Here is a 288,259-nt window from a genome sequence, read left to right as displayed (position 1 = left end):
CCTATTATGGTCTCATGATGAAGGCTTCTCTTTACAAGTTTTCCCTTTCAAACTACTCTTTAAATTTCACTTTGCTTTCTCTCCTGGAATCACAAACTTACTGTCTTACTAAAGACTTCTTTGCTTGAGTCTATCTTGCATCAGATTCCTTTATATTGTCCTCTAAAAGTATTCTAAAACCTTTTCCCCTAACTGCTTTGACATAATCTTCCTTATCTTCCACCATATCATCTCCTCACCTCTTTGCTCCATTTAAAATGATGCAAATAAAATCACTGCACAAGCATTGTATGATGAATAATGTCCCATCTTTTTTTCTCTTTTTTTTCATGTCTATTTCTAAATTCTTTGATTTTTTTTCCATGAAGTTTAAGTGTATCTTGTCAATGAGGCTAGCTCAGTCTGGTAGTTTGCCCTTTTTTTACCTCTCTCTGATTCTTGCTTCCCTTTACTCCTTCCTTTACTTGTGTTGCCCTTCTGTGACTACTCCCACTACTATTTTTATGCCTTTCCCAATCATATTCTTGACACAAACCCTATTTTACTGTGTATCAAACAGATCCCTTCCCTAATCTTAGATGCTTCTCTATACTTAGATCCTTCCTTAAAATGCAAATACACCTGTTGTTTTTCAGCAGTGAAACATTTTAAAGATACCTGAAGTACTTTAATAAATAGACCTCTGCTCTCTGGGCTGCATCTGACCCCATGTGTGTGTTATGTATGTGGAGACATCCTTGAGGAGGGAACAGGACCTTTCTCTGCCTATGGATAGACACAGATAGTGGTGAAAGTCAGGTGACAAAGCTCCAAAAAGGGTTGGGATCTGAACTACACTGTCTTAACATAAAACCAAAGGTGTAGTACGGGGTTCAAAAATTATGAGGACAGGTAGATTTTTGAATTGCATGCAGTAGAGCTGGTCAGAGCTAGAAGGTGCTGCCTCTCACAGATGTTTATGTTGATTCTTTCAGTTAAATCCCCAAATTGGTGTGAGCCAATAGGCTTACTTTGAAAGTGCTAAGAGACTTCTAGTCGGCTAGTAAGCTACACAGGGCAGCAAATCCTAGCTCCCAATAACTAGAAATGCCCAAATTCAGGGAAAATAGGAGTGAGATGCTGCCAAACACTTCTACAAGAAGCAGTATTTTCCAGCTCTAATTATCTACCTCTATCATTCACGTTTATCTTGTAAAAGTACAGTTAAATTAGACTTGCAACCCTGAAAAACTTGCCAAATTCTGTCACCGTTTGCCTTAGACAAATTTTAAAGTACTGGAAAACCACGGGAGGTATTTCTTCCAAAATTAGTAGATATATGCATATGTTCTTCTGCAAACGAAAAAAAAAATAGTTATCTCATTGCCAGTGTTGACATTACTACTGGTATATAGTTGCAGCACAAAGCAAAGAAATAGGTGATGTTTCATATGATTTAGTGAAGACAAATACCAGTTATAAGTTACAACAATAATAGGGTACTGATCTGAAATTTTCAGTTTCAGAACATTTTCTCTTCTCTACTTGGGACAGCAGGTTTTTGTGTGTGCATGCATGTGTATGCAGGTTGGGAAAGAAGATTTAAAGTTTTTGCTATTACTTGTTGCTTCCAACTACTTCAACCTTTGAAATTAAAGCAGGATAGTGCACAAATGATTCTTTCGCTGCCTGAGCTCCCTGACTCTAATAATGCTGAATCAAGCTCTGACAGTTTGTTAAGGATCATTTTTAGCAGTTGATTCTATTGGCTATGACAGTTCTGCCATTGAGCATTGACCTCTAACTCTAACATTGCTTCTATAGATATAAAGCAGAAAAAAATCCACATAGACACAAAAGTGAATAACTAATGCAAGGAGAAACAGACCCTGTGTATAGATTGAAATAAGTGTTTGTGTGACTAAGTGCAACTGGTATTGGGCCGAAATCTGAGAAAATAGAATTTTAAGTGTATATGTTATTAGATGTGAGTCAAGTGGAACTCCATTGCAGATAGTGCAGAAGCCGGCTTTTCCCTCGACTTACTGTGGCTTTTGGACTGAAATATGAACAAAATACGTTGGATTTGGGTGCTTTAACCGGATACCAAAATAATGAATTAATTAAGTAATTGAGCTCATGCTTTTGTAGTGGCTATAGTGGAGTGACCAATGTTTCTTTGTCTTGAGGGTAGTTAAGCTATGGGACATGTGAGGCCCTCACTGATCTTGCCTTGTGAAGAATGTATCTGCTTTGTCTAATATTCTAATGTATGTTTTGTATGTGATTTAACAGACAATAAAAATTGAATAAGGCAGACATCCGTGCCCAATAAAAAGAGAGAGAAAATGATTATTTTTCAAAATGATTTATGGCTAATTTCCCTAAAGAAAAAAATAAAGAAACCCCAGAATCCCAGTGAAAGCTGCTAGATTTTTTTCCTTGTTTCATCTCCATTAAAATACTTTTAAACAACATCTTCTGTTGAAATCTCTGCATGGCATTTCCTTTAGGTTTTAACTTCCCAAACACAGCCAGCAACATTAACAGATGCAGTGGACTAAGATTAGTATTAATCCACAGGTGTAAGTGCTGTTCCTAAAATAACTTTAGGAAGCTATTTCTGTTTTAATTTCTTTAATACCCGTTTTGGTTTACATGTTACTGCAATGATGCTTCTTTACTTGTAGCTTTCCAATCACCTTTTTAAAGTTACTTTTAGAAATCCATAGTTAAATAAACTTATGGGCTTGCTGCAATACTTAATGCTATGTTTAGTCACCTCCATTTTTACTATACTCTTCTTATTCCACTGTTTTTCAAAGCTACATGCTTTAACGCAAATACAACAGGTTTTTGTACTTGAATGACTCATTCACTTATTGCTAGGTAAGGTGAAAGTGTCAGGAAATATATTAAGTATGATTTTTGTATTCTTAAAGACAGATGTTATTGCTAAGTACTTGCAATTTAAAATGATAAACAGAGCTATGTTTGCTGTACTTACCTCATTGTTTATAAGCCTTAACAAAATTATGTTTATTGGTCTGTATCTCTTGGGTTGACGTATGTCCAAGAGGTGAAAAAAAACTTTAAAGTAAATGGAAAAGTTTTAGTACTTCAAATGTACTAGGGTGTATTCAGTTTATATTCTAGTTACTCAAATTTCATGAATATAGGAAATGTAGAACAAAAATTAACATAGAAAAATCAGTGATTTTCAGCATAATCTTGTGTAATAATACTCTGATTTTTATTTTTAGGTTTTTATTATATCGAGATAAATGTATCTTTACATTAATAAATACATAAACTTCTCATAAAATTTATCTAGACTCAAAGGACAATTTAGCAAAACACTGTCTTTTTTCTCATGAAACAGCATTTTCCATAGTGAAAATTGTGTTCAGATATTACTTATGACTGTGTGATGGAATACAAAGAGAGGTTATATTCTATGTGAAATGTATTAGTGGAATGGAAAAGAATGAAAGCATTGATACAGGAGCAGACAAACTGATTCAGTCCTCCCTTTCACACACAAATGATATCTTACTGTAGCAAACAGTGAAAGGAGCACAAAATATTTTAATTGTGTTCCTCTTCCTCATACGTGTTCAGGGAAATGGAGGCCAAGAATGGGCAGTGTTGGGGAAGCTTTAGTGGATGAGGACTCTAGAAGGAAAGTAAAACTGCTTATTTAGTGTGTTTTTACAGTTAATGGTTGCTATCAAAACATGACTTAGTGTTTTTGTAAAGCAACCAGCTTGATTAATAGAAATTATTGCTTACTTCTGCCGGTTTAGGCCAATCGTACTTTCTCTTCTCCAAAACCCCGTATTGCCCTTTAGTCTCTGTTGCTCTTTCTGCCAGGTACATGTACTTTAATTGCACTGGACACTGTGTCAGGATTTGAGTAGCCTGCTCTCGCCCTGAAAGGGAATATGATAATGTCTTTCACCTGGGAAGAGTTACAGCTGCTCGCATTAATTGAAAATAACACTCAGATGAGAAAATGAATGCAAGAAAAAAAGCTTTTTTTCCCCCACCCCTCTCTTGTTTCTCCACTGCACAATTAGATTGGGGTCGTATTCAGGTGGTGTTGTTAATGTCTCCTGGTATTCTGTTTGTGTGGAGAAGAGGGTAGAGAACTTCTAATCTATGTGGTATGGTGGAGTTAGCTTTCTGCTTTCCCTTGCTCTGCTGATTTGGTCATTTTGTGGTGGGATCCCAGCTAATGCTCCAATGATTTCACGTTGAGACAGAATGATGAGAGGTATGTGATGTTTTTTTTCAGTGCTGTTAATTCTTGTGGTATCTATGTGGTTTGTGTGCTTTTGTTCAAGCTGCGGTCCTAGAGTTATATAAAAATTTTACTTCTACTTTTTTTTTTCTTTAAATAAAAGCTTTTTCAATTCTTATGCCTTTAAAGTGATACTTGGAAGAGTTACTGAAATGTACTGTGTAGCGAAAGGGTGGAGCTATGCTTCCTCCTTGTTGATGCTTTTATAAAATATGCCATGATGTTTTTCAAACTGGGTAAATAACCCTTGAAACTGAGATTTACAAGTGACATAAGGGCTTGGAACTTAAGGTTACAGCAGGGGTGTCAAACTCACTTTCACCGAGGGCCGCATCAGCCTCGTGGTTGCCTTCAAAGGGCCGAAGGTAATTTTAGGACTATATCAATGTAGGAGTAGTTACATTGATACAGTCCTAAAATTACCTTTGGCCCTTTGAAGGCAACTGTAAGGATGATGCGGCCCCTAGTGAAAATGAATTTGACACCCCTGGCTTAGAGTAAGCATATTTCTTTGTTTCTTCTTTCCCCCTGTTCCCAAGAAGCTGCCCTAACAAACATCAAAAAAGACTTTATCAAAACTTGTTTGTTGTTTTTTCTCCTCAGAAGTTTTGTTTGTTTACTGTCAATGTTTCTGAAACTCTGCTCTCAATGCAACTCATTCTCTGCAACCTTGTACCCTCAGTAACAGTACAAAACACTGCCATCGGGCTTTCATAGAGTTTTCTATCTGCTTTATAACTTCACAGATGTGTGGTTTTGGCACTGTCCTTTCTGATATGGAAAACCAAAGCTGGTTGTAATATGTTAGAGATCTACTTTAGGCATGTGTTACAAATCCTCTGTTCTTCTGTGCTGTCCAGGTCAAGAATTTGGTTCTGCTTGCAGTAATGCTGGTTATAAACAGGCTGTAAACTGTCTTGTCAGAAAGACGAGAGCAAGGCTAATCTTTAGATCTAGCTAAAAAAACCAAAAACCAACAAAACAAACACAAAACCCCCCAAAACATGCCAAGCATGGTACAAATGCCTATTATGGCTTGATTGGTGCAAAATCAGACAATACTGCTGTCCTCAGTGGTATCCTGGATGAGGAATTCAGCTGTACAGAATGATGGCTGTTTATGATTTTCAGTGCTGTCCTTGAACATGGGGGGATGCATGACAACTCATTATTTAGTGCCTGTGTTTAGAAGGTTTGAGTACTGGTTATTCAGCTTAAGAAAAAGGACTGTAATTCTGGAATGGAATATAAATAAATAAACTGTTGAAAACATTCACATTAGGAAAACAGTGAACCTGTTATGAATGATTGTATATAAAACAGAAGGTGCTCAGACTTTTTTTAGCTAGTAATGATGAGGAAACAGTAAACACATAAATAAAAGGTGATTGCGGAGCATTCCGTAGATGAGGTAGCAGAAATTCAGCTGGAATGTTTCTTAATGATTTTAATTTTGTCCTTCTAATGCCAGACATTTCTAACCAAGAATAAGTGTTTTGGCTAATGTCACTAACTGCCTTAGGTTTTAAATCCACATGTACTGAATATTTTTCTCTCTTTCAGGCTAAAAGAAAAAAGAGTATTACTATTGTCTTCTCTAGATAAGAAATGTACAGAAGAGTTATTTTTTGTTCTTTTGTGCCTCCTGTCCCAAAAGCAGGAAGGGGGAGGGGAGGAAAGAATGAAACTGGTTCCCAAACACTCTGTCTGAAGTTTTGTACCTGTTCTTTTAAAAGCTTCCTAAAATGAACAATTGTAGCTATATATTTTGTATCCTGAATTTTTTCTCTGCTCAGAAGAAAAAGATTAGAAATCCTTTCTTGTAATTTTGTTCTGTTGAATTCTGTTCTCAATTTTTTGCATATTGCTAGTTTTTATTTAATGCTTCAGAGGAAAAATCATGCCATACTGCTGCAATAAAACTTGTGATTTGACAGTTCTTCCTTTGTGTCCCATGAGGCAGAAGAGAATAGGATGAAATGGTTTATTCCCCTTTCATTGCACATAGGTGCACAGGGAAGACAGGTAGGTGTTGCTTCATGCAAATAAATCTGCTTTAAGGGCAGAGCTGCTACACCTTGCCTATCCAGGAATAATCCCTGTATCCTCTCTACAGGTTCTGCAGATGTTAGCTATGCACAACAGCTCCTACACCCCTGGACTATGTACCCAATTCAATGCCTAGGGGCTAAGGCTTATGTTTCAAAAAAATTTCCTGCATGAATTACGTGGTGAAGAGATCACTGTGACTATTTTATTTTTCCCTAACACTTACATGTACTTTTGCCTCTTTGAAAATCAGATCTGATGAAGCTAATCAAAGGTTACTAAATAAAAAGCTGGCAAAAGGCATTGCTCCTCTAAAATGGAGGAGGTTGTGCAGATGGGAAGCAGTGTTGTTGACTAATGCACTACTTAAACAGGATGGTGGGATGTGCTTTTTTTTTTTAATTAGATATATCTTCAATATTTTAATGGTCACTGGTAAAATACTAACTGAGCCTCTGACATTCCTTGAGGTATTTATCCTGTCCATGTAGCTTGAAGTCAAAGGTGCTGATATCTCCCTCCTAAATCTTCCTAAAGTGTCATTCCCTCAGTGACTTGTGCGAAGTCACATGGATTAGTGGGTGATAATCTGGGGAGTTCACGCTGGAATCTTCTGAAGTACAGCCTGGAGTCCGAGTTGCTGAGCCATGCTCTTTTATTGCAGAAATGAGAAATACTGACAAGATAAGTATTGAAACAGTCCTAAAAATAAATGTCAGTCTTCTTACATTCATACTCATGAAATAAAATCTGCCTAATGTTTCAAAGTTGTTTCAGTAATTAAGATGCTGCTGAAAAAATACCGAGAAACATTCATGTTCTCTATTGGATTGTGTTGCTATCTGAAAATGATACACCTCGAATAAAATTATCAACTCTGTGCAGGGTTTCCAGAGTAGCCAGGTGGTTGATCAAGAATACTTCAAGCAATCAAAATTGTTCCTCTTCTCCATTTTCCTCCTTTTATCTAAACATCAGTGCAGTAAAAGAATGAACTGATCTGGTGTAAATTACGAGTTGGTCTTGTGTTTTGAAGCTGCTAACAAAGAGTACCTACAATGCAACGATCTACTGCTATTAATGAAGTGAGGAGAAACTGACTAATCTTAGCTTGTCTCCCCTGACATGTTCAGAAATCAGTAGAATATTACTTAGATTGACACTTAAGCCACTAAATTATCATTACGATTCATGTACCGTGTATATGATTTAAAGTCCTAGAATATATTGGCCAAAACCTGTCTAAATCTTTGTTCTTGGAGAAAGGAGGGAAGGAGAGGAAAACATAATTTGCTGCAATGTTAAAGAGATGTGGAGTAGTATTTTGCATTTCTTCTAATATCTTCTTTTCCTTAGACATGTACAATGATCTCTCAAGACAAATTTAAATGCTCTAAATGAACATTGGAAATGTTGTCTGCTCCAGAAGTATTTTTTGTTTACTTGTATGACCCTCAAAGTGCTCTAGGAACTTTACAGAGAGGTATTGGAAGAGGGAACTTCCTTGCAGAACTTGCAGTGTCTTGAAGGAAGCAAGTGGTGGCCATGCTCTGGTGGCTGTACATTCTTTTCAGTGATGTGGACTGGTACCTGCATTCTCTTTGAGGATTGTGGGTGTGTTGTAAGGATGGGGGTCAGTAGGTATGTCATGCAGAAGTTATTTTCAAGAAGTCTTGTGGTTTGCTCAACAACCTCAAGAGAGAAGTAGGCATAGAATCATTTAGACTGGAGAAGACCTTTAAGATCATTGAGTCCAACTGTAAACTTAACACTGCCAAGTCCACTGCTCATCCAAGAGAATACAGGTGCTAGAAATCGCAAACTAGTGGAGTGAGACTGCGATGGTCTATCTCTAGCTTATATTAATTTTTCCCTTTCTTTCATGTAGTATTATCTGTCACTGAAAAATAACTTTTACAAGTGGAAAAAAATGTAATCTTTGACAGGACTTTCAGCAGCTTGCCATAAATTTTGAACAAGAAATAGTAGTTAAACCTGAAGTGTGTGCAGGCAGTAGCATTTGCTTAGTGATGCTCTTTTCTGAGCCAGAAGCAGAAAAACAGTGTTTTCTTTGTGTGGGTTTTTTTTTTTTAATTTGTTTTTTAATACATAGTTCATCTCTGCAGAGCAGGTTTGAATATGGAGTTCTTAATGCAAAAGGACATTTCTGGTAGAACTACACAATCTTTTACTTGCATTAAATTATTTGAGTAAGAATAGGAAACAAAGCTGCTGTTCTTCTAAGTACCTCTTCTCTTTGAATATATCACCTTTGAGTAAGATGCTGAATTTCAGTTGCTTTTGTTTGCTTTAGTATGCTGCCAGTGTTGTTTTTATTCCTTCATGTGATAGGCTTTGGTTACTTGAACAGCCTCTTTCTAAATTAAATGGATGCACTTTTGTTTGTATTTCCATTTTTTTAATAAGGAGGCAGATATGAAAAGAACTCAGTATGCTCTTGTCCATCCTAACTTAGGTTTGTACAAATAGCTTAAGTGTTACAAAGTTATCTAGATTGTTACAAGAGTTCCGCATGCCTTTCTCGTGTTAATTTCTTAAGCAAATATATGACCCAAAAAAATCCCATAATTTATAGTATTTTGATGTATACATTGTTAAAGTAAAAACACACACTTATTTTTCATAATAGGAAAAAAAAAAAGTTTCACTGTCAATATTTCCTGTGAAGCTAACCTAAAAGAAGAAAACAACCAGCTCTGAATGGATGACAACTTATAGGACAACTCCCAGGAAGCAAAGAGGCAAAAACCTCTTTGACCATCTTTAGCAGCTGGTAGTTTCAAAGCACCATTTTTCTACTTAGACTGCTTACAAATGCCTGGCAAAGTAAGAAGCTGTAATAGTTCATGTTTTCCTTCAGCAATGCCCACACGGTCCCCAGTGCAAGAGGAGGAACTTGTGTACTTGTGACTTGGCTGCTGCACTTCAGTATAAATTAGTGTTGACTGTGGGTCTCTGGCTAAGACAATATGCTGCAAACTGGGACAGCTGAGTTCTTATTCTGATTTTTTCACTCCTGCTACGAGGATAGTAACTGTGAGGAGCAAGGTATGGGATGAACAGCTGCAGATAGTAACACAGTAAACTACCGCAACCATGTTTACTGGTTGAATATGTTGAATCTGTAATATTCATATTTCTGCTATTCAGTGGGAAGGGTAGATGCATGTTAATGTATATCAAACAGAGATCTTCACAGCACTGTGGAAACTTTCCAGCTGCTACTATTAAAATTTTGTGAATGTCCACAGAGAAATTCTACTAAGAACTACTACAAACGTTATTATTGGTTGTGATTTTTCTTTCAAATAAAAATCTTGTGAGTCTGGGGATGTTCTGGGAAATGGAAAGAAAAAGTATGGTCTCTTCAGCGTTTAAATAGAATAGACAAAATAACCTAGGTAACTGGGCTGGTTGCCTGGACACTGACGCCAGGCAAGATGATTGAGACTGATAAGGGATGCAATCAGACAGTAATGTTAGCAAAGCTAATGCTGATCAGCATGGTGCTATCGAAAGCAGGTTGCCTGTTGTATTTTCTTTTGAATTAGATTGGAATTGCTAAATGAGTTGGTCTTCACTTAGATTTACATATGACATGGACCTTGGATACAGTGTCAATTTCTTTAAAGCAATGTACACGCAGACAGCAGATAAACAGAATTATGTCAATGCATATAAAAGTAACTATAAGTGTGGAAGTATCTGGTTATGCGGATATTTTCTAATAGAATTCTCTGAATTTGAACTTAGTCTTCTTTTTTTTTTTTTTCTAAATGGGTTTTGTGTTGTGTAAGAATAAAATTGCTGGCTTAAACCGGGGGGAGGAAATAACAAAAGCTACTGCTGTGTGCTTCTGAAATGGGAAGTGCAGAGTTGTTGAAAGCAATGAGGTTTTAGGATACAGTGTATTAGCAATAATTATTGCTCAAGAAAGTATTTTTTGGAGACTAAATACATGTGCTACACTGACATAGAGGTCCACAGGTAAATACCTCTGTAAATGTGTTTATAAAAGCATCAGTGGAAATATCTGCTCAAATTTTCTCTTTATAAAGATATAAATATTGTATTACTGTATGCATTGTGGATTGCCTGCTCCCTAGTGTGTGTGTAAGACACAGATCACCAGCGTTATTAAGAATGCCTTCGTTCATTAGACGGTAATTAGTAGGTAGCTGTTCAAACAAAGCATGCACATATTTGCTGGTGTAGCTCACTCACATGTTCGCTGAAGTGCTTTTGGTGGAGCCACAGCTGATGGGCCAACCCAAGCTGGATGCTCAAATGCAGAGGGAGGTGTTTGTGCCCCAGGGGCTGCCAGGCAGCTTCTTGGAGTGTCCTCAGTTCCAGCAGGTGTGTAGGTGTCCCTGTGGCTTTGTCTCTGCATGGTCTGATTTGCACAATCCCTGGCTCATGCCGGTATGTGCTAGTGGCCTCCTACGGGTCGAGCAGAACCTTGTGGCCCAAGTCTATCAGTCCTTGCAGATTCAACAGGAACGCTGGTTTCTGGAGCTTATCAGCACTTGGGAAATCTTCACCACGCAATCTGCCTTCCTGCAGAAGCGATGGGAAAGGAAGCACACGATATTTGCTTTCCAAAACCTTCAGCTGTGCACCACGTTTCATCTGCCTCTAAAAATTCAACACCACCCCTCTGAACAACTTTTATTGTTTTTAGAAAGACTTAGAAAAAAGCAAACATCCCCTCTCCCCCAAAAAGCCTCCAAACTTCAGAGCCCTTAACTGATGGTTTTGAGCAAAACCCAATATTTTCTTGTGACTTTTGTCAAATAACAAAAATTCATATGTGCTACTGGCAGTTTCAAGATCTAATTTATGTAGTTATATTTATGCTGAGAGGTAGAAAAGCTTTCAGAGATATTGAAGCCATAATAGATACAATGTTTTTCCATTTCAAAGAATGAGCAAAAAATAACTTTGTGGAGAAAGAAAAGCTGCACGCTTACTGAGACTGTTGACTCATTGTTTGAGGGAAAATGTCTCAGTTATAAGTTACTTGTCAGTCCTTCTACTCTGTGGCATGTGGGTTTTTAAAAAATTTTGTTCAATATTCTCAGTCTCGTATCAAAATTGTTTTATGAGGGGTTATTACTTGCAGACTGCCAAATAATGATAATCCATCAAAAGCCATGTGAAAAAGGTTAGTAGTATTCTAAATGGGACTGCCTGAAAGAAATATCTTCAAAATCTATAGCAGCTGATGCATTTAGGATCAGCTTTGTCAGTTCTTTGTGAACTGGCTAAAACCTCAGGTAGGTGTCGTGACTTTTCAGAAGCTGTTAAATGTTTTTTTTTAGTGGTTTCAGTTACTTTTTTCTAAAAATATTGTCAAACCCAGGGGACTGAAATTCCGGCCAGAAACAGAACCATGCGGCCTTTGTTTTGATGACAAGTGACAGAAAGAAGCTGCAGAAAATGAACTGTACAGTCAAATGAGAGCTGTAGAAATGGTCCTCGGAAAAGATTTCGATAATGCCTTTGGGCTAAATGCTGTCTGGAAAGAGCCTTGGAACTAAGGAAAAATAAGTTGCAGCATGCCTCTTTTTCCCTGAATATGGAGGAATTTGGGTGTTGGTACACACTTTTTCTTTTCAATGAATGAATTGCTTGAAGGAAATGACTGTACATAAACATCTTCCTCCAGAGGGAGTTTTGAGAGAGGTAGGAAATGTTTTCTGAGAACAATACAAATAAAACTTTTGCGCAGCTCTTAAATAGATTGGATACAGCTGAACTTCTCCAAAAATTGCAGGAGAAGGGGTGAACAACATTGTTTTACCTTGTACTTCAGAGAAGTTACTTTTGGATAATAAATATGTTACATATCCAGATTTATTCGGTATATAATATCCATAGATGTCTTCAACTGAGCATTGATGTTTTTAAGCTTTCACAGAGATCAGTGAAGTTTAATTGTATATTTCTGAGATATGGAGCCAGGTTATACAACTGAAAGAGTCAGCTTAAAATATAGATGGCTTGCAAAAAATGTGAACATCAGAAGGCATGATTTAACCGACCTCGAAAATACTTGCTTTATTATAATTTAAAGTGCAGGTGACAAATTGCAAAGATTAAAAATTTGTTTTTACAGAAGACAAATACAAGCTTCTTCTGTAATCTTTTCCCAATATAGCTGATGTGGAAAAAGCTATTATTGCTTGTAGTTGATTTGATGCGTATTTGCTTAACTATTTATGATTGTGGTCATAATTAATATCTCTAGAAGTATTAATATAAACCATATTACATGGAAATAAATTGCTGATACCAGTGGTCTAAGCAACACAAAGCCGCTTGAACACTTGCAAAATGTTCTACTGCCTCGAAGACCTGGCTGAAGAAGAGGACTGCAAGGCCCTTCGCTGCCATGAGGAAGGCTGTGCTTTGTTAGCTGAGTCTGTCACCTATAAACCTTCTGTGGTCATCAGGTGGTAGCAAGAGCGGCTGCAGCATCAATTGCTGCCTCCCATCCCACGCCTTTCTGACCTGTGCCCGCAGTGAAAGGGATGACAGCACGTACCGGTGCCAGGCAGTATTGCCAGCTGCTGCTGTGACAAAGTGACAGGTGATGGTTTGTGGTGGGTGACAGTCGCAATCAATGGACCAAATGGGAGCTCCTACTCATGAGCAGCTGTTCCATGAGGCGCAAGAGAGAGAGCTGGCAGGCAGGATGCTGCAGATGACAGAGCTACTCTAATATGCAGCTTCCAAAAAATGGACTTATGCCACTTTTCCAAAAAAAACCCCTGACAAACCAAATTCCAAACCAACCAGCCAACCAAACCCACCGGACTTAAAGGCAAATCTCTGCCTTTTTCCACTGCTATAATAAGTTTGATAATATTTTTCCCCTTCCATTTCTTGTAAAAAGTGTCCAATTTCGTCAGACCTCTGTTCTTCTTTTCCCTGAACTACACTTAACTGTAAGCCTAAATGCTGTTTTACTACATGAATGTCTGAAATGTGGTACAAATCTGAATTTGAAACTTTGATAGAAACTGGTTAACAGTACCATAAGCCCTTCTGTATGCAACTAAGTATTAGATGTTTGATTAAGAGAAATCCTCAGAACATCAGCTGCCTCTCCAAAATCACTCCTTAAAAAAATCCAAACAATATTCAGTGAGAGGTTGGGAGGGGAGGGGACAGGGGGACGATGTAGGGAAGAGCGGGAGATACTGAGGAGGTGATTCATACCTAAATGATGTTGAAGTAGATTAAATACATACAGGAATTCCTGCGGCTCAGGTCTTAAATACCAGAAGCGTAACCTGCTGCAAGGACAAATGTGGGAGCTGCATGGCAACCAGTTAAGTTTTTAAAACCACCGGGGTGGGTTTAACTGTTGAGGATGTGGAGGTAACGCACTGTTACCCTCCAGTGGGGCGTATTAGTCATTCTGTGAAAGCTGTACCGCTGCTTTTGACTTTAGATCTAAAGAGGCGGGTGAGGACGGCTGTGGTTTGGCTGGGGCACAGGAGCATCCGTGCACAGCACTGAGTAGGGGTGAGTGAAGGGGCCAGATTCATCTTCCTCAGTAAATCCATGCCTGCGTAAAAGAAGCTCTCTGTAATCCCGCAGATTGGAACTGCTGCCAACAGGAAAGAACTGGTGATTAATGAAAATAATCCTTCTCTTTTGATGGCTTATTCAAAATTTGTGCAGAAGACGGAGCAGAGCATCAAGTGCAGCTAAAAGGCAAAATAGATATTTTCAGTTGGTTGACATTTATTTTTATTTTCTTTTATTAAAATGGCTTTAAACATCCATTTGCTTGGGATTTGGGGTGACATTATGGGTGTATTTCATGTGTCTGTAAATAGAGAGGAAAAAAATGAGAGTTGCTGCTTGACTTTTTTTTTTTTTTTTTTTCTGTGTGTGGCAGGTAACATTTAAATCTATCACTTTTGCCCGATATTAACTCAGTAATGTCCTCATGAGGGGTAAAGACTCGGGAACTTCTAAGGGAAAGAAGGATTGTTGAAATTCCACATGCTCGAACTAAATACAGAGCCATGAAAATCTTTTACCTTGCAATTATACGTTCCTAGCTTAAATCATGCGTTTCCAGTGGATGAGAATGGTCTGGGTAATTTTAATAACTCATCGAAATGAGATATGGAGGAGTAGCTACAAAATTAGCAGTACAACAGGCTGATTTTCCAAATATTTTTCTTCCAGTTGGGAATGTGGCTACTCTCTGCCACTTCAGATGTGGCTTCCTATCTTACCTGAGGTGATACTTGCTGTGTTTAAATCTGAAAAATAAACTGGAGTCAGGCATTGAAAGGATTGCAATTGATTCATAAGTACTCTTATGATGTTTATAACTAGAGTGATCTTTATCTGCCTTTTGCTCTCTTTCCTTCAAAGGTGGTGGTGAGGTGGGAGGTTAAGATTGTCAGGGTGTTGCTCCCTGTTTTCGTGAAGTATTACAGACGTTAAGAAATTGCTGCTAGAGCTAATAAATTCTCCTGCTAAAGAATGCCGCTTCGCTCACTTTTGGCTGTGGTCATCAAAACTCTACTGAGATGCAGGCCTGCCAGAAAATGGGTAGACTCCATAGTAATATGCTGAAAGGCTTGGTGGGACCTGAAGGTGGTCTTCACAATCTTCCATGCTGGCTTAGTAGGGGATCTGAGACCTGTGCGAGGATGTTCAGCTTTGGAGGCCTGCCAGGATGTTATTTTTCTATGTTCCTCCTACAAAAGTCTTCTTGAAAGGTGTCTTGGGGAAGTGAGTCATAGAAGGAATGGTGCAAAATTTTTACTCTGAGCCCTCAGGCTTACTCCTCAAAAGTAGTCTCTGCCCTCAGTGGTTCAGCCTCATAGCTTAAAAAAGAACAGGTTGGCTGTTGTTTGTTTCCTGGTCCTCCAACTGAGGTTGTTGCACCCAGGAAGTGTGGGGACGCTGGGTGGCGTTGATTGACTGTTTTGTTTTGTGTGTGGATTTGTGGTTCTTTCTGTTTATTTGTTGTTGTACGTGTGTGTGGTTGTGTTGGGGTTTTTTATTTTTTTCTGTCTTCTCTTTAGTTGGGTGGGGGTTTTTTTGTTTTGTTTGTTTTGAGAAGGCTAGTGTCCCTTTAAGGGATTATGATACTGGAAGTCTGTTTTGTCAAGGAAGATTATTTTCCTTTCAAGCTAAGGGTGTGAGTTTTCCCTAAAGAGTGGTAGAATCTAATTGATAAACCAAGGAAGGGCCCTCTTGATGCAGCACCTCTGGTCTCCAGAAGAGTTAGATGCCTGGTCAAACATTCTTTTTCTAAAACATACAGATCAACTATTATGTTAAGTGAATGACTGGAGACATCTCACGGCTCTCTTAAGTTCACTTGCCTGTGTGAATAGACGAAGCCCAATGAGATGTTCCAATAGATGTGCCCACTGGAGAGAAAAGACCTGAACTATAAATAAAGAGTGGTCCAGAAGCATTCATGTCCAACAGAATTTCCATTTAAAATTTCTTCTCTCCTACTTTTTAATTGTACTCTCCTATCAGCTGGTAAATACTGGTATAATTCTGTTGTTGTAGAATTTGACAGTCATTATACCTTCCTAAATGAAGAAAAAGGATTTTTAGAAGCTTGCTTTCCAGTGCTTTATCTAAGTACTGCAAGGTTTCTTCATGACTGGAATTTATGCCAAAATACAGTGACTAATTATAAGTGTGATGTAATGAACGAACAGTTAAATTACAACTTTGTTTTTCTGTGATGTAACTAATCACAGTTTAGTCTCCTTGAGCTGAGTAAAGACCAGTGTAACTTCCTGTGCTCTGTAGAGACTGTGATTAGAATCTCTCAGCTTTCTGTAAACCTTGCACTTAGGGTGTACCATGAAAGATATTTAATACTAGTCTTAAACCTAAGTTACATCAACTCATCCTTCCTAAAAAAAAAAAAATCCAAGAATAACAGTTGAACTTGCCTCCAAAAAAATCACTTGCATTGAGAAGGGGGAAAAATAATTTAAAAAAATTAAGGTAGCCTGTCCTTGTTGTTAGAGTCCTACTCAGCCACTGGCAAGGGTAGAGTAGCACAACAGGCCTGGTGGGATGGGGAAGCAGGCTGGTGAGGTCTGGGCTAAAATTGCTGAGACGTGTTTGCTGGGCAGGACAGAGCAGTGGATGACAACAGGAAAGAAAAGAGACAGATGTGATGGACTGCATGTGTCTCCAAGTGTAATTTGTTAATTGCTTGGGCATTTGTCCTTGCAGGCTGAACTTGTAAGGTCTGGGAATCGTTAAAGGAAAATATTTCCTGCTGGTTCTCACAGCCTGAGAGAAGTGAGGCTGTTGCAGCTCCTTGTCCCCAGGTCCAGTACTGAAACTGAAGGCGTATTCTCAGCAGGCACAAACATGTATGTGGTGGTCACACAGGTTGTGGCCAGGCATTTGGAGCACTTATGTGGGCACAGGCAGCACTGATGGCCTCGTTCTGCTCCCCTCTCTGGCTGAGTAAGATGCAGGTCTGCTAGTTAGGATCCCGCCATCAGGATGCAGAGGTCTCTCCCTGGCTGCCCTTCTCCTGTTAACATTTCCAGATGCATGGCATTTAAGATTCTCAGTTGGGAGGAAGCATGACTAGGATTTCAAGATCGCTTCCCGGAACAGGTGGACTATGGACCTGGACCTAGACCATGCCTAGGTTTAAAAAACAAAAAACCAACCCAAACACCACAAAACAAAACAAACCCAGACAAACAAACGAAAAACTCAAAAGACCCACAAAAGCAACCAACCAACAAACCCCCAAACCACAAAAAAATCCTATCAGTGTTGATAGGGCAACAATTCTTCTCATCTCTGGTAATGATCAGAGGATGCTAACCATGAAGCTGTGGTTGATATATCTTACAGGTTCATAAAATAAGTGGGGAGGATGCCTGTGGGAGGCAGGGGCTACATCTGTCAGGCTCACTTGCACTCAAGGACCAGAGCTGGGTCTTTCCTAGGTGGATACTTTGCCCTCTAGACTCTCACGCAAAAAGTGAGCAGCAGGTATGGGAATAATAGTTAATAGCCTAACACCTGGCTGGAGGCAGACATAATTGCCTTGTCTCCTTGTGATCTTATTATTTCTGTCCTAAGAGGACTAGGTCACTACCTGCATATTCCCATATTTGGTCAGTGAACAAAAGGAACTGCCTGAATTATGCAGATTGAAGTTGTTCAGAGGAAGATGGAAAGAAACCTGTCTCTTTGTGCTGATATCCTACATCCCTCAGGCAGTGAGCATCAGGCAGGCTGGGTTAACCTGGCTGCCATCTGTTAGACAGGGTGAGTTAACTTGCACATTTTGTTTTCCTGTACGTTTTTGGTGTATGTGGTGATTTTATTTATTTTTTATTTATTTATTTTTTTAGCATATCCATAGAACTGTTTTAAATAGGATTTGGCAGTCCTAGCCCATGTGAGGACAGTGAGTGCCCTAGTCACCATTTGAAATATTTTTTTTTTTTCTGTTCAGAAATTTGCCCAAGATAGCCAGTGAAACTGGTGTTTCCTCACAGCCACAATGAGTCAAAATGAAGATAGTGGGAGGCACAAACTGTACAAGACTGTTCCTGTCCCCCATTAGTGGCTCTCTGAATCCTGCTCCACATCTCAGTATGCTTTGCATTTCAATCTATTTTCTGGCACTGCATCATAAGCCTCAGCTGTCTCAGTAAAGAGTCGAGCCCTGAAAAGTCTGTGTGTCCTAAGCTCAGGATCCTGGGGAGCCTATTTGTAGTCAAAGGCTTTTCTGCAACAAAGGCAGCTGATCCTTGCAAATGTGTGAATGTGCGGTAGGTTTCTTTCCCCCGCTTTGTGAATGACAGTTCCCTAGGGTTAAAGGTGTTGCTCTCCTGTGTACTATACAGAGAGCCAATTAACATTGATTTGATTTTTTTTTTTTTTCCCCCTCTCCATAGCTGTTTTCTCAGATTGGAAAATAAAAAGGTGAATGAGTCATCCTTCCAGCTTTCCCATCCTTATTTTACCTGCTACTCTTACAGCGCCTCATAAATTGTAGGGATTTGTTGATATTTCTAATAGGGAGACAGGACACTGCTAGGACAAAGCTAATATATGGTGCTGTCTCTCATGGGGTAAGTTTCACCAACCCTATAACTCCCAGAATAAGTGTCAATAATTTAACTGATACTAGGCATAAATAACTTAATTGGATTTAACTGCTTACCTGGTCCACCTCTATGTGCTTGTTATTTTCCATAGCATGTTGTCTTTGAAATATCGTTAGTTGTACAAATTTGTTAGTGTGTTTTTAGGTTAAATGGCAGTTCAGCAGTGTGGATAGTTGCCTATAGAAAATATCCAAGCAATTTCTTTCTTCTTTCTGTGACACTAGAGCAGCAGTGTGGGTGGTAATGAATATTTAGAGTGCTTTTATTATAAAAGAACAAAAGAAACAACACCCCCAACCAAACACATGCTTTCTAACAGCATTCATTATAATTTAATTGGAAGTTTGCCAAGATGAATGCAGTTAAGCAGCATGTTGCACTAAAGGCAGGGGTTAGATTCGTCCCTGGTACACTTCCAATGGACTGTGGAGCTATGCCAAGAGTGGATTTGGCACTCTTTCAGCATATTTTCCTGAGGCTGTTTGGGAGCAGGGGGAAGGATGGATATTTAAAGGTTAAAGACATGAGTTTAAGCAGCAGATTGGAGAGAAAAGTACATCTGTGGTTCTTGTGACACTTTAAAGGATTCTGTAGGTTCCGTTTTGGGTCTCTTTTTCTAAATATCTATGTAAATAAATGTGTTCTTTTCTGGAAGCCTTTGATAGGTAGGAGGAAGACTCACAACAGCAGTGAAGGGACTGCACATAACCCTGTAATAGTCATTCTGTACTGAGAAGTGCACTGTGGAGAAAGTGGTCTCCTAAGGCTGTGAATCCATAGCAAAGCCCCTTCATGCTTAACCTTTGAAACAAATTATGGTTCATCTATAGCAATAATACGCTCAACAAAATTTTGATTTACATTCAGAATATCTACTCTAATCTGGAAAGCCGCAGGAGCCTTGTGATGGGTATAAGTGACTTAATGAAAGGCTGGGACTGTATAAACAACAAAGGAGATCCTATTCTTGTCAGGCAGTATGGTTTCAAAGCAGGGTACTTGGCTGCAATGCAGAAAAATTTGGTTTCTTGCCATACGGCAACTCTATGGTGGTAGGAAAATCTCTTCCTTTGTGTGTGCTTCATTTATCTTTTTGAAAACTGATAATGATCTCTCTCATATTGTCATGAGCTTTACAGGCTAAAGTCTGCTAAGACCAGACAAAATCTGCAGAATACTCACTTGCAGGACTTCATGGAATAAGGGACTTTATGCATTGCAGCCTGTTGCTCTGCACACGGACAGATATGTTCTGTATCCTTGGCTTAGAAAAATCAATTCCTTGGCTTAGAAAAATCAAATATTCGTATCGTTAAGAATCAATATTGTGCATGTTTAAGCAAAACACTGCAGTTGTTCTGAAGCTTACAGGCTATGTGATTTGTCTAGCAATTTCTTTTTAATGTTTTTGGACAGCCTCTTCTCTTTCCTTTCCCCCACACCGCCCCGCCCCCCCCGCTCCCTCTGTAATAGATCTGGGACCCTGCTTCCCACATATGCACTTTCTGGCATCTCCCAAACCCTGGTTCCTAATAAGGAGTTAATCTTCCACTCCAGAGCATCATGCATCCTAAAGAGCTGCAAGGACCCCTTCCTTCCTATCTACCTGAACCTTGAAAGCCCTTGTTGTGCAAGTCCTTTTAACATTGCCTGCTGCTCCCCTTATTTGAGGAGGCCCTGGGGGCACCTTTTGTTCCCCTCTGCCAGCCAAGCTTACTGCTGCTCTGTCTCATGGCCGTCTTGCCCTACCTCATTATCTAGAACCTTCCTGAGCAGAAGTTTAGCTAATGAGACTCTTGCACTGCACAGTACAAAAGGGCTCCTGTAGTCTTTATAAACAAATGTGAAAACTTCTAGTAACTCCACAGAAAACTTTGGTTTCTCTAGAGGAGAACTTACACCTTTTAGAGAGAGAGGGAATTGAAATTTGATGCTCAGGCAAGCAAAGTCCTTTATGACATTGCTGATGAACTGCAGCATCAGAATCAAAAATATCTATTGTATGATTATTGCTAACTTTTTTTTTGTGCTAGGTGCTGCATGGGCCAGGGAAGAATTTGTAGTTTTGTCAATCACAGAAAAATTAAATTAATTAATCCACATTTTCAATACTGAAGTTTCTAATAGAGAAGACTTCTGAATGTTTTTCCTGACTTGCTGAAGAACACTTCATAATCTTTGAAATGAAGCATGTACTTAAGGACTTTTTCTTATTCATAACTTTCTAATTTTGTCTTTTGTCTATTGGTTTGAATTAAAAGTCAAAGTCGAAATGCCTCAAGCCATAACTTCTTTCTATATCTATTATGATTGCACGTAGGCTTAGATTGTGTTTTACTTCTTAAGCTAAGGTATGGACTTTTTTGTTGTTGTTGTTGTTCTGTAGGAATTTTAAATCTTAGGAGGATAAAACTGGTTTTGTATTGTTTAAAAACAGTAAGACTGAGAGAGATCTCCAAGACAGCAGAATATCCTTTTGTCCTCAAATTACAGTCTTTTAATTGGAACGAAGAAACATCTTCCTCCTTTTATTTTCCTAATCAAGCAAGTTGCAAGTAATTAACAAACAAGATTTTGGAGACAAAGTATTTTTCTATTTAATTCTCATCTTCTACAGTACTGCAAAAGAATACTGCAGAGAGTTTTTTCGCTTCTAGGAATTCTCTGAAGGAGACCTTTTTCCTGGCAATTCCAGTGTTCTGTAGACACTACAGACACAATGTAGACAACATTTAACTTCAGGTTAACCCCTGTCTTTTTGCCAGGGGTTTCCAGCATGCATTCTACAGCCGAAGGAGTTTTTCATTTGATCATGGTGTCCTACTTTGCCTGTGGAATGCTACTCATGATAACTTTCCTTCTCAACCCCAGGCCAGGGAAAAGTACCGACTTTTCATGCATCCTAATTTTTCTCCATTAGCTTATCTTCTGTAGACAGTGACTCCTCTAATTTCTCCTTTTCCACTTATTAATATCTGGATTCTACCTCCTCTTATGCTTAGGCAAAGCCAGAATCCACTTTTTTTTCTATATCTATCGCTGCTTGCGTTTTTCCCTTGTCTGTGGTCATGGTCAAAGTTCAGAACTTGTCTTCTCTGCTTGCCACTTGAATTTCCTCCCTCCTCCTGCTGTCTTGTCTCCTTTGGTACTGCTCATCCTTCCTTACCTGTTATATCACACGATTCTGCCACCTCCAGTTCATTAGCAACTGTGCAACAAGCTGCTCGTTTGGGACCATTTGAGCCATAGGACACAACACTATCTAAGAAGAAGTAATGACCTCGCTGAGCCCCGTCCCGCTTCTTGCCTTTGTGTCTGACTCTACACCTAAATCAGTCTGCCTAGACATATACAGACTCTCTGTCAGGAATGATCAAAGCTATCACGATCCTCCTCTAATGATGAGAGAGAGTATTTACATGTTCACCTCTGATCTTTATATAAGTGGCCACAGTTTTGACAGTTTTCTCTCATTAAATGGCTTCTACAAGCTAGAGGTTGTCAGAATAAGTAGGACAGCAGTTTCTGGCACCATTTGTTAGAGTGTTCTGACTTGAATGCCATCCTCAAAAGCACTGGCACAGCTATTAGTGATATCTTTGGCTGCTGCTCACTCTGAACTGTGCACAGCAAATTTTCAGGGCAAAAGGAGGGTAGTAGGGAAGAAAGTCCCCTATTGCAGGTGTTATGTGTGGTGGTGGTTTTTTTGGTTGTTGGGGTTTTTTTGGTTTGTTTTTTTGTTTGCTTGTTTTTTACAGTTTATGCAGCTTTTTTGGCAGTGTTTGTACTTCATATTCTAGGTCCTTTGTGATCACTGGATCAAATAAGCCTCAGTGTGGGCTGCTGAAGGAAGAGAATGCTTGGTGGAGGTCATGGGGTTTTATGTGTGCCTGGGCTGAAGAAAGATAGGAGATTCATTCTTAGAACTTATTTCCTTAAGAGCTAACAACTCACAAGAAGAAATTCTTGCAAAATTCAGTTTGTTTTCAGCTAAATTACTTACCTACAGTTTACTACAATAAAGTCTCTGAGTCATGGTTGTCCTCAGGATTGCACCATGCTCAGCAGCTGTGTATACGCATAATAGGTTCAGGAAATCCTCCTGCTTACCTAAACTTGAAAGCGAAATGGTGCAATTTTCTCATGAAACAAAATTAGTTCTATGAGTTTTAAATAAAATGCAACGAGTAGATTCCCATTGTGATGGTGGTAGTGGTGTTGTACTCTTCCTGATAGGCAGCGTTGAAGGACACTTTTGGTCTGAAGCAGATCAGCTTGGTTCTCATCTTTTTGTTGTTTGAGCCAGAACAGAGACCAAAATGCCAGTTTACTCATTTAAATGGGGATTCAAACCTTTTTCCTGTGTTTTCTAAATATTTGATGCAAAATGAACTAGAGAAAGTTAAACACAAGAATACTATGTGTTTCATGGCAAGAATATGTACCTGGAAAGAGAGATCTAAGTCAGTTTCCCAGTCTAATTCAGTGAATTTTGTAAATGCTGAATGAAAGGATATGAGAAAGGCAACTCCACAGCGTTCCACTTCCATTCAACCGAAATTATTCCTGAACTAGACTTGGTAATTACTCTTGTAAGTAACTCTGAATCAGCCATCTTTATTTTTGATGGATAAACTGTTTTCTAAAATGGTCGTCTATCCTTAAGCATCTTAATTTACAATCTAAACAGTTCTGTGGTAAGTACTAGGAATTCCTCAACTGTGACAAAAAAATTATGCATGATTTTTCATTCTGATGTCAGTATGATATTTCAATTTATCAAGTCGGCAATATGTTAGATTTTTAAGGTTTTATGGCTTTCATTCTGTTGTCTTTTTAAACTAGTTGACTTCTCTCATTTTTTAAAAACTGTCATAAAAACATTTTGCAACCAGAATCAGATCCCTTTTACGCCACTAATTTTGTATTGCAGAAAACTATTATATTTTAATAAAGTCTAGGATTCACTGAAACACAATCTTACTGTAGAATCACAAAGATTCAGGTCTTAACACTTCGTTGTTACATATTACTTCTAAATATATGCCTTTGGAGAAAAGAGAATACCCTACTACGTGAAAATGAACCGTAGCTTGTAATACTGTTTCAGAAATACATAGTGGTACAAAATCCCTTAAGCATAAGCCAATGTCTCTTTAAGTGGTTAGAGGCTTTCACCTTTCAAAGCACCTACGCAAGTTTAGTGTTATCTACTGTTCGCATATTCTGTTGTTTCTCCTGTTTTAATCACGGTTGAAAATTGTATGCTGCAAAGTTCTTTGTTCCTCTTGTTATGTGTAGATAGACTCTTGTAAGCAAAGCTACTTGACACATAAGATTAAAAAAAAAAAAAGTAAATAGCAAGTCAAGACTCTGGGAAATGCAGGTTTAGAGATGATAAGATAACTATGAAGAGAGACTATCGGAGTGGAGTCTCTTTATAGAAAGTATACGGCAGGAGCATAAGGCACTGAATGGAAGAAGAAATTCTTGTGCTGATAATGTGCACAGTGGCTGCTATATATTAATATAGATATATTTTCTTCTGTATTCTGTAGAGTTTTTGTGCCTTTTTTTTTTAGTGAATTTATTTCTTGTGGAAGTTGATATAATAAGAGCATTGGAAATAAAAGAACCCCTGCAAACAGGGGAAAGTATGAAGCAATATCATGGTCAAGCGTCCTCCATCAGTACTCTTGAATCCTTTTTTAAAGGTACCATGTGACAGATGAAACCTTGTGAGTTTAACACACTCATTTTACAATTCCAGTATTTGAGGGTGTCCATGAAGAATAGGTCTGTCCCAAAGCCCTCCCATTTCCTCTGTTAGCCCCCATGGCTTTGGAGGAGGAACATCTTACAGCCTTCATAGTAGAGGTTGAAGAGAAGTTGGAAGCTTGCAATGATGAGAGTGGTCTGAAGCAAGCATATAAAGTAACAACAAAGTTTGAGAAGCATTGTGTTGTCTCTTGTTTGCTAGATGTCTTCTTGCTTTTGGAAGTCTTTGAAGGTTTAAGGAAAGCTAAATCTAACACTGAACTGCTGTCCTCTTCCTTCAAAGACCCTAATAAAGAGGCGAAGAGGGTGAAGTTACTATGTACTGTCTAAAATAACTTGAAGATATCCCACCATGAAATGCTGCTGCAGAAGAACCAGGTCTCAAAATACTTCAGTCCCTTGAAAAAATAAATAGAAGGGATAAAATTGTGGTCTTGGGGGAGTGCACGATCTGAACATTTGAGCAAGTCTGCTATACTGGTTCAACCCCTAACCTGATGGCTCAGTCATCTGCTAGAAACTGGATTATTTTTGAAAAATTATACTATGAAAATGGTTCAATTAGGCTTTTAGGTGAAAAAACAAACAAACAAAAAATCAATCAAACAAAAAAAACCCCCTTTTTGATTTAAAGGAAATCAGCATTTTTCTTCCACAATTCTCTCCTCTTACATGGCCTACATCTGCACAAATTTGTTTGATTACAAAAATATAATCCGTGTTTTTCCTCTCTTTCTGTTCAGCGATGTTAATGCTCACGTTTGTCTTTTTGCTGTGTTTGCTTTAATTACTGTAGTGACATGAATTACTCTTAACAACATGATATCTTTTATTATGCCTATTGTGTTAAATTAGTATAAAAGATAGTAGGTCAGCATTGTGCACTGCAATCAGATTTGCAGTGATTGGGTTGCTGCATCAGTAATACATCAGTGATCTAGAGCAGGGGTGTCAAACTCATTTTTACCAGGGCCCGCATCAGCCTCATGATTGCCTTCAAAGGGCTGAATGTAATTTTAGGACTGTATAAATGTAACTACTCCTACATTTAAGTGAAAATGAGGACACCCCTGATTCTAGAGGATGGCGGAGGAACAGTTTTACAACTATAATTGCCAATGAATATGAAAATTGCCTGTGGAGGCATCTGATAACACATGGATCCAGATGTCATGTTTCCACTTTACACATCCTTACCTTCAAAGATGAAGTTTCAGTATTTGTAGTGCATGAGCTGACACACTAGTAAAAAGTTCTTGATCCAAATAGCTGCCTATGCTCAAATTATTGAAAGTCTGGTTTTGATTTCTTCTTCGTCATCTTAGATTCAGGAAAAAAAAATCTGTTAGCTTTGCTAGATGCATTAATAGTTGATAGTTTAGAGGAATCTTTTAACTGATCTGCCATTACATAGGATGTTTGATGGAAGATACAAAGCACAAAAGAAAAGAAAAAATTTTGGAGGCTGGTAATTTGGCAATTATGTTTCCTGATGGAGGTTTAGACTTGACAGAGAAGAAAATCTTCACAGCACAGCCATTAGGAATACAGGGGCTTTGAAACTCATAAGTAAATTGTCTGTCATTATCAAGTGCCTAAGTTTTTTTGTGGTTGGTATTCCTGTTTCATGTTGTCATCAGATATCTGTTAGGTATCCTCATTGGGGTTACGGAAGTGCTGTGGTTCAGGTGCACCTTAAAATGAGCAAGGGGATGGTGTCTTAGAGCTGTGTTGAGACAAGCTGTCATACTGAGAAGAGAACAAGACTCAAAATTAATCTTTTTCTATTGTTTTAAAGAGCAACACTCTGAGTGGTAAAGCAGTGTGGTAGGACAGTGTAAGGGGGCTGGTCTTGACCCTGTGAATGAATCTCTTCTCTGTCTCTTAGTTAGTCTAAATGTAGTACTCACCCAATATATTCTTAAACTTTAAGTTACTGATATTCATCAAGAGTAGGAGAAATCGAAAGGCTGCTTCTTAGTGGCAAGTTCTTCTGTAATGTTTACATTTCCATGGCGAAGAATTGTTCCTGTAGCATTCTCAGACAACCATGAAGGTTTAGTAAAGATAGTGCTAAGATAGCAGTTCAACAAAGAACAGCCTCTTAAGCCAGAGGAAAAGTTAAGAGCAGCTGAGCAAAGCACAATTTCAAGCTTATTGGTAGCCAAGTCCTTTGAGATACTGTTTGAAGGGGAGATAAAATAACTGTGGTGTCTGTGCTTTTTCAGGGCTCTTAATCATTTACTCCAGGTCAATATTAATGGTTAATTGACAAATTATATGACATGTATAGAAATACATTGTATTTACTATGTATGTAGCAACAGCATTATTCTTATTAGGAGACAAAAAAGAGCACGTAGTAATGTTTCAGAATTCAGGAAATACTGAGGTTCACAACAATGAAACCTCGAGTTAATTTTCCGATAAGACTCCTTCTTGATTTATTGGGATGAATACAACTATTTAGAGGGTGACCTAATGAAGAAGGATTTTTATAGGGCCTTTTTCTTGCTTATTATGAGTCTGGGAAACTGTTTAGCAGAGCCAGCAAAAATAGAAGCTACTTTTAAAGTTGGTGAATGGTTTTAATCACAAGAAAATAAGATGATGATTACAGGAAACAATATTCCAGGAAAACCTGTATTGCATGATACTTGGTCCCATCTATCTGTGAGGGCAGAGGATGCTGGAAGTCATAAGTGCATCAGGTCAGTTACTCTGTAGCGTGGTCATATATCGCTGTGCTTGTTTTAAGTCAAGGACTCAGGAGCATAAAAGGCAATGTTTCTCAGGATGCTGGCAGTGGAGCCTAGTACAAACCATTTAATCTGATTTTCTGTAAATGGGAGGAAAAGTTGGTCTCCTTGGTTCCTTTTCTATAAACCAGGAATATCTAGAATTTGAGAGGACTGTGGGGATAGGTATCTGAATGTTGAATAATATATTGATAGATGCTCTAGAAATGTGTAACACTGTAGATATAGAACATATAACATAAACTAAAAATCTGGTAGAAATGGAACCTTAAGTCTGTCCTGGGACTGAAGTTGAATACTATGAAGTAAACAAAATCTGGAGCTGCATACTAATAAAATAATGAGAAAACAAAATATTGGACCACTACTTGCAATGAGTATGTGTCTGTCTGTTGCAGAGAATAATGTATGGAGCCTGTAGGGAGAAAAAAGTACAATGTGTGTTCACTAGAACCTTGAATTCAGGATTCCTTTAATTCTATTGTGTGTGTGTGTGCGCGTGTGTCCCCTTCACCCTTAGACTGCTTACAAATTCACCTAAGTATCACAATTACTTTTTTCTTGATTTAACATTATTCAAATCTCCTGTTTTCAAATGGAAGTAACTACATGAGGATAAAAGCTGCAGTTGTGTTGTCATGCGGGATCCACAGATGCCCAGGATCCTTTGGTGTCATCCGGTTAGATAGGAGCACTGGGAAGGGGTGGTTGAGTGAATTGTGTAGGTGTTGTGCAAACACATGCTATGAAGGGAACTGGCAGCTCTTCATCACTCTAGTTAACCATGTAGTCAAGCCTAATAAATGGAGCCTGAGCAGGAAAAGAGGTAATTTCCTAAGGAAACATGTGAAAAGTGTTAAACTGTTCTTGGAAAAGTTTATTGAATGCCTGATTTTGACTTACGGCTTGACAGACATGAATATGTTTTCAGTAACTAGAAAACAACATACTGAACATAGGACTGGTGAAAATCCTCCCATAAAAAGAATGCATTCACAGGAATCTTACCAACACTGCATGCATGTGTGTGCGCATTTATATTTCTTTTTTCTTTTCCTAAAATAAAATCCTGCTGGAAGAATTTTATATTCAGAAAAATAATCTTATTGTTTCTAAAGAACATAAACCTTTAGCCTCTTATTTTGTGAATCGTTATGCTGAATGTATCAGATGCTTTCTGGGGTAAATCATATTTCAATGTTTGTCAGACTTCAAGGCATCATAAATAATCTGTTCCAATCTACACTATATGAGGATTTGTCCGTTAAAAAACCAGTTCTATATATTTTTTGGAAGTAGCTAGTGTGTTTGTCTTTTGTGAAAGAATGTGATGTCCTTTAATGCTTTGCAGATTTATTGGTAAAGAGTTTGCATAAAACTGATGAAACAGCTCAACAGGATTTATATTTTGAAGCTTCTTCTAGGGTGGAAGTTGTATCCTTATTATTCATATTTCAGCCTTGATTTAAAAGATTTTCTCATACTCTCAAAGCAAAATATAAACAAAAACAAACACCTTCAATCTTTAGGTTTTATTTATTTGTTTAAATGCTTTGGAGGGTAGGAAACTAAGAATAGAACTTTTCATTACAGGAGTTGTGAAGCTATTAGGCATTTTAGCATTTTAACAAAGCTGTTGCTAGCAGTTTGGAAAGGGGCTGCTTTTTTTTTTTTTTTTTTTTTTTTTAATCAGATATTTAATGCTTCAGCAACCAGAGAAGGATAATGGGGGGGGGTGTGTGTGGTGTGGTTTTTTGTTAGCAGCTTGAAAATAGATACAATATCTACTGTAGTGTGTAGCAGTGGTCCATAACTGTCAGTCTAACATAGCTACACACCTATTAAGAGCCAAAGAAGATGTATTTTTCTCCATTTTTGAACAGCTTCTGTGATCCTCTATTACTTTTTGATGTGATGTGCCACAAGAATTTACCTGTTGTTGTACTGATGAATATCTTGGCTTGCTGTGATGTCCAAAATCTTCCCTAATTCATAGGGCAAAACCTAGAAGGGTCTTGAAAATAATAAAATCTTTTTATGACTGGGAACTATATTCTCTTTTTCTCTTGAAATTGGTTAGCTGGTCCAGGAATTATGTTAAGGAAAATCTGGTTAAAGGAATTTTAGCCTTCTCTGATTAATTAACAACATCCTCTCTAATTAACAATGTCCTCATTTCTAGTTTAGAAATAACAATGTGTATCACAAATCTTTTTTTTTTTTCCTCAGCAAGAATACTACAGAATATCTCAACTAAAGTCACACACCAGTGTCTCTGTTTTAAGTAAAGGGCGGGTTGGCTGGTGACCAAGTCTTTCAGTTTTACATAAAAGATTTTTCAAACACCTTTCCACCAAAGGAGTCACATGAGAGATACTTTGTGGATTCAATAGAGGGTTCAAGCAGTTAGGGAAATATTAATCAAATCAATACTAATATTATATATCAAGTCAACAACAGGCAATGATTTGCAAGTCAAACACAAAAGAAAGCATTAAGGTATTAATAGTGGGAATCTGTCCATTAATGCTGTCTGTATGAGCTTTTCAGTAATACAAGTAATAACTGCATCCTAAATCTTTGTCTGCAGGAACAAGAAAGCTGGTGTTTTTGTTTGTCCCTCTGTTCAAGGTTCTCAGAGTCAACAGCACCCTTGCTATAGCATCTGCCCTGGATTGGGTCCCACTGTTAAAAAGAAGTGGGGAAAAAAAATCCTTTACCTCTGGAGTGGATTAGTAACTGTTATACATGAGAATAAATACTTATTCTGGAGGTAACATGTATGGGTACATATTATTAGGTACATAAGTACTGTATACCACATGCACAGACTGCAATCAGACAGAATGACTGTCTATTCTGAGTTTATAACCTGTTCCTTCCTCAGTAAAGTAGTGGGAAGCCTTCATACACAGAATATGCTGTCAAATCTCTAACTCTCTTATACAATGCTACTCAAAGCATTGCTACCCTAAAAATCCACAGGAGGCAAGGCATTTAGACTGTAATTTTTTTAAAGGAATGTCAAGTAAAGAAAGAGTTGCTTCAGGCTGGATAGGCTAAAGAAGAGATTGCTGCTCTTTGCTCCTCTGTGTCCCTGTTGGGTCACTTTATATAATGTAAGATCTCTTTGAAAGTCAGACTGGTAAACACAGTGTAAGAATATACAGCACAGCTGGCTGGGGCACTAATAAAAAAGACATAACCCCTAGCTTTGTGCTTAGCTGGATCTATTTCCACAAGAAAGTCTTAGGGAAAAAAAAAGTCTTGCATTACTGTGCACATCAGTTCTGTCCTCCTTTTGTGCAGCTTTTGATGGGCTGTAATTGTGTTCCTGGCATTCACAGTGAAGCACATTAGTTTTGCTTTTAAGGCTTTTGAAATTCAATAGGAAAATATGCAAATGGTTCAGGAGGAAGTATGTAATTCAAAAAGAGGTGTTATGTGTGGTTGTTTGGTTTTTTTTTTCCCTCCCTCCCAAGCTGAATGAAATAGAAGCTTCATTGTCTTTTCAGGACTACTTTATTCATCATGATAAATCAGGAATCTATTTCCTTCACAAACCTTGAAATGTAATTTTTCAAGTTCTTGATGAGATTCTAGTGTTTCTAGTGTGTGTGGAAGGGAGAAGGGGGTGCCCGTTGCTATTTTTCTTATTTAATTGTTTACATATCTCTGTGATAAAGTGGGCTGTTCCCTTACGGATTTTCTTAAAAACGAAACTGTCACACTGATATTGGCTGATTTTTAAAGTCAGCAATGTAGGGAGCAGATTAGCTCTACTCTTACAGTCTCCTTGTCGATAACTCTGCTAATATACCCTTGGGGTGTCAGGGGTCTAGTGTATGATCAAGTGCATCTTACAGAAATTAGGCTCGTGAAGTGATGCTGCCTTCATTGCAGTCTAGAGAGGCTAGAAAACAGGCTGAGAAAATCCCGTTTCCCAAAACATAAAATTGTCCTCAATTTACATGCGTGCAGAATATGCTGTGGATGACCATGTAAAAAGGTGAAATATACCATTTACAAGATAATCTTCTGGGTGCCATATACATAAATCTGCAAAGTACCCTTTAATTCCTCACACCACTTGCATGAGTAAGACAAAGCCATGTAGGGTGCCCCACTAATGATATGATAGGCAAGATTCATATGCATGGCACTTGAAAAACCTATTACCCATCTTGATTTGGATCATTTTTGTCTGTCTGTGCCTTATTAAGAAGTAATTAGAAATTCTGGTAACTGCCCTGTTGCCTAGTCTTTAGGTATTCTGCAGAAATTCTAGGTAGATTAGGCAATGGGATTAAGAAGGTTCTGTTCACTGGAGATCATGGTTATTGAATGGAAATTGCTTTGAATTCTAAAGGGAATTTCTGGCCATTTTTTGAGATCATGTCAATAAGCTGGAGAAAACTTCTATTTGGGGAATGGTACAATCCAATACAGCTTTGCTGTAGAAAGAGTCCTATAAGATACAGAGAAGGAACTTGCAGAAATGAGTGAGTGTCTTGGTTTGGGACTTGTCATTTGCCCAGCTTTCCAGAATTTGGGACCTCAGAAGTGTCATTCCTTTGAGTAACGCATACTAACTGAGAAATAGGATGGCTTAAATAATTCTCCAATAATTAATGCTTATCAGAACATTTCTGACAAATTCTCTCAAATTTTATTCCCCAGCACTCCAGTCTCTCCAGTTCGAATTGTGATCCCAACCTGAATGAGGACTTTTTTTCTTCCCGTCCTTTTGGGTGGGATGGTATATGGATAACATGGGAAATCGAAAAACACTGTGCCAAACAAACCAACCCACAAAACCTTGCCCTTTGCGTGAGCGTTACCATTGCAGGGGATATAGGCATCTATTCCAACTCCCTTCATCTTATGTTTAGCTTTGTGACAGTGCAAAATATATTGAAATCTATTGCTTTCTGTTGACCTCCTGTGAACAGATCATCAGTCGATACGTAAAGGCACTGGCCTCTCTTCCTATGTGAGCTCCTAGAAGTTACTCAGTATTGTGTGATTACAACCACTGTCCTGACTGCCTTTGCTTTGATTTTCTAGTTTGGTTCCAACAGCTGCCTTTGCCAGAGTAACTTGTCAGCTGGAAAGAGAGAGCAGTTTTACTGCCCCCCACTTACTTGCCAGAGACCACCCCCTTTGGAACTCTTCTGTGCTTTTCTCTTATGAAATTAGGGGAGAAAGGAAGATAAAGACAAGCTAGCAGCATAAATGACTATTGATAGTCATTTTAATATCTTACAGGTTTGACCTAGGAGAAAGCTATTACCCATCAGCGGTACTGCACTAAGTACAAAATAGAAACAACCAAGGACAGTTACTATAGAGAAAACACCTTGTGCCAACTCATTATCCTGTGGGAACTTCTGTTCCTAAAGCTTTGAGAAGAATCAAGCAATTCATCATCTGTGAGGCTCAAGTGGATATTACTCATTAAGTTGTACTTCATGTATATTTCTCACATTGTATTTGTGACTTACATTGGCCCTCAGAGGCTAGCTGAGGGATAAAATGTTGCTCCTTTAAGCATGCAGCAGAGAAATAGCTACTGTGGCTGCCACAGGGAGCGGGTAGTGCAAGGGGAAGGTGGACACTGAGTAGGGGAAGGGACTGAGGCTCAGGACGTGTCTTCAATGTGCCTGCTGAATAGGGAGAGAAGCAGTGGACCTTTCTGCTTGGCAGGTATGTTTGGTGTGTCAAATCTTCCAGGCTGCATGGCCTTGAACTGCTTGTTTTAGCCCGCTGCTCCTGCTTTGATTTGTTTTTACTTAGGAGAAAGGTATTTCTGGTGCATCTGTGCACTTGGGGATAGGTATATGTTTCCGATAAAGTCTGCATGTGAGGTGTGTACGGGAAATACTGGAAAAACTACTAATGCTTCTAAAAGGTTTTTAGTCTTAATGCTCTTTCAGTCTGCTTCTACTTGCAGGTGTGGTTCTGTGAATGTTGTTTTTGGCAACAGGAAAGGCCTAAGAGGTTTCTGACCTCAGTTATTCTTTCCCATCCTTGCACTGAAATGATAAAATAACTGTTGATGAGGCCATATGGTAAACTGAACTGACTCAAACTTAAGAAATATTTTAAAGTATTATTTTCACGCTGTGAGTGGAAAGTAAGTAGATATATTATTCCAATGACTAGATTATTTCTGTGCTATTTAGGGAGTGCACCTTGAGCAGTAATACAAAGTTGACACCTCACCACACTAGATTTCAAAAGAAAACATTAATGGAACCTCAGCTTAATTTTGCTCTTTATTTTGCAAGCAATCTCTGCTGTTTATCCTGCAATTGCTAATTAACAGTGTATTGCAAGCCTTTTATGCTAGCTGCAAATGTGTCCCTTTAAACTTACTGTTGTATTTTCACCTGTTTGAAAAAAACACTTTGAAAAATATATTCAGTGGCTTGCATTTTCTCATTGCTTCTTGCTTCCTGTACATTGTGGCTGTCCACCTGTATTCTTAAATGTATCAGTCTGAAAACTTAGATCTTGCAGCACTTCCATAGCAAAGGTTGAAATATAATGGTTGATACTTCAAGGTTTGATTTTTTGCAAGAGCACTGTGTTATTTTGATATGGGGCCTGTGATGGTATTTTGTCCTGAAGAGTTGGCAAGACTTCAAAACAAAACTGGTGTGTTGACTGATAAAACCCCAAGTGCACATGATAGTTGCAGTGCAGAAGGCTCTTTGCAATGTACGTTTCAGTTCAGAGCCTCGCTGGTGATGTTTTACTTGTCTCCAAACACAAAAGAGAAGGACAACGGCTTCAGCTTTGTCTTTTGTACTTTATCACATGTAACTCTGCCAAGACAAGCTAATCTGGCATCTTCATGGTCATTTTCACAGACATTTTTCTATTAAATCTACTAAAATAGTACACTAATACTCAGCATAAGTAGAAGTTCCAAAGTTATATTTGATATACGGATGCGTCAATTGACTTTTGTGCTTGCTGTTTGGTTTGTTGCTGTTTCTGGAAGAGAATGAAGGTTTTTGCATACCTGAAGACTTTAAAAAGCTTTATTGTAGTTACCTTTCTACGTAAGAAGTGTAAAACCTGTAGGTTAAAATCAGTGATTGTTTTGGTGAAGGCAAAGAAACCTTGAACAAGAGAATGACAGCTCTTATAGGGAAGTGTGAAGGTGGGAAAAGATAGGAAACATCATTAACTGGGATTTGTTTTTATAGAAAAGCAAACACAACTTATCAAAACCAAGGCTGTTACTTGTGAATGGAAGTACAAGCAGGGAGTTCACACCTGATTTCAGTGAAAGAGTACAGTCTAAAATGTTTGGTTTGGTCCTTTGTCACTGTCTCTTTTTCTCACTTGTTCTTGCTCTGCTTGATCTCTCTCATTCCTGTTTTCACTAGCCTGTCTCAGAAAGGGATTTCACTTGGCATTCTCCTTTAATAAAGAGAAATTTTGGTTTCTGTGTCAACATAAATTTATTGCTAGCCTCCAGACTTGTCTTACTATGCCTGTAGTTCAAAATGAATTGCAGCACTCTATTAGCAGATTGAGAATACTTTTTTTTTTTCACTCTCTACTGCAATATTATCTGGTAAAAAAAAATGTCATCTGTTCAATGCATAGTCATGGAAGAAAGGGAGGGTTTATCCCTTCCCCTGACATAAAGGGAAGACAGAAAGAGGAAGATGAAAGTGGAAAATCTACTTTGGCCCCCTGTATAAACTGAAATTTTATTTCGCTAGTAATTGCTTTCGAAACCCTAGAAAAGGCACTGTTGCTGTAACTATGGCATTCTGCAGTATAGCGGCACCCAATGTAGATTTCCCTTCACTTATGCTCCTTCCAGGTGTATCCCTCATATTTGGTCTACACTTTGTGGGTAGCGTGACCTACTGGTCAGGACCCCTGTCTGTGTGCTGGCATTCTTGGATTTTATGGGAAGACTCTGTAGGTGATGGTGCCTTCCCTAGGAGAGAATTCAGGCTAGAAACAGCAATGATTTTTGCAGGGTGGTGGAGGAGAGTATCTCATGCTCATAGAGAGAATCTTGAAAAGATGGGCTGGAAATACCTTATATATTACAGTTTGAAAGCAGATTACTCCCCCTCAACCTCAAAACATCCTCTGAGTGTGTTTGCTAAACAAGGTTAGTGAATTTAGGTGACTTACTCTTTATTCTTGAGCAGATGGATTTATAATGTGATATTGCAGAGGAATATGTAGTCTAGTTAATAATACAGTGCTATCTAAATAGATTACATGGCTTTTGCACAATTCAGCTTTTCAGTGCTGGTCAGGCACAGCCGAACGTATTCAGGAGCACAGCACAGGTGAAGCAGACTCTGAGTCTTCTCCTAAAATGGTTGTAAACCTACTTATTGTTCATACAGCTCTGTTTTGCCTCTGAGGAGGAAAGAGTATTTATATTGTGAGATTTGATGCATCTAAGTGAGGCTTGGCTCTTAATTTACACACCTATGTAATCCCTGCAGAGAGGGAGGTGATCCCAATTGTTCTCTGGGGATGCTTCTCTTCCTCTATTGACAGAGGAGAGCTGGAGGGGAGGAAAATCTTCCCTTATATTCAGTTGCAAATACATGAACATTACCCCTTCCCGCCCCACCACCACCTGTGTTGATGAATTATTTATTCAAACAAAATAATTTCCAGAGTTAGAAAAAAAATATTTGAGAAAGTATGTGGTGATTTAAAAACAAAGGGAAAAGCCATTGTGGAGAGCAGGCAAAATGCCGTGTGTGTGTGTGTGTGTGTCAGTTGGAAGCTGTAAAGCTTGAGGAGGGAACAGTAGGGAGCTGAATTAAACAGCCTTGAAAGCCATTCCAATACTGGTGTATGAGCTGAAAGATGGAGTAAGAGCCTATTTTCTTATCTCAACAGCATGAGCCTTGCTATCAAGGCCATTCTCGTTTTTAATTGTCACCTGTACTGTCACCCAGAGTAGTGTTCCCACACAGAAAAGTGCTTGCATTTACCTTCACATTCACATCTGGAGGAGCAAAAGGTGCTTACACACCAGCCTCTGTGCTCTGTCTCCAATAGCAAGCTCCTCTGCAGTGCCTGGAATGTGCTTCTAGAGGGGGCTGTCCGGGGTGTTTTCCACTTGAGAAAGTGCTTAATTTTTATTTAGATTCCTCACCTCCCCCTCTTTTAGCCTCTTTACCAATGGAAAACGCAATCCATCTGCTGATCTTTGAATCAAGAGGTCATCTTAGCTGGATTTTTTTCTGGTATGATGGAAAAAAAGTCTGATTCTAGAAATGTAAATCTGGGCCCTGTAGGTTTTCTTGAAAATTTAAATATTTGAGTTACATTAAAAAAAAAATCTTGAATCCCTTTATTGATTGATATATGTGTGCTTAAGGAAAGCACACACTCTATTTATTTCGAAATCCCCCGGTCTTTCTCCTGATCTTTGTGAAAAGCAAGCAAAGAACTGTCTGTCTTAGAAAAAGTACAATTGTCTTCTATTCCACTTTCATATTAGTATGAATCAGCAATGGCTTCAGTGAAACTTTATGAAACAGTTGATATAAAAATCAATGCTAACTAATCCAGAGGACAACTGAACCCATTATAAAACCAAGTAACAAATCCAAAATAATCCCTGTGTATAGTAATCCCATCAGACCATGGATATCATTGGAATTTTAGTTTAAAATTTTAGAATCAGAGAGTCATTTCAGTTGGAAGACACCCTCAGGATCATTGAGTCCAACCATAACCTAACCTAACTCTAGCACTAAACCATGTCCCTAAGAACTTTGTCTAAACGCCTTTTAAACACCTCCAGGGATGGTGACTCCACCACTTCCCTGGGCAGCCTATTCCAATGCCTGACAACTGTTTCGATGAAGAATTTTTTTCCTAATATCCAATCTAAACCTCCCCTGGCACAACTTGAGGCCGTTTCCTCTTGTCCTGTCACTTGCTACTTGGGAGAAGGCACCAAGACCCTCCATGCTACAGCCTCCTTTCAGGTAGTTGTAGACAGCGATCAGGTCTCCCCTCAGCCTCCTTTTCTCCAGGTTGAACAGCCCCAGCTCTCTTGATAAGACTTGTGCTCCAGGCCCCTCACCAGCTTCATCACTCTCCCTGCATCCTCTCTAATATTTCAATGTCTTTCTTATGATGAGGGGCCCAAAACTGAATGCAGGATTTGAGGTGCAGCGTCATCAGCATTGAGTACAGGGGCACAATCACTTCTCCAGTCCTGCTGGCCACATTTTGCTGATACAAGACAGGATGCTGCTGGCCTTTTTGGCCACCTGGGCACACTGCTGGCTCATGTTCAGCTGGCTGTCAATCAGCACCCCCAGATCTCTCTCTGCCAGGCAGCTTTCCAGCCACTCTTCCCTGACCCTGTAGCACTGCCTGGAGTTGTTATGACCCAAGTGCAGGACCTGGCACTTGGCCTTGTTAAACCTCATACAATTGTCCTCAGCCCAATGATCCAGCTTGTCCAGATCCCTCTGTATGGCCATCCTACCCTCCAGCAGATCAACACTCCCACCTAATTTGGTGTTATTTGCAAAATTACTAAGTGTGCACTTGGTCCCCTCATCCAGATCATTGATAAAGAGATTAACAGAACTGGCCGCAATACTGAGCTCTGGGGAACACCGCTCATGACCAGCCACCAACTGGATTTGGCTCCATTCACCACAATTCTTTGGGCCTGGCCCTCCAGCCAGTTCTTTATCCATTGCAGAGTACACCCATCCAGGCCATGACCTGCCAGCTTCTCCAGGAGAATGCTATGGGGTATGGTGTCAAAGGCTTTACTGAAGTCTAAGTACACAACATCCACAGCCCTTCATTCATCTGCTAGTTGGGTCACCTTGTCATAGAATGAGATCAGGTTGGTCAAACAGGACCTGCCTTTCATAAAACCATGTTGACTGGGCCTGATCATATGGTTCTCTTGTAAGTGTTGTGTGATGTTACTCAAGATCTTTTGCTCCATGACCTTGCCCGGCACCGAGGTTAGACCGAGAGGTCCATAGTTCCCCAGATCGTCCTTCCGGCCCTTCTTGTAAATGGGCGTCATGCTAGCCAACTTCCAGTCAACTAGCACCTCTCCAGTTAGCCAAAATTGCTGGTAGATAATGGAAAGTGGCTTAGTGATCACCTCTGCCAGCTCCCTCAGCACCCTTGGGTGTATCCCATCTGGACCCATAGACTTGTGGGTGTCCAAATTGTAGCAGGTCACTAACCATTTCCTCTTGGATTATTGGGGCTTCATTTTGCTCCCCATCTCTGTCTTCTGGCTCAGGGGGCTGAGTACCTGGAGCACAACTGTTCTGAGTATTAAAGACTAATGCAAAGAAGGCATTTAGTACCTCAAACTTTCCCTTATTCTCTGTCACTGTTTCCCTCTGCATCCATCAGGGGATGGAGATTCTCCTTAGCCCTCCTCTTGTTGCTAATATATTTACAGAAACATTTCTTGTTGCCTTTCACAGCGGTGGCCAGGCTCAGCTCTAGTTGGGCTTTGGCCCTTCTGATTTTCTCCCTGTGTAATCTCACAGAGTTCTTGTATTCCTCTTGAGTGGCCTGCCCCTCCTTCCAAAGGTTATAAATTCTCTTTTTATTCCTAAATTCCAGCTGCAGGTCTCTATTCAGCCAGGCTGGCTTTCTTCCCTGCCGGCTTGCCTTCCAACACACAGGGACAGCCTGCTCCTGCACCTCTAAGATTACCTTCTTGAAGAGAGACCAGCCTTCCTGGACTCCTTTGTCTTTCAGGACTGTCTCCCAAAGGACTCTGCCAACCAGCCTTCTGAACAGATCAAAGTCTACTCTTCAGAAGTCCAAAGTAGCAGTTCTGCTGACCACCCTTCTAACTTTTCCAAAGATAGTAAACTCAATCATTTCATGATCGTTAAACCCAAGGCAACCTCCAAACGACACATTGCCCATGAGCCCTTCTCTGTTTACAAACAACAGATCCAGTGGGGCTCCTTCCCTGGTAGGCTCACTAACCAGTTGTGTCAGGAAGTTGTCTTACATGCACTGCAGGAGCCTCCTAGACTGCTTCCTCTCTGCTGTGTTGTACTTCAAGCAGACATCTGGTAAGTTGAAGTCCGCCATAAGGACAAGGGCTAGTGATCGGGAGACTTCTCTCAGCTGCCTGCGAAATATTTCGTATGCCTCTTCATCCTGGTTGGGTGGTCTGTAACAGACCCCAACCAGGATGTCCACCTTGTTGCCCTTCCCCATGATTCTCACCCGTAGACACTCAACCCTACCATCACCCTCCTCAAGTTCCAGACAATCAAAACCTGCCCTAATATACGTGGCTACCCCACCTCCTCTCCTTCCTCACCTATCCCTTCTGAAGATTCTATAGCCATCCATTACACTACTCCAGTTATGAGAGTCATTGCACCATGTTTCCGAGATGGCAATTAAATAATATTTTTTCTGCCTCACGAGGGCTTCCAGCTCCTCCTGTTTTTTGCCTGTGCTGCGTGCATTTGTATAGATGCTCTTCAGCCGAGCCATTGATTCCACTGGGTTGGCAGACTGAAGGGCCTCATTAGCACTACCCTCAGATGGCAGCATGTATCCCTTGGGTGTGCCTCTGCCACACCTGGTTTCCTCCCCCTCCCCTTTCAAATCTAGTTTAAAGCCCTCTCAAGAAGTCCTGCTAACTCCTGCCCCAGGATTTTTTTCCCTTTTGAGACAGAAGCATCCCATTTGTTGTTAGCAGGCCAGGTGCCATGTAAGCTAACCCATGATCAAAAAACCCCAAATTCTACCGGTGACACCAATCCCGCAGCAAGGTATTGATCTGCTGGGTCTTCCTGTATCTTTATTCATCATAACCTGCAAGTGTAGGGATAGAGAAGAACACTACTTGTGGTCCTGATCCCTTGACCAGTCATCCCTGAAGCTTCTCTTGATCATCTTCAGTTTTCCCTTTTCGGTTTTATCACCTGAAGGATTATTAGTGGGTAGTAGTCTGAGGGCCTAACCAGGGCAGGAAGTTTCCTTCTAACATCTTTAACCCTGGCCCCAGGGAGGCAGCAGGCTTCCCTAAGAAGTGGGTCTGGCCTGCATATAAGGCCTTCTGTTCCCTTTAGAAGGGAGTCTCCTACAACCACAACCCACCTCTTTTTCTTGGTGGGAGCTGTTTTGATGGAGGGTGTAGGGTGAGTTATCCTCTGTGGCACCTCCAACACAGTGGAACTGCCTCCCTCGATGTTGTTGTTTGGTTCCACTTGCAAGGCCCTGTACCTGTTTTGCAAGGGAACCTGGTGGGGTGGGATGGTCACAGTAGGAATCCTCCTCCTTCTGTGCTGGGCAGGAACTTGCTGCCATTTCCCCTCGTTCCTGGAGCTGTTGCATTCCACATCCTGACCCTCTTGCTTGGTGGACAGAGGCACCTGGGAAGGTGGGTGGGTAGAGGGATGTCTTTCCTGCCACCCCTACTGTGGACTTGCTTCCATTCATCCCTTTCCCTAGCCTTCTTCAGTGAGGCAAGGGGAGGAGACAGGAATCCCTTGATTTTTATTTCTTGCCGGTGGTCTTGCCTGCCCCCGGATGGCCAGAGCTTGATCCCACCAGCTGATTTCCTTTTCCAGCTCCTTGATACTTCTCAACCTTTCAACCTTCTCTCGTAGCTCTCCTACCAGGCTGAGCAGGTCATCCACATGCTCACACCTCACACAACTTCTCCGTATTACCACTGCATTCCAGTCAAAGGCTCTGACATGCTCTGCAGCCTGAAATTTGCGTGGCTGCATGTTCCCGTGGCAGCTCTGTCTGAGTTTCCACCTCCTTCCTGCTGAGAGCAGAGTACTTACCTTTGCCCCAAGTGGATACCACAGTCAGCTCCTTCTGCAAAGGTAACAACAACCAAGCGAGATAAATCACTTGAGCTTCCCTGCCTACGCAAACTGCTGCGCTAACTGCTTCAACCCTGTTTCCTGTCCCTGTTGACTGGACCTGGTCGCCTGCGCTCCCTAGGAGGGCATTTAAACCTCCCCTGGTAGCTCTTGGCAGTGCCCCTTCCAGGTGGGTCAGCCCCTCTCGAGATCAGCCGCTTTCATGGTGATTCTCTCAGCAGGACCACGGCCCTGGGATCTCCCCCTCACCTCCCCAATCTGTGCCCAGCCTCAGCCTCAGCTCTTACTGTAGCCGCTGCTGTGCACGTCGGTTCACTGTGTTTAAATCTCCCGCAGTTGCTCTTGTAGTCGCTGCTGTGCTCGTTGCTAGCCGCTGACTTAAATGATGCTATGATGTCAGGATTTTACTGCCAAAGCATAAGAGGTGGCAAATGAATAACGTGTTAATTTCCATTCTTATGTAATTCCCAAGTGCTTAGAAGCTCTGACTGCAGAAGCCAGCAGGGAATGGGGCAGGGCGACCGAGCAATGCCACGAAAAGTGAAAGCTATCTTGATACAGAACATTAGAGTATAATTGAAAGAAGCCGCACTTTTTAATGTAATGCCCATCCTAGATACAAAATGAAAATAGTAGCTACGTTTGCAATAAAACAAAGCCTTAAACCAGTGCTATCTAAGAGTGAAATGTCAGCTCTCATTACAGACTTGGTCTTCTGCTGGCTTCTGAAGAAAGGTATCAGGGCCATTGAGCAAGTGCCAAGCTAAGTCATATCCTAACATTTCTAAGAAAGTCCAGTACTATAAAGCTTAACACTACAATAGCCACAAAAAGCTGTCTGAAAATGTTCTGAATGACTCACTGTTGAAAGTTGGAGACCTCAGGACAGTCTCAGTGAGACAGATGTGTAGCCAAAACAAGCACCTTAGAAAATGAAGTTAAATAAAATTCAAAATCAAAGAGTAAAGCACACACTCTCCTCCACTGTCCCAGCCAGCTCTGCTGACAAAAATGTCAGAAACCCATTCACTGAAAACCCCCCCTCTGTCCTCTAAAGCAAGATAACAAGCTAGATATGGAAGACTGTGCCAACGAAGACACTGTATCCATATTTCAAGTGTTTTCATGACGGAAGATGAAAGGTCCCTTCCTGGCTCTGAGCGGTATGTGGGTGGGCCCCAGAGTCTGGGTCAAATCCAGAGGCTGGGTTATGGGGGTTGTTTGTTTGTAGAGCTAGAGTGGTGTTGATGCAGTAATTTTTAGAGCAGGTATGAATTCTGGAGCTGTTTGGTTTGGTGGGAGTGGACGTGTGTCTAGATAAGGTTCTAGCTCACTTGAGAGTTCTAGATTTCTTGCCTGTTCTAGATTCGGTTCCAGAGTTGACATATGGTTCTGGAGAGGGATCGTGTTCTGAGAGTTAGTCTTAAATAGCATGAATATTTTCACATCTTTTATCACTACTCTGAATGCAAACACAAGCCCTTAGACCTTGTTGGTAGTAAAGTCAAACAATGTTTTGGGAATGTCAAATCTCTAACTGAAAGACAACATATAGTTATTTTGTCATTGTTATTCTGTGGTTGATGTTGGGTGTTTTTTGTTTGTTTTGTTTTGTTTTTGTTAATTTCTGTGTGTCTCTGAAATGTTCTGAGGTTCAGTTGTCCAAAAAAGTGACCCATGCTATTCTGTATGGAGGCTTTTGGGAAACATGGGAGTCCAGCAGACATTGCCCGCATAGTTCTTCTCCAAATAGGTTGTGAGGTTGGGCAAGCAGTCAGAAAAGCAAGGGAAACCTTCTTTGGCTTCTTCTGAAAGATACATCAAAAATGTTTTCATGGAAAATCTTCCTTTTGAACAAATACAAGTTTCTTTATGTGGGAAGGACCTTCTGTTAACTAGGCTTATTATATTGTTGAAATTACCATATTAGCAAGTGTTATGCTGTCTTGATATGAAGAGAAAACCAGACATAAAGCAATTTCCTCATATGTCTGTAGGTCAGGTCTGCAGATGCAGCGGGACGCTGAGGTCCAGAGGTAATAAACTGAAAACTCCCTTCAGTTGCTGGAATTACTGCTGTACAGGGTGCCACGGAAAAGTGGTGCACAGCCTGACAGTAGGGCTTCAGTTTTAGACTTATGAACCTTTTGTTATCCACCTGTGCCAGTATTTGTGCCACCAAAACAGCAGCTAACCACGTAATTTAGATAACTGTCTGAATACCAGGACCTATCAAGAGTTTTCTTTAGGTTGTTTTTTGGAGAATGTACAGCATTTATTTATTTACTTGTTCAAAGCTGCTCTGGATCACTTGGTTGTTTTGAGCTAATCTTCACCCTAACTGAGCTAAAAAAGGTTTATAAAAGCTGAAATTCCCAAATAATGCAGGAAAAGTCATGATAGTTATGTTGTGTATTTATTTCACTGGATCTGTGTTGCCCCTCTGTAACTTAAAACCTTTGCTTAGTTCTGTTTTCACTTTCAGTTTTATTGCAAATAGTATTATGCCTGAACATGCCTCCCACACCTCTGCAGCAATCTGTTTGATCGATTTTTGAATGGATGTATTTTTCAAATATTATTTGAACTCATCAACATGCTTAAAGTGCATGTCTTTTCATAGATGTCACTGTGCCATCTGGGTTTCTCTTCAGATAATAAATGCCCCTTTCTTTGTTTAATCTCACTTCCAAATTTGCTTTTTAATGGCTGACCACTATTCTTTAATCTTTGCCTAATTTCCTATTTCTCTCTGTGTTGACTCATTCATGTAAAAATATATATATATGTATAAAAAATATGCGGCCAATTCCTTACATTGACTATTTCCTCGACTAAGAATTTAAGCTGCATCAGTTTGACTTTCTAAATTGATTTATTGATCCAAAAATAAAAGAATAACTAATTTTACCACCTCACTGGTTTACTTTTTCACTTTTGCTTGTTTGTTTTTAAAAGCAGTGATATGAAATATCAGCATAGCACATGTATGGACTGTCTGTTGTTAGTATTCATTTGGAATTGTGTGAAGAAACAGTAGAAACAAATAGTAGAGGCTTATGAGGTCACCTGTAAACTCTCCAAAGCCATGAGGATGTTTAAGATGGTTCATTGTAATGAAAGGTGGACGAGTGTTTCAGCATAAATAAAGCAGGACTTAAAGCATTTTCATTTACAGCTGCAATATATTGAAGTAGTTTTAACAAGCACACAAACTATGTTAGAAAACAACAGTGTGCCTATTACTATGACTATAGAAAGCTTTTTTTATAAATAGTGACTCACCTTGACTATAGAAAGCTTTTTTTATAAATAGTGACTCACCTTGACCTCTGCATGTTTACCTGCCAGGCAAGGACCATGATACCCTAGTCCTTCTGATTGGAGGATCCAGTTTAGTATAGTTTCAAGAGCAGCTTTTCTTCACATACCCTAGCAGAGGGAGAGATTCAGAAGCCAGGCATTTCTCTTGGCCTCCCTGGGTTAGGCCTTTCAGGGGTTAATTTAAGTATCTGTTGTCTCACATGACAGTATATTTTAATACTCCAAATAACTTACAGGATGCTTAAATAATTACACAAACTGTAGATCTTTTGGAAAAAATCTTCATTTACAATCTCTCCTAGCCGTGAGTTAACATTTTTCTTTACTAAGAGGAAAATTGTTTGGAAGCCTCACTTTTTTTACATTGTTCGAAGGTAACAGTAGTAGGTCAAACACCAATATAATTTATTAATATTACAACTGAATGAACCCATAAAAGATCAACTCATTCTGTAGGAGGAAGAGCTGTTGTTTTCAAGGCTGAATTCAGAATAAAATAAAACCTTTGCAAAAGCATTGGAAATGTATCCTTTGGCATCCTCTTGGAATATATTTGTTTTCTCTATTGTTAAAAGCACAACTTCATTTCCAGTTAACTGTGCAGTTAACCTGCAACTTTGTTCCTTCGGGAATTTGTCACACATTAAAAATGTTGAGTATCTCCATTAGGGTAGAATAAAAGTCACTTTCTCACAGAAGAGTGCTCTTTCCTACACAGAAAAGTACTGTCTTAAGTAATTTACATTTCACAAATGCTCCACAGACTTTCTTTTTTTAATCAAGGATTAGAGAGTGGAGTTTGGTTTTTGTTTTTTTAACTGTTTGCTGTTAGAAAGAGTGAAATGAAAATGCAGAAGAGAAAACAGACTTGTGTGTGTAAATGTGTTACAGCATTTTATGGTATTTCTCCAGTCATATAAAGTTGATTGAAGAATTCTGTTTAAATTTTCTGCCTTGGGCACTCCGACAGAAAACCAGCGTCTATAGAACAAATCAAAGGATGCATCACATCACCTGTAGCTCCTAGAATGTGAGCTTAGAAGTGAAGCACTTTAACTGGCTGCTTGTGTAAATAACTGCTCAGAAGGAAAGAATTGAACGTTTTGATATTTTTAGTTGTCTTTGATAATGAAAGCTGAAATACTTTTCTAAATGGACTTCTATGCAGTGTTTTCTTCTAATTCTCCTTGTGACTTTTTTTTTTTTAATGTTACAGTCTATGAATTCATATTAGACAAAATAAGATCTAAAATACTGAGCAAACCCACAGCCTCCTGTGCATCAGAAAACAGTTCAATGCCACAGATGAATACAACTTTCCAGTCGTTCCACTTACAAGGGCATATTTAGAACTTAATGAACACGGTGTGCTAGTTTCTATTATGGGATAAGTTTCCAAATAATAACAGAAAATTAGGTTGCTGTTCCCATATGATGCTAACAAGCTGCGTTGTAGAGAAGGGTCTAGAATGAAATAGTCATCTAAAATTGAATTTAGGGCTGAAAACCTGTACTCTGTTACTCATCATCAGTTTATCCTGCACTCTCTATTTTAATTCTGTGGTGGTCTTTGAAAGTACAGCTGTCATGAGAATGTCGAATGAACAGAAGTACATGATGCACCATTCCACTGAGGACACTGAAGATAATGACCTTCTTTATGTAAACTCATGTTCTATTTCAATCAAATATGTCATCACACCACCTATATGTTTAAAACAGCTTCATAAAAAAAAAAAAAATCAGTGCTGGCATATATGGCATATTAGACAATCCTACTGAGTCACCTTACAATGAAACAGGACTCAGGAGTGGGTGAAAATCATCAAGTGATAATAAGCATAGAGTTTCATTTGTTTGCAATATATTGATTGGGGAAAATTGCAGCTATGGAAAGTCAGTATGCCTGCATAGTGTTGTTCCAGCTGGATAAATGCACTTAGGGTCTTCTCATTACTGTAATTACAAAAGTAATCAGTTTTAAAAGAAGACCACAGCTACCCTGTAAGTGGACATTGAATTTAGCAGAGCAGCACCAGTTTTTAACTTCTCGACATCATCAGTTTTCCTACACAAAGCAAACCCCAAAAATACTATTAGGAAGGCTGTCCTAGAAGGTTTGTTCTGTAGAAGTGTTTAATAATATAATATTGAAAAAAAAAATTAGGGAGTCAGTTCCAGAAGGGGAAAGATATAATACAGAGACACAATTACATCTGCCAAAACAGGTATATTCAAGTAGCATGTAATCCCAGTATTATGGCAAATTCAAATAACTCTATTAGAAACATTTCAGGTTTGAATTAGAAGACTTCTCGTCCACCCAAAGTAAACAGAATTCTTGACAGTGCAAGTAACCTTCTTAGAAAAGCAACAGGAGAGGGTGAAGTGGTGGTGGGAACAGGATATGTTATGAGGCAGGAAGCTGTTCAGGTTTACAGCATCCGTCTCAACTTCTGTTGGGCATACTACAGATACTTCTGGTATGAAATAAGTTGATGGCTTCAAAATGAGTGCAGCTGAGAAAATTAGTTTTGCTCTAGGCTTGCTCTTACATGTTTGTGGCAGCATCAAGAAGAATCACTTCTAACACAAAGTTTTTTTTCAGAATAAAGTGCATTCCACCATCCTTTTAAAAGATTCCCACCTCTGTTCATGCTCTGATCCCTGCAATAGGGAGAGTAAAAAGCCTGCCTGACTCTGTAGCGACATGGTGTACGCTGTTTCAGAAAAAGGGGTAATAAAATCCTTCATAATGAAAAAAATTTTACTCTAGAAGACAGCTTCCTGGCATAGGAAAAAATAAATGTGCATGTTTTTCTTTTTTTCAGGTGAAATTTTTTTGGGGTGATATTAATTCATGAGCATAAAAAGACATTTCAGCCTTTTTTCACAGCCAAGAAAGCATTTTGTATTTTTACACTTGTTTAAAATAGTGAAGTGGATTTTCTCATCAGGCAATGTTCAATTTTAGGTAGAAAAATATAGGGATGTCTTAAACTCAGAGGAATTTTTATGAGAAAGGTAGCTTCATACTTTAAACATAGATGACATTACATTGAAAATAAAAGCCGCTGTTTAGAACAACTGCCCTTATGTAGATAGCGGACATTTTTATTAGTGAATAAGGAGAGCAAAGGGGAAACTCAAAAAATGCCTTAGATGACAGCTTTCCTCTTAAGGAAACAACATAATTAAAATTTTCATTATTTTCCTTCTTATTGCATAAAAGTATTTATGTGCATGTATGCCAAGGGGAGGCTGTCTACACTCTGAAATACAGACCTGGCTGCTCTCATCAGCTCTTCTCCAGCTCTAGTCCTCTTTGCAGTGTCTTCCATTTCATATGCACCTCTGTGCTCCTTATATTTCTCAGGACTGGCCAACACACAAACCCTCCTTTTCAGTTTGCATAAGTGACACAGAATCAGCTGAGACAGAGAAAGAAATGCTGGTAAAACAGAATAAACAAAAGAGATAAGACTAGCTATGAGAGTGAGTAAGGGACTGGAAGAAATTAAACACAGGAATAAAAAAGCTACCCTCAGTGTTTTCTACCCGAGATTCAACACCCAAGCTTGGGCTTGCACATTAACTCCAGGCAGTGCTGTATGAGTTCCTGCGCTTGTCGTAGATTAAAGCTGCTTGATGATATTGGTCGTGCGAGATCTCCTAGCAGCTTTTGATGCTTCTGAGAGTGGAGATGATGGAAAGCCAGGGACAGTCTGCCTTTGGGTTCCCATCACATCCCCTGAAGAGGAGAGCTTGAGTGTTCCTATCTGCACCCTTGGTCATGCTGATCTTATGTAGTGTAACTACATGAATGCCCATCAAGGTGCTCTGAGCTGCCAGTCATACAGAGAAGTGTAACCTGTCTCCTCACCTCCCAAAGGTCTGATAAACTGCACCCAGCTGTCCAGGTGCCAGCTCCAGGTAATCTTACAATACCAGTGCCGTGTGGGTTAAAATCTTGCTTTCTTTTGAGCCAGCAACAACCACTGGAGATGTAGAGACACCTCTTCATGTTTACATAGTACCTGAAAATACATTGGAAGGATTACTGTGCTAGATCTTCCAGATCTCATTCATGTTAACGTGAGCTGTGCTATTATTGCATACACATTCTGTCAGAGCTTCAAGTCTGATTCGGAAGCTGCATTTTTCAAGGTGTCAGGTCTATCTGCATCACAAATTAGTCCCTTTGCCCTAGTGTATTAGTGTAATACTGAAAGTAAATAGGTAATAGGTATAATAATAGGTAAAATACATTGGTCTGTAATAGGTAAAATATTTTGGTTGTAGAAACTTTATGGTATGAATCTGAGTCATTATGGGATTTGCATGCAACTGCATGTGCTTTCTTTTTTTTCTGGCATGAGATAATGCTACCTCCTCCTCCCCCATTACAGCTACGTGAAGTGTGTGTCTGTATGTGTAAACAAGATAACAGCACTTGGGACCCCCTTTTGTTAAACTATATTCAGTTACCTTTAAAGGTGTCAGTGTTACATGGACCAAATATATGCTTAGTGTGTATTTTTGCAATGGTATCTGCCTCTCAGGATTAATGACATTTGTAATAATACTTGCTAATTTTTTCCTTGGCTCTTGATGACAAGGGAAGTTTTATAAAGAAAATTAGTGTTCTATCTGTTGCTATGTCATCCAACTTTGCTTTCTCTGGCCCGTCTTATTCCACCTACTATAGTCATCCTCCCTGCTCCTGCTGGTACAAGCTGTTGTCCCAGTCTGCTCCAGATTTTTAATTTGTGAATCTTGCCGTTACATTCTAAGTCCTCCTTTGCTATAGTCTCCCTGTGAGTGAGGGGCTACAACTGCCATTGGCTTTTCTGCCCAGCCAGTCTCCCAATTTCTTTCCTTTTATTCCCAAATTTCTATCCTCCTGCTGCAGCAAAGTAGATTGCATTCCTGATGTTACTAATTCTACTATTTTTTGTCAGGGGCTTTATGCTTTTTATGCTTTTTATTTTATCAGTAAACTGCAACATGGTTGCTGCTGCCTGATGGGATGCCTATGCTGACCTAGTACACAGCAGCAGTTTCTTTTTCTCCCTCCTGCATTGCTATTTTTGTCTCCTGCTATTCTAATCATTAGTAATTTGTTTTGTTTTGAATCAGCTAATGCTCAGTCATGTAGTTTTCTTCACTTCATCTTTGTCCTAAGCACCTGCCACGTTTGATTTGCTCTGCCATTTATTTGACTCCTTAGGCTTCACATATACATATATACCTGTTTTATGTGGACTTTTTTCTTTTCTCCCCTAACAGCTTTTGCAAATGCAGGCAGTTTCAGCCACACCTTAGAGAAGTAAAGTTATCCGTACAAGTTAAGTTTCTACCTTTTCTGTGGAAATATACAGCATTGAAAAAGAGCACCACTGTAGGTGTTTTCATGTATGTGGTGTTGGACAATACAGATGCCGAGCTGCAGAGAACGTTTTTGAAGGGCTCTAAGGAGAGACACACTTATGATGCACGTGCATGTGAAACAAACCTGTTTATATTTGTTTTATTTGCAATTTGCATTACTCTAACAGAAGGCAGATTTTAAAGAAGTTTCACTAATGTATGTCTTTTTCAGTTGCCTTACATATGGAACTTGTGTACAATTGCAGAGGAAGATTCGCCAAGTTTGATTATACACACTTGTTTTTAAAAAAATATATTTACTATGGTGAAGAATGTAAGACGTAATATTTTTTTCCTTGAAGACCTGTTTACTTGACAGACTTGTATTTCTGCCTTTTATTGCACATACTGGAGAGCTGCTTCTGAGACCTTTTTTGCTTTCTCCTTTTTGGGCTTCACAAGCTGCTGTTGGACAGTTTCCTGCAGTCATAAATAAATCATGCCCATATTTAAGTATTCTGTATGACTTCTTTCCCCCCCACCCCGCATTTACCATATGAGTTTATTTTTAGTCTTTATTCTTTCAAAAGTTGCTGTTTGAACAGAATGTCTCTTCTTTGACTCTATCTTTTTTTGCCAGAGGTTATTCTACTAAGACTGTCAATGGAAATGCGTGAAACTGAAAAATCTGCAGCAGCAAGGATTGCCATAATCCTTCAGTATCATTCCACAGTCAATGAGGTCTTTCAGGGGTAAAATAAATTCACAGTTCAGTCTCTAACTGTAGCTATATCATGTATCATCCTTGGGATATGTTAAAGAATTATTTCTGTTTAAGTATAGATTTCCTGGCATGGAGAGTAAGTGTTGGTATGGGTGAGAGCATCTGCCTGATGGCTGTATTTCTGATTTCCGGAGCTCTTCAAAACAGTTACTTTGAGAGATTCTGATACGGAAATTCGTATTTTTGCTTTGCCTTAGCCAGATGGAATTCCCTCTATCATCCCTTACTTTCAATGATGATTATCTACACAGAAACTCTAATATATGAGGAAGAGCCTCTTTAATTGAGTACAGTTGATCAAAATAAAATGAGGCATCAGTGTAAGGCTGTACAATGAAAAGGCTGTACAATCCAGGGGTCTTGCAAAGGGAGGAGATGATGGCTGGCAGGGGGTATGATGCTTATGAGGAACAAACCTTATCTCTACTACTAGACCTAGGTGTTTTTAAGTGGTCTGTTTTGTTCATTTTCCTTCTCCTTATCTGTGTTAACAGCAAATGAAAATACGTTTCTTACAAGGTTTCCCACTTGACATTTCAGGCAATAGTGAATAGTTTGACATGGCACCTGTGGTAGCACGTTTAATTGTCACTCCCCGCCTCTACCAGTCCATACCTCAATCCATGGCCCAACCACTGTGCTTACCCTGTTAGTTGCTTTCCTAGCTTTGCCACTTTGGTGAAAGATAATCCATCATTACTGAAGGTGGGGCCTTTTCAGGTGAAGTGAAATAGTGGACACTAACAATTAGGTATTTTCTGAATTGTCAATAAAAACGTAAGTATTCTTTCCATCTCATGTTAGGATGCTTTCTGAAACCAGAGAATTGATTGAATATGTTCTTCAAAATTATTGTGCTGGAGAGAAAGATAAGGATGTCATTGAGTGACAGTTGCCTTACCTAGCTTTGCTAGGTGCAAATGAAGGAGCTGCTTCCCCCCCTCCCCACCCCCAGTCTTGAAACTTTAACATACTTATAGTTAGGCTGTCTTTCTTTAGGAAAGGAATTAAAGAACAAAAATAAAAGAATAGAAATAGGTAGCACCTTGCAGTGTGACTTCAAACTCTCTGAGAGGGATGTTCAAAGACTCTTCAATGCATAATATTAATTTTTATCAATAATATGTCAGTATTCTACATTCCTCCACTAAGTAGTATGGTAGAGACCTAACAGATATGTTGAGCACTGTAAGTCCTGTTTTCCCAATCAACAGTTAGTTGCAGCTAAGTTCTCGATGTTATGACAGACAGCTTCCAGCACTGATGCATTTTGATCCCCAGCAGTTGATTTGGACATGAAGTTGCTCTACTGACAGAACTCCTGTGAATGGCAGTTACACTGGGCCAAGTCAGCAGGCTTGAAGGCCACCTCCATTTGACTGGCCACAGGTATGTGGTCTACTAAGACCTAAGAATGCCTGTTTAGCTGTGCCACAAGGATGAGCTGGTTCATGTTGGGGGTCACAGGTGGAAGAATGCTTTGAAGTGCTAAGCAGCAATAAAGATATGAGGACCAAATCAAGGAGGTAAACTGAATGTCACAGGTACTCTGAAGAAATTCCTGGTTTTGAGAGAATAATTTTTGTCCTGTGCTGTAATAAGCAAGCTCCCTCTTTAGGCCTGGATACAAGTTATACTCAGAGTGTTGCAACAGCATTGGCCCAGCTGCAGATACAACTTAGTTGGCTCAATGGAAGAACGCCAGAGCAATGAGAAGGACTCTAAGGTGTGGAAGATTCTTCCAGGCACTCCCATTGAGTGAGCTACGTGTGCTGTGAAGGACTTGCACATTATTGCTAAGGATTACTCAAGCAGACTAACTTTGTCTATAGGTAACCAAGTGAACATGTGGAAAAACAAGTTGTCAAATTATAGCTGAAAACTTTCAGATTAAAAAAAAAAAACCCAAAACATTTGTAGTGTGTTATGTGTAATATGAAAATAACTCTTTGTCAGGATTTTCACTGTGTTGTGGTTCAAGAGACAGCCAGACTGACAATTAAGGGGTAGATGGTATTGAGCTGCAAGGCTGAAGAAAGGAAGCAGAAAGCCGTTTGATCAGGATGAAACAGCTCATGGAGCATGGAAGTAACCCCGCAGCATGCAACTTGCGACCCTTTTAACATATGATAGCCAGTTTTTGTGGTTGATACAGGGAAATGAAATTATCTGACAGAATATCTAAGTGTAAGTAAAACTCAATTGAAATCTAATGGCTGGGATACGTGAACGAAATATGTATTGGTGGTTCTGCAGAAAAAAAGTAAATATGGGACGACTATCTTTTGGTAAATGCAAGGTCATCTGAAGCCACTTACCCTTCTTTTTTCTTTGCATTAAAATATAAGCTGTAAGTAGGGAAGAGCAGGCACATGGCTAACTGGTTTTGAGTAGCTGGTATGCAGCAGCTAATTTACATTGTATTGTTTAAGCCCTATCTGTTTAGTTCCAATATTTGAATTACATGTGTAACCTAAACCAATTTTAATCAAGTGTTTTAAATTACTTTAAGGGGTTGATATTAGTATTTTGTAATTTTTTTAATGCATTTATGATCAATGTTTTTTAGTATAGGGAAAGCCTTGGTTTGAACTCTGAGGTTCTAAAGTTCCTTTTATTATCCTTGTTGATCTGAACCTTCCATCAAATATTCAAATATTTTTTGAATAGTATTTGATTGTGAGAAAAAAATGAAGTAATTTGACAGAACTGAAGGAGAATATATCACTAGTGGAGTCGTCATAGTACACCAAGAGATATAAATGGTATTTCTGAGTATGAAATTGTTTTGAGAACAAAGCAGCTTCTCATTTTGTCTTGAACTTTGTGTTGACTGTCAAAAATATTTCCCAGTGCATTAGAATTGATACTTACTGGCAATGGTTTTAGTGAGTTAATATTTTTTTAAGATTTCTCCCCCATCTGCCCCCAAACCAAAAAAAAATGCAGCCCAAATATATTTTGTCAAAAAAATCATGAGCACATCAATCTGACATAGTTTGTGTTCAGAACTGATACATATAAACAAGCCTTGATATCATTGTCACTGAACTGTTTGAAAACTGGCTCAACATCTGTTACTGTTTGGCAGAGGGGCACAGAATGTACAGATTAAATTTTTAAAGCCTTGTAAAATGTTTCCATATTTATATAATGATTGATATTTCATTGCAATTACTAACCTGATAAAATTCTTCACTAGAGGTAGGAGGATGAGAGAAGTTAAGAGACAGGCACATCTGCTAGTCTTTTGGAGATCCCAAAACCTTCTAAATGAGATTCAGACTTTGAACTCCTTTCAAGTTTATTTTTGGCCTGAAACCCAGAGAGGATAGTAATGGGCTGAAAGGAAGCACACTGTATTGCAACAAAACGTGTCTCAGAAGAGTATTTGTGATAGGTCTCTAACTGGTTTCACTAGTCAAATGTTTTCCTTGGGAATATGAGTGAGAGAGAAAGGGAAGTTGGCTGTTTTCCTAGCAAGTGAATACCACTATGTCTCTGACACTGCTAAGCTTCTAATAATTATGAAAGCATACTTTAAAATATCCCTCCTCACAAATGATAGTAATTGTGTAGTAATAATTAGAATGGAATAAGACTTCTGAAAACATTGCTTAGAAGTACCGTGAGCAAGAAGAATACTCAAAAAAATATAGTTCATTAAAGGGCATAAAAGCAAAATTTTGGAATGACTGAAGATGACAGTTGTGATCTTAAATGTTGAAGTGACTTAAAGAAATTCTTAATTTGTTTACATTTGTGATAGGTCAGTCTTTAAAATGAACATTAAAGCTATAATCTGACTAGATGTTACCCTCAATAGGTTTTGCAATATCAAAATCTCTATGGGCATGTCTGTGCTGTACTATATGATGCAAAATAGGTATCCCCAAGCTGATGTTAAAAGGGTTAGAAACAGAAAAGTATAGTCACCTCACTTGCCGCAGCTAATTTGTTGCTTAGCCTGGAAGCAGGTGTTTTAACATCAGTGTATTATTATGATATGCATATCAGTTTATAAAATCAAGCAACCAAAACTGGAAAAGACGGGAGTTTAGGTTGTCTTTGAGCTCTCATGTACATGTATCATCATTCAATCTTTGCTCTCCATAAGACCTCTCAGTCTCTATTACTCCCAGTAAATTCTTTTGTGGTTTGAGTATGAATCATTGAGCAAGCACCAGAGAGAATCATTCTGGTTTCAGTTTGTTGGAACAATTGCAGGGGAATTACTGTAAAAGTCTGTGCTAGAACAAACCCGGTATAAGGCAAATTTATTGAGAACAGAAGTGCCAGGCAAGCCTCTGTTGATCATGTGTTAATTATAGTGTGGTGTGGGCATTTTTTTTTTTCTTCCCTGGGATGCCCTTAATTGTACCTGTTTGAATCTGTTTTGCTGTTACATGTGTTTCTTCTGTTTTAAAGAATAAATGTTTTAGTGAATTGTGATACAAAGCCTTCCAATTTGAGAAGGCTATAGAAACACGGCTTTTCAGCCTTGTTCTGGAAAACCACAAAGCCTCTCTCATAAGATTATCCTAAGTGAATAAATGAATTTTGACTTGAAACAATAACAAAGGTTTGAAAATTTTGGCATTGCTGACCCAAATTTTGAATAGTTCAATGGCTGAAAACGGAAGTGTTGGAGCCTTTTACCAAGCGCATTGAACTGAATCTGTTTGCAATGATATTCCCACTTTCTCAACTCTTGACTATATTTGTTAGTAGAAATGCTATTTAATCTGTCATTCCTTTCCACAATCAAATTCTTTAGTAGAATAAAAGTGAACGTTCACTAGATATTGCCACTCTATAATGAAAGAAAAAATAAAATTAAATTGGAAAATTCTGACTTCAAAAGCAGACACAGTTGGTGCAAAAAGTAAAAATTATCTTTCCCAAACACATCAATTTAAGTTTAATTAACAGTTTCAGCATCAATGCCATCTTGGTGTTTGTTGGAGTATTGAACAGTTGTTGGCAGATGTCTGGCAATACAGTAGTAGTTATAAATCTTGCTCTGTTGTATCATTTCTATTTAATTCACTTTTTTAATGATATCTCACAGTTTATAGGCTCTTCAGGTATGTTCAAGTCCACAGTCTATGGTGCAGTCACTGCACAGCATATGCTAACCTCTTAGATTAAATCAATGCAAGTCTAAAAATAACTATGAACATATGTACTTTGAGGTAACCTTTGTTTTCTCCCAACATAATGTAATAAATCAAAACTGTAGAGCCAAGCACATGCTGTTGCAGCTCCTCTTGCACAGTCATACATCACTTCTCGGTGCAAGAAGGAAATTGCGGATATATATAATCTGTAGAAAGTACTTATGATAGGATTTTAAAAAGGAATGTAGTATTTGTAAGGAACTTACCCTCCACTACTGCTGCTACTTCTTCAAAAAAACCTCTAAAAATGGGATGGCTGATAGGAGAGTAACTTTCTATAGAATTTTTTTACCATTTTAAGGTCTTTACACTTAGAGATCACCTGCTGGGTGGTTGCTAACTGTTCATTATCTTGTGGTTTGTGTTAAATGAGATCAAGGGCTGTTCACCAGAAGTCTGTCTCAGATCACCTTGAATAATATGTGGACCTCATTCACATTCTTGTGGGTTTTCTTCAAGACCCAGTAACTGGTGGTGGGAGCTGCTCTTATCATCTGAGGAGTAAAGCACATTGGTGTGAAGCTGAAGAAACATTGCTCTGTTTTGGCATGCTATGTGTGCTCTGTTCAGTGGGAAAATGTTTTTCAGATTATGACCCAAAGTTTTTACAGTGGCTCAAGCATTTACAATGTGAAAGCAAATTGCTCGTGGAAAAGAAACTAAGCTTGTGACTCTTAAGAAACAAACAGCTCAGAAGGGCTATGAAACTGGTGAAGGGTTTGGAGAGGAAGCCATATGAGGAGCGGCTAAAGTCACTTGGTTTGTTCAGCCTGGAGAAGAGGAGACTGAGGGGAGACCTCATGGCGGCTACAGCTTCCTCACAAGGGGAGGAGGAGGCGCAGGCACCAAACTCTTCTCTTTAGTGACCAATGACTGGACTCGAGGGAATGGCAGGAAGATGTGCCAGGGGAGGCTAGACACTAGGGAAAGGTTCTTCCCCCAGAGGGTGGTGGAGCACTGGAACAGGCTCCCCAGGGAGGTGTCACGGCCCCAAGCCTGACAGTGTTCAAGAAGAGACTGGACAATGCCCTCAGACACATGGTGTGAACTGTGGGGTTGTCCTGTGCAGGGACAGGAGTTGGACTCGATGATCCTTGTGGGTCCCTTCCAACTCAGGACATTTTATGATTCTATGCTTCTATGACTGGAGGGAAGGAGGAAGGGACAAGGAAGCTGATATCAGCAGTATAGAGAAATGTCAACAAGGCAAAAGGAGGGGCTGTGCATGGAGGTTTATACGTAAGCAAAGCTGACAAAAGCAGCACCTAAGCCTTCAATGGTCTGCATCTCTCTAATTAATGAGTATTAATAGATCTTAGAACAACAGCAGCACATAGTTTGGGAAGGGTGTTATCTGTTTTTTGGTTTGTGTGTTTTGTTTCTTGGCATGGTAGAACTGAGTGGCAAGGTGACATTCAAGCCCTCAGTTGGGGTTTTGTCTGTTTGTTTAGAACTGCTTTAGGCTCATGCAATGCCCTTTCTGATAACACCATGTCTTTGTCAATTTGAAAAGAAAATCTAAATCTACAATATGACATTTTTCTGTGGGTGAGTGAAGGAGCAGTCATGTAATTTAGATTTATACCTTTTAGTTGGTTTGCCTCAAGCCAGCTGAATGAGATACTGCATTTCCTCTTAAATTTCTTAAAGACAGTGTTTGTTCTGAGTGTATTCTTTTTTTTAAATAAGGTATTTTTATATTACTGTTTTCAGTTATGAAATGCTTTTGCCACACTAGTGTTGGGAAGTATGGCTTATGCTGATAAAATACAGGTAACTGAAAATTCATCAAATTAAGTTTTGGATAAAATAATTTCTAACAATATATAATAAAATAAAGACATGATTTATATTCTTTGTATAATGATCAGCCTGCAAATTAAAAGTTTTGGATCATAATGATCAGGTAGTGAGGTGGACTGCAAACTGGCTGAAGGAAAGAAGCCAGAGAGTCGTGGTCAATGGGGCGGAGTCTGGTTGGAGGCCTGTATCTAGTGGAGTGCCTCAAGGGTCAGTTCTGGGACCAGTATTATTCAATATATTCATCAATGACTTGGATGAGGGAATTGAGTGCACTATCAGCAAGTTTGCTGATGACACCAAGCTGGGAGGAGTGGCTGGCACGCCAGAAGGCTGTGCTGCCATCCAGCGAGATCTGGACAGGCTAGAGAGTTGGGCGGGGAAAAATTTAATGAAATATAACAAGGGAAAATGTAGAGTCTTGCATCTGGGCAGGAACAACCCCAGGTTCCAGTACAGGTTGGGAAATGACCTATTAGAGAGCAGTGTAGGGGAAAGGGACCTGGGGGTCCTGGTGGACAGCAGGATGACCATGAGCCAGCACTGTGCCCTTGTGGCCAAGAAGATCAATGGCATCCTGGGGTGTATTAGAAGAGGGGTGGTTAGTAGGTCGAGAGAGGTTCTCCTTCCCCTCTACTCTGCCCTGGTGAGACCTCATCTGGAATATTGTATCCAGTTCTGGGCCCCTCAGTTCAAGAAGGACAGGGAACTGCTTGAGAGAGCCCAGTGCAGGGCCACAAAGATGATGAAGGGAGTGGAGCATCTCCCTTATGAGGAAAGGCTGAGGGAGCTGGGGCTCTTTAGCCTGGAGAAGAGGAGTCTGAGGGGTGACCTCATCAATGTTTATAAATATATAAAGGGTGGGTGTCACGAGGATGGAGCCAGGCTCTTCTTGGTGACAACCAATGGTAAGACAAGGGGTAATGGGTTCAAGCTGGAACACAGGAGGTTCCACTTAAATTTGAGAAGAAACTTCTTCTCAGTGAGGGTGACGGAACACTGGAACAGGCTGCCCAGGGAGGTTGTGGATTCTCCTTCTCTGGAGACATTCAAAACCCGCCTGGACGCCTTCCTGTGTAACCTCACCTAGGTGTTCCTGCTCTGGCAGGGGGATTGGACTAGATGATCTTTCGAGGTCCCTTCCAATCCCTAACATTCTGTGATTCTGTGATAATGCATATATTTGAACAATGATAAGTCTTTGGTATTAGACTGATTCAACATCTCATTGTGTGGGATTGACATTGTGCAGGCTTTTTTGGCTTGCCTTCTGGTTAATTTACTAATTCTTTTCAATTCTTCTCCATATTTGATTTTCAAATATCCCTAATATGTGTGTTGGGAGGAGTTTGTTTGGGTTATTCTTTAAGAATGGAAATAGCCTTAAACATTTGGCCACTGAGACTGCTTTTTTATAAACTTTTTCAAAACTTCTAAAATACAAGGTTTCTTGTTATCATTGTTATTATAATGTCAGGTGAAAGTAGTCAGAGTTGAGCAAGCTGCTCATATCACTTAATTTCTCAAACTGACTTTGCTTCTGAGAGTTTAGAGAAACTCCTGTGAGGGAACTAAAGGTAATGATTGTTAATTAACTGCCCATTGGTTGGTAGCAGCCCCAAACAGCCTTTTCAGGTTGGTTTTCTATTTCTTATGCTGGATTCTGAGCTTAGTGCATACTCTCCAGTGGGGTTCACTGCTAGTCTGAATGATGAGGCCAGTGCCGTGAGGCCAGGCCAGATCAAACCCTGCTCATTTGCTTCTGGCTTAGCAGGGTGCACAGAAAACAGAAGTATCACGGGGTGAGACAGACTTTTTACCTGTGTGTAATAGCAAATGAAAAGCATCAGAAGATCAGTCTTTTGTCTCACCAAGAGCTTTGACTGAAGGCTTCAGCTTCCTTAACCAAAGCAAAACACCCATTCTTGGGATTGATTTTTAGTAAGCCCCGGTCAGCAAGCAAATCACTAGGTGCATGGTATAATAAGGAAAAGGAGGGATTTTTAGCTTTATTGTTCACCTGTTGGAAGAGTTACCTGAAGGGAGATGAGAGTGAAGAACCCTGGTGTAGTCTCTTTGACAGAACTGCTGCTGATCACAGATGAAGAAGACAAGCCATCTCGATGGGGAGTGCCAAAACTGGCAGGTCTTTTTGTCTCTGATCAGAAGGTCACAACGTAGTGGGTGAAGTATTACATACAACTGCCATATGGCACCACTTGAAATACTGCTGTAATTAAAAATAACGCCTGAACACTGTAAGACTTACTGTGGATTTCAAGAGTATGTGCTTTTCGATCTCTCCTATTTGCAAGTTTCCCAACATGTTTCGTCTGACTACTTTCATTGAAAAGAGATGAGCTATGCTTTTTACAATATGTATTCTACAGTAAATCACAAGAAATACTCAGACACCAAAATCAGAAGGTAAATAAACAAATACATCTCTTTTTATACAGCAAATAATCCCTTTACTGTAAATGCTGTCAAGCATAGCAAGAGACGAGATATTCCACTCAGAGTATTTAATCCCTTTCAAGATGCCTTTCCTAGGTTAGACTTAAATGCAGCATGTAAAATGTTAATGCAAGTAATTCTGCTTTTGTTGCCTGTGAATTATTCAGATCTGAATATCTGCCATGTGTAGTCTGCAATTTCACAGAAGAATCTTATCTAACTACTCTTACAGTCAATCATTAGAAGGTTTGAGCAAGTATAATGTGCTCAAATACTGTAACTCAGCTGATTATGTTAACACAGCTCAAAGAGAATTGTTTGTACTACAAAGGCCATTAAGAAAAAGGTAGTTGTGTGTTGTGAAGAAAGGGATGTTTGCAAACCACAATTACATGCAGTAAAGTAGATTATCATGCAAAATCCATAGTATTTGAGTCTTTTTTCAGAGATAGTTGTCTTTGTGTCAGATGAAACAAATGCTTCTTTCAAATGGCGTGCAAATTTAAAAACCACTCATCAACAAACAGTTCTTTAAGAATTAGATAATAATGCCTAGATGCTGTACAAAATTATTAAAAGAGTTTAACAATCCAGGACTTGACTTGGCCCAAGAAGAAATAGTTGAGTGGAAATAGAAGTGAGGTGGTGTTGGCTGGGACTGTACCACTCGGTTAGGCAGTGTGTTTCACCTTTCCTGTCTTGAACTCCTTTTGTCTGCTTGTAGTTTTCTTTGGTACAGGCATCATCTACAACTGCATGTGTCTTATAGTAGATGACATTGCATGCTGAGGTCTTGGGGTGGGAAATGCATGTTAAGTCATGCCCTTGCAGTAAGAGTATGGAGTATAATAGAGATAGTAAGGGTGCTAAGCAGATATGGATGTCATAATGTTGTGGAGGTTTTCTTGTTTGTGGGGTTTTTGTTTGTTTGTTTGTTTGTTTTTTAATCTCTTGTAACAGTCATTTGTATAACACAATGACAGGAATAATTTGGCATGTGGATGGATAGATTTCTAGGAGAAAGATGTGAAGGGGAAAGAAAAGGCAGAGTGGAGAGAAATGTAGTTTATAAAAAAAGAGCAGACCTGATACAAGGACTGTGTTTCACATAGAAGGAAGAATGACCCTGAAATTTTAAGGAAGTTATCTTCAAAACTTTTTCATATCATTACTTCATAATAAGGATGGGCCAACTGAGAGGGAGAGCAGTACCAGGTTGGGGAAAGATTTCAAAAAGCAACAAATGATTTGATCGACTTCCATGCCTAGTATCTTAAGTTTTATTTTGAATGGATCATTGCATGTGACACACTTAGAAAAGAGTGTGCTCATAATGACTTGTCTCAGAGTAGGAAACAAGCCTTTTGGGCAGCTCTTGAGACTTCCAGAGGTCTTGCGAGTCTAGCTATTTGAGGTGGCTCAGCAGTCTGGTTTGCTGCTCTCTTAATACCACTCTCCATGCAAGCCCGCTACAGTCAGCCCCACTATAGCAGGGTTCAGCATCTTACGAAGGCAGAATTTATTCGCTTTTCAGTACACTGCTTTGACAGTGTACCTTTCAAAGGGTAGGAAACTATACATACTGCTTAGTGGCCTGCATCCAAGTCTGACCCTGCTTCTCTGGAAGCATGATGATGTTTTGGTTAGTCAGCAGGAGACAAACTTCAGCCTCAGAGAGCTGGAGAGGCTCCAAATGTGAAATATAGATCACATTGTTTGAAACTGCATTCAGTAGTCTATTAAAGATATAATCTGTACACAAACCTTGTTTCCACTGCATCCTTAGTCTACTGCAAGAAATTTTCCTGTTAATTGTACACTGTATATAGGTACTGGATTCAACTACCAGATTTCTATTTCTCATGTGTCACCATACACAAATCTCTTTATGCACGCAGGCCCAAGTTTCTTGGTTGTAATTTCTCCATTTCTGAGTTTCTATGAATAATTACCCAAGGCAGCAATAGGGGAAGAGAACATCATAACCCTGTATGAGGGCTTTTTAAATTCAGATACTAAGTAGCTTGAATGTGTTTTCTGGAAGCTCCTCGTTATGCTATGATGCTCCATCTACTGTGCATTTATGGTTTGTGTAGTGATTTTATGTGTTGGTTCTCTTGATAAGTGGAAGTAGATCTTCAGGAGCAGATTAAAGGTGAGTAAAATTATCAGAGACATATGCAGTAATTGCTTTGTTCTTCAGAGAGCTTAAGACAAGTGGCAGACAGTTAAAGCAGAATCTTCTTATCCAGAATTTCCTATGAAAATGGGAGATGAAAAAGGGGAGTAAAATAGATAAGTTCCCTTTGAAAACCACTCAAAAATGCTTCAGCGCACAGTGTTAATGGAAACCACCATTACAAGTCATTTGCTAGGTATGCATGAGTGAGCTAGAAGTGTTTTAGGACCTGAAATATTCCTCTCGGTAGCATCTGCTATTCAAAAAATATTGGACAGTATTTGGATGTGATACATTTATAATGAAATACAGAAATATAACAATATAATAAAACTGTAGTAACAGTGTAGCAAAAGGGAGAGGACTAAAGGGAGGAAAGGTCATGGAGAAGGCATAGTTATTATTTTCACTATTTTGTTGAAGTTTAAAGCCTCTCAAGGGACTGACAGAAACCTCAGCATCATCCCTCTGGTACAAATGAAGCAAGAGTTTATTGTGAAAATGAGTGTTCGGTTGCGTAAATAAAGATTGCATGGATGTGGTTTAGACTGTGGATGACTCTTGTAATGCGGTGCATTATGGTGTGTAAGGTTTGGAGGACTTGAGGCTGTGAAGAGGGCAGAATGCTAACAGCAGCCAGGAGAGGAGCAGAGGCTGGAAACTTGTGTCAGGGTGTGTAAATCTGGAGTATGAAATATGTGTAAGTTTTCTTCTGCAGTGTCAAAGAGAGGCTGTGAAGTACTCCCTGAATGTATCGCTGAGCAAGGTGTTTATGTTAGGCTGAAAAAGAATCTTCAATGATGGCTTTATAACTTTAATGAACTTGGTCTTCATTTACAAAAGAAAAAAGTTTGAGGTTACTCAATAAATGTGATGTCACCAGTCTTTGCACTTCAGCTAGTACTCACATAAGCTTCTGCTTATGCTTTTCCTATCTCAATCATCAAACCCATATATGCCATGAAAGAAGATGCTATCATCTTACAAATGACGTGGTATTAAAAAATAACAATCCCTGTGTCTAGATATGTTGGACCTTGTTAAATACCCTTGTTTTATTTCAACAGTTCTTATCACTGTGTAGCCTTCCAACTTTTTTTTCCTATTATCTGTATATTGATAGAGACACAGCCTCCACCTTGAGTGTTACCTGGCACTCAGTGCTGTGGTCTGGTGCACTTTTCAGCCAGATCGCATAATTCTTGAGCAACTTAATGGCTTGTACAAACTAACAGGGGAGTGGACTGTGGGTGTTGGTGGCCAGCCAGTCACTCAAGAAAATGCATAATGTAACCTGGTACCAAGGTGGGGTGAGACCAAGCTGGTGTGTTAAGTACTTGGCAAAGTTTGAGAATCAGTTTGGGCTGTTGGAGGGGAGCTAGCCCATGACTCTAGAGATCTCATGCCTATTTCTGCTTTCACTTTGGGGTAACTATCACCAGCAAGTCATTTTTCCTGCCTGTGCTGCTGCTGCTTTGACAGTGTATGTAGCTGCTGTAATAAAAGGTAAGATTTTGGAGGTTGGGATTGTCACAGACTATGCATGTACACAGTTCATTTGTGCCTTACTGTCAGGTCCTGCGATGCTGTTAGCTGTCAAAAATCCCGGCGATTTTTTAACTGTCAAAACCTTTTGTAATTCCCCAGCAGAATAGGCAGAATACTTTGCTGTGACCATTCCTGTTTCAGGGCTTCTGCCTGTTTCTTGCCATTCCCTGCAACTACTGGCTCTGCTGCCCCATTCCCTCATGAATGTTTGCTTTATTGAGTCTCACCTGGTTTTCCTTTCTCCTCTCTTCTTGGAGTAGAAGTGTCTCTGTAGAGGTTTATTGCTGGTGCTTGCTACCTTGCTCCTGTGGCTCTTCTTTTGAAAGACGACCACAATTGAACAGAAACCTTTTGGCTAGAAAGCAAATCAAAATGATAGCCAAAGACAACCCAGGGCATAAAGTCCTTCACATCCAGGCACATCCACATCCCAATGACAAAATCTGCTGTGTGGGGAAAGGAGCTGTTGAGTCTGAGTCAGGATAATTTGATGAAAGTTTGATTCAGTTGTTAACGGGCTTCCTGAGGAAACTTAATTTGGGGGATGGTTGTCTCCTTCACTTGTGAAATGGAGTGTGGTGTGAAATGGAGTAGACAGAAGATAGGTAGGAGAATAAGAAGAAAGTAGGAAAGAATTTCAGCTCCAGCTGGGCAGCTTGTTTTGATTTCACTTTGAATTATCTTCCCCCTTCCCCTGCACTCTCCCCGATCCTTTCCTTAGATTGGCTCAACTTTCAAGAGGCAGATTTTACTCTAATCTTGCATTATTTGTCATTTAAATGTATTTTAGTTATCATCAGCTGCAGAAGTACATAGAAGACAAAAATAAATAAACGTGTTTTAAGTTCACTGATAATGTCAATGCTGGGGTGGGGACTATTTCATTTTGAGCAAGAATGAATTAGTTTTGCAATTTTTGCTGAAATGGAAGTTTGAAAACAATTATCATTTGGGTAGATGTGCAGTGTTTTGCTTTCAGGCTTTTAACACTTGATTTTAAAGTGAATGGAAAGGAACTGTTGAAACAGCAAGAAACTTGCCTTAACAGCACAGCTATATGTTTGGTACAACACTGGAGCCTTGGAAGCCACTTCTCTCTTGTTGGAAACTGTAAATTTTACCTGAAGTGGAGAGTAGTACCTCAGGAAATTTTAGATTCCAGTTATAATGCCATTTATTAGCTATTCAAGTGACTGCTCTCTCCATTCGATGCTTAGTGCTTCCTTAGAGAGTTCAGGGACAAAGGTGAGAGGGCTGAAGTTTTTTTATTGTTGTTGTTATGGGTCTGCCAAGCATGGAATCTGGTTCTTTCCTTAGTGATCAAATACTCTGCTGTGACAGTTCAGGCTTCTCAGGGAAGTGCACCTGATGGCAAAATTATTGTATAAACAGACAAGCAGAAAACTGCCTGCAGATTGGAAATCTGTGTTCCTATCCCTACAGCACATTGCTTCAGAAGTAAAAGGCAAGGGATAATTGATGGAAAGAAAATATGAAATTGATAATAACACCCAAAGTATTAGAAATATCTGAAAACATTTTTTGAGAATCATGTGAAAAAGTCTGTTCTGGCAGCATGTTGACCATATGTGTAGAGGAAAGAGAGATTCCTTACATATTATAAGGGCTTAATTGGCAGCCATCTGAGTGAAGTATTCCATTTAGAGCTAACAGGTATAAAAATATCCCTCCATAGACAATGGGTTAATGAAACATTTCAAGTATCCTAGAAAAGTTGCTGCTTGTAGAGTGGGCTGGTTATGACTCCTGTAAAAGACAAAAACGCATTCTCCTGCTTGGACCAGAAGTTAATAGGAAAGTGGTATCTGTGGGGCGCAGGCTGGCTTCACTCGCAGAGTGAATGCATCCTTCCTTGACCTTCAAACACCCACCTAATTGAAAGTACTTGCAGGAAGCAAATGGTCTTTTCACAACAGATCAGGCAAGGATGGTAAGTATTTTGCAGTCATTCTGTAGTGGTTACTAATGGAAAAATAACAGCTAAAAAAAAAGCATAACAAAGAGGGACCCATGCATTTATTCATTTGTTGAGGTGGTATCATAAAGTAGACATTATTAAGATACCTGAGCTAGAGTGGTCCAAAGCTGGAATTTCTGTTTTATGGGAAACCTGGGGAGTTTGAGTGTTTGAGCTGTATCTGAAGCAAACAGCAGATTTTTTGAAAGCTTTTTGAAACTTTTTTTTGTTTAGTTACTAGAAAGCATTTAATAATGTACATGTGACATAGTTTTTGAAACTTCAAAACTGAGTTAGCAAAGTCCTTGAGATTAGGAATTAAGTTTTAGGGTTCAAATTTCCAGAACCCCCACAGTTTGGTATCACAAGGGTGAAAACCTGTGGTATTCTGTACAGCCAGGGCTGCCATGGAAAAGCAGACTTGGAAAGTCCAAAGACTAATTGTCTGGGAGCTGTTTATATTTTGTTAAACATTGATGGCAACTTAGATATTTTTAGAAGGTATTTCTGGTTCAATAATTCCAAATTTTCCAGTTAAATCTATTTCACCTGATAATTCCCAGTGAGCTGTACTCAGCATACTTCTGTAGAATGTGGGTTTGTGAGAACTTCACATTTTATGAGTACATAAAATAAATTGCTGTATCTGTCTTTAAGTTATTAGTGTACAACTTTCAGCCCACCAGTTCGAGTGGAAATCTGATTCTGGTGTTCTGGAAAGTCGTTTTTAACTATTTTTGAGGCACATCAATTACAACACTATTTCAGTCTAAATAATTACAAGTCAAAATTTTCCCATTATAGGAAGCAGAGGCTTTAACATGGAAACCATAAAGCCTGCTGATGTATAGTAATGTTCTGTCTTTGGTGAGATGGAGAATGTGCAGTTAAACAACTTTTATTCTTATGGGCAACAACTAACACAAAGGAGAAAAATGCACTGAAGGTATGGAACAGAATAACGGAGGATTTAGGAGAAAAAGTAGAAAACTCACAAAGCTGCTTTTAGGAAAATGTAGGCTAACAAACTGGAATGTGAATTAAGCTTGACAATAGTCTAATAGGCATGGATTCCCCCTGAGGAGCTCCAAGTGGCCTACAGGACTCTTTAATTCTTGCACTGTTTTGTGGCAGGCATGCTTATTAAGGCAAGTTGGGCTTTTCACAGGAGAAAAACGTTCCTATGAAGATTTCTAAAAAGTGCTTTAATATAGATTTAGCACATAGACTTGGTGCCTTTTCAAGGGGAATATATGCCTTACAGGTATTTGAAAATACTAAACACAAATAATAAAGAAAAAAATACTAGAAATAGATTATAAATAGGATTTTTCTGAAATGAAATGATAGCTGAACACCAGCAATAATTTTTCTTTATGGTGACCACTACTAGGCAGTGGCATAATTCAAATGAAAATAGAAGAGTAATTACTATGGAAGCCCATAAAAGCATTCTGTCTCACATTTAGATCATTACACTGTGGTGGTGATATTTACACAGCAGAACTTGTGCAGAAAAATAAAATGAGGACCCAAGATCAATAAAATGGCCACCTGAGGGGGAGAATCCTTTTCAAGTAGTTGCATTCTAATGTACCCTAAACCATTAGGCAACTTAAGGCGGGTACTGGTTTTCTATCATTGCTTTCCTGAGAGTCATTAGCTGAAAACAAGGATGTCAGAGTTTTTGTCTGTTCAATTTTTGTTACCAATGCTAACTGGAAAAGAATTCAGCCCTAAAAACTTAAGTCCTGAGGTTCATCGTGTATCACAGAGAGCTCTTGTATCCATCCCAGCTTCAGGTTAACACGCACAGATTGCTGTTGAGCTTTATAGCTACTGGGATTTTACAATCCTCTTCCCTGAGTAGTGGTGATTTTTTCCCCTCCCTTGCAGTTAGTCTCTGGCTTTGGTGGTTGTTTTATTGGTTTTTCCTGTTAAATGTTTCCTAGCCAGCAATGAATCATCATGTGCTACTTGTTCTGCTTTCCACTATTCTGAGGGCTTCTTTATTTATTAATAAGAACAATAGCAAACAGAAATGCAGGGCTTTTTCATAGTCATTATTTGCAGAGCACTTTGTTCCAGGCTACCTTGCACCTGTGTCATAAATTAAGTCTGTAACAGACACTTAACATACATACAATGAATAATAAAACTAGTGTTCCCTTGGGACCGATTTAAAAATAATATATTTACACTCTGTGTGGATCAGTAGCTTTAATATTTTGCTGAAGTTCTGAATAAGACAATGAAATACTTTTATTTTGCAATTAAGCCATTTATTTTATGCTGATGTTACTTACATGACAGAATTTACACAAGAGAAAACAAAACAAGCTCAGGTTCAGAAAAGCTGTCCCTGCAGAGAGGAAAAAGGTTATTTCTAAGTTACCACATTCTGATTTAAACCAAACAATAGCAGGAGAGTAGAAAGTAAAAACAGATTCACATCAATATTAGGAATTCACTCAGGAAAGTTCAAGCTGGATGAAAGTCATAGCCTGGCTAGAGGACTACAATAAAACTGTAGTTAAGGAAAAAAAGATTGGTTTCTGCCACTGACATTTATGACTGCAAAAAAAAATTAAATGTTCTTCTGCTCTGCAGAACTCAGAGCTGGCAAGGGACCCAAGAAATATTGAGAACATGTAAACTCTCTAGGCTAAACTTGGACATGGCTGGAAAGTTCAGTGCTGTTATTAGTGATACAGAGAGAGAACTGGGAACTGTTTCATTGTGGGAAACTTTCACTTCCCAAGTATAGTTTGGACAACAAATGCCACTAACAGTGGCAGGCAAAAAACATGCTGGAGAGATGACAGATGGCAGATTTAATCACCAAAAGGTCTCTGAAAGAACAAGCGGAAGGTCCTGTATCAGGTCTATTTTAGACTTTTAGTAGGGGCATTGCAGAAGGTAACCTTGAACCAACTGACCACATGCAGAGAGTTTAAATTAGACAGAAAATAGAGTTCTGAAAAGACTTGCATATGACAATCTGAAGTTAGTTGGACCTAACCTGACCAGGAATATGAATACAAAGGAGGCTTTGTTTTTATTCAAATCAAAAAGAAAATATCTAGACTCCATATTCCTAGAAAGAGGACGATGTTTTAAAAGAAAAGCTCTGCAGTATTAACATCATTCATTTGCACAAGAGATTCTGAGTCTATTAGCCTATTCAGCACCATCAAGCAAAATAGATAAATAGTGAATTAGCAAACAATATTGAATTTATTCAAATTGTAAACATGAAAGTTGGCTGTAAATAACTGTAAAGAACCTGGAGGGAACCTGCTCCCATTCCCAAGGCTGCCAGCTTTTCCTTACCCTTGTGAGTGCCTTGGTGTACATGAACTCCTATGAAGGTTACGCTCAGAGGCAACATTGGAGATACTATTTTCTTTTTTCCCAGCTTTTAAAATTTTGATTACAGTATTTCCCAAGCTATAGATTGGTTTTGGTTTCAGATAGGTCCTGGGGTGTGTTCCTGCTTGTACAATGACTGGAGGAAAAGCTGTGGAAGAAATGGAAGTGCAGGATGTAAAATGTTTCTCAAGGACTTGACTGCCTTTGCTTGGAAGGTTGACTGTAGCAGCAGTGAGGCTTGGGCAGCTCTATGTGCAGAGTCAGCAGATGTACTGCGTATCGCTATAACACGTTGTCGTCTTGCCTCTGACAATACCTGACTGAGGCAAAGTTTATCCTCGCAGGCACTAAAATGCACATGTATTGTCCAGATGTGATTTTTATGTCTGATAGCAGGTTAAGGAAAAGGGCTGCTCTGCTGCTTCTGCTAAACTAGTCTTGCAGGTGTGATACAAAGCTTACTCAAGTCCTTCAGAGGCTACATTTTTTTCCACCTTGCGCGCATGAAAAGGCTAATTAATTATCAAACCAGCTGGCATGTTTCAAGCACCTGCTCTCGGAAACTTAAGCACTCTTAGGGAAACTGCTGTGCTATGTAGCTCAGACCACAGACAAACCTCCCATATGTCTTGTTTGTAGGTAACTTATTTTTGTACAAAGCATAATGCTGGGAATCCTTCAGTGTTAGTGCCTGGAAACAGCTTTTGCTTCCTGGGGCTCTGTTCCCTGCTCTCCTGCCCGCTGCTCACACGCTGCAGGGTCACAAGGCAGGCGGGGACGCTGCTCCTGCCCCGTGCTGCCAGGTCCCTGCCCAGGCAGCCAGGGGCTCTGCTCCTGCCTCCCCACAAGCCATTGCCAGACCTTGGATAAATTTTTCATGCTCCTTTTTCTCGCTTTTTGTGCTACTCCTTGTTTTGTTAGGTTGAAAGCTCTTTGAACTTTGTATTGTCCCCATATACTGTGATGAATACAACAGACCCCTGAACTCTTTTGGGCACTCCAGGTTCTACCATGATGTGAATAATTGCTTAACTAAGCTCCCTAGGAAGCCACTTCTTTTCCGATACGATTTCCTTATTGAAGTGAAGGGCCACCAATGCTTCAAAAGACCGTGTCCTATGGCTCCAGTGAGCATATTGTCAAATGTCCCTGAGAGTTTTTACAATTCTCCTGTTTTATTTTTTTGCTATTAGGTAGCTATATAGACACAAGTTTTTGATAACAGCTGGTTGCTGAAAGGCTCTGTTCTTACCAACAGTTCAAAGAATACTCATGTTTTCTTACTGATTTGCATCAGAAATGGGCAGCTTCATCCCTTGGGTGCTCTATACTTCTCATATTGCTGCTGTTTATTAAGATAATTTAGTCTTAAAAAGGCATGAAATGAAAGTATAATGTTTTATGAAAGACTAACCAGCAATTTTCTTTTTTAAAAAAGCTTTGCCTGTTATTAGAGAGGTGGTGAATAAGGAAGATTTGAGTTATCTCTGATACGGTAGAAGTGTCAGTAGCTATTAGTGCACTGTATATATAAATTCATCAGAGGTTCTGTGGCATAATCTGTAGTGCAAACTGGCAATTTTCTATAGGGAAAAATAAGTGGGTGATCACATTTGTTTAAACCCACAATAGCTGTTTGACAAGCATGACCCAGTAACATTTTCAAATGCTACCGCGTAGCATTCAGAGAATGTGCATGTTAATTTATTCCCCCCCACCCCAATCTATTAGATTTCATTGCAAACAAAGGAGCAGAAAAGAACTTTGCCATTTGCTTTTGGAAAACAATTTCAGACTGATGTAAAAGTGAAGAAAAATATTTTCATTTGTCTCATTATAATTTTCCTTTCCTATAAGCAAGTTTAATACAAGAAACCCATACATTTGTCACATACTACAGGCTTTAAAAATCTGTTTAACAGCCATTTGCATGGTTACTGAAATAATGCTGAAATTTTCCTGTTAAGAATGTGAGCTGTAATTCTGTGAATCACTGCTGTGTAGGGATGGAAAAAATCCAGCAGCGCTAAGATATATGTGTTAAGTTACAATATCGTGGAAGGAAACTTGGGAAGTAAATGGTTGACAATGCTGGCCTTTAAGAAAGCATAGTTAATCTGTAAAAGTTACTGCCTATTGAGACTTGTGGTTCCAGTTTGTCTCATGATGCTGTTGTTTTTGTCCTGTTTCTGCAAAGTTAAAAAGAAACTGGTGTGTGGGATTTGATTGTTTGTACATAGAGTGGTTAACACTTTTTTTCCCTCTCTTTTTTTTTTTTTTCCTTTTTCTTGAAGGAAGCTTAAGGTGTCTCATGAAGAAAAAAATCTCCAAATATGTGGATTTGAAGTAACTACACAGTTATTTTCTACTAGGGCAAGCAAAGGAATAACTAGTCCATTTATTTGTACAAAGAGATCAGAGATAGAATATACCTAAAGTAATCAGAATAGTTACTATGTAGGTCAGGATGAATATATACATGTATTGTCACCTACTATATATGAAATGTTGAATCTAAGTGCAGATGAGATAGACTTCTATCCATTTAGAAATTGCACTGACTGTCCTAAATCCTGAGGGTGTGTGAACTGTTAAATGTGAAGGATTGTGAGTTTTTAATTTAAAAAAAGTCTTTATCTTTGCATGTCTCCCTGAGAAATCTTTTGCCACTTTTTGATTTACTTAATACTTCCACTATTGTTTTGTAGGGCCCTAGGATTCATCTGCACAAACTCTGGTCTTGCCTGTTTCTGAGCATCTTCTTTGTGACGCCCGAATGTCCTTAGTGCAGTAGTTCTTACAGTTGTGATTTACGATGGTGTTAAGTAACACTTTTGCACTGCTCTGGCCCTTATATTTCTTGGGGAAATCATCTGCAATGAGTTAAAGGCAAGATAAATAAAGGATGAACTTAAATAGTTCTCTGAAGCTGTAACTTTTAGGGACCCTATCAGAGTATTTTGAATATGTGAGGTTGATAACATCTAGGATAAGAAAATTAGAAAACTGAGGAAACATGTTTCTTTTCAATGCTCCTCATAAGCCAGTTAGTGGAAGAATTTATTCCATGTGAGAATAGTTTTGTTCACATTTTATCCTATGGTTAGATAAATACTAGCCATTTACTATTGTAATATATCATTTGTATAATTCGCTGTCATTGAATATGTTTACTATTATTTTTTTCTACCACATGTCTGTTGTACTGGGCTGTTTCTTTGTTGTGGTCAAGACCTTCATATTTACCATGGCAAAAATTAACAGGTTCCTGAAGAGCTGTGGAAAGAGAATAAATTCAAGTGTTAATCTCTTGTACATAAATGCAAAGACTTAGAACATACCATCAATTCGTAAGTGTAAGTTTATATACTAAATCTTGAACATTAAAACAACTTGGGAGAGGAAGGGACCACTTCTCCTCTTGCACAACATCAGAAGTTTTGAGTTCTGACTGAAATGAGTCTTTCAGTTTTTAACCTTCATTAACTTGGTGGTTCTTTGAGAGATTTCTGAAGTCTGGGAGGCTTGCGGTATCAACGTATATACAAAATAAAAATCTATTTTCATCAGCCAGTTTCTCTGAACAAAAGGATCAGATCTGTGGCATTTATTTGTGTTTTTGAAGCAGGAAATTGCTGTTTCTTGTCATTGTTGCCGCTGACTGTGCATGGTAGGAGAAAAGCGTGGAGCCTGGGAAGAAAAATCTATGAAGTACCAAGGTCAGTGATTGGTCTGGGAATGATGAAATAACTTTTATGCTCATTTTGGAAGTGATAAAATTCATTTTGTCTGTGTAATCATCTGAAAAACTTGCAATTATGCATTTTTCTTGATAGGATTTGACTGTTTTGACTATTTACAGATACTGAGGGAGATGGCCTTAGGTCTCTTGTGGTATTTTATCTGATTTTCTGAGTGAAGACTCAAGACCATGTAGGCTGCTGGAACAGGTGGCTGCTGTGCAACTTCCCCTTGCTAAATCAAGAGATAGAACCAAGAAACAAAGCACTAGCCTTTTCACCGTTCTTGTTGTTTGCTCCATTGCTGCTTAAATTCCCAGCTACAGCCTCATTCTTTTAATGCTGCGGTAGGCTGTTAGAAGCATTTTTCTAGAAAATGGGAAAGTGACTGTGCACTTCCTGTGGTAGGCCCAAGAGCACAAAATATCTGCAATGTGTCCCACCTAGAGGGGTGTTGGAACCCAGTACTTTTTCTGCATCTTCTTTTCTTAACCTAAATGTTGAGAACACTTAATTTGCAAAACACAGGATTTTTTACAAGCTACCAGGTGAGGTTATTGACACAGTGTGTTACAAAATCACTTCATAAAATAAAATGTTTTGAAATCTCATGTGCAGTTAGCAGATGGACTAATTAGAGAGTGAATTATTTGTGGTAGATAACCAACCGACGGGTCAAAGCGAGGTTATCACAAGAGCTGGGTATGACTTGTAAAAAAATGATGAGTATTTGCAGAATTTGTGATAAGCTGTGTTTCTTAAATTGAATCTAGTAGTTACCATAAGCACAACACAAATGGATGTCTTTAAAATATAAAAGCAGAAGACAGGAGAAAATTAATTGGAGATCCTAGGTTTTTTTTCTCATTTCTCCTCCAACACCTTTATTCTCATTGTCAATGGAGGCAGCTGCAGCATCGTGAGTAGGTAACAGTACATGAGATTTTGATTAGAGACTGGTGGTTTACTGCCTGAATCTTGACACAGACCAAATCTGCTGTGCTGCTTCATGACTGAGGTCAGTAACCATGTAGTTCATTAGTGGCATGCCTGTGATATTTCTTTATAGGGAAATGACCAGGAAATAAGGAAATAAGTGGTTGAGTTTGATAGTATAAAGGGGATATAAAAGAGAAAGGATGAGGAAAAAAAAAAAGACAGGGAAAATAAATAAATAGAGATTACAGTTACAGAAGAAACTATCAGTGTTGGAAAATACAAGAAAGTAATAAAATGTAGCAAATTTAAGAAGTAAACTGATGCAGAATTAGACGCGAAGAACAATCCTGAGACAAAAATTAATTTTATTTTTTATTTTTGTAAAGCTTAATGCAAAAAGAATACAGAAAACTGTCTGAGCTGGGCTGCTGGATGTCAGGGTGTGGGATGCTTCACTGATGTTCATAATGAGCACATTTTCAGGGTAATGCCTGAGTTTTACAGTGGTTGTTGCTTTAAACCCAGAAATCCTCCATGGCCACTCTGTATGTAGAACTATTCTGCTCATGGAAATCCTGTTTGGAAATTATTGTTCTGTTCCAAATATATGTGCCTTCCCATTTGTCCCTATAAATTGTCATTTTGCCTTCAAAACTGAAATTAGTCGTATCTGTTGCTAGATATTTTCCAGCAAAGGTGCTTGAGAGATTTTTTTCCTGAGGTTTCCGTAACATAATTGTGTCAGAAATTTTAAAATAGAACCACTCTTCAAATCCAGATTTCTGTTTTGCTGACCTTCTCCTTTTCTTACTTGAGTTTGGCCTGGAATTAACTCCTTTCCTATCCTAAGTTCCTTGAGCTTTTCCCTGGGAGGCAGCATGCTCACCTGTGTGATGTCCATCTTACAGACACTCTGCAATCCTGGTAATGGCTATGGATGTTCTTTGATACTATAGCCAATACAAATGCACAGTGTTTGCCAGCTTTGTTTAGGACATATTTGACACTTGCAGAAACAAGGAACTACTTAGGAGAAATATCTTGGTGCTATTTCTTCTCAATTACCACACATGCATTTTTTTATTCAATAATTAAATGTACGACAGTAAAGCTATGGCTGTTTCTGAAAAGTGGCTTTTTTTGTTTCCACTGAACTTTTTAAACTCTTATATAAAACTAATACAAAAACTCCAGAACAAAACATTAATTTTTAATCTCATGGCACCACTGTTTATACCGCAAAAGAAAAATCAATGCCAAAACTTTAAAGCATATACATAATGATTTATGTATTGCTTATAAAATGAGAAAGAAAACATGCTCCCAATTTATATACATAAGGGAAATTATTAAATGACATTGGGAACTAGGCACAGTAGACAGATAGTGTATTTGTGCAGTCCCAGTCGAAAGCTGGGATACAATGATCTTAGGTGAGCCTGTGTATTTCGTTAATGCAATAGTTTGAGGGCAGGTTACTTTGTGTGGCATGAAGAAGGTAGCAGTGAAGAGTCAGGCCACTGAACTTTTGGCTGGTCTGCCAGGAACTCATCCCCACCAGCCCACATTATGCAGCCCCTGACTTCTGGCAAGTGGGGCTGCCCTGGGTGTGGGGGCGGGCAGCTGCGGTGGGGTGGGCAATGGAAGATTGCTAGAGCAGCCAGGGTTGTTTGCAGAAATAGCATAGGCCTGTATTTGCTAGTGTTTGTTATTGTTACTTTTTTTTTTTTTTAAATTTCTGGGTCATTCCTTATTTAATCAGCACTTCTCTACTCAACCATAAACTAAATAAAAACTGGAAGAGAGCGGAAGTAAGGAACCTTGTATATAAATACTCATGTTGAAGTTTAGACACTGACAAAATTCAGGCAGCTTAAAATGAGGGATGAGACTCTGTCCTTAATTTGTACCAGTAGGAGAAAGGATGTGAAAGGATGTAAGTTAGGATGTGAAAGGATGTAAGTTGGGCACAGAGTATCAGCTGGGATTTGTGTTCCCATGCACATCCTAATCTTAGCAATGAACTTAGTCTTTGAAGTTTTCAGAAAAAAGAACTCTTAAGGAAGTTAAACATAAATCTGTTCTCTGTAAAAATTTTAATTTGATAAATATCACCAGTTTGCATGAATTATTAAATAACTTAATTTACTTCTCCATTTTAGAGCATTTATTTTGGGTTGTAAACATGGTGTTTCTTTTTTTTTTTTAGAAATCTCGCTAAAGAACATGCAAATGCGATGCATACTGTGCATCTTTAAACATATAAATCAAAATCAAAATGTAAATCCATAGCTCTGATTGCACTGTAGCAGTATAAGTTTCTAATACATTAAATTCTGAAAAAAACCCTTAAAATTTGCTTTGGTCATTAAATCACATTCTGAATTAAATAATTTGCCAAACCTATAGTCTTTTTTTTTTTTTTTTTTTACCAAAGGTCAAAACTAGTTTTTACATATATAAGCAAAAAACTATCGGACAAATAACAACTCTAAATTTATTTCTTTGATTCTGACTAAACCATTGTAATTTTCTCTTTTAATATTCCTCAATTTGCTCAGTGGTTTTCATCCTTCTTAATTTTCTTGTCCAGATACAAAATCCCAAAACAGGGATTGTGTAGTAAAATGTTGACTTGCTCTTATCAATAATACTGCAATACTTAGACATAAACCAAGGGTACTTAACGTTATCAGTATAAACATTCGCTTTTTAAGTAGTAATAGCTGACTTAGTATAGGATACAACATTCCAGCTGTTTGATTTTTTTAAATAAAATAATACCTTAATTTATTTGTATTCCACCAGCATGAATACATTCATTGCAAATTACATGCACATAAAAGGGAATCAATTTGTAAACTACATAATATCTTAACAATAGATAGTATTTGATCTAATACATGATGGTAGTGCACTTCTTGTTAAAACTGCAAGCTTTTGCCGAAATGAAAACAAACTCTTATTCTCCTTATAAATATTTTAAATAATTTTTAAGTACATGTTTCATACCAAGTTTATAAAAATAGCATTTTTAGGTAAATTAAGAGGTTTCATTTACATGACAAATAACGTGCAACAACTAACCACTCTCTACCAGCTCTATTTGGTTGATTGTCTAGATGACATGCAGCGATAATTGTCCCTTTGCCTTCACAGAACTGACAAACAGACCAGCAGGACCCACAATCACCTGAAGCAAACAGTGCCATAGATACTGTTTGGGAACAACGGTCAGACACTCAGGGAAAACCTTTGCTTCGATGAACAAAAGCCACCCATGACAGTTCTTTTGTCCTAGGCTTCCAGCTGCTCTGACCCTCAGGGTCTTTGCACTATCACGAGAGTCTGCCAAACAGAACAATAAGATGTATCTGTATACAAAAGGCTTTTCATCATGCTTTTAGAATCTAGAATTTTTTTTTCCTATAGTATGAACTGGCAATACCTTTTCTATATACCTTCTTCTAGAAATCTGAATTTTCATGTTTGTAAGTCTCCATGATTGCCAGAGAAAAGGTCAAATAAAGCAGTTGTGCAGAACTCTCTGAATTTAAAACTGACAGCTGTGGAAAGTGCTTTGAGTACCACTTCACTGTTTCTCATTAGACATCTATGGCTTGGTAATCTTTATCTTTGACGTCCCTTGTGCTCGTCACAATGTCTATTGGGAAATCTGGGGTCTGTGCAGAAACTACTCCCGCTGTTCCTTCTGGGTCCCATGATCCCGGCAGGTTCTCCAGGCTTAATGAGCTGATTGCTCCTTGGCTGAAGCTACCTTCCTCAGATCTGCTGGGGAGCATGAGGTGTAATGATGTCTCTGATGAAGAGCATACTGAAGAAGAAAGAGTTGCTGAAATAGACTGAAGAGGAGTCAAAGTAGTGTCTGAACGGGGAGAGGTGCATCTTAAAAACTGCAAATTGTCTTTCTGGATTACCTGATACTGGGAGGGGGAATTGTGAAGGACTGGTGTATAATAAAATTCACTGTCTATAGAATTTTGTGGGTTGGGTTCGGTTCTTTGGGGACTGCTGCCCACAGAGGACAGATCCATATTCCAAATGTCACATAATGTGTTGCCGCGACAAAGTTGTGCTTTGGTGCAAGTAAAGTTGCCAGCTTGCATGTGCGTGCAAGGTTGATGTGTAGTCCAAGCCATTCGAGACTGCAGACTTTCCAGGGTAGGGCTTCGAGATATACCGTGCACAGCACAGAACCCGGGAGGCTTCTGGGATGTGAGCAGGTTCTCCAGAAGGTGCATCACATTCTTCATATCCTTACTTAATTGTGAGACTTCTTGAGTTAAAGTTGTCACCTGTTATGGAAGGGCAAAATATCATAGGATTTTTGTAGTTATGCTTGAAATACACACATATGTACCTTTTCTCCTTCTAAAAATATCAGCTTTCATCTCTGACACAGTGTCTTTACTTTAAAGAAATATACTCTACTAATATATGCCTGGGAAATAGTCCATCCACTTATCTTACCACAGCTACATGTTACACTTCCTGTGACGTATTGAAATAATCAAAGCAACTCAATAAAAATGTATGGGGGAAACACCATAGGCATAGTTCTCCTGATTTTAAATGATAGTCTGTATATAAAGAATGGCCTTAGGGTCAGAACTGAGGTGATTTCTAGTGGCAATATGACAGCAATAGCTTCTTGATCAATCCTTAAATAGCTTAATGCATAAACCATTTTTATTAACCAATTTTATACTGATGAATGATATCAAAATGAGTTCTTGTGGAATCTTGTAGAGAAATACACATGTGAAATATATTGCTGTCTTCACAGTAAAATAAAATAAACCCATACCCAAACTCTAAAAAACCACTTGTTATCTCTAAACATTTAAACAATATAAAAAGCCTGTGAAACAGTTTGCTTCCATGTGGTTAAGTTTATGCTTGAATGGTATTGCATTATAACACTAAGATAATAATCCATAGCATAGATTACTCTGGTGTGTGTGCAAAAGGAAGAATCATGTTTTCTTTTTTTTAATGCTGAAATCACTGACAGCATCTAATTAATTAAAATAATTACACGAAGTCTTAATCTCCTCAAAACTGCTGGTTTGTCTGGTTGCAAATTTGTGGTTTAAAGTAAATTAATATATATTAACATTAATGGGGACATTTGTTAGGAGATTATAAGGACATTTTGGGAAAAAAAAAGCCTAATTCAAAAATAAAAGTGATCCACTCACCATTTCAAATGTGTTTGTCTTTCCTGTTTCCTTCTTAAGGAAAAGTTTGTTGGAAGTTAAGGTCGGTCAACTATTTTTAATGAACAGAAATGAACCTATCAAGAGGTAGAAATGAACTTTGTCTCCATGGTAGCTAATCAATCTATTTTAGGTCAAACCACTGTCATTACTGTTAGTCATTACTGTTAAAACAGAGTTTATTATACTGATGATAGTGAAAATACTCAGAAAAAAAGACATGACTGCACATTTATCTTCAGAAGAATAAACCACCTGCCAAAAAGAAAAAAGGCTAATTCAAGGGGCCTTTCTTTGCTGTGAAGACACCATCAGTTAGATGCCCTACACAGATTAATTTTAATGTAATCAGAAATAGAAATACAATTTTCATTTTTTCTGACAGAATAGTTCCTAAGAAATATCCTGAAAAGACATTTCAGACTGAGTTTGACTGTGTTACTACAGGCACAATAATTCTAAAGAAATTCCGAGTTAGAAGGAAAGTAGGAAGCTCCAGTACAGCTCCTATACATTTATTTGTTTCTCTCTGAGCTAAGAGTTCAAACTTATCATATTAATAGTTCTGTAATGATCACACTACCCCTGGAGGGAAAATGCTTAAAAGGAGGAGACTCTTGAATGACATGTTACAGGATCTCTGCCTCTCTTTCTCCACCTTCTCTTTCTTTCTGCCTTGTTTATCTAATTAAGTCACACTACATAGAAAATAACCATGGGATCTCCTTCTGTCAGCTGAGATTAAGCTTTGAATGCCTGGTAACTCATTTGAACTTCAGCTAACACGAGGCATATGTTAGCAAAGTGATTTGTGAACAGGCTTTCTGTGGTGTCAGAGCAGCCAGAGAAGGTTCTTAGTGCTGTCAGACTGTAAGGAAACACACCGTGAGATTTCTGGAGAAACCAACCATGCAAGAACTTCTGTGCTCTATCGGGAACTGGGACATGGCATTGCAAAACCTCCAAAAGCTTCTTTGGGAGGAAAGGGGGAAGAAGGACAACCAAACCCATGACTACATAGATCTACTGGTCATCAGCTCTTTTTAGGATCACCAGTGGCCCCTCCTCCTAGCAGATAAAATAACTTTGTTTTCTGTGCCAAATTTCCCAACTTGCATCCATTTTACAGGGCTTTCTGCAGTTGTGCAGATAGGAAGATTGATGCTACCTTATGACTATGCAACTGACCTGAACTATCAATGCTCTGTGAAAATATCTGCAACTTTAAAATATCTTATTTGGCTTGGTCCATTTCTGATTACCTCAGGCTTTTTTAAAGTTTAATTTATTCTTTAACGCGTTTCTTTTGCCAATTTGTTAAGACAATACAGCAAAAAATCTCAGCATCAGTACTTGTGGCAGTCCTGAATTTCTGTTAAATACAATGTGCTCTAGTGCCCAGATACTATTTTTGATATGTCAGCTAACTCTTGGAGTGCTGTCTTCTCATGAGCTTGCTCTTGCACAAGCATAGGAACTGACCTAAGAAACCCACCTTTGATGTACGCTTTAATAGCTTCTAGCAGTGTGATAGTTTAAGATCCAAAGTAGTTATGCCTGGCTTCATTAGAAATTAACCACCATTTAGTGTCATCTATTTGGACCAATACTGCTTGACACGCAGGCAAAGCAAATATATAGTTTTTCTGGATAATTTAAAAACTTTTCTGGATTTTAAAAACTGTTAATGTTACCCAATTAGCTCTCCAATATCTGTACTAATATTAATTACCATCTATCTCTATATTATTACACTTACATACTTACATAGTATACTGTTACTGTTACTATCAATACTATACTGTTTATGCTATCCTTTTTACACCCTGCAGAGATTCTTGAGCAGATGCAAATAAGCAGGTGTAGCAGGGTACAATTTAATCAATAATGTTAACAATTTCACAGTGCTCCAGAAAGTGCAAAAGAACAGACATTAAAAGCAAAAGAATTTTTATGGCTATGAAACAGAAATTGAAGGCAGTACAGTTTCCTCCTGAGCAAAAGGACAAATTCCTTGCATGCTGGTAAGGCTATTCTCTTTTCAGGAGTTCAGTGATTATTGCTAGGCTATACAGCTAGTTGTACAAATGGTTCCTGCTGTGCTAGGCAGATAGCTTTAAAACTATCTGTGAGATCCCAAATATATTCTAAAAGCTGCCTTAACAGTTTCTAGGACTCGACAAAGATACCGCAGTGTTTCCTCATATAGAAACTGGGATTTATACAGATTTAGTTTGAATTAGCAAGAGTTGCTTCTCAGACTGGTCAAGAGCAATGCACTGGTACCTTTTTAGAATACTCTGTTATAAAGAAAGAATACCTTTCAAAACAGGTTAAAAAGTAGTGTGGGCTTTTTTTTTTTTTTTTTACACCCTGTGGACTTAAATAATAATATTTTCCGATGCCCTAAACAATATAAGTTTCAGTAATTGTATTTTGCATTTTCAAATTACTTCTACAGTTTCAGTAGAAAGAGTCTTTTTCTTTACTACCACCATTAAACTGCTGTGTAGTTCGAATACTCTGAAAGTGAGGAAAGGTTCTACGTAATGCAAGATGATGATGGTGATTATTATCTTGTTTAGATTGTATTGGCTGTACAGGTTTCTCTGTTTTTTCATTACATATTCTGGCATTTAATTTTTTTTTTTAATGTTAAATTTTCTACTAGAATGCTTATGGCTCATCGCTGTTCCTGGATAAATCTGGAATAAACCTATAAACCTTTTTTTAAAAAAAAAACAAAAACAAAACCTTGTTTTTTGTTTTCCTGATAAGAAGCCTAATACATTGGTATTTTTTCCTCTCTGTACTTTACTCCCTTTTGCATTTCAAACTTCACCTAGATATCTTCCTACCATGACTCTTTCTCAACACCCAAAGCAGCGAAGAAGAAAATTTACTTCTTGAGAAATAGAAGTTGCATTTTGGCAACGCAAGGAAGCTGCCTGGCTTGCACTGCATATGGCAGCTTCCCTGTTCCCTTGCTTAGTGTTTCATTGCTGCTTCTGTTCTGGTGCTTCAAAAAGCCAAGGAGACTTTTAGCCATAATGGGATGTCTTTTAAGGCTCAGATTAACTAGCTGCCAGTCCTCTGTTTCCCACTGAGTGTATTGTTGAATGAATGAAACTAGAACTGAGCAATAAGCAAACAAGTTATATATGCACATAAAGGAATACATAAAAGAGAACGGGAAATACACATTTCTCAAGAATAAATAATGGCAAAGCGATGTAATTCTCTTCTTTAACTGAAAAGCTGGTTTAATAGATAAGAGGAAACTGCAGGTGTAATATATATATCTTGTCAGAAGAGTTCTCAGATATTACTGTCCCCATGATTTTCTTCTAAACCAACTAAGAAAATAAGACCAAGATGTGATCACCATGAGCTGGATTCATATGTTTTTGGAATGGTTTATGATAAACAGTTTGCTGTCATCCATGGACATTTCAAGCCATTCTTTTTAGCAGCCTATCTTGATCTGTTTTTATTTAATGTTTATTTTTTATCACTAAATGGAATCTGTATTCACTTTTAAATATCAGTAATATGAAATTCAACAAAGATAAATGTTAAACATTAGAGCTGAAAAGCAAATGTCAGAGGCATGAATGTAAGTATAATATTCTTCCTATGCAGAGTATTATAGAAAAAAGTCTGTGGAGTTTTGCTGAATGACACTTTGGAGACATTAATCATGCTCCCAGAGTATATCAACAGCATTTTTTTTCTTGGACACAGGAAGGAGGTTCTCTTAACTGGGAATTACTTAGGCTGATGCAGCTTGAAATCATGTACTTTGTCAGTGACTTTAAAGATCTAACCAAAGGCAATTCAAAAGAAAACTTGAGGGGCAAAGAAAGCCAGAAGGAAATTGGTTTGTTGAGATCTGCTGGAACAGTATGTTTCCAGTATAAGTTTGTTTTAGAAGGAGAAGGAAATCAGCTTTTCCTTACATCTTCTAGGCATAAAAGAAAAAGCAGCGAACTTGCATACCAACAGATTTACATTTAGATATTGGGAAAATAGGTCTTTTCAGTGCAAGAAGGTTTTGAAATGCTTGTTAAAGAGTGAACCGGATAGTCGTCATCATCTGTCATGACAGTAATATATTTTATTCAAATCTGAAGTCACCTTTTGGTGTCCTGTTGATTTTTACACTGCATGCTCTCCTCTCGTCATTCATTTCTTTGCCTGAGGTGCCTTTCCACCAAGGAAAAGTTCAAGAGAGACACTCGACATAGGACTTACGCCATGTATGTGCCATATGTCCTGCTTAAAAAATACATTAACCTAAGTTTTAATGTATCAGCTGTTTTTGTTACCTTCATCTGACAATAGCTATTAAGCTAACATTAAAAAAAAAAGAAAAAAAAAAACTGGGAAGGCTACTCTACAATCATCAAAGTACAAGAGCAGAGAGAGACGCAAAACAACAAGGTAGGAGTTCTTTGGAAATATGAATGTCAGTAATAAAAGGAAAAAATATTTTTACAAAAAAGGTGTTTACTTGGTGTTTATAGTTTACAAAGCTTTTATTTCTTAACACACATTATACTAGGTTGTATGTCTTGACATTTACATAGTTTAACTCCAAAATGGATAGATTAGTCCTAATTAGTGTTAATCATCAATAAATGTCATTAGTTCACTTTTGGACACATTTTCTTGATTGAAGGATGTTTTCCAAAGTAAATTATTGAGATACCCTGTCTGCAAAATAATCTATCTCTTGTGATAATATAGTTATGAGCTTGTTACAAAGAACATGTTTTTAATTACTGTAAGTCAGGGGAGTTCTTCATATGAGTTCTCAAAATACAAATTGAACTCCAACAGTTCATCCTCTATGTAAAACTGGATGCTAGATTAACCAAATTTACTCCATTGGCACTGATTATAAAACGACTGTTTCCATCACATCCATACATTTTTATTATTAAGGAATATTTTTTGCTTAAAAAAAAAACCTTTTTTTTTTTCCTGTCCTGAGAGGAGAATGAGATTGATTTTTGGCAGCTGAATGTGAAATACGTCTTAAAATAATCTATTTATAAAATTTCTTTAGGTGATTTGGAAAATCAACATATTCATTTAGGATTGTTCCTTTTGTTAGATGAAAGTGAAATATCACTGCGAATGCATTTTCTCTGTTCTGAATAAGTGCCAAATGCTTAGAGTATTTTAAGCACTTGCATCTAAAAAACCTAAAATTAAAAATAGCTCAGTTTGCACTTAGCGCTCCAACACGCAGCTAAATAGAAGGCAATTTTCTAGTACAAAACCTGATGCTATTCATATTTTCTCATGTTTGTTTGTTTTTCAGTTGAATGGGAGAAATGTGAGTACTCTGTTCATTATACTGTTTTAGTACTATAATTCTGAGGTCTACTGATGTGGTAAAGAATGAAATCAGCCCTCAAATTCTGAAGCTGAATTAGGCTACACTGGACATGGGTCTTATTTGGGAAAAACAGGGGACATGCAAAAGAAATCTGAGTTCGTCTACATGCATTGTGCAAGATGTCATGTATATCCGAGCATGAAATTCTGTACCTATATATTTGAATGGAGAATGTGTACATGTGCACTCTGCAAATTACAGGAGAAAAATTATGACTAAAATTTGTGTATCTTCTTATTTTTAACTGATCTATGTTTTAAGTAATTCAGATTTGGGTCTTTCGCTTTGAATCAAAATAGAAGTATTTCCATGCTCTTTTTGTACAGTTGCACTCAAATGATAGAGAGCTAAAAGCCTATTCTGATACAGACAATGGCACAGTAATAGACAGGTGCTTTAATTTAGACTTATGGCCACCTGCATATCTCAGAAAATCTGCTTAGTGTTTTCCTGGTTTTACTTCTGGGCTCCTTAATAGTTATGTATGATTGTACCAAATAAATGGTGCCTCTGAAAATATTCTGAATGTTTAGATACACCCATTTGATCAGTATCTGCAGAGGAATGCATTGGAAAGACCAGCTTGGGCGTACAGATGTCTGTAAAGAAAGGATGCATACTTGTAAAGCAGAAGACCTATTCCTAAATTCCCTCTCTGCCTAATTTGGGACAGGTCTTTGAATCAAGCCCTCCCCAGCTCAGAAAATGTGCCATACTGTTAGGTATTCAGTCACCTAATCTTGAAACTGTTGCTTAAATAGCTGTGTTTTTACAGGAGCAAGAACCTGAACATTAACTCTCTTGTCTGTCACATACTGAACTATAATGAAAGTCATGCCTTTTTTATTCAGTGATTATTTAGACTAAGCAAAATGGGCAAATTGGGTAGGAGATTAAGTAGTCCTATTCCACCCCAGTTTACAATGCTGAACCAGAGGGAAATGCCCTTTTATCAGCTTTGATCTCATTCAGGCTCAAAGTGAGTAGTGAGATTAGGTAAGGGAATGAAGAAGCTGGGTAATCGGCTGAGCAGCCAAACCATGCAGCTAGACAAGAGCAATCTGGGGTGCGTTCATGTTTCTCTCACGTTACCTAATAAAGTGTCTGTGCTCACTTTGAAGCCTGTCCTCCTTAGATGAAGTCTGCGCATCCATTAGTCCTAAAGTTTATACATAACAAACTCTGAGAAGTGAAATCAAGGCTCTGTCTTCTGTTTGTCTCATTCTTAGGTAAAAGAACTTTCCTTTGGATTACGTAGTGGATGTTATGCTTAAAATACTGCCAAGAGCTCCACTAGATATCTAAGCTGCGTATAGCTTGTTTTGTAGATTTACCTCTGGGGTAACTTATCTCTGGGGTAACTTCGTTTTGCTTTGCTAGCAACAGACTGTATTGAATGTCTGAATGGGAAGATGCATGTCTTTGTTCCCCCAACGAAGAGCTGAAATGTTTTTAAGCTAACTAGTGAACTGTTGTAACACAATTGCCTTTCATGAAAGCAGTTATTTTTGCATTTGTTGATAGACTCCACAAAAAATGTATTAATGATAGTGTTTGCTGCTGTTGGCTACTTATGACCTGTTTTCTCATATTTTCTTTTTCAGGAGGAGGCTGCATGTCTTAATAAAGAAATTCGTTTCTAACTCTGCCAGTATTTTAACCACTGCTGTCTCCTGCAGCATCAGTCATAATCTTCCTTTAATGGTCATCACTGAGTGATGGAATGATGAAAGCACCGGGTTTACTAGTGTTGTTCAATACTTAATGTAACAACAAAAAACAGCTAGTGTATTCCAGCAAGGCTACTCACAGGCTCATCTGGGTAAGTACCAAGTCAGTACTGTCAATTCAGAAACTCCAGATGGGGCATGTTCAAATACATGTAGAATACCAATTAAGCAGCTTTATAGTCATGAAGTTTTTCTAGTGTAAATTTTGATCCATGGAAGGACTTGGAGGATACCCATCTGTCTCTGCGATTGGAGCTCAGTGTTACCTATGAAATCTAAATCCATACCAGTTTAGAATTGTTCCTCATGCCTTTTTTTTTTCTCAGCCAATATTTGTCCATATTGTATGCCCATGCATTGTCACATTGAATTGAGAATTCTCAAGTATTTAAATGTTTCTATGTTTAAGACCCTTGCTTAGTCAGAATGCATAATGCTGTTTTCTTTCCTAGGGGACTTTTTAGACCGAAAACAAAATATGATCTTGGAAAGCAGAGAATACTCCTTCCACGTACTGCAAGACACCAACAACAGTCTTCGTTTAGGCATGTCTATATTAGCGTAGATGTATTCTATGTAATGTACTCTATACAGCATGGAGTAAATTGATCTTGGAGATACTGTGAAGATTAATATAAATGTTCCTTTAGGTTCCTAGACTAACTCTGTTGTCATTTCCAGAGTGTAGGGTTTTCCATAATCATTCGCATAGTCTTATGTAGCTCTATAATCTTCTATAAGTTCTTGGAGGTTCTGTAATCAGAGAAAGGTATCTTTCTCTGCTATGACTAAACAGTAAGTACAACTACTCTCAGGATTTTTCAACATTATTGTGTTATTTGTATCTCCTGGTTGCATTATTATTAATGTTATTTTATCACTAGCAAGACTACATGTAAATCAAATCAAATCAATGTTGTCCAAAGATGTCTAAACCTATCAAACCTTGTTTGGCTTCCAGTTTTAGTACTCAGCATTCTGTGTTGGTGCATGCCCGTCAGCTACACAGTGTGAAAACAAATTCTGTCTCGCCCACCTAGCAAGCTAGCAAGACTCCACAAGTTTCTTGAACAGTTTTTAAACCTCCAGAAATTTTCTTCCTCTTACTTACAGGACTCCTAATACCTGCTCAACAGACAGAGGCTATAGATTAACCAACTTCTGTCACACTCCTGTGGAAAGAAGAGAAAGACCTTCTGATGTGGCTTCTTTTTGTCTGACAATCTAATGGTTGACTTATTTAATCAAGAATTAGTGGTTCAAATCCATCTCTCTCCTAGGAGACATTGCAGAAGTCTTAAGAGGTAAGCACCTCTTATTTCAAGTGAAGTCTCACAGGTAGCATACTATGTAAAAAAATGGACTGATGCCCCTCCTCAATTTTTAAATAAAAGAGTGAACCATATTCAGAACAGTGAAATATTTGTCTCTGGATTTTGGGTTCTGTTTCTCTGTGTGAAAACTGTAGTGTTTTACCACATGCGGTCACATTTCCTTTTTTATGATAGTGTGAACAAGCAAGTTGCACAACATTTTGTTTAGATAGTGTTAGCAGGGAAAAATGAAGATTGTGCGTGAGGGAAATGACCTTCATCATGGTGGCTTTTTTTTTTTTTTAATTTCTTTAACCATTCTCTAACATACTGCTCTACTCCAAGATTTATTTATTGCTTTTCACTAGGAAAGGAATGACAAGCCCAGAACTACTGCAGTTGAAATATTTGGTTAATCCATGAGATGCCTGCCTTAGCACACCTGCCATCATGATGTATTTTTCAATTGCCTCTAGCAGATAGCCACATAATACATCTTTGTATTTTAAAAATACCTGTCCTCTTCAAAGTCAAATGGGATGAATCAATATGACTTGTCTGTTTCAAAAGTATTACACTGGAAATATTATTTTCTATCAGAATAGTGTTGTCAACGAACACCTTGGAGATATTTTTGAGTTCTTTGACCAAGCTTTATAAAAAACTGTCATCAATGGGGCACAAAACTTTTGTCTAAACTCTACAGTTTGACATAAAAATGAGGCTATGCATACATAGTGACTAAATAACCATGCATGGACTCTTAGCTTAGGACATTTATCTGACAAAGTTAACCTGACTCAGAATGAAAGAGGTTTACAAGCCAAATACTTCACATATGGAAATAAAGAATAACTAGATTAATAGTACACAATATAGAAAGAAAAAGAAAATAAAACTTGACATTTCTGGTAACCAAAGAGATCAGCAAAAAAGAAGTGAAACTGTGTGGTTGGACTTATTTAAACATTTCCTCATGTGGAATCATAAGAAATTGTCTCTGATCTCTTTATGTTGAAAGACAGAGTATGCTGGGAACAGATTTTTGTCTTGCGGTATAACTGTGAAGCTAAAGTCTGATGTTTTCACCTTGTTAGCTGAAGTACTGCAGTGGCTGGAAATATGAAACAGTTTAGCCAGAGAACATCTCTTCTTTAGTGTCAGATTGATAGCAGATTACATGTTTGAAGTTATTAGAAGGGAAGAATACAAAGCACCACTGAACAATATTGGCCCTGTATTCCTCAGGTCATATTGCTTAAGCAGGACTGGATGAGCTTCTGTTTAATTTTAAATAGGCACAGGTAAGGTGATCTGCAATGTTTGACATGAATCTGAACGTGACTGGATTCACATTTGCTTCAAGGAAATTCACCAAAATCATAGCATTCACCAAAACAAGAAAAGTTAGAAGAAGAGGCTTGAGGAAAGAATCAGAGGAAAGTGAGAAATAGAAGCACATACAGAAGAGGATAAATGCTAAGAAAATTAGATACACTAACTATGCTAAACTTACTTTCTTTTTAGCTCTAGCACGACACTAATTTCTATATAGCTTTCATGCAGAAAATTAATGTGGGAAAGAGTTAAAAACTCCAAACTGCCCTAAACGTAGGAACCCCATCCAGTTCTGCAAACTTGTTAATCACACATTTATCATATTCCCAAGTTATATGAGTTTTCTACAGCATTCCTTGAACCATTGTTAATAGCCTCCAACCCCCACAAAAGCTCATTACCTCATTATTAAGCCTGTTGATCTGCTGTTTGGTCTCTTCTGCTTTGATAACAAGCACGGCAGCACCAATTTCAGCCTCTGAAAGTCATTCAAATACATGTAAATGAGAGAAAAGTTGAGGACAGCATACTCATAAAAGAGAAGACATTAGAAACAGTCTGAGCTGCACTAGTTGTGCCACTTCAGCATGAGTCTACCCTTCAGCATGAGGCATGAGTCCACTGGTCTCTCCCTCTGTCTCTGTCTTTCTCTCTCTCTCATTTTTTTTTCTCCTCCCACATGGGCATGCTCTGTTCCTCTGTGGTGCCATTTTATCGATGTTTTCAGAAAGTAAATAATTTAGGATTTCCTAAAACCTCTTGCTATTAAAGGTTTTCACTCTTTCTTGTAAAAATCTAGGTACTTCCATACTCCTCAGCTTCTATAAATAACAAAAATTGAAAGTGAAGTTTGCATGTGGAACTTCTTGTGTGTGTGTGTGTGTGTGTGAGAGAGAATGTTTTTATGTTGAATTTTGTCCTTGTGTTCAGTACCTTACATGCTCAAAGGTTTGGGAGCATGAGGCTCCAGGCTGATCCTACAATACTGCTGGTAAAATCTAATACATGAAAATATAGTACATTTATCATGACTGTCTGTTAGCAGGAAAACAATAAATGGCCTTCAGGACTCTGTGGTACTTTTTTACAGTTCTAATTGTGGTACCGAAATGGTACTGAAAGTATGGGTATATGTTAAACCCATTTATGCCACTTCTGAGAATCAAAGGAACAAAGGGGATTATGTTATGAAAACTGTTTTCTCTAAAGAGTGATTTTCCCAGGCAAAACTCACCTCCAGCTGTAGGAGATAACCTGGAGTCCTGCCTAAGCTGATCAGAGCTGAAGTCAAAGGTTTGGCTTTCCTCATTATGAATTCCATCTTCAATCCCATCAACAATTCTGTTGAGAAAAATTGGAGTGATGGAGAGTTTCATAAACAGTTTCATGAACATCAGATTCATAATTATGTTGTCAAAATTACTCCTAAAGGGCACATTTTTAAGTAATGATAAACTTTGCACAACATTAAGTTTAGAGAAAAATAAAGACTATTATATTGGTATAACTTCTTGTGAGTCACTAAAGATTAAACTTATTGTTAGAGGAAAGAATGTGAGGCCAAACATAATTAACTGGAGTTTCAAAATTTTAATGACTTCTGCAGTATACCTGTATTGAATATAGTTTGCTCTTCATATATCTAGTAATCTGTTACCATTCTATCTTTTACACAAGCTAAAAATGCTTCATTATGCTTTTGTGAAGTTTAAATCTCTTTGCACATAACACTCAGACTCTTATATTAGGCTTACTTAGGCACAGCCTAAGCCTGAACATAATATATGTATTATACGAAAGCATCTCTGTAAATCACAGTTAAAAGTGCTGTTGCCACACAAATAGCTGTTCTCAAATTCAGTTAAAACTAGCTTGGGCAGAACAGTCTTGTTCGCAAACTTGATATAGGAAGATGCGTAGACCAGCCTGCAGTGTCCCAGTTACATTAGTACTGGTATTTGATCTAAATATTAGAAAAGGCATTTTTGTCATTTATTTCCACTCATGCATTGCAGTGGACCTGCAATTTGCAGTGTCAAGAAGTCTAAAGAAAAGAAAAATGAAGCATTTGATACAGTATTCAGGTTCTGCATAGAAAAAATAGAAAACTGGTATCAGATGGACAAATTCATACACATTATTAAAATATATAATTATGAATATTTTGTTTTCTCATTTACAATTGTGCTGTAAAGAGAACTGTTTTAAAACAGAGAAAAGTGATTCAGAAAACTGCCAATTGGCAGACATGGAGCATCAATTTGTTGTTTTGTCCATGCACAAGATTCAGAATTTGTCTTACAGTAGGCAGATGGGTTAAATACTAATCTGGAAAGGCTAAAGCAGACAGTTCTTGGCCTCTCTGTCAATGATGATAACTTTGTGAGATGGAAATTAAACTTTCCATCTAAAAAGGATATTCTTAAGCAAACCTCTGACTGGAAATGTTTGGAGAAGGGAAGAACAGACAACACAGAGATATCCGTGATCTATTTGGCTTCAAAGACCCACGTAACTTAGAGCCCTGTGTGCATACCATATATGTACTTGTACTTCTTGGCTCTTCACGTTGGTTTAGGGCTCTGTGTCATGTCTGAGTGTTCGTGATGCCAACTGGATGTTACTAGACTTCACTCTAATTTTAACAAGCCTCTGGGAGGACATGAGACTCGAATGTGGTGCTTGAGCCACTCTGGCCTATACTGTTATCTGCAGCTGAAAACCTGAATCTTTACTTTGTTTGAAATTTGCTATAAAACGTATTTAATGTCATCTGGCCTCACTGCTTCAAAAAGCAAATTTTAAACACTGATATCCTTTTTGTAGAGATTTTTAATTATATAAAATGTTAACATTTTAACTGTCTTTAAAGCACACAGGGGAAAACCTACTTAGACGTGACTTGGAATTTATAGACACTATATTCTTTAAAGTGTTTAAAGGTTCAGACTAAAACCAAACCATATCAGTAAAAATAGCTTGTTCTGGAGAGACACAAGCCAGGATTCTATGTGGGAAATATTTAATGGGCAAGATGCTTATTCATATACAAGGAACTGGCTGTGCAGTGACATAATCTAATGAGCTGAAAACATGAGGGGACAATAGGAGTTGGTAAGTCTCACCCCTTTCTGAATTAACCATTGTACAGCTCTGATTTTAATCTTGAAGACAGGCCTGTCCACTTCTAGAAGCCAAAAAGTCAGAGAAGATTAACATTTGACCTCTTCTGTCCACTCAATCAAAGCTAGAGTGCACTTGTCCATGTCGGTCTGAGGAGATTCAAATGCATAACTGCCTCTTTCCAGAACTGCCTTCGTTATCACTAATGTAAGCAATAGTGATTCTCCCTTTTGATGCTATTCTACTTCACAGGCAGTACCCAAAAAGTGATTGGGAAGTATCCTAGAAGTTAGGATGCTGGCTTCTATTCCTTGTGCCGGGAACTATTTAAATATTTTACCCAGTCTCTGTGCTTTATTATCTTCACTGTGGTGTACAAGGAAAGAACCTGAAGCACCATTGAAGAGTTCTGGTTGGCTTACTGTAGGGAACATCCACAACAGAACAAGTTTCTTAAGGAGACAAAATATATTCTCTTGAGAAAGTGTGGTTATACACCTCACAACCGCACTGGCTGGACATTTCAACCTGAGTCTTGCCTTCCCCTTACAAAAGTGAGGAAGCTAATTAAGGTCTTATTTTCTCTTTAATACTTAAGAAACATTTAAAGCTGATTTTAAAGTGATTTTAACTTGTCAGTTTAAATGTTCTAATAATATAAACTCGTTCTTGGAAATATGAAAGTGTTTTGGCTGGAAAACAAAGTCTGAAAACCACATATGTCTTGAGCCAATTTTCAAGCCTATTAACAGGATTATTCTGCAGTTATAAAATTATGAATGAAAATAGGAAATAATAATATATGTAACAATACTTGTTTCACATTTTTCTCTTGCAGCCTTGGGTGCCAATGTCTGGCTGCATATGTTCAGAAAAATAATGAGCAAGGTTACATTTCAACAGAAAATATGAAAGGTAGCTTTTCCCTGAATTACCACTTGTTAGGCAAATGATGATGACCTTTACTCATAGCTGCCCTGAACTAAATTCATATGAGATCTATTAAAGAAATGAGAAAATATCCACTATGCATTTCAATTTTGCTAGCCTAGAAGCTGGTTTTCCACATATCTTCCCTTGTATTGACAAAACTAAAATTGGTTTCTATCCTGCCCCTATTTGGAATGTAACTGTACCAATCAAATATATGATAAGGGCGAAGGATTTCTACATAGTCTTTCGTGTCCTTTTTATGATTGCATCCTAAGGGACATGTACCTTGACAAAGCTAAACAAATATTGTTCAAACTGTGGCTATTTCATGTTTGCAATGGCAAGTTGCTGAAACTACCACTCTGCCTCTAGTGAATAAAGGAAGCTCTTGAACGTGTAAAATACTTCATACTATAGAAACCGAAACTTGAACTGGAAGATCAACTGCTACAGCTCCTCATATGTGAGAAAAAGATTGTGATTTCTATGAAGAACTGATCCCAAACCTCTTGGTTAATAGCTAATTTTTACATTGCAGCAATTTAGAAATAACATACATAAATCACCTTACATGTAGCATGCAACTAAAAATTAAAACATTAAAAATTAGACACTAATAATACTAAAATGAACTATTATATGACTCTTGTTTATGTCAAAAGTCACAGCAAAACAGATTTCGTCAACTCCATACGTAACTTGCATTATCAGGTTTCCTTTCTGTAATCTAAAAACCCCTGTTTTCTAAAATTGCTAGGCAATATTTTTCCACTATAGTCCTCTACTCCAGTAATTTTTGTATTTGCGCAGTTATGCTGTATTATCATCTACTTGTTTTCTAAACTACTGTCTCTTTGATGGACTCAGCATATTTCACATTGCTACTGTAGGAATCCACATTATTGTGTACAGACAAATGGTACCATAAAGCGAGGCTATCAAAATAGTCATTGTCATGATTGCTCAATACTTTTCCTTTTTACTGGTAGAAATACTTTATTTCACCATAAAGTCCTAAAGTCATAATATTCTGCATAGTGTGGAATAGTTCCTACAATAAGAGGACTTTTCCTTCTCTGTAGGATAAGCAAAAGTATCAGCTATTGAAGAAACATAATTTTTTTATAGTGTTACAGTAATGATATCTTTAATAGGAGTGACATGATAGAGAAGAAAGTAACTATTGACAACTATTACCTTGGGCTCAGGTCAGGTGGACCACTGGTGGTCAGTGCTGAAAGGTGTAACTTAAGGTTTTTCTCCTTCCTTCTGGAGTAGTAATGGAGCTCCGTTTCATGTTTGGTTCTTGAGGGGTTTGAACTGCAAGCACGGATAGGTGAATGAAAGGGCACTGTTCCTGAGGCCAACTGCTTCAAGTTTCTCCCTAGGTGGCTTTTGCTTCCAGCCTTCTTCTGCTGAGAGCAATTTGTGCTTCTTGTATGGATTGGTGAAAGGGTGCTGCTCTCTTCTTCTCCCTCCTCATCCTCATCTTCATCTTCCACAATTAAAGGGAGTCTCTTCTTTATGTTTCCGTTTCCCTTGAGCTCTGTCTAAAATAGCAGATAATGTGTACTAGCGTAAGATTCAGAGCCTGACATTGCAGAAACACAATTTCTTCTGATGTTTATCCTGGAACAAACCTGGATCTAGCACAGCTTTCATTTCTTATTAGAGACAGCTCTTTTGGAACTCTTTCATAGCTTCCCTCCTCAAGTACGGCTATATGTGCATATGTGAGAAAAATACAAACTAAAAAAGGTCACTAGCGACGTAGCCAGTGAGCTCACTGCAATATGTTTTGTTACCAGGAGTATATGACTGGTTCTTACAAGCCGTATGCCATATGTAGAATTGAATAGATTAATCTTGCTTTACTGAGGCATTATTTCTTTTGAATTTTATAATCTCAGACTCCTGGTGGACCAAGGGAAAGAACTGAGGCTGGTAATTCATATAATTCCACATTTTCATATGGAACTATCTATAATGTATAAATAGCATTTACACCGGTTCAGCTCAAGTGGGATTGTCCTCTGTATCCTTCTTGGTTGTTGTAACTGAGGACACTGCTGGGGTAGTAGGTAGATTTTTCAGTTTATACAAACTCCTGTTAATGCACCAGTGGTGTGGCAGTGTCAAATTCAGAATGGAGTCATTGAAAGCTACATCTATGTTTGTTTTGAAAAAATGCAACTTGAATGCTTGATGTTGGAACCAAGGCAATTTAGAAGCAACATAGACTGGGGTTCTGTGCTTTATGTACTAATTAAAGCACAGTCTAAGAGAGCAATGTATGTTTGTTATAGTTTCATGGGAGCAAAATACACTGGTCATGAGTGCTGAGATATGCCAACATAGAGGTCTTGTCAGGAACAGGCCATAACTCAAAAATAGTTCCATTTAATCCCATGGTACAACTTACTGTATGCATTGGTAGAAGGTGAATAGACTAAGGCAGAATGAGGTTTTAGGTCAAATTAACAAACTCCACACATCTCAGTGAGGAGTACAGACAAATGCAACTTCATGGTTTCAGAAAAGGTTGCTATTTTTGTTTTCTAGGGTACTCCTCTTAATCAAGCTTGATTAGGGCACTGTTAACTTGAGACAGGAAACCTCAGATAGGCTTGTATAGCCAAATTTCCCACATTCAGGCCAAGTAAGATTGGCTGGGTGGAAATGCAGATTTGGGGAACTGATCCAAATGTTCTAAGCCCCCAGTACTATCTGTCTAAATGTATTGCAGCATGAGTTCAATTTTGCTGTGTGTTACAGCATACTTCCATTGAGTGAATGCTTTTCTCTTAGTACACATTGACAGATTTAGTGAACTGGATCCTTTCCCTCTGAGATGTACGAAAAGCTGAGAATTTAAAACAGTGGCAAAAGACTTGTCTATATAAAATACAACATCCGTGTTGTCAACCCTAATAGTCACATGAAGGCTGTCACAATGACCAAATTGTACAGGACTTGGCACTGATGCAGCCTGTACTCCACAGATAATCAACATTACCCATATTCAGAATTTTGGCTTGAGTAACCACGTATTTAAAATGCAGGTGCTATAGTAGGATGTCCAAATCTGGCACCTGGAAGGAAAGATCATAAACTGTTACTCATAAAATGGACAGTGGCAGAACAATCTGCAGGATATTATTTGAAGTCCTGTTCTGAAACCATGGAAGTCAGTTGGACTTTTTTCCAGCTTTACTCTGGCCATAACTGTGTACATGTTTTGAAGCTGAGCTTGGCATATTTAAAAATGTGACTAACATACCTGAGATAGCGTAGACTTGTTTGATAATTTTGATATTACCTGAAAAACAAAACAAAACCAAAAAAGTAGCAAATATGTGCATTTGCACAGTATTGGCTTCCAAGAGCACACAAACATCTAAAGCAAAATATTTATGGTGATATGAGAAAAGAATCTCATGATAGAACAGCTGTATTAAATTAAATGGTGACATAGCACTGAACTAAGGACACTCCTTAGAAACAGGTGCTCTGAGAAAAACAGCAACAACAACAACAAAAACCACAACCAAAAAACCTCCCCAAAATCCCCACCAAAAACTGAAACATTTTATTTCTATTAAAAAAGATAGTTCCTGCAAAAATAACATTTTACTTTAATAAAAAGTTGGGTCAAAGCTTCAGCCCAGTGAGCAAATGTAGGTGAGTGAATGTATGCCTAGTAGGTTTCAGTGTTGGTTTGATGGAATCCCATGAAGGAGCAGTGCTCTGCCTTTCTCTTTGTAGCTTTAGCTCCTGTGCCAGCCTAGTCCTTACATGCAGGTGATTTAACTGTAGCATCTTTGAGGCATTTTCAAAGGCAGTGATGGGACTGAAGCAAGTAGGACTAATATAATCCTGAGAGAGGTACATTCCTGTTCAAGGCCATGATATTTTCCTTTCTTGGATTAAATAGAAAGTAAAACAAAAGAAAAGGAAGAAGAAAAAAATCATACAAGCTTAATGTGTAACTACCTCTAATAAAATCCACTGGAACTGCTGAATAATATCTGTCATGAACATTCTGTTGTATACTTGAATGTCCACATCTTGACCACAGGCAAGTCTCTGACAGCCTACATGCTGTATTTATAGGAAAATTTTAGTCCGACAGGTAGAATTTTCAGAAATTATTTTCAGCTTTCTCATACATCAAGATAAAAAGTGCTTAACACGTGTCAATTGTAAATTTGTAGCATCAGGGATTTTTTTTCTCCAACTCCAGGTAGAGTTAAGCCTTTCTGGAAGTCATTGGGACTTCCTTGTTTGTTTGATAAAAGTCTTTAGAACTCCTAAATACACAAATTCTAGGCACGGATTTGGATCTTTTTTTGTTTGTTTTTTTTTTTTTCTTTTTTTTTTTTCTTCTTCACAAGCCTTTCAGGTTAACCAGAAAACTTTTGTAGTTGCTCATAAAACTGAGGGTACTAGTAGTGGTATAATAAACGAATACACAATATTTAAGTCTGTGTAAGCAGAAATCCTACTCCACAACAGCCAAGCAAGTAGCAGGTGTATGAATAGATTTAGCAATAACACATAACTGCCAAACAGAACAACTGCAATAATTAGGCTACGTAAATAAAATAACTGCTGTGTTCTTCCTGAATTAGGTAAAGTACTCAATGATATTAACAGGGGATGAGATCCCAGATATTGAAATCTCCCAGCTTGCACTGTAACTATGCTGAATGAAGAAACACTGTCTCCTTCAAGATTCAGGACAACAGGAAACTGGTAATGTACTAAAATATGACAGTCAGAATTAGGAAGTACTAGTGACCCACTTTGCACGTACGTTTAGTAAGATTAAGTTACAATAATGCTCAGAATTGTGGGGCATCAGTTTGCTTGGCTTCTAGGCACAGGTGCAGTATGGATTTTAAATGGCACCCTTAATTAAAACTCCAAGCCAATCCCAATCATACACAGCTTCACAAAAAAAGATCTTAGAAAGCATGAATTTGCCCGCTCAAGGCCTTAGAAGTGACTTGTCATTGTAGTTTGTAATGTGGGTCAAGATTTCTCCTCATTTTTTTTTTTCTCCTTCTCCTGAGCACATGTGTTAAACATGATTGTACATTTTGAAAACAGAGACAAACAAATCATTATGTGGGTGTCTACTAGATGTCCTGGTGGCATTTCCTACAGCCCTGCTGGGGTCTTTCAGCTGGGCTGGGCTTTCAGCTCTGTGACCAGTTGGTAGCACTGTCCCCTGGCTGCAGGATCTCTCTGCTGCCCATCAACCCAGCAGCCACAGCCACTCATCCATCCTCCTCCGCTCTCTGTGTTACCTTTGCTGGTTGCTGCAGCAGGGACAAACTGGCTGCAGAGGAAATGGAGTCATTGGCAGCACTTTGTTGCCTTATGACCTTACCAAGAGAATAGTAAAGGGGTTTTTGAAGGCGGGTTGTTTTTTGCAGGGAGGGGAAGCAGTGTACTAGGGAGGAAGGGTGGCAGTAAAGGACAGATAGGAACAGGGAGCATATGATGTGAGAAAATACTCATCAGACCTTCTTCTTCTGTTTCCCCAAACTGGCCCCTTTAAACCCACTGGGGATAATTTCAGTCTGGGTAAATTGATATCTTAAGATAAAATCTGGATTTCAGTCTGGGTAAATTGATATCTTAAGATAAAATCTGGACCTATAAACTACCTTGTCCATCACACAGGACCCATAGTACAGAATGTTGTAATTGCTTCTGTATTAATACACTGTAGCCATATTTATTTGTTGTAACTTTGAACATTGTATCTTGCACACATAAAATGGGGTCTAGACTTTATGGCTTGGTAGTTGAAAGCTGGTAAAATAAACTATAATTTGTGACCACAGAGAATTCTCAAGAGTTTTGCTTTGAAATTTCCTGCAGCAACTCCTCTCTCTCTCCCTGCAAAAATACCAGTCTCAAAGAGAAAAGGAAAGGTGAACAAGAACATGGACAAAGCTTCATTTCTGTTAAAATGCAGTATCAGAGTAAATAATTATGAGGTGCTCTTCTGGTTTCTGATCTGCTAAAACCTTTTATTTAGGGCAACATACTGGTGTAGCCTTCTATAAAACACCTTTTTTTTTCCCTATGTAAAAAGAGCGTGCATGCAAAATAGCTCACATGCTAGTCTTTTAAAAATAAGTAGAACTCCTGAAAGATACGGGCTACTGAAGGAAAAACATAGGTATTTCCCCTCCTATGCATTAGGAAAACACCAAAAAGACTGATGTTAGCATGACTTATGTGAAATACTGTCAAAGCTCAAATCAATTTTTAATTTCAATCCTGGTATCTCTTTCTCTCGTGAAACTAGCTATTAAATTTAATTTCACAAGACAAAACAATAATAGATCATGTACCAAAACCAGAATCATATCAAATTCTTCCATGTATGTAACCTCAAACCTATAATCTTCCAATCATTTAATATATTAATATATAGAGCTTAAAAATTCAGTAAACTTTATTATTACTTATTACAAGTACAAAAAGAACATTTCACCATCTGAAAATGCTAGTGATTTGCTAGCTAAAGCCAGTGATCTGAAGATTTTTCCAGGATCAAGAGACAGTAGTCTTTAATAGGAGAATCTCTACCAGGAATTGTGGCCAAAGGCGGCAATTAGCTGTACAATAATTCAAGATGAATAAAACCCTCAAAAGAGAAATACAGAGATGCAGCTAAATTTGAGCTTAATACATTGAATATCCAGGTAAGCAACTTTCTATTTTTGGGCTCAAAAGAATGTTACCAGCTTTTGCTGGCTTGATTCCTGTTGCCTTCATGGGAAGTAGGAACAAAAATAGAAACATAATTCTGATGATTTTTGTGTAAGTCTTGGGTCCTCAAATATATGAATAATTTTTTGTGTCTGGAGAGTCAAATGGATAAAATACACTTTCAGGAAAGGATTTGAAATCAAACTAGAATATTAATGTTCTTATTCAGAATTTGGAATAGTGTATGGAAAAATACAATTCATGCCATATGTTCTATTCTTTGTAAATTTACCATATGGTAATGGAAAAAATACAAGCACATAACAAGGGATTACTGTACTGCTGAAAAGCTTAATGCCTTACATGTGTTCAGGCCTCAGTTTTCCATAATCAGGAAATTTTTCAATGAAATATCGCAAATCCTTTAAATCACAAAGGATTCAATCACTCACAAAGAATTTCTCAGGTTAGATATAATTGTTTTATATCTACATTTAAGGAGCAATTTACCCCAGCCCCCCTGCCCTTTTAAATTATTTAATTATTTTTAAAAGACTTTCTGTAGTTCATCGGCTTATTCCTGTATTTTTCCATGTTTATTCTTATCTCTTCTCCTGGTTTTGTGAATTAGCAGCTGAAGTTTAACAGCTGGTCTGTCACCGGTATTTTTTCCTAGATGACCAATAACTGTGAATTGCTGTGAACTTTGCAATGTTAAGTCATTTTCCTACATCATTCCTATCTTTTGAGAAAATGATTACAGCCTGCGAAGTTAAAGAAAAGTGTTCAGTAACTGGCTGTTTGTGGTCAGCTTTGGATAAGTTTTTTTGCAAATGAATACTATCTTGGATTCAAATTTTTCACACGAGCTTTTTTATTTGGTATTAAAACTTTTCATATATTTCTTTAAAACCTGGATGTTAATTTCACAGAATTAATCAGCACAAGCTTGTAATTATACTTTGATTGTTGCATTAACAATACAAGATCTATTGCATTTCATGTTAAAAAGTTGTCACGGAAACAAAAACTAACCTCTCTGTCAGTTGCTCCAAATCAGAATCAAATAAACGGTAAATGTGGGTGGTAGAATTTGTAATTTTTACTTCTATATTCTTACCCCCCTCTCCCCCACTCCAAAACAGGAGAAGAAAATAGGGTCCCAGGCTGCTTTGAACATACATCTTTCATAGCAAACCTGTGCCAACAAGAATTAAAAAAATTAAAGACCCTGTCAATAAGGTCAAAAGAAGACAAAAGGAGGAATTGTTAAAATAGACAATAGACCTGGCACTGATTGTACATTGCTCTGGCAGGTTGCATTTTTGGAAAAGCTAGTAGATTAACACAGATAAAAAATGTAGTGGAGAAAACTTTACTATTCCTACAGTTTGATTGTAGTCATATAGAAATTTGCATAATATTAATAGAAATTACAATACACGCTAACAGCTTTCAAAGCAATAAAACTTGCCTGCTTAACTTTGTAGAATTCAACTTTGAGTTGCTTTCACACAGACTCATAAATGTTTGCAGGACTGGCCCTGCACATTACTATCCAATTAGGCTCCTCAACTCAAGGCTATGGGTACTATGGAAGAGTTGCTTTTAAGTTTGCATTATTAGATTTATCTTTAAATGAAACTTCATACTATTTTTTTAGTAAATGTGTATATGTAACTTGAGAGAGGCCGTTGAAAAGAAAAGAGGAACTTGAAAAATATTCTCTCAATGAATTTTATTACTTGCATTGCCAAGGATCCCCAATGTTGCCCTGATGTTTTGCTGGCACTCAGAGGCCAAATCCATGGTACTAAGTGTTAATAAGAAGTGTCTCACTGAAGACAGCAACATATCTGTGGAGAATTTTTAAGAAAGTCCAGTTTTGTTTGACTTTCAAGGTATACCTTACTAAGCAGAATGCAGAGACAGGCATAATTGATTTCCCTTTTTTTTTTTCTTTCTCAATAATGAATATTTTGCTTTTTCAGTGGCAACTTGATCAGTATATTAACCTCTAGTCAATTCTCCCAAAAGGCAAAAAAGTGCAAATTGAACACACATCTGCCCCATAGATATATTCAGAGTTAAAACTTTGGGAAAGACAGCAGATGTACTGGAAAAGAAATTCACATGATTTCACCTCAAGGCAAGAAACCATGTCCTGGCATGTGAAGATATCAGCAGAAGTATAAACCTTGTTAAGTAAGAGAGCCATCATAATTTCTGTACACTGAGATGCAACTTGTGTTTTCTATATACATATAACACAGAAAAGCTGAGCTCGTAGCTTTTTGGAGCTCTTGTCAGCTTTGTTAATCAAGAAGTTCTGCATAGGTTAGAAACCAAGGCAACATGGACAATCAATAAGTGAATATAGTGTGATTATCAATGGACCCTGTCCCTGAACACTTCCTATCCATGCAGTACTGTACTGTATATCCTGTATCTATATCTCTGTAACTACAATCATGTTGTTATTTATCACAGCATTGAAAAAGTGATCTTTACCATTTAAGCCAGTCTGACATGCCCATTACATCTCAAGGTAGTCTGTGCTATCAGAATGAATGTTATAGAAAAATTGTGGTATTATAATTTCCTTCATAAATAAGTTTAACAGAAGAATAAAAGGACAGGTTACTGTAAGAATGCTTCTAAATTTAAGGCCACTATCTGGTCATTGCTATATCAATGCAAAATAAAAGCAATTCTGATAAAAAAAAAATCCACCTTCTAAATTAATACCATTTTAAGATGTATTAGGATTAATTTTATTTCCATTTTTCCAGTGTAGAGAAAAAGATATAATATTAATATTGTAAAAGTTATATTATCATGTTTCCTAAGGCACAAAGAAGGATATTGGAAAAGGTTATCATCTAGCATCCCTGTGTAATTAAAATAGAAATATAGTTATATTCCAAGGCAATACTCTCTCAAAGCCATGAGCTTTTCCTGACTAAAATTCAGTTTGACACAGTGTTTTATACCCTCCTCATACCATGGTCTGAAAACATCAATAAGCTGCTTTGCTAGCCTGGATTTTTTTTTTTTAAACATGTAACCCCCTAGTTAAGCTTTATAATCTGATGCAGAATGCAATAATCCCAGGAAGTGAAATGAATGAGAATAGAGAGTGTTCAGAATGACTCAAGAGCTAAAATTAGAAGTAATTTTTTTCACTTATTTAAACGTTTTAATTCTAGTTATAATGAAAATTATTTGTGAAGAAAGTGCTAAGGTCCAAATGTGAAAATCCTAACTACATATATGCATTGAATAGTCTTGATATAAATAACATGTAACTAATAATTGTACTTCCTGTCTCTTAACACATTAATAAAAGTAAAAAAAAAATTACCACAGAGGTAGGAATTTTGGAATGGCTCACATATATGTAACATATTCCCAGACAAAACTAAATGGGTTATTTTCCTCTCCTTCCCTTTGGCCTCTTCTACATCTTGTGGGATTCATCCTTACAGCCAATTTAGGTGTAAAATGAAAAAGACTTGTAAAAATACAAGAATTTATGAGAGAGAAATGATTAATTGCAAAGATGACATAATTGCATGAATAAGTTGTGGTGGGATGAATCTTCTAACTGGAACATGACCACAAATCAAAAGAATAAACTATTAGAGAGACAAAAACCCAAACATTATAGGTTGCTGTGTGTTTTTTTTCAAAAATGTTAGAATGACTGGAGGGTACAGAAATGAAAAAGGAGTCTACCAGAAAAAATATTCTTCAGCTAAAGATACTAGGAAAGCAGATGAAAAGGCCACCAAACCTGCAAGAGAAAAGGCATAGCAGCCTGTCCTTTTTGAATTACATGTTTCTGTATTGCATTATTTCTCAACGGTGTACCATATTGAAGGATATATTAAAAACATGATAGTGAGATTATTATCTTGAGGGGTACTGGGTGAACTGGTGGCTCAGGGGAACCACACATCATGCTCATCAACGACTGCAAGGAAACCAGCTTTATGAGTCAGCAGACAAGAAGGAATGAAACCTGACTCGCACCATAGCTCCAGGTCAGCCCCGCTGCTATGCCGAGTGCAGCAGGTAATTGCCAGGTTGAGGGGGTGGAGGAAGGATTTACTGTAACACTGCACAGGGAGGATGATATTGCAGCAGAATCAATTGTCTGAAACTGGCATCTGCCTAAAATAGCCAAAGACCCAGCAAAACCACGCTGAGTGTCATGAATACATCAATACATAGGAGAGTTGTGAAATACCTTGCAGACGGCTAGATGACAAAGCTTTTTCCCAAACAGCTTCTCATTCATTTAAAATCAGAAATTAAATGTAAAACAGGTGAAAGAACTGCTCTGTTTTTTTTTGGCAGTGATCATGCCCTTCTACAGCTGCACAATCCTGGTACTTGTTCCATAGAAATACAGGAGTTGAGCTGTGTAAATGATGTACGAGTGCTCCCTTGTTCAGCAATAGGGTAATTTATTTTGGGAAGATGAAGAGGGAGAGAGGGAAGAAGGAAAAAAAATTCCAGATGGTCCCAAAAGCATGAACGAAAAATGTTCATAGCTTGTAAAATGTGAAAGAGCACTGAGCAATATTTCACAGTAGCACTGATTGCAGACTAGTCCATGCACAGAGGCAGGTAAGAGACCTACTCCTGTGAACACATCAGAACTCGCCTCTCAAAGTTAATTATATGTTCACACTTTTAAAATTATTTTAGTTTTCGATAGTATGAGGAGCACCTTCATTCCTATACTATAATTGCTGGAAAGATCAGAAATTGGCAGACTCCATCTCATTCCCAAAGAAGCACAAAAAAGAAGTGTTAATATGGTGACCGGCAGGCAGAAAGCAGTGGATGGACAGCCATCGGTCACTTAGGGTCTCTAACAGAACAACGGGAAATTGTCTGTCTTGCTGCCAATCTCTCAAAGACAATAGAGAAAGATAATAAACAGGAATTTAAGGTAGTGGTTGTTTTTTTGTTTGTTTGTTTCCCCTCCCCCCGAATAAACATGCGTATAAAGTATTAGACTTCTTTTGCTTTAGGTGATTTATTCACTTCTATATTCTACCTGTGGTAATAATTCTTGTATAGAAACACAAAAAATGCCATTTGACTGGTCTCTTGTTTTGCACCTACTCTGCCATAGACAATAAACATCAGTGAGTTACACCTGCAGTAATAGCAGGTGTTCTGCCAGACAAACTATTGACAAAAAGTGGTGCTTAACTGCATGTGTTTGTTTAAAAATGGCATGTTTTCCTCAAAGCTACCCGAGCTTTGAGGGCTTTTAAACTTCTCTAGGGTAAGCCACTTCTTTCTACACAGCTACTGGATAATGGGGCAAACCCCTTTTCTCTATTAAAAAGGTGAATGGAATTATTCAGGAAATCTATGGAAATTATTTATGATGAAAAACATTTTGCAACCTATGATTGCCGTGTAGTGTACAGGACGAGCTATGGTGTAGGCTGGGGTGGAAGAATTGTGACTGTGTCAGCGTAGTAAGATTTTATTTGGAAATTATTTTTTTAATGCATAGGTTTTATTATAAACACATAGGTAATACCCAAGAAATAGGAATTTTTTTTTTTGGCTCTGAAAATTAGACATATCAGTAAGTAATTATGTGACTGAAGTTTCTATCAGGTTTTTCTTATCTTACAATGCTTGCCAAAATTGAAAGCAACTTTTTTTTTTAAAAAAGCTTATTTTTTCCTTAGTACCTCTAGAATTACAAATAGGAGAACTTTGATTTGTTTCTTTAAAGCAAAATACTATTTACTATGCAGAAAATAAAGATACACTAAAAAAATCAGAAATGTCATGCTGTTTCCATTGCTGATTCATAATAGATAATCAACTATGTAACAGGTAGAATTATTTCTGAGTTATTATTATACTGGAATGCAGCATTCATAAATTCAACAGACTCATATTAGAATTTCTAGAAAATGCATGCCTAAAGAGGCAAGAATGAATGCCAAATACAAAATCTATTTGCTGAAAAAGTGTCTAGACAGACATTCACCTGAATTTTGTGCTTGCATTCAAAATATTTTTGCTTTTTTTTTTCCTACAGAAGTAATACCGTCAGTTGGCACAAATAAATATAAAAGTCTAGAAATAAATAAATTAAAAAGAAATAAGTTGGAGTTAAATATATGTTGTTAAAATACTTAATGCTTAGCTGGAATGAAGCAGAAAACAGCATATTTTAGATTAGAATTTGAAACCATTTTTCTTCCCAAGATGTGCCCTCTGTTGCTTGCTCCAGAGCTTAGAGCTGTTTTCACCTTTAAGAACAATTGGTTTGGCCAGTTTTCAGGTTTTCTGGTAGAAAATGAGGAGCATCCCTTGTAATTTGTTTGGTATTGCTAGTAGCAACCTGAGCTTTATTATATTAAAAATATCACGCGACTGAATCATTAAAATTTAATAAATTCTAAACACCAGCCTCTCTCCAAAGGACAAGAATTAAGCCCCATTTTGTCAGACAATGCCTTTCTGCAGGGAAAAAACCAACCAAACAAAAAATCTTTGGTTTTATTGCTTCTTGCTTGTCTTTTAAAATTTATTTGTATGTTTATTTTATTATTGAGGAGGCTGGCTAAGCTGCAGTAAGAGTCAACGTTCCCAACTGGAGGAAGAATCTACCACTTTTCTTGTGCAATCTTTGTCACATTTACACTTCGGATGCGCTGAAGGAAGCAATCATCCTCCCCCCTGCTTCAGAGACTGAGTATTTTCATTTTAAAGAGAGTAGCTTCTCCTGCTTTGGGGGAAGGGAGCAGGGAAGCTCTTGTAAAAGGCAGAACACCACTTCTAAGTCTGCAAAAGGAGAAGTTGATTCTTATAAATTAGGAGTCCTGTCTACAAATGCAGATTTTTGAATCTTCAGGAATATAATCTTTTCTTTTTGAAAACGACACATACTGATAGAGCTCTAGTGCATTGAAGATTGTGCCTGCATGGGTCTTATCTTCCTTTGGGACTTCCTTACAGCTTGAGGGATGGCACAGGTGTCAAGAAGGCCTTTTGTTCTTTGTATCAGCCTTACTGTAACCAGCCTTTGCATTTTTTTGATGAATAATGATATCTACACTGTAGACACTTCTGCGTGGACACAAGAAATAATCAGAAACAATAAACTCTTACCAAGCCCACAAAGATACTGTGCAAATATTGACCTATTCTGAGTTTCTCATAAGATTATTCAGAATTATGAGCATCTTCTACTGCTTTCCAAATACATAAAATAGCACATGTATTCCAGGGCTGGTGGATAGCAAAATAATTTCCTGTTTCTTTCATGTAATTGTATTATATGTTGTAAGAACCTTCTTATGAGTGCTCAGCTTTTATCAACTCATATCTGTCTCTCTCACTGCCTGCTACATATGCAACATGTAATATATAGTGCAAAATTATATGGGTGGGGTGAGGCAGGTGTCAAAATCTGTGTCACTTAGCAAACTATTTCATGATTATGACATCACAGTCACAGACCTAGAAAAATTGGGTGAAACACCTGAATGGCTGAATTGTTTTAAGGTCACAACTTCAGCTGTGAAACAAATTATCTTATACTAACTATCCTCAAATAATTGAGCACTTTTACAGAAACAGTTATGAGTTCCTTGAGCAAAATGCAGCAAAGAAAGTAAAGGGCAGAACACATATAATCAACATAAAGATTTTTTTCCTAATTCACATCTCACTGTGATGGGAATATGTAAAAAGATGGCATAATAGCACTGCCAGTGTGTTTGCACACACATTAATTGTTATGATCATAAATCACTTAGCAATTGCTGGTTTTAGAGCTATCATGAGGAACCACTGAAACTTTATCTCCCTGTTTTTTGCATCTTTCTGTTTATCTGTTACTCATTAAACACTGAAATAGTTACACAATTGCTAGCACCCATACTTAAAATCTCATGAGCTTTTCTTCCAAGATTGCTTAAAAAACGATTTCAATCTATAACCAGACAGCTACAGTTTCTACTTGTGACTGGGAAATCTGGTTACAGCTCCTCCTTCTTCTACTGAAAAGTGACATGGCTATGGAAATCCTGGAGCTTTTTCTACCATTACGCCTTACTTGGATTTTAATGCAGACAGAGTACATCATTATATATGCTCTTAGACTTGCAAATGAACCAAGAAAACAAATTTTAAAAGTTTTCCTAGAAATTTCTGTGTGGGTGGGATAGTTACATGATCTAGTGCTAAGTGTACAACTTTGACACTCCAGGATCAGGAAACTCTCTATGACTTCTGGCCATTTTTAGTCCACTTACTTTTAATTCAGTTCAAATCTCCAATTGAATTCTGTGTGCAATGAACAGTTCAAACAGCACAAGGAAAGGGATAATGGATCACCAGCACTACATCTTTCTGCAGCCTCACCTTTTTAATGCTGGCTTAAAGTGTTAGAAAATCTACAACCTAAGGCAGTTTTGGTAGACTATGACTGAAAATGCCATAATATTTTAGGTCGGGACTGAGAGGCACTGGACAAGTCATAGGGGGAAATTCATGCTCTTTCACCCTGCAGTTCACCTAACCCTAAATACTGCTACTGATCCATTTTCAGAAGCATTACATTTGCATTCAGTTGCAAATTCACAGTAATTTAAAACATCCAAGGAAAAAGACTGAGAAACGGACTTATTCAAATGAATCAATCTACTCTTTGACTATGGAAAAGCTCTCCAAACACAAAATGTCCATAAAGCTGCAGAAGCCATGGACACTTGCATAAGTAAAATCTCCCTGTTTTAGGGAGAGAGACATCAAGATGCAGTGTCACAACTGCCAAAATTCTCCCCATAGCACCATTCCCAAGAAATAATGCTATATATACATATAGTCATATTTTCATGCCTATATATTGTACTTCTGAAAACCTTCTTCTTACTCTTCTGTGAGTGTAAACCATCAGATGACTCAGATTATTTCCTCTTGCAAATTATATTCATGAAGATATGAAATTCTCTAAGTGAAGGAGAGTGAGTGGTTGACCAGAAACACTTGCTACTGACATAGATATCTCTTTTCGTACAATTTTTGGCCACTTTAGTCCTGCTCTTTATCCTTATTGATAAGTAAAACAGTTGGATAAATGAGATGCACATGACCAAGATTAGTTCTGTTACAAGAGAAATACTAGTGGAGGGTATAATTAAACCAAGGATGTAGGGAAAGTGACACTCAATCTGTCTTGGGTTCTCTATGTTTGTCTGTGACACTAGATGCTACTCAGTGTCAGGATTTTGTTTTTCCCTTTAATTTTAAGATAATGGATAACATGAAAATACAGTGTATATGCACAAATGCTGTAAATATTTTCCTCTTTAAAGCAGAAAGGGTGCTTGGATATATCCTGTACTGCTTTAAATTCCATCCTCCACAGTAAGTGTGAGGAGGTTTTTTTTTTCCTGTCTGCACTCTCACCTTAAAAGCTGGTGTAGTCTTGCTTTCAGCAGAGAGTCTACACATCACCCAGCCAACTCTAATTGGGAAGAGTTGTCCCTGATTTTATAAAAGCTAAATGTGTATGCAGCTGAGATGCTAATCCCCAGATTTGTCATCATACAGAAAAGCATGAAGCGATACATCATGGGGGTTCATCAGGGTCCATGACAAAACTGGAGAGGAGAATGCAATCACTGTCAAACCCTATCTTTTCATGGAGTTACACTCTTTTTCAGATTAAGCATTCCTCCCCAAGGAAAATGTGTTGGTTATACAAACTAATCTTCAAATTCCCAGAACAGCTGTGTACTCTCTCAGCTGCTATCTTCAGCAGCAGGAAGTTTGGGGACATTTCAAGAGACAAACAAATGAGATTTCCTGATTATTTTCCTCTCTACAAGTTTGCATGTATATATATACACCTTTCTATGGCCACTGGTTATAGAGCATTGCTGTGGAAACGCTGGTGCCAAAGTACACCTAATAAGAAGTTTATGTGGGAAAATCAGCCTATCTATGGCATTCATTGGGTGTTGAAGCTGAGAAGGGACTTTGGCCTACTGTTCTTGCATGCGTTGGAGCTGTTCAGTCAGCCCAGAGGCCCCTCAGGCCAGTGACACCCGCCATGGGTGACTACTGCAGGGCAGAACTCACCGCGACCTTCTGCACGGGAACACGGGAGTGGGCATGAGCAGAGAAGCCACAGTACTGCAGTGACATGCATGTAGGACATGCATTGACACTTTTCTTCATAAACCAGACAAAAAACAGGCCACTCTTCATAACAGAGAGAGCCTGCCTACACTATATGGGGGATAACGGCCACACAGTGTGTGGAGATTTTAAGCTCTGAAGCTCTTTGTGGTGTATGCCCAAAAAAATAACCTTTTTTTTGTCCTGGAGAGGAGAATGCAATCACTTTATGCTTCCTTAGAATTACATACGTCCCCTGCCTTGCTAGTATCCTTTTCGCCAGTCATGAGCTTTCGATGTTACTTCTCTCTGTATGTAAGGAGAAGCACAACAAAAAGACAAATACCTGAATGGTTAAATACCAAACTGAAAGTTTGGCTGTCACTATCTTTGCACAGTCATGTGGTTAAGTCAGAAAAACAGAGCTGTCCGAAAAGCTTTTCATTATTAAAATCTAAATATATATTTTTGCTACATAATACAAATGAAAGTACTTTGGTGAGTGTATACTGATGTCTTTCTTTCAGTGCTTTATCTGGAATTCTTTTTGTTGTTGTTTTTTTTCACATTAAATTGCTCATTTAAATGGAAAAGCACAGTTTAGTTGCAGTGTGATGAGAAACAACTGTTTCTCATTTTCAATGTGTGTGAAAATCTTCTTAACTACGAAGTAATAATCAGTGATCTATGAAATGAATGTTCATTAGGCTGGCACACGAGCTGCTAGAAAAGGTATAGTTAAATACCTTTATTTGGACACATGTTTTACTTAACTATGTATTATTTTTAAACATAACCAAAAATAACAAAATATTAAATAAAAATGTTCTTCCGTAGATGATGTTTTCTATGGAAAATGAGAAACAGAGAACATGTTCACTGCTTATGATTTGATCAATTGATAAACAATTCATGGAGGTAATGACTGCATTATCAAACAAACGGAATGAGTGGTCCTTTTAACACAGTCTGCGTATTATTTCTTTACTATGGCAAAATTATGAGAACTGGTTAAAGTAAAAGTAAAATCGTAGAGGTAACAATAACTGCAGAGACCTTTAAAGATACTTACATCACTTTCATGGCCTTCTCTTAGATTGTATGTGAGATCATGCTGTATGTCTTCGACAAACTTGTGAGCATACTCTGGGTAAAGGTCGAGCACTTCGAAGAGACCTTTGAGGATAATGCATTGGAGGTCACAGTACGTGAGAGCTTTAACATCTGCATTTGTTTTAATTACTTGATCCCTAATGGATAGGTTTGCTCCAATTAAATCTCCTTTACCTAAAAGAAAATATGAAAATAATCATCTTAAAAGTATGAATTCTTTACTTCTTTTTTTTGAATCCTGAATCTGTTCAACATAATTACTAGATCTTAAATCCCATTGTTACCACTGCATTGTTTAATTAATAACTTTCTAAAGGACCTTTGAATAAAAGCTGTCTTTTTTTTTTTTTTTTTTGCAGGTTCAATCTTATGTGCTGTTAACTAGAGGTACAAACACTGATTTCCAGATAGGTAACTACCTGATTTAAGGGAGCAATCAAATAAATATGTATGAAATTAAGATCTACACCAATAATGAACAGCAGGCACGATTTTGTTTTTCAAAAAATTGAACATTAAGATAGCATTTTAACAAACACACACAGTATGATGAGATGTACTGGGCACAAGTTGTAACAAAAAAAAAATGTGATTAGAGATCAGGAAATGAAAGTCAGCAGGAGGCTGGGTCAAACACTGGGACAGGCTGCACAGAGAAGCTGTGGATTCACTGTGACAACATTGTTCAAAATTTGTGTGGACGTGGCCCTGAGGAAGCTAGGCTAAATTGGCCCTGCTTTAAGCACCCTAGGTTGGGTGGCTTCCAGAGGTCTCTTCCAGTCTTATATTATTCTGTGATTAATAAGTGAAGACTGTAAAACCTGAAAATCCACTCAGCATGTGATTCCAACTGGATATTATACAAGAAATGGTGAACTTGAAGGGTAAGTTAAACTAAGCAGCAAACCATTCCTGAAGCTGCTTAGATAAGATAATTTTATACTTTAAATACTACTTGTAATTTTTTCCATCTACATGAAGCTTGAACAACTTTCTCAAAAGAGCTTATCATAAACCCAGCACAGGGAGGGATTTTCTTTTATGTTAGAAATATGCATACATTCATGCTACTTTGGGGTTTCTTAAAAATTACAGTTGGTATAAATAAGAACTGGAATTAGGTTTAGGGAAAGATAAATCTGATAGATGACATTTGTTATTTCTTGTCAAATGATGTGATGTTTATATAATCAAATATGGTGTAAAGCTAAGCAAGAATTTACTTTTACTTTTTACTGTAAGTATCAACAAGTCTTTAGATTTCTTTTATTATGTTGAGCAGAGGGTGGGCAATGTTAACCTATTGCTGGCTGTGTAACCATAGACTAGAGAAAAAATATTTCATATATGCCGAAAGTGATCTTTAAACATCTTAATTAGAAACTTTTTAGGCATATAAACAGTATTAGTACCAATAATGTATAAGTACTTTGGAAAATATATTAGAGTGGTATTTCATTGTAGTTACAATGTCTAATGAAATGATGTCAGCCTGAAAAACACTACAATCAATCTGATAATGCTAAGATATGTTTATTTTCAAATGAAAATGAGGTAGCAAGGGCTGTAGCTAGTAAGCTGCACTTTCATGTAGAATTACTGCAGGACTGAAATGATTGTACCTTAAATATAAACATATTTAACATAAACAGAATCATGTAAGTTATTCTTAGTAGCTCTTTTTCATTGGAGGGTAAACTTTAGAAATGTTTATGCAGATGCATCTGTTTGTTAATATATCCGGGACATGCAGGCAAAGGTATAAATTGCTTGTCTTTATGGATATCTTTTAAATTACTTATGGCTAATATTTTTAAACAAATCGAAGATGTGTACTCAAACAGTACATAACTGTTCTATTAAAACATATTTTCCTATAAAAGATATACTAACCATCATTATTAAATATCAAGTAACAGTCTCAAGAAATAATAAACAGCTGTATTTAATTGGAGCATTTCATTGAATTGTTGCTGTATTGCTTGTTAGTGAGAATGGTTTAGTAAACAAAAACTAATCTGCTAGAATTAGAATCCTGACAGAATTATAAAGTAGTGGACTGGAAGCTGTAAGTAACCCAGCATTGTCAGGGAAAAACTGCTCTCTTGGATTTACTTTACATCAGTAACGTGGTTTCTCATAGGGACCTATAAGTTTGATGCATTTACCTTCTGCTGGTGTTACTTAGGTTTAAATGAAGGAGCTCCCATTCACTGTAATGAAGCACTATTTCATTGTATTATGTTTATGGTTTTGCATTATAATGTCATTAACTTCTCACAGAAATCGACTAATCTCTTTCTTACTTTTTTTTCATTGTCACCATTACACAATGATGCTTTCATTAACATTTTCAGAAGTGCCTGAAAATGGAATCATGAATGAAATCATAGATCCAATGAGGGCAGCTCTTGACCTTTTTATGTGCTTAAGCTTATGCTTTTTTCTAAGACATTTTATATCTTAGGTCTGTTGGATCCAATAAAATCGAGGCATTTGAAAACTTCATAGTTACAAATGAGTGACAGTGATGTGGACTGTAATGGAATTAAAGAGTTATGAAAAAAATAGAATGTGTATCACATTTATATTCTAAAAAAAGACCAATCAAATGCATGCTAGTAAAATAAAGGAAATCCAATTAAAGAAGACCAGAAGCTTGCATTATCAGCAGTGTAGTGCAATCCCACAAAACAGGAAGGAAAACAAAAACGGAAATGTTCTTTTAAACTCTGCTTTGCAAGAATACTTAAAGTTATCAGAAAGAAGAATACACTTGAATCTAAGGAGGTATTAAAATAATAAGAAATTAATTCTTTATATTTAGGGTAGAATTTTATATTTTACTTTATCAAAGTACTTTTAAAGCATTAACTAATCATCCTTTAGCTGAAAATAAAGGGAAAATCTTTGCTAGGAATTGGATTGAGGCCAATCACTGAAATTTACAGATAGAGATGCTTAAGTTAAAGTAGTCATCTAGCAAACAACAACTAAATAAAATTTATTAGAACAGAACTTCTGGCCTTTCTCTGTTCTTATATACTCAGATGACTGCTGGCAGCATCAGTTAGCTCGAAGAAGTAACTCTTTGGGGAGCCGAGCCAACGATGCTTGTTTTTCATCATATAGATGTCCTGCAAGGGCTGTTCATATGCATGCAAAGAATGAGAGTAGTCTTGCACCACCTTGCCACTAATTTTCCTGAAAGATTTAGGAGCTAATAACCAATGTCCTTTGAGGTGTCAATACTATCATCAAGCTCAGTTGAAAGCAATAATTTGTATCAAAAGCTATCAAGTACCTCCCTACATGCAAAGCATAAAGAATGAGAAAATCAGGATACAAGTGAAATATTGCACTGTTAACATGCTAGCAAATGAAAGTTCCTTAGGGCAAAAAATAAGGAAGTTTAAACTAAAAGATTAGGAATGTCCATTTAGTATAAACCGCAGGTTAAAATCGGAAAAAATTCTTTCTCATCAGCCTACTAGGACACACTAAGTCATCATTTAGTATTGAAGGTCCTACTACACTGGAGGACCATTCTTTCTCTTTGAAGCTGTGATTATGAACATACCAAGAATTGCCAGCACCGTGCTGTCCTTCAGGACTTCCATGGAACCTGAGCACACAAAGTAGATCGCTTGCAGGGCATCTCCCTGCCGGAGGAGGTATTCCCCAGGAGCACAGAAGGAGGTTTTGATATGCAAAGACAGAGACCTGAGGCAACCACGGCTGGCACACTCAAAAAGGGAGAGCTGCAAAATCTCCTTGTTCAAGTGCATGGTGATGTCTGAACGTAGCTCATCTGGGAAGTCTTTTAAAAGCTGTCCAAAAAAAGAGAAAAAGGGGCCAATAAGAGAAAAAGTGTAAAATAATCTGTTTCATCTTTTGCAGAAGTTATCTGATTTAGTAGTGCTGCACATGTACTGATTTTACTGATAAAGATTTCCCTTTGATTTTTCTTATTCCCTTGAAAAGATGTGTACTATGATTTAAAAAATATTTACACTGAAATATACTGAAATTCCAGAAAAAAATGAATAAAAATATGTTTTTATAAAAAGAAGAAGAAATTTCGACAACACTGTGTGTAGATATCCCCACTAGTGCACAGTTTAATCTTGTCTAAGTTCTTAGCTGTTAGAACACAGTAGGCTGTTCAGGTATATACCACTGTATACAGTGGCATATACACTGAACCCATGGGAAAATTAGTTTAGATTTTTTTTAAAATGCTTCACCAGTAGGTTATATTGCTGCTTCTATGGTAAAACTGCTGGGAGATAAAGAATTCAAAAAGCCTCTACTTTTTTGTTTGTTTTGTTTTTTAAAGATTTAACTGGACACTGAAGGAGAGGAGGGAAAGGAATGCAGGCAAGGTGCATGTTCAGGGGAAGAACCTATGAAAACTAAAAGACCATAAGGTCATCCTGTTTTGACCCAGTCTTAATTTTAGGTGAATTCCCAGTGTAGCCTGGCAAACACTTAATGATATCTATATATGTTTCACAGAAGATCTGCTGGAGAATGACAAAATTGAGACAAGCATCTTTCTGCTCAGAGATAGTCTTCTGAGAATAATACATAACTGCTCAAATAATCTAAAATTTCAGGTGAAGATTCAAAAAAAATATTTAAGTGGTTTCAAGTATCTGTCCCATTGATGCAAAGTACTCTGCCTGCCTACGGGCAGAGATCTGAACCATGCAAGCTGCAAGCCTACAAGTGTAGTTTTCTCTGTAGTTTGAGATCTGGCATCTGAGCAATGCAATCAGCCAACATGTGCCCAGGTGGGCTTAGACAAGGCAGTTTGTGGATGGGAGACAAATCATGAAATATTATTGACAGTGTTTCCGGAGGCTGCCCTTATAATACAGCAGCCACTCACTTTCAGTGGGACTAAAGATAAGAGAAGCTGAAGGTGATCCTTAACCAAATCTAGGAAAGCCTTGACATAAGTGTTTTTTATACCTTTGTAAATCTTATTAGACTCCTTCTGTTGCTAGGATGCTGTTGAAAATCCCGTTCTTTGTGCTGTGCACACCACGAGAAGAATTTATCAGGAAAAGAATGTTCTCAAAGCCAAATCTTTCTTCATATTTTCACATCTTTAGAGCTCACTGAGTTTTATAATGACATATGTAACAAGAACTCTGAAATGAATGTTTCATTCAAAGAGCACTCCAGCAGACAGAAGACATTATTCCTCCTGGAGCATAGTAATACATAACCTTGACAAGTCATTTAAAACAAGCAAGCAAATACATGTCCAGAAATCTCTCTTTTGATTTCACTCTCATGTTACATTTTGCAATATTTAAAAAGATAGGTAAATGAATAACATAAAAATTCAGCCCAAACTACTTGTTTACAGTATTGCAAAGAATTAAAGAAAATTAAGGAGGGAGGAAATGGCACTAAAGAAGTGCCTCCTTTAAAAAATACCAGAAAAAAAAAAGATGAAATCTTTTGTTTGGTGAAAGGCAAAAATGGAGTGTTTCTGCTGGCATCATCCAAAAGGTTTCTAAAGAATGCCTCTTCAGCATTTCAGAATTATGGAGGACTTTGAATTTATAATATATGTTACGATGTTCTAAACCAGATCTTTCAGTAGCGTACCCTCTTCCTGGGACAACCCGGCTTTTTTTTTAAACATGCTCTTTTTTATATGTAACTTTACACAAAACGCAGCATCACAAATGGAAAATTACTGCCCTCCCCAGCTTCCACCCCGCCCCGCCCCAACTCTAGGTCCATAGTCAAAACCATCAAACATACAAACTCCTTCATTTGGTTACCTCGTTGGAATCAATTCCATTATTGACAGACCATGTGGTTTGGAAATATTCAAGCATCCTTTGCTTCAGCTGCTGTGGCAAGTGATGGACCCGTATAAAGTCCTTCAGATCCTTGGTTCTTGTGTGATAAAGCGACCATCTGGAGTACATCCTCTGAATTATGGCGGTCACATTGCCAAACACCAAGGCATGCATCAAAGCTAGGGAGGACAGAAAGTTTGTGCAGTGTGGAGTGACTTGTTGATCATTAAAATGTAACACAGAAAGTGAAAGGATCTTCACAGAAAACCAGTTTCCTGCTTGATAGATACAGTAAAGATTTTGGATACAAGACTCCATGAGTAATATACAGTGGTATTCATATAATTAGTCAATTCTGCTTTCTGTGTCACCAGCAGACACTATCATGGGAAAGGACAGAACAACATCTGATGGTATCTAGTCAGGGCGCCAAGGAAAAGAATCCCCAAGTCAAGTTAAGTTTGTAGCCTAAGAAAAAAGGAAATGGATGAATGCCAGTAGGCAAGCATGTTCAGGAAACAGAGACTAATAATCAGTATGAAAACTAGACTCAAGTAATCACTTAGTGACTACATAGAATGTAATAGATTTCTTATAAATAGAAACAATTACTAAGAGGAACCATGCGTAGTGGAATACATTTGCAAACGACATTTAGAGATGCATCATATTCTGGGGAATAAGATGTTAAAAAAATGGCAGAAAAAACCCCAACATTGTAAAGCAGAAATTCAGGTTAAAAAAGAAAAAAAGATACATTCAAACTGACAATCTGATTTCTTATGTTGCTTGAGAAGGTCAAATATGGTGTGAAATTGTTTATCAGAAAGTTCTGACATCCTGGAGTTTGTCTTCAATTAGAGACTGGCTTGGGAATAAAAAGACCAGAAACAAAATTGAAGAAACTCTTACAGATACAGGTTGTCTGGGTTTGTCTGTGCAGAAATGTGCTTGCTGATTATCAGTGGGAAAAATCACTGCAAGATTGTCAGTCATGCAGTATTGATCTGAGTACATAATATACACATTTACAAACCATTTATTGAAAAAACTACTAAAAAGCTTGATTATTACTCTTAAGGGATATGTATCTCTACAGTGCTTGAAGGGAGGCATACGGACTCCTCCAAGTGGCAAAGGAATTGGTTTATAAACAAGACAAACAAGATGTTGACCTTGTATAGCAGTTTACAGAAGTCCAGTGTGAGTGAGGAGAAACAAAGGGGAACAGTAGGAGGAAAGGATTCATTTTCGTGCTTAATAAAGCTTTTAAATGATAGAAAAAGAAAATTTAGTTTGGAGTGTTGAAAATTTGTATAGGTTAAGTAAAACACAAAATAGCTAGTAACAATATCTATGTCTTCATTGTGAAGGGAGTGCAGAAAAACAGATAAAGCACTAGTGTGATGTAGTTTTACAGTACAATATGCATTCTTGTTCAGATGATCCAATGATATGATTAAGTCAATACGAGTCCATTGGTAAAAGAAGATGAAGGAAAAGTAGTGCAAAAAGAAAAGGATCAGATATGAATATTAGAAAGAAAAAAAAGCATAATTGGAAATTTATTTCTAAGAATAATCCCCTGGATCAACTGGGTGTTGTTCCTGATGATGTGGTGAATTGCTAAGTCACTGTCAGAAGCTTGGGCAACAAAATGTGAGAGACTGGTGTAATTCTAGATACAGGATATTAAAAAAGAAATATGACAGTGAGGGCTGAAACAGTTCAGCCAGATGTAGCTAAACGGGCTAAAGAGATAGTGTAGTTTTTTTAAAGATATGATTATCAGTTTAAAAAGGGGTGAGGGATAAAGCATTAGGTGGTATATGGATACATATGTAAAAATCACATGTGATATAAGTCTCCCAAGGTTAGGGGATGAGCAGTGTGGAGATCTCCATGATGTTATTATAGTCACAAATATAATCAAGAATTTTATTATTATGGGAGAACCTGTCTTTGCATACCTACATTGGAAGACAACTGTTACTGATGATGACAAGCTATTCCCAGCTGAGAGAGGCATTAGCTTTCTTTATCAAATAATCCCAGACCCACTCTGCTTTCTGTAAGAAATCTATTAATCCATTCTCTAAAACCAAGTAAAAGTAAAAAAAAACTTCTAGGAACTGTGTTTCATAAAGTGGTCTTGATTTTAACAAATATTCCAAATTACATTATTGTTCCTTAGGAAAGAGAGGAACTCTTCTGATCCCAGAAAGAACTTGAGCTACTAGAAGAGCATCTAGTCTCATAAATACAAAATTGTACATTCTTTGCTCAAAGAACACGAAGAATACAAGACAGCACATTGTATGGTCATCTGCAGGAGGACAGACCTGATTAATATTTTACAGATGCTGGGTATCTTAGGAAATGTGGTTAAATTTTAATAAATAACTTCTCTTTGCAACTTTAAGAAGAAATACTATCTAGAATAAGATGGTTTATCTTCACAATATTACTTGTCTTAAATTATAGTTCCAAATTAATGCAAAACAAAAATAAATACTAAGAGGTAGGTAAAAATCAAACAAGAATGTTATAAGTTACTTTCCTGTTAAATTAACAGTTGATTTTTTCCTGGCTTCAACTTTCTTTAAGGTTGCAGTAAGTTCATTCTTTCAATTTGTAGTGACACACATTAAAGAGGTACAGACAAATTACTGATAAACTAAATCATGCCATCCATTACACCTGAAATTTCATAAACTAATGGCTTGGTCTAAAAACTGTAAACAACTTACATATTTTTTTCTCAAGACATCACTTTCCATTAGGGAATTTTAAAATTAAATATCAGCCAAAACTATACATCAAAACATGTTTTAATAAGTGAAAACATATTATGCCCTAAACTATGCAGACTAGTATTTTATTCCTAGTAGAGTTTTCTGAGGTGTGTTCACCAGTCTGTGGTCTATGATCCTAACTCCTCCAAGTTTCCTTGCTCTAGCGACTTTCTTAAATAGCATCTAAAATACAATTCCTCAAGAAAATATCTGCAAACCAGCCTGCTCTGCTTTCTTACCTGGTTATATCTTGTTTACTGGACCCTCCCAGACATAAAGTCATTCTTCTACCTGCTTGCCTATGCAGTTTGTCTTTCAGTTTTCCATTCCCTCTTCCTACACTCAGTCGACTAGTTCTTCACAACTTATTCAGTGCACAAGCATGTTAGTTTTACTGCTCAATAATATAAGAAATGAAAAAGAAATTGCTATAACTGGACTGAATAAAAGTATAGGATACTTTTACATTCTACTCTATTAAGTTTGTGAAAGCTCAGCCATATCAAAGGGAATTAAATATTCATCATCACCTTACACAGGATATCTCTTGATTTCTTGATAGAAATGAAAAATCCTTCCTTCATTCAAACCCATTTTATGTAGTGAAGCCCCCAAAGCACAGAGGCCACATTGTATTTTAAAACTATAATTTTATGCTACCAGCAAAAGCAATTAATAAAGCTGCTTGTGTTTTTGTGATATTGTCAAAATCAAAATGATAACATTCTTGGATCAGATGATTCATTATATTATTTCCACTTATTTTCAGGACAAGGAAAAATGACAATAATTCATCGAGCACTTTCTATATCACTTGATGCTGCAAATATATAGTTTACAGGTCATTCATTGTGTTCCCTGGCTTTTGAGTGTCAAATTACCCATTTATTTTTGCCCAAGAAAAATTATGCTGCAAAGCTGACAGCCAGTGACTTACTGACTAGCCCTGGAGAAATACCTACTATTATTTACAGAAAAATTACACGAGCATAAAAAAAAATGAGGGAGGTAGTTCTCTAGCGGTGATTTGCTTTTACCCCTCATACCCACTGTGATATCTTTGAGTTGTGTGATGTACACGCTATGAAATAGTACAGTTGTTTTTTGGGGGGAGGAAGATGAAGGTAAAGAAAGAGCCGCAGGTACTTCCCCCAGTAGCTTTGGCTTACCAAGCTCTGCACATGCCATCAGCTCACAAGTTGTGCCCAGGTGCCTCAACAGAAAGAAGGTGACCAAAATTGAGTACATGGTTTTCCCCAACAGTACGAGTAGGTAATTAACATAAATGAAAATAATACTGAGAACTCCAAATATGACAAAAGCATTGCATTTTGATTCAAATCTGAAGCAGTGGTGTGTTAAAATTTACTCGGTGTTAATTAAACTGCTTTTTGTTTATGACAGAGTCAGCTACAGCTCAGCAAACAGACCTCCTGGTTCTGTCCTGTCTCCACTGCCTTCTTGCTGGGCTGGTCCTTCAGATGTGGATATGCACCAGCTCACAGCCCAATACACTGGTGGGCTGCTCACCTGCCCTCCCCATCATCCCCAAGGGTGCTGTGGGGACTGAACTGGAGCCGAACACCTATTACTTGGCTGACTGGAAAAGTGCCTGGCACGTAACCAAAATGCTCCCCTGGCACGTGCTGGGGCTACAATCACTGACAATAATGTGAGTTCGCATTTTACTCAGTGAGGACTGTCTTTTGTCACCATAAGTGATCAAAAGGTTTGAAATATGCCCCTTTAAGAGAGTTTATCTAATGTAAAACCAACAAAGGCTTTTTTTCTCTTTTTTTCCACTTTAAATTAAACTTGCTATTATGGTTTTTGTTTTAAAGAAACTTACCAAAATGTCAGCTTTTATTTTACTTGTTCCTACACCCCAATAACATTTTACATGATGTTTAGCATTTGTACCTACCTCCAATCAGCATTGTGCAAATGGAGAAGATCTTTTCAGCATCGGTGTTGGCTGAAACATTTCCAAACCCAACACTGGTGAGGCTGCTGAGGGTGAAATATAGGGCAGCTATATAGGCACTTCTGATTGATGGGCCTCCTAGTGTATTATTCTCATAGTAAGGAGACTCAATACGTTTTCCTAACTCATGAAGCCAACCTGAAAAACAAAGCATAAAAAGAACTATTAAGAAATACTGGCACTATGAAAACTACACATTCTGTAAAACAAAATAGTGCTAAATATATATATGTATATATTTAGAAGATGCCGCATTCTTCACATGATTATAAGAATAAAAAAACATTAAACTGTAGGAATTTTTACAGCACATGAAGGATTGTGTGTCTGGAGTATTTATTTTTATGCATGATTATTTATGATAAGAACTGTATTTCTGTATGGAAATCAAGTGGTTTTGAATTGCTTATTACAGGTCTAATTAGATAATTCACAAAATCCATTAAGGCACTGAAAATTAAAAAAAAAATCATCACCTAATAACACCACAGCAAGAATGCAACACTGATTTGATTCTTTCGATTAATTAATGCTTGGAAAGCTTTTTGAGATTCTAAGACTAAATTGTTATAATAATAATTACATATTTAGAGCTTTTTACATGTTTCTTTTTTTACAGTAGAAAAGACTCAAACAACTAAACATCACTTACAAACCAGAATTAATTTTCAAAAGATGCTTCACTAAGTATTTTCTAAATTGTTCATTAAATCTTTCCTTTCATTTTGCTAACTGAGTCTATGTGTGCTAGAGAAAGTAGAATTAGCTATTGCCTCATAGATATTTAAACAACAACAACAACAACAACCACCACCCAAAAAACCCCTCAAAGCAACAAATCAGGAAAAAGTATGCAGTTCCTCTTTTGGAAAAGGAAAACAAACAACCTGAATGAATTGCATAAGCACAATGCTTCACAAAAGTCATTATGGGAATAAAGAAGATAAAAATCAATTTGTGTGCCCAGTTCTGCCTGTTAAGTAGTTTGCTTGGGAGAGTGAGAATTTTTCTTGGATGCTCAGGGAGAACTGCCAAAGCAAAATATTCTTGACAGGCAGTTTTATTTTAGAATGGGTTGGGGGGTCCCCCTGTTGAAAACTGAGACCTGACAATCTGAATCACCTCCTGAATCACCTTCTCTGCACTTCAGCCAGCATCCATTTCTTCATTTTGAATCCAAGTATGAACAGGGGGAAATCCTTTTGTATAGAATATCTGCAAAAGTAGGGGGCAGATTTAAAGTATATGTCCCATCACTTCCAGCTAAGTTGGGGAAAAATTCTGTAAGAATTTACCACCTACAGCAGACTTGTTGAGCCATGGCTGCCACCCTCCTCGGCTCCGTACTCTCTTGCACACTTTCCTCCACAGAAAGCTAAGCTAGAAGAGTTGGGTAACAACAACATAAAGTGCAGCTGTGACCCTGCCAATCCACTCTATGCAGGCCAGTGAATTTAATCAAAAGCATAAATGAAAGCATTCTGCATTGTCATAAGTTGGCAGTACTGAGTGCGATTGTTTACCTCGCCAACAGACAAGAAAATGTATGAAAATCTCCTTGATTTTGCCTTGATAGAAAGTATTAATAACATAAGGATATTTTAAATTAACTGGACCAGTACCAGTATCCCAGCCCTCTTTCTGTGCACTACTGTTTTCCTGAGATGACACTACATTTCCCTAACAATAATATGGCCCTTTGCACAGTAGATTCCATTCCTATGCTCATGTTAGGGCATGTAACATCACATGTTAAAGAATAAAGAATAAAAAACTAAGAAAATGCCTGGCAGAGGGGAGACAGAGTTAAAAATAAGTCTATCTAAATCTAAAGTAAAGAAATACAATCATAAAGTTCAACATTAGGTTTTGAAAGTATTCTATTTATATGAAGAACTGCAAAACTGAAACAAACGAAATAAGTTGTTTTAAATAACTGTAGTTGATGTCTGAGTACTGAAATGATGCCTTTTAGGAGAAAATCTCTTTCCTGGGAGTGTTCTAAAAGACACTGATTTTTGGCCTCTGCATTCCCATTTTTCTGCCTTTTGTTAACTGAATGAATTTCACATTCATTGTTCCTGGTTGTCATATTGCATCTGATTGCAAGTTTCTGCATCCCAGTTTCAGCCATCGAACAAGCAAAAAAAAAAAAAACCACCAAACTAAACTTTACCTGTTGTAATTTTATATGAAACATTACAGGCCTCCCTTTCAGTTCTATCCAGAAAAGGTGGGTGACTTAATTCTTTAATTGATAGATATGTGTAAACTGGTTTCTCCTTTACACTTTATGTTCAAGGTTACCAAGCAAAACACCCAGCCTTACTGAAACGTCATTGTTCCTAAAGGATGCACTACTGCTAGTAAAGGTAAGGTACAAAAATGAATGCCTACATTGTATCAAACAGTAGAAGTCCCTATAATATTTATAATATAACTCTACTACCAAAGTAGCAAATACGATTTTAGCATTTTACAGGTGCTAATAAGAACTTCTGGTCAGGACACCAGTATCTGAGATGAGTTCAGCACTCTCTGCCCAGTTCTGTGGCATAACTGAGGATCAGACAAATGATCTTAATCAGTAATATGAATGGCTTATCACTGAGCTACAACAGTAGCAGTTATCAATTATTAGCAATTGTTAATAATTGCTAAAAAAATGCCTACTGCATAAAGAAAAGCTGTTAGGTAACTTTAGAGAGGGACCACATGATTTGGAACAAAAAATATATATTTGAAAGTGAAAAACCAATAAATATATTCCTCTGATTTGCAGATAAGGACATGCTTACTGCTTATAATTTCTATTTTAGCTGTTAGAGATGATCCTAATAAGGACCTTTGAAGAAATTATATAGGATGAGGTTTCAGCCAAAGTATATAAAATGCTGCAAGATCTTTCAGATCAACTATACTTCTCAGATTTTTCTTGATGGCACTACATTTTTTCCATTTGGGGATAGAGAAAAGATACTGTTGGCTCTAAATACTTTCATTAGCCGATGGAAATAGTTGTGAGATAGCATGATTGACTCATGTCTTTTATTTTTTTGTTTCTTGTAGGTAACAGCTCCCAGCAGATTCTCTGGCAAACTTGAGTAATGGATTCCTGCCCTCAGGGAAGAAGAGAAAAATAAATATACCTTGTAGTCAGAGGAAGCTTCCTAGAATGTAGCCTTATGAATCCCACCTGGGTCTGAATTAGCATTATCTAAATATAGCTCTGTGACTTTGAAAACATTTTTAAGCACCAATTAGCATAATTAAGAGGAAAATTTTTCAAAGGAAAGAAGAGCACTTAAGTAATCAAGTCCCTTTGGAAGAGTCAGTAGGAATTGGATATCGAGCTCCATTAGGCTACTTTGAAAATCGCTTGAAGAATCTGTATTTATTTACCTGTATCTGGGAAGGGCCCAAGCACAAACATAAACAAGCATTTAAGCATCCATAGATGACAGACTTCATAATTGGATGTTAAACCACATTATCTCATTCACTGGACATCCAGAAACTCAGTCTTCCCTCAGTTTGGTGCTTGCACTGAACAGGTATATCACTCCCTATAATTTGCAGATTCATTCTATACTACGACTTAGATTTTCCCTATATGCCAGACATTTAACGTACCAAAATCCTGTCTGGTACTTCAATAACTTAGACAATAGTTGCATTTTATAATGCATGAATTACCTACAGCATTTATTCTATAAAACAGACAAACATTTTTTCCAGTGAAAAAGTAGACCGAAACACTCTCATTTATTCTGGGCTACGGTGTCAGGAAGTACAAAGAGGTGTGTATGAGGAGTACCTCTTAGAGCATCCCTGAATGCCTGAAAGCAGGAACAGTTCCCCAGGAGACCAGTGATGAAGATGTTAGAAGAGAAAGGGTGGGACAAAGATCTACCTTCTCTCAGCTGTGGTTCCAAATCAAATTCAGAGACTTTAAGTATTCCTAGGGGAAATGTGAAGGTAGAAGAGCCTATCTGCTCCCCATCATTTCCTTTTGTGTTTAAACAGTATTTGAACTTCATTTGGAGCCATACTTGGCTCTTTCGGGATAGTGAGGGAAGAAAGTAATCAATGTTACGCTGACATTACGGAAAGAGAATATGTACTGAGCAAAGCTGGTGTAAACTAACAAACACTGTCAAGTGTGGGATATCTTTAAGGGCTATGTTTCAGGCTGTGTTTTGTTTTTCTGGCTCAATCAAAAAACTCTGGAGCCCTAAATGAAAGCACAAAAGATGGCAATGGCTTTATTAGATGCCATGTCTTCTTTATACTTCTCCAAAACCTAGTACTGTACCTTATGAAATAGCAGGTAATACAAAACCATACAAAACCAAACAAAACCTAGAAAGACTGGAGAATGAAAGACAAAACATATAACCAAACATAATGATAATGATAATAATGATAATATGATAATAATGACAATGATGATGATGATGATGATGATAATAATAATAATAGTAATAATAATAATAATAAGTCCTAAACTGGAGCACATACAGACATCTGATATAAATAGATTATAACTTTTAACACAGAACTCTTTATGTTTTATGCCTTCTAATGTGTATTGCAGTGAACAGTTTAGGCTCATTAAGGAAAAGATAAAAACTATACAAGAGAAATTAAATCTTTTGTCACTGGAATGCGTTTTTAAGTGAAAATCACTATGTTCCCTGAGAGCTATGTTGGCTCCCACTGCGGCAGTCCCTGGTCACTGCTGATAGCTCCTCATTTCAGATCTAGAGTCAGGCAGGAGCTATAGCTTTGCATGGGGTATCACACCAGTCTTTGCTTACATACACATTTGAGTCTGCAAGTGATCATCTCGTATTTCCATTTTAAAACTGTTGCAAAGATCCCACTCATCTCAAGCCAAGATTTTAGTTTGTATCTCTCTCTACTCTGTTTCCTTGAAATATTGACCTCCAAAAAACAAATCTTAGGGTAAAACAGTAGCTAAGATAGAAGAAGTAAGAACAAGTAAGCTATTTTTTTTCCTTTTTTAAAATTTTTCTGTAAAAGCACTCATGATTACGCTCTGTGAGATAGATTTTTTCATGTCCAAATCAATTCCATCAACTGCCCATGTTTCTTCTTCATAATGCATCATAGCTAAAGAGCATTTGAGGAGGGGAGACCAGAGCTAATGTTTTATTTGAGATGTTATCATCATTTTGTATAACAGTATAATGAATGTATTCTACCTTATCAAACCCTAATTATCATTCATTAGGCATTAAAACTTTAGCTTCTCTTTTAAGATTTCTTCAAAATAATTTTGCACAGTTACTCCCTAGTTGTTTCTGACTAATACAGTTCATTCAAAATTTAGAGTTGTATAAGAAGACTAAATAATTTTGCATTTTCTAGTATGCGAGACTCTGCATTATTGAATAATCATTGTCTCTGTTCTCATGGCGATTACTTATTTAAGGTATTCAAGTGCTTCTCAAGATCCTCAAAGCTGTTTTAATCCCTGTCTAGCCAAAATGTTTTTTTCATCTGCAATTTTTGCCTGCCAAAACATTTGCATTTTTTCCCCAGACTATTAATATACCAAACACCTCCATTCCTACTACTTAATCCCGTGGAACATTGCTGTTACCCTTTCATTGTCACAAAACTTGATACTTTGTTTACAGGTTTGATTGATGATGGAATTTTGCCTGTAATGTCAGGAGAAGCTCTCAGGTACCAAAGCAGATGGTTTAAGGATTAAAGACCCCCAGAGATGACAGGAGCAATCATACTTTCAACCACTGCTTCTGGATGACTGTAAATGTGGCAGACATTATTGCACGAGGTCACAAACGGAATGTGAACCAGGCTTTTCTTCCACACAGATTAGAAAAAATATGTACTAAAACCAGAAAAACTCACAATCCTGAAGATATCATCCAGCCGCAGGTTCTAGGAGTTTGAAAATGCAGCTCCATCATGTGTGCTTAACTGGCATAATTACATAATAGTAAAATGCAGGACATGAGTTAATGCTCTTTTCAAAATGAAGACAATAAAAAAATGCTACATGTGTAGGAGGAAACCTGAAGTGCATCTATATGACATATCAGCAGTTACAGGCTACAGAGGAACAGACCTGGCCTAGAGGCTATATTTGAAGAAAAGATTTAGCTGGCATTCAAAATAAGTAAAAGTTAACTGGCAGTGCATGAAATTTAGACTAGAAAGACTTCAATATTAGTACAATAGACATAAGCATAATGGTTGCATGACAATGAGGAAATGTTAGCATTGATCTACTCCCCTTGGTCTTTATTTTGCCAGCATACTTGCATGCAAACAGTAGAGATCTAAAATGAGAAAGAAAACAAATACGATAAAGACATGCATATTTTTCTCAAGCACTGAAAATCTGCCTATAAATATTAAAGTCATTCCCAAAATAATTTATTCTAAAAAAGTGTTTTCTTAGTTTTGTATTGTAAAATATGGTCCTTCATGGAGTATATTCTTTATTATGACACATTTAATTAATTATAATTTTCTTTGTTAAACTGGAAAGACATGTTACATGGGTATGAATGAGACTGATGGTGTGACAGAACTAGAGGAACATCTACTTGGCATGCCATGAAAGGAAATAGACTTAACTAGGAGTATATGAAGTACAGTTTTATCTCAACTGCGTGTGGCTGGAGCCCTTGTGGTAGGGGCACACAAAGCCACTCAAGGGTGCCCTCTGTGACCTCAGGACTGGAGCCCATGCACATTATAGACAATAAAAACCACGAAAAATTCCTTTAATATGCAATCAAAGTACTCTATATCTCTTTCTATTAAGCAGATAAAATCGTTAATGGGGAGAGTACCAATTTTATAAGCTTTATTTCTTCATATCTGAGATGTTAATCTTTTTAAAGTCTAATGCATTAATGAAAATAAAGCCTTAATTTATGTAAGTACTATATATATAATTTACACCTGTGAAATAATGAACATCATAATTTGAGGGAGTTGCAAATGATGTCAGTGACAAGAAATGTTATATTTGCAAATGAAAAGAAAAATATTTGAGAGTTTCAAAACTCTCTGTTTCCTTCTCAAAAACAAAGCCTGATGAGCTCACATCTTCTCTCCAAAATTATACATGAGGATTCACGAGCAGCAAATTTTAGGATATTCTCAAACTAACAAGTTAAGTAAGAGATGGGCATGAACCAAAATCCAAGATACAAACATGCTGAGATCTAGGCTATATCTTTGCATCTAGTTAGTTTCTTTATTATGGAAAAAATAATATTAAAAAAAATTAAAAATCAGGATTTGAACCTATGTCAGATGAAATTGCGATGCTCTGTCAGACTTTGGGAATTCCACCACTGATTTTCAAGCATCTGTAACATCATCCAGAGGAAGTCTGAACTTGGATATAGTAAAGTCAGAAAAGAAAAACAAAGATAAAAATTACAGGTCCATGTATGCCTTGCTGCTCCATGGAGCTTGCACACTCAAGATCCATTTACTTCTGTAGTCAAAGGGATGTAAGTGAACTGATTACTTTCATATTTGGCTCCTTTTTAATGCTTGCCTTAAATGGTGGAGTACCCTTTGCAGATACATTGACAATAGTTCTTCTTGAACACTGGTCTAGAGGAAATGATATCTTTTAACTTTTAACTACTTAGAGACATAGAGTGAGACAGATGTTTTAAAGACTTTTAAAACCCACGGAGTTTTCCAATCTAAATGCATACTCCCTTTGATTAGAGCATTTTTAGATACAAAGCTTAACCTTTCTCAGGTCTACCAAAAATTGATTGAATTTGAAAAGCGACATCCTTTTAAATTCTTTTGTAAGGATAACTAATACTCTTCATAAATAAATTGGCTGTTGTATTTCTATTTGAATATATACTTAGAAGCTATCAAAAAAATAATTACATTTTGTAGAGCCTTAACTCATGTAACTCGACAAAGTCATAACAAGATATTGACCCATTCTGCTCACTGCAAATGAAGTTTTCATGATGCAATAAATATTCAATGAATTTAGTAGTTTCAGGAAGGAGAGGTGCTGAATCAAGAGATTAAAAAAGAAAGAAAATCTAAGATCTAATTGTAGTGTTGCTGATAACAACAAAAACACAGCTGAGCCCATAAAGTGCTGAAAACCTGACAATTAAGCTCTAATTATCTGACAAAACTCAATTCCCAATTGCAAGTATCACTGCTTAGAATAAGAAAGTAAAATTTCTATATTCTCATGGTAAAATTGGTGTCCCCTTGGATATACTGGCGAAATTCCTTTGCGGGGAGCATTTAATTTCTTGTTATCAGCATGGTGTGGTTGGTTAAAAAATTTATATTTTCAGTTTGTAATGTCACGAGTGGAAGAAGAGATACTTTTTATCCCATAGGGAGCTTGTAATCCACCTCAGTGAAGGCACTACGGGTGCCAAGTCTCTGGTTGATCGCTCCTTGTCATGTTCATGGCTTGTAAGTGGTCGAGCAATGGGCCCAATAAGAAATACTTGTAATGTTAACATTTTCTTAGAAAACAATGTTGGAAATATATCTTTAAAATATATTTAGTTAGTCACCAGTAAGAACAGGGTGGAGTTCTGCACCTCTTCCACCTAATGCAAAATGCTACATAAACAGTCCACAAAACACAGCATATTTGAATCACCAACAGCTGCATATGTTTCAAGCCTGAGTTTGTAGCCAGAACCTATGTTCATGCATTAAACATTAACATTTCTAGATGAAGTCTTATCCTCTTTTGTCTGCAAAGTACTTTTAATTTTTCTTCCAGTGGGTGGAAAAATCACTAAGGACCAGCCCAGACACAGTTCCACAGTCAGAACCCCAAATATTTCTTAAGATGCTATTTAGTTCATGTGAATTACATTTCTCCTTCCCCATGTGGCAAAAAACTCCCTTTCCATAGAAGTGATTTCATGTCTGCAACTACTGTATATTCTGGACAGGAAGGAAAGGAAGTGGTAGGGGCAAGACGTGTCCTTTTGAGTGGAGCTCCAAGATAGTCTCCAAAAAAGCTAGCTGGTGTCCTGCATGACCGTAGAGGTTATTACTGGAGGACTCTTCTTCCAGGACCATTTGCCATGTGGAATGGGAACTGGATGTCTGAACTTGTCCTGTTTGGTGGGCCAGCTGTGCAGGCTGACTGGGAAGGATTTGGGTGACTTGTCCCTCTCACCCCACTGCTGTGTAACTACCTTGCTGTCACATGAGGCTGCAGATTGCATCTCTGGGACACACAACTGCTATGCTGTAGGTGTCTAAACAAATCAGACCGCTGCACACCTCTTTTGTTTATATTGGTGAGGAAGCCTCCAATATGCCTTCACAACAGTCTCAGAGTTTAACACAATATTTTCCTTACAGTAGAGATACGTTTATTCCAAGGTAGACACCTGACTATACTACATACAAGAGCTATATATAAGAATTTTAGGAACACATTCCTTTTGATATTTTATGATAATTCTCTAAACATTTATATTTACTGTTGCATAGAAGCTCCAGTATACATGATAAATGCACCTGCATACCTGCAGAACTAGGTCATAAATTCTTTCAGTCTCATTTATCAAGGAGTCAGTAAATTTAGAAAAGACATGTACTGGAAATACTGGAAGCTCTTCTCTGTGGCAAGCATGTACAGCTCTTATCAACCGTAATTTGTCAGATGGCTATATTTGGAAATGAGGGAGATTTAAGTCCTTCTTGCTTTTGCAAGTCAGAAGCTTTTTTTCTCTTCCCCACTTCATTGAAAGGACAAGATGAGGATATATGCAATATTAACCTTCCATGGCTATAGCAGTCAATACATACAAAGCACTATATATAGCTAATTATTTTAATTAAAATTTTTCTTTTTACTAGAAATAGTTTATAAATAGCTCTGATGCCATGAATATATTTGTAGTGAAGACAAATACCTTTTCTCTCTTTTTTTTTTTTAAAGTTTTTTCCTCCCTCCCCCCAAAACAACAACAACAACAACAAAATCCCACAAGACTTTTTTATGGTTCTTAAACTAAAATAAACTACTAAGATAAGTACATAAGCAAACAGGGGTTTTTTTGCAATATCACATAATATTAATTTAATCTTTAGGTTACGGGCAAAATATACAAGTCCAAACATACAGATAATTTAAGAAATAGAATTGCAAGCATATCATTAGAACTATATAAACCACTTGCAAATCATCTCCTTTAAGGAGATGTTCACACTGTCACTTCACAAAGAGTCTCAGCATTTAACGTTACTGCTCCCTAACAAAACTGGCTTGTACTGTCCTTTTCCAGGCTACCAAATGCCTTGCAGCTAAGCTTGGAATTAGAAACATTAGTGCTTCTAGTCCATTCAGTGCAAAGAGCATGTCTATCTATGCCCTCTTTGCTTCCCTGTGCTCCATCAGTCTGTACCCATCTGTTAGAGTTTTTCTTATCTTATATTTAGCATATATTTTTGGCAAGAGCAGCCTTTTTATCCTGTGTTAATTCAGCAATGAAAACAACAGTCTTGATGTATAACTACTATCCCAGGTGCTGTTGCAATAACATTAATGGTAATTACTTTTTTTTTATGCTGTCAGCTAAAGCATTAGAAATCTGCTCTGCAGTTTTAGGTGTTTGGAGTCCAAATCATGGCAAAAAAGTTTTGAGCTACTACAGGTGATACATTCCTTTCTTTTTTTAAGAAATGAGTACCCTTCTCCATAGAGCAATACATATTATGTTAAAATGAAAACTTTATTATCAAATATGCAAAACCCCCCACAAACCAGAACCTTGAAGAATGTCAGTTATAAGGTTGCTAGTAAAAGTTTTGGTCTGCATTACCTAACTCCTTTGATAGTTGCTAAATTAATCTCACCTCCGCCTGATGTTCTCGCCTGGTCAGGTCTCACTATCAGAAAAACTCAGGCTAAATTCTTTCACTACTTACAAGGCAATTTCTCTGTCCTATCAGTGAGTATATTAACAGTCCTGACTCAGAATCAGCAAATAGATTTTCCTGGGGGCAATGACAGTGGCAATCAACACCTTAAAATGTCTGTAAAAGAAAGTATTATTTATTTGCAACACCAAGATATAGAGGACTATATTTTAATAAAAGTAGTGAAAAATTCTACACTTATTTTCATACTGTCTGTTTAACCACCAGCTATCTGCAAGAGTGAGGTTGTTTATTCTGGACTCCTCTGAAAGAGTCCTCTTTGTTTCTCAAAGCTGGGTAATGAAATAGGTGGACCTTGACAGTCAATACCTTCTCCTTTCCTGCCATCCCCCCCACTCCAGCAATCATGACAATTTTCAGCATCTTCTATCCATTCAAATGCAGCCTCTCACTTGGTAAAACACGGGTAGATGCCTCAGCACAGAAGCTATTTCTTTTAGTGGGTCTGGTTATAAATACTTTCATTTTATTTCGTTGCAGAATTGCAAGAAAACCATGCTAGTTTTCATCTGACTAGCCTGTGTAATCACACAGGGTATGGAGTTCAGTTGGGTCAATACAGACTGTTGCAGTCTACATGACATCTGTTTCTCCTTGTCTTCTATACTAATAGCATCCAAGCCAGTTACATAACAGCTAAGTATGCTAACCCTCACTACAATCCTCTCCTTGCTTGATCCATAGATTTCACAATATCATATAAGTTGTTTCCTCCACATTCTCATCTAAGGAGCCACTGTGCTGCTTTCTGGACCAGGATAATGTCCCAGTCAGGTAGCCTTATGATAAACAGTATTAACACTTTATTTGTTCTTGCCTTGTCTTAATTTTCTAATCCTTGAATCTACAACCCAAGTAAGATTTTTCAATATGATTTTTTCTGTGTTGTTTGAATCAAGGAAGTTGATATCCCAACTTTTGAGAGGGGAAAATCAACAGCAGGTGATATTTTACTCCAGATTATATCTTAACATAACGGCAAACCCGGAATTTTCAATGTAATGAAGGCTTGATGTAAAAAAGGAATAAAAAGTAAAAAAGAAACTTAGTGTCTTAATTGGAAAGCACACTATGTGTTTAAAGTCACAGCAGTTCTGAAATAAAATGTCTGTGTCTGAAGACCTGACAGGTCTTTTCGAAGTGCATGACATAAGGAAATTCTAAGCATTAGAATTTTTATCCATAGGTATCTTAGGTCTGACAATGCAAAATGATTTAGAATAATTAGGTATAATTATTTTTACGGAATCTGGCTTGTGTAAAACTTACAGACTGTAGAGTGCCATGAGATACTCTCACAACTCCACATTAGTTTATTTTGCTGAAAGTAGTTACTAGTTAACTTTGGACACCGTTGCCTGGAAGTCCAAAGGGGCATGAATATTTTCCAAGGTATGTGGAAATGGAAGAAAGTCTGGAAAGAAATGAGTATTGAATAATATATTCATTTTTGTATGGAAATTATTTTCTATTCTGGTAGCAAGAAAACCCTTCTTTTATCAAGTACCTGCTCTGTTAAAGGGCGGGAAAAAGGATAAACAAATAGAAAACACATAAAGGACATTTCTAGATTAAAAATGTAAACCATGCTAGTGCTACAGAAAAAAAGAAAAGCAATTTTAGTCTTTATGGGATGTCCATGGAATGCAATATGGCATTCTAATACCGTAGTATCTTTACTTATGTGATGGGGCTAAAAGAGGCCCTCCAATCAAATATTAAAGCAGCTGCTGAAAAGATTTCAAAATACATAGCAAAGGCTTTGCAGGTTTAAACTGGATTGAGACATTGTAATTTGAACAGCCAAGCCGTGAGCTTTGAAACCAAAAGTAGACTTTTCTGGGAAATCCTAACAAAACATCCTATTACATCAAAGTGTAATAGACACTAAAATTTTAGCAAACTGATACAAAGCTCTCCAAGGAGGGTAGTGTAACCCTAGAACAAGTAACCCAAAGAGATGGCAGCCCCTCTAGCCTTGCTATTTTTCAGGACTTGGAGGGAGCAAGCTGCATCTTACTCGATTTAGTGCTGGTGATAGTCCTGCCTCAGCTGGATGCTGGACTAAATAATCCCCAGAGGTTATATCCAGCCAACATTTCTACATTTGAACTACAGCAGTTAAGAGTTAAAGACACTGATGTAATTTCTAATTGACTGAGCAAGGTTTTTATGCACAATATTTGCAACTTTCAAAAGATTATACTCTACAGTAGTTCTACTACAGAAGCCATATTAAAAGATCATGGTATTATTTTACCTCTTGGGACTATTCCCTCTTATGGGGGTACACTGAGCAGATTTCCCCCCCCCCCCTTGTGTGTGTCACCAAGAACTTCTATTATAGCTGTAGAAATTGGTCCAGATACAGCTTTTCCACTGAGATAAAAACTGCTTTGTGGAATTAATGAATGATGTGTAGGTAATCTGCAGTTAGACGCAGCAGGACACTTTCAACTTTGTCAAATCTCGGGGGCTTTATCCACCCACCAGATTTTATTTTTCACTTAAAAATTGTCTAAAAAATTTTGTACTAGGTGCAAAATCTTGGAAATATATTAATAACTATATAAAAACTTCACAGTCCCTTTAATAAGGTACTTTCATCCCTATTTTTTTTTCTGGGCTGCAATTCCAATGGCATATCTAAGTCCTGGGGTATTTTGTGATTGCTAAAAAGGTTCAATCAGAAAGCAAAGTACCATGCATAAAGGAAAATATATTTTAATCAAGGAACTGAGCCTGTAGAAAAGAACAGCAGGGAAGAATAGCAGAATAAGATCTACTAAGGCCCAGAGCAGCTGAAATACAAATTAATGTTAAACTAAATGCAAGGAAAATGTTTCAGTTCAGTTCAACAAACGACATTTTGGTTTGGCACATCTCCATCACAAAAATAGTGGTTTGGATTTTCAAATGCAAAATTGAATGATTTCCACAAAATTAATTTCTATGGATATCTTAAAATTTAATTTTTATTTTAAAACCTGGCAAGGTCTGGTATACATGGGTCTCAAGCAAGGGTTGTTACTAAAGAAAACTTTCCCTAGAAAGTATGTTTTACATATAAAGCAGGCAGAAAAGTAGGGCCAGTTTTTCAGATAAACCTTTATGAGACCTTCATTTGTGTTAGTCTTTACCAAGCGCAGATACGTTTCCACAGACATTTCCAACACATGTCCAGGTGATTACAGTTATGCATATAAAACCTCCTTATAGCAGTTATCTGTGTCTATTCTAACAGGTTGACAAATGGGTGAAAAACTACATGCCTCTGCTCATATTATACTAAAAATTGTGCATAGCTATGATAATCTACAAATAGGATTTCTTCTTCAAAAACTAGATGAACTTTCCCCAATATATTAATCAAAAGTGTAACCCAAGCAGATAAAAGAGAAAGTTTTCTTTCATAAATATTTCACACTATTAGCTTCTGCAAATTCAGCTTTATATATAGTATTGTACATCAGAATTGTTTTAAGCATTCAGCTGATGTATCCAGTAGACTTTAAATAAATATTTTGTAGTTATTTTGAAAAAAAATAACTACATTTTTTCACCACATTCATTATTTTAATTAATTTATCTATTTTAGTTCTTACAAGGTTGGAAAATGTGCATGTGAAACATTAATTCATATAAAGTGTACACATTGCGCATACAATAAAAGCGTTATTTTTACAGAGAGGTAAAAATCAAGAGGATTCCAAACCATTTAAAATATTAAAAAGCATCTAGTGTAAGGCATTCTCCTGGGGGTTTAAAATTTCTGTTTCAACTGCTTTAGAATACTTCATTGCTGTGAAATGCTTCAATGTTGTGGTACCTTGTCTTTTTCAAAGGTTGTACAATGTAAAAAATTGAGTTTGCAACTATTTGTGAGATGGGCGCTTTGAAAAGTTTCATAGCTTCAAAGTAATTGTCTTTGGCCGTTTAGTTTATTCCTAGTTATTATTCATGTATGACAGTCCAGGGGCTAATTATCTCATGAAAGTGCTGCAAGAAATAGTCCAAACTAGCTGGCTGAGTCTTTAAGATACCAATGCCCCTAAATGCTTCACAAGAGCAGTAACCATAAACCATTTCCTTCATATATTAATTAGAAATGATTTTTCAGTGGGATTAATTCACTCCCCTCCTCCCAGATATCCAAATAGACAGGCAAGTATATGGGTGTGTGTGTTCCACACAACAATGGACCGTTGACACAGATACTCCAGGTCAGCAGAGCATTATAATTAATTTTACTAAATTGAAGATTTCAGCACTCATACACGACATATTTTTTAAAATCCTTTTTCTTAAAGTTGTCTCTTAAAAATCAGAAAGGACCATAGCTCCAAAGTAACTGGTTTTGTTATTGCCAATGACAAAAAATGAAGACAACAAAATACAAATGTATTCATTATCTAACAGAAGGAAACGTGCAGGGACAGAGCTGGAATGATCTGGGATCATAGTTGAGATAATTTATATATATAAAAAAATAAAAAACATGCCTCTGTCTCAGCTTGGAGATGAACTCTTATGTCACATCTAGTCATTTAAGTCATTAAACTGCTTCGCAAAAATTTCATGATATGTGAATATTTACCTGCTTCTACAACAATACACTATTAGGATTAATATAATATGAAAATACTGAGAGTCAAGAGTTAACTAATTATCACTTTAACAAATTACATACTATATTGACCAAGAATGGGAGTAATAACACTGATTTTTCCAATATTATTTCTACTGTTACTTATTCTATGCTTATGCTGGGTCCAAGAGCACCAGAAAATTGTATTAGTTCACTAACATACATTTTTTGAGGAAGAACTAGCAGATACACGTACCTAAAAATAGTCTTCCTTCTGAAAAGAGGATAGCCTGATTTTTAACCTGAAAAAATATACCAATGCCACAAGTATCTATTGTCAAGGATGTGCTTAAATTTGCAACTTCAGAATTCCCGAAAAAATTGCTCAGGACCTTAAGAAACCTAACAAAGACTGACTCAGGTTTCTTAGCATAAGCTTGGAAAAAAGCTTCTCAGCACTGAAGACTTCCGAAGAAGTTGAAACACAAGAGATTTACAGGCCAATGACTCTCTGTATGGATATTCCAGCTTGATGTTGACTTATGAAATTCTGACAAGACTGAATCTATTGAGGAGCCACAAAGGGCTTGGACAAGATTTAGGAACCAAAGCTCATGAGCCTAACCTAAAGATGACATCTAAGACATTAGACACCTACATTTTCGATAGGCCATATTAGCCAACTTCTGCATCAGGCCAGAAATGCCACCATGATTAAGACATGCAGAGCATCTCTACTATCTGCACCTAGCGAGGATCATTCATCCACTTTGCCTTCAGCCTTCATCTCTATCTTCACCTGGACACTGCAGACTCTGGGTAGAGACTCAAGCATTGGCCATTCCTCTGTTAAAATCACATCAGTTTGTTTGGGAAAGAAAAGAACAACCAGGAATCAAGGAAGAGGGCTGCCTGGGAAGAATGTTGAGTGAAGTAACCCATACATCAGGATATGGTGCTCTCTTAAAGAGATTTACCTTCTATCTGTATCTTCCATACCTTAACAGAAGTTCCAGTACCTGAACTCCATGCTGAGTAAAAGTGAAATTCAGTAACAATGCTTCTGCCTCCTTCCATGGCTAAAAGAAATCAGAGGCCTCTTGTTTTGTTTTTCACCAGAACAACCCCCTTCATACCTGTGATCTAGATGGAGACAACCCCAAGCTGCTTGTGCAGACTCAGGGGAGTGCATGAAGTGCTGCAGAAAGGGGCAATCCTCGCTATCACAGGTGCAATGTGATGCAAACACAAATATACAGAAAACTCAACCCTGCTAGAATTAATAGTTTGTATCAAGACTAATTGAGGGATTTCTGTGTTAAGTTCCATCATTTGAAACATACGTGTGCTTCAGTACCTGTGAAAAGGGGTTATAACTTCACTGCAGCCCAGCCTGAGGCATATAAACCTCAAATGAAGGGGCCTGAAGGCAAAACCGTATTTTCGGCATTTCCCACTGGTTCCACTCAGGTGTTATGCTCCTCACTCTGCACCTAAATCTGCCACCCATTGTCCTGAGAGCTACTTCAGGCTATAAATTCTTCATTGGGAGCCAGGCATCCAGTCACTTTAAAGGCTCTGACTGCAAGTGTGTGATAAAGTGTGCAGGGGGAAATTTGCTATTGCAGAGTATGTCAAAGTACACTGGTTCAGTTATGATTGAGCTCTTGTCTTCAGAAGTGCTGTAAATTACAATACAAATAGAAAATTAGTAAAATCCTGAGATATGAGTAGAGGTATGTTATTGAAATAAGTATTTAAATAACTGAAGAATAAGCTTTACAGACCTAATTTTAAAGCTTCTCCTAAAGTCAACACATAAGCTTATTTATTTATTTGATAACAACTCCTTCCTAGCCAGAATGTTGTAAGTGGTACTGTGGGTGGACTAATAAAAAGTTGCAGCTGAATTTCTGATAGACAGGAAGGAATATTTTTTCAAGACAATTACACAAATTATACCTGACAGCTTTGACTATCTAAGAAAGCCAGCATCCTGACTCTTGGCCTTCTCCTAATCTCACTACACTCAAGACAGCTGAATTTCAACAGCTCATCTGGTTTTCACAGAATGATTGCCTTTAGTAAGAAGAAACATTTTCAATATTATCTGTTTCCTATAGAGACAGATTGAAAAGTCATTTCTCATCTTTGATAAGAACTTGCTCTATATTAATTCAAAACAGCAGACAGCAAATAAAGAACTTTTGCCTAGATGCGATACCAGTTAAACTTGTAGAGATGATAGCCAATGTATTGAAGTCAATGGAATTACAGTGGTAGGATCAGCCAGGAACATCACCGAAGTCTAGCCTCTACTCCGTGTCAGCTAATGGAAAATTAATCTTATTTTTACAGGTTGCTTAATATCATACCATGTCTCAGAGAAACATCTATTTCACCGATGAGAACAAATGAAGGGAGCAAGGTGGAATGTAACAGAGAGAGATTTGAAAAAGCTAGAAGGGAAAAGCAGGACAAAGAGTGTTCCACTGTCTCAGGTGGGTGGGAATGACCATTTTAGGAGTCTCATTTTTATCAGACGTTGGAGTCAAGCTGCTACATGTGGAACAACTGTTTCCTGGGATGGGAGAACTTGCTGAGGTAAAGGTTTCCAGCACCTGAAAACAGCACTCATGTTGCATATTTTCCAAATATCTCATGTTATCTGTTAAAATATCAATACTAGAGCTAAGCAAAAGATCCAGATTTTAACATTGTACTGGTAAATGTTCAAATGCCACGACATCACAACAGTTCGTGAATAATATTCCCAGAGACTACATCTTTCTCATTTTGCAATAACATGGCTAAATTTGTGAATATAACCATGTTTTTTAAATTATTTGGAATGGGGATGTTGTCTGAATAAGGACTAAAAAAATAAAATAAAGGGGTTTGAATATAAACAATTAGGCCCAGTAAGAACAAAGCAAAACCACTTTTCAGTTCTGGGAATTTTCATAGGGAGAACTTTAGCACTCCCATTGCCCCAATCCAAATGCAAATTAAGCACCTAATTTGTTTATATTAGCCAAAGAAATAGATACACAGAACCAAATGCTACTCCCACTAAAGTCAATGTTGTGAGATCTGGGCTATGGAGCATATCTGATAGCACAGCAAGGTCCAAAGTACTATGTTAACAGTACTACAGCTTTAAAATGTTTGCTTTAAGTGTTAGGAAAACCTCGGTCTTGTAATCTGTGCCGCAGGCTTTCTGAGGAAGCATTAAATGGAGTAAGGAGGTTGATAAAAGCTCTTTTCTCTCTCTTCTTCTCCTCCTAAAAAAAACCAGAAGCAAACAAAAAGCAAGGAAATCTATTTTTCATTCTTGGCTTGGTTTTCCTTTCTTAGAACAAACCCGTCCCTGTATTTCAGCTGTTGTATGCATTGCAGTATCTGTACCCATAGTACTAGTTCTTCAGGCACATACCACTTGAGACACTACAGTGAAGAACAAAAAGCATTATTTACAAGAGGAAGACACACACTATTTAATAAAAAAGTACAGACATTCTAATTTTTGGTTTGTATTCTTTTAATGCTACCAGTTAGAAAGCCTCCTAATGCCTGGAATGAACTTTGTGTAAGATCTATTGATGGAAACTTGAGTCTCCAGTTTTGGTATTAATGTAATAAAATTAAAAGTTTAAAAATTAAAACCTGTAAATACCAGACTAAGGATCATATCCTACTGCTTTCCCTGCAGTAAGAATTCTCTTTTACATGCTCTTCAAAACCACACAAAAATTTCCAGTTGAGGCCTTCATACAGGAGGACAAAATAATCTTGTCTTACAAGAATACCACCTTTACTATACTCCAAGCAAGATTTCTCCTGTGTGCATTATTTTTTTGTTATTAACTTCATTGTGTTTCACCAGCAAGTAGTTAGCATGTAGAGGGCAATAGGCTTTGCACCTATTGAAGAAATTACATAATCTTATTTTTCTGCTCATATATGTGACACATAAGCTTAAACAGAAATTTTATCAGTGCTGAAGTGGTCTTTGCAAAATAATGGCTTCATGCCAGGAATCTGGATTTTTCTGAGCTCTTTTTAAAAAACACAGTTTCTAATAGTTTAACATTTTTAAACTGTTTCTCCTCCCCCCAAAAAATCCTTAAAACATAAAATACTTAACTTCATACTAGAGAGAACTTAAGAAATAACCTTTCTGACAGATATATAACTAATATCTGTCTGAGCTTTACCGAAGTCACTGCAGTGTGATTTTTTTATTACACATTAATAGCTTCTAAACATTTTAGAGACCATCCCTGAAGGTGGCAGAACAGCTTTCCAGATAAAATGCAAAAACTAAAATAAAAACAGGTTGTAAGGTCAACAGCTAAGCTATTTTACCAGGTAGGAGGCCAAAACCTAAGAGCACGCACCACTAAGAAGTGCCTTGTCCCATCCAATGGGGACATGTGTTGCCTGCAGCTGTCCAGGGAGGGCCACTGAGTTTCACATGTTGAGATGAGCCAGCAGTGAGAGGCTGATAAGGAGCAATTCCTGCCTAGGAAGCCCCCTAGGAGATGATCATTGCATGATAACCCAGATACAACACTCTTCACTGACCTGCAAATGGGACTTCTGTGAAATGGCTCTGTTCCAGTTAAACTGGGATTGGTTCTAATGTGGTTGTTGGGACACCTGCTTGTTACTGACATCACCCAAGAGAGGACAAAACTAAAGGGTATAAATTAATGTTTTCATAGCAATAAATGCCAAGGGCCCAAGGGAATATGAAGAACATTTCCTGAATGCGGCCTCTGCTCAGGCAAACAGGAGAGGGCCAGGCTGCATGGGGAGCACGGCCAGCGGCCACACCTGGGGAACAATGGTGCAGCCCATCTTCATCAGTGGGACTGCAATGAATGCTTTCAAATTGGCTATCGTTTGTGGCCTGCATAAGCTGACAATGTATCTTCATAGCTACTTCCTGACAGGGAGATTCTTCTTTTTACCATTACTATTATCTGGATTTGTTTTTCTGTTAGCAGTATTTGACCAATTTGTGCGCAGTGGCCTTTCTTTGTATATCCTTCCCTACAGCTGCAGTCTTTTCTTTGAGAGGTTTGCACTCTATGAGGAGTTCAGCAGCAGGTCGCAGACCTGGTTTACAAAGGGAAGGAGAAGTAAACAACCAAGTAGAAGAATAAAAAGACTCCACAAAGCTTTCAGTAACCTATGGAGAAACTGGAGAGATATATTTATTGGACTTCTTCTTTTCTTCTTCCTGAACCAGCACCCTCACCTCATCTGAGGTCATACTTGTCATTTTTCCTTCAGACTTATCAGTGTTAGATAGATGGATAGATAATAATGGGGTTAAGAGAGAAATGAGAAATTACAGGAGATAAGAATAGAGGATACTGCAGTTTGAATGCAACTTAATGAGCCTTTGGTCACAGATATTTGCATTATTCCCCCCAACAGATATTTTTTTCTGTTGAGAAACTCTGTCTCACCTTTAGGATACTCTTTGTTTATGGAAGAGACACATATGCCTTCTTTTCCTCTCACAGATAAGGTACACATGCTAAATTATTCATATGCTTTTTAATTGTGTCTTTAGTGCCTAACAGCACAAAGAAAACTAGCAGGGCTTCCCCCTTCTAATTAATTTTATTACTGGCCTTGTTTCCTCTTGTGCTTCACTGAATACACAATAGATTTAGGCTAAATGTAAATACAAGTAGAATTAAAAAGACAGAGCACAAGGAACCAGAAAGAAAAGGGAGAAAAAGGGATGCTCAACATTGATATGGAATCTGAGAAAGATCGCAAAAGAAATGTAATTCTACAATAAAGCCAGAATGACCCACATCGGAAGATGTGAAGTATCAGCTGTTGCACTAGAGGGTAACACACCTTCAAGAGCGTACATAGTACCTGGTGATGCCAGACTCATGTACAAGATATATTCTTTCCTCATTGTACCATCACACAGGTACAACCCTTAGAAATAACAATAAACCTTAAACAAAAAAGGAAAACCTTAAAATCTAAAAAGTCAATCTGAAACACTCAATGAAATCAGAATGAAGGCTGGGGTGGAAACTACACATTGGATCAAAATACAGCGTTCTAAAACTGTCTCTCCACTGATAAACACCTCGTCTGCTGTGCAAAAGAGCAAAACCTGCAAATCCACTAGACAATGTTCCCGAAGGGAATTTTTAACTTGAAGGCATTCCAGGGCCTATCTGTTTCAATGTATAGTAAGGAATAATCAGCACACTCGAGGGAATGTCTCTGTTGAAGAATTTGCCTGATTTGCAAAACAAGGATGAACTTTCTCATCTACTTTTCTACACAGTCTATCTAGCCCTTTCCTATCCAGATCCTTAATTCCCAAAACATTGAATCACTCTCAAAAATCTCATTCTTTTTCTACTTTCTAATTTTCTTTTCATTTTAACCCTCTTTTTCACATTGACCTGAAATTCAGAGCACCAGTCTCTTCCTTTTCTCTACAAACAACACTAAATAATAGTATAAGATTAAACAAAAAAGGAAATATTGAATGACTTATATATGTGTTTTAAAGTATTTACATATATATATGCATATATACACACATGTGTACATATATATGTATATGGTGTAAAGAAGAACTTACCTATGTCCCAGGTGAGTGGGTTATTCTGTTCCATCTCCCTTTTCCCTATGACATACCAAATGCAGGCCATCCAGTGAGCAAGCAAGGCAAACATAGACATGAGAAGCGTGAGAACAATTGTGCTGTGCTGGGAGTAACGATCCAACTTCTGAAGGAGACGCAAGAGGCGTAATAACCGGACTGTCTTTAGGAGGTGGACAAGGGAAACCTAGGAGAACCAGGAGAGAAAACGACTTTTCAGCGATTGACTTCTGTCACACAGTTCTCTTATTTCAATGAAAGGAAACCCTATCTGCTAAAGCTCTATGAATGTTTGCCCACTCTTCATTCAGTTACATAATTGCATATTACTTTTAGACTAGATTTGAAGACAGCAGAGAACAGCAAAGAAGATGGTTTAAAAAAAAGTGTTTACTTTTACTGTGTGCATATATGTTTACCATTTCTGATTTAAACCAAAGAAACTTGAAATATTGTGAGATCTTCCATTCTGTCTTTTTTTTCTCATGCAAAGTCTTCTTTCAGATTTAACTTAAAAACTTGTGTTTGTACAAAAATGCATCCTTCCCTGCTCTAGAACAGAAACATAGTTGTCAAACTGACCAGTGTTCATTTGATTCCAATATGAAATCACAAAATAACCATCTTCAGGCACACAATGATTTTCAATTTCTGCTAACAGCCAAACTCAACTATGTATGACATGAAACCAGCTTAATAATTAAAGCCTGGAAGAGGCAATAACATATAGCAGATATTTTACAGAACAAGGAAGCAGAGAAGCGAGTGGAGACTCAGATTTTTTTTCTTCAGATTTAAACCTGGGTTCAGGTTCCTGGGCACATTTTATTTTTCTGTACTAAGTTGGGGTCAAAAAAAGCTTGTATTAAAACTTCCAATACTACTGCTTAAATTCCTTGCCTAAAACTTTATTGCCTTTCAACTGTATGTGGCAGAAGCAGCACCTAATCTGCTCAGCACCCTAAGTCTATGTCAGTTTATGAAGTATGTGTGCTCTGGCCTCAGAGGAGATGCACCCATGCAGCAGCCGGCAGTCTCTGGATGACCCCATCCCCTTCAGAGCATCCTCCCACCTACATCCACAGAGCATGCACAGTTCCCAGCTTTGCATGGAATATACTTGGGTGATGTTTCAGCTGTTGCGTAGAGTTAGCAAACAATACACAGGTTAGGATCCCCCTTTTTTTTTTTTAAATAGGCATAATTTTCATCCACAGTAAACCTCTTTTTTTTTTTTTTTCCAAGAATCTTTACCTTTTTTCTCAGGTACATAGCAGGGGAGAAAAGAAAATCAACAGAAACCTGACACTTATTTAAAATAATTTGAAGTTCACTGCTGTCAGGAATAAGATCTAACATGAGATCACACAAACAATTACAACATCTTTTCTTTTTGTCTTGCATTTCTTTTATTCATCTTATGTTATCTACAATAAGTGAAATTAGTCATGTCTGTGGCCTTAAGCACAAGAATATCTACAAGTCTGCGGCAGAAGGCTGTAAAATATTTGGTCGTATTAGTACAATCATATGGCTATTAAAATATAGTTATAGTAATTGAATGCCATGCCACTATAGCAACTGCCTCTTTCTCTGTGGTAATTAATTTCCAACCAAAGTTCTCCTTTTCTTGTCTCTCATCAGCTTTTTTGAACCAAACATGGTTCTGTTTCACTCTTAACATAAAGGGGTCCCTATTCATGACTGACTCTTCAAGGTGTTGTAATAATAGATAAACATATATATAAGGATCATATATATACTATGGCCTTCACATTGGAGCTTTCAACTTTACTGGGGTTCTACCACATCACAAACAAATAATGATAACTTAGGTTACAACAAGTGTGCCCTGCCAGTTATCACTTGTGACTAAATTCTGACTATCTTTTTTAAGTTATAGAAAACTAATAGACATAAAAACAGCAAATCAGATATCATAATATTTTTAATGTGAAGACATGCTTTATTTTAAAGCCTAAAGATTGCCTCATTTCGAAATAACTTCTGTATAAATTTGAACACAGATGTAATTAATCATATGTAATTGCACTGAATTTTCTCATTAGTCACGCCAAACGCTTTTTTTTGTATTGTGTCCAATCTATCATTGGAAGACCTGAAATGCCTTCAGGCAGCCTTCTTTTCTATGCCACAAATTTAGAAAGACAAAATGAGGAGTCAGCACTCATACTCATGCCTACATAGATTTTGCCTTGACCACAAATATAAAGCCATCTAAATTTTCCGTTTGGTTAATCATTTTAGACTAGCTCGGTTAACCTTTTTCTGTCAAAATGACAAAGACAGAATCTTATCTCTAACACAAACTCAGTCATAGCATAGTGCTGAGAAGTACCGAGAAACAAAGTTGCTACAAACCAGGGATGAAATTCTCTGCTTGGAAGAATGATGTCCTATGGCAAAAAGGTATTATTCAGGAACATGATACATTTTAAGAAATGACTAGTGGCAGGGATCTTTAATCCTTTTGTCTACTTCATTAGCTGCTTTCTTTAAAAACTGATACTCTTGCTATATAACCACCAAAAGTTACCCAGAGAAGAGCAAATTCAATCCTTATAACTGTGTTGTTTTTCACTTTGGCAGCATTTCATACCACATTTCTACAGATTAAGGGATTGTTTATGTTAGATAATTACAAGGATGGAAGGGGTTAGGGTCTCAGCAGGCACTGATGTTAGGCAGGAACTTGCCTGAGGTCTCAGACCTCCTAAGAATCACCCATTTAGTAGTAGGGCAGAATCACTGCAAGGTGTAAAGACAGTCAAGCCAAGTCATACAGTTTCACTTTTTTTCTCTCAAAATATCTCCAATGATGGCAAGAGACTCCACAGCTTTTTCACACACTCTAACTCCACAAATCTCCAACTGGAGGATGACATTTATGTGCCATACATACACAGGTATGTATGACACTATACCTATAGCTTGCAGAATTTAGAGCATCCCTAAAGGTTTGACCTTTGTGCCAGGACCTGAACAGCAAAGGAGTAAGATGCTCCCTGATGCCCCTTCTCACCGTTCTGTTGAGGCAACATCTGAGAGTTGATGGAGTGAAAATCTGAGAACAGACATGAGGAAATGGCTTATTAAATCTTAAAGCCTGAAAAGAGTGGAATGTACAACAGACAGGAGATGTGTATTAATCATATTATAGTAGTGTTTTTAATATTATGACATTTTAACTGTAAAAATAAGTATTGGGTAATGCTTTATTTTCCAGAATTCAGTATGGAAAGTGTACCAGTCTTCCCAATGAAAAAAATGAAACAAAACAAAACTAACCAAGATAAATTTTGTGATGCTGTTTTGTTTGTTTGTTTTTGTTTATTTTTTGTTCATTCAACGAAAAATTCTTAATGCAAATTAAACCAACACGGTTATGCTGGCTGTTTAGTTTTAATGAATGGGATAAACTGAGATAGTAGTGTATTTAAATAGATTACCACCAGTTTAAAAAAAAAAAAAACAAAACAGTGATTGAAGAATGTGGAATAATTAACTATCTTGTTTTAAAAGCTAGTGTACTAGCAGCAGAATGATGGTTTGTAATGTATAAATGGAGTAAAAAGGAAGATTATTGAAGGAAATGGAACTAAATTATAAGATCAAACATGATACCTTACATGGGAGCCTCTGTGTGAAAAATCCACATAATTGAGAAACCTCTGCCAGTATTTTTTTCCAGAATTAAACTTTCTGATTCAGAGGGTCTGGGTTTTCTTTGTTTGGTTGGTTTTTGTTTGCTTGTTTTGATTTGCTTGTTTTGGGGTGGGGAGTGTTTGATTGTTTCTTGTGTTTTTGCTTAGTAGATTCTTTCTCTACTAAATCTAATAGTGCTATCAGAAGAATACCCTTTGTCTTAGAGTAAGTAAACTAATAAAAATGTAACCCCATCATGATTGTGACAACACCAGACCCACACATTTTTCAAAGCCATTTTAAGCATTTTGTCATTATATTCCTAAAAAAGATGAGCTGAAATCAAAGCGAAAGTTAATGACAATTGTAAGTAATACAAGTTAAAACACACAAGAATTAGTGGTCACACTGCAATTTTTGCACTAGAATGTGCAGAGAAAAGAGAAAGAGAAAAAAAAAGAAAGAAGATTCCTGGCTGAGAAAAGAATTCTGACCATGTTGACCAGAACAATTATTTACTTTACCACAGTAACAATTTATGAGTCTTGAAAAATTAAGGACTGAATTTATACAGCATAAGAGAGCAAGAGCCATAAGGAACTGTATGTGAGTATCGCAAGTAAAAATGAAGCTAATGTAGGTGCAACTCTTTACAAAGTAAGGATAACTGAATTTAAAAAATGGTACATATGTGTCTTTCATTATAATCACCGGTGGCTTTGACACCCAATCTTGTAATACTTTTAACCAACATGTACCATTACATTGTAGTCCTTCCTCCAGCATCCAATGTGAAAATACACTACAAATCTGAAAAAGACACCAATGTATTTTAGTTCATTGAGTTTTAGTCTCCAGATTTGGACAAAAATCCAACCAACAAAAACCTCTTGAAAGAAGAGAGAATAAAAAAGACAGTTTAGTACTTACCACAGTGACGTTGAAAGCATAAAGAAGATCAAAAGGAAGTGCAGCGATTAAATCAATGATAAACCAGGTAGTCACGTAGTGGATACAAATAGATCTTGCTTCAAATATAACTTGGCCAGACTTGCTGACATATGTTGTTCGGAAATTTAGAATAATATCTGCTTGACAAAGAATGAACAGAATCAGAGACATGGATTTCTTGATTCCTGGGGATAACACCTGGAATTGACCATAGCAGTGATTGTTTTTCTTATGTATGGCAAAAAAAAAAAAAAAAAAAAAAATTAATGCAGTAGCAAATAAAATATAATGGTAAGAGATTCATATACATAGAGCTAAATCAATTGATGCAAGAAATTGCTCTTTGTAAGGAGTAAAAATAATGTTTAGAACATTTCAAAATCTCTGATTTCAAAGGGATCTTGAATTAAAAAATAAAAAATAATACCAACCACAAACTCACATTGTTCTGTAAACAGTACCAAATATCGGTATTTTTCTTAATGAAAAGTGAGGGTATTATTGCTGTGCATTAAACTTGTTTAAGTTTTGAGATAAAAAAGAAAAAATTAATTACTCTATTTCAAAGCTATAATTGAAACTTACTTTTGTGATAGCTGTCCAGTACAGAGAACAAATGCCATCCTCAAAGATAATAATTTGTTTATCAACAGAAAAGTGCTGAGCTCACTTGAAGAAAAAAAAGGCTTATAGGCTATGGTGGAGATCACAAAAGTGATGCGAATTGCTTGGTGGCTTGTGCATTTTGTATGTTCCTATCTAATATTCCAGGATGAGTGCCTTTCAATAGGAGATATACTTTTGACATGTCTTGCCAAAACACATTAACACTCAAAAAAAAGCTCAGGTCTTGACAACAGAGTCTCAATTATTTTCATGTCTTACAAGACAAAGACTATAATCTGTCCTGGAGCTATATACCAGTTTCTACTAACATTAGTGAGAACTACTTGTATAACTTTTACAAAGTCAGAAAACAGTGCAGCCAACCATTAATTCTTGGTGTTTTACAGCAAGATGATGAGCCTGCTGCCTTGCAAATTGTAATGCCTCATGTTGAAGACCATCTCACAAAAGAGAAAGAAGTTATCCCAAGTGTTAAGAAGACATTCATAGTATGACTGACTTTTTTCTCATTAAAAAATAACAGCTGTGGAGTGATGGTCTTGGCAACCTGAAAGCCAGTGGACTTTCTTTAACATCCAAATTATGAGAGGCAGCTTTCTAGATGCTAGTTCAATATGCAATAGACTTGTCAACTGTGTTATTTGTAATCGAGGTAGACTATTATTGTTACAAGGAGGGAACTGCTTTCCCTGTGCTATGTCAGCAATGGCAGCACAGACTCCTTCCTGTATGCTGGTGACAGACAAGAAGCTACACCTTCAGCTGCCTCTTTTACATGCTGCTGTTGTAGGGAGGTGGCGGCAGCAGCTGCTGGGGGCTGGCTCCACATCATGGACAGCATGGAGCGTGCAGATGTTTGGGAAGTGTTTGCTGCCCAAAGAGATGTTTCTTACAGCCTCTGGGGAAGGGGAGGTAGAAATGCTAAATGGAAGCACCTACAAGTGAAATTCAGCCTCTTGCCCACGAACAGGGTGAAGGTGTAGGAAGATGATGCCTGCCTTGCAAATGGAAATAAACATGGAATATAAGTATTTCATAGTTTCAGTCTATTAAAGGGATTTGTTTTCTCTTTGGATGCAGATATTTCCTTTCCTTATAGCTAGTTTATTATGTGTTATATAAATCTGCTCCAATTCAGCAAATTTCTGGGAAAAAAAAAGAAAGATATGAAGTCCTAAAAACTAAGCATACCTCAGCTTTTGTCTCTTCATAATCAAAACATAATGAACAATAACCATTCTAGTATTGTAACTTGGTTTTAATACAAATCAAATTACAACTATAAAGTGGGTAGTAGAAGGATTACTAGTAGGACTAGTAGATTCATCTACTCTTGGTTTTGTAGGCAGTTTCTGAGGCCTGAGAACTTTTCTTCCTGCTACACACACATAATAATGAATGCCTAATTTCTGATATACCTTTTATGCTGCATTTTTCATTCAGTGTATGGGAAACGTCTGCAAAGACCAGCATGTATGAAGAGACTCCCCTCAGAAAGCAAAATTGAAGGATAGATTTTCCAGAATATGACACACAAAGCATTGTTACCACCAGACCTATAAAAAGAGTAGTGACTGAGCTTTGTCCCATTTGCAAGCTTTTGTACAACTTAGAAAAACACAAAAATGAACACTGACACGTTTTTGCCCCCATGATTTGTTTGAAAATAATGACAAAAAATCAAAACCTTATGATTATATAGAACATGTACACTGAGAACAGAATAAGTAAATATTTATGCAGTTCTCTTTAAATGAGACAGATTTTATCAGATTCTGGTTGTTAGGTATTTTTCCCATTTCCTGACTTTCCCTATTTATCAAATACACTGTTATTCACTTTTTCCCATGTTTTGTCTCCTTTTTGTTGTTGTTTAATTTTTCTGTGCCATTACTTCTGAATTAAGGCAGCATTGGAAATGGCACATTTCAAGAATTTTGTTACTATAATGAAGATAGTCAACAAGTAGATTTAATGTAAAGGAGAGCACTGTAAAGGAGAGCGAAAGTATATGACCAGGTTCATCTTAAATGGGCAAATCAACTTGAGATAAAACAATCTGACACATTATAAAAACTCAATGGAAAATGCTGCCTCATTGAGGGAACATGGATCGCCACTAGTCTATATTAAAGAACTTTTCCATTCAAGAATTTTATTTTAGAATATTTTGGTACTAAAAGCATATTATAAATGGAAATTGTTTGACTCTCACTGTACCAGGATAGCATTGGAGAGTGGTACCTACAGGACTCAAATGCTTAGGTTTAATGTTGTCTATATTTGACCAGGGAGATCCAGCATTTTATAGCAGCTTCTTATGAACATAGATACTCAAATAGAGCAGCCACACAACCCATGCAGAAATTACTTTTGAAGTTCTACAACAGAGTTCACGCTGTTGATTTTGCGAAAGAGTTTGAAAAATAAATCTATGCACCAACTAACTTTACCCAGTTGCTTACACTTCATTTTAAATATAATGGAGTAGCTGACGCTCTCACAAATTGCTAACTCTCATCCAGATTTGAGCAGGAGATCTGTTGCGGTCACTCAGTATCCATGACAGCATTTCCATCTTAAGAAAAGCAATATGAAACATTCTTTCCTTTAGTGTACTTGTAGAGATGCTTTCCTCCATGTTTGCCGTGGTGCGCTGCTTGCACATGGTGGAAGCTGTGAAGAATCGGAGCTAAAGAGCTCTACATTTTTGAGACACAAGGGGTAAGAATGTTTGCCTAAAGCAGTGCCAAACATTGGTATAATGTTTCACAGAAGTATCAATTCTGCCATTGTGTTTAATTCTACCTTGATTTGCATTGAGATACCCGTTTTGTGAACTGATATTTTGTTAGATGTTCCTCTGAACCACAAAAGGATCTGATGAAATTCATAACTGCCATGGAACAGTCATGCTTCATTATATATTCTTTTTTTTTTCTTTGTCTTCTCCTTAACTGAAAAATCCCCCCCAAGTTCAAAAGTTTCATCTCTCTAGAGTTTTTCTTAAAGTTTTTGTAACATAATCAGAGAAGCCATTCTATGATAGGTCAGATTCTATAAAATATTAATTAGGCTTTAATTTTACGTGTAGTAAGACCAGTGTACATTTAATCAATTTCTTTGCCATATGTGTGTTTTTAATATACCTATTCCTCACCTTTAAAGAAAGGAAAATTCTGTTACATATTTTTACAATTGTGTAACAAATAAATGTTGATAGCTCCAGTTCTAAAACATTCTAGTATTTCATGTACTGTTTTCCAGTTCTTCAATGTGGACAGTAGAAATGATTTTTCAGCTCTATTCCATCCTGTCTTTCACTTTTATGGCTGTTCTACTTTGGCAGTGAAACAGACACAAACAATGACTATATGATTTTTTGCAAGGACAACTTATGCTCACAAAAAGAGAGGCAGTTACCAAAACATCTCATCTATTCATATTATGTATGATGACAAACATAGCATCATGAGTGCCTTCAGTTATATATATATTTATATATATGTAGATATATACACACATACTGGTTGTTCTACAAGATTGGTAATAAAAATTCATAACAGTTTCTAAAAAATAACAACTACCTAACATGTGATTAGATATTCTGTGTCAATTTGGGATAAACTAGTGTTGCAATCTATTTTAATGAAGCGGAAAAGTTATTTTTTACTAAGAATCAATTACTGTGTGGGTATGGAAAACACGATCTTATCATACAACGACACTATGAAAATATGACATAATCTAAGATGTGCATTTGGAAGTGTAAAAGAAACTTTTTTGACGACACTAAATGCTTTATCAACATGTATATTTGGAACAAATTTTAAGCATAAATTAACATTCTGGACATTAAGCAAAACCAATAAGCCTTCCTAGATCAAAAAAATCAAAACGAACACAAAACCTTACAAAACTGCAAGATACAAAATAACTCAGAAAATGTAACTGAAGTGGAGAAAAGATCAGTGACTATCAAAATTACAAGTCTGAAAATGAGAATGAAACATAATAAAGTTTTAATGACTAACAAAACCGATGATGTGTATAGAATATTATAGTCCACTTGTCTCTTATTCTCTAAAAAGAGGAAAACTAAAACTGGTTTTGCAATGAAGTACAAGGATTAAGGAGTCTAAGTCATGCTGTAGATGGTTCAGAAACCTTTTCAGAGGAGGCAATCTTTATTTCAAGGAGATTTTAGAAGACAAAGTTCCACCTAATATTCTAAGTGGAATTTGTTGAGAGACACTCTGAATCACCAGTATTAACTTCTAATAAAATCTCAGAGAATTGGAGAAATGCTAATGAAATGGAATTTGCCAACACGATTTTGGTAATTTGGCAAGGAGGATACCACTAAAAGTAATGATCCATAAAACAATAGATTTGCTAATCACAAGAAAAACAAATCATTCTGGCATACGCGTTAAATGTGTAGTAATAACAATACATGTTCAACTATTTCCATAAGGTCATGGAGGATACGAAGTCAACACACTGTCTTTTGCTAAGACCTTATGTCTTTTTCGATACAGCCAAACTAGTTGATTGGTGCAGAATACTCAGATGTACTCAAATTATTTCTTCCTGTATCACCATAATCTGAATGTTTGCATTAGCCAGACTATGAGACACACAAAACAGAAGACAAACCTGGCTTTCTGCTCAGTTTCAAAATGTTGTTACTGTGAGTTTGTTTATAAACAAAACTGTTTCTAGAGGATTTGTCTTGGCTGACTAAATTTACAGTGATATGGTAGTTTTTAACAGCAAAGATGGATGACTGGCTGATCTAAATCCAAGCATAAAATGGGTCAAATGTCTCCCTATGATAGACAAAACACACCTAAGATCCAAGAACAAAAAAAAAGTTGTAGAAGGGAAGATTCTGGCTTGCAAAACAATGACACCAAAGGACATTTCTGACAAATAAGAGTGTCAGTACCAAGCTGTGGCAAAAACTGAGAATATCACCTGTGAACAGAAAATTGTTTGTGCCTTCAGTGAATCAATTACAGCCATACAACTCAAGCACCCACGCCTCAAGGCAAATGAAAAGACAAAGAGAAGAATTACAAAAAACTACCTGGACTTCACTTTACATGACGTTACAAATTCAACTTTCTTAGTTTACTCAGCTCCAGAAAACTAACAGGAGCATTGACTTCTACTTGTTTTCATCCACTGACAGGCTGCTTAGGTAAGACAGGCTACACTGGGCAGACACTGACTTTAGGTAAATTCATTTTGGAAATCAAACGTGGCTTAGCAAACAAGATGATAAACTCCCATCATTTAGATTCATGTTAAACACTCTTATTCTATATAACACGATGTCATACAAGAGATATCTAAACTAGGATCAGGCACACAACACATGTATATGTTGAGGTGTTAGGGAAAAGAAAGGAGGGTTTGACTGTCGTGATCATCCCTTGCAGAATTTAGTTACTCTGTTTTTCCTTTCATTTCACAGCTTTAGGGAGAAAAGATTGATTTGCATTTCTCCCTACACGTTCTTTAGGTAGGCTACACTAAGATTGGGTAAAGTAAGATCTAGCCTGTTAGCCATTATAAGCAAGAAGCCAAGAAGCAATTTTTTTCCCCTGCTGATACACTACTGAGGGCAAAGGGAAAATGCAGAGACAGCAGAGAGAGATGATCACATTGGACCGTTCCTTTGAGGTATCAGAAAATATTTATTTAGGATGCATTTTGACCAAATGCCCAGTTCTAATGCCAGACCTGGGTCTGGAAAAGAATTACTTCCCAGGTTTCACTTGCAGAAACATTTTATGGTGTCTTCTGCAGTCTGAAGCTAGGTGGTATGCTATGATCATTTGACATATACTAGTTAACCTATACACTGCTAGTAGTGGATCTATGGTATTTCTGGCATTTTGATCTCTGCCATTAGATTTGAATCTCTAAAATTAATGAAAGCTTTGAGGGAGTTCTTGTTGTTTTGGCACAGTGCAAGATCCTTCAAATTTTTCAAGATGTAGTGCAAAGCCTTAACACAAAGTGAGTTAGACACATATCTCAGAATATCTGGTGTTGTGCATTGAGGTCTTGCAGGTTGTAATTGGTTCATGCTTTAAGAACTACTGTTTTCATTCAACAAAATCCTCAGGTTGAACAGAACATATAAGTAAAATGTGAGATATAAACATTTTCGATTATATCACCAAGTAGTCTCAGCTGGCCCTGCATTCTTAAAGCTACAAAAAATGTTCTGTCATTTTCAGTAATACAGTTCAGATTTGAAACGAGAATGATTTCATATGGTTCATAATGAACAAAGGGGTCAGTTCAGCTCCATGAGTGCCTAGCAGAGTTAAGTGGTTACTATTCACATATACAAATCTGTATGGTAGCACCAGCCACATACATAACTACTTCATGCAGGCTTGGTTGACGTAGCTAGGAAAGAAAGATATAAGGATATTTACATTTGTCTCAGAAATCTCCAGTGTGTAGTTATCAAAGTTAGAAAAAAGGATTTTCTTACTTATTGCACATTAGCATTTGTGAAGCGACCAAAGCTTTAACAGAAAAAGAGATAAATGCTTGCTTTAAATTCCCCTAAGCAATCCAGTACACCAAAGGCTTATGAGTGTGCATATGGAATTCACCATTCAAGATTGAAGAGATTAGAGGTTTTTCAGCATGGCACCCCTTTCTACCTTATTATCAAAGTAATTTAGGACAACAGCTCCAGATAACACTTATATATATAAAATTGAATGGAAAATGGTAAGTATTTCTTTCTGCATCCAACTCATTAGCTAAAAATCCAGAGGGAGGCAGGTGATTGCGATTCATCTTTTACTTCTTGACAGCTTTCTGATCTACGCTTAGGTGTAAATAGTTTCTTCATCTGGGCAGCCTTATTTACAGCTTGACTGCTGTGCTAAAGTACTTACTGAGAAAGCTGTAAAGGGAAAAACAAAAACAAACAAACGAAACCCCCTAAACTAAAAGAGAACTCTTGAGACAAGAAACTCCTGAAAACACTAGAAAAATCTTTAATACAAATTGAGAAATGACCATTTCTCCTGAGAGAGTTTATTATTTTTAGGAATCACATGTTCTGCTTTTGGGGGGGGGATCACTGTTTAAAAAGTGGAAGATTAACTTTTTTTTTTCTTTATTTTTTTTTTTAATATTTTTTTCCTCATTAAGACTTTGAGTAACTAGAAAGGTAAGCAAATTGAGGCAACAAAGAGTAGTTAAAAAAACTGATTAATAACCTATTCTGAAAGTACTTATGGAATATTTAATATATTATAAACCATTTGTGGTTCTTAGTGTGCACTAGCTTCTACCTACCAATGACACCAGCTTATCAAAAAACATTTGAAAATTCAACACAAGCATCAATATTGTAAAGCCTTGGAGATTCCAGACAACTACACAACATCAAAACTATTGGTTTTCTTTAGTGCTGAATTTGTGTTCCAAATGCCTTGAGATGAGGTGGGCTTTAAGCATTTTCTACAGGAGGAAGGGCAAAAATTTTACAGATAACTGTAAAACAGGCAAGAAGGATATTTAATCTGAGCTGATTGTTAAAGCATGCATAAAGTGACTTTAATATATTTGGACAATTAGTGGGTCAGAAGTTTTCTACAAGAGGTATGTTTGAATATATTGTCTTTCAGTATGCTCTAACAACAAACTTTAGCCTGTGCAAGCTTCATACTTGAAGCTTTATTTGATATGTATGTTTCAAACTGGGACAAGAACTACCACCTCTATCCTGTCTCAGCAGCTCACATAACACAAATCATTAATAATAAGCATTATTACTACAGGGAAAAATTCTGAAGTTACCTCACTGCAAATTCTTTCCATGTAGGCTGGAAAAACATAATTTTAAATGGTCTTGCAAGCTACATACATCACACCACACACTCAGAAAAGCAGAACAGGGGATGTAAATTGTGTGTCTGAAATAAGCAATGGTTATTAAAAAGTTACCTAAAACTAAAGCAGAAGTAATAATAGATAGTATCAAATTGGTTGACTCACCATATTCTGTGCTGAAACACAGCACACACATATCTAAAATATCATCTTTATACTTGATGTAGAGAGGAAGGAAAGGGTGAAGACTGTATTCTTGTCTTCATTATGAGAAAAGCTGGGTTCTTATTTCAGGTTAGACAATTCAGTTTCAGTTATAAATAGAAAAAGTCAGAGTTCAAGTGAATTGAAGATCAAGAAGAAGTCTAGACTATCCTATTGACTTTAAGGAAGGTGCCCAAGTTATGTAAAAACTACAAAGTGCCTTTTTTCCCACAGATTTTTGCCATGTTTTAGCACAGATACACCTGTTTTGTTAACAAATACCCATACATTTTAAGACAGCCCTGACCGGTGTTGCAGGCTTTTGCTCCTTCCACACTTACTGCTCTGCTAGTGAGCCTGTGAAATTAACAGAAGCAAAGTGCATGAGTCTGCAAAGCAGCAAGTAGTTATGCTGCTGTCAAAGGTGAACTTGACCTGGCAAGGTGAACTGACTTGGCAGCACTCAACAGGGAGAACTCAAGATCTCCAAGTTCAACAAGTTTGGAACCAGCAATCATATCACCTATGCATTCCCCACTCCTCACCTCCAAAGATTTAAATAGAGGTTGGGTTTTTCTTTTTTCTATAATTTCAGCTCTAATTTCCACACCCAAGTCATTCAGAATCACCTCATATTAAGAAAAACTCAATGGCAAATCAATGGTTAATGACCCTCAGAAAGGCAACTCTGCCTAGTTTCTAAAGGCAGATCTCTTACTTCTCTATCCCCTCACTTTCTTTTTCACATTCCTGCTGCTTTCAGCCCACATCCTCTGACCATGCACCCTCTGACCATGAGCACCTGCTGATGCAGTTCTTTTCTACTTTTCCCATGCTGCTCCTCCTTCCCTCCAGCCTGCAGACTGATTGCCCTCCCCTGCCAACCCTACACAAAGTAAACCAGAAGCTCCATTAGGCACTAAATACCTAAGCAGCATGCAGGAAAAATAAACAGGGATTGACAAATCTCATAAAAGCATTTTGTACAAACAACCTCAAACTTAAACCTTGGCTCTGATTTATCTGGTTGGATCCTATGGCTAACTAGCTCGATCTGCATGGTTTCTCTCAGCCTATTATTTCCACTACCGATAAGATATGGGCGCACATCCCTTTCTGAAACAAAAAAAAACCCACCAACTTGTAAGAAATATGCTCTCTCTAACACTCTTACGAAATTACACTGAAAGATTAAAGAAAATGAATTTGTACAAAAAAACCCCAACTCAGTTGTTTCAGATATGAAAGCGTCTACGTTAAAAAATGTTAATCTACATGCAGTTGCAGTTCCTAATTTATTTATATATTTTGCTCCAGTTAAGCTCTTACACAGTACCCATAACAGTAAACATTAGAAGGTTGAAACCAACATTACCCTAGTGTCTTCCAAGTTTGTAGTTACCATGGCTACATGCTTTTGTGATATTTTCATTCAAAATTTCTAAAGCAAATACCAGAATCTAACTGAAAAACTCTAACTTATTCCTTTCCTTACTTGAGCGATCTAGTGGCTTTTACTCACCATTGATGACCCTTTTCACAAGCTTCCAGCATGAAAATCCATGCCCTAGCTATGCTCAATTCCTATGAAAAGATGACTTATTTCATAGTTGGGCATAAATGAACTAAGAACCCTCTGCAAGTCTATAGGGTTTTGGAACCATTTGGTGATCTCTCTTGAACTAAAGCTCTGCAGGACATGTCACATCCTTTCCCAAGCCATCGCTTTCTAGATATCTGCCATGCTCACATGCACACACAGACACATGTACTCAGTGAATGATACGAAAATACCAATTTAAACTGGTGCTCAATGAAGGGTAAAAAAATGGAGGTTCTACTTAGTGCATATGTGGGTTGCAATTCTAAATGATATAAAAAGAGTCAAAACCATAAACTGATATTCAACAAACTATCCTATCAATCCTTAAAATACTTTCCAGAATAATACTTCTTTTCCAATTCTGAAAGCACAATATGTGTTATATATAATCTTGATTTCTAAACCCTGTTAAAAAAAATGAAAGAGATAATCCAGAGATAAAAATTTATCTGATAGCCATCTGAACCTCTTTACCCATAAACAGGATTATTTTACCTGAAGCAGTTGATTTTCCTGTGCCAACACTTTTTTTTCATTGTGCTTGATTTTTTAAAAATAAATCCTGCTGGGATTAGACATATGATCAAGCTACAGCAGAATATCAATTTAAGATTAGTCAGATGATTCAATAACTGCCCATGGCACACTATTATATTGCAGCAAATGCTAGGTAATATAACTCAGTTTACCTCTCTTTCATGGTGAAATAAATGAAGTTGAAAAATCCTGTACCTTTAGGGCAAGTAGTATACATATAAGCAGCAACCAGAGGATTGGGTGATGCATGATTTCTTATTAGACTACAGTAATTCAATCCTGTGCTTGAGACCTAGATGATTCAGGTATATTAACCCCATTGATTTTCAGAGCAGACAGTTTTCTATACCACTTCCCTCTTTTTGATGACATAACTGACTCTTCTCCTATTTCTTTTATTTTTTTTGTCATCTTCCTTTATGTGATTTCACATTGATTGTCTTTAGCTAGCAATACTTTTCCCAAGGTCCAAGCTCTTTGATCTATTTGATTATTTGAGTCAATGTTATTTAATTATATATGGATAATGGTATTAGAATCTGGCCAGAGAGCTTTTAGGAAAGATTCCAGGAAATGTTAGTGTTATATTGCTTGAAGAACAATTTATCTGTCCCTATATAAACTCTTCTTTTTTCTGTTATAATGCTGCTATAAACCTAGAGGTTCCTAGTAAATCTCCAAGGAACAACTTATTCAAATTGAAGTGGGATTTTTCAACACAACATATCCCTCCAAAATGTGTGTTACCACGATTAGCTTGATGATTTTTCTTTTAGATGCTGGCATGATAAGGTAAGTGAGATGGTATTGGTTTTATACAGGAAGAGAAAGTAATGCTTATTTTATACCTGTTGATTAGGAATCTAGACTATTATGAAGTGAAATAAAGTGTATAAGAAAAAAAAAAAACCACCAAAAGAGATTAGGTAACAAAATAAATTAAATGTAGGGGTTTTATATAATAAATACATAATATATAATCAATTAAATAAACGATAATATATTACAAAATAATAAGTCTTTATAACAGCCTATTGCAGCTGCTGAAGGACAGACTTTTTTTTTCTTTTTAAGAAAGATAACAAATGGTGAACAGATATTAAGTAACAATCAATATAAACTATGGAAAATTTGATGTGAAAATCTAGACCTGTTTGGGAAACAGAAAGAAATCACTGGCAGACAGTATAAAGGCAAATTAGAGTTTTAGATGTATTAGGAAAGAAATGCCAATTGGCAACTTTAGTCCCTTTGTACTCGTGACATCCCATTATGAGAGAAGCTATTAATAATATTGGAGAAAAAATATATGTATTCGATAAATACTTCTTATCTAATATTGGAATGGAGCAGCAAAGCACGTTTGTATCATATCACATGCTAAATTACAATCCAGTGTATCCTAACTAAGAATCAGCAGGTAGTAATGTTTTAAACCAGTACTACTAAACACTTAACAAGATGTCACTTCTGCAGGTTGATGAAAAAAATAAAGAAATATTCAATTTACAAGCAATAGTTGAGTAGAGTTTTGGGTTTTCCTTTTTCTGAGATCTTTGAAGAAGAGCTGATGTCCTTCAGGAAAACATGTCTTAGCCAAACACAGCTAATTGGAATTAATATTAATACCTGGACTAAATAAAATGTGTTATATTTAGGATTGAATTAGATGCTCAAAATTTTTCTTATCAGAATATTAATGATCTGAAAGGTCACATAAAACTACATATAACTGAAATCTCAGATGTGTTGTGTTGACACAGGTAACAGAGAGAAGGAAGAAGCCAGCTCAAATTTTATAGTGCTAGAAGTTAGAGATGAGATATCCCAAGATACAAACTGCAGTTCCCAATGGACTTGAAATCTAAAAGGAAATATCAAAAGCCATCATTGTACCATCAAGATGGCATTTTGTTAAGCAGAAACATTTGTTCCCTTCCACATCTTAAAGAGAATAAAATAGTCTTATTGAGGAGCATTAAAGAAAATGACGTAAAAGAATTAGAATTAGTCATTAACCAAGAGTACATTTAAAATGGTAAAATTTGGCTATCAAGTATACCTCTCCTATTTTTCCTTGGGTGCAATCCTCAGTAATGTTTTCTCCTGGCCATTAGCACTTTAGAACATTGTGGAAACAACCTTATTTGGTTTGTGTGGCTAGTCACAGAGATTGGGAACCGCATTTCAGCGACACATTACACCTCCATCCAAAAAAGCTCCTTTTTAGAGGTCTTGTGGCTTTAGCTGGATGACTAGCATTCAGATGAACAATGGAAAAATAGTTTAAAGCTACAAATTCTTAAAATCCTCAGCACAAGTATATGACATTCACATAATACGATAGACCTCTGAAAAAGATGTTCTGCTAATGCAAAGTGTATATGATTCTTAGGGTTCGTTCTGTTGAAGTTGCCATTGAATTCATTAAGTTATTTTGCCCATCAAATTTCTCCAGTGAAAGGAGTTTATTTAGTATTGGACACTAAGATGCCTGTCACTATATAGCACATGGGGAGTGCTACGGTCCCTGCTCTAAGGCAGTGCTGTGATGTATGTTCTCAGCCTCGTTTCATTACAGTTTGACAAACTGACAACGTGTTTAGTGATTTTGTTGGAGCAAGATCTATTTTCAGGTATGACGGCTCATAGCAGAACTGATTCCCCAAATCCATCTGTAACTGACAAACTGATTTGCTCTTCCTTACTATTTGTTCTCACAGTGGACGGTAATGGGATATTGAAGTCATACCCAAGCGGAAATACTCTTTTACTTGGGTAAATTATCCATTAATTTAAAAACCCGAAATCTGAAGGCATTAGTGGTTCAAATGGTTATTGTGGTAACCATAGTCACTCCCTCCAGCAGTATAGTATGGTCAGTGTTAATGCACTATCATGGTATGCTCTACCAAACACCATATTTAGCCTGCTGTACCTGTTACTGGGGGCATCCTGGGACACACAGAATGCCAGCATACCAACGTTAAAGCGGGGGATTTAACTGCAACTCTTTACTGTGCTGAGAGCCACGAATTCAAATCCCAACATCATGAAACTGAACAAAAGACCACAAAATTAAAAAATAAAAAATTAAATTATTTTATCTGCTGCCTTGATTTTCAGCCTTTTGAGTTCACTGTTCAAGTTGCTATCCTTAACTATAAGGGTGTTAAACAGGCATTAGCTAACCTCAGTTCTACAGTAGCTGATACACCAGAAAAACATCACATATAGTGACAATTGTAATAACATACTGAACACTGGAAATATTTTCTTTTCTATAAACTATGTTCTACCTTTTAAAAACAGACTCTATCCATGAACATATTGACAAACAAAAATGTATTATATCGACTTTTCTGTGAAACAACATACAGAGTTTGGAGTCTTTAAAAAAGAGCAAAGAACTAAAAATATTCCTGAGTAATGAACTACTACCTCTGCTTTTAAAAGAAGATAGTATTTGTGACTGAAGAAGTGTGACAGTTTCTACATGGGTAATTTTCTTAATAGAACCTGCAGAAATAAGCTATTCCAAAGAGTGAAGCAGCATCAGTCATATGACTTAATTTTTCACTAAATTCAATGTGTATGAAGCAAATGCAGTTAGGTATTTCATGAGCGCAGTTCACTTTACACAAATGCTGAAGACAAAAATGAAAAGATTAAACAAGTCAAAACATTCAGTGGGTAATGTGACAACTGCTTTGTGCACTTAAAACTTTTTGACCAGTTCCAAGGGGGAAACCTGAAATATTTTTCTCAGAAATTATCTCATGCAGCTTGACAACAATTCACATACATAGGTTATTATCCAAAATTCATTAAAAAAAAAAAGAAATAGACCACATGAAAGCTCACAAAAAGTATGGTAGATTGTTAGGCATCTAAGCATTCCTTGGAAATGACCTAGGTGGTTAATTAAAACACTTTAATCCTACTGAAAGACAGAGTGTTGTTTTACCATCATATTGTAGGATAGTAAACCGAAATACGAATTTTGTCTGATTGTAGCTATAATGCAGTCAGTCATATTCTGTATAACAGCGTAGTGTTAACTTTGTATGCCTTTTGAATGGAAATATAGTGGAGCGAAAATTACATACAAAACTATTACTACAGCATTTCTCAATGTATGAATTGACTATAGGTGTTACAAAAGATTTGTCACACTGCTTTCTTTTTTGTTTGTTTTTTATCTTACAGTAGCACCACAGCTTAGACAAAAGAGATGAAGAGTCAGTTCTTAAGTGCTCTTAGCACTATTAAGTGCTCAGAAGCCTGTCACTCCTATGTTATAAGTCTCATTGCAAAATAAGAGGTAGGAAAGAAAAATAATCTGTCTGAAGAGATTCATTTAGGACAGCCAAGAAGTGGAACAGTGACTATATTTGCCAGAAGCACAGATGCAGAATATCTTGACCCAGTTATAAGCTGCCTACAGAGCTCTCCCTAGAATAGTAAGGAGTTATATATGGTAAATGCTGCATATTTCAGCCTATAACCGTGAAGTTCCCATCACCCTGCATGCGGGGGTTTTTTTTAAAGGCCTTTATCCTACATGAACCACTTGGTTTGTTTTAGGTATTCCTTCACAAAATCAGATTTCAGAATGGAGCCTGTTCAGTACTTCTATAAGTACTTGTTTCTTGGATTTTACCTTTAACTTTGATGGTACATGGCACAATACATAAGGATCCCTTCTCGTAACCAGTCCACCAGTAGTTTCAGTCATTCATTTTAGCCTCAGCAAAAGCAGGAATGCTCGGATGAGCAGTGTTCTTGTCTTAACTGTAAGGTACCTCCCAACTTCAGGAGTAGTAAGCAACATTTTGGGGCAGTGATTTCTTAACATTTCGGTTAGATCTACAAGCTTCTGTGAGAAGCTGGCTAATGATGTGTAAAATGACATCACACCTCTGCAGATGAAGAGGAGTCAGCAGAGCTGATAGAAGTCAAATTTTCTAGGTGCCTCTGTTATCGTAACATTTATCTGCATCTACCTGAAGATACAGAAATATTTCCATGGAAATGATCACTTTGAAATTATTTATGTCCAGGTGGATATTTTTGTGCTTGGAAGCAGCACCTTGTGTGCAGACTAGTATTTGTTCTTACAAGGGTATATAAGGAAGGTTATTGGAAAAATTTCTAACATATTAATAGTGGTCCTGGCCACTTCAGTGTGACGCTTTAAGTGAGAATCTTTAGGAAATTTATTATTGTTTTTCAACATAAACATTTTGTATTATTTATTTACATTAGTAGGTAATCCATAGTCCATGAACAACTTATTTTGACCTTTGCTCCCTAATATTTGGTGTATCAACAATCACTGTATCCAGTTTCATGTTTTGTTCATATGTATTCACAGATGAAACCATTTGATGCTCAGAGATGAGATAAATTCCCAGGGACAAATTCAAACCAATCACTCGGTGTAAACCTGAATTTTAGCATATTAGGGTCTGAGAGCAAACTCTCTAAAACATGGTCCAAAACACTGCTATTTCCATTCAAAATGCACGAGGCTTAGAAGTGAGGTCCCCGTGACCCAGATATTGCTTTATATGACCTTCTATGCACTTGTAAAGATATTAAATGATGAACATTATAACAATGAAAAAGAACATGAGAGAAAAAAGAAAACAAACCTTCTGATTTAAAGCAACCTAATAAAATCTATAGCATTTAACATTATCTCACCTAATTCCAACAAATTTTGTCTAACATATATCATTTTCGATAAAATAATATACACACTTGAATGACCGTGTAAGTCATGAATGATGATATGAATTTCTAATGGGTTTGTACCATATTTTTATCTCTCTAAATATTAAACATCTGAGACTCAAGGGCTTCATATGTTTTAAGACTCTTTTGGAAAGATTTTGAGTCATTTACATTTGTGATAGACACCAATGGGCCAACAAGTCTCTTTAGTCCACAGTGTCATGGAATACAAATCACAGCTTTAGGGCTTCTGAACATGCTGCTTTTAAAAACTGAAACTGCTGTTAAAACACTTTGTTAAATAATATTTAACGAGACAGATACACATAGAAGGAGAAGCGATCTTAGTATCCATGATCAATTTTCTCTCTTAAAAGATAAAGTGTTCAGATGACCATGTGTGGGGAGAGAGCGGAGGAAGGGATAGGTGTGTTTTGTTTTGTTTTCCACAGGTAGGCAAAGGAGTATGTTGTAGAACATGACTTAAAATTGCTGTTGCCAGTATGTTTATAAAGAGCATAATTTTATAGTTATAATCAGTACCCAAGGTTTTCTACCTTCCACCAGAGAGTGGACAATCCACAAATAAAAAATTAAAATGAAAAGTTAAAGGTCACTTATTTTTATAGCTCTTCTCTTTACAGTTGTTCCTAGTCACTTTAGGAGACAAAATACTTAGACACCTTCGATTTTATCCAGCAAATAATGTATTACCATTACCCTGAAAGCCTATACATATCTTCTCTGAACTATCTCATCGATCTCAACTCCTGTTGAAGACATCCTATTCGAATAGTCCTGTGAGTCTGAGAATTTAGCAAAAAAGTATTGATAATTGATAATTTTTCCAGTAATGTTACTTTCTTCAATTAAGGTGTTCAATAACATACTAAAAATGAACAACAACAACAACAAGGCAATATCTGAATGAAAATTAGAATGAAACAGTTGCTGAAAGAAAAGCACTACACTGGATAGTTGTGGAAGAGTAAACGTTATGCAATCAGGAGGAAACTATTAATAAAATGGATTGAACTTGGAGATTATCCCAGCTCTCCTCTCCAAAAGAGAGAAAGCTTTACAAATATTATAGAAATATAACCAAGATCCATTGTGCTTCTTAGAAATATTGCAACTTTAGCCACCCAGACATATCTATCTACAAATGAAGGACTCAGCTACTGCCTATGCAAAAAATAAGGGACATAAATTTTGAAGTAAATAGTGCAATAAAGCAGGTAATATCACTCACCAGCTGAAACACTTTCTAAGACAATTTATGTGCTTGCTTAAATACATTAATGTTAAAAACTTTTAATCTCCACCTCTTTATGATTTTAAGATACATGAAACAGTAAAAAAAAAAAAATTAAAACTTAACTAGTTTTACACTATCATTAGATAGAAGAAGTCAAATATTTATTTACAAGATAATGTTAGGGAAGGTTTGCACACATTACAGATGAAAAGAAATCTGAAAGTACACTCAAACATCACATCACACAACTTATCAAAGCACTAATATATACAGAAAACATCAAGTGAAAAATAATTTTAACCTAATTTGGGAAGCCTTAATTATCTTCCCTCTCTAACATCTTCCACAAAGACATCACAAAATGCGTTGTTATTATTATTGCTTGTCTTCTGTTTATGTTTTAGAGAACTTTAAAGGCTAAAGCAGCAAAACTCTAGCTAGATACGTGCTTTTGTCATTAATAATTTAATCCAGATCAACACTTTTACTTATAAGCACCCCAAGTCAGGAGAACACTTCCGTATGTATTTTTATCATGCTCAAGCATATGCTAACTCACAAATTGGATAAGCCACGCTTCTGCTTAAAGAAAATCTTTAGCCTCTACCCTATTATGTCCCTTGAATGGATCTGCAGACATCTCTTCCTTTTATTGTCATATCTTCACTCCCTTTGATGACAGCTAAAAACAAAGGCTTTGTGAAGTCCAAAGGAAGGTTTATGCAAGTTATGTGTGTAAAAGGAATATTAGGAAATATCCAAATAAAATGAAAGCAGATAGACTATTTTTCTCCAGTCTGTTTATGGAGTTGTGATATCTCAATCCAGGATTACAGAGCCATCACACAGCTGAAGGCCCCATCTCAGACAGATGTCCCCAGTGACTTTCTGAGACGGCAGCATCATAAAAAGAATTCTACTCAACTTTTCTCATTGACACTTCTCAGAGCACACATATCAAAGTTGTGCTTGTCAGAGCCACAGTGCAAAAGTGCCCTGAAACTTGTGCTTAAAATTTATGCATGTTGTCAACCTTACTCTTTTCAATAGAGTTACACATGTTCTGAGACATATTAATTCAACATTTTAACGAACAAAGGACCATTGAGAGGTGACTATAAACATGCTGTTTTCTTTGAATTCACTGCAGAGATTTAAATGCAGTATAAGAATGTCCTGAAAATACTCCATAAATCTTTCCATAGAGCCACAAATTTAAAAATAGATAATAATTGTAGAAACAACAACTTCGTGGAAAATTGAGCCATTATTGAAACTGTGGGGGAGGAATACTGGTATGCTACAGCACAGTGTTTGTGGTTACCAGTAGCATAACTATGCAAAGGAGTCTTTTCTAGTATATTAGACACTTTTTTCTTTTTTTTTCTTTGAATATATTCAGTTAAACTACAGTTTGATTTCCTGGGTTATAGACCTAAGAATCTAACCAGAAAAATATGAAGTAAAATTTACAGAAAATCTACTTCATTTTGATTATCTGTTGATCATAGAGATACCACTGCTTTTTACTTACTGATATAAGTAGTACATATTTCCTGCAAAGAAAATAAACATAAAAGCACGGAGCAGTGCACCATCTGTCTTGCTTCAAATGAATACCACAGTACATAAAACAGTTTGATACAGAGTATATTCTTTTGTGCTCAGATTCTGATAAACCCATTCATAACACAAACCAGTTATCTACATCAGTGTGGGGTGAAGGATACAGTCATTATCAAAATATTGTAACCTTGAGTCTACTGTTTTTATAAAGACACTCAGGTAGATCAAGTGTAATTATTTCATTTTGTATTCCTTAAAATGGAACATGGAGACATTTATGACTGACTAGAGTCATAACTTTGCTCTTTTAACACAAGACAAAAGTTGATCCTCGATGATCTGCATAGCAAAACGTAGTTTTCTTATTGCAATGCTTGGGTATCATTGAATGTGAATTGCTTGCATTAACATGAGATAGTCCACCAAGATCTAACAGTAAGTGTAAAAGAGGAAGATTAGACCTTAAACCTAATGACAGATCAATGTCCAAAGGTGGAAACACAAATATTTATCCATCATAACACCTGATTCTTCCATCAGCCACATCACCTGCTAGTCTTACTGTCTACAGTAAAGCTGTCAGAGAAATGGAATAAACTTCTCAAACTTTTCGTAAGACAAACTTCTGTTAAACTAAAGACATTCTGGGTTGTTCCTTAGTGTTTAGAAGCTTCTGTTTTCTTTAGTTGTCCTAGAGAAGATCATAACATTAATATATGAGATAAGATACCTTTTTTCAGGAAAAAAATCGGAAAAGTAAAGTAGAAAAGAAGTTTCAAATCTGAGGATGATTTTATTTTGTACATTTTCTTTCTCTCTTAGAACTCATCCTAAGCCTTTTCGTATTCAAGAAAGACATACTCAACTTTGCTTATTTCTTTAAAATAATAGCTTCTCCACCTGCATGTTATTAAGAGATCGGAGCAATTGTTTGTGTGACCATACTGAGTAGTATTATAAGAACTTGGGGAAAAATCTGTGTGACTCTAGTCAGGCATTCTTTTCTATATTCACAAAGAAATTTAAAAAAAGGATAATTAAAAAAAGACACAGATTTGCTGCAAGGCCACTAGTAGATATGGCCTTGTCTTCTTTTTATTCCTTAAAGATATAAGAATTAAATGGATCATTGAGACAAGAAGTTTAGAGAATGGAGCAGATGACAAGCTGCAACCTTTTAAATTCTATCCCGGTTGCCAGTATAGCATACTGATATTGTACATTTGTATTATTGCAGTATGAGTTTTAATCTTATGCCATTAGTTTCTAAAATCTAGTGATTTGCAACTGGTGTCCATCGGTCTTCTAAGAGTTTGTGAAAGGTAATAGAAAAATAAAAAGTACGTTATGAACCACACTGTAGTAATTCCAGGGCACATTGGGAAGGTTTTCGGTATCCACAGGGTGAAACATTTTCAACCTTTGTTGAGGTCAAAAGACCCTTTTGAGTAACAGCAGGACTACCTGAATCAATTTAAAGTTAAAAAAAAGAAAAAAAAAGTTCGGATAAGAACTCAAACTATACAGTTAGAATTTATTTTCTTTAAAATCCCAAAAGTGATTATTATTTCCTTTTCTATAGTATACATTGTGTGAAAACCTTAAATGTTAAAAAAGAGATCCCAAACAAATGCCAAAATTATCTTACCGATGATAAAAAGAATTTCCACTGCAATGTCACTGACAGTTGTGCTTCGAGTCGTAGACAGCTCATCATGGCCAATAAAGCAAACATTGTAAGGTACAGTCACAGCAACATAAAACGTTGCCAGTAAAATAAGCCAGTCCCAGCCAGCTTTAAAAGTGCTAAAATGCAACAGTATGAATTTGGATTTTTTTGCATCTGAAACTTTGTATTCTGGAAATGCTGGTTTATCTACAAAAACATTCTGAAAAAGAGAGAAAAAAATGAAATAAGACAAAACAGTAATTTGATCATACAGACACATTTCCTCCAATGCAGCCATCGGCTGTTTTGTTTTGTTTTGCTTTTTTAAGCATAACGAAATACAACATACTCATATGCAGGCAAGAACTAATGCTAATTTTTTTTCTAATGTAATCCTTGCACTTACTTAGACAGATGGTTTTGTTGATGGAATAACTTTTGTGAACGTTGGGGCAGGAAAAGGATTAATAAGGAGCAGATTAAATATTAATAGAATGAGGACAGGACTGAATCTGGCAAACTATTTCTTCCTCTGTTGGGTGAATTCTGATTGAAGAGCAATGTTTTTCTGCTGGAAATATATGTTAAAGCTTTGTATACATGAGGACATAGTACTGCAAATAGGAATATACATACGGAAAGGAATAGATGGTTCTGAAAACAAAACATCCTTCCTATGCATACTTTAGAGTTACGAAGAGGTTGTTTCAGACTAACTCTAGCCTCGTCCTGTCGACTGAATAGCTGTTAGTACCTGGAACAACTCTCCTGGTTTAGTTTCAGCTGAGGGAATCCAGTTCATGTGCCCGAGACTGCTATGGACCAAAGCGCTATTAGCTGGAATAACTTTATGACCCTCTTTAAAGTTGAACTCTTTACCTAAACCAAATTACTAGTGCAGACCCATCGTAATACGGCTTCAGAACAGATTGCCTTCAATGTTAGACTATATCTAGCTTTGTCACGTGTCTTGAGTCTTTGTCATCTAACCAGCAAAGGTCTTTGCAACAAAGATTTCAGTCTTAAGCACCAGTTTTATAAATTCTTAGCTCTCATCTTTCAGAGCTTTAACAAAAACACCTACCCTCCTGGAAAGCAGCATGTGGTACATGAAATGTCTTGTATTATTTACTAAGAAAATTCTTGCTCACTGTCATTGTGGTCCTGGTTAATGCTGTTCCAGTAATGTAGAGCCTCACAAAACAATATTGTGTATGCAGCAAGGTAAGATTACTTCTGATCTTGAATATAAAAAGGCAACAATTGCATGACTGCATACTTAATTACATTCGCCTTGCCTGTCACAAGCTTTCTCTTTGTGTGTTTCCTTTGAAATAGTGACATCCTTGCCTTCTCCATTCTTGGTTCTCATTCACGAATCTTAGGGACTAAACTGCCTTTGTTGTTAGCATCAGCCCATTTTTAATCACAGAGAAGAAAATGTTCCTCTTATGGCTTCCAATTCATAGCTCCAAAAATCTAGGCACTAAAGGTAGTAAACTAGTCTGACAACAAATGTTTTAAAGCAGTATAATATCATCTGCACTAGGATTTTGACAGTACAGGAAAGTCACCAAAATCTATTTAAAAGTCACCTTCCTAAAAAAATATCACTATACTATGAAAATATCACTGGAAGACCTGGTTAAATTTTGCAAGCTATTTTTCTTCTTTGTTAATTTTTTTACACTCTTTCAACAGGTAACATTTGTTAACATTTAGCATTTATATTCAATGCAAATGACTGTATGCCCTTCGAGGCATATACCTGCTGTGTATTTTCATGTCCTTAATCTATAACAAGTTCTTTCTGCTTTTAATTTGTAAAGTAATAATATGCCTAGGGGGATGTATCTACCCTGGTGCTTAATTTTGGTAACTAACAAAAGGAACATGCCCAGTGGTAGATCATCTCTGTCTTCCATCCTCCCCCTAACCACATAAAACCAAAACAAAACAAAAACCACCACCACACAACAAAACCCAACCATTTTCTTCTTGTGGCTCTGTCTAAGATTTTAGCTTTTTGATGCTAATGATATAGAATAAAGAAACTAAATACTGTTCCGAGATTTTAAGAAAAACTGTATCTTTTTGCTCTCCTGCTTCAAATAATTATAGGGTCTCACTGTTAGGACGTGCTCTCACATATTATTCTACCAAATTTTTATATGTACATACGGATTTCATACGCATCTCTAGTTTTTCTCTGCCTTAACTTTTCTGCTGAAACATAGCTCCATAGAGCAGGAGAGTTATTCTTTCTCCTAAGCATATTTCCTTACAAGTCTTTCTGCTGCTATATTTTTGGTTTTATCTATTGTTCGATTTGTTTTTTGCCACATTCACAGGGTGTTTATGAACTTACTCATTAGTTATAGTTACTATGGGAACACAGAAATAATTTAAAGAAGGAAACTTTACTACTTCAACTAGGATATGAAAAGATACATTTACTCTCCACAAAGTTGGAGGCAGTCACATGAAAAGTTGCCTAAATGAAGTGTGACATTCTGAAGCTTACACAGCATAGAGATTTTCAGCTTGAGTTTCTTCATTATGTTTTTGGCAAATAGTAATTATTGGAATGAAATAATTGGGATGGTAAGGTAAACTGGAACCTAAAATTAGGTTCTGAGAAATTTTATAATATTGCTTTCCTGGGGTTAAATAAATATCTGTTTACAGTATGGCTAAACATACAGTCTTGCTGTATGAAGTGTAATAGATACCATAGTAGGCAGAACTGCACTTCAGTGAACTGAACTTTACTGCTTTTGTTACTGTAAAATTATGTCTAGGACATATCTCATGTACTCACTGACCTTCTACAGCACTTAAAAAAAAATGACAGTAGAAAGACTACACTTTTTAAAAAATTACACCTACATTATTAATTTTTAATTTGTTCTTCTCTCTTCTTTGTAGATGTCCAGAGATATGATAAAGGACAGCTCTACTCCGTCTTCGCGCTGACTCAAAATGTGACCCCGCTCTTCCTCTTCCTTTCCATTTTTCTGCAGAACAGATGTGAGAGCGCATTAAACATCAGTAAATGGTACTTTAACCTTTGGGAGCTGAACTATTGACATTTTAGACTTTGGCAGAAGTAGGGCTACATTTAAAGATTATACACGCTTTTTCTTAATTTTGTTTAATCTTTTGCATTTAAGAAAACAAAATCCCTCTCTTGAAGGGCAAATAAAAATCACTGTTTTGTTTTAATTCTAAAATACCTTCACACAACTCAGAAGCAATTAATTACAAGGTATGATTTCACAGATAAGAAAAATGTACTCTTTGCTGTTTCAGAAAATGAAATAGTGATTGCTGGCCAGAGTCAAGCATGGCTAAGAGCAACTACTTAAAGTGTCCTTAAGGTGTTCCTACTCTCTATTTCAGGGGGAAAAAAAACCTCAAAAATCTCTTGTGGAATACTTTTTAAAAACAAAGAATCTAACTGGTAGTAGGCTTTCATTATGTCACAAAATGCTAATTAGCAAGCTTGCTCATTAGTAATATCCAATTCTTATATTCACGCATTTAGATTTCTTTTCCCACCACATGGTCACTGGTATTATCATTTGACACATTCCTTGGTGACATGAAATTCATTAAGAGTAAAGACTGAACACCATTTTGGAAAGGTTTGTGGTTTTTCCCTCCATTCAGACATCTGTAATTGTCAATCATGGGATCATTTATTTTTCTTGCTTATACAGCAACAAATTCAAAGTAACTTCACTGACTCTGATGGAATTACACTGAAGTGATGCCAGAGTAAAAGAAAGCAGACATTTCGTGATGTGTCAGGATTAAGAAAAATAGGAATTATGGAAATAAAGGAAGAAGGAGTCTGTCAAACAAGTTTAATTAAAGCCAATTCAATGCATACAAATTAAGGGGGGGAAAACCCAAAACCTAATTAGCAGAGCCAGAAATTAACAATGAGAAAAATAGCTACATCTTGAAACCTGTGTAGAAAAGCAAAAAAAAAAAAAAAAAAATTCTGAATTACAGAAGACTGGTGTATTTTTGGCTCTGCAGAACAAAACTGTACATAACAAAAAGTATAGGAAGCTAAACTTTGCAAACTTCTTGGTGAAGAAGTAATTTCAGGTAATGCATTCAAGATCCCCCTCCAGCTGAGGATTTTTACATGTCAGGAAGAAGAAGAAGGAGAAAAAAAAGAAAATAAAATAAAAAAGGAAGAGAAGAATGTTGCAATGCAAAACTAAATAGCTACTCCAAAGCTGTAGGAGGCAGACAGAAAAGCCTTGTACTTCCCCATCTCCAACTTGGGTGCCTGTAGGTGATTTAAAGAGCTGCAGCAAATACAGGTGTCAGCTACAAAGAGAGGTAAAACAAAATTGACTATTTCAGAAAATACTCATCTAAATGAACATGTTATTTTTAAATTTTCATCTCTCAATCATTAAACCATTCAAAACTCAAACCGAATGTTAAAGGTTTTTTAATTGTATTTATTAGCAGTGAAAAAAAATATGAGTTGCCTATGCAGATAAGATACCATCGGACAATGCCATCATTGAAGCATGCGTCAACACCTTATAACGTAAACCATTGAATGACATCCATGAATTGTCCTACTTTCTGATCTTCCAAGTGCTTTTAGGAAAAGAGATAATCCTGATTCTTAGTAAACTATGTTGTTCAGCTTGTATTTGTGTGATTATTGCCTTTAACCTTCATTCCTTTCCTGTCATACTCAGTTTACGGATTCTTTCTTTCTGGTTCTTAAAAAATACCTGATGTACCCGACAGACTTGCTTTTGTCTTTTCATGGCTGTTCTTAGGAAAAAGATACAATAGTAAATCCATTCATAAGAAGAAAGTAACTTTAAATACAGCTGTTTTATTTTTACCCTGTGCTTAAAATCAAAAGGTTTTATCATCTCCCCAAATACTGTGAGAAATCACTGTTCTAAAAAAAGCTCAGATTTGGGGCTCTATTTCCTGGTGCTTCTACACACTCCTTCCTCTGTGAAGATAGTCCTCCCCCAAAAATAGCTCTTATAAAGGATGCTTTGCAATTTAGTCTTATCTTCCCTTTTCTTTGATCAGAAAAGTGATAATTAGTTTTTTAACTCTTCTTGCTGTTCTTCTGTGTTGCTTTTTCTTTCAAATGAGATCAGATATAGCACCACAACCATCACATATGACAATCTCAGAAGTCTTTTCTAAGAAAAGAAACTAACAACACCTCTTTGCCAATCTTAACATTAGTTTCATAATGGTTTAAGAGTTCTTACAATCTTGTAAGGGAAGGTTACTGTAAAAAAGCACAATCAGACAGAGGTACCTTTGTAACTGTTCGCTTTTCTATTTGTGGTTTTATAAGAACATGGGGCATCAGTCTTCCTCTTAAAGTTAATGGAAAGTGGAAGCATCGGTCTTTTCTTGTCCCTTTGGAAAAAAAATTAATCTACTCCTTAGGTATAAATCAGAAAAATAAAACCTGACAAATTCTGGTAAGCTCTACTAGGTATATGCTGCCTTATCAATGCAAAAGAACAGAAAACTGACCAAATTAAACCCAAATTTATGTATTTTTTTCTTCAAAGCGCATCAGAGTAGTCAGAGCATAACACTGGATATAGTCCAGAATATTTTATGGTTTATAATGTTCTCATTCCTCAGATAAAGTATGATACATTTAAGTCCTTAAAATGTAAAATAAAGTTTGAAATCATCAAATGAGAGATCAGACTCATGCTGTTCTTTCAGTCATGAAGTTCAGGTGGTAACAAATAAAAGATATCACAAGTCCTTCCTGAGGAAGAGCCGGACCTGGAGGAGGGATGCTCAACACATGGTCAGGGAGCCCATTGCAGCCCGACAGCTCTTGAGGACCTTCCTTCTCAGGACAGCTGAGAGCGTGACAAGAACCAGCTCATGGCCCAGGAACTCTTTCACAGGCATGAGCAGATTGCACGTGAATACCAGCCTGCTCTTGTTCTGTCTCTACCTCTGTGCTTGGCTTTAATTGTGAAGTATAGGAACTTCCTTGAGAAGTAAATGCACCACATACAAGCAGAACCACCATTATGTTCTTGTGCAGTAGGCTCAGGCTGTCTACACTGAGTAACTCTGATGTGACTCGGAAGCATTATGCACACTCCATAGCAAACAAGCTATGGCATGAGTGAGACCATGAAATGCATCTTTTTCCAAATACCGAAATAAGCTAACCTGCTCTGGTCAGAATGTTTGCACATTAGTAACAAAAAAATCTCACAGCCCTGGTATATTTCCTCATTTTTCACAGCATTAATTTGTATCCCTTTGAAAGAACTGCTGTTACTTTTTCCTCAGGTTATGCATTATCACAACAGAATATGCATTAATTGAAACCTCTACCTAGATTTCCCTCTGGCATGATTAAATGCCCAACATGCACTTGTATGGAATCATCTCCATCTGATCATGGATCATTAACACAGAAAGTTTTCTATACAAGTGTGTGTGGATGCAAAAAAATAAAATTAATATCTAGCATCTCATTTGTATTATGCAGGAATATCCAAGAAAATTTTTTTCTTTTTTTTTTTTTTTTCCTTTAACCCAGAGCACAATATACTGAAAATACATGAATTAGGAGGACCAAGCAAGGTAAAGTAGTCTGAGGGTTTAGTCCTGCAAAAACATGTACACCTGAGTAACTTTATTCACAGAAAGCAGTTCTACTAAAACCCAATGGCACAGAGTTATCCTAAAGGCTGCGAGGCTGCAGACTTGGACCTCATAGCAATATTTCTGCAATTTTCAAATAGTATAAATATGACCATCTCAAGTCATGGCATGCAGCAAACCTGACTGTCCATGTGGACAAAAGTAGGGAAAGAAAATCTTTAAACACTTTGCAAGGAAGAGTTCTGAAGAAAAGCAGTATGCTACAATCAGATGGCTCCAGATTTACTTGGACAGTAAACCCTACAGTAGCTGCTGTCTGGAAAAAAAAATAGGTTTATTTAATAGTGTAGTGTACACTTTTATAAGTAGGTTTGCGTAAAATGATGAGATAACTTCTTAGCTCTTTTGAGATCCAGGAGTTAGTATGAGGAATAAATAGGCAAAATTTTTATTCTACTAACATTTTACTGAGAGGACTGGATAAGTTAACAGAGTGGCTAAGGACATTTTTACTTATTTCATTGTTTATAAAGCTAAAGTCAATCGTGAGAGGAAATGGCAGGTAATGCCAGCTCCCACCTAAGAAAATTTGTCATAGAAATAATATCTTTCTGAACTTATGAACTGGATTTCCTTTTCAACAGCAACAAGAACAAAGAATGGGACAAATGGAATTTCTTCATTGCTAAGAAGTGTCTAGATACGGACAGACATGAAGAGATCCATGATGCTGCTATATGTAGGCTCTGGAGCACTGTGAAAAGGGGTAGTAACTGGGCTAACATTGTGACTTCGAACTACTGATGGTTGGACCCTCCCTTCCTCCAAACACAGAGGGAGTGGCATGTTCATGTACCTACAGGATCTCTCCTATGCTGTACTCTGAAATCAGGCAGGGAAATAAACCTCACCTGTTACCTTTCCTGTATAATTCTCGAGGGTGTCATAACCCAGCCATTTAGCCCAACTGCACAGTGAGATGATGTTACCTGCGATACAAATGCTGAACTGTTCCTTTTTGATCCTGAGTTCAATGAGCCATTTACTAAAAAATTTCTCCATTATTAATCTTACACCTCTATCTATAAAAAGCTTCCTCTAGGAATTGCAATCAAGACTTTTTGTCCTTTAAATACAAGTCTTGAGAAACTCTCATTACTTGCATCATATAGTAAGGAAAACCACAGTAGAAAGTGTGATCTTTGCATAGACACCCATGAATAGCCCACATGACATAAAATAAATGCAATGGTGTCTACTGGAAACACAATGGTACTTAATCATATTAAGTATCATTACATCAAAACACATTTCATATGTAGCCCTCAAAAAAACCACCCCCCCCAAAAAAAAAACCACCAAAAAAACCAAAACCGCAAAACAAAGCAAACAATAAAAAACCCCACAAAGAACCACAAAAAACCAAACCAACAAAAAAAACCAAACCAAAATAAATTCCAAAGGAGAAAATGGGCATAAAGCAATACACAAATATTCTCAACTAACTGAAAAAAACCTCAGAAACAGATTGTATGGAAGGCCTGCATGAATTTTTCTAGGCTTTTAAAAACCCTTTAGCTAACTTTCAGAAACTATTCTCTGGGGACAGCACACCAGCAGTTGTCAGTAAAGTGACAAAAGCCTGCTTTGGTGTTAATGACAGAATAAAAGCACTACCATGGGCAACAGGCTGCAGGAGGTCTGTCAGTTGCATGACACATTCTTTCTGTCAACAACAACTGAATATTCGCAGAACTATTAGCTGTATGGTGGATCCAGGCTAGCCTCTAGCCGTTTTTTTATTCTGTTAACTGATTAACTGATTCAATAAGAAGATGTACTTAACGCACATACCAGATGAAAAACTGTAAACATTATTACAGAATATTTCTTAAAGGACCAATTTTACACAGAATCAATTGTATGATTTTCATCAATTTTATATTGTGCCTTCAGAGAAAATTCAGCTGTGAACAGGCAGACAAAAGAAGCAATAGAATACATTAGTACTACTGTTTCATGGATCTGAAAGACCTTTAAACATGGTATGCTTATGAGATAAGAAATCCTTAACCACATTTTAGGCTGCCAAGTCTTCTACCATTAAGAAAAAAAGAAAGGGAGGGAAAGACAAACAAAGACCTGAAGAAAGGTTCTTTCTCCATCTCCATTTTGGTGGTTGAGGGGTGACCATTTCTAAATAAATAAATACATCATCTTTTTTAGATGCCAGTATTTGGGCCTGTGTCATAAAATTCAGAACTAAAAAAAAAAAAAAAAAAAATCCAAGCAGACACACCTTTCTTCAACTGCTTCTAGCAGACTGAGATTCAGCAGAATTCTGAAGGTGAACTGACTTCAAGCTATTTCCCTATTTATTAATACTGCTGACTTCTTCCAGGTTTTACCTAAAAAGGTAAAGAATGTCTTATAGTAAAGTAAAATATTCCAACTAAAAAATAACTATTTTATAATAGTGTAAAAATAGTTTATTTGTCAGCTTATCACTACACAATTATAGAGAGTTGTCTCACCAGAGGGAAAATTATCATTTTCATTATGCCACCAATTTTGAAAGGTGTCTATTGATTTAAATGGAGTGGTCACATGTAGTTCTTACAAAATAAAATTTACTGTTGAATTTACAGCTGGGTCATCACTTATTCTTTCAGTTGTTTTTTGATGTGACTTATTGCCAGGAACAGGTTGCATTTCCCACAGTGAATGTTAGCTCATACTAAAATTATAAGCTCATTTATCATTATGAACGAAAACCATAACTGTAATAGTACAGAGAATATTGGAAATATTTTTAAAAGACCCTAGAGCTTAAATATTTCTAATAATTTAAGTCACTGAGAAAAGTTTGATTGACTTAAGCAAATGTTAATGTCTGACTTTCTGTGCAAGGATGCAGTATTTAAGGACATTATCTCACTGAACCTAAAGGTTTTCTTCATTCCTTTAAATCCATTAATTTAATCACATACTTTATTTACTGATATTTTGTCCTCCAGAATATTTGAGGAAGGTTATTTATAATCTGAGTTGATCATAATTTCAGAATAATTCTTCTTTGCACAAATTACTTAAAAAAATTGCACAGAAGTTGATAGTAAAGAGCAACCTTACTCACTTAAATGAAAATAGTAATATATACACCTGAATAATTTCTATCCTGTAATGAAAGTGAGTCCTCTGATAATGAAGACTTGTTTTCTTGATATATTTATCTACTATTCAGAACCAGGTTGGTCACCTATAAAAATGCTTTGTAGTCATTGCAACTTGTCCAGAAGTAAAACAGAGGGGAAATAGCTTTAATATATAGTTTAAAGAGTCGACATTTATATAAGTTCAAAAACATATAATGTCTCTGTATATGTTTTGTGTGGTTATTAGAACAACCAGACAGTATCTCTGATTATCTCTCAAGGAATGAGATTTTCAGACTATGAAAAGTGACTGGTCATAAAGCAGAACTCTTTTACAATCTTAATTATACAAGGTAGGGTGGGTGGGTGGCAGTTCCAAGACTGTTGTTGCTACAGGTAGGCAAAACTCACCTGTAATAGGTCTTATTTGCTGAGTTTTTATAGGACCTCAGAGTCACTCTGAGGAGCTACAGCAAAAATTGCCTTCAGTATAACTACAATTACAGGTGAATTCTCAAATGGTTCAGTTCCCTTTATTTGTGTTTCTGAACACAAAGTACATGTACGGTATGCATTCTAGTCCTCATGGTCTCTTAATTAATAAAATGTAAGACATCAGATTGTGTCTAGACCTGTGAGTCTTTAAAGACATTTCTTCCTTTTAAGATTTTTTTCCATAGAAATAAGACATTTATGTACAAAGGTTTGCATACTCTCTACCTCCTCAAAAAACACGCCCTATTCTCCTCAAAAAATCACCTACCACACACACAACTCTGAGGAGCTCTTCTAATTGGCAACAAAATTACTGAACATATTCCTTCCTTCTTCCATGCTTTTTGTTGTCAGTCTTGCATGGTTGAACTAGCAAACTCTAAAAGGAAAATCTTAAGATATTTTCCAATAAGTCCACCATCAACCTAGTCCAAACAACAGAAAAGCAACAAACTGAAAAACAAACCAAAAAACTCTAAACAAACAACTCCCCCCAATTTGATAACTTGATTTCTAAGGAAAAGTGTTTACACTCTCATCCACTGACCAGGAAAAAAGAAGTTTCTCTTTACTAAAAGCAGAAGAGACACAGATCCTTCCTAATTTGATGGTCAGCCAGAAGTAAAGTCATCCTAGACAAGAGGTAACTGAATCATTGTAGAATAAAGGCTTCCCCAATTCATTCTTCCTTTGGGTAGTGGAAAAGTTGGGGTAAAACTGTGCTTCTATCACCTCCTCCATTGGCAGAACTCATGATGCTCCATGCATCCTGAACAATTTTATCTGCTTTGAATACATACATCTAGGTGACTATACATCCCTCTCTCTATTTCCTGCCTCCTGACAGGCATATAGAGCTTTAAAATGAAAAGTTGTTCCCTGAATATTTGCTGCTGTGGCTTGAGCAATCACAAAGTAGCTGAGACAGTAATTAAACAGAATAAATCAAAGTGCACATTACAGAATTTCTTAGAAGAAGAGCCCATCCCTGCACCCACCAGGCAATTTTACATAAAAATCTGGAATGAAAAATGGTTGGCACATGGTATTTCACTTCTGGCACACTGAAAAGAACAACCTCTCCCTCCAACAAATGATGTGTAATCAAAATAAATCTGTTTTCTTAGAAATTCATATAGACCTAAGGATTGATAAGAAGCCAGAAAAAGCTAGCCAGCTAAACCATTACACTGCATCTGAGTTAAATCTGTGGTGGGAAAGAGTGTAGTCCAGCTTTTAAATCACATTCAATAGAAGGAGAAAAGCATCTTTGCCAACAGGCAGGCCAATCTGGCAAGGAGGCCTTCAAACCAGGAACAATATGGGAAGATGATGACCAATAAACAAGTGAGGAGGTGGTGAGGTGGACTGACAACTGACTGAACTCCTGGGCTCAGAGGGTTGTGATCCAAAGCATGAAGTTGGAATAAAGTTGAGAAAATCTGTCTTACAATAATTGTTTTCAAACAAAGAGCTAAAATTTTTCTCAAATTAAAACCAACCAAACAAAAAAACCCTTATTAATGATAAAGGTTGAAGGAAACTTTTTTGAATTAGTTGTATTCAACAGGAGAATTTTAGCAGTGATTGTAACAGTAGCACTCTACATGAATAGAACGCAAATTATTACTTATTTGCATAGATATTACAGATTAAAAATACTTGCAGACTAATTTAATTTCTTATTTTCCTATCTGGATTCTTGTAATCTTACTAACTTTCATCATGTGTCCAGTTGTATTATGGATATTTCATACACAGAAATGAAAAAACACTGACCCAGCCATACCATATTGGAGTCCAGATTTGTAGTTTGGTATTTTCGGCTTAATCAGTTTTCCTCCAAAAGGACGATGGAACTCATAACCAGTTTACCAAAATGTACCTCTTCATAGGTAAGGATAGTAAAACGTGTCCCACAAAACTGTTGAAGAAACAGTTTCTGAAGGAATAATTTTTTTTAATTTAAAAAAACCCCAAGCAAACAAGCAAAAAAAAAAAACCCACCAAAAACCAACCAAACAAAAAAACCAAAACCTCTTCCTGTATATTGGAAAGACCATCAATTTGATTAAAGAGTCCAAATTTAGGAAGAATAGCTGTAGAGTTGCTTTTCACAACAGCAAGTTATTATAGGTATTATTAGGCAGATGGAAAGAAGAGTGTATTTCTACAATAAACTTACAGGTAGGGGAAACATATTGTTGAAAGCAAATTAACACTATCAAAAAGCTGAGGCCCCTAAGAACATTGCAATTAAAAGGGATGTGGAGGTGAAGGAAAAGGATGGTAAATTAACTTGAAAATAACCAAACCAAACCAAAGAAGCCATATGAGAGTTACTGACTGTCACAGCATTTCTCAAAGACTGCCAAACTTCTCATGTAAATTTTTTTTGTGTTTTTCCTATGAAAGTCTCAGAAAAAGTCTGCTCTTCCCGTTGGCTCATAGGGCTGATTTCACTGGAAACTTTTATACAGAAGAAAAGCAGAAAAAGTTATGTTAAATTTGTGTTTAGAATGAGACTTTCAAAAGAAAAGGTCACAGACAGCATGTGACATTTGGGCTGAGTAAAGGGAAATCAGGCAAAAAAGTGGACTTTTGCATGATGCATTGGCACAAAGGAGCAATGGAAGTTGTGTGAACAGATGAGATAAAATAGATAAGAATAGGTCTGCAGAAAATCAAAGAGGGTATGAGCTCCTGAGGTCTGCAAAGGTAAAAAGACAATCCACAAGAAGAGAGGCCATTAAACCAGGAGAAAAAGCTCAGGAAGATGTCATCATACAAGTACAAGGAGAACAAGATTTTGCAGATGAAACAAACAGTATCAAAGGTAGGAAAGACATGAGGACAAACGAGTCTGGAGAAGACTTTTGGAGGCACAACCAGTGAGAGTGTATTACTATAGAGTGTCATTGGAATGTCGAGGAGTCCAAGGCAGACTTAGGAGAAAAGGAACATGAAGGAATTTTGTTAGATAAGGTTTCTAAGGAAGTTAGAAATTAAAAGGAAGTGAAATGTGGCTATTTATGGTCTATACAAATTATAAAATCATGTTCTTGATAGAACAGTGAGGAGACAGACTGAAATGAAAGTTAATACAACAGCCTTGCATGGGCAGAAGAGCTTCACACTGAGCACATTTACATCTAAATTCTCCTTTCCATGCACAATCTAACTGCAAGTGATACGCCAAAAAGGCAAAAGAAAACTGTATAATGGCAATTATATTGCAGCAAGAGCTGGCTTTCAACTTCAGGTTTATAGGTTGCCTGATTTTTGAAAAGACAAATTCAGTAATCTTTGAAAAAATAAAATTATCTTCTAATGAGTATTTACTGTAAAAATAAGGTCTGATAATGTGTATCAATCACTTTGCAATGCATGTTGACTACTGAACATCAAAAAAGATCTTCAATACCTTTAATCAAAATGCAAACTCTCTTTTCTGTTAATACAAGGTACATCCTATATGCCTGGCAGTAGCTGTAGTCTAAGTAAAGAAGAACCAAATACTTAGATGGTAAACATTCTGAAATGTCAGATACTGAGTCAGTTGTATAGCTTGTACTGGGAATTCTATGACAACCATAAGATGATGTTCACCAGTGGAGGACTAGTGAATCACTCTGCACAGGAAGAATTTGAATGTTACTGAAAGTGCTAACGTATCATTAAATGTATCATTGTACCACTAAGAAGATTTACATAAGATTAAAATGCTGAAATTGTTTGTAAATATTTTGAATAAATGGTTAAATCCAGTTTCTTATCTCACTATATTATATAAAACAGTATATTTGGCAAAGCCCCACACAAAGCGCTACTTTCTGTCACCATGATGCAAACAAATATCACCACGGTATGACTGTTGTGGTTTTAAAATTAGTATAAAGGGAAGAAACAACCAAGTTTTGGGATTGCGCTCTAGAGCATTAGCACAATACGGCCAAATGTTAATATTCATAAGCTTATAGCAATTGAATGGGCTGGTGTAATGTAGCTATGCATAAGTGTGTTCCTCTGTCAGTACACAGTAGGAAGAGTATTAGTTTTTAAATGTGCAACAGCAAACATGAGTTAAAATCTACCTAGATTTACAATTTGACATGAACCCTCATCAAAAGCTGAGGATCATTTTAATCCATCCTAAAATAAGTATACAGCTATAAAATGTTTATCAGATAAACAATAGCTGTCATTTTACAAGTAGTCAGTGATATACCTATATCAAGTCATCACTGGCATACTAAATGCAATTTCTCACTGAGCACATGCTGAAAATGTGCATGTTTCATGAGGTAAATCATTAGCCTTTAAAACACAGATGTTCTGACAATCTCTCTTCTACAAGGCCTCACATTCGATGTTTTAACAAAATACTTTTTAAAAACTTTAATAAGTGAAATGTTTTCTAATACTTAAGGAGAAAATAGATAAAATATGTTTTGTTTTGTTTTTTACTTTGAGGTGAAGTGATTGGTTGAAACTAGATGTAAGGAAAAGTTGCAAAATGTACTTGTGTACTGCTTCAAAGCCTTTCTTCAACCTTCCAGCTCAGAAATTCTCAAATATGTTCAGTGCAAAAAGTGAAGGATGCAAAACCTCTATTATTCAGGGCTTCAAAAGTAAGACAAAGGCGAAATTATTTGCCCAAATGTACAGAAGAGGCAGACATTTTTAGCATAAATGTTGATTTAAGAATATTCAGTAGTACAGAGAAGTACTGAAGTGTAAAAGAATGCTGAATTACACTTCTCTGTAACTGAAATATAACTATTTTCTTGAAAAGCTAATCTTAAAAATCAGAAAAAGTTAAATACTAATTGCTCCTAATTGTTCCCCTACTTCAGAAACCTGTAAGGAGAAAAGGAGTCCTAAGGCCATATCTATGTTGTTTCTGAGATATGCAGAGATAAATAGCAATCACAAAGTGAAAAATTTAAATACATCCCAGAGTAATACCAGATTGGAAAATTCAACAGTAATGAAATTTTACAGAATTCATTCACCCTCTACAGATAAACTTTCTCTAGACAGTTCCTATGACACTAAAAAAATTGCAACCTTAAAGTCTTAGTTCACTATACCTTCAAGAAATGTAAACCTGGAATAAGTTCACTGCCATTGATACACAACATGGGTCAATGCTGATGGCATCACCTCCATCCCTCCACACTATCTTTGCTCTGTAACACTGTGTTACCAGAATTTAGCAAAACTTGACTACACTACAGAGTCAAAATAATTTTATAGCAACTGTGAATCATTAGCGTAACGCAATATTTTTCCAAATTTACGAGAGAATCATTGCATTGTTTCCTTTCAGAAGCAAATCAATGTAAGAACATATTTCTCAGAGCACTGAATATTCCTAGAGAAATAATAAATCTTAATATTTCATATAAAGTAATGAAAATTAGATAACACATGAATAGTCATGTTTCTCAATAGGTAAAATAATTTCTAAAAATGTGTGTTCTACTTAGAGAAAAATATTATGAAAACGCATTCATTCATCTTTCAGCCATGTTGAAATCAGATTGACATAAGGAATGCTTGAAAAGGTCTAGCTTTTCCAAAATGTACCTCTGAAAATCCAGAAATAAATAAATTCAATCACAGCACATTAAACCAAATTTAATTTTGAGGACAAAGTATGCTGTCCTCTAGATTTCATGTTTACAGAATGTGGACCAATATGTAAATTTAAAAAAAAATTACAAATAAGAACTACAATAGATTATCTTTCTATGTCATAAATTAATTTCTTCTTTGGAAAGCTAGGAGTTTTCTATATTGAAAAGTGTACATGAGAGACACAGTTCATATAGGTGTGACTCTCAAAAAATTTATCAATGTTGGTTCTTATCAATGTTGTTGCAATTCACACAAACCTTCCTTTTTGTCTTCTGCAGCAATCTTCACTTTTGTGTCTGTTATGTCTTTGAAAGAGGCCAGAAAGAGTACTACATCTCCTTTTTCATTCTTTATTGGAACAATATCCAGTAGGCACCAGAATGAAGACCCTGCAAGGATAAAGAATGAGTTTAATTCAAACAGATGTCTTTCAGCAGGACGAGGAGGGGGGCGGCGGGGGTTGGCGGGAGAAGAAGTGAACCGCTAGAACTAACGTAATTCTGAAAAAAAATTCTTATTTAGGAGGTCAGTATTCAGGGAATCACAGATGTTCAGCTCATGTAAATCTCTTTGCATCATTGGTTGAAGCTCAGTAATACTGCTCTCTCTAGAAGCAAGGCATTAATTTAAATGCAAAATTTATCTACAGGGATCATTAATAGAGTTTAATGAAGCTGCTTACTCCTCTGAAACCATGCTTCCTTTGAACTCTCAAGTGATGTTGCTTATTTTACTGGAATAACTTTCACTTTGTTAACTTGACATCTGAAGCTTCCATGTTTACTACAGAATCATTCTACCTTTATCATCTGACTGGATACTCATTAAAATCTCTTGACCAACAACCTGATAGTCAGAGCATCATTCCACTAATTCAAAGATATTTAAACTAATCAGACATCAGATTTAGTATAGAAATAGAATTAACTCACTGCATGTTACAGATGGTGAGATTTATAGTACCACACATCATCCATAAAATTAATACCAGCTATCTTTGTTATTGTCTATAATGTTCACCTTGATGAGACTTAAGTTAGACAACACTGAGTTTGACAATATTTTTAATTCATGTCAATCTTTGCCCACACCCGCTACATAATTTTACTGCTTAAAATGAATGGTATCATCACTAATTGTGTCACATGTCCTGTTTGCAAGGTATGTTGTTCAATTTGAGTTTGCCATTAATGCAGACTACTCAGAACAGAAGATAAGGAATGTCTAAGTGCTGATAATACACTGGAAGTATGACAGAGATCTCAGCAAACACCCAAGATCCCAATCCCATCCATTCTAGGATAATTCTGCCCAGTGCCAGTCTTTTGTGTTCAATTTTGGAGTATCAACATTAACTACCTCCACCCACCATCAGCTTACTTATATTACTCATAAGATATGTAAGTACTGCTACAGTATTACTTTTTTAGGTTTACGTTTCTTTTTTGGACATGTCTTTACACTTCCGTAATTGTGCTCCTTCCCAACATACTTTTTTTGGCATTCATACACAAGCACGAGCCTACTTTCATTCATAAAGGCAACAGGAATAGTTCTTCGGACCATGGCTGTCACAACTGACTGCTGCCAAATAATCCACTGAGCTTTAGAGGGGTCCTTAGGAAGAGCAAGCAGATTAGTCACTTTCCACTCTATTCTCTTTCTTCTCAACTCTGCAGTCTTGAAAATTAGCTGAATGCACTGTGCTCACGGTTCAGCTTTCTAATTTAAATTTTCAACTGGAAGTTCTCTGACTGCCTGTTGAAGGCTGCAGGCAAGCGTGGGAGGACAAACTGCAGCTTTCCTTTTGAAGGACCACCACAGCTGAAGGTTCAAAAGTATGCCTCAAAGGAAATTAATCTGGTTCTCTCCTTCCTGGTCAAAGTTTCCAAGAGGCAGACAGGCAGCTCTGACAGTAACATTACTAGTTCAGTCATCAGATAATGCTTGCACTTAAGGTATTTTAAGAAGGGAAAGGGAGAATTAGGAACAGGAGGAAGGCTGGAGAAGGAGATAAAAATCATAGGAAGAATCAGACTGGCTTTATATTGGGTTTACATATTCACTTTTTGAGGCTGAAGACAGAGAAAGCAAAGAAGCAGTTTTAAAATAAGGTAGAACCTATTTCAGAAGCAAGACGTTTCTGCTGTTCCTTTTCCCAGTTTAATTTTCCGTCCTTAATTTTTGTACAGATTTAACTCTTTTATCAAAACCTCTGGGAAAAACTGCTCAGTGCTGTTATTGTCAGAAATGTTAGAGAGCCACCACTCTATCAATCTGAAGTGATGCATTCGAAGAGAAGAAGTATTAAGCAATTTTACTTTCCTGCTTAAAAATTGAATCAGAGATCTCTACAGAAAATCCTTATAACTATTAAACTGGCCAAATTCTTCCTTGTAAAGTTACGTTCTGCCCAGCTATATTCCAGCAGTAGTTTCAGTCGGACAAGAAATCACTCTCAACTTTATCATCAGCCATGTTCAAATAAACCTAACCCAGTTATGCTAAGAAGCACACCTGGTAATATTATACGAAATGATAGATTTGTAGGTTTAGGGAAGATATTGTAACATGGTTCATCATTACAAATAGACACAAATCCATCTATAGTTTCATGTTTTAATGCATTCACTCTTTTGTTTAATCGAAGTGCATTTGAATTCTTTGCAGGTGAACACTGGTCACTGAGATCATACCATGTCCTGTCATCATTTAATGTCATCTGCTGTTTCTCTTCAATCACATTTTCTCTCATTATCTGTCCTCATTCTCCTCTTCTGTAAATATACCTGAAAATATTTTAACTAAGCAATGCAAATAGTGATAAAAAATGGCATGCACTATTACAGAAAACACATGCCCAACACATGCACAGGCTACTTCTCTTCTGAAGAGTTCCAGGCTAGTGCCCTGCAAGGTGGAGCTGTCAGTCTTGGCATTACTTATACACTCGATCTTCAGAAGCACTAAATTGAGCTGCTTGGTTTGGTTTTTTATTGATTGGGTTTTTTGCTATTGTGGGGTGTTTGTTTGGTTGATGGCTTTGTTTATTTTGTGAGGGGTTTGTTTGTTTGGTTTGTGGGGTTTTTTTTTTGGTTGGTTGGTGGTGTTTGGTTTGGGGTTTTTTTGTTGTTGTTTGTTGTGGTTTTTGTTTGTTTGATTTATGCTGTTTGTTTGTTTCTTTTTCTGTTTTTACTCTGAAAGAAGCAGATGAATATGAACTACTCTTCAGGACCAGAGGAGATGATCCAGTAGTTTGGGTCAGGACTAGGTCAATATGTGCTTGCGCTCTGTCAGGAGCAGAAGTGTGATATTTTTCACCATTGAGGAGAATTCTTGAAAAAATATACTGATCCAATGCAATCAGTTACATAGCTTTTACTGAAAGCTGGCATCATATAATTCTGTAAGCCAAGGAAGTTTCCACTCATCAAAAAAAGTAGTACCTTGTTTTGTTACAGTTCTTTTGAGTGCACTCATCTGTGAAACTGAAATTCCTTCCCTACTTCAGATGATGTATACAAAGGTTTTCTGTATTGTCAAGAGTTGTCTATTGAATACATTTCTTATGGAGATATATAGATAGATATAGATATATAGATATTGATACAGATATAGATATTTAGGCGCTCTTTATTGCTCCAAGCCACCACTCTTGAAGAAACAGTCTAATCTTTCTCCTGCATTATGAACTGATGGTTCAAAATATATTTTAATATCCTCAAGGCTTATAGAAGAACATCACAGGAAAGGAGAAAAGAGACTAAATGAAGCATAATCTTACCACAAAGTAATTTAGTTATAGTCTACCTTTTATATATACATAAAAAAGAGTGCTTTATCATCACTCTCTCCACTACCCTTTCTGCCTTTCCTTGCTTGGACAGCTAGAAGTCTGTTCCCAGACCGAAATCAAAACAAAGGTCAATAGACCAAGGAATTTGAAAGGGAGACTTTATAGAAAACCATGCCATCAGGATGCCAATAGCCTTCAGAGGCAAGCATTCCTTTCACCAGAAAATAAGGCCTGCTTAAACCAAGGAACATATTCAGAGCATTAGGCCTATTGATCAGCTATGCGTACTCAATGTACAGCAATACTTACTCAATCTTTAGTTATGCCCATCCTAGACAACGACCAATGAAACACGCTTTGGTGCATATTTGGGTATTGCAGAGGTACCATAATACAGAAATGGAATGGTATTATTGGCAACAAGCTTATTTAATTCTTTAATAAAATTATTAAATTCTGCATCCACCCCCTCAAAATTTTAATTGAGATTTTCTGCAGTAAGTATCTTGTTAGCCACACATATTACCATGATTTACTTAGAACCAGTGATAAAGATGCAAAACTATGTTCTTCTTTTGCTCTAGGTAGCCTGGGAATAGTTTTATCTAGCAAGACAAGCTTAGGTCTTCATTTTTTAGCCATGAGTCAACCATCAACTTCCAGACCTTCTTGCCGCACCACCCTCCAGATAGACACTGAGCCAGCTTTTATTGCTCCTTCCTTCACTCAAGGGCAGGAAACAACAAATGAACAAATTCCTGTGATTTATCTACTCCTCTCTGTAGTGAGAAGAATAGGGATTAAGATGCAGAGCTCTTTTGCAAAGCTCTGCATCTGCACATAACATACCAGACTAACCAAATGAAATCTTTGATAGTCTAAGAAATCAAGTACCCTAAGAAAAAATAGAAAGTGTAAATGTTTTACATATTAGATATACAAGTCTTGTGGCACAAAAAAAACCCCTCTTCAAGTTAGAGTTATCATGATGTCTATGCATAACAGGGCAGAATTAAGTTGCACAAGACACCATAAATCTGGCACAGTTCTTTACACTTCAATACTTGACTTTATAGACTCAATGTATTTTTAAGCAGATGCAAAAGAAAACTTAAAACACACCACCCTATTTCCAGGGATTTGTTATGTAAAAGACAAAGATAAAAATATTTCCATATAGGTAACTGTAATAACTTGTCAATAAGGTTGATGATAAATCTTTAACATTACAACACAGTCTCATTTACAGAGTTACTAATTCCTAGCAAAATAAACCTGCTGCTGGATACGTGATATTGCCAGAGAAGTTTTGGTTTGATCATTTCCACTTTTCCACTGCAAAAAGTGTGAACTCCGAGACTGACAGATCAGGCTGCCAAAGATTTTGCCTGAGGAAACTAAACTGGCTCTTTCATTAGCTCATCCAAAGATTTCTGGCGTCACTGATAACATTTGGTTCTGAATATTCTGTGGTTTCGACAAGGTGTCAACATTTTGTTGAGGAGAGCAAAGTACAAAGAAGAAAACAATGCCGTAAAATTGCAACTGAACTAAACAGAAAGGGAATGGAGCTGGAAGAAAAAGTATAGCTATAACTATAGTAGTTTCTCTCTCATAAAAATCATATCTTTGACAGTGATCAATTAACACAGCTAATGCAAGGTTTTCCTGCTTTAAGCAAATAAGCACCTCATTCTTCTCCATTATCTCTGCAAAAATCACATGTATGTATTAACAAAGTCTGTCCATTCTTTCCTTGAATTCTGCTACTGTGGATGAGAGCCTGTGTGCTGTATCCTGGTGAGTGTCTTTGGTCTGATGATATTGCAAGAAAACTAACATGATCACACATAGGCTATCGGATAATTGACACACGTCATCACTGACGGTTGTGCTAACACTTTCACAAGAGTCATAAAGAAGACTCTAGAACTTGTTTACCCAGATTCTGTGTGGCCAACAGGTCATTCTTGTATCCTGCAAGTAACTCTGCCTACAAGTTTTAACAGTCAATGTAAATTCATTCCAAAATGTCTTAAGCCAGAATACAATGGTATCCTAAGAACTTGGTAGAAAAAAGATACAGTCCTGTGGAGTTGATGTAGAAACTTCCATTAAAAATATCCCTGCATTCCTTTGCATATTCTATGGAGTACCATGTGAAATTATTCAAATCTATCACACCTTATCAGAGAATGTGCAAATACCCCCTCTGTGTGTTTCCACAAATACCCCCTCTATGCTCTGCTCCTTCTACTGCCAGGTGTGTCATTCTGCCCAGTGCATCTGACTTGTTCTGTCATTACTGCTGTGATGGAGAGAGGGAAAGAGACACTTTTCTGCACAACAATCTCCTATCCTTGCTTCTCCTTCAAACTGCTGGTGTTAAGCAGACAGGGGCTTAACTCACCACCTCAAATTCTCCATTTATTGCTATGTGGACACAGACTGCCTCTGTTATGGCAGATCTTAGTTCGAGTGCATGACTATTCCATCCTTAGTGTTCTTTACATTTTTTTATTTTATGCAACTGCTAGTACAGCCTGCAGTGCACATTTTAAGCAAACTGATTCATGGACTTCTGCACATCTACATTTGAGCCTACTTTACTGAGCTTTGCTGTCTCTCCTTTCATAACTCCATTATTTTTCCTATTTAATGAAACATCGTTTCAAAATCCTCTAGTTATACTTGAGTTTTCATTGAGCAAAACCAGAGAAGCTAAGCAATTCCTTTTAAAGCCATGCGGCATTCATTATCCTTATGTGTACTACTTACTTTTTGTCTGCTCTAATTTCCTTTTCCTATCTTCATCCAGATTAGAAAAGAAAACTGCGTTTTAGGAAATAAGTACTTCCCTGATGTAATACATTTGCCAGGTTACATTTATAACAATTAGCAAAATACACAGGATTATTTAAAAAACTCAATGAAGTCGGTGAAATGCATTCTGTTTAAATGTAAAAGGCTTCAGAGCAGATTTATGAATATTAGCAGTCTGCAACTTATCTTCCCCTCCACCCCAAAGATCATTACTCTGTCATGGTCATAATATTACAAAGCTTTGAGCATTTGCCAGCTAACTGCTGTGAAAGTCCTAGTTGAGGTAATCTATTCATAGAATTAAATATCCAATATCTATAGTTAAAGTGAGAAAAACAAACACCAAACAAAACCCACAAAAATACCCACAAACAACAACAAACAAAACAAACAAATAAAAACATTAAAAAATATTCTTCGTATGAAGAGTTTCAGAACCAGTCAGACTCAATCCTTCCTGAGCAGTCTAATCTTTACTTTCTCCCATTGAACTCAATTTTTTTCTTTGCTTTGGGGTGAGCAATCCCAAAACGAGAAAAGTTTGCTTTCCCTTGATTACTGTATTTTTGAAATCTATTGTTAGAACTGTGTTTACAGCCCATGGTACTTATTCCTTTTGGATTTTCAGAGCTCCTAATCCAACATATAGATGTAATCACAGCAGTAAATATGATTTCTCAGTTGACTGAGGGATGTACTTTTGTGCCTTGGAAATAAAGCAAGAATTTTTTTTTAAGCCAATATGATCTCTTATATACATGTATGTATGTATGGGTGCATATATATTTTTATATATATATGTATATATATATATATATATGAAAAAAGTGTATTTATACACACTTTAAAAAATTTCAGTTTCTGCCTATAAGACACCTAATCTTTTCAAAATTGCATGTGATATTTTGACACATGAGTGAGGTGTACCCCACATTCATCTGAACACAACCATGTTCTCAAATGACATTACTGTGCTTTTAAGCTCATCATTTTATTCTCTTAAAAACAACCTGCAAAGATGACACAAATTTTCCTGTAAGCAAAAGCATAGCAATACCAAAACATATCACTACCACTGATAATTTTCCAATTTTCAGTTCACATAACAAGTGATAACAATATAAACAAAAATATTTTTATGCAAGATATATTTGTGACCCTGATTCTGATGTCTCTGGCAGTGGCAGTCCCTGAAAACAGAAGGTCTGAAGTCTGCAGAATGGGAGGACTCCCAGTGCTGGGAGAGGTGCTGGTCACAGCCTCATGCTTATTCATAAAGTTTTCAACAGACATGACATGGAGAAAGAGGAGATTCTGCTGGTTAGTTGTCCGCTTACATTGCAAAGCGCCACTTTAGAAACCGATCATTTATTTTCCATCGCTTTTCTCACGAGGTTAGGTTGGAGGAGTTTTTTGCTTATTAATAAGAGTATCAGTGCCTCTATAGTTCATATACATTATTTTAATTTCACCGTTAATATTCACCAGCAGTTTTAAGCAAGTTTGACAATTTTCTGTTGAGCCTGTGATTCAAGAACTTTAACCTGCACTTGACATGCTGCCCACTGGCACCTTTCTGAAAGGAAGGAGCTACAGGTGGGACCTGAGAAGGGGTCAAGTTGTGGATCTGGATTGATACCTCCATCCTGTCAGGTTTATGTTTTTTGTACAGAAGGGTTTTGAAACACACGCTAAGGAATTACATAACACCGTAGAGAGGATTAATCTTCCCAGTTCGCCACTTGAATCCATGTGAGCACATGTTCTAAACAGCCCCTGAGCCTGCCTGTTGAAAAGAACTACGGTAACCCCACCGGTTGGTGGTAGTAGGTTTTAACCTTTTAATTACTTAACTGCTCTATAAAGTCAGTCTGCTTTTGCAATTCCTTAGCTGAATCAGGTTTGATAGATAGTGCTAACATGAGCCGCCTGCTGCTCTTCCAAAAAAACACGGAGCTAATGCAAGAACTCATTGCAATTGTCAGTACAAGAGGTGGCAATTAGTCTGCACCATGATCCAGTACATGGATTTGCGGATCATGAACAAAATAAGGAAATGTCAGCAGAAGGGAGGCAAGTAGTCATCAGGAGAACTTGTAATTTGATCTTTCTTTAACCAAAGAACGGCCTAAATCATGGTGAGGCACGGCAATACAAGTCACCTTGGGGCTACTACCTGATTTAAAGCTCATAAAAGGTAGCCTATCAGCAGCCTCAGAGTGACCATAAAATTGGGAGAAAATTTGAAGAGAAGAGAGTGACTGGTTTGATGTAGTACAAACATTCCACTGCAAAATAAATTTCTACATATCTTCCTAAAAATGGATGTATAAAAGTCAGAGTGATGAAATATATCTTAAAAAAAAAAAAATTAAAAGTGCATACAGCGTTATTAAGAGCCATTCATATTAAGTGCAGCTGGAAGCCCAGTGTGCCTGTGTTGGAAACACTTATCTGTAAGCATCTGCAAGCAATGAAGAGCCCGTCATTTTGTGACAATGCGGTAAGCAGCAGGAAACTCTCATATGGATTCATTTACTTATCAGTGTGCTTATAGGAGAAAAAAAATTTTTTTCAGTGAATTATGCTTTTAATAAATCATGTTGCTATTGAAAGCTATTAGCCAGTGTCACCACGAGTGTCACCAAAACAAAGTCTCAGCGCTGTCAGTAAGCAGTAGTCTTGTTGAAGCCTCATTAAATTACAGCAAAAGATCTCAGATGTTTTAGATCACATTGCACAGAAAGAATTTTACTGCCTTTTTTTTTTTTTCTTCTAACTGAAGTTGACCCCCTTGTTTTTTTCTCCTCACAGGCTTCCAATGACTGCTTCACCCGAGGCTCCCCAGAGCTCTCTGCCCCATCTTCCTCTTCTGCTGCAGAAGCTGGAACTGTCTCTAAAACACCTATACACTTCAAGGCTACACATTACCTTTCATCAGAGGCTATGGGTCAATCAAGTGAAGTGTTTGGACAGAAAAGGAGCCCAAAATTCCCTTTTCTGTTGTGAAACAGAGGAAAATAATGACATGCCTTCTGTCTACATCCACAACTATATTGCTTTTTAAGAGAAAGACTTTCCAAAGATCAGTGAAGCTTCCTAATGCCTACTGAGCTATACAGAAGGGGAGGAAAAAAAAATAATAAGGAAAAAATAAAATTGGAAAAAGGAAAAAGAAAAAAGAAAAAAAAAGAGGATGCTTTTATAAAGATACAAATTATTGTTTATGACTCAGGATACTGCAATTAGATATTACCATCAGATTAATTTTTCAGTATTGCTTGTTCTTTTTATTCCCCTCCTCCTATATTTTGTAGTATAATTTAGATAATGTGAGCAAACCAACCACAAAAGCTTTTTAGCTTTCTTATTTTTAAGGCCATGTTTTTAAGGCAGAGCAGCAGTGGAGCAGTAGTGAGGTCATGTTGCTGTGAACTATCCTGCCAAGCAACTTGTCAAGAGACTTCCTCTACGTTAGTAACTAGACGTCACTAGAAAATTGATGTCTCTGTACAAATTTTTTTTTCTATTTTTTTCCAGTTACAAAATTCTAATAAATTCCTCTTCTCTAACTTCTGGGCTTAACATTTCCTAAACACATGGTGGATTTCAGAAGATTTGTTGAAACAGAGAGTCAGTTCATATTAAAAAGGTACCATACAACTCCTGTGTTTCAAAATGCTACAGGATATTTTAATTTTCAATTAAAAGTAGGTTTCTAAGCTTCTTGATGGAAAAAAGGGATATCATTTCTGCAGTGAGCAAAATACTTTTTGTAGAGTAGAAAAGCTTTAAGAAAACTTAATTTTGTTTCATTTTAAAGGAAGTTTATTTTCCTTAAATTTCTTTACAATTAATTAAATCTTCTATAATTTTAAGATTAAGCTCATAATCTTAAAAAAAGCTTTCTTTGTTTACTTAATGCAAGTCACACATTTACTGCAAATGACGTAACAGAGTCTTTGTTATCCTGCAACCATAATATTCAACTGCAACCATTGCAGAGGCTATAGATGATGTCTCTTGGCTTGAGACTTATTTCATTTGTCTGTGGCTGTCATTGCCACTCATGTGAGAACACTGTTACACCTAGACTTCAAATTACCTTTTGTCTAATGGTATCCAGTAACTTGGTAAGAGGCTCTGACTTTCACCTTTTCTCTACTCATATGAAATGATACAATACCTTGGCCCTGACCTTCTAGGTAAGGATTCAAAGTTATTAAAACACATGTTCTCCTATACTGATGAGAAGAGCCAAAATACTTTGATATAATCATATGACTCTTAAAATTAAAAAACCCAAGCAACCAAAAAAAAATATCCACAAACAAAACAACAAACAACAACCACCCAAAACCCCCCCCCAAAACAACCAACAAAACCCCCCAGAAACCAAACTCACACCTGCATCCTGCCTGCCTTTCCCAAATCTTCATAGGCCAAGAACTACAAGGCACATACCTAAGACATACCTCAGAAAGTGTTTAAATCAGTTTACATGTAGAAGATGACAAGGCACCCCTTGAGTCCCCATGGTCTATCACATATGAAGCAAGCTATGCTTGGAGCCAAGTCGTAAGGCAACTTGCAATGGTGGTCCCAGCAACACCCACTCACTCCCGTCCTCTTACAGCAGGGATTTTTAATTGTCCACAAAAGACTGCACAAACATACCTGTTGCTGCAGTGCACAGATACAATGAATACCAAGGTGAAGCCTCTCAAAAGTCCATAAAATCAGAAGTGGCTATCACTGATTACATAGCATTTCACACAAGTTACACATACACAGAAAGACGACAATTTCCTTACGATGAAGGAAGGTTGTAGGACACGTCTTAAGAGGCTGCGCATAAGAAGAGATCTCTTTAAATACTACAAAATCATTTTTGAGACATAGAAAATGAGTCTGATGGGGTCATAAGGGAACCAATGTATGACCTTGGAGAGCTTAGACTTGACTAAGTAAATCATTATAGGGCTTATTGTAGCATCCTCTTAGGCTGCAACAGAAATGGAAAAAGTCCACGATGCTGCTTATTTGTACTTCAGTCTGGGGGATTGTGAATACCTTATTTAACTACATGTACTTGCTGTTGATAAATTTCTGCAGTGGTCTGGCAGGGAGAAAAAGAAGAGTTGGTGTAAACGTAGTTCCTCTGCATAGTGTCCATCTGCTTTTGCATGACTCAAAGAAAGAGATCCAGTGAGTGAGTTATTTTCTCATAACTCACTTGAATTCAAAAAGGTTAGTTAGCATTCAATTATCATAATTGACAAGTTAATTTGTTGCAGATGTTTTGAAGAAAACATAGAATTAATAAGAGAAAAATAATTTAAGAAATCATCTCCTAAACTATATAAATTTAAAACTTTCTGAAGAAGTCAACAATCATAAAATTTCCTGTCTTTTAATAGTTTCCTTTTCTGTTTGTCTTCAAAAACCCAATACAGCTGTGATGAATAAAAAGTTAGAAACTGACTGAGGAATCCAAACAAATACTGAAACTATGATGAAAAGTGTATTTTGAGTGGGATTTTCAAAAGACATTTCTCTCTGAACCTGTTTTTGCTGGTGTCACAGTTCTAATACTGCTCTGTGCTAACATGACAGAAAATATCCTGGATGAGAAGGTACAGCCAGTTTATCCTATGCTAAGGATTTGGTAAAATGCCAAAAGGAGAACACACAGAGAGAAAAGTTCCTAGTTGTTCCACTTCTAGTCATTCCAGGAGGATTGCTCTCTAGTTTTTTCAGAGTACAACTGTTGAAGATCATCCTTCTGCTAAGATCCAAACCCAAATGACAAAAAAAATGAAATCCTGCATTTCATCCCACAGACAGGTAATCCATTTTACTCATTTCCCTACCCAAGTCCTTGTATGCCACTCTTACTTGCTGCAGTGTCAACTCAGAGCAGTTTGGAACTTCCATGAGATTGTATATGGGTTGCTGGAGTTGCTTTAGTTATAACGATCATTCCTTTAACTAACAGTTACTGAGTAGAAGTGTTATGTGAACTCTTAAATGATGGTTAAGTAACTGTGAAAGGCCCTATATTCAAGCTTACTAAATTCAGATCAAAACTAGTATGAGCTTTAAGTACCAAGCTTGAATCACTACTTGTTTAGAATGAACAGTCTAATTTAATGATAAAAAACAATATCAGGTTTAAACTGAGTTTAAATCAAGTACAAAATACTGAAAAATGTGGCAACTAAGAAATCAACCCATATTCAATTTTGGAAGCTTGAATTTCTTTCTCAGAAGAGGAGACATACATGGGGGTGGCGGGGGGCTGGGGTGAGAAATATTATTTACAAATTTCTAGCTTCTACATTTTAGATCAAATCCAGAAGAAGAAACCAAGAATAAGTTATTGTCTTCATACATCTATTTCCCTCATAGTCATTTCTTATCATAAAATTGTACTCATTATTAAGCTTTTAAGAAGTATGTTAAGGGCATTTCAGTCTATTCTGTGACCTCAGAATTATCCCTGAAGCTGAACTTCTATACCTGAAGTTATCCCTGAAATTGTTCATTTGGTCTTGTAGCTAGGACTACAGAGCAAGGCTGTACCTCTGAATATTGGACTAAAGTTTCACTTTGACACCCCAAAGTCCTAACAAGACACTGAAATGTAACCCTATGACAACTAGATGTTGCTAGTTACTTGTGTCTCATTGACCTATATTCTTGCCATTACACTGGGCAGTAGCCCAATTGACAATTATTTTCAATATCAGGTAAGCCTGGAGGTATCTATACAGTCAGCCTCACTTCTATTCCTGGAGAAGATTATGGAGAAGATTGTTCTGGGAGTTATTGAAAAATATCTAAAATGACAACGCAATCATTGCTCCCAGGCAGTATGTGTTCATGAGGGGCAAGTCTTGCTTGTTCTATGACAAGGTTACCCACCTAGCTGACCAAGGGAAGCCCGTTGTGATCTTGTTGGATGTCAGTAAAGCCTTTGATACTGTCTCTCACAGTATTCTCCTGGACAAGATGTCCAGCACACAACTGAGTAAACACACAATGCAGTGGGTGAGCAACTGGCTGATGGGCTGGGCTCAAAGGGTTCTAGTAAATGAGGTTATGTCCAGTCATGGTGACCAGTCACTAGGGGGGTTCCGCAGGGATCCATCTTGGGGCCAGCACTCTTTGATGTCTTTAATAAATGACTTAGACTTGGGACTTCAGGAATTACTAAGTTTGCTGATGACACAGAATTAGGAGGAGCTGTCAACACTCTTGAGGGCAGAAAGGCCCTGCAGAGGGCTCTGGACAAACTGGAGAACTGGGCAATCACCAACTGCATGAAGTTCAACAAAGGCAAGTTGTGGCAAGTTGAACATGAGCCAACAGTGTGCCGGGCAGCCAAGAGGGCCAACTGTGTCCTGGGGTACATCGAGCCCAGCATCGCCAGCCGGGCGAGGGAGGTGATTGTCCCGCTCTGCTCTGCACTGGTGCGGCCTCACCTGGAACACTGTGTGCAGTTCTGGGCGCCACAGGATAAAAAAGATATTAAGTTGCTAGAGAGTGTCCAGAAGATGGCTATGAAGTTGGTGAAGGGTTTGGAGGGGAAGCTGTATGAGGAGCGGCTAAAGTCACTTGGTTTGTTCAGCCTGGAGAAGACGAGACTAAGGGGAGATCTCATTGTGGTCTACAGCTTACTTACAACAGGATGAGAAAGGGCAAGTGCTGATCTCTTCTCTTTGGTGACCAATGACAGAACCCCAGGGAATGGCAGGAAGATGTGCCAGGGAAGGTTCAGGTTGGACATAAGGAAAAGGTTCTTCCCCCAGAGGGTGGCGGAGCACTGGAACAGGCTCCCCAGGGAGGTGTCACAGCCCCAAGCCTGACAGTGTTCAAGAAGAGACTGGACAACACCCTCAGACACATGGTGTGACCTGTGGGGTTGTCCTGTGCAGGGACAGGAGTTGGACTCGATGATCCTTGTGGGTCTCTTCCAACGCAGGACATTCTATGATTCTATGATTCAGGGCCATTATTCCCGAAGTTCTTGTGTCTCAAAATATTTTAAAAACATGTTTCTGCAACAAGGCCTTTTTTATTTTTTTCCCCCCCTGCCAATGTTGACTAAGCCTGACTGCTTCAGAAGTTCAATTTCTCTTCTGAAAACAAAACAAAACACAGCAAATCCAGAATATTTAGCTAAAATGGATGATTTACCAAATTTGATGTCCTCACTTTGTAGCTCTGCCGAAAAAAACAAGGCTAGTTTTCAAGATTTTTTTTTTTCTTTTATTCAAGAACAGTCTCATGTTATTTTAATACCTGTTCATTTCTGTTTCCCAATAGTACAGGAATACATGAAAATGAAAAATATAATAGGTAGTCTGGGAAATTTTTTATTCATACTCAGAAAATGTCTTGGAATGGCTTCCAGTCAAATTATACACAGGGATGCAAGCAAGATGTATCGTGGGAATTCTTTTATTCTAAAGAATTTCTCTACACCTATTTATCTGTGGTTCAGCTAAATCATTGATAAGCAAATTGATCTGCAATTTTTCTTTCTGCCTGTATTAATCATACCTATTATACCTTTGAAGCCCCTCTTCAAAGTGAAAAGGAATCACAATTTATCATTCAGGACCAAGGAGTGAAATGAATATATTAGCTTTGCATCTTTACTTTACATTAATTGAAATCTCTTCTCATTACGCCCACTCATCACTATACAATACTGGAGAAAAACAGTTCTTATTTTTCTGGATTAAGATTATTTTTCCATACATACAGACATGATTTACAAATTTGAAACTACTTTCTTCAAACAACCTTCCTGAAACATGAGTTCAAGGTACTATAGGAATCTCTTCTAAATGCTAAAAAACAACAACCACCACCACACCTCCACCCAACCCTCCCTAGAAAGATAAGAGAAGGAAGATTTTAGCAGCATCCTCAGAATAACTTCAAAATTTGATACTGTGAAAAACAGCAGTCATCAACACAAGCCAGCTAAGCAACATTTCTCTTTTGTACAAGTGAGGGAAGGTGAAGCTACCTTCTCATAACACCCTAAATCATTGACTATCTTGTCAATATATCCCTTTTACTTTTAGAAAATAACTTTTAAAAATATTTAATGCAACAGGAATAATACTCAAGGGGAAAATGTTTCATTAGCAGAGACATAAGTAAGATCTATGAGGAAAACACATAGCCTAAACAGATGCCTAGAAATTCTAGCCTGATATAAATGAAAAAAGCTGATGAGTATGTATCATAGGCTACTTTCTTCTATTGCTCACTCATCTTGAATATGAAATTATCTTTATAAATGTCTGATAATAGGAGTGAAAGCTTTGGCAGTGCAATGTAAAATTTACTGAAGTCATAATCAGGTATAAATTTTAGAGCAGTTATAGTTTCTGAAAACCATTATTATTGTATTCAACCACTGTCTTCCTTAGGGTGATTACTAATATCAATGTTTGAATTACAGTTTCAGCAATAAGGGGTAAGGATTTCAGTATAAAAAAAATTAGAAAACAGTGTCAGTGCAGATAACACAATATCTCACAATACAGCTTAAGACCCTGAATTTCTTCTATGCAGCTTTGTAACTTGTATAGTTATATAAAATCAGTAACACTAATATAAACGTAGTCTCAATGTGCACCCAGCTGTCTTTATTCAAATCTATTACTCTAGGTCTGATTATAGGCATCTAAAATCATTACACAGAAATGCATACTGTATATTATATGCATTAATATTTATCCTTTGGGGCTAACAAAACAGGAAAGAAAATCTTACCGTTCTTCTTATAGAACATGATTTCTCCCTTGAATTCTACCTTTTCCTCCAATGATTTCTCAATTTGAAGAATCATCTGCTCATTTGTTTCAGCACCAAGTAAAAATTTACAGCTGCAGCTCTTCTGCATGACTTCAGTTCGTGCAAATCCAGCAAGCTCACAGAAGCCATCTGAGCAGTAAACAATAGGGAATCCTTTAGCCACCTGAGCATTTGCAAGGATGAAGTTACTATCTGTAGAAGAACACAAAAGGAAAACTTGAATTACAGTCTGAATTCTATATCATTCAACGTAATACTTCCTTTAGCTTCATAGGAAGGCACAACTGGATGTACATTTAAAAACAAAGTCCCAATTGCTTGCAAACAAGAATGCAACTTCTGTTTTTAGATCATTAATCTGAAATGAAACCAAATCTAAGTGTCCACAGAACACCTTCATATGATGGTTCCTCATGGCTACGTACAGCTTGCCTCATTGCATTCTAAAGAATAATTTACCAAAAATGCCTCTGGGATGGATGTTAGCACAATAAAACAGCCAATTGAGCAAAGACTGGTGATGAACACAAAAGTCTTGGAGAAATTTCAAAGGTGCTATATTATGCTGCCACTCAGACTCCTCTGTAGTCTCAACAGACACAACTATGTCATAAGAAATGTCAACCTCTGTATGCTCTTAATAAGCTGAAGTTGATATTTATCAACAATCAAATGGATTTATTTTATATAATTTTGCAAGGGAATCATTCTGGGGCTACATGGAACACGGAATTCTTTGTCTTTTGTTTAATTTTTTTTTTTTTTTTTTTTTTTTTAGCATGAGGGAAAAAAAATCATTCAAAAGCACTCTCAGCTGTCTTCCAGAGCCCCACTGTATTTCCATATGAAACAAGCACATGAAAGATTTACCACCATGTTGCAACTTAATGCACTTTATATTTTTTCAGTGTATTTAAGATGCAACTAACATGTATGATAAATTCAAGAAGAGTATATTGACATGGACATCAATCAACAAAAAATGATCTTCTAATTTGAGTTCAAATCTTTGGAAAACCTTGCCACCTAATAGCTCTTTTCTATCCATTGCTAAAATGTCTTTGTAACTTTTGTACCTTAGACTCTCACCTTCAGCTTACATCAACAGCTCTAGCACTTTATGGTCTTTTTAACTTAGCACGAAGACTCCTTCCAAATAATATATGAAGTTATCGTACCATTTTTCTTGCCTATGTTTCCTTACCTTGAAGTGAAAAAATAAACAAACAAAATGGTTTATGGGAAGAATCTGTCTACATTTCACATTGAGGGAGGAAAAATATTTTTTGCTGATTGCTTATTAAGGAATGTTTACCTTACAGCTTGCTAGCGGGAGCTTAGGAGCAGTCTAGTCCCAAGACAGATACCTCTCATTTTTCAGAATTATGTGCATGTGGATTCATGTGCGTGTATTGAAGGAAAAATAGTATTAACTAACCCAGAATCCCTTGAAAAGTATTCATAAATTTAAAGAAAAAAAATGAACTATTTTCATGGAAAACTCAGGTTGATATGCCTAATCCCCATATAATGATATATTATTAATGAATGCGGAAGGGATGTACAGAATTAATAAACTAAAATTGAAAAAAGAAAAGGTTTGTTTTAACCTTAACTGTGACACAAGTTGTACAACCATGAAATTCCAACAGCTTCAGCTACATTATTGTTTATTTATCCTGGAGATAAAATACTATGGCTGATATTGCTAAGATCTCAGTAGTTTCAAGACAATCCTGAGGTTTTTAAATGATCAATTTGCTCATAAGACTTTGCTTCAGTTACTCACCTTTTGCTTCAATCTCATTAAAGTCTTTCAATAAATGATTGTTATATTAAAACCAACTTTTCCCATTTACAAAATAACGCGATTTAAAAATGTATTCTGGTTCAGTGCAGTGCTTGACTTAGCCTGTCATTTTTATTTGTCTAACTAGGGAATAAGTATCATTACCATTCATCACTGACATACTGCTCCCCCTGTCAACACAAAACTAAATCCCAACACTGTCAAAAGAATTAAAATCATATGCTTGCAGCGCAGTTTAATGATGGTGTTACAGTGTAAGACCTGCAGATCATACATTCCAAATGCATCTGTAGCTATCAAATTAATTTACTCCTGGGTTTCTTATTGTTTAAGATATAATTATGTGATGTAAAGACTTTAAATTCTAATTGTTGTGAATTCCATAAGGCAGAATATGAAACACTGAAAGGACAGAAAGGGCAGGGAGGATGTTCTCAGAGTGCAGGAGTGTTTGAATATCATTATGAACAGGAATACATTGGAGCTTACCAAGCATATAATGATTTTATGGAAAATCTAAGAGGGCCAAACTCTGCTACCATCTACATCAAAATAAACTTCAGGAAAATACAACCAGAATGATATTTTCTGTTTTTCTGGAGCTTGAAGTTTAAATCGAATGATGAAAGATATGCCTGCAATCTCAAATTAGTAGACTAAAGGACATATTTAAATAATTTATTGAAAAAATAGCTTTTAATGTTTAAGGATCAAGCAACAAAATTTTGCCCAATAATCATTTGTTTCATTAAATTCTTCAGTCATACTTATTAAGTGATAACTAACAATTACCTATTCTAGAAAGCAAATTTTAAAAAATCTTAAAATATTCTAGTTAAAAGTTTATTTACTTCTATAATTTATTTTCATAGCTTGGAGTCTTTAACATCACTTGCTATTCCTAGTGCACATAAAGCACCACAAAATATTTCAAAAAACAGGAACTGAAGGTGAAATGGATATCATTCAGGCTTCAGTGTGACACAAATAACAAACTCAGAATTTATTTCTGTGATCTTCAATGATAGCTAGCTAGATCTTAAAATCCAGAGTAGGAAGAATGGCATTTTATTTAGTATAATTTATTAGAAACCTATGGACAGCACTTTCGCATATCTTTGAACTTACAGCAGGAAAGTTGCAACGAGTGACACAAATTTATTAGTCTGTATATTTTGTCATAACTTTGTGTAGATGGAGATACTTCCGTAATAATAAAAGAAGATGTTGAATTTCATATTAAGTTATTTTATTAAGGATGGTTGATAGTACTAGATTACTGGTAGGATTTTTTTTTTTTTTAAGACAAGAAAACATATCCAACCTAAGTTAAAGATCTATTGAGAAAGATGTAACCTTGATACTTCGGGACTTTTGGGACTGTTTAGGAGTACAGGGCATTTGCAACAAAAGAGTAGAACTGCTGCAAATCTGTGTAAAACCTGAAAGAACAAATTTTGACAAAACCATGAGTACCAGTCTTCAGGTCAGAAATTTTTAAGTGCTTTTAGTCTGTGAAAAATAAAGAAAAAAATATCAAATTTTGTATTTGTATATTAGCTTTGGATAAAAATGCTTGGTTGTATGTTCAAGGCTGCATATCTTATGTAAAAGTGATTTAGATGTGCTTCTATTAAAGATGGGACAAGAAGCCTAGACACAAAAAAAAATCCAACAACTTTCGCTAAGATTTCCTTAGCAACAAGTCAGCAGAGATAGACCAGTGTGACAGAGGTATGTCACAACAATTCGGTATGATTTAAAAGTGTATTTGTTTCAGCTATGTTTCTTTTCCTTTACATTCATTTTTCTATGAAGATCAAATGACTTTTTCATGTGATAGTTAGAAGGAAGAATATTGGGAGCTTGCATGCCTGCATTTAATTTGGAAACAAGGCATTTTGGAGTGAATGGGACATTGATCAACAGAAGAATGACATTGTTTCCAGAAACCTCTGCCAGACATATAGCACAAACTTGGAGACAATTAAACAAGCTGAACCAGAACCATGCTAATTACACCTTCAATCACAGGCTTACACACCATTGCCCTGTGTCAATGACTATACTGATACCCCGAAATTATAACTTAAGAAACAGCACAAGTTTCTGTTACATGCCATCTGATACAGAGCGACAGGTTTGTTAAACATCCCATGACAGAGTTTTAGAGCTCAGGTAATTAAAGGAAAAGACCATTATGCAATTCTCTCTTCATAATTAGTGCACGCAATTTATCTGACTGTTTGTAATGAGACCACGTTATAATTAAACTCAGCACTCTCTTGACAAAAGGCTTTTTGCTTTAATATTGTAGCTATGTCTGCTATAAATTTTGCTGCTGTGCTTCCTCAGTTCTTGTAACGGTTCTTTTCAATCAAAGTCCAAATATTTTCTGCAAGTCTTTATATTTTCAGTGAACATCTGACATCTTGTGCAACTGAGCACAGCCAATCACTATTCTAATTTTAAATATTAAACTATTTATGAATTAAAAAGGAATACAAAAAAAGCCCTACAAAGGAAAAAAAGAATTCCCAGCAATCAAAGAAACTGCATTAATTAAACAAATGACTAACATAGTTACTCTACTGAATGGAAAACACTCCATAATTCTTCTGGATGAAAGGATTTACTGCATCTAGGTTTCATTCCACAGTTCCTACATGGACAACTTAAAAAGAGGAATCTCATTCCAGGTTCAAGTAAATTACTGTTACAGAAAACATGATCACATTAACAGTTATGATTGCCTAACTGATTAAAAAAAGCATATGAAAATATTTAGCTTTATGTCAGCACATTTAGATGGAAGTGAGCTTAATTAGAGTTCAAGCTCATGTACCAACTACTATACTTTGAATCTGATTGAGACCAAAATGATTTCGTGATGCATACACTTCCAAACTTGAAAGTTCCTCTTGAAAATCTCAGTGCTGTTAACTGGGTCACTAATATGAGGTTAAGATCTAGGCGAGCTGGGAAGAAAGTATATTGATTATACCGGTACCTCTTCCCATTCTCCTCTAAAAAAAAAAAAAAGTATATTCCAATGAGTTTACAGTTCTACAACACAAGGTAGAACTATTGCAAATTAACCTGCAAGTACGGACTGACTAACAAAGGACCCATCATTGTAAGCTGTATAATTGATTTAATTGGCCAAGTAGTTTCAAATAAAAGCTGATATTACCAGGAAATATATTCATAAAATTAGGTAACAGTTACAAATTCAGAGTACAAAACAATATTTGAAGCACCTAGCTCTAGGGACTCAGTCAAGGGTGAGCTGCTGCATCTCTCACTTAAAGAATAACAGAATCATTTAGGTCAGAATAAACCTTTAAGATCATCCAGTCCAACCATAAACCTAACACTGCCAAGTCCACCACTAGAGCACGTCCCTGAGTGCCACATCTACAAGTCTTTTAAGTACCTTCAGGGAAGGTGACTCAACCACTTCCATGGGCAGCCTGTTCCAATGCTTGACAACCCTTTCAGTGAAGAAATTTTTCCTAATATCCAACCTATCCTGGTGCAACTTGAGGCTTTTTCCTCTCATCCTATCTCTTGCTAGTTGGGAAAAGAAACTGGAATACACCTCGCTGCAACCCCCTCCCACTGAGCCTCCTTTTCACTAGGCTAAACAACCCCAGTTCCCTCAGCCCCTCCTCATAGGACTTATTCTCTAGATCCTTCACCACCTTTGTTGCTCTTCTTTGGACATGCTCCAGTACCTCATTGTCTCTCTTGTAATGAGGGGCCCGAAACTGAACACAATACTCGAGCTGGGGCCTCACCAGTGCTGAGTGCAAGGGGACAATCACTTCCCTAGTCCTGAAGACCACACTATTCTTGACGCATATCAGGATGCCATTGGTCTTCTTGGCCACCTGGGCATACTGCTGGCTCGTGTTCAGCCAGCTGTTGACCAACAACTCACGTCCTTTTCTACCATGCAGCTTTCCAGCCACCCTTGCCCGAGCCTGTAGTGCTACATGGGGTTGCTGTGACCCAAGCACAGGACTCTGCACTTAGCCTTGTTGAACCTCATACAAATGGCCTCTGCCCATTGATCCAGCTGGTCCAGATCCCTCTGTGGAGCCTTCCTACTCTTGAGCAGATCCACAATTCTGCCCAGCTTGGTGTCATCTGCAAATTTACTGAGGGTGCACTATATCCCCTTGTCCAGGTCATTGGTAAAGACGTTAAATAGAACCGTCCCCAGTACTGAGCCCTGGGGAATACCACTTGTGACCAGCTTCCACCTGGATTTGACTCTATCCACAACACTTTGGGCCCAGCCAGCCAGCCAGTTTTTTACCTAGCAAAGAGTACACTCATCCAAGGTCATAAATAATTGAAAGTGGCTTGGTGAGCACCTCCGCCAGCTTTCTCAGTACCGTTGGATGGTTCCTATCTGGCCTCATAGACTTGTGTGTGTCTAAGTGGTGCAGCAGGTCACTAATCATTTCTGCTTGGATTATGGGGGCTTCATTCTGCTCTCTGTCCCTGTCTTCTAGCTCAGGAACTAAAACTGCACTGCCAAAATAAATTCTCATTATGTAGAAAATTTCTGAATCCAGAAGCTGAAAAAATCCAATTTTGCTTTGCATTTACAGTAATACTTCGTCTCACAGTGGAAATACTTTACTGTGTACAATATTTATAGCTACAAAAAGAGTTAATCTGTAATGCAGTTCCGTGTAGAGACATCCAAGCAAAACGTGGACATCTGGATGCTAAATCATTCCCTAGTCTTATTGATAAATACAGATCATGAGCCATTTAAAAGACTCAGTGTTTAATGATCAGAAATCTCTATTTATGTTCTCTTTCCTTTTCTAATCCCGACCTCATTTGTATCCACCTGAACTCTGAAGTATAAGGACTGAGAAGGACTTTGCTAAAACAGTAGCAACACTGTTACTGCTAATTTATCACAGACCACCTTCCAAATAAACAACCAGTGCAATGTAATGCGTAAACTATAGTAAAGGAAAGGAACTTTTAGCAGAGATGACTGACATTCTTCAAAATTAAACTCCACTCGCAGAAGCAGACATCTACCCCTTTGCCTCAGAAGCAAATATCAGCTAGCTTAAGATATGTCTTTTTACTTTTCCTCTTAATATTCAGCTGGATTTACACATTCACATTACACATATTGTGCAAAAACAATGAAATATTTCTTTTCTCATACTTAAGCATTTCTGATTTTGACAAAATTTTATTTTTCAGTAAAAAAATATTACATTCTATTTAACCAGCTATATTTATTATTGATTGTGCAGTGACTGCCAGCATATAGTGCTGGTATAACTTAAAAAACTGTATTGCAGTGGTCAAATATTTACATGCTAGCACACAGTTTCATATGCATTGAAATGCTGCAAGTGAAAAATTATTTGCCAATGGAAAAGATAGAAAAAATAAGATATTAACAGTGAAGAGACGCTGCAACTCATGAGTTGCCAGAGCAAGGTAACAACGTGTGGTGTCGTCCAGAAGTTTCTTGATGGGAACTGAAGGTGCTTGTTTACTTGGCAGAACTGAATCCTCTGTCCCTGAGGAGTTCAGCTGCTGTTTGGTGTTTTCTGCGGATGCCCACTGGAGAGCAGAGTGCACAGATTCTTGCTTCCAAAGGAAGTATGTTTTGCAATTTCTCCAATAAAATACATGGAAATTTTAAGTCCACTCACCAGCCACAAGGGCCACTTGTGTAACCCAGCTATGTTTAATTTGCTGCTTTTTTTCAGACTGTTCTGTTGATTTAAAGTTCACCTGGAGTGGTAAAAATGGAATTGCTATAAGTCAAACTAACACATTGAGTTTTCTTATGCTTAAATCATATGGCCTAATAATTTAAGAGCCTGGGATTGTGATTTAGTTTCAAGTGTTCAACTGAAAGATTTGCAGATGAATAGTCCTCCTGAATAGAAACATTTTCAAAGACAAGAGACACATCGTTGTCAAACATTTCCCAATGTGGTGCTGTCTGTACCTTCCTTCATCACTTGTCTGAAACAGGAATGAAATAAGGAGTAGAAAGCTGGTTTATTTACAGCTGTTTTAAGTGTTATGTCACCTACTCACAATTGGTGCTCACTTTACAGACATATCGGACTTTCATCACTGCACAACATTTTGTCATTAGTGTCCTACACATGCTGTTACTAAGCATTACACCCAATGAGCCTGTTTATAATACCACTGCAGTGGATAGCCCTTTGGATATTTGTCCTCAATGTATGTACTGCTACTGATGTTGCAATATATTCAAACAGCCAATGTTACAGATGCTGATAACCGAGATAGTGAAAGAATACAGGAAATAGATTAATGACCTGTTATTCCTGCACACCTGAGGGGAAGAACTTAACCTAGACATTTTGAACTCAGTGTGAAATGCGTTTAAAACACTATGTTCCTACCTCTTTGAAATCTAACACTCCATTCTTCTTATGAGAGTATGTTGACTAAGGAGTGGCAGCTCAGAGTCTTGAAAAATATCCTGATGAGAACTATACTGGAAACTAGATTTCTTTACAATACAGTGGTTTAGAATTGAAGAACTTTTTACCTACCGTTGTGAAAGCTTGATCTTATCACTTGAAATGAGTGTATTCTGTGGAAATTTTTTCCCCCTTTGGAAGTGACTATGGAAAAAACCCACTGTGTTACAGCAGATGTTATATACAAAAGAAAGTTATCAGTAAGTACATAAAGGAAATATTTTCAACACAGAGATATAAAGGGATATGAGCACAAAGGGAGTGCAAAATCTTCATGGTCCTTCCCCTCGGTTCTACCATGCAAGGACTGTTGAAGCTATTTACTGCCCACATGCTGGACACAGAGAACTTTCAGCCACTATTCACAAAAAAAAATGAAGGAGAACATGTTACACTTGCAGTCCTGGAAGTGGCCATGGACAGAACTGAGAATGGGCTATGCCCTTTGGATGCTAGAGACTCCAGTGAGGCAGGAGTCATAAACATACTAATTCTCCTCTGGCGACAGTGGGATGTCTCAAGCCACTGTTCCTTACCTGAACAAAACGATCTAGCCTCAAAACAGACCCAAGTCTGGGTTTAATGGGAAGGCAAAGGGGACAGTAGCCATCCTCCCTCAGCAGTATCTGCCTAGTGAAGCACTTGCACTCTGCAGAGGGTGATGCAGCATCCTCAGCTTTTCACACATCTCTATCACAGATGCATCTGATCCTGCACATAGTAACAGTCCATCCTTTTGCATATGATTTTCATTTCCACATGCGAGATACCCAAAAAACTATATCCTTACCTTTCTCAGGTCAAAATCACTGACTGTTCAGATATCACATATTGCTATTATATTCTCTGAATATGAAACATTCATCATTTCATACAAGTGCTGTAGTACCCTGAAGTTGTTAATCAAAGCAGCTTTTCCTGTATGCTACCTCATATACATCATTTGTGGGCTGTTCACTGTCACTTCACCAATCCTCTATGACCCCATGACAATTCCATGACAGCTTGCGTTGACTTCTACTGTGTTGATTTCTCTCTATAATTATTATGCTTCAATATTAAGGTTCCAGGACTCTATGCATAAAAGTACCCATTTTGAGCCTTTGCAGTTTATATGATCTTCTCTCAGTCTCTTAAATTAAAGGGTAATCTCGAGTTAATTTTAATGTGGACAAAAAGCAGACTCCCATGTGCCTATTCCAGTGAAATGAGTTATCTGTAAAACTGCAAGAATTTCCGCATGCAGTTTTCTCAGAGAAGTAACACTAATCTAAAATGATGCTGTGGAAAAGAAAGTCTGTTCAAAGAACGTTCTTCTGACAAACTGACAGAAATTATGTCAAAATGGTTCAGAAAACAATGAACACTCTCCAGGAAATGTCATTTCCAGAAAAGGCAGAGTTCTATACCACACTGTTTACCATAACAAAGAGTTGCACTGTGTATCCCAAACTCACCCTTTCTGAATGAAAATAATTCTAAGAATCTCAATATAGGGCTTGCTGACTTTCTATTCTTGAGCCAGATACATTAAAACCAAACAAAACACACATGTTTTTGGGGTGGAAGAGGATGAGTGGGAGGTTACAGGTGAGAGTGTAATTAAATGATTGTGTTCAAAAGAAAACGAACCGTCTTGTAGTGGATTTGCCAGGAAAGAATGATCTCATGAAAAATCCAGAGGAAAAATGCTAAAAACTGTGAAAGGGCCAGTGTTGTTGTTGAACAAACAAGCAGAATAAACTTAATGGAAACGTTAAGTAGATGCCTGAAGCACACAGACTATTATTTCTTATAATGAAGCAACTATGGACTTCCTGAATGATTGGCATAGATTAGAGCAGGAGTGCCTGAGCTTAGATCTAGTGATTTATGTAAGATATCCACATAATCAAGGGAGAAGCTGCTTGAGGAATCTGAAAGACTTCAGGTGAACATCACCATGAAGTGATCTTCTGGAGAAAAATCCAGATATTGGCTAAAGGAATGGATATGGTCTGGGAAATTCAAAGCATCTGGAACTTCCTTGCAGTAAGAAGTACAGATATACATAGGAAAATTGCGGTGGTTTTGATTACCTTAGAAAAAGTAAACAATAATTTGGACTAAGTATCTAAGTGAAAGAAAATCAGGCATAGGAAAAGATTGCTAGAAACAAACAACAAAAAATGCAAAACACCCAAACCCTGAATTGAACTTCAAACAAAGAACTTGAATAGTGCAGACGAGAGGAAACACACCAGAATCGTGAAGGGACTGAAGATACTTAGTTACTCAAAAGCTAGGCCTTTTTACATCTGCTTGTTTTGTTTTATTTCTAGTTCTTTTTAAAGGAAGTAAAGAGGCTAACACAGAAGAATCCTTGGTATTTTCAATTGCAATTCTATTTTCATTCTGTTGTGGAAAAAAACAATTCCCTTTCCCACCCCTTTGCCCCCAAAACACTGCTTGAATAAAACAAAACTTACAACAGAAGGAGACTCATATCAGAATAGTAAGCCAGAGTTCAGTAACTAATGCAAGACCCAAACATCCAACATCCCAGGAAAATGTCACCTGTTACCTATACTGACATGAATCAGTATCAATAGGGAACCACGTAAAATTTCTGAAAATTTTTTTGGTCAAAACATAAAAATTACATTTTGGGTTTTGACTGAATTCCTCTTACTGGTCTAAAACTGTTTCACATAAAACAAATAAACAAAAAACCAAAACCAAAACCAAACAAAAACCGAAACAAAATAATGACAAAAAACAAACAACAAAAAAAACCTTGCCCCCATACTTGCAAGACAGTGCCAACACTATTTTTGTTTCACAGGAAAGAAGTTTAAAGATGCTGCAATCAAATTACGATGTTATGGGAAGTAGTTTAAAGTCTTGCCTTGTTTCCCCAAACCCCAACATAAAGTGATGGAGAATGGCTCAATCAAATGGCAGTAAATGCCTGTAGCTGGTTGCAAAGTTTTCACGAAGGAGAGAATAATCTTATCCATCCAGAGAGTTTTGAAGTAATTTGTAAAAAGCCAGGTATTTACACCATGGATTGGTCACTTATCTCATCAAGTAGAAGTGGCACTGAGCAAACACACAAAAAACTCCCCAGTTTTTAGCACAAACTATGAAAGTTTCTATAAATTACACTTACTGAAAATACCAAAAGTAGAAGAAAGCTCTAAGTTACAACATGATTATACTGCCACATTTCCTATGCGACCTGATGCCATAATTTTGGAAATTCACTGTTGTTCCAGATACTGTTTTGAATGTAAAAAATAATTCAGAGAGACCGTAAGTCAGTTGGAGAATTTAACCAGCAGCATCATATACATCAGAAGAAATGCCTTTGTCTATTTCATAACCCTTTGCAATTCAGGTGGCCACAATATTGAAGCAGTGTAAACCTCTCCTTTAGCCAACTGAACCTCAATATCAGGCTCAGGAGCCTTATCTCCACAGGAATGGTTGAAAGTGACTTCTTCCAAGGGTTACTCAGAATAAGGACCTATATCATATGAGGAGCTTATGTGAACTAAAATCCTTCATGTTTAAGCTAGACTGAAGACTCTGTTAAAGCCCAGGAACTGGGTAATACCAGCAAACAAGTAGTGAAAGAATTCGGAAGAACCCTTCCATACTGTGTGTATGCAGGTAGGTTCTACATGTTGAGTACATGCACCTGACCTTGCCCTGTCTTGTCTTCTTACAAATAAATGGCATAGAACATCTGTAAGTGGAATACTATACAACTAATTCCTTAACTGGAAATTAATCTAAGGAAAGAGAAAGCGGTACAGCGCTCTTTCTTTACTTTTCTTTTGCTCTTTTTGTTGGTTTTCTTTTTATTCTAACAAAATAAGGTACACGAAGTAGGAGTCTGACCTACTTGTGGTGTGGGAAGATCATTCTATTTCAGATCTTCCCATATGTGTAAATGTGAGTATCAAGGGCCATTATACATGTTGTGCACAATACCATAAATTAATTTTCTTAAGTTACAATAGCAATAAGGATAACTTTGAAAGACTTGGATGAATACTTCACAAAATCTACAGCTGTTAGTTAAAAATAAAAACAAGAAGCGTGAAACCTTGTCTGTTAAAACAAATACTCTTACACAAGCTGAGAAAACATATGGTATAGTAGATTTACATCCAAAATAGTAACAAATATTGTGCAGTGCCTTAGGTACCATAGTACGTAAGTCTTAGTAATGCTATGGGACTACTACTAGCAACCCCATAACCCAGAGGTGTCAAATTCATTTTCACTGGGCGCCACATCAGCCTCACAGTTGCCTTCAAAGGGCTGAATGCAATTTTGGGTCTCTATAAATATAACTACTCCTACATTTATACAGTCCTAAAATTAGATTCGGCCCTTTGAAGAAAACTGCGAGGCTGACGTGGCACACGGTGCAAATGACTTTGACGCCCCTGCCACAACCTTTACCTGTACTGTTGAGGCAATGTTTTCAGAGCCTCTGTAGTATTATTTTTCCTTTATTTTTCTCATACTCTTGTTCTTATATTGTTGTTCTTGCAGCCTTGCACCTACAAGCCCAAATAGTGGTGGGCTCTTACAGGAAGCACCTATCACTGGTTTAAGAATGATCCCTTCATTCCCCTTGTCTCCTTATCTTGCTTTGTAGACTTTAGTTTGCTAGAGAGAACCAAAACACTGTGCACAACTAAGTAGAGAATAATAAATTAAGTATTCAATAAATATTAACCCCAAATAGGTGTACACACAAGCTTAACAAGCAAGAAATATGTATCGCTGCCAGCTAATTCGCATATCCCCATCAGCGCTGTTGTGGTTTAATACAACCACAACAGCTGCTCACTTATTCCCCACCCCTCCCCCCAAATAGGGTAGAGAATCAAAAGGGAAAGGAGAAACTTGGATTGAGGTAAACACAGTTTAATAAAACAACAAAATACTAATACACTACTAGTAAATATATATATATAAAATAGAAATAGGATATAAAAGATTCCCAATGCAACTCCTCATGAACTCTCTCCACACCAAGCAGCCAGTTCCAGGAAACAACACCTGGTCCCAACAGCTGATGCCAGAGAAGATAAAAGGAAAAAAGGGCAGGAGACCTCCGCAAAATTGCAGGATGGCAAAAAAGCTGAACTAAATGTCCCGAACAGAACTCCCCCATCTCCGACAAAAAGAGCAAAGAAAGAAAAGAAGTGAGAGAGAGCGAGAGAGACTGGAAGATCCTGACTCTCCTTAAATATGAAGCATGACGCTAATGGGATGGAATATTCTTATTGATCAGTCTGGATGTCAGTCAAGCTCTGCCCCATCTCTGGTCCCCTTCCCCACACCTGTGGGCAGAGTGCTCAGAATGTCCTTGGCTCTCAGAACAGAGCAATTAAAAACATTAACTCTGTTCTGGGGTATTATGTCTTGTTCTCAAGCTAAGTCCAAATAATGAGCATGCTAGCTATGAAAAAGAAAGGTTTCTAACTGCATAAAGAAAATTAACTCATTTTCAGTCAAATCAGCACAAGTGCTAATGTCATTTAATGGGAACAATCTGTGAGGGGAGTGAGAGGGTGCAGAGGAAGTCCTGATGAAAGTGTATAGCACCAGGGCAAAACAAGGTACATTTTCCTCACTTCCGCCTGCTGCACTGCAGAAATGCCCTGAGCTCTTCTAGGGATCCTGTCACTGCTCCTCCCAGCTAGACACCACAGAGAAATTTCCTTTTCCCTTTGCACCCTCAACAATTTCATCAACTAACCCAGTAAATAAAATCTCTCTCCATTTTTCTTTCTTTTTTTTTTTTTTTTTAACTTGGGTTTAATTCCTGCTGACTAGCAAGCTGAATCCAGCAATCAGATGAGAGAACTTTAGTGCAAGGTATGAGGGGAGGAGGCAGCACAGGGTCTCCCCCTTTAGAGGTCAGCAGGTAGTAGGTCAGCTTGGTCAATTCTTTGTACAGTAATACATGTAACCCACTTTGGGTCAAAGCTGCCTGTTGTAGGGAGCAATTTGGGGAGCAGCACAAGGACACAATATTCCAGAAAAAAGAGTTTCTTTTAACAAACATGTCAGAACCTGAATGCTGCTGCACTGTTTTCTATATTAATACGGACTCCTGTGTGGGAGTCACGTCAGTGGAAAACTGAGCAGCAGGAGCCAAAAAGAAAATATGTTTCAGGGAAAAATGAAGTCTCTCATCAAGGCAATCATCCAAGCAATAAATAACAAGCCAGCATCTGACGCAGTAATAAATTGGGATTCATTCAGAAGAGAGATAGAATTCTCCCAACCCTTCTAGAACACTTGCAGTCTTTTTTTATTATTTTTTTTCTCTCTCTTTCTTAAGACTTTTGAATAGTTTTTATCCTCAGCATAGATGAAAAGACCTTTCAGAGGGCTGTCCAAGAACTTCTCTTGCTTCAGGAAAAGTTGATCAGCCTTCTCTCTTTCAGGAAGGACAGATAATCCATTGGTAGTCTCTTAACAAAGCCTTGAGTATTAAAGTAGGCAAGACTCACTTCTTTTCACTCCAGGAGACAGAAGAAATGGAGGGACAGAACTTTGAAACTTGGTTCTGTTTCCCTTTTTAATGGCTATTTATTTCATTCCTCACTAGTTGGTAGTACTGGCATAATTCTGTCAGTATTATTAACTACCTGCACTTTGTTAGCCTTATGTTATAGGACATTTTATGAGCATTTGTATTTAAAAAAATAGCTCTGAACTGCCTGAATCAGGAAGCAAAATATAACTTAAGAGGTGGAGAGACAGTTGCAATCAGTATAATTAGCTTGCCATTTCTAGAGGATGCTGTAGGATACAGCTGTCTGCACAGGTCAGATCATTAACCTCTTTGCTTTGCTTCCTCACTCTACTTCATTAAAGAAATTCCAATGGGAAAATTACATAAACAGTGCTTTGTTGACATTACTAAAATACTTTCAGTATCAATATCATTATGAGAGGTAATTTTTTTCAAGAATATCTAGAAGTTTATTTTTCCATGTATAGAAATTTTCAGTCGATTAAAATCCTATAAAATTAATTGGATTACTGTCATAAGACTAAATATTGGGTTTTGCAAACTTTTCCATGGGTAACGATTCCCCATCTTTCTGACCCACCAACTAATCCGCCATATGTCAAAGAGTTCTTCAAAAATGGGAAATGCATTAGTTATTTATTTGGAAGTACTACTAACTAGCTTTTAATTAAAATTTAAATCTGCCTTTATAAATATCTTGTTCATATAACCTCTGCTTCAGAAGGGCATGTTTTGAAAAAAGAATTAGCCAAATAGTTAAATATGCATGAAATGCAACATTTAAACTGATTTATCAAAATTTCAAATAAAAGGATTTTCATTAAGTATATTTGTGGCTTTATAAGAAAAGAAACCTGAAGTAATAATGATAAGCTATTTCTTTTTACCATATCATATGACATGGTAATAAAAATGTAAAACAACATGCAGGGAAAAAAAACCAATTAAGAACAGAAATAAAGAAAACCATTTCCCAAAGCTCTTGTTCTTCTCAGGATATAGCTGCACTAATAGATTAACCGACATTTTTGTGGCATGCAGAAAAAGTAAACGTGCTTGGACCTCTGGAAAGTAGTATACTGGTAATATTTCAGGAAAGGATTTTCAATTTGGCTTTCCCTCTCCCACAGTTTTTTTAAACGAGTGTGAATGGCATTGGAGGACCAAAATGACATAGGCCCTACATTTCCTTCTTCAGAGGCACTCTCGGCAACTTATTTCATCTAGAGAGGTCATCCAAGTCTCCTACATTAGACAACTGAGAATCTTATTTCTCATCCATTTACCTACCTGATGTGGCCTCCACTGCAGCTGTAGTTCCCCAGATCTATCACTATTTCTTTGGGCAGTCTGAATTCCCAGGAAAGGTGCTTTCTGTTGATTTTTAAGGTAGCTGTCTCTAACTGGATTTAGGAAATAGAAACTTATTAGAGTGGAATAGAAATACCATTTGCCTCAAACTTGAATTAAGCAAGGATCTGAGATTCACATATCTTTGATCTTCAGCCTACTGTACTAAAAGGCTGTAAAACACAAAGGTTGGTCACACCGACACCTGCCTTTGCAGCATTTAACAACTAGTCTTCTTCCTGGACAATTTTCTCTTCCACTTACACTTTCCTAGAAAAGAATAAGTAGACTTCTTCACACTTTGGATTCTTTGATCTTGTCCCAGTCTTCAAGAGATATGACAAAAACATAATCCGCTATCAGCTATATGCCCACAGTAGAAAACTGAATAACCTAGCAATCATCTATACCAATTTCAGCTTCCACAAGAAGTGAAGGAAACTATACAACAAATGTCTAATATGTTCATTTGTAAAGAGAGGCAACCTTAAGGACTTCACTTCACAAATATATTCCTGTACCACATCACCATGTTTTCAGTTAAAATCCGGCCATGTTCACATTTTTCAATACTGTATGCAATAATTTGAATGTTTAAGTTCTGCTAATTAGTTGTTGCTCCATTTCTTACTATAATAACATGCCAGACATTTTCAGGCACTGCTCTTAGTTATGCTGTTTCACACTTGAAGAAGTGGGAGCTGATGCTAATTGAGACAATCCTATTCAGCTGGTAAAACTAATGACTAAGTCTCACTTCATCTTATGTAACTGAAACCAAATTAGAAGAGACAAATGACCCATTTTTTCATTTCTAAATCCACTATGACTTGTTTCTAAAAAAACTTGAAAAAAAAATCTATATCTGGCCAAACAATTATATTGTTACATGGACATGTATGCGAGATTTGTATTGATCATGGCATGATATTTCTGTAACTGAGATGTTCATTTCCTAAAGGATTTTCTCTCTGCAAAATGACAAGAGAGAACACTTTCATAACAAGATTAATATGCAATTTATAAAACATTTCAAGAATATTATAATTCACAAGAAGCCTGTTTCTCCGCCGTGAGACAGATGTGTCTCATTGATGTCCCGCTGTGTTCGGCATCCCATCTCTCAGAATGCAGAATTACTGATGGTTAACTGACACCATTAGTGATGTGCTGCCTGGTGCTTTCACCTAAATAACATTCAGGCCAGCTTTGTTTTGAAAGCAAGATTAGGTGCATGCATGCTTCCTGCTTCAGACTTGCGTTTGGTGTATTTGATTTCAAACTTCAGAAATATTTGCAAGGAGAAAATGATTCTAAGGAGGACTTTCACAAAGGAGTTATAGCAAGTCTACTATAGAAGCTCCTTAATTATTAGCTGTGGGAGAAACAAAACCTTTTTTTTTTTAATTTAAATAACAGGATTTGCAACTCCGAGCCACTGACTTCTTAACTGCAGACCACCATGACAAGACTGTATTCATAACTGCTTTTCTTATGCTATGGTACTTAAATCCTCTTCCTTCCTTCCTGCCTACATACACCTCCAAAAATCCACCAGTTCCTCGCTTTCTCCTTCAGGTCCCTAGCTATTTTTGTTTGCTTTCAATTCTCACATGAAGAGGCAGAGAACATTTTCTTGGCCTGGTAAGAAGTGCATGCTGGTTGGTTTGCTGGGGGGGGATAGGAGCTGGACACCTTCCACTCAAGAGACATGGGTAAGCCAAGTGGAACTTCTTTTCAGATGTTGAAAGACAAACAGTGAACTTGAAATATTTTATATGGGTTCTGGTTATTTCTTCTGCAGGCCAATTACACAAACTTACTATTTCTTAAATCATCCAGCAAATTCGCAAGTATATTTTCTGGGGAAGGGGAACTGAAAGAGTATAATACAGTACGCATCTTGCTTTCTTGGAACCAGGGCACAAAGTAGTGATTACCGTGATCGTACATTAGTTTTAATTCTCCTCCCAGAATTTTAGGATGACACAATGGCATTCCATAACAAAAATAGTGAAAATTTCAATACAAACTTAGTTTTCTTGATATAGGTTTAGATCTGTACAGAATCAGCAAAAATAGCATTCTGATCCATAGTATGCATGCATGCTTTTTGCTGAAGTTGTTAAAATAACCTCCATTTTTACTAGTCTTAAGGTTTTTGCTTTAGCTCACCACTGCACAGTGTTTTTCCACAGTGTAAGAGTCCAGTGTACGTACTTTTGTAATTTTACTGGCCAGAAGAGCCCAGATCAGATGTGACTCTCCTCATAGTATTTGTCCACAAGCAGATACTTACTTTTCATATTGTACATGTAAAATGTTTCAGTTGCTGTGCCTTTTAGATGATTTTTTTTAAAGATAAAAAGATGTGGTTTTTAAACGTGATTCTTCCTTTGAGATATTAATGTGCTCAAAATTAAATGCCAATCTTAATGGTTCAAAGATAACACATCCGCAACTAGAAAGTAATAGCTGAAATGGAAACTCTCAAGCTTGCTATTGACTGGAGATGTAAATCCTGGTTACATTCCTTCACAGGCTTCATGCAGGAGCAGTGAGAGCACTGGTGCTGAAGTACACCTTTGTTCCCATTATTACTATTTCCCCTTCTCCCCCCTAGCTTTACTTTTTACTTTGATTTCAAACTGCTGCAAAAGTTGTCTCTAGACCTATCATCTTATATTTCTTGTCACTATATACATTAAAAATGTTTACTCTTGTATGATATTAGCAACCTATGATCAAACTCTGCACTTTTGCTTCCCACAATTATCTTCCACGTAACAGAAGCTGAGCCTGTCTGAAAATCTTCCTTCAGTAAAATGGATCCTAATAAAATCTTGTTCAAGTGGAACTTGACTGGCCTTTCATGATGTTTCTTTGGAGTCATAAACATGCATACCCAAATCATGACATAAAAAGAAAAAGAATAAAGCTCTACTATTACTACTCAAATGTATTTTAGTACTTAATGTAAAGCTAAGAAGCAGAGCAGAATAGAGAAAAAAAAAACACAAATTTTTTTCCTGATATGCATCATCACTTCCTCTCTTGATTCCCTAAAGAAACAAGTTCATAATGAGAAGGAATTAATGCCGTTTTAATCAATATATGTTTTTACCACTTTCAAAAACAGCTTTATCATCTTCATCCTTAGATACATGTATTTAAAATCTCATTTTCCGTGCTCTCAGTTACTCTGGTACATCTCCAGGGCAACTCATTTGACAGTAATAAATATATCTTACTCTAGAAAAGATGGAAATATGGAAACTTAGATTAAGCTTCAGTACTTTTGAAAAGTATTTCAGTTGAATCCAGCACTTTTTTTCCCTGGCAGGTGGCAAATTAGATTCTGATTTCAATAATATTAATTTGCATCTCATAAAATATTTTCGGTGCAGACTCAAGGAGAGACGATAATTTTAGGATCACAATCTAGCAATTAACCAATTTTAATAAATTATAATATTGTTATCAAAGAAAAACAGTGAAATGGTAACTAAGGCGATAATCATTTTAGGCTGTTGTTAATTTTAGTGTCAATAAATAGAATTTGTTTCTAAACTTCCACATCTTCTCTTTTATAAACCATTTTCTTCTATTTTAGAACAGATGTTACACTATTTATTGTCTTACTATTTTTGGCTTGTTGTTTCATTTTTTAAATCCTTTCACCCTGCAAAACCATGGTGACAAACAACATCCAGCTGTCAATCAGAAAATGCATGTCAAGCTTAAAACATGCATTGATAGGCTTGTCATCTCTGTCTGTTTACAGGAGAAAGTATAATACTATCAAATGGACAAACTGCTTGGTAAATTAATACACTTTGAACATTTATAATCTCTATAAGCAAAGCAACACCATGTCATGTGTAAAAGTGCATTAATAGTGCAAAATATTTTTTCATTGAAAAGATATTTCAAACAGACAAAAGATTTTTGCAACTATTGCAGTTTATAATATGATTTTTCCCAATCGCTAAGATGCTGAGCATTACATAAAGTTCAGATTGGAGTCTCTGTGTCTTTTGAGATCTCCCTTGCAATTATGTGCTGAATAATAACTCTCTTCGTTGAACTTCTTAAAAATTCCTATTTTTTTCTCTCCAACAACTCTAACTAAATCAACATTTTCCCTGGCACCAGACCAGACATTAATTCAACTTCTGCACTCTTAACAATTGTCAAACCTCTGCAATATTGCATCTATCTGCAAATCACTACCAGCAGAAAAAAATAAAGAGAGTTTGGAGAGCAAGGCCACATCCATCACAAGTAGCAATGCAGCCTTTTTACATGTAGGAGGACTTCTGATGCCTTTTTTTAAGTGACCTGTGTCTGGCTGAAACTGTGCTGTCTGAGCTGACTGTGCTCCAGCATACAAGGTCTGCTGGATGAGACTGATTATTTAATACTCAGCCCACAGGCCTGATTATCAAAGATTATTTTGTAATTTTAGCAGCTGTGCTTTCACCAGGAGCTAAGTAAAATATAACTGAAGCAAACAGAAAATTCAAAATTAATCAAAACACACCAACAATTATAGTAGAATTGTGCTTGAGAACTCAGACAAAATTACATCAAGATGGATTTTAGTCTTCCCAAATAAATCACTGCATTGCTCTGGATTATTATATTGGGGGTGGGGGTGTCACTTGGATGTTTTTTTGCTTTGTGGCTTGGGATTTTTTTTATTTCACATGGATAGACTGATACTTCTTTTGCTCTCATGTTTATTTTAGTTTTCTAATTTATGATATATTTCCCCTTTGTTCCTGACTTCCTCCTTAATTTTTCGAATTTTTTCTGATTACTTTCTCCAGCTCCATATTGCTAACTCAAGCCATTTTCCATTCCCACATTCACAGTCAGAAGACTACTGAAAGAGGATGTGAAGACGCTGCCTGCAGCTGACCTGAAAACTCTAAGATAAAGACTGAAGTTAGTGTTTGTGGACGATATTTGAGCTTAGAAATTAGTTGTTTGTGACCTATTCCTGCAGCCAGTTATGTTGTAAATTACAAGTTTCAGAGAGCAAAGGGTAGATAACCTTCCTGACAGCCAACTGTTTCATTCACTAACAAAACAACTGTTCTGTACTATGCATACAGGGCATGAGGCAGCTTTCCTTTCCAATATTTACTCACTCCTCTGTCTTGCAAGTAGATTGTCATCTTGAAGAGATTCATCAAGACTGGGGAAAGCTGAACAAAGTTAATAGCTTGCTTTAAGCTACGGGAAATGAGACATTGTGCTCAACCTCAAGATTAAAAAGAATAAGTAGAATAACCTTAACTAAAGTTAGATAAAACAGAAAATGGGTTTCTTACATTTCTTCAAGCACATAGACAGATAGAAGAGCTAATTAAGCAGTCATTATGTCACTTGCAGCAACTACTTACTAATTATTAAAAAATATTTGCCAAGTCATCTAATAAAAACTTCTAGGAATGCAACTATTATTTGCATTAAAATGAGTGATATGAGCAGAGATGTCAATAAACTGGTTAAGTCTGATACGGCAGACCATTTCTGAATTATCAAACTCCCTGTTATATATGAAGAGATGTAGCAGACAGGATTATATGAATAAATGAAATTAGAGTTGTTCAGTCAATTAAGTATGTATTTATTACATACTTTACCTTGACAGTTCCTATTTCAAAACAAAGCCTGTGGAGGGGCTGCATTTATCAAGTGTGGTTTGAAAGTGGTCTCTAGATACGGTGTATAGTTCAAGTTTATCACACATAGAAGCCTAAACCTGAGTGGCAACAGGAGGCATATGGAAAAGAGTCACAGCAGTGATTGTCAATTTTACCTCCAACAGCAAGCTTGAGACAAGATTTAGACTGGAAACTCACAGACAAAGGCCTGTAACCCCATGGGATGGAGCACCCTGAGAACAGAGAGCCAATTTTGTAAGAAACGTTAGAGTCTGGAAATACAGATTTTGTTCCACATGAGAAGCCTCCTTGCCTGACCCCTTCGCCTCCAAAGGAAAAGGAGACTTACATATGTCTTTGCCATTTTTACCTTCCTCCTTTCTCGAAATAAACAGAAGCAGAGAAGATGGAACACTCACGTGGCATTCAGGATTGATCCCAAATGCGTTGTATCCATAAGTACCTGAATTATCAGAATTTGTGTTCAATTTCTGTTTCTCAGTCTTGTCTGTTCCACATGAAAGACAGCAGTCACTGAGTCAGAGAGAGACTGAGCCAATCACAGCTGTCAATATCCCAAAGCTGGTGTGCATTTTGGGTCTGAGTCACTCCTAACTCTTCTGATTTATCCAGAAATTTTATGTAGAGGCTAATGGACTGACTAAATTGTCTCTGGGAGTTCTCAAATCCCAGTATTCTTTAAGTTATTCCATACAAACCTCCCTCTTTCAACTGGATTTTATTGTGTTGTCCCAATAGTAACACAGTAATTCAGGATGGTAGACATGGACGTTTTTCTTTGCTGAGGTCTCAAAACAGAAATTATTCCATCCAAGTTCAATCTCTTCCTGATATTCAGACTTTCTGTAAAATGCTAGCTACATTTAAAAGAAAAATGAAAACCCCAAATCTCCATAGCCTAACATCACTAACCTTTCCCTCATTATTTTTGGCTGAATATTTTAACTGGAATGAAACAGGTATCGCTTCTGCCTCTGTTAATATTTTTTTTCAGAGATTACACAAGAAGAAGCTGGCCTGTGCATGTAATAATGCTATTTTTAAAAACAATGACATCACCGTAGTTTCAAAAGTTCTAATAATTTGAACAAAGGACAGTTTTGGCTGTCTGCTTTGTAAATGATGTCTTTCTGTGGCATGGCTGCCACTGTAGACTCCTCTTTGTTCTGAACAAGACTGATTCTCCAGACTTCTGGAGAACAATGGAATATTTATTAGTAGATTCTAAAATTAATTAGCTTGTATTTATACAGTGTTTTGAAAGAGAAAAGCATTACACACATATTGATGTTATAAGTAATTATGAATAAAACCTATCTTTGTTAAGCTCTGATGTTAATTCCCTGATGCCTGGCATGCAGCATAATTATTCCTACAAAGTTCAAGTTTTTCATAGTGTGGAGAACAGAAAATGTTACCAAACCCAGACTTGTATAGTACTGTATAGTTTACATCTTCTAAACCTGTTCTTCTAGACAGAGTCACAGATAAGCATCTCCTCAGACTTGATAAACACATGATTTTAGAAAAAACAAAGGCAACAACTAATCATAGACCAAGCTTTCTTGCTCAGCTTAACAGTGAAGCATACCTCAAAGGTTGCATCTTTATTTTTAAAAATGCAAATCAGGGACCATTCTCTGGCCCTGAGGTCGATGGCAAGGCACATTTCTTATTTTTGTACCTACCACCTATTCATTTTGCTTCTATCAAAAAAAATATAACAAATCCACAAACAAAACAAGTAAACAAACAAAATTCCTAGGCAACAAATGCAAGGGTAGCCTCATTTTAACTGCCTGTTGAGAGCAAGCCTTTTCCCTGGATCTTTCTTTGGCACTACATGTGAAAATAGCAGTTGGATTGCGCCAAAACCATTTTATAAAGCATATTAACTATCATACTATATGGGATAAAAGCTTGCAACTTGGCCCTGTTTCAGGAATTTTGACAAAGTCTATACTAACAAATAAAACAGCTCAATTAAAGGTACAAATGTCAAGTACTAAGCAGTCAACAATAACCACAAATTCATTGCCAGCCCTATCAGTTGTTTGAATCAACAACCGTTGATTGCAGCTAGCTAGATGTCTCTTGATATGAAGATTGGATCTATAAAGACAGTGTTTATTCTATGGTTTACATTCTACAAATGCTTAATGAGTAAGGTGAATCTTTTACCATACTACCTTGCCCTTGACTTTTCTATCACAAAGCTCTATAAGTTCTGAATCATGTTAGAGCCATGCTGTGAAATTTTAGCGAGGTAAGGAAAGATGGGAACTACAAAAACATTTTGTCTTTATTTATGTAGTTTATTTACATAGTTATGTAGCACTGGGAATTTTATCCTAATTTCCATCAAAAGTCAGGCTGCAGAAGAACCTCGGTGTGTGTAAAGGCACGATGTCCTCTCTGAACCAGAGTACCACCTCCCTCACAAATCAAGATGGAAGATTAAGCTAAAAAAAAAAAATTAAATTACATGATGTGTTGTCTGCAATAGTAAGATACTTTGTTCAGTTACTCAGGAAATTGCTTCTAATTCTAAATTCCTATTCTTTTTTGAAGCTGCTAAATACAAAAAGTTATAAGTTAAAATCCTGTTCCTACTGAAGCAAATGTGCTGGAGTAATTTGCCTTGGTATGGGAAAACTGGGATACTTCTAGCTGTCTTGGATGAACATTGAAGGGATCCATGCAGTACTCTTCTAATACCTTATTTTGAATGAGACAAATAAAACTGTTTAACTAAAGGCTTGAGGCTGAGCTACCTGTTAGTCATGGAAATCTCTTTTTTAGAACATTTTCACTGAATTATTTCCAATATCAATAAAAACATTCACGTGGGCAGTATTTTTCCATTTCAGATTTCTTATAATGGCAGAGAATGACATTTCTCTCTTGTCCTCAGTTGCCATCAAAACCATCAAATTTCAAAAATATTTTCTTGATAGCATTCTATATTAGTTTCTACTCATATCTGTTCCACTAGCACCTTTTCTAACATAACTAATTTTAGAAGAATGAAAAAGAACCACATTATATATTAGAAGCTTTGGATATATACGGTCTGTAAAAATACATACAGTAACGACTTTCATCTGCTTCACTGCTGGGTTATCAACAGTCTTAGCTTTTAAGACCATGAATATTTCATTCCCATCATTTCCACTGTTCCATTTTCATTAATTGCTGAATTCCCAAATCTGCAAAGTTGTGTCAAGTGTACATTTTCATTTACAATGGCATTTAGAGATGATCTATAGGGAGTAAAATAGTTTTGTGCTACTTTAGTCACATGGCAAGAAAAAAACAATAATAATCATAATTTCCCTTCTTCTAGATGCAAAAATAGTTTTGCTAACTTAGTCTTCAAAAGCTGCATTTTTAATATGCTAGATTATCTTTAAGCTTTATAATTTATTATGCAAGAATGACAGACAAATTCAAAGTACATTTGTGTATAAAATAAATTTCTGGCTTCTTTAGGAAGAAAGAAATAATTTTGAGAAATTGCTAGTAGTTTAGGTATGTTCAAACCATTAGGACTAGTTTGAAACCACACAGTCTTTTAAGAAGTCACTAGAGATTAGAGAAACGGGGATTTGGCAGACGGATGTTTTTAGTTATGGTGAACAGGAAAGTACAAGGTAGCCTGAAAAAACACTTGTAGAGTTTTACTTTAAATCCTTAAAAAGTTAAATGAGCATACCAAAAGATGGAGACTCCAACTTCTGTATAATTTTTTATAGGAATGTCTCTGGTTATTAACATAGGGGGCTTGCTCTCCTTTTTAAGCACCCATTGACAAATGTACTTATTCTACACACAAAAGCAAGGTCAGGAAGTATTATGAAATTCATTGCAAGAAGCAAGACAGTAACAGCAAACATTTAAAAGTTTATTGGTTTTGAGATCAATTGCTTTCCATACCTGTGTCTTATTAAATAAATACTATAAACAGAGACTTCAGGATTATGTGTCCTTGCCACTAATGTTACAGTATGTTCTGACATATATATATAACAGAATCTTTTAACCTATTTTTTTTCCGCAAAGTATGCCTGAAACAACTGATACTAAACCATATAACTGACTGAAAAGGCAGGTTATATATATTCACTGTACTTTTAAAAATGTTCATTCCTCAAACATTTGTTAAGTCTCATCTGACTAAATGTACTTCATATCTGAAATAGACATCTTGTCTTCCTTTATAGTTGGAAGGGCAATGGGTATTTCCTGGTCATGATTCATCTCTTTTAAGGTACATGTCAAAAATAAGTCATCTGAATCATACCCTGTAGTTGTCTGTTTCTATCCACTAGGAAGAGAGAAGATGGCTCTAATGCAGGGGGATAGTTAGAGTAGTTTGAGATAGATAAGAGTAAAAGCATATTTCATATACTCCAAGAAGTCATGGAAAGCCAGAGGTCAGCTGCCATTTATTAATCCATTCCACTCTTTGGAGAAGCTAAATAAAGGCCTGCGAAAATCTTGATAATAAGTTAAAGTAGGGTTGATGTGGTAGAGATTTGCTTTGTTTTGTTTTCTTCTGCTTAGCTAATTCATCCCTGTAGGATCTCACAATGTAAAATACTATCACATAATATTTTAAAGCCAAATGTTAAAACATGGTATCAATGCCAACACCTATGACTATAAATCCATTATCCAGAAATGCTTTACAATTTTTTGTCATTGAAGACCAGTTTAACTTCAAGCCTTTGAAAAGTTAAGCTCCATTCTGTCCTGCTACTAACAAATGTTTACAGAGCATACCTGCACAAACATTGCAGCACTCCTTTATTCCACTATAAAATCAAAAGATGATTCAAACACTCCATGACTCAATGGCAGCCGTGACTTTGTCCTAGAATGAGCATTCAACACAGTCAGGAACCAGACTCTGTTGAGGAGCACCAGCTAAGATGCTGGCTTGTTCAGAGTAATTGCCTCATGTTGTTAAGTGCAAGGAGGACACCTGTCTGCCCTGGACACCTGATGCCTCTCCTTCAGGGGACTGCACATAAGCACAACACACAGCATGACACCGACAAAGAAGCACTTGTGTAATCTACAAATTAGGGCTTATTCTTGAGCAAGAACCAGTAGTCTGACCTTACCCACTAATTCTACATACTGTTATTTTCATGAGTCATCCTGCATGATTCATGTTGTTTAGGGGGCAGAAATTCTGAATGTGCGCTTCTGTAAAACTATTTGCAGGAAAGGCCCAGAATAAAATGTTTTCTTACAGACAGTATCAGACATGACAAGGTAAAGAGCTCAACTCTGCCTGTATAAGGCCTAGTTTGCTATGTACTCTGATTTATCTTGACAAAGTTTTCTGAAAATAATTTAAAATATCGACTTAAGTGAAGCTAGGGTTTCTGATTTATAAGTAAAGGGACTTTTCCCATGTGTAAAAAACAATATATGTATAAGAAGGATGATTCCAAGAAGTTAGATTAATAGACAGGCAGGACACAGAAAAGAGAAGATGACAGGAGAAGAAAAAAAAACCACATTCCATTAGCATCAAATGTTCTGTTAGTAATACAAGATCAGGTTTCTGCCTTGGCTTCCCACTGTCTAGAAAACTGTAAACTTCAGGTTGTGCTGCACTGACAATATCTTGGCTTTCCCAACAGTCTAGAAAGTAGATTGGCTTTTGAGAAAACATTGGCAACACATTTACTTTTCTGTCCTCAAGTACTTTCAACACCTGTGGACATTCATGAGACATGCCAGCAGCCAGAATTTCTAAAATTTACTCATTAATGAGCAGACTGAACATACTGGTTAAATAATTTAAAACTAGTACACAGAATGTACAGCTTTTATGTTATTACTATCTAGTGTATGTTTTTAATATTTCTTATGAAATAATCAAAATACCATGCAGTTTGAAAATTTCCATATTCCTCTTTTAAACTATCACCTTTACGTTCCAAGTTCAGCTACTTAACTCTGGATCTCACATTGCAATCTACAACATATTTATAGTGCTTGGAGACTAAGACATAACCACTTTGATATGTATTTGCAATGCTCCTTGATATAGTCACAAGCATATATTTTGATTGCTTCTCAGCTGCTTGTTTTCTCATTTACAGTAACAGAATTTATGGCCACAATTATGCCATGCACTGAAGCAACTTTATATCACTACAGCTTTGTAGACATGTAACTAATATGCTTAGGCGGCCATTAGAGGCACTCTCAGGTCTCTAAAAGATGACCGAGAAGAAAAGACAAAATAAACTCTCCTTCTTGCAATTGGTGCAGGGATCACTTCAGGGAAAAAAAAATACCCACCACATTGAGAAGTCCCTTCTGTCAGGCCTAACTCAGTTTCATAGGAACATGTGCAGAATTTATTAGCCATTGATATGAACAGGAATAACTTAAAAACTGTACCTTTTATTTTTTTTTCCTCCATTCCTTTAATGCATCTAAACAGCAGTTGAATATCTAGAAATCTTCCAATCTTGTATCTACACAATTAAGTCAGAAATTAAACATCTATGTGTATATTTGGTATAATAATATATATATTATTTTTACATATATTCACAAATAATATATACTGAGTCATTTTTGCCTTTTATTCCCTTTCATTTCTCATTCCCCTCCAAATTCTTATTAACTCCTCACTGCCACCAAAAAAAACCCTAAAACAAAACAAAACTAGAAGTCATGCTTAGAAATGCTATGCAATTAAAAAAAGAATAATAAGTGTGAGACTTATCTTCTCTAGCACAAACTGGCTGCACCTACAAGTATAACACATGCCAAAGAGAAGGAAGAGCTTGAATGGATCATGCTCTGGAAACACCTGACTCCTCAGGTATGTACCATCCTCTGAAAGTACCTCTTAGTTTTCACTAATGACTGCTTTATACCTTTGAGATGTTTGCATGAAATAAACTATATCTTAAAATCCTTATGATCAATAAAGCGTTCAGTTTGACTAAAATATAGGCAAGTGTTAGTGGTTTTTTGTTTGTTCATTTTGTTTTTTGTTTGTTAGGTGGTGTTTTGTGGGTGTGTGGTTGGGGTTTTGTTGTTGTCGTTGGTTGTTTGTTTTTCCTCCTTCTTCTTCAATCTGGAACAACAATTTAAAAAAGTGAATGAAAAACTGGAGAATTCATGATTCCTACATGATTTCATGGAGATAATACTTCAGATCCATTAAATTCACATTGGAAAATTTCAGTGCAGTTCCAGTATGTTATTCTACTATAATGTAAGATTACAATGAAAAAAAATATTTTCGAATCTTGTTTATTATAAGTCAGTCTTGTTTTAATGTCACCATGAGCCTAGAGTTATAGGGAGGAAATTAATTCACTGCACATCCACACTTGCTGACAATTCTTGTTGCAAGGTAAGAGTACAATTGTAATAATAATCTCAGTGGAAACCTATAAAGAATCTCCTATAATAAAATGCCAGTGTAAAGTATACTACTGTTAAAAAATGCAGAGGAAATTAAAGCAAATAAAATCCATGTAAAATTTCTTATTAGGATCCACAGGTAAATCTGCAGATGTTATCAATCCCTATTCTTCTGGTTATATATCATAAAGCACAGATTTACTGTAATCTTAAAGAATACACATTCACAAGCTAAACAGGAACCTTCTATATCACCTCCTTGATTTTGGGCTGTACCCAAAAGAGGAAAACTCAATTGGGTAGCAATAGCCAAAACCTTTGACTCTCAAGTCCAGCAAATATTAACTGGATCAGTTATGACAGCCCATAGGCCTGCATCCCAGGAAGAAAAGGTGCTTGAAGGGATCAGGAAGAAATGGAAGATTACTGCTATGTGATGTCAATTTTCAGCAGGTGTTGAACAGCTAACAACATCCTTTAAACTGCCCTGATTTACATCAAGGACACAACTGCAGCACTTTAAGAATCAGGAGGATACGTATGGCTTTTAAATTGTGATGTCTCCATCTCCAGAACTGACTCCCTATAAAACAGATAAAAATGTAGTAATTTATCTCCCTTTATTCACTACAAAAGATCTGGTACCTGAATATGTCTGATACTTTCAACGATGTTTCTGATGTATATTTACTTTGAATATACACTTACACCTATGTAGTTATTTTATATGATTTCCGCTGATATGGAAAGCCAATGTATTACTTTTAGAAAAAAGCAAATCTCTTCTTCCCATGAGGACATCACAAATAGGTACACTCTAGAAATCAGTCTGAGATGTTCAATAAAATGTATTCTTCATTCTACAACAAGAACAAAAAAGACCCAGTCCAAGAATCTACAGCATCTAATCTCCTCCTGACAGACTTGGTCAAGAATCACCCAACAGAAGTTGAAGTGGACCACAGCAGCAACAGAGGAAAACAGAGCAAGCACACCAGCGTCCTGACTCATTAAAGGATCATACCTGCCTTGATCTCCTGCCCTCTCCGCTTAGATACAATGGAATGCTACCACTAGCCTAAGTGTTGGAGTTTGTGCTGGACAGTTCTGCATATGCAGACTTGTATAATTTCCTTAGCACATACTGTTTGAAAGTAAGGTAAACCACTGTAAATAGTACACTGAAAATTAACTGTAGAAATGTAAATTATCTTGGAAATTCAGTAACATCCTGTAAAATTTGCCAGTCTATGGCAATTATGACGTATGTGGAGAGCAAGCATTTCACCTCAGAAAATATATATTGCCAGAAAAACACAGGAAAGCTTAAAGTGAATGTTTTAATAACGCTTGAATCTTTTAGTTCTTTGCCTAGTGCATGAACTCAAAGTGTATTTCATATGGTGGTATAGTGGGAGTTGGGCCATGAGCTTTAATGGGAACAATATTATGCACTATCCTTTTAAATTAAGACATCTATAATGATCTTGATTAGGAGAAAAGTATGCATGTAGCATTCCTTAAACAGTTTTCTTGGTCTTGTTAAGCTGGTTATTTAGAACTCAGATAGCAGTCACAAGACCTAAAGAAACAGTTCGGAAAAGTAACAGTGCCTCTGTGACATCACAAAACAATCCATAATAGCACGGTAACTTGATCTTAAAGAGAAAAATATGAAAAAAGGATAATTAAAGGGCAGATCAGAGAAAACACTAATACATTCAAATGGATATGCTCAGACATATTACTTCTTAAACTTCTATTTCAATAAGTTTTAAATTTTAAGTGAAAAATTTTATTCAAGAATATGTTTTCCTACAATACATCATGTGATAATCAGGAAAGCAGTAATCATACATAAGGAGAAAAACAAAAGATAAAATGAATCTATTCTTTAAACTCAGTAGCATCACGGTCTAATTCATGTAAAAGAAGATGGAAACAAGATCCCGTAAGCAAGCATCTACAGATCTGCATTCCCTTTCCTTAGCACAAAATGGGGTGAAAACAAGAGCAGCTTTGTTGGAATCAGGTGCTGAAAACCAAACATGGAACTTGGCAGGTCTTGGGAACTCAGCAGCACCCTGCAGAATTTCCCATTCAAGAGCAAATGAGGTATGAAGTGGGAGGGCAATAATTTCATATAAATAAATGCAGGAGTCTTAACAGCGAATGTTATAACACTATCACAGAATAATGAATACATAATAACACTGAAGAAAATTTCTATCTAGTTTTAAAAGGTTGTTTATTCTGTTCCAGAAGAGAAACTTATTTTTAGAGATAACGTTGATGAGTGAAGCCAAACTGGAAAAGCAAGACAAGAAGGACATCCACTGTCCCATTATGATCATTATGACCAATTATTTTTTGGGTTGATACATGTCAGTAATTTCATCTTTGTTTATAATACTGTTTCTTTTCCTTCCAGTTGCTTAAACTACAAGTTTCTCAGGGCCCTGCCAGTTCTTTAATACATGCTTTGATTGTATTTACCACAGTGGGTTTCTTTCCCATTTTATTGTGCAACACTACTGCAATATATTGCTGGTATTTCTCTCCTGGATGCTCATCTGATGGTATAGCAATGTCATAGCTTCCTAAGTTTCCTATTTGAGAATACGAATGTAGTCTTATTTCCCTCGAGAGTTGGAAAAAGCATTCACAATAATTATCCCTTTAGAAATGCCTCTCTAGTCACAAATTGTCTACTAATAAGCATAGTTATTTAAAACCACAAATACATGAAATCATTCATTGAAATGTAATGTAATTTCATATTTATTTGTAGTTCATGAATGACTTGCTGTGACTGCATAGCTGCCACTTATGCTAACATATCTCAATGCTATGTAATGTTCCTCACCTACAACATACACTAACTTGCTACTAAGGACACATGAGCATGAAAATGTGTTGCACTTATGATACTTGGAAAAACTAAATACTTTGAAGAGAAGTTTGAATTCGGAGTGAAAGAAGAAAATTCCAAACCCAAATTGTAAGTTCCTTGATGAAATAAATTCAAAATATTTTTTAAAAGAAATCATCGTTTTTTACTATTTAGGAACAATACAGAAAGTGATTTAACAAGTGTGTAAATCACAACTAATAGACAGCAAGGGTGACAGGCAGTATTGTAACTTAGTGATGCCAACTCAATACTGTTTTAAAACCTACTCTTTGGCTTGCAGTAGGACACATTAATAACATATCTATAGACAGAAGTGATTTTGTCATCTACTTCAAACACAAAACTTTACTTCTAATATTTGTAATCTTGAAATCTGACATTGACCTTTATCCTCATAGTTTCACTCTCTTGACCTAAGGACAGACACATTCACATACTGGACCTGCAAAAAACGTACCCATCCCTCTTTTTTTATAAAATTGAGTGTTTCACTCTCTCCTTTTGGCTCCCAAATCGCTATTATTCAACATGACACAGAGGGTCCTCTTCTCAAGCATATGCACTGTTATAAATAACTATTCAGCAGTTACACAGGAGTCCCTTACCTTTTCACTTTTACCTGATCATTGCCATCAAGAGTGATAAGGTGACGAGAAGCCTGGCTTGGAGAGGTTTGTGATATGAAATGAAGGAAAAACAATCAGAAGAGTAATAAAAAAGACCTCTCTCCTGCTGTGTAGTTTATTAGTGTGTTTATTTTGTTTGCAAGTTATTTTCCTTAAAATGACCACAAAAAATGCATTAAACTTAAGCTATGTAATCTTGCGCTTCTACAAGGAAGCTGCTAGTAACGTGTACAGAGGAAGAAATGTAGGAGTTTGATAAACACCAGAATAATCTCCAGTAGATTAAACCGAATGCTTTCATTAAAAGGGTCATGTTTTATTACATTTTATACAAGAGAGAGATATAGGTTCAGAAGAAACCTTTTTTTATGCCTTTATAGGAAAGAACCTCAAAGACATGACCTTAAACTTTTGTCACAAAGCTTATGTCTAAACCCAAATTCTATCACGTATGGCATGGAAAAATCCATTACTGGGAGGTGAATCACAGTGAAGGAGTTTGACTTGAATTAATAAATTAATTAAAGATCTAATTATGCAGCAACTTCCTGCGGTGTTCTTCCCTTCTGACTGGGACAGGACTACAACATTCAGTTAGCCTGATCTGATCCTGTTCTCCATCTTTGTTAAACAAATATATCAGGAATGTGCTCACACATATTTCCTCAAAGACAGAAGGGAATAAAAATAAAATCCTCATAGAAAGCTGCTTATTCAGTTGAGTGGGCTGGTGGTGTATTGCCTTTGGTTCACAGCCTAACATAGGCAGTGATGAAGGGTCATTTGCCACAGGCTGAATCAATCTGTTTCACCAGCCACAGGAGTTTTTAGAAATAGTCTGATCTTGGACAAATCAAGCTAAATCCCTTTTCTTTTAGAAAGTCAGCACCTCTTTTCCAACAAGGTCTGTTATCCTAACAGAAGGGCATCAGGAAAGGCTTGACACTTACAATCCCATCTAGATCAATTACTGTAGGTCTTTCACTCTTTCTACTTGAACCTCTTTAAGATCACTTCCAGTTGTTTAACCACAGTCATCCGTAGTGTTTCATCTTGTTCCCATGCCTACATGTTAAATGTATCCTTTTCCAATCAACAGCTAAAATTGATCAGGCTGTCAGTATTTAAAAATTCTTAAATAATGCCTTTAGGCCAAGGCCTCCACCTAAATATTTCATTACACAGAAACTTTGCTATTATAATTGTGGCATCAAATGTTTTATAGGTAGGTAGTTCCCTAAACATTTCTTCTCCTTACAATGAGGCAAATCTTCTGTCATCTGTAATCCACATAATATTATTTCTTCCTCCTGCATGACAAAATCCCTTAAAGTCACTCTTAATTTTTTTCATAGAAAAACATACTCTCAAAGTCAAGCCTAGGAAATTTTTACATAATGTGAAAATGTTTGGAGGGAGTTTTCCTTCCTTTCAATATATATGTCGTAATTATGGAGTTTCTCAGAGTTCACTATCCTTCAACTGCAAAGATATTAAAAAACCCCAGATATACGAAGATGGAACATTATGGATAGCACCTCACAAATACACATTTGAAGGCTGACAGCGAACCTTAACTCTGTGGGATTCTGTTTATATTCTTTGTAAAACTTAAGTCTATATAGTTATTTATTTGTCTCCTGTCATATAACATTTGCTATATTAAATTACCTAATCAGTGTCAAAAAGTAAAAGCTTCATACCAAAAATGGCATTGCATAAGAGCCATAATGGAGTGACTATGAATGCTTGCAGAGTCGGAAAGGCAATGCTTGAGCCTACTGAACTTCTGAAAGGACCTATATAAACAAAACCCAAACCAGCCTTGCCTTTGCTCTGTTTGGAACACAAGATCTCATAGTGACACCATAACAAATAGATATTTATCTGATACTATGATGTAAGCTTCATGTTTAGCATGTCTATTCACTGTCCTATCTCAGGTGCTAGAATGGAAGAGCATATCATCTACTCTGAAGGTCAGTATTTCCTGAAGTCTTAACTGCTCAGAATAATTTTTTTTTTTTTTACATCTTTCTAAGTGGTTCTAATGCCATTTTTCTTGTCAAATTGTATAAGGAATATTTTTTTGCTCCACAAGAATTGGCTGATGATGTTGTTGATTAAAGGATGAGGTTTATAGATTTATATTTATCTTCCTTGTTTAATCTTGCATGCTTCAAGAAGATGACAAATATACGGATTTAGCAATTTCTACTAAATAAAAATATAACAAACCCCCTTAAATACTAATGCAGTTATCTACAAACTCCCTAAAATCCAGCTAAAATGTAAAGCTAGTAAGTTTTACAAACCTCAAAATACAAAAACTTTTGAAAATCTTTTAGGAAATCAATGAATCCAGTGATTATACCCTAATCTTAAACCTCAAGTACTACTTTAGGCTCCACATGCTTCTCTTCTGCTCTGTATTTTACCAAAGCAGCTTCCCATAGCTGTTTCTTCTCCATGCCAGCCAGTGTAAGGCCACTCCAGTTGCTGCTCATTTCCTCTACTTATGCCAGGATGCAGGAGCACAGAGCATTTGAAGAGAAGCAGAGACTGATACCACTGCCAACAAGCAAATAAATGAAATCTGAACTGGCTAAATCCTGCTACTAGCAGCAGACATATTTCCCATATTCTTCAATGGAACTGTGAATATCTGTGCTTTGTCTAGTACTTGCATTCATTGTATTTGCAATCATAACTGCATATGCTGTACATCTAAGAATATGTGGAGAGATGTTTATTGTGAACTCAGAGCCACAAAATCTTGTTTACATGACTATCCTACATATCAGTTTTCAGATTTAAGGTTTTTACTCAGTACTCAGAATTTGAAAATGAGTTTTATTCTAAACCTGTGTAAACAATTTCCACTGAAAAAAATTAAGTTGTACCAACACAAAACTGGCATGAAAGATTAATCAAAAGCCAGTAATTTCTAAAGTAAGAATAATGGAAAAATACATTATCTTTTGCATCTACATCATCACTGTCAATTTGCTATTTATTGTAACAGATGCGTCAGTGTCCTTATTTCCAGCTAGTAATTTGAGAACAGGCAGGTCTAGAAGAATCTGTGCCTTAAATTTACATTCTGTACATCTCTGGAAAAAAAAATCCATTTGAAATAAAATGGATAAGCAATGAAAGGAGCTAATGAAGGCAATGGAAAAAATCATAGCTTCTTTCTGCATCAAAATGACTACTTTTAGAATATATGCAAAATACTTTTATTTTAAATGAGAGGTTTACTCAGCTGAAAATTATATAACTACCTTTGTTTTGTCCAACAAAATAATTTTCAGTAATATTGTTTTAATTCTGAACATATCTTGAAGTCTAAAGAAAAAGTTATGAATTATTTAAATACCAGGTAGAATCTAAATAGGAAGAGTTCAGATGGATATATTGGTTTTTTATGACTTTCTACGGGCAGATTCTTCATTGTGACCGCATATCCAAATGGTTGAAGCAAAAATTACTTACTCCCTTACTGATCCTTCTAAGTTCCTCACTATGTCTTTCATTCCACATTTTCAATTTCCTTTAAAAGAAACTCTTACAAGTTTAGCTCAGTAGACTGGGACTATACTTTCCTCAGAAACTTGATTTCTCAACTATACCTTTCAGTTACTAGTGATCACAGTGACAGGTCACAGATTTATAGCCTTTCTGCTCAAAACTGATGAAGCCAGAATGACACACTTTATGTACCTTCCTATGACTTAGAAGCATGATGTGAACAATTAATAGTAAGTTCATACATTAATATTTATCCACATATCACTCCTGGGACCATAACATTTCAGTTTTAGACAACATATTATAGTAAGAAAATGAACACTGTATTCCATCTATTTTATGATCACCTTACGTATATCCTGACAGATAATCAGAATTATTATTTTAATTTACACTGAACATGCAAATAGATCTGGCAATAACTACATTTGAAGTGTTTGTGTTGTAATTAGAGCAGGGTGAAAACCACAACAGATTTGCTTTAATTATTTCCTCAAACTTAAAAATAAATGGCCGCATTCTGCATTCCTCCATCACACTGAATTGGATTTGCACGTTACAATTCACAGTTCTACTTGGGTAACAGGCAGTAATAACTACACCAAGCAGATCACAGCACTGAATATATGTTCCCTCCAAGACAAAAGGTCTGGTTTCCACCATCCCTTGTCCTTGGGCTTTAGGAAAGGAAAGAGAGTATAGGAAAGAAAGATGTGCCAGCTCCTTTCCTTTTTTTCCCCTCACAGTCAGTGACATACAAGAGACAATGGTGCTGTCAAGGCCTCAGTTGCTCCTTGCGGTTTTCTCTCAACTACCTGCCTGCCTCTGCAGAAGAAAAGCAGCACCACAGAAGCAGCTGCTTTTCTTCTTCCAGGACTCCACTGGGAGTACTGGAAGAGATCATGATGCGAAAAAAGAGAGCTCAATATAGATAATTTTCTACCATCACCCATCCTCATCATTTCTGACTTAACATACATCTGCTCTGTAAATGGCTCCATTGAAATGAACAGAACTATTAATGGCACAAGGTACTAAGCGGAGTCATTATAAGATCATCAGTACTAAGTTGTTGCTTTCTCCCTGAATCTGTCTTCACCAGGTGAAACCATGACTTCTTGTCTCAACCAGCAGAAAGAGCACCTGAGTACTCCTCAGAGCTTCACCACAAAGTTCACAGAAGGTAGATTAAGCTATGGTACCTGATTTTGCACAGAAACATATCAAGATCACTAATAAGATCCATTGTGCTGGCTGCACTGTGAAGAAACTAATCACCCCCAAGAGAGTACAAACACTGTAAATCTCCATGGCTGTTTGTGCAATAATCATTAGACCATGGCTTAAGGGAATGGTTGCAGACTCTTGCCCTGTTGTTATTATTTATGAAACTGAAATTCATTTAAAATCATTCTCTAGCAGATTTAGCTTGCTAGAGTTATACATGAAAAACAGACTGTTGACCTGAATAAAAGGTTTTTGTCTCCTTCTACAGAAATATCATGCATGCTTCAAGGAAATGTCTTATCTCACCCTACGCAGCTGGAGCTGTGAACATAATGACTGAGAAGCTGTGAATTCCTTAATCACACTGATGAGCAGGTACTTGGGCTCTGCACTGGGACATGGATCAAAATTGCAGATAAGTTAGGCCTGATCTTGCTAATCACTGCGCCTCATAAGGATCCTTCCCAGAGCTGCAATCAAGCTTAGGAAGATAAACAAAATAATAGGCCCAAGTGTGGAACTTCAAGTAATGAACGTGTGTACAGTGAGATCTGATCACAGGCGTTTCACATGCAGTTAAATTAAAAAAAAAAAAAAAGTCGTATTTGCTGAACACTGGTTTTACTGTGAATTGTTCATCCAGACAGTTGTCTATTTTGTTCTCACAGTATTCCTGGAGAAATAAAATGTCCGTTCACTGAACTCACAAGCAGCACTGTCCTGAGATGGTTCCTGCCTCTGCATTTTGCTGAGGAAAGTTCCATGAAGAAGCTTTTAAGAGCTATCTTGAATGCTGAAGTAATTAATTATTGCAGTGTCTAGTGAATGGATCAAAATCTTGACCATATTGAAAGGCAACAAACAAAACAAAATAATTGAAAGCAAACTCGCATAAACTATTTTTAAAGGTATCTTGCTCTAAAATGAGAGAGTTTCACTGAATTTTGAGTGTTCAAAAATATAGAGAATCACAGCAACATATAGATTAGAAAATAAAATCATGTAAATCTCTATTAGCATTTAGAACCTACCAAAATCTCTGAATTTATGACCACTATTAATAATTATATTGCTTAAAGTCTATTTTCACAGATTTTCTACCTTCTTAAGATGATATACCAAAGCAAAATACTTATGTGATAAATTACTTTCTGTTAAATTAGTTTTTAAAAGTATATTCATAAAAATGTAATCTAATGCAAGTTATATGTTTGTAAGTACACATATTCCCTTTCTAAATGAATATTTATATCCACATCTAAATAAAACAAAAATAACTATGCAGCATGGACTAAAACCCATCATAGCATTTTTTTTCTTGTTTTGGGACTCCTTGTCATTTAAGACCCTCTAGTTCTATATCTATTAGATGAATCTGAAGTAGAAAATGACCATTCTGTTATATTTAACACAGATTCTTCAACTTCATAGAATTACTAGTATTTATTATGATATATCTAACATCTATGTAGCTCTCACAGAAATGCTAACACACTACAGAGGGCTGCTCTGCTGACAGCAAGTTGTCTCCAATTTCCACCTACTATACTGTATTAAAATAGATAAGAGAGTATTAAATACATCAGCAACGCTACTTAGTGTAATTGCTGTGGGGATGTTATTTCATCATTACTGAGGCATACCACAATGCAGAAGACAACCCTAGGATACAGTGTATGCTAGGAAACTGGTTTTGACATATTCTGTAACTGAAGCTAAGCCTGACAAAAACTAAACTACAAACAACAAGAAGAATGAATAGTAACAAGTGTCCTCTGAGACACTTTGGATAAACTTGAACTAATTCCATACACTGGTTCAATTTTGTGGTTGGTTTCATCTGAGAGACTGTGACTGTAAAAGGGAAATATTCTTCAAAATAGAGTATTCATTTTGAAGGTGAAAGGATTTAAAAATAGACACAGTATTTTAAATTTTCATAAAAGTCCTAAACAATGTGTTTGAAATCTCCATTGTTTTTTATTCTGTTAAGGACTCCAAATGAAAGAATCCATTATCTAAACAATCTCATTTAAAATGTTTCATACAAATTCCTTTATACAAAATGAAGTAATGAACTGTACCTACATACACAATGAAGATCTAATAATTAAATTTGGATCTTAGTTGAAACAATACAAACACTGAGTAACTAACATTTTTTTCACTGAAATAACAGGAGGCAATATCTATATTACAAAGGTCCACATTTAAAAAAAAATAATTTTTTAAAAAAAGGGTAAATAAGGTGAGTAGACATAATTTAGTAAACCAGGAGCTTGGGCCACAATTGGGAGAGAAAAAAAAATCTCATCCCCTAATGCAGTGTCCTTCCTTGTCCACTCAGATAGAAATAAAATAAGAGGCACAGATTTTGACATACACTTCTTGTCAAGTTTGTACATAAGTCCTTTCCTGAATCAGGGCTTTGGTAAGCAATTTAAGCACAAGAAATGTCGTTTATCATCCCTAAGATGTCCTCTTTCTCTTGGGATATGAAATACATACAGAAACCCATTCTAAATCTCCCTACAGACAGACAAGTGATAAGATACTTCGTGTGATGATAAAGTAGAACAAAAAGAAAAACAACTTTGTAAGAGATGTCGGGGCCAATAATGAGGCCACTTATCAAAGGAAGCAAATTGCTAAGCAGAATTCGAAAACCAGGAATTGGGACGCAGGGTATAGGATGCGTACTCTGACAAAATAATCAGAACCCCACTTTGTTTTCTAAAAATGTGGGATTTTACTATGATTTTCAAAGCAATCAATAATGGATCTCCCTTGCTCCGCAGACCCCCTGCCCCGATTTACCATGCATAGAACTGTGTGGTAAACAAATATTACTATATTCAAGAACCACGTGTATCTCTGGATTTTTTTTTTACTGCAATATTTGGCAACACTGAGAAGGGTAATTTCACTCTATTGCTGGTACTTGTAACTCCTTTCACCATTGAAAAACTCTTAATAAATATCTTTGTAATGGTTTTTCTATGCTATAATTAAGCTAAATGGGTAATCTGACTGTACAGGAAAGTAGAAGGTGCATAATTTCCCAAAGCATGTCTGACCTACCACATTTAAAGACACACATGACAATGAACAGAAATGATCATGTAGTGATAAACAGTTGGAGCACTTGGAGCCTTGCATGTCATTAAAGTGAAAGGTATGTCACCATCTTGGTTTTCAGCAGTAGCATACCATAAATTAAACATGACATCATTTGGTGGTAACTGCGGCTGATTGAATAAAAGCATAATACATGCCCCCTTAATGACATGCATGCTGCAAGACATCTAAACATTTTTTGTTCTCTACTAAAATCAATTTTCTCCATGTCATTTAACAGAGCTGAAAGACTAAGACATAATAATATGTGATATTTAGGAAAACTTGACTCACAGCCTTGTGCAAGACTTTCAGCTTTATTTTGGGGGAATTTTTTTGACTATAGCATAATACACCTTTCAAACTCCATTATTCCCAGTTAGAAATTAAAAAAAAAAATTAAGGCATGAAATGGCAGGCGAATAAGGGGAAAGTGGCTTTATAAATATGTGACAGTACACGTAGATATAATAATAGTAAACATTAGACACAAATAGCCATACACACTAAATATAGGCATGTGGTCACGACAGTTCACATACTTCATTATCTCTGCCTTTTCTTCTATCCATTATCTTTTTTCCTTAATTCTACAGTATCTCTTCTAGACACTTTGCCTTATTTTCCCCTGCCTGTGTTGTTTATAATAATTTGTCATGCACATTTTTGTCTCTGCCTCTAGTTTGCATTGTTTTAAATGATGTATAGTTCAAAACAAAAATGCAAACATGAAGATAAACTATTGAAAATGTCAAAATGTTTTCAGGGAGAAAACATTATAGTCTACAGGATTTCACAACTGAATGGAACATAATATCACTGGAAGAGATAATATGCAAAGGGATTTTTTTTCATTAAGAAGTTCTCCATATAAAATGTACTTGAGAAATCTAAATCGTGATGAAGAAGTACTCAAGATTCATATTCACAAAACAAAATGAAAATGATCTTCTATGGTAATTCAATAATAGTAAGAAACAAGTTGCATTTTTAAGCAATATGTGAACAGAAAGATTATTTTTAAATGCTATTTTTTGCGTTTTGATATGTGTATCATCTGGCAATAACACAACCAAAAAACTTCACTTAGAATATTGCACAAAGCACTGCTAGTCAACAGTGTGATCTCCAGAAGCAGAATATGTATCAATTTTTTCCTTAGGTTAACACACAATTAGTGTAGTTATATTCTTACCTAACACTCCAATAGATTGAAAGAACAATTATAATTACGGTCTGCATTTACAACTAACAGTGCCTGAGAACACTCTTTTGTTTCTGTGTATTAAACTTCTATTTTGTCTCCTTGCTACATCAGTGTGTAAGTGTTGCAAAGGTGGGAATAATTTTTGTTGCATGTTTATCACTGTTTCAAAAGGTTACCTTGCAAGTTAGGCATGCTCATTCGTGTCACAGCCATGCATTATTTATGAAATGTCTGTACAACTATAGATTATTTATACTCTGATATTTATGGCACATATAGATCTGAAAGTCTATATGAAATTGTTCAAGAAAGCAGAAATAACAACACAACACAAAACCTTATTATTAAAAAAGGATGGCAAACAAGGCTTCTAGTATTAAGTGTTTAAAATAAATAAATAGGTATTTTTCCCTAGTGCCTTGCAAATAGAAATCTGACTTTAAGGTTCACTATTCAGGGTTTAGTAGGTGTTTTTCTGGCTGTACATGGGCATATGATTTTTTGAAATATTTCTGTCCAAACAATAATCTATTGCTGAGCTTCGGTGTCCTGTGGATACTTACTTATGCTTCCACAGAGGGTTTAAAGGTTAAGATTTAAATAAATGTGAACCTCTGAAATTTATCTCTATTAAATAATTATTTCCTCTAAAATTACTTAAAAGGTTATTTTTATGTGTTTTAAAGACCTTTTTGGTAAAATCTTAAAGAACATATTAAGATAAAGTCTTCCAGTTTCACCATCCACATTATTTATACACAAACACCTAAAGAGCGGGCTTGAACCAACTCATATAGCTCAAAAAAAGAAGGGAAGAGCCTAAGTCCCAGCCCACTATGAGTTAGGAGTCATCAGGGTTGAGTATGCTTCTTTATCAGCAAGTAACCAATTGAGTTCTTCCTAAGCAAGAATAGCTGATGTGATAACAACAGCTGGACTGACAGACAGCTGTGCAGGTGGAAAGCGTGTGCGTCACAGAAGGCAGCATTTGTAATCCTGCTCTTCATTGTCCATGTGCACCCAACCTCTATGCAAAAGTGAAAAAGGTGTTTATACATATGGAAGGATACACTGAAAAGGATGAAATAAATGTAAAAAAAAAAAAAAAAAAAAATCACAAAAAACCACCTTCAGAAGTCAAGGAAAGGAAGAAAAAGGAAAATTAATATTCCAAGGACGGACAGGCCTTCTAATAAGTTCACCATAGTAGGATTATCCACATTGAGTTTCTGAAGCATATATGCATTTTCAACTTAAGCCTTGACAAACTTTAACAAATAAAAGGCTCTGGTCTTCTATTATATTTTTAAAAATTACTTTACATTTAAAAAGAATGGATAAATCCAATTGGAAAAAATGTACAAACAGAAAATAAGAGAGTATTTGAGGCACAAAATGGTAAGTGACACTAACATAGATAAAATTTGAAAAGAACATGGAAATAAACCCTTTTCTACAACCTGCTTTTGTTTCAACTAACTTGGCAACGATAACTGGAGAACATGTAGCTATGGTAGAAACCATAAAACTTCTTAAAACAGAAATGACATCATAACTAAGAAACCCAAAACTTCTGTTTAGCTGAAGTTGCATAAATGGTACTATACCTTCATTACTGCTCTATAGATGACATACAGTAACAGCTGTAATTGCACAGCTTCACAAACAGTCAGTACTATCTCAAAAGTCACTGGGACTTAGCACAACATTACTCATCTGCCAAATAAGGATAGGATGTCAGGCCTATTGACAATTTGCTAATATTATGTTGGTGACATTGGCCACTTACTCCAAGAGAGAGCTTGGAAAGCTTCGGTTTAACCAGGGTAAAAATGACTTTTTTTTTTTTCCCCCCAAAGTTTTGATAATTTAATTGAAATCTCTGTTTGAAAAATATTCATTCACAGCAGCAACCCAAAGCTAAAAAATTTCTGGCTTCTGTTCTATTTAAATAATAGCAATGCTAATGGATTTGGAAAAGAAATAACTTCTTAGTAAAAAGGAATAATAGCTAATATTTTGCAGGGCACTGTACATCTTCAAAATGTTTTATATACATTGAAAGTTCCTCAAAGCCCCCTTGCAAGTTAGATGTACGTGATGTCTCACTTCAAGGACATAAGAAAATTAAGTTAGAAAATTTTATTAATTACTCAGCCTTATAAAAGTAACTGCCCAGAGAGCCAGAGTGAAGGTATAACTTAGATCATCCAACCTGCTAGCCTTCACTCAAACCTAGAACTACTAGATACCTGAATTTCCCCTCACATTTGTCTTTTTATTCCACCCAGGCTTCTTACCTAGGAAGAATTGCAGCATTCCCACCTTTGTCTGCAATACATACCCCATGCACTTATTTCTGAAGGAGCAGATAGGCTAGCAGGAGCATGGGACATCAGAAATCATGGACAAATACTTTACTGATGGGCAGACCATCAAAGCAACATTACCACCTTCAGAAAACATGAAGTCTCCCGTGCGTATTACACTGGTCTCCCTGGACTTAACTTGGTACGTTGCTACAGGATGTCACACAGAGTCTTGCTGGTGCTTCCTGCAATTCAAGGCTTGCTGAGCACCTGCTGTAGCAGGTCTCCGTGCCCACCCTGTGTCCCTTGCAGATCATAGGCATGTGGCAGGTCACCTCAGTTGGTGGAACACATCTAGGGCATGTGAAACACGCTACAGATACCATACAGTGCTCACGCATACAGGTTTTGTCTAAATTAAAGGACTTATAGACCTATTCAGACCACACCTCAGTGCTTAATGCAAACCCAGCAACAAGAGACATGACTTAAGCTAGCTTGAATTATAATAATAATAACATTACAAAACATAGAGATCAAACACTTCCTAGGAACCTACTGTCCACGTATTATCACAATATAAAATGAAACATCTGCACAGTTGCAATCAATATCAAGAGAAATGAGGATGACATCCCCATGGAAAATATTCTAGCTGGGAAAGATCTTATCTGTGGAGCTCCACATTCAATTCTCTTACCTTTTCAAATGATGGGCTTGCATGTTCCTGAGGAACAATGATGGAGAGCATGCAGCGACAAGCAGGGGATATTTCAAACCTGACAGGTCTCACTATGAAAAGGCATGCGCTATGATGAGTACCCAGTGCTCCTTCTGGTTTTTGGTTGTCTGTTTTGTTTGTTTGGGGCTTTTTTCTTCTTCCCTGGAAAAAAATGTTTCTTTCCTGATTAATACTACGTGAAGCATTGTTACAGTGCTGCTCTGTTCCACCGTAATCTCCCAACATTCTGTGGGATTACAAACTAACATGAGGTAAATGGTAAACAGCAACCCAATCACTCCTGACCCACGTATATTTCCTTGTAACCTATGGCGTGCAGCTTCCTACAGTCGTCTGTCTGTATTCTATTTAAATATCTCTACAATGAAAGGCAAGGGTAATACTGGTGGTTTACTTTACTTTTCAATTTAGCTTCATTAAGAACCAAATCAAGTTCAGACCTAGTGATCAGTGCAACCCTGTGGAATACTGTCCCCAGCTTTAATTTGGTCAGCATCTTTCAATACATTGCTCTGTAGAACTTCTAGTGATGATAAATATAACCAGTAGATTTAGGTTCAAATATCAATACTAACTTGGTTTGTCTGAAACAGCGTGTTATCCTTGAACAGTTTTCGAATTGTATCGCTTCAGTGGTTACAACTGGCTATAATATTTATATATATATATACAGATGAATAGAAAACTAAAAAAACCAAACCAACCACAACCAACCAAAAGCAAAACAAAACCAACAACAACAAACAAAACCCCACCAAAACAACAACAACAACCAAAACAAAACAAAAAAATCCAACATTTTTCAATGACTTAACTGGACAATGACAACTACCAACTACCCTCCAGTATGGCTATTTAGTCACAAGGAGAAAAGATCACTTATGCTCCCTTCTGTCCCATCAAACTTCAGGCATTTATTCCTTACTTCCCTGCTCTAATCATTGGAGAGGACACTTTTCAGATGGAGAAAACACCATCTGGAGCTGCCCGTCCCTTTCCCATGACTGGCAATCCATTTGGGAAGTTTGTTCACAACAAAGACACTGAAATAGTTGGTCTTCCAGGAGTTTCAAATTTTAATTTAATATTGACTTCACTCCTTAGACTTATTACAGGGAAGTATTCACAAGAATGCAGTCACTTATAAAAAATAATGCACTACAAATTATAAATTATATGCAGACTCAGAGAAGGATGACTATGCAGAAATTAATTTTGGATCTATGTTTTGAGAACTGTCGGAGGGCTTGTTCCTTATTATCCGATTTCCACATGTGAAAGTATAAATACAGGCCAAGTGAACCAAACTCTCCTATTTTTACTCCCTATTGATAAAACTCTGGCATTCTAATGGTCAATTCTGAAGGAAAAAATCAGAATCCACATCATTATAATATTAACAAGTATTTTTGTGATGTTGATTTTCATGTTATGAATGCATGATATATCTACATAGCTTTTCCTAACAGTGGAAAAAACTATTTTTAAAAAACTTAATAGTATACAAGGTGGTTCAGTTTATATGGAAACTACTTTGAGAGCATTTTTAACATTGAATAGAACAACAGAGACTGTAGTAAGTACATGATGTTCTACCACTGCATGCCAGATGATGTTGCTATTTTAGGAAGAAATCGTTTTCATGGGAATAACTCACCAAAGACTGCATGATCGATTAGAAGTATCTTGCAACGTACAGTTCATTGGTCATTAGATCAGTAGTTATTTTAGTATTTAAAAAAAATGGAGGCAGGAACCAGGCTATGATTCCTATCACTAAACCAGTTAAGTTCATACTCCTTAAGTATATTTTTAGGCAAAAAGGAAACACTATTCAGCAATATTAAAGGCATTAAATAACTCAACATATAACCCAATCATGTTTTAACTATTAGAAAAATACATTATGTGCATATTAAGACTGCTACCTATATTACATGTAACTAAAAAACCACCTCCCCATACCCAGATGGGTTCAATTTATGGATATAAATTTGGCTCCTTTCTCAAGTGACACTTGAGACATTATCCCCAGCTGTTTCATTTTGTGTGCTAATATATGATTTAGCTGAAACTGTGTAAAAATGAATGTTACTAGATAGCTCCTTTAAGTATCATTTGTTTCTAAACTGTTTCAAGCAAATAGATTATTCCAGTTAACTTAATCAGTAATTTCTGTTGATGAAATTAGCTCAAGTTCCATCTGCTTTAGACAGATGCATGGAAAAAAAATGCAAGACAAAAAAACAAAGTGGGCTTGCTTTTGACCACTCTATTTTGCTCTCTGCATTAGTCCTCCTAAGACAAAAAGGTGTAATTCTCATTATGTTATACAAGATGGTTCCATAAAAGCAGAAAAAAAAAGGTAACTCTAAACCACACGTGTTTCCACTCTTTCCAGATGTGAGAAATTTGAGAGGAGCTATTAAGAGGTTCTTATCATGTTTCATGCAGATATAAAGGGCAGTTGTATGGTCGGGTTTAGACCTCTAATTAACGTGCATCCAAGAAGCACTAAAGATTAGGAATGCAAGATTCCTGCTGCAGTCAAAAGAGAGAAAAGCACTTTCCCCTGCTCCATTCCATAAATAACTCAAACCTGTTAGGAAATACATAAATAGAAAAAAACCCCACAACACAAACAAAAACAACAACAACAAAACCCCTGCCAAATTCACCATACCGTTTAGAACGTCTTTCATCAGGAAAGTGAATCTAGTGAATTACTCAAAGTCCCCTCCTAAACATCCAATTGACAAAAAGCCCATCTTCAATCCTTCTACTCACACTTATGAGGGGGGCATTAACTGATAAATTTATTAGCTAAAAAGGGAGGAAGGCAGTTCTGAGAAAAGGCTCATATCTAAGATAGCAAGAAGGACAACTATCATGTATTACTGTTATGCATCTTATAATTTCAATTGATTCATTTCTTCTCTTGCAGCAGTAGACTCAGAATTACTATAGCAAGCATTTCTGAAACCAAATATGTCTGAACTTGAAAAACATCAATGCAGAGCCAGTTGAGCATCTGCTTCTGAGTGTTAAAAAGGGTGAAACTTCAGCTGTTGTGGATTGCCCATACTTGCCAGATCTTTCAAGAAAGTTTTAATCTGTTGCTACTTTTTGTAATAAAGCAAACAGAATATACATTAATGTGTTTCCCATACACATCTGATTCCCTCCGTCTTTTCCCTTCTCAACACTAAATCTGCTGCCTCTTTTCAACAATATTTAACAGGGGAGAAGAGGTCTGAAGGGTACTAAGATGCTATAAGCTTCACAAAACAGTCAAGAGAGAAATTATTCATGCCCTGTTTTCACAACGCTTCAGTGTCACTTTGACTTTATTGAATTTCAGAAAATTCATATAGGAGTTCAACTGCAAGAGGAAACAAGGCTTCATTGGTTCTTTGGCACACAAAATCATTTGTCCCTCATCTCAACATACTTGCAAAAGCTGAAGAGACATTTTTGTATCTGATACTTTAATAAATTTCAAACATCAGAATTCCAGCAATTTATGAAATTAAGCAATGATATATATAATACATTAAAAGGATTATGCAAAGAAACTTTCTAGATGTCCCTTTTATTTAATCCCATGATCATTGCTTATTAAAAATGACCACTTTAGGGCTAGGGTCTAAAGGTTCACATTTCTCATCGCTGAGTTTATGTTCCAGTTATGGAGAACTCAGGCTAGCGATGTAGTTCCCATGAGACAACTAAGAAACCTGTGTATTATTCATGGAAATAAAAAGTCTCAGTACCTTAAACAGTTATCCTTGTGAACAAATAAATAACTGCATTTGACACAGTCTCCCATAGCATCCACACAGCTAAACTGAGGAACTTTGGTCTGGACGATTGGGTAGTGAGGTGGACCGCAAACTGGCTGACGGAGAGAAGCCAGAGAGTCATGGTCAATGGGGCAGAGTCTGGTTGGAGGCCTGTATCTAGTGGAGTGCCTCAAGGGTCAGTTCTGGGGCCAATATTGTTCAATATATTCATCAATGACTTGGATGAGGGAATTGAGTGCACTATCAGCAAGTTTGCTGATGACACCAAGCTGGGAGGAGTGGCTGACACGCCAGAAGGCTGTGCTGCCATCCAGCGAGATCTGGACAGGCTAGAGAGTCGGGCGGGGAAAAATTTAATGAAATATAACAAGGGAAAATGTAGAGTCTTGCATCTGGGCAGGAACAACCCCAGGTTCCAGTATAGGTTGGGGAATGACCTATTAGAGAGCAGTGTAGGGGAAAGGGACCTGGGGGTCCTGGTGGACAGCAGGATGACCATGAGCCAGCACTGTGCCCTTGTGGCCAAGAAGGCCAATGGCATCCTGGGGTGTATTAGAAGAGGGGTGGTTAGTAGGTCGAGAGAGGTTCTCCTTCCCCTCTACTCTGCCCTGGTGAGACCTCATCTGGAATATTGTGTCCAGTTCTGGGCCCTTCAGTTCCAGAAGGATAGGGAACCGCTGGAGAGACTCCAGCGTAGGGCAACAAAGACGATTAAGGGAGTGGAGCATCTCCCTTATGAGGAAAGGCTGAGGGAGCTGGGTCTCTTTAGTTTGGAGGAGACTGAGGAGTGACCTCATTAGTGTTTATAAATATATAAAGAGTGAGTGTTCATGAGGATGGAGCCAGGCTCTTCTTGGTGACAACCAATGGTAAGACAAGGGGTAATGGGTTCAAACTGGAACACAGGAGTTTCCACTTAAATTTGAGAAGAAACTTCTTAGTGAGGGTAACAGAACACTGGAACAGGCTGCTCAGGGGGGTTGTGGAGTCGTCTTCTCTGGAGACATCCAAAACCCACCTGGACACATGCCTGTGTAGCCTCATCTAGGTGTTCCTGCTCTGGCAGGGGGATTGGACTAGATGATCTTTTGAGGTCCCTTCCAATCCCTAAAATTCTGTGATCCCCACACTCCAAGAACAACTCTCTCAAACTTAGAGGAATTTTGCAACTGACCTGAGCTGAGTCAAGAACTGTCTTGGGAGCAATGCGGGATGGGCTGCTGGTGCCTAGTCTTAGTGGAAGAAACTGCAAAAGATACCACTTTAGAGAAACAAATTAACTAAGTGCGTATGGCTAAAGTGCTAGGAGGTTCTGGTCTTGATGATTTTGAAAACAAGAAGACAGACCGTGACACAGAGAATTCATAGTAGTAATATTTTTGTTTTCAGTAGACTGAAAACAAGTACAGCTGTGCCTCAGAAAATTGAGTCAATAACAATAAAACCCACTGTTGACTCTTCATGTACTCCTCATGTTTCATAAAGAACACAACATAACAGTCCTGAAGTTATGAAATAAACATGCCAACATTATAAAGAACACCAATTAATTACTGCCACATTTTTATTTTAAACTTGTTTAACAGTCACTTCCCTGGGTTCTCTTCTTTTAGTTTTGGTTTTCCTTTTCTTTTTAAACATTAATGTAACTTTCTTTTTACTTTTGGTCTGAAAGCTGCATTATTAGAAAAACTGTTTGGAAAGTAGAAAGTACATTTTTATATGAACTTTTTTTTATCCTGGACATTTAAAACAACATTTATATGAAAAGATTTTTCTTGCTGACTGAGCATGAATGTTGTGAAAGATATGAGTTGCAAGATAGAATTCCTCTTTATAGACACGCTGTTTCATCCTAGCATAGGTTGTTACAAATCCTTTGTCGTGAAAAATCCTCTTCAATTCTTCAAAGTCTGCGATTGAGAGCAATCCAAGATTAGAAAAAGAAAGATACTGTTTTTACCACAGGATGATTTTCTGTCACCTAGACTATCTAGTTCTGTGCTTTGTTCCTCTGAGCTTGTCCCCAGTATAGTTAAACAATTTCTGCTAGCTTAGTCTTGTTAGGATATATTTTACGAGACTAACTTTAGAAATACAAGGTAAGGAAGGAAACATGCTTCTCGTGTACAACAAGCCATTCACATAAAGTAACTATCCTACAGAAAGAATTAAGGGTGTGAAATACATCTCTTTCATGGCAAGAATAGTATAGATATGGTTCAAATGTGGCTTTTGGTTGTAGATGCCTCATAACTGTAACTCTGGTAGCAGTTTGCACTTATGGAAATAAGATACATCCTTCATTCTTTTAACTTCTCCATTTTTCTTCAGTTACAATTATCTAGTCCTTTACCACTACACGTTTAGACGCTACCAGAGATCCTGAAACAATTTTGATCATCATGACCTTTCTTGAGTTACAAAATATGAAAGGCTTCTGAAAATTACTTTTTGAGCTTAAAACTAGATAAAATTGCAGAATTGATCCAAGGTTTCAGACAACTAAAAACTGAAGATAAATGTTTTGATTTAGGACCACAAGGATTTTTTTGTTTGCTTTTCATAATAATGCCATATACTTGATTATAAGAGCAAGAACAAATTCATTCAAGAAGTACTGGAAACCTAAGAACAAAAACAACCTTTAATGCGGAGTAGCAGTCCTGGCAGAAAGAAATAGAATTTCTATGGATACAACTTGTTTTATTTCTGGGTATTATTCTACCATCTTGCTAATTCAGAGAACAGCTCTTGGCTCTTGCTTCATAAATCACAGCATACTGGCCTGAATATCACACAGCACAGTACTTCAGACCCTTTCCTGTCAGGTGCCCACGTTGTATGTGTAGCGCCAGCCCTGATGTTTGATCTACTAATCACATACTAATCTGGCACATGGGTTCCAGGAACAGGAGAGCCACTGGTGCTCCCCTGCAGCAGAATGACATGCCATGGAGCCGTACTGAGTCTAGCTGGAAAGCATTTCCCACTTTGCATCCTCAGCCCGACAGATATTCCATGTCATGTAGCCCAATATGTCATTGTCTTATGTACCAAAGAAGATCACAGCCTAGCAATCAGAACACCCAATGCAGTGTTTTACTGCCACAAACTTTGCTTGCAAAGCCTGAAAAGCTCTCAGGAAGCACCTGCTTTCAAGAGCAAACTATTCTATTATTATATTTAGTTTATTGTGCCATTCACAAACTCTCCCTGGAAGCCACGAATTAAACATGATAAATGAACACCAAAATATTCAAGTGCTATGCAAACTGCTACAATACTCTGAGCATTAAAGCAGATGAAATAAAATCACTGTGCTTTCCATAGCAATATATTAAAGTTTAATAGCTAGAAAAACAGCAACTATCACACTAAGAAACACCATTACAAAGACTGTCTCATTAACTTCACTTTAGAAAAATATTTTCATTAGAATAATTACTACATACATTTAATTAAACATGAGTGATTAATTTTATGTAATTTTGAGCATTAAAAATGTAAGGACACAAATATATCTATCTATATGCTATAAATATATCTATTAAAAACCGCTTTTTCTCTCTCCCTTCATTCCTGTTTATCTTAGAAAGTCAACCCAGCATAGAACAGAACATGTAAAGGTGGCAGAAAATGTTTCATAATGTTTAATTGTATCCTGGAAGTACTTTTTTTTTTTGACAACAGTTTATATAAAATGATATATCAACCACATCAGGCTGGGGAAAAAACCTACTGTAGTTTCCCCAATTAATTCTAACCTCTTAGCTTCACTTGTAAATTTTTCACTCATCTTCCAAAATTCAGCTTATTAAGACCTATCTATCACAGCATGGGCCACACAGTATTTCCGTTGTTGGGCTTTGTCTCCCTTGTGTTTCTTCCTTTCAGTGTGAAGGTCCTGCCTACAAAGAATTCATAAAAGGTAAATGTGTTTTTAAAAGCAGAAAAAAGTAAAAGGTGAATGAATTACTATAATTCCAGATTATTTATTTAGGTGGCTAATAATTTACCAAACTCCCAGAGGAGACACTCTTTGTGCTATTCACTTGTGAGACTATTGGTTGAACAATTTACCTATACTTTGCACCTTACTTAATGACAAATATATTGGCTGGTTTTGTTTCCCCCCTCTGACCGTTGTCTGTATTGGAGGAAATCTTTTCCTTGTCCCACGATTTTGGTAAGTGACCATATCTATTTGTACAATGATGCCAACTTACTACTTCAGTAATTTGTTCTAGTTCGTGTGAGACTGATGCCACATCAGGTTATGACTATATACATTTAAAAAAACCAAACCCACAAAAAAGGACAACAGAAACTAGTAATGATAAAATTATTTACCACAGAAGACACAAACAGAAGGTCTGCCCTGACAGTTCAAGTTATCATTTGCAGAAGACTCTCTTCAGCAGAAAGATAAGTACATGAACTATTTCTCCTAACCATATCATGCTTTCTTCTATAATTAAGGCAAGTTATCACCTGCATATATTTCTGTATTTGTAAATATACCCAAAATAGAAAGGGTTGAAAGGTCCAGATAGGTAACTGGCTTTTCTAAAGACACTGTTGGAATCAAGAGAAAGCTTATCTCTGATACACAATTATTTTCTTTAGTTAGGACAAAAGCCAGGAGTAAAAGAGCAATTCAGATAACTCCGACTAGAAACAGGCAACAAAGTCTCTGTGCTCTTCTCCAAGAGTTACTGCTGCCACTCTCTGCTTTGGTAATTAGCACTGAGTTGCAATTGGAACCGAAACCCCGGGTCCCCATCTGGATCCTGCTCAGAACAGCATGAAAACAGCTCAACAGCTGCCTGTTTTATTGGTATAAGAATTATGACTAATGAGTTTAAATGTCTGCAGTTATTTCCACCTGTCCATCCTGACTCTTGCTCATCACTGCCTCTGCTGCAGGGATCGATCAGCTGCTTAGGGAAACAGTACTGTACTGCTGTAATTCACAGCCCCATGCGTGGAGTTAAGCTGGGACTGTTCACTGCTAGGACACAATCTGTAGCTGCTCAGCAGCTGTTTGGAAGTAGGAGTGGGAAGTTCTGAGAGAGGAGCAGGACAGACAGCAAACATGAGAACCACAGTAGACTTCCAGACATGCTATAAGCAAGTTAATGAAAAATAAGATCATGTACTATCCAATCATCCACACATAAAAACCCAAAATCAGCTAAAATAAAAAACCCCTGTGGTTCCTCATTCCCTTTATAAAAATGCAGTCATTTATAAAAATAGCCTTTAATAAAAAATATTTTTTAAAGGGAAAAAAAACACCAAACCCACAAGTTGCCATAGTAAATTCTTTCTATGCTTTTCATCAGGTCAGCTACCTAACTTACTTTTGGTTGCTTCCTTCCCCCCATAGCACTAGCTAGAAGTTACGATATGATGAAGTGAATAATTTAATTGGTTTTAGTGGCTAAACATTCATCAAGAAGATAATGAAGACATGTTTGCCTATGACAACCAAGGCTGCCAGATGGCTTTCCTCCAAGTACTATAGGACCACAGGCAATTTTTTCTCTGAGAAGAGAGAAGACAGAGCTTTTAAACCTCTCTCAATGACTATAGTCATTCTTGGTAACATTTCCCTAACCATATTCTGCAGCCAAGTGAAGCTTCCCGTGGTGCTACAACCATTTAGATCATTCCAAAGCACTACCTGCTCCTCACTCAGCAATCCCACCAGTCACTGCTTCTTCACAGCTGCTCCCTCCTTTTGTCTTTCTTGGCTAAAGATGACTCTCACACTCTACTGCATAGAACTGCTTCCCTCTGAAAATCATTCACCACTCCTGTTCACAATGCAAATAAAAAAAAAAAAAATCAGTTCTGTATTTAAGGTCACTTATAAAGAGAGTTGGAACTAGATGATTTTTAAAGTCCCTTCCAACCCAAACCATTCTATGATAATCTATTTTTTTTTCTCTAATACATCTTAGAAGGAGAATAGCCTGCTTTTTCAAAATTCACATGCCACTTATGGCTACTGCCTGCAGATACAAAAATGAGTTAAATAATTATCTGTAATTGCTAATGAATTTAAAGACAAAAATCACATATTGAAAGATAGAAAAGTGACAAGCTCTTATAGCGATGTCAAAGTTATTGGAAATAGTTGGGTGCAAACCTGCACCATACCAGAAGAAACTCTGGAAGTAGGCTTTAACCAGCACAACATTTAGCACACATGTAAATGTGTTTACATAACTGATGTGAGGTCACCAATAGTGACACCCTTTTCCTTAGAGAAGGACTTAATGTAGTATGATGTAAGAGCCATCCTTTCCCTAATTCCAGGTAAGAGTTTGTTGGTAACAGACACACGGAGCATGTTGTGTCTCACACGCATGCTCTGCAAGGCTATATCAGTAGAGCCACTGTCCTGATGCATTCTAAAAATCTCATATAAGTCTACTTAAAAAAAAAGTTTAGGTAGATATTTCTGTAAAAATATAAAAAGATAAAGAGATTCAGGGTGTCTAATGCATCCTGTTTTCTATTCCCAATGCAGAAGAATCTCTTAAGCACAACTGAGGTGTAACTTGGCCATACTGTATTGTAGCACAGCTCTGCTTCAAACAAGGTCACTAACACCAATATATTATAAAAATCACAAACACTAAATTACAGTGAGACTTTCAACAGCCCCCAAAATACAGTGCTTAACTGTACTATTCTCTTAAAGTTTTCCTTACATACTGTCTAATTGCTGTATCACTGAAAGTCACAACCTGTAGCTATATATTTTCCTCTGAAAAAAAAAAATTGATCCTGTTAACTTTCCTTATTCTTAACATGTGTGGCTCAACCTCTTCCATTAGTATTTATAAACTATATTTTTCTTTGAAATTTTTATTATTGAAATGCCTAACACGTAGTTCTATAACTGCAGGTTTTATGAGACGCATGCTTCTTCCCATTGTTCTTGAAAAGTCCAAACTCCTAGCCTTAAGATCTTTCAACTTAAAGAAACAATCCAGTTTAGTAAATGCAATGACTGTCTTATCATCTTCCAAACTTGATCCATATATTCAAGAGAAACACGTAGATTAAAATATTGTGCGTTCTTCATTTGAATCATTAAAAAGCCTGCTTATTAGTGATATACTGTGATTATCATTGTTTTATTCAAATTATTTTGCCCACACAAGAAGGTATTTGAGCTTCCACAAAAAAAGTGGTTTTCCTACAAAAATATTTTCCTGTAAACCAATATAATAGTCCCATTATTTTTCTTAACATTATTAACTCCAAAATGTAAGAAAAGGCACAATTTATACTCTTCTCAGCACCAGAGATACCTGACATTTAGGGGAGTGGAAAAAAAAATAAAATAAAAAAGAAGAAATTCCAGCTATTTGTCTTAGGACAATTTCGTCAGTGTAAAAATCAAATAAATGACAAAATGGCCAGCTTAGATTTCTCTTTCATACGTTTAGAATAAGATGTCTAGTCACGTATCATAATAAGCTCTTGAGGGAGATGGAAGGCAAAAAGAAAAGGGCACCAAAAATAGCTGTAGTAATGAGTTTCAGGCCCATGCTGTCCAGATGAATCTTTCTGTAATTCTATAGGTTTAAATTGAGGGAAAAGCAAAATAACCCTGGAAACTTTCAACCTTTAAAAGTCCTAAGAGCTGGAACCTGGACTCCCAGCAGTCATAAGTAACGTCTAGAGAAAAAGTGAATTCATTGCTGACACACTAGAAGCTGTTTTGTCTTCAAAAGTTAACGATTACAGCTTTGTATAATACCACCTCAAAACTGCCTACATCTCCCCAAAGGTAATACATCTAAATACTGACAATTAATTTACTGCAAACAAGATCTCTTGCATTATTTTTCTTCATGGTAAAATTTAAAAGTAATAATAGATTAAAGGTCTTTATTAACGAACATTGAAGTGAGATAGTGTCATAGTTGTTTTTCTTCCATTTCTTCTTTTGATGCAAGAAAGGTCTAACCCAGACTCAATGCATGAATGTATTCACATTTTTATTACTGATGTCTTAAGAAAATAAAAAAAGAATCATTTCATGACAAATTCTTCCCTTTTTTTTTTCCTATTTGTTGGATATATTAATAAGTTAAAAAGTTGTGTTAACTCCTTTTAACTATTTGTCATAGTGTAAATTCTAAAGGAGATAATTTCCTCATGTTTCATGTTTTGTTCTTAAGAGTATATAAATTCATATTTCCTGAAACACAGACATAAGGTTTTTGCACTTCTATTTTGTGGCTGATACTAAGGAAGTGTTTTTGTACTTAGTGCATGAATATGTTTTGAATACTTTTACGAAGAAAATAAATAAATATATATATATATATATATATATATATATATGAGAAAAGCTAAGGTACTTTTTAAGATACTCTTTAGAAAGGTCATTTAAGGTCTTGGACCAGACTCCTCTTTAATTTACCTAAATAAGATACTGATATAATTTCAATGAACTCAGAGGAATACATATACTGTCATTTTAAGAAAGAGACAGACTTGCAAAACTTAAAAGCTATTGCAGGAATTTACAAAATTCTATAACACCATGTTAAAAGTCATACCTGAACACTTCTGTTCTCACTGAAGTAAAAAAATAAAATTATAAACACGAATAAATTTCATTTCAGCTTCACTGAAAGTAGAGTTAGGCCAAAAATTTTTTAAATGAGGCTTTATTTTATTTCATTTTGACCAAAAAAATTGACTTAGCATTTTGCCAGTTTGCCATTACAACATTCTGTGAAAATCTGGATGGTAATGGCAGTTGCTTTACTTGTATTTTCAATACTTTTCCTAATTTCTCAAAGATGGAGAAATTCAGCCATAGAACCAATTACATCCCCAATTCCACTTGAGAGGGAACATTTTGGAAGTCTTTCAGGACAGTTCTCTTACCTATCCTGATTTCTCCCTATTTGCTTTCCTCTTTACACAGAATAGGTGTGTTCCTATCAGATTTTACTGATCTTCACAAAGCAGCAGTGCTATTTATGGATAAAATACAACAATTCTGAATGCTTTTTATGTTATCTGATTAAAAACATTAGTGGAAAATAACTAAACTGGCCATGGACTCTCAAAAATATATTCTGATGAAAAGTATCTCTTGAAGACCCAGGAACAACTGACTCAACCCATGTTTCTCTCAGGGGATCAGAAAGCTCTAAACCTAGTCTTAAGCAGCCACTAAAAATAGAATAGATGACTTGTGAGGAGGGGGAGGAAAGACAACAACAACAAAACCCCAACAACAATATACCCTTCCCTGAAAATGGGAAAAAAAAAAAAAAAAAAAAAATATCATTGAAGCATCACCATATTTCTTAAAACAATTCCTGCATCTAACTTCAACAGGGAAGATGAGGTGTTTCTCCATAATGCCATTGTCTTCAGTTGTCCTTGAAATGATTGACAGCCCAACATTAAGCTTTAGGGATGCTCAGAAGATACATAATGTCAAGTTTGATGTTGAATATGCTAGTATTTTAATAACAACACCTGTTCCAAAGCCTTTGAATACTATTATCAGTCCCAGAAAATAGGAGACAGAAGCCCTTGGCAAGCAAAACTCCAAAAGACTTTTCTTACTGTTAAGGAAATCTCTCTCATCTGCAGTTTGAGAATGCCTTGTTTGTTTCTTTATTCCTCCCCCTTTTCTTTTTTCTCTTTCATATTTATTTATTTTTAGGTTGAGTGGGCGGGAAACAACATGACTTTGGAAGCAGGTTGTTTCTTAATTGCTCTTTGCTTTAGTCACTTTTTTTTAAACACATGGTACAGTAAACTAGCTTGCAAAAATGCAGAACTACAGTAGTAATTGCCTGTGTTCACCTTTTCCAGGCTTCAGCTGATGTAACACATGCAACTTCTCTTTCAAAAATACATTACATCAGAATAGTGCTAACAGTAGTTAATACTTTGTAAACTCATACTTTTCCTGATTTATTGTAATATATTCATGTGTATATATTTGCTTACACTTCTGCATGTGCTTGAGGAAGTATTTTTGTTGTGTTTCTATTGTTCTGTTGCTCTGAACAGTACTCAGAGCAGGTTTTCTTTGTGTTCAAAAAGCCTGGGAATATGTATAAAATTGCTACCTGCATAAACAAAATAAAACCAGGAAAAAATAGAAGTTGAATGTGTAAATGCAATTATAACAATAAAAGAAATATATTTCCAGAGAAAACCTATTTACTAACTGAAATTTTATTGAAGAAGAAAATGGTGTCATACATTTGGAGAAGAATAAGAGTAGATTTACAGAATATCTCTAGTGGGAATCCTGATAATCATCTAAGATTTAGAAAGTCAATAGAGTGTCTTTTTTAATTCACTGACTAAGTATACATTCATTCAACTATATGTCACTCCAAATATACAGATTTGTTTTGATCACTGCACTGAGTATCAGGTTCCTTAGCCTCACATATAAAATTCTACCCAGGCACAATAGAAAAGATAGTCTTATTGTATTATTCAGGAAAAAAAATTTCCCTTATTTAATGACTCTCTTCCTCTCTTAAACTTCAAATGTTCATCTTGAATTCAAATACAGAGTTTACTTCTGAAATAATAGTGTAGGCTATTAGTCTAACTTTATGAGTATTAACCTGAAACCTTACACTTAAAAGTGGTGTGCTTAATAAGTTGCATAGCCTTCTGAAAGAAGTGCTGCAAAATTGTGATTCTAACTTCCTTCTGTCTAGTGAAAAACAATAGACCACCACCTGATGATTCAAATACACCAATATTTTCTCTAATAAAAAGCTCTTTGAATAAAACATACAGTAATAACAAATTTTCAGTATGTTAAAGAATAATCCCGTGACTGGATATTAAAAATAGCAGCTGCACACCTTGTCTTGAACCAGATCCTTAGCACCAGATCTCAAGAATTAGTTAGGAAATGTGGCCTTAAGATGCCTCTGAAACTCTCCAATTCTGTGTGTTTCAGGTCCAGCTTCTGCTCAATTTAGAACCAGAACTTAGTATAACTGCTGAAAGCAAAGATCATCCAAATAAAACAACCTCAAATTATGATGTTCTATACCCCCAACACTTGTGCCAAAAGAAGAGGAAAAGATTTTTCAAGTAGCTGCTTAATCTAGCCATCTAGCCTCTTGGTTACTTCCAGGGAAGAGCAACAGCACACCACAGTTTCCAACATCTGACCCCTGGTTTATATTCAAAATCACGTTTTGTTTTTTTTTTTGTTTTTTTTTTTTTTTCCTTAAGTAACAGAGCTGCATTGAGTTGCAACACAGGCCATGTTTTCGAAGACAATTACAAAAAGAAAAGTGTTTGCTTTCTTTGTGCTCTGAGCTGAGAATAAGCAAGATTTTTTTTCTTGTATTGACAGTATACTTTTGCAGTGACAAATACATGATTCATTCAAAACAACAGATTTACTTACCCAAGGATACAAGCAAAGGGCAAAATGAGTCTGCATAACAAGAGACCAACTAAATATGTATCTTTGGATATTTTCCTCTGGATAACTTGATCTCCAGCAGAAAGAACTAGACTACCTTCCCTGCATCTCTGTTCCTTCAGAGGGAGAGCTCGGCAGGCCACCAGCTTTTAATTGCCATTGCTTGGAAGTCTCCTTAACGTCGATCAGTGCTTATCATATTTTGAGTCTTTCACTCTTCTTTGGTCACAGCCTTGAAGGGTTGGACCACTCTGACTCCGGAGTCCGACAAATACTGTCCTCACCATGGAATGCTCAGCCATTATTTCCCTACACCTAACACTTGCAATTCCTCGAGTCAGTTTGGGAGAGAACTGCTGAGTAGTATCAGTAGCCAAGAAGAGCTTTGTTGCTTCTGAAATTTTTGTGATAATCATGTTATGATTGAAACAGCACATTGCCTAGTCTAGAGAGGGTAAGTTCAATCTGAATGAGACACAGAATTTGACAACAAAGCTGCAGAAAGTGTTAGTACGTTGGCTCAACCTGGCAGACCTCACCAGTTTCTTTATGAGCATGAAAAGGAAATGACGGGGGTGGCCTGGGGCCAGTGGAGGAAGAATGCAAGCTCTCTGGGAAGACCACACTATACAAAGGCTTTCACTTCTGTACCAATTGCTGATTATTCAGAAGAAACAACCTGTTTCTACCCATGATGACAGTGGATGCTTGTGATTGCCCCTTAGGTTAACTAAAGCAACTGAATCCACATGATAGGTAAGGACCAAAAGAAAAAAAAATGCTGCTCAGGGATTATACAGAATTCTGTCTGTTAATACTTAAGCAAGTTTTTAATTGGAAATCTGAATGTAGAAGCTGTTCTACAAATAAGGAATTACCAAATTATCACCATTACAGTGAGCAAGAAGGAATTAACTCAGCTTGATCTTCAGATTAGTCTGATCATACAAGATTGTTAATAAAGATGTGGAAGTACACACTTAATTTGGAAACTGATCATATTTGATAGACACGAGAGATAATTATAGAACTTCAGCTGTCATTTTATGGTATAACCATACACAAAATTGTCATACTTTAAAAAATACAAATTAATGAGGCCATTTGCTGAATCTCTTTTAGCTTTGCTTTCTGATAAATTATCGGAAATTTGCAGAAACAACCACCTCTGGAGTGGATTTATCTATTGGAATAAATAAATAGTGCATACAGAATGTATATTTACGTATATATGTGAGAAAGTAATGGAATATAATTTTCTACCATGCAACCAATTCTGGATGCTTCTCCTAATCTAAATAAAGATGAAGAGTAAAAATGTACAAATTTTTAATTCAAGAGTTTGAAATGAAGTAACTCAATTCAGACATTTATTTTCATTATATTTGGGGGGTTTAATTATCAGCTTGTATTTGAAATACTTGAAAATTTCACACTTGAAAATGATATCGCCTTGAAAATTAAAAAACATCCAAAAAACCCCAAAACCACAAATAAATAAAAACCATAACAAACAAACCAAAAACCCCAAATAGCAAAAGCCTAAACTACAAGTTATTAATTTGAAAGTGTGTATGTTTAATTTCTTTTTTAATAACCACATAAGCATATTTATAGAGGGGGCAAAAAGTGTTTTAATGACATCCTGGTGCTTAGTTATCAGAGAGGGAGGAAAAGACCTTTGAGAAAGTATTGACTTAAACTGTTATGTCATGAACACAAAAGACACTTCAGAGTTATAAGAAGGAGAAGGTGCACTTAGGCAGATCCAAGAGCTCTGTCATGGAAATTCAGGTAAGCAAACCCTTAATGCTGTTCTTCCACATATGCACCACAGGCAATGAGAACTCTGCAGGATCTTTGGAATCTCCTGCACATCTAAGAGTCACCCCAATATCAATCTAATTCTCTTTGTTCAGCATATATTCACTAGTTTGATATGTAAAGAATATGTATGCTACACACACATATAGCAATACGGAATAAGTACCATGAGAATTCTGAGCAGCTGAAGCATCTGTAAAGCAGTTATCTGTGCTTTTTTGAGGTATGCAATTTTTTTCATAATGTGATTTATGATTTCTAAGTAGACATAAATCATTGCAATAGTAAAATTAAAATACTTTTGTGAATGAATTTTTGAGGAGTCCTGTGCAAAGCATATTTTCTAATATTATCTGGAATCCTTTCTTTGCGCTGCTGCCCAGAATTAGAATTATCCCTCTTCTGGATTAAAGATGCAATGGTGGATTAGTCTATCACTGATGTCAACATAATATATCTTTCCCAGAGGCTTAAAATGAAAGGAGGTCTGTTAACTACAGAGTATGTTAAAACAACAATCCAAAAAAAAAAAAAAAAGCTCAGCCCTTTGACACAAAACTGTGTTTTAACATCTAAATATCATCATGTATGAGGTCAAAGAAGTTTATGAAACACAGCCTCAGGTTCAGTGCCCTGTATCTCTTCTGTTACTTTCACAGATTGTGTCATCTATAAAACTAGTAAAACATGGGACTGATTCCTGCAAGGATTAGCATGAGGTATTACTTCTAGCTTTAGTCACCTGGACAACCTCACTAATACCATCTGGACAACTTAAAACAAAATTTGCTTTAATTTTTCTACTTGATGCTTAAGTATGCATTTTGCAAAATTGTATTTCTTTATTTGAAAAAAAAAAAAGGTCAGTTAAAGAATCATTTTAAAGGAAAAAATATGTTGTATCAAAGCAACACAGGAGATGAGCTATTTCTGAAGATAAATTGAGCTATGATGTGGATTGATATAGATAAGTTTGTTTCAGAAAAACATTAAGTTGATTCATCATTTAACACTCTAAAAGAGATGGTATGTTATTCTGTAAATTAAGAGACATGCTACCAGTTTCCCATAGAATACTACCATGCTCCAAACTTTTATTACTTCATTCATAAGACATCTTCCCTTGTGAACTTCTGGGAATATTTCATATGCTGATAATCATACAATGATGTCTTCTAGGCCTGTTTAATATTTAAGCCAAATTCTATAAAGTTTTCATCATCTGTAATAAAATATAATGTGCCATATTTTCTTGAAGTACTTAGACATCTAATTACATCTTTTTTTAATTACATCCTATGAAAAAGTAGAGTTACTAGCATTAGAAGTTGCAAAGTAAGACATTGAAGTCTGATTCCTCTTGTTTAAGAAAAGAATGGCCCAATTGACTCAATGAATTAGTAGAACTATTAGTAGAATTATTGCTTTTAAAAAGTAGCTAAATTTGACTATAGAATTCAGCTAAGCAGTAAACTTTCTACCACACTTGTCTGTTGGTGTCACTGAGAATACAGGGATTAGATATTTTTCTAGTGTTTATTTAATAAAAGACCTGTGTGTCATCACTGATGTTGCTTCTTAAATTGGATCTTTGAAGAGCAATATAGAAGTCATTAAATGTTTGGATGTATAGCTCACAGGCTGTGTGTTCCATCCTTTGAAAGGAAGCCATTGTAAAGGGGGAGGCTTCTCAGCACAAAACAGGGAAAAACTGCTTTTCTGGCAAATGACAGTATCAGCAACAAAACCCCTATCAGAGCTGCATGCTTCAATATGCAGTAAATAATACCCATACACTTCACAGAAATAAAAGGGTGGAGGATGGGGGAAAAGGACTTTGAGTTCTGTAGTCAAAGGAATTTAAAGGTACATCTATGTAGTCCTGAGAGAGTTCACTTTGTAATGAAGTATCAATTACAAATGGCCCTGAATCATAATTAGCTATGTATCCTCAGACTAACAGAGCAGCTATAATGCAGTTCTGTACTTCTCTGCAATTGATCTCAGTAACAACATCATTTTCTTGACATTTTACAACTTATTGATACTGTAATCACAGTTCAGTTGTCTTAAATACAGACTAACCAAACCATTGAGAAAATGCCAATAGATACATAATCAAGAAGACGTCAGACCACTAGATTATAACATTTACATCCGAGAAACAGCCGACGGCAACTCAAATCTGAGTTTATTTTTCCACCACTTTAGATGTCTGGATTTTTTTTAAAGGGAATTAAAGGGGAGTTCATTTTGGCCCAAACCTATTCTCTCCCTGCTCACCTCCCACTTTTTTTTTTTGTTAATGAGCCCCATTAAAGTAGAAACAGGACTCAAGATACAGGCAACTCCTAACCCACAGAACCCACAGCCCTAGGGGAACAAGCCAACTTCCCCCACAGGATCCAGCTCTGCACGCTAAGGCACCGCCTTGCCCGGGGAGCTGCTGAGCGGGGCCGTGGGCGGCGGGACCCGCCTGGGGCCGGGCCCCGTCCATGGTGCTGCAGTCGGACGTCGCTGCCAGCGCCGCGCTGCCGCTGGAGGGCCCTTCCTTCCTCCGCTAACACCCTCCAACAGCTGTTGACACGGCTCAGCCCGACTTACAGGAATTCAGCTTTTAGGGAGATTTAGTAGCGGGGCTGGGGGTAATAAAGAAAAAGATCCCCAAGCCTCCTGCCAAAGCCCTGCCCAGGCTCTGAAGCCTGCCTTTCCCTTGCAGCCTCTCGGCTGCCAGGGGCGCTCGGCGGCAGAGGAAGCCCCAGCCCCGAACACAACTTTCCTGCAGAGATCCTGGCTCCAGGGACAACCCGGCTCGCCCTGGTGCCGGCCCTCCGGAGCCCCAGGGCGGGGGTTCGGGAGAAGAGGGGATCCAGCACCCTCGCCACCTGCAAAGCTGTGGAGAAGCCAGGCAGGAGAGCGGGAGAGACTGGGAGCTCCCTCGCCTCCCCCTCCTCATTGCCAGCTTCTGGTACCTAGGAAACCCCCGGAGGGACGAAAGAAAGAGGAGGTTCCCATCGTATGCACGGTACCCACCGTGCATCCCCTTCTCTGGGCGCCCGGAGACAACGCCCGCTGCCCCAGCCCGGACTCACGTGTGCCGTCAAACCGGGTGGCGATGGTGTCGAGGAAGGTGTTCTGAGGTGCCAGTAATCCCTTCATAACCGGCATTTTTCCAGCGCGGTGCGAGGTTCCCCATCAAAGTTTGCCTACGAGGGTGGTTCGAGAAGAAAGTGCAGAGGGCGCCCGGGGGAAGAGAGGGAGGAGGCGGAGGCAGGGAGGGAGGGAGGAAAGGACAGGGAGGAGGAGGAGGATGGGGATGCCGCCGCACCGCCTCCGGCGCCGGGAGCCCCCCGCTCGTCAGCGCCGGCACGGCAGAGCGCTCCCGCCCCCGGCTGCCGGGCGTGGCGGCCGCGGAGCGCCGCGAACAGGTGAGGAGACACCGCCCAGAGGTGCGGAACCCCCCGGCCAGCAGCGCCCGCGCCCCTCCCCTCGCCTCCCGCCAAGGAAAGCGGGAAGGGGATGCCGGGGAAGAGCAGCCGGGTTGCGGAGAGGCCAAGGAGAACAACCTTTACCTACCTGCGGCGAGAGCGGGGCAGGAGCAGCACAGCCAGCGCTCTCCTCCGCCCCCCATCCCGGCCTGACCCGTCCAGCTGTGCCAACATTGGCACATAAGAAGTTTCTTAAGCTTGAAGCATATTAACTCACATGCACCCTGTTTTGTGAGTAGCAACAGCACAGGGCAATGCTTGAGATCTTACCTTGCTGAAGGGAGAAAAGCTATTGACATGTATAGCAAGTGCCCCATAGATGTTCATTGGAGCACTGGACCAAAACACGGAGAATGCTCCATCAGATGCGTGGTCTCATGAGTCATTTGTATGTCGAGGCTATTTAATTTATTTATTGGACAGGTATTTTCTACTTCATTGTGAATATTTCCTAGATAATTTTTTAGAAATTCTTCCCTGAAAAATTCCTGGAAGAAATACATTATTTTTTTGACAGCCAAAGAGAGAGTCAAGACTAGCCCAGCAGGTCTGATGTGTAAATTAATTAAAAAAAATTAAAAAGCAGGCACACCAGCTGCTCCTACATTGAGATGAGTAACTTGCTCAGGCTGGTACTGTGTCTCTTTGAATGCTGCCAGATAATGCCCTGAGGTACAGTCATTTCACTTATTGCAGCAGCAATGGCAAAACTTCTCCATGTTCTTTCAGGACTCAAAGACACTGGAGAAAAGTGCAAGTACATTCCCTAATCTACAAAACCACTGTGAATTATGGAGGAGAAGCCTGTTTGTCTCTTGCTATTTTACAGTATTGTTATTTTTCTTTCTTGCTATTCCTATTTGTTTGCACTTCTCCCTCTCTCCAGATGGGTAGAGTACTTTGATTCCCACTTTTTAGGATAAGCAGCACAATGAGCACAGGAGGGACAAAAAGGAGCTTTCTTTATGTCAGATAATTAAAAACAAACCAACCAAACAACAAATACCAAACAAAAAACAATAAACCAAAACACACACACACTAAAAAACAAAGACACCAAAACAAACTACCTTAGAAAATGCTGATGCATAGGTTTTACAGCACAATATAAAGTCTACCCGCAGTAACCCCACCTTGGCTTTGAAGAAAACCAGTATTTACTGAGATCATGAATCTGCCCAATTCCCCTTGTGCTGGGATCCTGTACAAAACAGTTGATATAGAGCTGCCAGCTCAGTTTCCACAAGTGGCAAGTGAAAAGGGAGACTGCCTTACAGTCACTATTATTTTGGAAGTCCAAGATCTCACAGAACTACCAGTTTCTTAGTAAACTTCAAATGCATGGCAGGCTTTTACTTGCCTTGGAAATCACTAGTCTTGTCCTTGAAATGAACAATTTTTAATACCAAATGCCAGCAGTTGTTTATTTTCTTTTTCAAAATTATACTCATGTCTTCTAGTCCAACATAAACAGAGCCCCCAAATTAATTTCTCTTTCCACTTCATCTCACTGGCAGATATCAAACTCATAGTTAGGTTTCATATAGATACCATGAGCTACACCATGTTCCTACTTGGCAAATAAAAAAAAAAATCCTGCTCCAATATTGCAAAATCCAGAAGAGCACAATCAGATTTTTCATTCTGACAAAGTGCTTAGCAAGAGAGGTTAGGGTAAACCTGAACCTCTGAAATTTGCCAAGGGGTTCACATATGTTGTAGCCTTTGTGCTGTGATCAGTTTGCATTCTTTTCCAGGACCTGCCCCAAACACCCTCTAAATAGGGATACCGTGAAGGAGAAAGGAATATATTCTCAATTCTACTATAAACAATCAAGAGACAGCAACCTGTGTACACATTTAAAGATTTCTCGATTTTGACTCACCAAAAATCATCACAAAAGGAAAAAAAAAGCTACAATTTTCCAAGGGAGTCAAACTGTCATCTAATAACTCTGCCAGCCCATAAGTGGCTGATACTGTACTTCCTCACATGAAACACACACTCTGAGCTGTAAAAATTGTGCTATTTTGAGGGCACTATGTCATAAGAGCTCTAGTAAGTTTAGAGCTTTATTAAGAGTCCATTGAAATTCCTTAACAACCACGAGAGAGAAAATGTTTATATAAAGCCTGAGGGCTTAACTTGGGAAAAACAAACACACACCCAAACAATCATTCAAATACACACCCCAAAAAGGATGGATAGCTGTCAGAGGAGTTACGTGACATGTTTAACATTGACAACAGTGAGCACAAGTTACAGTTTTTGAAGCGTATGCAACATAGCCAGGAGAAGGTGATGGCAACTGCAGTGAAGGCTCTGCCAACAATGAAAACCTGCTGATGCACAAGAGGGAGAGATGATACCAAATTCTTTATAAGGAGAACATGCTGAAGGCCTCTTCAACTGTGAGAACTTCAGGAAAGAGGAAGTTCATTGTGTTTCACAAATACTTGCAATCATGACATACTCTTATAAATTGGTTATGACAATAGTCACATACTATGAACAACTGGTAGCAATTAGGCTTTTAAAAAAACCTTATGTTTCTGTCCTACATACCACAAAACCACCACCCAAACTTTTCTGAAGTAGAATGAGATGTTTTACAAAAATGATACACACAACAAATAGCCTCAAACTACATAAGAAGAGAAACTGAAGTGTAGCATCCTAATTTGCCCTTGAATTTGGCATATTCTACAACCTTTTACTCACAATAGTAATCCTCCTTGATACAGATTGGTACTCAACTTCAGAGAGTTAGTTGAAAACACTGAAGCAGTAAGTCTGGAGTAGTTCAAAGCAGATGAATTTAGCAGCTTGAAATTTCAGTGAGAGAACAAAAAGTTCAAGAAAGCAGAGACAGAACATCTGAGTATTTAAGAGGAAGGTGAAGGAGCAACTGAAAATTTGCAGTCAAGTAACAGAAAATAAGTTCTTAAGATTTTAGCAAAACAGAAACTAGGTACTCTGAATGGGTTGGTTTGGTTTTTTTGGTTTGTGGTTTGTTTGTTTGTGGGTTTGTTTGTTCATTTTTTTTTCTCCCCCACACATTTAAGGAAAGAGAAAATATAAACCCGAATGATTTTAACCTTGTTTCAGGAAATTGGCTTTCAGTCTTTTGATATTAATTTAGAATTTGAGTATCTTGGATACCTAGACACTCTCTCTAAGAGATTACTTTTTTTTCTTTTGCTGGCAAGGACAGATAGAAAAGCATTAAAATCTAAATTTGATTTTTGTATATAAATCTATATCCATTCTAGGTAAATAGCCCACTCCACATATTCCTCTCTTTCTTTGCTATGTAGCATTTTACTGAATTCAAAATATAAAAAATTTATAGCAAGGCAGTACCAGCGCTGAGAGACAAAGGAGTAATAGCACTGCTGCTACATTTCAAGTTGCCATTAGCATCTACATTGCAAACAAAATTTAGTCAGGGGCTTATGATTTAGACTAGAAGTATGATCCAAGAAAATAAGGTTTGTTGCTTCAAATTACTCAACAGTATGTGAAATATAGTCTCAGCCACACGTTTCCTCCCACTTATCCACAGCTATTTGGGCATTCAACATAGCACATGACATTTTGAGACACTCTATAATCTTTTTAGATATTGCTAGTTACTCAGAAATGAGGGCATGGACAGAGTTTGGCACAGAACATAAGCAAGGAGCAGCATGTTTTAGCTTTTTTGGTCATGACTGCACACCTCCTTTTCTTCATTTATGATTTAACCAAAAGCACATTTTCCAAGTTTCTTGATTAATATTCCACAGTATCACAAAACATCTCATGATAGAAGAAGTTAGGAGCTGCTTATTTCTTTCCCGGCATAAGCACTTGACCTCAACTTACCTGCCACAATTATGTAAATGAAAACAGTTAGTGAAAAATCAAATTAACCATCAGAAAGGACTGCCTGCAGCTTACTTTCGTACTTGAAATTGCAACCCACTTATTTGTTTGTTAACCGGGGCATCCAATGGAGGAAAAAAGAAAAAAAAAAAAGGAATTATGAAAGAATCTGAAAATACAAGGAAAGGACACAGAATGGCAACCTGTTGTTCATCTGCCGTGAACAGGCTAATTTAGTCTGAAGTAGTGTGTGTTAAGAGTATCTTCCTAATAAGCAATCTTTGTCCTTAAAGAAATGCTGTCCCCTTTCTTTCGTCGTGCATAAACCAACAACAGAATTTTTCAAGAATAAAGGTGCATAATTGAAGCTCTGACAAGTGATTGACAGTTTGAGTTGAAGTTTAGAAACAAAAATATCACCTCTGGCTCAGGAGGTGATTAAGTTGCTGCAGACTGAGAAAGCTTGCAAAAAACCCTAAACCAAAACAAAAAGAACAACAAAAAAACCCAAACAAACATAGGGGGGAAAAAAAAAAAAAAAAAAAAATCACAAGGTGGGGGAGCAGGGGGTTACACTACTAACCTTGCTTGTATACTCTTCCCCCACTATCTGCTACTAGTCACAGTGGACCCTTGGCCTGCCCCAGTAAGTGCTGCTCATACATTATGTGGGTTACAGAGACCTACATGTAATTACACACCTGCCAGCAATTCCTACTATAAAACCATGTTTTCTATTGTATAATATTTTGCCAAACATGGCAATCTACTTCAGACAGAACATATCTCCGGAACATTTCGGCTATATATAAAAAAAAAAAAACACATATACGCGCATGCACACACACATGTATGTATATATATATTCAGCCATTTTCAAGATTCAAGTGAAGAGGAAAAGTAACAGGATCAGAAGTCTCAGAAAATAAAGGAGAAACCTCACTGAAACATAACGTACAGGAGAAGCTACAGTAGCCTGGAAATGATTGCTAATATTAAGATGAAACAGGTGAGGGCAAACAGGAATTAGATGTTGGAGTAAGGAACAGACAGAGCTCTGCAGGGAACCTGGAAATCCTTGAGCCCTTACCCAGAAAGCAGAAGTCAAGAGAAGCAAAAAATTAAAAGGTCATTAGGAAATATATCCCAGTTGAATTAGACTCAGTGGGAACGAGGCAGAAATGAACAGCAGGAGATGAAGCAGAGCAGCTCTGAAACAATGGGGCAAAACACCAGGAACAGGATGAAAAGTGAGAAAGGAAACTGGAGCTGGCTAGCTAAAAAGAATGGCATGGGGAAAATACAGGATTGCATCATGGACAATTTGGAGAAGAAAGTGTTGAAATGAGTGAAGTACAGGGGAGGAAAGCAGAAGAATCCATATACAAAAGTACCTGTGATGAAGTTAAAGATTCAAACCTTGCTTTCCCTCTGCTCTGACAAATATTTATGAAATGTTTGTCAAAAGCCTCATTTCCTTTTTTGTGCTGGTGTAAATAAAGGCTGCAATCTTACCAGTGTTCAGACACACCATTCACTAACATATTGAAAAAAATCCATGTGTAAATTCAAAAGGTTCTAGTTGTACTGATATCATCAGCATATTAGGCTGCAATTTCTGTATTTGTATTTCCTTTTAATATATATATATATAGAGAGAGAGAGAGAGAAAGTCAGACACATCATAATGACTAATTTAATTATTCAGATTGTTCAACTACATAGAATTATTATGGTTTATATAATCTTAATTTGGTCTTTGTATAATTAGAAATTCACACACCCAGGTCTCAAGCATGTATCAGATTTGTATAAAGAGGAGATGCTGCCTCTTGCTTTCTGGAAAGTAGAAGGTGAATTAAAACCTGAAGATAATCTTGTTGTCAAACCAAAAATTAGTCAATGGTGAACAGATTATATCAGATCTCAAAATTAATAAGGTTATAAAATTTCTGTTCCTATCCCCATTTTTCTATCTGTAAAAGCAGGATTGTAGTTCTCAACTTAAAGGATTGTGTGGATATTATTAATGTTTGTGTAACAAACAAATTTTACAAAAACATCTGATAAAGCTAGAAACTAATCAACAGTTTCCTTTCAAGAGATGTTTGGATAGTGTTCAGAAAGTTGTGGAACCACATTTCAAAAAATGAGGAATTAACAAGCTATTGAATTGTTCTGTCATTAATTGAGCACCATCATGTGGGAAAAAATTATCATCGTTGTTTATACGAAAAATATTGCTTAAAAGAGAAAAGTATTTCTATACACAGAATTAGCATCCAAAGGTGAATAAGTAATATCTAGTTTGAATCAAGTTTGGTTTTTATCAGAAAAGGAAACAAAAAACACCCCCAAAAATCTACCAAACTAAGCCCAAACCCTCAACAAAATAAAACAAAACACAACACCACACCAAAACACCACCACACACAAAACAATCAACATCAAAAAAACACTAAAAAAAAAAATAAAAATAATTCAACACTCCTGGAGATGAAGCTGAAGCTTATGGTTAACTAAATGGGAATAGACGTTTTCTTCTCAAAATCTATGCAATAAAATAGAGAGTATGTTGGATTTAGAGGAGACTAGAGTACTCTAATAGCTTATTTGTGTATTTCCTGGATATGAAAGACATTGCATGCCTGTTTACCTCGCTGTGGCATTGAAGGTAATGTTGATGTTAAACAATTTTGTAGATTATTCTACTGTTCAAAATAACTTTGCTGTTTCAGTTCATCTGTTAATGATGATTGATATTTTTGTTCCCAAATCTTTCCTTTAAATACTTAGTGAATACAAATGTAGTTGTTGAGAATATTCTCCGTAGTAATATCACAACTTCACTTATTTATGATTTGGAGTTTAAAACTATTTCATTATAAAGAAATTGATTACCTTTTACCTGCTTGAATTCAAGGAGTACAAAACCAGAATTATTTGCAAGTTCAGATCATGCTCAGTGAAAGCGAAGGAAAACTCAGCCTAGAAGAAGTTATACTGCTTTATAGGAGCTATGGTAGGATGTTTTGAATAAAGACAGTACTCACAAGCATAACTCCAGCTGTAGTATTTGCTCTTAAGCATGATCTTTCCTAAATGCAGATGTAAAAAGTGGTTACTTTCACAGATCTACAGAACTTGAAATTATACTACCACATTCCCACACACGCGTCCCCTGAACACTGAGAAATGAGCACCTGAATTTACTGTCAGTGGAATTTCAGTTTAGCATGGTCACTTTCCAAACACCATTATTAAAATACAACTCAGAAGACACCACAAATTCCTTCACAAGTACACCTATTTTTAAGTTATTAAACTGGATAAGTGGAAAATAATTTATTCTATTCCCTGATATTTTTAGAAGCCAATTTACATAGGGCTTAAGCTTCCTCAATATCACTAAAATAACTCACACGATTCAGAGGTATTCTTCATGACTTACACCAGTGCAATGAAGAGCAGCATAAGACCCACCAGCTGGTTTTACTGTAATAGTATTTCTGACTTGCACAGCACCACAGGTAATTCTGAAAGTAATAAACAGTACAGTTATGCTGGTCCTAGCAGTGTTGTGGTGCTAATTTGAATTAAGATTTTGGTGGCCATTCATGAAGTGACAAGACAGCAGTAAATGACAGCAACATAGTTTTTCATAAGTCTCTGCAAGTCACAAAAGACTGCCAAGACACAGAAAACTCAAAAAGAAACAGAGACTGGTATTTCACTAGATGTCATATTCAATTTTGTTTTCAGTGCAATTGCTTTGACAGAGGATTCATTAATAAAAAGCCTCAGTGGCACTACTGGGTTTTGTTCCTCCTTCTCTCTCGGAATATACTGCATTTTAAAAGGTGAAAAATCTCATCTTAAAATGTAAGATTAATGGTTAAAACAAGTTCTATAGCATTCAGGACTTCCATGCTTGTGAAGTACAAGCATTTCCGTCACTTCATGTCATAAAGGCAGAGAAATTAATGCTACAATGATGGATGCATTTTTAATAGACTTTTAAATTGCTACAGAAATTACACCTGGCATATAGATTTTCTAAAAAACCCCATCTTTCTAGACAGGCATAGGTCCAAGTTCTTAGACATTTAGGTTTTTTAATGGTAAATGTGGATACCACTCAATTATATGGCTTGGTTTGGGTGTGAAGTGAACAGTAAAAAGATATTTTCTCAGAGCTGCAATTAGCAAGCTTCAAAGAAGTCAACAGTAATATTTGAAGTCAGATAGTAAGTTTACTTTAAGAAGATTCCAACAAGGAAAACTGAGATTTTTTTTCCCCCATTATATAGTTATAATTAATGTATTTTGTACTATCTTTTATGACATCTAAACAATAACTGGACTGTGTTTGTGAACTTCAGTTTTTATCATTGTTTTACACAGTAAGAATTTGGGGTTAATACTCATGGCAGGTGAAATGTAACTTCTACCTCAGTACACATTTTATGTGACTTTAGTGGATGTATACTTTAAAGGTACCCTGAAGTCTTTAATCTTTGTCATAGAACACTGTAAATATAACAATTACAGAGATCAAAAGATCTTGTTGATGGATCATTAAAATGTCATAAATAGCAGCTTGAAAACTTCCATAAAATGTTAGAGAAAGACGTGTTTATATTTTTAAAATATATTGCCATAACTCCAAGATACCTGTCCAAAAAGCTTAAATGCACTTAAAAAGACAACAGTTTATTAGTAAAAATACAGCCTTACCAAGATCAAATGTTTTGCCAAGAGTTACTTTCAAATTATTTGCCATCTTGACATCTCTGCTGAAAACAGAGGGTTGGGGGTTTGCGTCCAGCCCCACTACCCCATCCCTGACACTCCATCCCTTTTTCCCATTTTCAAATACAGTCTGAAGTTATTTACCATCTTATTATCAGGCATTATTGTCGTAATTCTTTATTCATGAGACTGAGTGTGGGTACCAAAAAGATAAATCCACAAAAAACTAGCCATCTGTCTTAATGGCTAGATACCTAAAATTGAGCAATACCAGTATTTCAAGACACACAGCACAACAGATTAACTACAGTGTGTTAAAGCTGTGTAAACCAGAGCCAGCTACATCCCACACATACACAAGTGTTCTTTAGTCTTTCAAATTTACAAGCAATGCTACATACTTATTTTACATCTCAGCTCCTTTCTTGTTCCCAAAACACAAGTATTTGCACAAATACTACCCCCCACCCCCCCCAGGTATTATGGTGTGTATGGTATTAAAAATATTTATGAATATATATATAGATAGTTTATGAATATATATGAGAATGTGTGTGTATAGCCATGTATAAACCAACTTGTAATCAGAATGGTGTAAATAATTTATTATTAGTTAATTGGTCAAGCTGAAAGGTTTGAAAACAAAGCAGGGATGGTGTCCTATGACAGTCTTTCATGCATCTCATTTAACTAATTGAGGTAATAGTAAGTTTGTCAGCACACCAAATGTAATAACACCTTGTCTCCTAACTGGAGAAGGAAAAGAATGAAGAGAAAAGGAAAAGAGAAATACTAATTTTAAAGTTACTGAAATGGGTTAGACTTATTTCATGAATTCTTGTGTCAACTGCAATGGGTAAAATTGGTAAAGATATTGCAACATGTATATCCTTTCTGAAAGATGGGAAAAGAAATAGGAACAATTTTCCATAGCTTTTGGAAAGAGTTTTCTTAACTACAGTTCAGGTTACATTACTTTCATATTATACAAACGATCATCACATTTTCCTTCCCATTTAAATCAATCACTTAATAGTTTAAAAAAAAAAATCCCAAACAAACAAAAAACCAAAACAACCCACCCCACACAAACCCACAAAACTAAAAATCACAGAACCTCTTGGATATGCATTAAATCCTATTTCTACATTAGAAATGCTTCAAAAGAAAACGGATAAACTGTAAGCAATTAAGGAACAAGAGGGTAACCTTACCCACCAAGAATATAACAGATCAGCCTTAATACTGATTGATCTGCTTTTTAATCTTCTCCAACTCATCAACTACTTTCCCATCTTAATAAGAGTTTCATTAGTTGTTCTTCTTATGAGGCCATTTAAACATGAGAACTTGTAAAGATACTTCAGCAGTCATATTTCATGTTTTTCTAGCTAGAAGATGCTCTATGTCTTTAGGAACAAATTAAATAAATTACCTCTGGTTTCATTCTTATTAGAAAAAGATATACATTACTCTTAAGTATGTGTCTTTACTGAACGTACACTGAGTTAGACATCTGTGGAGAGAGATGCAGCAAAAGGATAGAGAGACAAAAGGAATGCTACAGTAGAAAAAAAAAAAGAAAAGCTCATTTTTATTTTGGACAAAAGAATACAAGCATTATTGTCAAAGAAATTGTAAGCAGGAAGCTAGAAAAGCAAAATTAGAAGGAAACATCTAATACGTGAAAGTTATCATTACTAGCACAGAAATAGCCTTTAGACTAAATCTGTGGTGCAACATCTGTGACATCAGGCAAAACGCATCTAATCAGGAGATGATATCTAGAGAGAAGAGTGGGCAGCACAGCAGGTCAGAGTGTGAACAGCAGGAGATTCAGGAAGTGCTTAAATGTGCAGAGGCCCAGGAAAAAAAAAAAAACACAAACAAAAACAAAACCATACAGTACAGAAACAATTGCAATAATATGCAATTCAGGATTGAGGTCAATTTTATGCTATAATCATGTCTACTTATTTTTGCATACTCTTCTCACAGGTAACATCAACAGGTCTGAAACAAAAAAATTATTTTTGGACTTCAGCTGAAGCAATCCATCTTGAACTCCAGTCAGCCCCAAAATAGGTTGTACTAGTACACATGACACTTTTAGCTTGGAGAATCCTTGTTTTTAATTCAGATTTTGACCTTTCTCAATTATTTTCAATATTTCCAAGAAAATGGGGTCTCAGGTGTGTAAAATGTCTGTTAGTTTGTCTTCTGTAAAAAATCCTTTATATACTTCCATATGTTCCATCTATAAAGAGTGCCTCTGCTCTCATCCTGCAATGGATCCAAGCAAGTAAAGCCTTATGTATGCACAGCTTGCTGTGCATAGCAAAATTAGTATAGTATAATAGGTAGGTGCAAGGATTAGACTGGGGATCACATTACAGGATTAGAGCAAATATACATGCAACGGATTTGGTAGAAAATGACCAGGCTTGCAGTAGATGCAGTCTCAGTCCTATTTATAGTATAATCTCCTCCCTAGTCAGGTTAAATTAATATCCTGATTCTTTTTGCATATACTAGTTGGCATATTTTTGGTACAATTTTCAAGAAGAATCTTTTATCTAGGATGGCATTTGCTGTTACAGTGCAATTTAAGACTTGATACAGAATTTGTGTCAGCACTTTTTGTCCCAGGAAGAGTTGAAATTAAAGTATTAAAAACACAGATAATGCAGGCATTGTCCTGAGAAGACTCACAGCTTCTTCCAGTCTCATAATAAACAAGCACATTAAAACCCATGGGCACTTCATAATCATTTTTGGGAGGTTTTCTAGCCAGCAAGAAGGTTTTCCATGTTCTTTTGAAACATTTATTTTCTGAGAATTAGCAGGTTATTTTTCTGCTTGGACTAAAAATCTGTTCAGGTTATTTCATCCCAAACTTTGTTTCACACTAAGTGACAGAAATCTATGATCACCTTGATCTAGCATCAAACAGCAGAGGTGAGAATCATTCTGTCTTTTGCAATAGAGTGGAATCAAATAATGTGGAATCAAATCCACGGTGAGCTGAAATATGCAGCTTGGAACTGAAGATTCGAATAGAATTCATTTTTCCACCTTTCAGTACCATTTTTCTAGTGAAGCTGGTCTACCAGCTTATCTGTAGAAAGCAGCAATCAAAAAGCTTACAAAAATAAGGATCACAATGTTACTCAAGTGAATTAACAAATATATTAATGTTATGAGCAGGTATTTGTGTGTATATCTCCAACATCTGATCTGTCAGAAGAAGAGGACTTCCATGATTAAGGGCTAGTTACTGTAAATTTCTATATCCATCATCTGCTTTGTTTGAAGCTGAATATATGTGTAAACATTTAGGTGCAGTTTATGGTGTGTATTTTATCTGAATGGTATTAGCTTACATTTTAATAATATTAAATTTATTTATAGAAATTGTGTCTTTCAAATAAACTCCTAAACTCTTAAAATCCTAACAGCTGTTTTCTTATTAGAAATTGTGGTCAGATATTTACTAGACAGGGTAACAAACATATCTATGCTCTGCAAGTGGCTGGGAAGAGATTTTTTTAAAGCTAGAATAACAGAATAGTATAGAAGTTACTGCTCTGGGCAGAGAATAATTACTTACAATAGTTTTGTTTAGACATTAAAAAGAATTTTAATTTGCTATATTCTTTTAACATTTGAAAGAAGCACTTTGCTATTTTCTCTCACATTCAAACTACTTTGTAGTTTATGATAAACTGTATGGATGACGAACACTTGCACAATTTGTAAAGAACTGATACGTAATCATAACTGTTGCAGAAACTAGGGTCTGAGTGGTTTATTTCAGTTACCAGAAAAAAAGAGTTATTATAACAAATACTAAGTGATTAGTCCACAAAAATGCCTGCTGTTAAAGTCTAAGGATTGTATTGATATAACATCTGGTAAACAAAAAAAGGCGAGCATTTGGAAATCAACAGGCCAAAGCAGGTCATTAGATCAGTAAAATGAGTCTACATGTCTTATTCTATCATCATCTTTTAAGCCTCATTGGGGTAGCTAGAGTTCATTCTCAAGAGTCGCAACTACATCAGTGTGAAATCTCACTCTCCAAATTCTTCACAATTCCCTTCACAACTCCACCTGCCCAGCCTTTTCATGTGGACCTGAGAACAAACACATTTTGCAGTGCTGAGATAAGACAAAAGAGCTCACCTGTCTCTGACATGGCCTAAGAATAGAAGACACTGTATTTACTCAATAAGATCTCCCAGATAGGGGCAGAGCAACAGTCGTTGGAGCCAACATCACCCCAGAGTACCTGTTTGTGACCAATTAGTCACTTTTCTGAAGAACTTCAGCCAGAAGTCATGTTTCCTCCTCCCCTCATTTCTGCTGCACCTTTTCTTTCCTTCTCTATGCCTTCATATTTTCCTCACAGCCTAGATTGCCATTCACAATTTCCTACAGAATTAATTCAGTCTTCTTTGGCAAGACAACTTGGCAAAGTTAATGACTTGATTGATACACTGGTTCTCAGAAAGCTTTATTTTAATAAGTTTTGACTAATCCTGTTGTTCTTCACAAACATTTAATTTCAAAACACTGAATACATCTTCCAAGTTTGGGATATTTGCATATTTGAGTACATTTCCAGACTCTGGTATGAATATTCTAAATTTGTCATAGCTGCTAAATATTGACGTCCTTATCTTGAAAGTCCAATTTCATTCAACTTCACATGGCAACAACATGATTCTAACACCTCTGATTTCTGGGCCTCTTACCCCCTCTAAAATGGCACAAGATTGCACTTGGACTTTAACATCCTTTAAACCAGGACAGAAGCCACCATGACAATTCAGATTACGTCTTACCTTCTTATTTTCTTACTATGAAGAAGATACACATTTTTTTCAATTATTTTTGGGCTTTTTGTACCTTTATTAAAGCATTTTGTGACTAATAGGAGAGAATTATTAGATGGATTTTGATTCCTCCTTCTCTTTATATCACTGTTTATTGACAAAAATAAAGTACAAGGATCAACTTCAGCCTGTTCAAACTTCAATTAAGTTCAATGTGCTAACAGCTAAAGACCAAATTTACAAAAGGCTTTTGGGTGCTCAATGAGGAAGGTGGGAAAGACACAGGATTTTCAGAAATGTTTAATTACCTTTTGTAATTTTGCCTCCTGAGGGTCACCTCATTTTTTGCCGTAAACACCACTGGATGTGTGAGAAGATGTTTTCACCTTCTCCTTCTCTGTGCATGAAGAAAACTATTTACAGCCATCAAGACCCTCATTTTCCTTCTCCTGGATCTCAATATTTCCCTAATTCCACCACAAAAATTATTCCCTCATCTTTACTTATTCAGGCCATTTTGACAAAGATGAGCAAGGTGGGCTGCTCCCGGGACCACCTTTCAGGGCAAGTCTGAAGAATGTGAGGTTTAGTAGACAGTAGGAATGACTAGTTAGGGGCAATAACTTTTTCCGGCAGGAACAGCTGAAGGAGGAGGCACTCAGACCCTAAACATTTTGGAAGTCTGGATCCTGAGTTGTATGTGACCTGGGCCCTTGCTCACCAATATAATAATGCCCCTAGAAGAGCAGCTTTACCATAAGAAGCGCATTAAACATTTTCAATGAGAATAAAAGAAGCGTGTGAAAGGTTCTGGAAAGAATTAACTTAAAAAAAAATAAAGTTCTGTGAAATAATTGGTAAAAGTGTTTCTTCAAGTGAAAATATAAGCTAACAACCTGCTGATTGATATTAATTGCATCTTCCACATACTTTTAGATTATGGAAGTGTGGTACAAAAGGTTAGAAAGCAATTTCACAGCTAGCCGTGCCTCCATTTCCATAGCTTAATTGGGCAATATGGTACTATGAATCTTATAACTATGAAAAATTTATTCAAATTAATACTTTCACTGACTACAGTTAGAACTACAGGAAAACACCTTGCATATTCATATTTTAGCCCAAACACTTCAATACAGTGATATACATAGCTGTTGCAAGTATTCTGATTATAACTCGTGCTAAAGTGCATGTTTTTTGGTTTTGGGTTTTTTTTTTTTTAACTTTTTTAAAAAATTAATTTTGAATCAATGCTCCAGTCCTATAACCACAAGCCTACGTTCTCCAGAGCTGATCCAGCAAAACACTTTAAACATACACTAATATATGGCTGGTAATATGCTTAGCATTAAGCTCTGATTTAGTGAAATGCTTTTAGCACTTGCTCAAGTGTATTTTGTAAGATAAGCAGACTGAAGTATTAAACTCTCAACACACATTTTTCCAGGACTGTGGTCAATGTTTGCCTCTAGCCATAGCATGACCTGGTTACTTATGTGTTCAAAAGCTCCTGAATAGACAAAAAGTCCAGCTCTCTGCTGGTATAATTGCACTGATGGCACTGGAGTTAGAGAGCTTCTAGACCATGGCTTTAAACACTGCACAAGATACACATTTTTTAAGTTTGCACTGGATCTATTTACTATTACTGTCACTGCAGGTGTCACCGACTCAAGTCAGATGAATATGTGAAAGTTTAGAGTAACAGTTTAGGTGGGCTTTCTGAGCCAGAACCAAAACCTCAAAAGAGAAAATAAAAATAAAACAAAAACAAAAGAAAGAAAAAGACAAAACCTAGCTGACCAGACTCGCTTGGTATATTCAATTCCTACCTAGAATAATTATGATCCATCAACTTATCTGTAGTTTATCTCACTTTGAAAACTAATAATTTTTAGATGTACATGGAATTACTTTTTTAGAGAAGAAGGATAAAATTTTCTTAGCAGTTTTATATACTGTTAGTCCAATAATCCATTCTGTTTCTTTAAAACCTTAGGGAAATTGTTGCAGCAACTGTTATGTACCAGTTGAATTTGTAAAAAGACAAATAAAATACTTCCAACTATAGCCTGAACATAAAATTGACTCCAATGTTTTTTCTTCCTCCCTTGTACACTTTGCATTTTGTCTCATGACAATCCATTCCATATTTCCTTCATTATTATTCTCACCTTCTATACAGCCTAGGTATATGGAAATTCCCATGCTCCATTTCTAACTATATTTTCCTCTTATTTCCTAATTATATTATGTATGGTAAATTAGTAAGGACTAAACATAAACAGGAAGGTATTATTTCATTTGAGGAGTGTTGTTCCGATTCCAAACACTGTTTATAACATTAGCAAGGCTTCATCTGTAATACAGAACAGTATGTAACTCAGTGTTACTGTTTATTATTGAATGTGCAAGTGATATATTTCACCAAGGAATCAGTAATGAAGCATACTGGAGAGAGAATATCCAAGATGCCTTGACCCACGACTGGTTATTTTACAGTAGCACTTTCTTTTCAGAAATATAAATACTGTGATAGAACTCTGTGCCATATAAATACTTCCATAAAGCGGTCTCTCCATAGCCCAAATTCAGGTAGCTACACAAGTATGTGAATCACATTAAGCATGTGAGTTATTATAATGCAGTTAAACTCAATTTTTATCAAACTAGCATTTAAACACTCTTTATGCTTTCGTATATCTTCATGTAATGTTTAACAAGGCTTGAATCTTTAACCACCTACTAAAACAGAGCTGCTCTCATATGCAAAAATCTAAGCAATGAGCTTAAAGAGAAACAATTAGACAATGAATGAAATATTTTTATGTTGAGCACCCATGTGATTTTGAATATTACAAAAGCTATTTATTCGCATCACAAGGGCCAGAAACACCAAAACATTTAAGCACTGATTATTCTTCCTTTTCAGCATGATACAATTATCGTATTAGAAAGAGAAAGAGCAGCTGTTAGGTAAATCTCTCCTGGCACAAATCCATACAAATAAATAGATACTAAAATGAATAAATAAGAGATGTACCTCACACAGTTCATGTTACTCAGTTTCAAATGTCACCTGCTCCTGGTAGTCCCCACTCAAACCTGAGTGAGCACTGGTATTTCTGGAATATTCAAATAAAACTCTTAGGTGTTCCTGAACAATTTATACTTAAATTCTGCTGAAAGTGTATTTCTACACATACCCCCTAATAAAAGAATAAGTAAAAGAGAAGTTTAGCAACCTCTTTGCAGGCTGCTAAATGAGCCCTTGATACTTCTGTTGAGTCTGAAATAAAGATCTCTAATCAAAGTCAGTGGAATACACACGAAGTACATTAAGATCTTAGAACACCAGCTTCAGTCACTGATCTGATTTCTCTGTCATCCACTCCCCAAGATTTGTACCACTTACAGCTTCCTTCTGCATCATCACTTAAGTCCATCAGGGTCTCTTCTCCTTTCACAAGTTTATTTTAGATTCTTTCCATTAAAAACATCTGAGTCGGGGTTTTTTTGTTTGTGGGTTGTTGGGGGTTTTTTTTCCCCACTTGTTTCTACCTAAGCACATAACCTGAACCTTTGTGATACTGAATGAGACAACTTAAGGATAGTGTATCAATATTAACAATTAATTTCTTTGCTTTTACTGCTTTGAATCATAACTTGAACAGTTTTCAATCTAGTTTTCAGGATTAATTATTTTTGCTTCCCACTGACACTGTAGAGAGAATACAGTGAGTATCTGAAAGATCTGGAACCAATCCAGATTCTAAGTCTTGAATAATTTGATTTTGTTGATCTCTCCCGGTTTATAAAAGGTCTGCTTCTACTCTTGCAAGACAAATTCCGAACACAGATTTCAACTAGGACATTCGATATATAGTACTCACAGCCTTTCAGCATGTAGTACTTGCGCACTTTTTTTTTCTTAAAATAAACAGCGAAGTACTTCCTTGATTATACTGCACGAGTACAACTAGAAAAATTCTGAGAACTTTCTAGACTAAGTGATAACACATGCTAGCAAGCCTATAGTCCACTATAATGTTAAAGTAGGATGCCACCTACTGCTTAACAACCTGAATTAAAAATAAGACAAACCAATTTCCTAATGACATAAAATAACCTGAGATCACTTGTGACTAACGTTTTGTAATGCTGTTGCACTAGTCCAGTTCCCAGTAGAGAGTTCAGCATCTGGCTTACAAGGTTAAAAATTGGTACTGTATCATTTCTACTGCTGGAGGATTTGTATTCTTTACAGTTAATTAAAAAAAACATGCCACACACACAAAAGGTAAAATTTTCCTTTTGGAAAGTAGTATTACTTTGTGACAAAAAATTAGTTTTTAGCTGCAAGTTTGCTAAGTTAGCAGAGGAAGTCATTGGTTTTGGACCAAATCCCTACAAACAGTGGGCAACTTGCTGCTTGCTTTGATATCTAAAAGAATGAAAGTGAATACAAGGGAGAGAGGGAGCCAGAATATATCAATTCAGCCTAGGGAGTCAAAGTTTCAAAAGACAGCCAGCAATATATCTGGAGATGTAAACAAAAGTTCACAGTATTCCTAACTGTACAATATTCTGTAAGACTTTGCCTTCACTCATATAACCCAAGAAAAAAGAAATAATCCATTACTACTACAGCCAAACAAAGAAAACTAGCCTAAAGCAAGCAAAACCAGCTTAAGATGTTCCTGGCTTGAGTCCCCCTCCCACTGCCCTGGAAGAGTTTCAGCCTCCTCAGTTTTCCCAGTAGAATTTGTTGAGTAGTTGCTCAGTAAACCAGATCAGCAAACTCATCAAGAATCATAGCAATCTTCAAAAACCAGGTTTCTTTTCCCACCTCTATTTCTCCTCTGATCCACATTATATTTTAACCCTGCCAACATCTGTGCCAGCACAACATAGAGGGCAAGGATCCCTAGAACAAGATTTGGTGGTGGGGGGATTTCTGAAACCACCTTTGCTGCCAGAGGCAGAGCACGATATAATTTCTCAAAGTTCTCCTCTACGTACAAATTAAAATAAAACAGATGTTTCTATCACTTTTTAATTGCATGCAACTTCTTCTACTCAGGAAAGAGCCACAGCAATTGGACAAACACTTTATATCTTTTACACAAGAGTTGAGCAGAGTGCAGAACCCCCACTTCCATTTGCAAGCCTGAGTGCAACTCCTCAGCACAGAATTTGCGTATTTGCCAGAGATTATGGTTTATAAAGGAAAATAACTTCTAATTTAGAGGATGGAGTTTTAAATTAAGGATTTTCCCAGGGTGTTAAGACCATTTTGAAGCTTTCCTCTTACTGGCCTTGAGGTGTGCAGGCATGGAAGTATTTTGTCACTGGTTCCAACTAGTTTTAAACCAGGTTCATGCTACGTCTGTAACAGTCATAAATTCTCTTATTTGAATAAAAAATAAAACCCAACAAATAACGCATACTGATAGGATGGCTTTAATCTGCCTAAAAGTTCTGTCACTCGCTGCATGAACTGACTTACTAAGAGATACAATAGGCTGGACTTTTATTCAACTTCACAGTGTAAAAATATAGCCAGTTAGGTTTGGGTTATTAATTAAGACCTTAAGAAAAGGGTGCAAAGCCTCTGTTGGAGGAAGCAAGGCATTAAATTACAGGCCTCCTGTAATGCCAAGTACATCCTAGCCATTCAACAGCTTGGTCTAGAGAATCCAAGCAATGGCTGTTCTTCCTACGTAATATAAAATCAGTTTAGTAAGCATACTATGAGGATCTTCCATTTATCATATGCTTTAATTACCAAACATGCATACAAGTTCAAAAAGCATCCAACCAAATGTGTGAGGATCAAGCTGTATCGCAATATCTAAACATACCACAGTTTGTAAATTCTCCAACAATGAACACCAGCAGCTTTCACTTTGAAATTATTAGCTCATTAGAGAGCCAAGATACCGTCATCATTAGTCTAGCATTTAATCACCTACTACACTGAATCCTCAGTCCCTCAAATCATTCAGAGACTTCTTGTTTCAGTCACATAATTACAATAATTAAACTTCATATTTCTGGTCTTTTATAGCTTTGCTTTAGCCCGCAGCAGATTCCTTCAGGGATGAAGTGAGAATACTTGCATAATCGCATTGCTTACTCAGGACCAGCCTGCTCACTGTTACACTGGATGGGGTTGTCCATACATGTTTCCTCAGAACCTACCCAAAAGGAGACTTCTGATGATATTATCAAGAGAATACCATTATAGGCAAGTGCATAATGAGACCAGAAGTGATATACAGGAAAACAGTGTGAAACTGTTCAGCGAAACAAACTTACCACTCAGCCGTGCAACAGCAAGAGTTAGCTGAAGACACAATTCGGTGAATATGGGAGTTCACAAACTCAGAGTAGGCCTCCTGTACTTCACCAAATTTGGTGGTTAGTTAACGCAAGGAGTGAGCTTTAGTAGATTACTAGAGGAAGAATTACGAGTAGTGACTGTCAGATTGAAAAGTATGAGGAAGAAATCTAGTAAGAAGCTTAATCAACCAATTCTAATTACTAAATAGAAAATATGCACAACGAACTGATGTATCTGTTTCCAATGGACAGGGATTACAACAACGTTTCCAGCAAAGCCTGTTTTTTCTTGTCTGGAACCCAATTTTCTGGGGGAAAATCCCAAACCTTTGACATTTTGCCTCATTACCTCAAAAATTATTTTGTTTGTCCCCAAACACCTATTCCTTTTCAAGATAAGCAAGAAGTTTAGCTATATCTAGTGCTCGTTGGTTTCCTTTGTCAAAATTAGGAATTTTGAACACAGAAAATATTCCATTAAAAACTTGTTCAAGGCTTAAAAGGAGATTTTCAACATTATCGCTTTTCAGAGGTAAAATACTTCACTGGCATTTGTATAATACTTTGAAGGTTTCATTCATAACCCCCTTTGAAGTTCAAAAGAATGTGTTGTGGATTTTTTTATGGCAGTTTATTAATACTCTCACTGCTTTATTCACTCCTACATCTACCTTACCCTTTATTTAGCACAAATTTTCACATGTCCTGCAATCAGAAAGGATGACCCCAAAATTGAAATCCATATCTGGACTTACAGGAACAGCATCCAAACAACGTAAAACATGCTTTGATCCACTCCAGGCATAAGGTAGCGCTGAGTTAACCCTCCCAGCATTTGATTTTAGATCAAAGGGATGGACATTTTAATTGGTTGTCGTATCATACTCTTCATATGACTCATTTGATGAAGTGCATACTAAGTGCAAAAATAAGCCAGTAATAAAACCAAGCTGTTCAATAGAAAATTGGCAAATCTAACACATATTCAATTATTCCACTTGGAAAACTTGAGTTATATATCACAACTCCAAAGTATTAACTTTCTACCACACATGCCTAAAAGCTTTTTTTTTTTTTTTTGATAACCAGGAATATAAGCAAGAATAAACTGTTGCGATAGTTATGGTTTTAGTAGGGCTAATGAGGGTTAGAAGAAAGAAACTGCTCACATATTTTTATTATAACACTGCTACGGGTGTTCTGTCAGCCAGGATGAAGACGTTCAGCATCTTTTTCCTGCTGCTCGTACCGCCTTTAGGAATGACA

At 36.8% G+C, this 288,259-nt stretch overlaps 1 protein-coding gene across 1 annotated transcript; it reads right to left on the bottom strand.

Moving 5' to 3' along the window:
- Positions 1 to 77,185: 77,185 nt before the first annotated feature.
- On the bottom strand, positions 77,186 to 266,870 carry KCNH8 (potassium voltage-gated channel subfamily H member 8). The gene is made up of 16 exons (XM_065628355.1): positions 266,795 to 266,870; positions 201,569 to 201,802; positions 185,409 to 185,540; positions 172,094 to 172,221; positions 169,184 to 169,424; positions 148,106 to 148,263; positions 143,489 to 143,696; positions 121,230 to 121,427; positions 116,490 to 116,689; positions 114,266 to 114,515; positions 110,645 to 110,859; positions 95,945 to 95,983; positions 93,862 to 94,214; positions 89,843 to 89,949; positions 89,010 to 89,086; positions 77,186 to 77,896 (listed from the first exon to the last, which is right to left on the bottom strand). Exons 1-16 carry the CDS (start codon positions 266,868 to 266,870, stop codon positions 77,186 to 77,188), a joined length of 3,327 nt encoding a protein of 1,108 aa, XP_065484427.1.
- Positions 266,871 to 288,259: the final 21,389 nt, after the last annotated feature.

The sequence above is a fragment of the Caloenas nicobarica genome, chromosome 2 (genome assembly GCF_036013445.1).
Source record: "Caloenas nicobarica isolate bCalNic1 chromosome 2, bCalNic1.hap1, whole genome shotgun sequence".
Taxonomy (NCBI): Eukaryota; Metazoa; Chordata; class Aves; order Columbiformes; family Columbidae; genus Caloenas; species Caloenas nicobarica.
Note: the sequence above shows the minus strand (reverse complement) of the source record. Positions and strands in the feature narration are given on the sequence as shown.

What these genes read in the sequence shown, in the direction of transcription:
- KCNH8 (XM_065628355.1), bottom strand. Translation starts at nt 266,870, where the DNA reads ATGCCGGTTATGAAGGGATTACTGGCACCTCAGAACACCTTCCTCGAC. An exon ending in GGAAATTCTTTTTATCATCG is followed by an intron (nt 148,264 to 169,183) that starts GTAAGATAATTT and finishes TTTGTCAAGCAG; the next exon opens with ATATTATTCTAAATTTCCGA. An exon ending in ACAAGTCTACGCTATCTCAG is followed by an intron (nt 94,215 to 95,944) that starts GTATGTTAGTCA and finishes CTGCTATTTTAG; the next exon opens with ACAGAGCTCAAGGGAAACGG.